The sequence below is a fragment of the Sciurus vulgaris genome (assembly GCF_902686455.1).
Source record: "Sciurus vulgaris genome assembly, chromosome: 6".
Lineage (NCBI taxonomy): Eukaryota > Metazoa > Chordata > Mammalia > Rodentia > Sciuridae > Sciurus > Sciurus vulgaris.
In genome coordinates, this window is record NC_136466.1 from 25,461,574 (window position 1) to 25,749,931 (window position 288,358).

The following is a 288,358-nucleotide window of genomic DNA, read 5'->3' on the forward strand; positions in this document are numbered from 1 at the left end:
TGAGGATTACAATTAACATCTTAACTAAAACATGCTGGTTTGGCTGATCTCAACTCAGCCTCGAAGTATGCAGCGACTCTGCTCCTGGGTGGCTGTGCTCCTTCCCTTTTTTCTTGTCATGTTACTGTCACAGGAAGTCCATCCTGCCTACACATGCGTTTTCAGTAACAGGGTCATAATTATTGATTTATGCAGTTTTCTTTCAAAATCAGGAGAAAAAAGAGTCACAAACCAACCCACGGAAGCTCCATTCATACCACCTATGGGCTTGCCTAGGTCATCGGTTACTTTGCCCAGGGCTTTTATTTCTTCACATGGACTTGAGGGCTGGGTTCAGCCTCCAGGAGGCAGGGAGGAGAGGACGAGGCCGGAGAGTGGGGTGTGTTCCTGTCTCCCCTTCCTGTCTGGGCGGCGGCTGCAGTTTTCCACCGACACCAGCAGTTCTGCCGGGAAGCCCCCTCCCCGTCTCGCTCGTCCCGAGGGGCTTCACTAGCCTGGCTCAGTGCCAACCACACTCTTAAACAGGCCCTTCAGCGCGTGGGCTGGCTGAGGCCGAGGTGGCCCGGCAGGCCCGACCCCCCGCCAGTCCAGCTTCTCGGCACATGACCGGGGTGGCTCCTTGCACGACCCTGGCTACGTGCTCTTCCTAACAACCGTTAGATCCGCACCTGTTCCTCCAATGAGACCGCAGGCTGCGGGCAGAGGGCGGGTCTGTCTGGCTCACCGCCTGCAGCCTTGGCATTTCCGGCAGAGCTTCTGGCGTACAGGAGGCCCCGGAGTGCGTAGGTCGCAGTTGCGTCTTATCTATTTCATGGAATTCTCCTGAGAGTCTGGGGACAACAGGTGCAAAGGCTCTACGGGTGGCAGCTCCCCACGTGTCCGCAAGGCTGCCCAGTGAAACTGAGATAGCGCGGGAGCGGGGCTTTGGGTCAGGGGCTTCTCTGGGCTCCTATTTCCTCATCTGAAAAAACAGGACTTAGACAGCGTGTTCTGCGGCTCTGAGGCCCTTCTCCAAGACCCTCTGGTTCCAGGACTCAAACCCCTTAGTGCTGGGCTCCCCTTTTGCCCGGCTCCACAGCGCCCTCTGGTGGGCTCCGGCTGGAGAACCGGGGCAGCTTCTGCCCACCATCACCTGCGCCCGCCACTTCCCGGACTCAACCACAGGACCATTGGTGGGGCAGACGTATCATCCAAAACCTTGTCGCTTTTCTGTGAGCTGAGGCCTCAATGGGGATGGATGTATAAAAGATCTCGCTGCGGTGTCTGTAGAGCTGGGTGGGCCAATGCTCTTCCTGTCAAATGGTTTAGACAATCTAACAGCCAACAGCACAGAAATGTTTTGTTAAACAAGTACTTATGATTGGTGAGTAGGCATCAGAAATGAGTTTAGCTTACGCCTATTGTCACTACCCTCCAGAACTACTCCACTCCTGGGTGTGGTCCTAAGACCCTTGTGGGCTCTCAGGCCAACTGTTTGACCTCTACTCTAGTATAGATAGGAACTCCTTCCTACCTCAGGACTTTTGCACTAGCTATTCACTCTGCTGGAACTCCCTCCCCCCAGTTCCTCTTCATTCACATCGCCTCAACTTCTGGCTCTCACTTAGAGGCATGCCCTGACCATTCTAGCTAATGTTACCCCCCAACCCCAGTCTCAGATATTGTTTTATATCCTTCAGAGTCCTATTTGCATCTGCAACAGTCTTTGTTGCTTTAGGTCTGTCTTCCCCTCTAGAATGATGGCTGGTGGACTTTGTTCAGCACCCAGCAGGGTGCCTGGGTACTGAATAGGTGTTCATAGTGATGTGTACATAGTGATCAAATGGAGACCTGCACACGACAAGGAACATGCCAGAGACCACTTTAGAGAAAGTCGGGAGGTTTACTCAACAACAGTCACAGTCACGGTTGTACACGGTGAGCCTCGTTTTCACAGAGGCTCACTTTTCCAGGCAGGAGGGGAGAGGTGGGAGTCTTGAGCTTTCTCTATGGAATCCCTGTCTGAATTTCCAAACATCCCTTGCCTGCGACCCCCTGGGGATTCTGGTCTTCAGGCCAGTCAGTCACAGAGCAGGAGTCTGACCCTGTTGGCTGGCACAGCCGCATCAAAGCCATTGGGAGCAGATGTGCAGAGGACTTTGTCACTAGGTATGGGGGTCCCACTGCCCCCCAGAGGCACTCAGGATCAAGTCTGAACTAAAACACGACTTGGACTTCTCACAAAGAGCATCGTTGAAAGCAATGACGAATTCCAGAACAGCACTGCACTCCTTGCCCCTCTTCTTTCAAGTCTTCAGAAAATATTAGAAATGCAAGGCCTCCTCGGAGTTACGATCACCCAGCCTGTGAGGCTGCGCGATCTGTGAAGCAAGGGATCCCGATTTCCCAGCTCCCCCGTAAAGGGCTCTGCTGTTCTTTTGAGACTGCAGAGACTAGAAAAGTGGAGATTCACAGAAGGAAATATGGAGCCATCTTCAAGGACATCACCTGTGTCTTAGGTTGAAAAAAATTCGGCACATAGGGGAGCTTTGGAAAGGGGATGCCGTGTGGGCTCTGGAAAGCCACATGCTGCGTCTTCCACGAAACTGCTCTTTCTCTCCCAGCCGGCCCTCGGGCCACACCTGCCCATCAATCTCGTCTGTGGAGGTACCCCTCTGCCTCCCGGCTGCCTTCCAAAGGGAAGAGTCAACAGTTTCTGAACTGTTTTCAAGTTGGAAGCTCCAATTGGAGGCACAAGCTGGAATGGCTTTCACACATGTGCTGCAAATTTAGCCACCTTCGAAGACCTTGAACTTGATTACCAGCAAAGATGCTCTCTGCATTCCAAAATGTTTCTGGAGCCCCCTTTGGAAAGCTGCAGGGGGGTCTGCACGGTCACTGTACTTTCTAGCCACACCCTGTTTTGTGGTCTCATCCTCCAAATAGACGCGTTAGAGGAGAGGGCCCACACCTCCTGTGCACCTTAACCCTGAGGGACAGGTGGAGCAGTCTGCTTGGGGGTTGGGGTGGGGCCACAGGCAAGGCCCCAGACAAGGGCCCAAAGAGGCACATCAAGGCCTCCTCTCAGGGGCTGCCAAGGCCCTTCAAGGCCACAGGCTAAGCAAGTGGCTGCACAGCCCGTGAATTTGCAGTGTTCCTGCAATGACGGAACAACTCTGGCCTCTGCCCTCGGGGGCCTCTGGGTCTCAGGTGTCAGGCCCAATGTCTCCTGCTTGAAATCAGACATCAGGAAGCACACTCATCCCACGGGGACTGCACACGCCATCAGAAATGTTCCCCTCCCCCACCCCGCCCCTTTACATGTGTCTAGCAAGGCACTAGGAAATGGTTCAAGTTTAGGGATTTGCTGTACATTTGCATTTTTTCTTTTTAAAAGGCACAGTTTTTACTTTAATGATGCTGCACTGCTCTTCCCCGCCTCAGCTCCCCAAAGGCGCCACGCTCCTGCCATCCTCAGTTGAGATTCCAGAGGCAGCCTCCTCTTTCGACTCCTTTCTAGAGAGGGCCACTTGTAAAGATATAGCACTCATCTGCAAAAGGACATGAGGGGTCAGCAAGCAAGCTCTGCCGGCACAGGCACCGCGGTGGAGGCGGTCCTTTGCCAGCGACAGGCTCGATCTGGGTCGGGTGGTTGGGAGTGTTTCCCTTTCTCCCCCTGATAACTGATGGCTTGAGATCGGCCGGCATCTCAAAGGCAGATCCGTGGCTGTGTTCCCAGATTTCTGTCAGTTCCTTAACTGGTAAAGGACACATTCGAGTGACCCAACTCTCACTGGAATACTGATTTCAAGTATTTCCTGGGCTAGCTGGTGGAAGCCATAGGTTGTGGAATGTGATTTTCGTTTCTCAATCAGTGGGTGGCAGGTTGGTTACAGAAATGCCTCCTCTTAGTTTGGGAACCTCTGAGAATCTGACATGTAATTGAACAAAGCAAAAGGTAAACGTAAAGTGCTGGCAGGGAGCTGGGTGACTATCTGGTTGTGGGACCTCAGGTCCTTTTCCCCACTGCTTGGAGGCTCTGTGGTGATGGTGGTGCGAGGTTCTGGGCTTCTGGTCTGGCTGAGCACTGGTTGCACCAGAGCCTCTGGTGATAGACACAGGTCCCCAGCCTGTCTCCCCAGGACCTCCAACCTTGGATTCCACAGACAGCCGCAGGCTGGGGCCGCCTTGACTGTGTCACACCCACCTGCTGCTTTAATCAAAGCATTCTAGAAACCACACTGGAGGCTAGACTTCCAGAATCCTATGGATCACTCTCGTTTGGACGAATCAGAGTTCTTTAGAAACTCGAGTTCTATGAGAACCAGAACCACAAGGAGGTCAGAGGTGTCCTGCCCACAGTTGGTCCTGGAAGCACCCAGCTTCTGGGCAGTGAGCACCTTGAGCACCCGCTCCTCTCTCGAGGCAGGGACTTGCCCGGGAGAGAAAGGGAATTGGAAGCGTGGATGCGGAAATTCAGCATCTCCAGTTTGGAGATCTCCTCAGCTTTTTCCACGGGCCCGAGGCCGTCTGAACCACCCTCAGAGCTGGTTGCTGGGCTGTCCTTGTTCCTGGAGAGCACTGAAATGGACATTTCAAATACCCAGAGAGCCAGAGGGAGACAGCTCTATGTTCATGGCTGCAACGGAAGGTCTGGGGTCCCTTTTCTGACCCCATGACTGCCAGCTGGTCAGCGTTCAGTATCGAACCCTCTGAGGGTCACAGGTGTGGCCTGTGAATCGCCCGGGATCTGGAGAGAACAGAAGCTGGGCGGCACTGGCAGTCACCCTCCCACAAGGGCAGAAACCCAAAGGCCCCTCGAGGGGGACTGCTCTCCCTCCCGCTGCAGGTGGGCTGACCAGTCCTAGAAGCTGCCCGCACCAGGCAGACGTTGCCTCTTTCTAGCGCTGTCGCGTTCGGGCGGGACCCTGTGGGCTGGGCGCCCTGCGGGACTCGTTTCCGGGTAGCTTAGGGCTGCCTGGGGTTCTCCCACAATGCTCCAGCAGCACCGCAGGGATTGAAGTGGGCCCTGCCCTGTTGTGGGCCCTTCTGTGGCGTCTGCGCAACGCCGCACCCCCACGCCTCGGGGCTGAAGGACCAGGCAGACTCTTTGCTCCAGCTTCAAGAGCACTCTGGCCCTGACCCACCTGGCCAGCACCTTGCACACCATGGTGCCCACAGAAGCCCGGCCTCCTCAGGGGAGGGGCCCGCACCCACCACAGGGGACCTCCTGGGCCTGCCAATGGGACGCGAGGGCTCAGTTTCTGTTGAATTTTTCCAAGACTGTTGAGTTGGTGTGTTCAAACAGCCACTGCTGGGTGAGAGAGGAGGGGTTGCAGGTGTTCATGAAGATTCTGTGGTCACTTTCACTGCAGTCCATGCAGCTGCCGCTGACGGGGTGGTACAGGGTCTTGTCCTGCAAAACAGGGGGGGTCTCAGCCAGGGAGCACTGGGGACACCAACGAACAGCAGTGGTGATAACGTTATAAGTAGGGGAGGAAGTGCCTGGTAGCTGCTCCCAGACCCCTCGGTATCCCTGGGGCACACAGCCAGACGCGGCCCAGTGCCCCTGGCAGCTCGTGTCTGTCCCTGGACCCGGGCAGAAGGGATGCGTGCCACTTCTAGGCCTGGGTCCTCCACACTGCGGGCCTCCAGTCAGGTCTCGCTGGCCCTCATGGTAAGGTTTTGCTTTCTTTTTAAATGGACACAGTTACCAACAATTAAGATTTGGAGCTTTCACATGAAAGTCTGGTTTTCTGACTTCTCTTGAGTGGCTGGTTAGGTTTGTGGCACAGGTGAGCGCGGGGTTGGGCTGCTGGGGGAAGCTGTGAGGCACTACACTGCTTTAAAAAAGTTCATCTGGCAGGTTGCCCGTGCCCTCCCTCCACCCCCCCAGGTCTTCCCCTTCCACCATCGCCCCCGTTCCCTCCTGGCCCCACGGCGCATCCTGTCTTACCTGGCGGTATTTCCACAGCTGGTTGCCCTTCATGCTGTGGCAGTCATAGAGGGTGACTGGGCTGGTGTGGGAGACGGCGTCAAAGCAGAACTTCTTGGTGTGCTGAGGGTCTCCAGGCCGGATGTCCTCTCTCCAGGTGAAGGTGAACACCTGTGCACACAGGGACGTCACCATAGGGACAGCAGAGCCTGAGAATTTTCTTTTTTCTTCACATTTTCTTTTTTTTTTTTAATTTGGGGAAAAAAAATTGAAACACATAGGCCAAAAAAGAGCCCACTGAAATTAGCTCCTGTTCTAATTAGCCAGCTTCAGCAGCTACCAACTCAGCCAATCTTGCTACACTCTACCCGCGTCGCTCCTTCTACCCACGCTATTGTGTGGCAAATCTCAGCTAGCATGTCCTGCCAGGTATAAATAGCTCAGCAAGCGCCATCATAACACTTGAAAGTGACCACAGAGTCCTCGAGGTCATCCAGCCCCCAGAGTTCAAGTGTTCTTGGACTGTCTTGTCCATTTCTCCTCACAGGCTGTTTGAATCATGACCCAAACTGGGTTCACATATTGCATTTATTTGATGAGCTTCACCCCTGCACCCCACCTCCGCAGCTTTATTGAAGAATAATTGGCATACAGTAAACTGCACTCATTTAAAGTGTCATGTGATATGGTTTGACATGTTTATACCTGAAAGCATCATCATGATCAAGGTAATGAACAGATACATCACCCCCAAAGTGTCCTCATGCTCCTTGGCAATCTCTCCCTCCTGTCCCTGCCTCCAATGTCCTGAGGCAACCACTGATTTGCTTTCTCTTTTTAGAGCTTCTTTCACAATTTCTAAAATTTCTCAGAAAAGGAATCACACAGTATGCATTCTCTTTTGTTTGATTTCTTTCTCTCAGCAGAATTTCATTGAGATGCACCCAGGTTGCAATAGCATCTGTCAGTAGCTCATTCCTTGTTTTGCTGAGTGGATTTCACTGCATGGGACTTCATTTACTGGTTGTTGGACATCTGAATTGTTTCTAGTGTTTGGCTACCACAAAGAAATCTGTGATGAACATTTGCATATAAGTCTTTGTAGGGAAGTGTTTCCTTTTCTCTCGGATAAATACCTAGAAGTAGAATGTCTGGCTCATATCATGGATCGATGTCTAATTCTCCAAGAAACTGCCAAACTGTTTTACATTTACATCCCCACCAGCAGGGTACAGTTCCAGTCCCTCCGCCTCCTTGCTAACCTTGGGTATGGTCAGTCTTTATACCAGGTGTGCAGTGATGTCCCACTGTAGCTGTAATTTCCCATTTCTCTAATGATTAATGGAGTTAAGAATTTTTAATATGCTTATTTGCCATACCTTCTTTGGTAACATGTCTGTACAAATCTTTTGGCCTTAAATTTTTCCCATTATTGTTATTGAGTTCTGAGAGTTTTTATATATTCTAAATACAAATCCTTTACTAGATATATGCCTTACAAACATTTTCTTCCAGTCTGTGATTTGCCTTTTTATTCTCTTAACAGTTTTTTTTTTTAAAAAACAGACATTTTCATTTTGAAGAAATCCCAGCCTTTTTTTCTTTTCTTTTGGTATTGCATTGTTGGTATTGTTTGTAAGAAATCATTGCTTAACTCAAGGTTATAAAGTCCTTTGTCTATGTTTTATTTTAAAAGTTTTTCAATTTTAGATTCTATGTTTAGGCCTCTGAGTCATTTTGAGTTAATTTTGATATATGGTCTGAGACATAATGATTTTTTGCATGGATATTCAATTGCTCCAGCATCATTTGTTGGAAAGACTTTCTCCACTGAACTGCCTTTATACCTGTGTCTAGAGCCAGCAGTCCTTGTATGTGTAAGTCTATTCTGAACTTCGTTCTCTTCCACTGATCTTTCTTTAGGCCAGGGTCATACTGTCTTGATGACTTCCATTTTATAGTATTATCTTGAAATCAGGAAGTGTTAGTTCCTCAACCTTGAATTTCCTTTTGAAAGTTGTTTTGGCTATTTGAGGTTCTTCCTGTGCATTTCCACTTGAATTTTAGAATAAGTTTTTCAAATTTCTACCAAAAAAGCCTTCTAGAATGTTAGAATTGTGTTGGAACTTTTTCCCTATGTTTCCCAGGCTGGTTTTGAAGAGCGGGTTCAAATGATCCTCTTGCCTTAGCCTCCCAAGTAACTGAGACTACAGGTGTGTACCACTACGCCTGGCTTCTGTTAAATTTACATATTGGTTTGGAAAGATCTGATTTTGATCCTGTCTTCCTATGAATATGGTATATATCTTCATTTATTTAGAGTTTCCTTACTTTCTATCAATAATGGTTTATAGTTTTCAGTGTATAGGACTTTCTCATCTTTTGTTATATCTAAGTATTTAATTTTTTCTGTTATAGTAAATGCCTTTTTAAAATGTTAATTTGATTCTTCATTATTAGTACATAAGATGATTGATTTTTGTATCTTGCAATTTTGTTAAAACTGTGTTATTAGTTGTTGTAGCTCCTTTGTAGATTCAAAAGCATTTTCTACACAGATGCACATACAGTCTACAAATACAGTTTTCCTTCTTCCTGTCCTGTCTGGATGACTTTAGGCCTCATGCTGGCCACAGATTTTTCAAAGGTTCCCTTTGTTAAAGTGAGGAAATTCCCTTCTACTCCAGGTATGCCAGCAATAGTTGGATTTTGTCAAATGCTTCTTCTAAACATATTGAAGTGGTTTTCTTGTTTTTCTTTTTCAGTTTGTTAATGTGGTAGATCACAGCAATTAATTTTTTTAGTTGTAAATGGACACAAGACCTTTATTTTATTTATTTTTATGTGGTGCTGAACTCAGTGCCTCATATGTGCAAGGCAAGCACTCTATCACTGAGCCACAACCCTGGTCCACAGCAATTAATTTTGTAAGTCTAAATCAACTATGTATTCCTGGAACAAATTATACTTAGGTACTTAAATACTGTTGAATAGAGTTCTCTAAAATTTTGTTTAGAATTGTTACACCTATGTTCATGAAATATGGGTTTGGGGTTGGTCTAACAACAGCTTAGTCTGGATTTGGTATTAAGGTAATGCTGGTCTTACAAAATGAGTTGGTAAGTATTCCTTCCTTTCCTGGAGTTTTTGTAGAATCGGTAAAATTCTCTTCGTTCCATGTTTGGTAGAGCTGAAGAGTGAGTCTCTCCGGGCCTGGATTTCTCTCAGAAGTTCTCTCCCAGTCCAGTTCCGACATTCTGTTTTGTGAGTTCTAGTGGCCTCTCTCCTACATGCTCAGCTCTGTCCCCTCAAGGCAGGGAGTCACCTGGCTCTTCTTGGGTTCTGTCTCCGAGGCGTGGTTCAGAAATCCCTCTAGGAAGGCAGGTGGGCTGTTCTAGGGCTCCATGTGTTGACCTCTCTTGTATCAGTCATTATCTTTTACTGGTTATTGTCTACCCTCTTATTATGGTTTGGATGTGAGGGGTCCCCCAAAACTCACATGGGAGACAATGCAAGAAGGTTCAGAGGAGAAATGATTGGGTTGTGAGAGTCTGAACCCAATCAGTGAATTAATCCCCTGATGGGGATTAACTGAGTGGTAACTGAAGTGACAGGGTGTGGCTTTGGGTATATATTTGTATCTGGCGAATGGAGTCTCTCTCTGCTTTCTGGTCACCATGTGACCTGCTTCCCTTCGCTACTCTCTCACCATGATGATCAGCCTCACCTCAAGCCCCAAGAAATGAAGCTGGCCTCCTATGGACTAAGACCTCTGAAGTCACGAGCCCTCAAATCTTCCTCCTCTACGATTTTTCTGGTCGAATCTTTTTGTCACAGCAGTGAAATAGCTCACTAAAATACCTCTTAAAAACTGCCTCCTAATATTCATTTCCTAGCCTCTTCCAGGGCAGGAGCTGTCTTCCTGTTTCACCTCTCTGTTTAGGGAGGCTGAGGGCCAGGAGGCATGGATCCCAATGGGGCTGCCATATTCCCTCATTGGAAGGCGAAGGCTGGCACAGCCACACCCTCAGGCACCCTGTGGTTGCTTGTGAGTCCTCAGACACTGGCCTGGATTCTGCCACACATGGAGGCTTTTCTGAAGCTGAGATTCCTGGGCTCTTTTTAACCAGGTTTCATGCTCCCCTTGGTCTCTTTCGGAGTCCTAAGGTGGGGTGGATAAGTCACATAACAACACTGGAGAAATCTGAAGAATTTGTCACAGAAGGCCACTACCTACTAAGGACGATGAAGAAAGGATGAATTTCAGATATGAATTTCAGAGGGACAGGCAGATAGCACCAGCCTGTGTGTCGTGCCATCTGAGCGGTCACTGTGGTTTGGGGGGGATCCCCTGGAATTAACCTGTTAGAGACTTAATCCCCAAAGTTGTACGTTAATGATATTTAAAGGTGAGGCTTTTGTGAGGTAATTAGATGAAGGTATGAGGGTTTGGGACCTCCAAGATGGCATTAGTCACTTTAAAAGAGGAGAAAATGAAAACCATCTTAGCAAACACGCTCCGTGTCCCTATCTGATGCCCTCTTCCATGTCATGACGCAGGACGAGGCCCACCAGGAGCCAAGCAGATGGTGGCACTATGCTCTTGGACTTCCAGCACCATGAGCGACACAAACTGCTCTTCTTTATGAATTACCCGGTCTGTGGTGCGCAACTACAGTGACAGAAAACGGACCGAGGCGGAGGTGTTGTTGCCTGCTCTCGGTGCCTCCGTAACCTGCTCCTTCTGGGTCCTGCTGATGCAGAGGACCCACGTGACTAGGCTTATACCACTGCGAGCTTCCAAAATGCCAAAAATGTGCACGGGGACATTCAAGCTGTATCCTCAGACCAAGGATCAGTGGTGCTGGGTAGCTTAAGGGAAGACGAGACGGCAGAGAACGAGATGCAGTTTCCTGAGAGTGAACGCCCTTCCCACAGGCTGAGTTAGTCTCCTGTAACATCCTGGGGATGATCCCTCAGACAAAGAGCCCTCTCCCACTAACCGCCCTGTCCTTAGGTGAGGTGACCAGAGCCCCAGGTCCCACCCATGAGAGGACACCCTTACCTGCCCATCGCAGCACTCAGGAACTAGGGCGGAGAGCCCCAGGGATTCGCCAGAACTCTCGGAAGGGGCATGCCTGTCCACTGGGGGGCTGCTGGTGGTCACATCTGCCACCACACAGGAAGAGCCAGGTTGAGAAGGAAGCCCAGAGAGGCAAGAAGATTCCGAGGGACCCAGACAACTTCATCAACATTTCTTGGTGACTTGAGTCAATAACTCCCTCTTTTAGTTGAAGGCCATTTGGGCTGGGTGTCTGTCATTCATAACCAACAGTCCAGATGGATGGTCTTGCTACAGTGTACACGATCACCCTATCCGAGACGCTGAGGAAACTCTTACAGCTCGTCCCCGGGGCTGGCATCTGTCACTCATCACTGGCCCGCAGCCCCTCCCTCCTGGCCCTGAACACGCGAGCACTTGTGCAGCAGATGATGCAGGGACCCCCTGGCCAGCCCCCAGGAAGTGGCCCTTACCTGCATGTTGTTCCAGGCGGCCTCCCCGCGGCCCCAGACGCAGCTCTCCAGCCTCAGCGGGGACCCCAGCGTGCCATGCTTGGTGTCTGCACACAGCCCCGTGCCCACGTTGCGAATCTGAGAGGGAAAGGGAAGGAGTGGGCCAGTGAGGAGCCTCAACGTACCTCTGAGTGGTCCTAACGAGGCTCGCCCTGGGCTGCTGGCAGGGCCTAGCTGCTCAGTGAGGGGTGCTTATCTGCAGAGGAAGCCCCTCGTGCTGCTGAGCTTCGAGCCTGCAGTCAGCCAGGGAGTGGGGCCTGCAGGCAGGGAGCTGCCAGGACTCCCGCCCAGGAATTGAATTTTACCCCATTCCAGGTGACCCAGGTAGAGGTAGTCCAGGACCGTACCTCAGAAACCTCTAGAACAGGACACAGAATCTTTGTCACAGGTCTTGAATTCTCTGCCTTTTAGGGCAGGTGAATAGCAAGAGGTGACAGAGTCCACTCAAGCTCCCATCCAAAGAACAACAGTGGTCTGTCTCCCTTAGCCATCAAGACAGGTGGGCTGGGCTGGCCGCTGAAGTGCTCGGACGCTCACTCGCTATAGGCAGGCGGCATGTGCGGGTGCTCTCACGTCACACAGCTCCCACCTCACGGCTGTCACTCCTGGGTGTCACAGGGTGGGTAGGTGCGGCAGCTACGAAAGCACCCCGCCTGGACTTTCTTTTGCGGGGGCCTAGCAGCCCCAGTCCTGTGTTCTGGGCCCAGCGCTGTGTCTTCCCATGGGCTGCTCCCAGCCCGGGGATGAGCGAGGCAGGGAGGCTATGGCAGGTCCATTCCTGGGAGGTGCTGGACTCCTCTGGAGGTGATTTGGCTCAAGGAGTCCATATTAATCTGGCTGAAACTTCATCAGCCATATTGTGACCTAGGACACTTCTTCCCAAACCCTCCTTCCTTCCTTCTCCCCTTTACAGAGGCCAGACCAGATGGCCATGGCTGCTGGCTGCCCCAGTCCCCCTCGTTCTTCCTCTCGGTGTTTCACCAATGCGTCTCTTGCACATCTAATCCCACATGGCATCCGCTTCTTGGAGGATTTGAACTAACGCAGGAGAAAAAGGCAGTAGCTTGGTAAAGAACCACAGAGCTCAGAGGGAAGTCGATGTGGTGCCTCTTTGAGAGAACTGGTGGTGGTGTTGGGTGGGGCTCGCCGGGGGGCTTATCGGCCAGGGTCTCTCTAGTTTGCTGTGTGCCTCTGAGCAAGTCCTTTCTGGTGCTTCTGCCAGCCCAGCGTCAGCTCTCCTTCCTCTGGTAACAACTCTGCTTTGCCCCTCACCTGCAGCCAGCTGGCATACTGTCCTCCCCTTTCCTACCCTTGCTTTCCCCTTGCCTGATGGCCACAGCAATTGGTGCAGGATCCAAGGATGAGACTTGAGGCCTGCATCCTTGCTGGCTTGATTGGGAAAGGGGCATACATTTTCTTTTGGGATGGCCGAGCGAGGGGTGTGTCAGCCTGAAGCTTCTGAAGTCACCCTGCCTCCTTCAGCAAAGAGGTCCACATAAAAGGAAAGCGGGTTAAGCAGCAGAAAAAAAGACTGACATCACTGGAGACCCTGGGTCCAGGTCACCTGATGCCACAGTTACATCAGGCTTCCATGACTCAACACATCTCCCCTTTTTACTTAAGCTGGCCTCCCAAAGAGACCTAACTCTCGTGCTCTCCCCTCTCCCAAGCCCCAATATGTCCATCTGTCAATGAGTAGGTGCTCCTGGCGGGGAAGCCAGGACGGATGGTGGTGGTGGCGTGCTGGTCCACCTGGTGTGACTGGCCTGTGTCCTCCAGCAGAGGTCTAACAGCTGCTACATGTGCAGCAGCACAGTTCCACGCGCAGGGGCCTGTGCTGGGCTCACAGCTCTGCTGTGGCTGTTTCAGCTCTTAAGCATTTTGTGTTTGACTTTGTTGTGTAAACAGAGATCCAGGGACGACGCAGCATGAACACAAGCTGAGGGCACACGCTGTGCCAGTGCTCGCCGCTCCTCGCTGCCCTGTTTGCTTACAGCATCCCCCAAGCCCATAAGCTTTAATCTGCGGTGGACCAGACACTCGGCAGAGCCCGGCAAGAGTTGGTACCAGACAAGTGAGTCCTGTCTGACTAAGCGGAGGTGCCGGCGGTCCAAGTTTCCCCTCAGATGGGGTCTTGCTGCCATGCACCGAGGAATCAGCACTCTCAGCCATGAAAGGACGATGGCGTCCGTCCTGCCCTTTCCTGCGTGGCTCCACTCCCCTGTGCTGGCCGATCACTTCCAGGCTCATGAGTAGCTGCGGGCAGTGCTGGAAGAGCACGGTTTCCCCAGGGTGAGGTTTGTGCAGTGAAGCCACTCTTCTGCTAGGAAAGAACTTGGAGATGGAACACAGGTCTTGTCACTGCACGCATTCTGAATACGAGCTGTGCGCTTTTCATCTGCATTTAAAATGGCACTGTGGCCGGGGAGCATGTGCAAGGCTCCGGGTTTTAGCCCCAACACTGAAAAATACCACCCCCCAAAACCACGAAAAATGAAAACAAACTAGAAACAAAAACGCCAAAGACATCACCACCACCATCATCGCTAACAAAAAATTGGCACTGCATAATATAAAGATGCAAGGTGAAATTTATGCTAATAAAGTTTTTTTGGGGGTGGGGGGAATTGAACCCAGGGGCGCTTAAGCACTGAGCCACATCCCCAGCCTTTTTTTTTTTTTTTAAATTTCGAGGCAGGATCGCTGAGTTGCTCAGGGCCTCACTCAATTGTTGAGGCTGGCCTTGAACTCAAGATCCTCCTGCTTCAGACTTACAGGGTCGCTGGGAGTCGCTGTGCGCCACCACACTAGCCTAATTAAAGTTTAATTTTCCTATACTGAGAACATGATATAGTAAAACAAAACAAAACACAAAAGCAACAATAACAACAACAAAAAACAACCAGCAAAACTAAAGAGGTAACAGGAAAGGAGGAAAGAGATTTATATTCCTACTTTTCCCAGGACGGCAAGCCCTGTGCTGTGTGTGACCAGGGGCTGGGCTTTTGCAAACTGTGTAGCCAGCCACGCCCTCCCCACTCACCTCCCCCCAGGCTGCAGCAGGGGGCTCCACGGGCGGGTAGAATTTGGGCAGGTCCCAGGCGATCTTGGTCATAAACCACTTGAAGCTCTTGCAGTTAAGGGAGCTGCGCAGCTTCTTCTGGGCTGCTACGTCCCCAGCGGAGAGGTGGCGGTACTCCGGCCGGCGCTGGTAAATGTACTCGGCATACTCATCCATCCACACTTCGGCCACGCGCTTAAGGTTCTGCGGGCAGAGGCAGGTGGAAGCGTCAGGCTCACTGCAGAGCCCAGGCCAGGGGTTGGGGTGCAAAGGGTCCTGGCGGGTCGAGATCCACCGTTCTTATTTACATACTTCAAAGATCGTAGTTCCACCATGTTTTCAGATTTTCTATACAGTCAGGGCCACACTGACAGTTGGGTCAATGATGGACCACATACATGAAGGTGTTCCCATAAGGCCATATTGCCTGGTGACGGTGGAGCATCTCAGTTGGTAAGTACACTCTATAATGTTCTACAAGGATGAAAGCCTATTGGTGCCTTTCTCAGAATATATCTGTCAAGACATGTCACTGTATTTCTAATTATTATTTATGCACATTTTAAGGACTTTACAGTTGGATAATAAACTGCCATTGTTTTGCCTGCCCATCTTCCATTCCCTCTCATTCCAGTGATAACTCACCAACTTTCCTTTGGGAAGCTTCCCCTGCCTCACTGCCAATTCATGGGGGTGGCAGAAACGCCCATCTCCCAGTCTGGCTAAAGTGCCTAATGCATGCAGGGATTGGTCAAAAATGAGCATGTGACCGGAGCCAAGCCAATCAGATCCAACAGGCATTAACCTTGGAATTCTTGCAGGAATTATTGGGAAGAATTGTTCTGTTTCTGTTTGGATTGTTGGGTAAGACCCCCTGGGTAAGATGCCAGCCATGTAGTAACCACAAGCTTATCCAAGGAGGAAGTCAACTTGGAACGGGGCAGAGTGGTTCTTCTCGTAGCATTAATACTTCTTGCTGCATGGATTCAGTCACACCTGAAGCCAGTACTACCTGAGAACCTTCCAATTCCATGAGCCATTACATCTGCCCCCCTCTTCTTTTTTGGAACTAGGGATTAAACTCAGGGGCACTCTACCATTGAGCTACACCCCCAGCCCTTTTTAATTTTTATTTTGAGACAGGGTCTTGCTAAGTTGCTGAGGCTGACCTTTAACTGATCCTCCTGCCTCAGCCTCTCATGTCGCTGGGATTGCACCTCTGTACCCAGCCATCAAATTCCCTTTCTGCTGAAGTAAATAGGAGTTAGGTTTTTGTCATCTTAGCTAGAAAAGTCCTGATCAAGTTACATGGTGAAAATAAATTATAACTTACAACTGAAAGGTATAATCCCATCAGCTGCTAGAATTTCTAATAATCCTTTGAGGTTTGAAGGTTGCATCTATGCTTATAATAAAGCACAAGGATAACGTACCCCCCCCCCCCCCCCCCACACACACACAACCCCAGACTTGGAGATAGAGGGGGAAGGAATGCTTGTGTGAAGTTGTGATGAGAATTCTTTATTCCAGTTGCTGTGCAGAGGCCCTTCAGTGAGAATTGACAGCAGACACTTTGAGGTTTGGGGAAATTCCCTACCCTAGGACATTGTCCTCTAGTCCTCTGGAGTTGCCAGGACTGGTGTTCCCACCTTTCCCCCAAGATACACGCAGAGCAGGCTTTATCTCTCTTATAAGGTTTTTTCCTTTGAAGGGTAAAGCATGAGTTAGCACTTTACTTTTAATAGCTGTTCCAGTTATTCACAACTAAGTTCACACCTACGTGTGAAGGACTACTCTCTAGGAACAGAAGGGAAGGCAGGGTGGGCAACATGTTCAAATGCTTTCCATAAAGAACCTGAGAGTCCATATTTTAGGCTTTGCAGACCAGATGGTCTCAACTCTGATGCAGCTATAAAGCTACCAGAGGTGCTGTCAATGACTGGGTCTGGCTGTGTTCCAATAAAACTTTAAGGACAGTTACATTTGATTTTCATGTGTCTCAAAGTATTCTTTTGATTTTTTTTCTCCCCAACTATGTAAAAACATTCTTAGCTGTGAGCCATACAGAAACAGTTCGCCGACTCCCGAGTCAGGGGGAGGCCGCCAGCACGAGGGAGGCCATACACGCAGACCGAGTCACCAGCTTCCCAATTTTGCTGGCTCCAGTTTGGGATCAGGAAACCACTGCATTTCCTTGCAGTCACCTAGGTCTTCCTGGGTTGAAGTGTTTTGGAAAACAGCTCAGGTGTAGGGTTTCCCCGCCAGGCCCCTGCACGGCAAAGGCTATGTTTAATTAAAAAGCCAGATCATGAAACCCTGACAGAGCCTGAACACCTCAACATTCTGAAACACAGATTTCATCTCCCAAGTCCTTGGCTACTGTCTATTTAAATTAGAAATGCGCTATTGTACTTTTAAGACGTGGCTTAATCAGCCGTTTCTCCCAGATCTGGAATTTTCGTACAACTCAGGAATTGTACTAGACCAAAGGAAAGGACTTCACATGAATTTTTCTTGCGTTTCCTTTGGAGTCACATAAAGGACTGTAGGTCGTCATGGGGTCTGTATACCTCAAAACCCCGCCCCCCCCCTTCTTAGTCCTGAGTCCCTTCTTTATCCCAACTGCACTCTTTGTGCTTGGAGCGCAGAGACCTGCCTGGCCCTTGCAATCAGTTTCTATTTTTGTTGCACCAAATTTGAGAGGGTTTCTGTTGGGGCCTTCCCTAGGATGCCATCCCAGTCAAGAAGGAGTTTAGCAAGCTTACTAAAGGAAGAAAGACCGGCTGCTCCGTCTAGAGGCTGGCAAGCTGCCAACTGCTCAGTCTTCCTAACCTGCTGCTACCTCGTTGCTGTCTGACCTTCGGGGGCCAGCGAGACAGGTCTGCTTCCTTTTGGCTTGCTTAGACGCTATCAAAATGATGTTTTAGTGCTCCCCAAGGCTTAGAACTTGGTTGTTGAAAAGCTCAATAAACATTTGATAATATCTGCAACTAAAGGGGGGCAGTGAGGCACTGTAATAAAGGGCTGTGCTTGACTCAGGCATCTGTGTGGTCCTGCAAACTTACACAGAGCCAGACCCACAGGTTGCAGAATGAATGTGGGAGGAGCTTAGGAGAAGGCCTGGGGCATCACCCAGATTGTTTAAAGTCAAACTTGGGATATTGATTCAGTACAGGTAGCTAAAGAAGCTGAAATTCCTAAACTCAGAATTCAGATAAGACTGAAATACAGCTCCAGTCTTAATTGTGAACATTGATGCAGATGCTAATGTCGACACCAACAATAGCAGTCACTATTTCAGGAACCAGGCACCTGTCAGACTTAAACAGGTTTGCACTGAGCAGGAGCTCAAGTTAATGTCTCCATGTTTCCCTTTTCTCATCCCTAAAGTGGAGATTAAAAATGGAGAATGGAGGTTTGGAAGATGCTTTGCAAGACGCCTGGTTTGAAGGAAGTTTCTTTTTTTATTGTTAATAAAAGAAAGTTACTGCAGTTAGCTACTACACATTGCATTCATTTGTGATTCAATGAGGAGGAGGCTGTGGTATCTTTCTCAGGGGGCCTTTTAAATGACAGTTCTGGATAGGAAAAGGATGCTTTGGGATTGGTCCTCTCAGGGGTTAGCGTCCCCATGCTCCTTATAGTTGGAAGAGAGGCAGTATTGGGCTCACCGAAGTTGGTATGCAGTTGGCATCCTTAGGGAAGGCCAATGGTGTTTCAGAAGATGCAATTTTTGCCTCGCAGGGCTGAATTTATAACCCAAGCCCCGTCGCACGGGATGGGGCTGTGCAAAGCGCTAAAGGCCCGGGAGGCTGTGGTTAGAAACTTCTACCACTAGAGGGCACTGCCGGCTCTCCTTTCCCTCCACGCCGGCCACAAAGCAGCCCGGCAGTCCAGAGCTCAGCTCCCACCCACTGAGGGAGTCTGGCGTCCTTTTTGAGCCTCTGTTCTCGTTATAAGTTACTGGACAACGAGTCTGGGTGAAGAGGGACGGGGAGTTTGCAATCTTGCCGGAAGGAGGCGGCGTTGGGGAAGTCAGACAGGCTCACACGGGTCTCATTTGGGCTCCACGGAGGCTTGCCCCCAAACCTCCCGCGGTTCTTTGCATCGGGGATCCTCCCTCCTCTTCGTTTCTCTTCTGTGGTCACCTTGATTTGTTTTTTCCCAAGACATTTAATACTGCTCCTCCCCTCTCCCCCGAGTCTGGCTAGCATTTCCATTTGTAGCCAGTGGCCAATTTAATTCAAGGCAGGATTGATATAGACCATTTTAGGGCAGTGAAATAGCTTGTCACCTAGTTCTTGGCAATGGAACTGGGAAAAGGGTGGGAAGAAGAGAAGATATCTGTTAACCCCTCCTTCACAACGGGACCTTTTAAACACCGTCTCTGGTTTTCCAAACCACTGCACACCAACTGTATTAGTACTTATCTATCATGTTTCTTTAAATCACCTGTGATCTAACTTCACACTTACATTCATTTTAGTCCTAATATCTGTGAAGTTACCAGTTTGCTACAGTAATACGCATTCATTTTTAATCCACTTCAACTTAAACACATGAAAATAAAAATGTTCCTGTGCCTACCACCTCAGATAATTTCATGTGTCACACTTTGAGACACTGTATCATCATCTCCTTACTTTTCCGAGCAAGGCTAAAAGTTGAAAGGAATTAGCTCTCTTTCAACAAAGAGAGAAACAGGTTCAGAGGAGTTAAGCAATCCTCCCGAGGTCACACAGCCTTTAAGTGGGTATGCAGGGATTTAAGTAAGTTCTTTTAAATTGGGTTCTGCCTGGAGAAGGGGGCACATCCTCACTCCTAGTGCTCACTCAGCCTGGGGCCCTAAGGTGCCTCAGTGCTGTGGGTCAACTTCAACCAACCCCTGCACCCCCCACCCCAAGGAAAGCCACCACCTTACCCGGGCCAGGCTGACTCCAGCAGGGACCTTGTAGGGTACATACTTCCTATAGATATGGCCCACCCTGGAGCAGGGGATGTCCTCCATGCGGCCCCCACACATCCACACCTGCAGGGTGAGAAGGGAGAAAAACGATCATGCTTCTGCCTCCAGTTCACTGTCCCCTCAAAGGCCAGCACGCTCCAGTGTGTTCAGACAGCCTCAGCCGGACGGTCTGCCGAAGCCCCGTCACACAAGCAGCGAGGTGGGCAAACACAGACAAAGCAGCAGCAGTAGAGAGAGCTGACGGCTCAGGCACTATGCTGAGGGACATTACAGATGCGGAAACTGCCGCCAGAGTTGCTGAGAGCTGTCGAGGTCATGGAGTCAGGAAGTGGTGGAGCCGGAATTTCAAACCCAGTTTTAACCAACTCCAGGTCTGAGTCTTAAACACTATGGATGCTTGAGTACTGTGTTGAGAATTCTGAAGAGGCAGCGGGGGCCCAAGCGTGGGCAAGGCCACAGCGATGGCCCAGTGAGGTCTGTCACAAGTAGGAGAGGGGACAAGGTGGCACATAGGTTCTGTGCATCTACTGACTGTAGATCCTGGAAGTTTCCTCAAGATCTTTAAGCGTCCTGCTGGGTCCCCATGGGCATTCCGCCAGCCTCCTTGCCCCAGCTCCTCTGCACTCTGGCTCACTAAGCCATCAGGGGCTGATGCTTCTCTTCCTGTCCCCCTTCCAGGGAGGAATGTCTGGCATCCCAAGAGCTCCTGAGTTTGACTGCATGCTGACCTGACAGCAGCATGGGAATCCATGACAGTTACGCACAGTTAGTACTGACTCATACCACGGAGGGGACCCAGCCTAAATGGACCCTCCCAGGCGGCCTCGGTTCAGATCCTGACCATTTACCAGCTTTATGACTCCGATCAAGGTAGTGCTCTGTGACTCTCGCATGCTCGACTAAGAATTAGGGAGTATCTGCTGCATGTCACATACTGTGCTGGGGACACACAGCAGTGAATTAGCCAAGGACCCTGCTCTCACCGGAAGGGGAGTGTGGTGACCAGCCTCTAAGGTGGCCTGGAATGGTCCTCACCTCCTAGCACTTGTGCCTCGGGGTGGGGGGGATGCCTCCCCAAAGCGTCACACGAGGACTGACCATTGTAACCAGTGGGATGTGACAGAGGTGACGGTCGTAAAGATGCTGTGGCTTCTGCCTCTTTCTGTAATCACTTGCTTTGGGGAGCAGCTGACAAGCAGTGCTAAGGTGGGACTGGGGTGCAGCTCAGTGGTGTGGGGGCGGGGGAAACAGTGCTCTGGAGAGGTCCATGTGGGGACAGCTGTCTGTCTGACGCCCAAGTGCCAGTCACGCCAGTGTGCCATCTTAGAAGTGGATGTTCTAGTCCTAGTGAAGCCTGCAGGTGGCGGTGGCCCTGGCTTATTTCCTGATCACAGCCTCATGATAGACCCAGGCCAGAACTATCAAACATGGCCAGTCCCCAGCCCCAGACCAAGAGCACCTGGGAGACAGCAACTGTCGGTTGTGTTAAGATGCATGTCTGGGGCTCATCTTCTGTGGCGGCAGCAGGAGCCAATATGGGGACAGTTTCCAACGACAATGTGCATTACTGGATGGGCAGCAGGGCGGTGACTGGAGTGGAGAAGGCAATGCGGGGCACAGGCCCGCAGCAGGGAAGGCCTAGGCAGGCTCTGGCGACAGCCCAGATTGGAGGCCATCATGGCTTTGGAGGAGGGGAGGCGTGGCCATGGTGAGACCCTGCTGGATCTGGGACATTTTTATTCATTTCATTCCATTTTCTCTCATTTGTGGAGTGACGGGTAGAACTGGAGACATCGGTAACCCCAATTCTGTGCAAAAGAGCCCTTTTTCTAGCCTGAACTGCTCGCGGGATGCTGGGGGCTGGGCCTCCGTCCCGAGGAATCTGGGACTCTAGCGGGACCGCTCAGCCGCCTCACATCTAAGGGTACTCCCCGCTCCCTCCTGTGGTCTCCAGCCTCGGCTCCCCAAGAGGGATCTGCACGGGGCACCAATTAGGAGAAGTGCCACCGGGAGGAGCACAAGTACATTCAGATCTGGGGAGAAAAGAATGGAGCAAGTCAATAGAACAGAACGGAGGTCTCAAGATAATGGGCTCCTGACGGTGGATTAATGTCAAGGCCAAGCCAAGAAGTTGATTTTCAAAGCGGGAGATATTGATCAGGTGCCAGCACCCCATAACGATGACTCTTCCCTTATACAGAGCTTGATGTGGACCTGTCCCTTTGTCTGGTGGATATGGCCCAGGCCGCTGGGGCTGCCTTCTACCTCTTGGTGGTCGAGGGCTGAGCAGGAGAGGGACTCGATTTCTGACTGTCTCCTGGGCAGCTGAGCGGGCTGGCGTCCAGCTTCCTCGGCTCCATGTTAAACTTGCATTAGCTAACGGGGCTGCGTCTCCCGCTCTGCCTGGCAGGGAACCTTCTTTTTTACAGACAGATGATCCATTTCTAAAGCCTCTTTGCTGTGACCTCTGGTTCCTTTGGCCCTGACCATGCTGGCCCCCAGCCTGGAGGCTCCTGAGGAACCAGGGTGATCTCGATCTGCCTGGAGGTTCGAGGCACCCGAATGTTCTCAGGCTCCCCGGATGCGTGTAGCTCAGGGTCGTCCTGGCTTCCGGTGCTGGGTTGGTGCCATGTTCCCTTGCCCGGGACACGATGCCCTGGGGCAGACTCAACGTAAACTCCCTCCAGAGACACAGAAAGTTGTTTAGCAAAAGCTGCTGCCAAACTCCCAGTCCTTTGTGGGGACTCCAGTGCCGGCCACCCAGAGTGCCTCGCACACAGACGTCAACACGGTGGCGCTTGCTGTCCCTGCAGCCCTTCACCTCTCTCATTCCACCATCTCTTGCCTGCCACACTCCTCCCTCCAACAGCCCAGCTCGTGCCACAGGCTCCTCCCTCTGCCCCACGCCTGACCACCTCCGCTGGGCCCCACAGTGCTGGGCGGCCCTGTCCTTCAGGGCCACACACAGCGCTTGCAGTTTGCCTCTGTTGTCTTTGTCAGGGGTGCGATCTCAATGAGCCACATGGTTAGCCCTCAGGTCGGACCTCCCTGCTGTTGGCACTCGGTGTTTTGCCTATCCTGCACACCTTCTCTGTTCTGGGGACTGTCCCTCTGCAGCACTTGGCCTGGTGGCCTCTGAAGCTGGTGTAAGGCAGGGTGAGACAGCAGGGTTCTTTTTTTTTTTTTGCGGGGGGTGGTGCTGGGGATGGAACCCAGGGCTGTTTAACCACTGAGCCACATCCCCAGCCCCATTTTTATTTTCTTTTGAGACAGGGTCTTGCTAAGTTGCCGAAGGCCTCTAAGTTGATGAGGCTGGCCTCAAACTTGCCTTAGCCTCCCAAGTGGCTGGGATCACAGGCGTGTGTCACTACGCCTGGCTGTGATAGAGGATTTTGATGGTTGCTGATGGGTTGAGGGTGCCATGTATTTTTCTCTGGGATGGAGTGACAAAGGGGACCCTGTGCTGTAGCTGCCAGTGGCCACCTCTGCCCCCACACAGTGAAGGAGGACCTGCCTGTGACCTAGCCAGCACAGAGGGAGGGTGGAGAGGGAGACAGACCCCCAGTGGAGACCTGGGTCTAGTCATGATGAAGACAGTCAGTCCCCAGCCTTCTTCCTGGCTACTATCGGTTAAGATGGCTTTCTGTGGCTTTTAGTGTAAGAGTCCTTACTGGCCTCTCTGCGCCCCCAGCCTCAGCTCAGTGTGGGCAGGGGTCGCACCTGCATCTTTGCCTTCAGACCCCCAGAGCTAGCACAGTGCTCTGTCCGTAACAGGCACCTATGCTGTCCCTGCAGAGTTCACAAAGGAGCAAGCGAGTGAGACTGATGCCAGTCTCGAGGACAGGGAGCTGACCAGAGAGAGGGTTTCATCATGAATGCTCTTATATCCAGGGGAAACGCCCTGTGGCTTTTAATCTTGGCAAGAGTGTGAGTCCTGGGTCTGGGCGGGAGCTGCTATCTTGGGTACAAGGTCCCAATTCCGTCCTTCTCAGGCTGGATCCTGACTGAGTTTTGTCTTGTGTGAAGTGGGACAGACACAGGAGGCCAGACATGGAGGCCAGACACAGGAGGACAGACATGGTCACCTCTCGGCCCCCTCTCTCTTGTGACAATCAACTCTCAACTCTGACACTGGAGAGGTAGGGCCCCGAGACTGGCTGGGGAGGGGACCTCTCTTTCCAGGGTTATGAAAGACAGGCAGAGTGGTGGAGCTGGCAGCTGGTCACAGGTCCCAGCCTTGCAGATCTGCTCAGGGCCTAGGTCACTCTCGCAATCCTTAGGCCCCTCCCTTCCTTCATGGCTGAGGTGATGGCCATTTGAGACCTGGACAACCAAGGTGTGGATGCAATGAGTGCACGCTGCAGCCTTACCCGTGTCAGGTCCCAACGCCACCACGCCATCCATGGGACCTTGTGTAAGTGGCTCAGCCTGGGGGCCTCACTCTCCCCACGTGGGCACGGACAGTCATCTCCAAGGCTGCGGGGACAGCCGGACAACTGCACAAAGCTCTGAGCTTGAAGCCCGGCCCCAGCGATCCCGATGGACAGGAGTCATTTCTACTCGCAGCAGGAGGGGAAATACACCACCTTGAACTCACAGTGTTGCCCTTCTGCCGACACCATTGTGTTGTCTATCCCGTGGTCTAGTTTCCCAGCTGACTTGGTGGCCAAATCTGGAACTAACAGGGACTGATGGGGCCAGGTGGGTGAGGCAAAGCCACTGGGTGCCATCTTGGGGTCTGGCCATCCAAGGCATTGTTCTTTCACCCACTGGCAGGAGGTCAGCTGGTGGCAGAGACAAGGGAGCTATAGGCGGGTTGCAGTCAGGTCACACCTGGCCCAGGACCCATCATGTTTGAGATGGGACAAACACAGGCACCGAGGTGACATTTTTGCAGTCCTTCTCCTTGAGGTACGTTTTGTCTGGTGCCAGCCAGCTCCTCCCCTCCTGGCCCCACCCCCAGGGGATTCCAAGCATGGCCTGCCAGCTCTTTCCGGCTGCCCTTTTCCTCCCCTGAGGAGGAGTCGTCTTCTCACGGAAGCACAATGCCACTAGACAAGTACAAATCTAATTGTAAAAGCTGCTCCCCATTCATTTCCATTGCTGCTTTGATTTATTTTATTAGCAAACTTCTTTTGTGTGATGACAGGCTTCATTGCCATGTCTATAAAAGACAATTACTCGCTCTTATCTCCCAAACGGAGGAGGAAAGAGGCGAGCGGTGATGTGCATCAGGAGATCACGAAGGGGCCTGAGCGAGTGCGAGGGGCCATCCCACCGGGAAGGCGGCAAGCAGGGGCTGGGTGAACCTGTCGGGAAATGGCTGCCTGGACGCTGGCCAGGAATGGCACAGCCCCACTGGCTCACGACAGGGAGAAGACCGGCAGCCAGCCGGTCTGTAGCAGTTGGCATCGTAGCTGAGGACCCCCGTGGTGTTCAAACCCTCATCAGTTGTACTTGGAGAAAATAATATGATAGTAATTGTCTCCAATTATTCGGCATTAGCTGTGTGCTTTGGAGGCACCTAGGGTGGTGGTCATGAGCTCAGCTCTGGAGTTGCCAGTACTGAGGTCTAATTCGATCCAAGCTCCTAAGCAAATTTCATATGGGTGGAAGCCTCAGTGTCCTCATCTGTAAAATGGGAAAAACAACCACGCCTCCTACCTCCTAAGGTGGTGGTGGGGCTGAATCGAGGCCCTGGGGAAGTGCAGAGGACACTGTGAGCTCTCCGCATGGGTCACCTGGACACACGGCAGCTGGTGTGGGCACTGCATGCACCCCACCCAATTCCCCAAAAAAGAAACTCAGAGTATTTAGAATGTAATCGTTTTGAACAAGAAGATCTTATTTCCAAGAAGTCTCGCTGGCATGAAATGACCTCAGCCATGCTAGTTTTTGATGTTTATAATGGTTACTAGATACTGTTAGGAATAAAAAAGAGTAGAAAAGTACAATTTTATTTTAGTCTTAAAACCAATTTTAATTAACATCTAAATTATATATTATTTTTATGCAATATGGTTTCCAGATGTAAATTCAGCTATAAATTAGTAATTAAATATTTGACTATTTTGCTGGACACTGTGACATATGCCTGTAATCCCAGTAACTTGGGAGTGGAGGCAGGAGGATTGCAAGTTCAAGGTCAGCCTAACAGTCTCAAAATGTAAAATAAAAAGGGCCAGGGAGGTAGCTCAGTGGTAAAGGGCCCTTGGGTTCAGTTCCCAGTAATGAAAAACAATGGACTATTTTAACATTTTCCCTGCTTATAGTTAACCAGTCTCAACAAAGAGGGTGTTTGCCTTATATTAGGCTGGCTCCTATTTGGAAATGTGGCATCTTACAGCGGCCCAGCAAGAAGGCACCATCACGCCCTTTCACACGGAGTAAAATAAGGCCCACTAAAATCAAGTGTCTGCCCCAGGCTTCCTCAGCTCAGAACAGGAGAGTCCAGAATGAAACCTGGGCGGGTTTCCCAAAACCAGGCAGATCTGAGGTCTCCAGTGAGCCTGTGCGCTCCCCATTTAATGTTCCTCGGGCGGGTCCTAACCCATCCTGGTCTTCCTCAAAGGCCTCTAGGGCTCTTGTGTTGCCTGCAGAACACAGCAATCACCCTTGGCTTGCAAACAAGGGCCTCTTTCCCAGTTCCTGTCACCTCCTATCCTCACTGCACCCGGCACCACGTGAGGATGAGAAACAGCTGCCGACGCTCAGTTCTCTGACTTGGGTGCACGTGTGCTTTTCTTCCCATCAGTGTCGTGGCCCAGTGCAAACGTCAATGAACTCATTCATCCAGGCACACACGACCCTGGTCATTAATCAGCTTGCTTTAAAACTCCATTGGAAGAAATGGAACAGAAATCAGCTGCCAAGGGTGGACCCAATGATACAGAACCTTGAAAGCTGGAAGAAGGTGCTGGAACCTGTTGGCCAACCTACCAAACAACCTGCCCATTTCCACTGTCATTGCACACCCAAGCCTATGCATCTTCTCTGTACCAGGCCCCACCTATTCTTTACAGTGTGGGGGAGCATCAGAAGAACCCAGAGGGCTTGTAAAACACAGATGGCCGGGCAGCCTGGGTACAGCGTCGTCATTTCTACCAATGCTACAAGTTCAGTTCTCAGGTGCTGCTAACACTGCTTGTCCAGGAACCATACTTGAGCATAACTGTGCACTGTAATAGTGAGTCTCCCTCAGGTGAATGTATCTGACAGCTCACATGATACCTCCTAACTGTCCTGTGAACTTGGGATATTAGTGTCCCTTTGTAGATGAGGACACAAAGCTCAGGCAAAGGTCTCACTGAGAGTCTGTTCCAGAGCTGGGCTGGGAGCCAAGGCCTCCACCTCTGTCTGGCCAGACTCAAAGTTCTTTCCACTCCTGTCTTCCTGCGACCACAGAGTGATTACAAAAACCGCAACAATGACAGCTACCATTCATTGATGGTTTGTTTTGTTCCAGGCTCTGAGCTAAACTCACAGTATACTTTTGACTAATATGCTCATGCTCAGTCCTTACTATGAAGTAAGGACTATTCAATCCCCATTTTACAGATGAATTAAGTCATTTTCTCAAGCTACTGGTTACTCATGCCTTCACTAGAACCCAGGCCCACAGACTTAGTCCCCTGCTGTCCTGCCTCTTTACCTAATGTGAGGGTTAGGATCTACAGCTACCATTGATCACATGCTTCCTCTTTGTCCAGCTCCAGGCCACATAAATGTATTATTTAGTTCTTGAAACACTCTTTGAAGAAACTATTATTACCATTTTTAGCACTGAAGAGCCACAACACGAAGAGCTTAGTGTGTGGTTAGGAAGTTCTGTACTGAAGATGATCCTTGGGCCTTTGAGCTGTTTCCCTGGAGGCACAGGGGAGAGCCACACTCCACAGATGGACACTCATGGAATTTCAAAAAAGGCTGGCCGGGAGTCAGGAGCAGAGTGCCACATATCCCTGTTCCCAGCAGACAGCTCCCTGGGATGAAAAGGTGCACTCAACAGAGCATGTTTCCAGCATACTCAGACACCCCAGGAAGCAAGCAGGGGGCGCCAGGTTCCTGGCAGTGACGCTGCAGCTGGCTGGAGAAGCAGACCCCTGGAAGAGGCTGGCGTCAAGGACATGGAAATGCACTGCCACACAGGTGCTAAGAGGGTGGCCAGATCGCCCCTCCTACCAGGGCTGCCTTTGGAAATCATTTCCTCCTCCTGTGCAGCAACTTAAGGGCTCCTCAGAGCTGGTCCTGACCTTACAGCCCTGCCTGACAGTGGCCTCTCGAGACTGGACACACCTTTTCTCTGTTTCTCCCACCAGGTGGAAGGAGATGTGCCCAGACACCTGGAATTTAGCCCTGGCACTGCCACCTTCTGGCTGGGAGACCCTGGCCCAGTCACCTAACCAGTCTGAGCATCAGGTCGCAGTATCACCCTTGAGCAGCTTCTGGGGTGTGTGCTGCCTCTCTATTTCACTTGATTCTCTTGAAACACTAGGGTTCTTGCAGCTGCCCCCACCCCTGTACTGGAAATTGAACCCAGGGGCTCTCTGCTACTGAACTACTTCCTCTGTCCTTTTTATTTTTTATTTTGAGACAGGGTCTTGCTAAATTGCCCAGGTTGGCCTCCAACTTAAGATCCTTCTGCCTCAGCCTCTCCAGTTGCTGGGGTTATAGGCGTACACCTGTAAACCTCACAGCTAATGCTGTTGAGCTTTATGGGAGAAAAGTCTGAGACCTTTTTAGTGATTATTTTGACTTTGAATCTGCTGGAGGTGGTCTAGGACTGGGCTACCTTTTTGGTGATTGTATCAGTGTCAAACCAAGCAGACCCCACTTACTCCAAGGCTTCGGCCTCTGTAGTTTTCCCTCTAGAACAAGCTTCAGGGACCTTCCTGACTTCTGTCCCTCCCCCCTTGAACACTCAGGTGGTTTTCCATCACTCTCACCCACCCCTGCTCCATGACAGGAAGATGGAGACAGTGGGGTGCCCACTTTCCAAGGACAGTGGGGTGCCCGTCCCCTATAGCAGACCTTGCAGCCCACGCTTAGTGGGCCTGGCCTTCCCTGGGAGTCTTCTCTGCCATGCCCTGTCGGTGGCCTGACCTCTGGGGACTCTCATCCCTGAGCTTGCAAATGGCCCAAACCATGCAGTGGAATGTATGTGAGGAGGGGTGGCCAGGAGCCAGACATTTTCCTTTGTGGTTATGAAACTTCCTGCCTTTTTTCCTGATCATGGAAGTGATAAACAGTGATCATGAACATGTGCCGTGTTTCAGAAGCACATCAGGCGGACAGGCACAGCTGTTCTCTGCAGCCCTCTTACCCCTGATGGTCACTAGGGACAAGAAGCCTGAAAGCACGTGGGTCCTTTTGGAAGTGATCTCACCTAGGTCTCAGTTTGCGCACCTATAAAGTGGGGAGGGTGGAGAGCGGAAGTGCTGCCTCAGGAGGAAGAAGGACGCAGTAACGTGGGGCGGCGGGTAACAGGGAGGAGAGGGAGAGCTTGGGGTCGGGTGAAAACAGAACTCCGAGCCGTGCTGGGGCGTGCAGACGCAGGGCCAGCGTTGGCATGGTCCCTAAGGGCACGTGGGAGGCTCTCAGGGCTGACGTTCTGTTTCTTTCATTTTTAAATTTGTTCTTTCTAGAGATACGTGGCAGGGTCTATTTTGACATATTATACATACACAGAATAAATATAACTTGCTCCAATTAGGATCCCATTCTTGTGGTTGTATGAGACGTGGAGTTACATTGGTGTGTATTCATGTATAAGGAGGGAAGATACATCCAATTCATTCTCCAGGCTTTTCTATTCCCATCCCCCCCCCTTCCCTTCATTCCCCTTTGTCTAGTCCAATGAACTTCTAATCTTCCCCTTCCTTGTGGTGGGTTAGCATCAGCATACTACAGTGACGCAGCCACTTCAATGTTTATAGCAGCTCAATTCCCAAAAGCTAAACCATGGAAACAACAGATGAATGGATAAAGAAGCTATGGTATATACACACAACAGAATATTACTCAGCCATAAAGAAGGATGAAATTTTGGCATTTGCTGGTAAATGGATGGAACTGGAGACTATCATGCTAAGTGAAATAAGCCAATTCCCAAACATCAAAGGTTGAATGTTCTCTCTGATGTTCTATTTCTTGATCTGAGGACTGGTCGTGTGGATGTATTCATTTTAAAAATTAATGGACTGTATACTTGATATTTTGAGCAACTTTCTACATGTATATTGTGCTTCAGTAAAATTTTACATACACACACAAAAAAATGGTACAGGTCTAGGCACAGGTCCCCACACATTACTGAGGGTAAGTGCTCAAGAAACATTGGTTGGTCTAAGGATATTCTAAGGTTTTCCTTTGCATTTGTCAAATGGCTAAAAACAGCCATTTGACAAATTATCTATTTATTTTTGCAGAACGGGGGATCAAACTCAGGCCCGTGGTGCTACACGCCCAGACCTTTGTCATGAATCATATTGTGTGTGTGCGTATGTATGCATATACACACACACTAGTTTTCAGTCATCTTTTTAAAACTTAATTTTGGAGGCATCTAACTTCTTTTATGTAATATTCCATTCTTTATATGTGCTCTAACATATTTATCCATGAAGGAAATGTAAACACATTTTTAGCGATGATTTTAATTTGGTATATGCTAGAGGTCTTTTTTTGATCTCACCCAATTGTAAGTAATATTTCAGCAAAGAGCTCCTACCTAGTTCTTTGCTTACCTATGTGTTGTCTTTCTTGGAATTTCTGGGCATGAAATTTTAGGTCGAAGGATGTGCTTACTCTGAAACGTAATGGATTTTGCCAAAATGTAATGGATTTCACTACTCACAGAAGATACAACCATTTACATTGCCCCAAGACACACATTTTTCTTAGTCTAGTTAGGTGCTATGGCTCTGCTTGGATTCTTTCTCCTGTGTCTCGTAGTTGAATACATTCTAGTCCTGGCCTCCTGGGGCACAAGGTGCAAGCCCCTTTCTGCTCATCTCGTCTCTGCCCTCTCTAACTCAGACCACCCCTGGACCTGTGAAAGCCACAGGGCTTTCCCCAGAGCATCCTACTCTACCCTGGCTCATGGGGGAGGAAGGACCCCATCAGGATGTGAGGGCCAGGAAGGTGGAGTGATTGGCCGGGGCTCTCCAGATGGGTGGAGAAGAGAGACAAGAGGCCAGGGCCCTGTCTTCCTGCTGAACGCCTTGCCCACAAGGCAGCATCACCCAAGATGGTACCATATGTACTGGGGGGGGCGCAGTGCAAGGTTTATCAGTTGGAAGTGATGTCACAGACAGTCATGGAGTCCTCCACTCTGATGGCTTGTTTTAGGATTTTTTGACTTTACAATATGCAAAAGTGAGAAAACTTCAGGGGAAGCCTTACTTTGAATTTTGATTTTTTTTCTCAGTCTAGCGACGTATGCTAGGCTCTTCTCTCACGGGGCAGGACAGAGGCAGGGAACTGCCGCTCCCACATAGCCACATGGTCACTAGGGAAAGGACCTCCAGTGTGCTGTGCTGCTCAGCTGGGGTGGTTGGTAGGTTAGTGGTTTTAAATGTATTTCTGCGTTTTATTTTTGGTTTATAATGGCTTTATCAGGATGAAGCCCCACTGTAAGCCAGGGAGCATCTGTATTTAAAACAGCTTCATGAGTCAGAGACTGGGGTGTAGAGGTGGAGGAGAACACCCCTGCCTCCAGGGAGCCCAGAGTCCAGCAGGGAGAGCAAGATCTTGAGGTCGGTAAAAACGGGGTATCCTGAGCCAGGCTGGGTGCATGCAGATGGGAGGACCGACTTTGGGATGGTCCCTAAGCTGCAAGGAAACCACTCATATGAGCTGCGACTAAGGTAAGGTGCCTTAGGAAGAGGGAACGGTGGAGGACAGTCCTGTGAGGTGGACATCTGTGGCTTGCCCCTTCTGGGCATGGCACCTGGGCTTTCCACCCAGGGAGGCCAGGCTACCGAGTTCCATATTCATCCAACCACTAGGACTGGGAAGAGTCTAACTTCTAACTCTGAGTGGGGGAACTCTGACCGTGTGACCTCACCTTTGGGAAACCAAAGCTCTGCTGGGTCAGAGATGGAGGGGGACGGAAAGAGAAAGAGCCACCGGCTCTTCTAGAAATCCCAGAACCTTTGGGACATATTTTCTGGAGTTTTCCCATCAGGATAAACAGGTTGGTCTAGAATCAGAGCCAAAGTATTAATCTATGAGTCCCGATGACAAATATTGATTTACCTTAATTTCTGGAAATACGCTTGTGTCTTTTAGGCCAGTCTCTTTACTCTTTCACCAGGAAGAGGAGCTGAATGGAGATTAATTGGAGGGAGTTTGGCCCTTGGTAGATGCCTGGCTCTGGCTGAAAATGAAGTTGGTTTCAGCAGCGGGGAGCTGCTGCAGATGGCTGGGCTCTCCGGCTCCCTCTGCCTCGGCAGGCCTCCGCAGGGCCGGGACACAATGCACTGGCACATGCGGTGTTCTCAGAGCCAGGAGAGACAGAGCCAAGGGAGAAGAGTCCCTTCCAGACCTCGGAGCCTCTCATTTCCCCTCGAGAGTGACAGACATAATTGGATCAAATGGGAATGCGAGCCAGCCTTCTTCCTTCTCCTGGACCAGAGACTTCCAATATGGCTTCATTACCAAGCCTTTGTAAATAAACCATGTGGGGAAAAATGCCATTTGTTCTGCCATGATTGCCTGATGAGCAACATTAGATGGGTCTTTGAAACACACAGAATGAAAGCGTTTGGGGTTTAGACATTCCTTTGTGCACACCTTTCTCTTTTTGCTTTTCTCCATAGCCCTCTATAGTTTGTGAAAGTGGGTTTTCTAAACCAAAGAGCTAGATGGGAGCTGGGAGCTGGGAGCCGGTTCTGGCCAGTGGCACAACTGCTTTGAGTATTTAATCACCAAGTACTTATTAAGTGCTTTTCCACGCCAGGCAATCCTTCAGGGATACAGCTGGGAGTGAAACACAAGCTGACCTACCCTACTGCAGTTCAATCCTGATAAGAACTTACGACTCAAATGTGCCCATTTCTGGGTACTAACATAGATCAATATTTAATCAATGGATCAATATTTAATAGACAATTTGGGCAACTGTGCAGTTCAAACTATTTTGGGTATAATTTCACTGTATCTGGTTTTGTTACTTCTGACGTGTCATTTTCTTTTTTTCTTTTTTTTTTGATGATTGAACCCAGGGATGCTTTGCCACTGAACTACATCCCCAGCCTTTTTTATTTTTTATTCTGAGACAGGGTCTTGCTAAGTTGCTTAGAGCCTTACTAAATTGCTGAGGCTGGGCTGTGATTCTCCTGCCTCAGCCTCCTGAGCCACCATGCCCAGAGGAATGTGACATTTGGAAAGTTAGATTGCATGGGTCAGGGATATTAAATAAATGACCTTTGTGCCAACCTCACCAAACCCACACCTGTGGCCCTGGATCCAGCCTCAGAATACATATCAATGTTCAATGCAGCAGCCCTACAAATGCTCCAGAGTTGGCTAGGAGACAAAAGTTATCTGGTATTTCTGACTTAGGTTGTTACTAATTCAATTCGCTAAGAGAATGCAGAATATCCAAGCAAATAGGAATAATCCCAAGAAGAGAAACAACTGAGAAGAAAGGGCAAGCAATAGCAGCCACTTTCTTAGGCTCCTTTCCCTCTCAGTGGCTTTCCTTTGATGTTTCCACAAACACAGCTGGTTAGAGCTTTGGATCAGGCAGGCCTAGGTTCAGGCCCAGTTTAGCTACTTCTGACTGTGTGGTCTGAACCCTCCACATCCCCCTGTGAAGTAGGTGCAATTCAGGCTGTCGTGAGGATGAAATGGGCCAGGATGTGCAAAGGGCCTGCACAGTGTCCTGTCAGGTGGAAACTCGGCTGTCACACACCACAGTGGATGCACATTGCTTATGGCTGGCATCTGACTGGTTGGTGCTTGTGCCATCAGAGCTGTTAAATGTGTTGGATGTCACACCTGGATATTAGCATTTGTTTTATTTCGGGGGGTGCTGCTATCCTCAAGGGAGACAGCTTCAGAACTCTGGAGGTTAAAGCAGACACAGACTGCCTTTCAAACCAGGATAACATTTCAGCCGCATTCTAGGTCACTGTCTTCCTGCTGATAAAGGAGGATTGCAAGTTCAAAGTCAGCCTCAGTAATTTAGCAAGACTCTAAGCAACTTAGTGAGATCCTGTCTCAAAATAAAAAACAAAAAGGGCTGGGATGTGGCTCAGTGGTGAAGTGTCCCTGGGATTAATCTCCTGTGCAAAAATAATTATGTTCCCCAGTTCTGACTGGCTCAACCAGCATCACAGGTAACACTACATTATAGGTTGATAATGATAATAACCTTTAGGATATTTATCAAGAGCACCCAACAAACATCATCTAACTTAATCCTCTCAACAACCCATGAGACTTAAAGCATCACTACACTCATTTTATGGAACCAGAAACTGAGGCCCAGTGAGGTGGATTCCTCCTGCAGGATCACACAGCTGGTAGGAAGTGGCAGGGCTAGGGTCTGACCTTGGCCATCTGCTGCTGGCCCTTTGCCCAACTCTTGGGGAGGGGGCATCAGGGTTGTGTGTTCACAGGTGTCAGCTCAGTAATGTCGCTGGCCATCCTTGTGGGCTGGGGATCTGCCTTACTCAGGTTCTGAACATGCTGGAAGATGGTGGACCACAAGGGCACAGGGCAAGCTAACCTTCCTCTCACAGGGCTTAGCCTTCTTCACCTGATAATGCAAAGGAACCCCAAAATAAAGAGGAGAATGTGCACTCACATTTGAGTAGTTAACTAGATACTAGTTAACTAGAAACTCCTTTACTACCATTGTCAAAAGTTTCTATAGCCCACGGGCTGATTAAACAGGTTATAGTAAATATTCGCTGCACCCTTAACAATGTCTACCAGTTATTAATCACTGGCCACGCTCCCGTGTTGTAGGCTAAGCACTGTCTAGACATTTGCTCATTTGATCTTCGCAGTAGCTCTGTGAGATAGGTAGTGTCACTATTCCTTTACTTCAGATGAGGAAAGAAGGCTTGAAGTCAGACAGTTACCTAGTGTTGGAATGGGGATTTGAACTCAGGTCTTTCTGAGTCCTCAATTGGAGCTTTTATCCTCTGGCCTCTATGTCAAACTCTTGCAGTAACAGATACAAAAGAGAGAGAGGGGTGACCTAGTGGCTATCTTTGAACCTGTGAGGCCACACACTCACTCTCAGAGCAGAGCAGAGCAGAGCAGTCCTCTATGGCCTATGCATCTTGTGGCCTTCCTTCCCCACTGTGGGCTGCTGGACATGCCATCTTGGCTGGAAGGGAGACTCATCTTACTCCAGCACGTTTTTGCAGTGCTAGGGATTGAACCCAGGGCCTTGTGCTCACAAGGCAAGCACTCTACCAACTGAGCTATATCCCCAGCCCTTATTCCAGCATCTTAAGAAGAGATGTAAGGCAAATGCCAGCAAGACCAGCCTTTGGCCTTAGGGTGCCCCCACAGCAATCCCACCCTTGTCCCACACATGCAGACACTGAGTGGCCCACTGAGGAGCAAAGGGACTACAGAACCCTGCGACCCCCGAGTCTTCCCAGGCTCAGACTCCAGGCAGGCAGCCTGCCAGGCCCAGGACCAAGGAGTGGTGGCACCGGGAAGCGGCTTGTGAGCGCCGGCTCACCTTGAAGGAGATCTCATACTGCTCTCCTCCCCAGATCTCCAAGCCGGGGTCGTACCCGCCCAGCTCCCAGAACCACTTGCGGTCCACGGCAAACAGCCCACCGGCCATCACGGGAGACCTGTCAAAGGAAGAGAACGTGGCGTGAGGATGCATATGTCCTGGCCGCTCCCCAGGGATGGTGTTCTGGGCTGCTCCTGGGACACAGCTGCGTCCACCTGCGGCTTCAAGGTCCTTTGGGGGAAGGGCACCAGGCTTTCCTATTTCTTGGCCCTTCGTAAATGCTGCATTTTAACCAAGTAGATCCAAAGTTCCCTCACACAATTAACACCTGAGAATGCCTGTGGAATGAAATCACAGTAGTACTTTCCCACGGCCTCGCAGCTGCTTGATAGATATAAATATCAAATCTCTCTATGTATCCAGTCCTCCCCCGAGTTAAATGGTCTGAATCAGGTGTCTCCAAGCCTGTCTGTGCTGCGACTCTCCTAGAGGATGAAAAAGTATAGAGCTTGCTGGGCCCTCGCCAGGCCTTCTGAAACCACCCTGGGGCTGGCACCTAGGCACCTGCTTCTCTGATGGCTCGTGTTCAGCTAGCCTGGCACAGACACTGGTGGTGCGTATGGAAGCCAAGGTCTCTGTTCTTTCAGTTAAACCAGGAGGCAAGATGAGCTCCATCCTTTTGATCCCCCACTGGTTTATCTGCTGGTCCTGGAGGGGTACAGAGGTAAATCACTTAAGGGGAAGCCAGTGCATGGGGCAGCCACCTCAGGACCCAAAGATCCAGAACACAGGTGGAGTGGAGTAAGGGCCTCTGGGAGGAGCAGACCAGAGCACCACAGGAACATGAGGGGAGTGTTCTGCTTCCCTCCTACTTCTGGGGCTGAGCAGGGCAGGGGGAGGACAAAGATGGGCACTCAGAGGAGATGGCCTTTGAGTGAGTCTGGATAAGGGAGAAAAGGCAAGGGAAGACATTGAGGATGAAGAAATGACATCAGCAGGGCACAGAGGTGACAAATTGAGGGGCACCCAGGGGAACAGGGAGTCAGCCTGCACCATGCTCTGCTGCTGGCCAGCACCCCCCAGTGGTCCTCACACAGGGCCAGCACCTGGTAGGAGCAGTGTTTGCTGTGTGACCATCTATTGGAGGGTGGCTGTGTCCCTGTCTGGTTCCACTGGAAGACTCTAGACCTTCATACCAGAACATTTCGGCAGCAGCCCCCACTCGCCTGCCTGGCTGCGGGAAAGGTCAGCTGGTGGGCAGTGGGCCTTACTTAACCCTCCTGGGGCAATCCTCCCGCAGCAGGTGGGCCTTTCCAGCACAGGAGGGGCCTCCTTTAAATGGGATGCCCTTGACTGCTTACTGAGGGCTCGCATACGCCAGGTGCTCTGGCTACTTACTAATAAAACAAATCCACTCCTCACGAGGCAGGCCTCCTTACGGTCACCTGCATTCTGCATGCGCGGAACTGGAGCAGAAAGGCGACTGCTCCTAGGTGGTGCTGCTGGGATCCGACCCTCTTATCACCCCAGTCCACACCCTTCACCACCATGATATGCGGCCTCCAGTCAGGGAGAACCTTGGAGAAACAGGTGGTAGCGAAAAGGAAAGGGGACCAGGATTGTTTAACCCTCCCTCCAATTCTGCTGTCCTTAACCTGCTGTGTCCCTGAGGTCAAAGGTCTAACATTAAACCTGTTGCTGCCCAGGTCAGCAGCCACTGGCCGCAGGTGACTGAGCACTTGGAATGTGGTCTGAATTGAGATGTGCTGTGAGTGTAAGTCACCCATGGAATTTCCAGGTATGGAGACAAGATACAGAACTTGTCAGTCATTTTAGCATGACTTGCAGGTTAAAATAATACTTCAAATATACTGGTTTAAATAAACTATATTTCTCAAATTTATTTTGCTTTTTTTTTTTTTTTTTTTTTTCATTTTCGTGGTGCTGGGGATGGAACCAGGGTTTCTCACATGCCCTTTTCTTTATCTTTGTTTTGTCTTAAATGTGGCTACTAGGAAATTTAAAATGATATATGTATATTGGACAGAGCGATGGAACCTCTTGCAGTCTGATCCCCTCCCCACACCATGGAGGGACAGCCCACTTCCTGTCTCACACTGCGAGTACATTTCTAAAAGTATCCAGTGCGGCAGGAACAGAAGGTGTCCTTTGTGTCCATTCCCCTGTCTTCTGAAGGCTGTGGGGTTTTGGGTTGCTTGGCTGGAGAGTAAACGTACAGCCTGGACAGGCAGAGACTGTTTCTGACTTTGGGCTTCACAGGAAATCAGACCCAAGACTGCGCTTGGAAACCAGCCTGGACTGGAGCTAGTGACAGAGGCCAAGGCAGTGTGCGGAAGGAAGGAGATTAGCCTCAAGGCATTTTGGATGCTCCAGGCTTTGCCTCGGGAGGGAAGCTTTTCCTCCTGGCCTGCTCCATTTCCTGCCTGTTCAGCAATAATAATAACAACAATTCTGAGTGTCTAGCGCTTGCCACTCACTTTACTGGCATTATCTCCAGCTCCCACAAAGCTCTGCTACTAGCCTCCTCCTCAGATGGAGAAATTTGAAATTCAGGAATGCTACATAGCTGCCCACAGGCATGCGGCTAGTAGGTGGATGAGCTGTGATTCAAATTGGGGTCTGCCAGGAAGCCCGAGTCTTTCACCAGTTATGCCGCCGCCGTGCCTGTGGACCTTCCACTTGCTGGCACCATGGGGAGGTATGCAGATGACCAGATTCCTCTCGGGACTGCGCTCTGGGGTTCCGTCCAAGTGCAGTTCAGAAGAAGGCTCCTGAGCAAACCCACGGACACGAAGGATGGAGAGCCCTCAGAGAGCATCTGGGCCAGTGGCTCTCTAACCTGCCACATCAGTGACTCAGGAGCTTTAACAAACAGTGATGCCTGTACCCCACTCCAGAATGAGGGCGGCCTGGGCATTTTAACAAGTTCCCTAGGTGATGCCAACATGCAGCCAGGGTTGAGAGGCACTGCTCCAATGTCCAGAGGAGGAGACTGAGGCCCTAGAGGACATTAGTCAGGCCCTGTTGCTTGCCAGCTGCATGATGTGAACTCATGGTAGCAGGGATGAGGGGCCTATCAGTCTGTTTAGGACAAAGTTTCCTATAATAATAATAATGGGGGCTCTTACTACCTTTGGTTATCCTGAACATTCCATTTTCTGGGACTGCCCATTCGGACCTCAGCCTCTGATACTATGTCAACTTGGGCAAATCTCATTTCCCCTCTGAATCACAGGGTCTCAGTGGTCAAATGGGGACAATGCTACCTCTACCAAGGATGCTATTATAAGGACTGTTCACAATAATGTCAGTTGGAATTGCTTTGCCACCTCAGGCCAAATGTTAGTTACTTCTGCTGTTGGTCTCATTCCCTAGGAACGCAGGTCAACCGAGGATTGACTCGGAGTGCGTGGAGGCTGGCGCTGACTGCATGATGCCTCTTGGCTAAACCACATCTCTGGCTAGGAAGGAGCTAATGGCGGCGAGCATGTTTAAGGTGAAGGAGGTCAGACCCACTGAGGAAGCACATGGAATCAGCTCCTGGTTCGTGGTGCTCCATCACCTGGCACCTGCCATTTCCACAAAGAAGCCTGCTGTTCTGACCTCTGAGCCTTTGCTGGGGCTCCCATCAGGAACTCTGGAATGCACTGTGCCTGTGAAGATGGCCGAGCCACCAACAACCCCCTTTCTCAGATGGGGAGAGCAAGGCAGAGAAACTGGGGTCCGAATGTGGCAAGGCAGGTGTGCCCCTGGGCATGCCTGGGCAGACGTAACCTTCTGTGGAAAAAGAGACTGTAGATGTGACTCAGGTTAAGGGTCCTGAGATGGGAGAGGATCCTGGTGGGCCCCATGCAATCACCTGGGATCAGGGTCATCACAAGGGCATATCAAGGGTAGGAGGAGAGTCAGGGTCAGAGAAGGAGACGAGAGGATGAAGGAGCGGGTGAAGACAGGGAGCATGAAGGAGGGGGAGAAGACAGGGAGGATGAAGGAGGGGTGAAGACAGGGAGGATGAAGGAGGGGGAGAAGACAGGGAGGATGAAGGAGGGGGTGAAGACAGGGAGGATGAAGGAGGGGGTGAAGACAGGGAGGATGAAGGAGGGGGAGAAGACAGGGAGGATGAAGGAGGGGTGAAGACAGGGAGGATGAAGGAGGGGGAGAAGACAGGGAGGATGAAGGAGGGGGAGAAGACAGGGAGGATGAAGGAGGGGTGAAGACAGGGAGGATGAAGGAGGGGAGGAGACAGGGAGGATGAAGGAGGGGTGAAGACAGGGAGGATGAAGGAGGGGAGGAGACAGGGAGGATGAAGGAGGGGGAGAAGACAGGGAGGGTGAAGGAGGGGGAGAAAACAGGGAGGATGAAGGAGGGGAGAAGACAGGGAGGAAGAAGGAGGGGTGAAGACAGGGAGGATGAAGGAGGGGGAGGAGACAGGGAGGATGAAGGAGGGGCGGCAGGGAGGGAAACAGATGTGAAGATGCTGTGCTTCTGGCTCTGAGGACAGGGAGGGCGTGATCCAAGGACTGTGTGCAGCCTCTGAGGCTGGGAAGGCAGGGAAATGACCCTCCCCCAGAGCCTCTGGAAGGATCACAGCCCTGCTGAAACCCGGATTCGGCCCAGGGAGATTTCTGACCACCAGAACTTCAATTGTCGGTTTAGCCACTAGGTTTGCAGTGATGTATCACAGTGACTCAGGAAAGTAATACGGTAAGGGAGGCTGGCCCCTGGCTTCATGCCCAAAGATCTTCCCTAAACCTTTGGCAGGTCAGCCAGGGGAGCTTGACGCAGCTGCAAAGACGGCCAACCTCCTGCTGAAGAGCTGGGGTGCCAGGGAGGAGCGGCTCAGTTCTCACCCATGTGCGCCCCAGGCCAGCTCCCTCTCCTGGGCCTCGGGCCCTCATCTGGCGGGGTGGAGCTCCTCATCCAAGGCTCCCTCCAGCTCCCACACTCCAGGCTGCTGAGTCCAGTCCACACCCCGAACCCCTGGTGGGACAGGCTGCTACTGCCCTGACATTTCCAAGGGGGTCTAACAGAAAACTGGCTCCAGGGGCCCACAGACCGGCACTTGCTCTAGCCTCTGCCACTTAATGGCTGTGGGATCTGAGCAAGTTACTTAGACCATGGTGCCCCTGTTTGGAAACTAAGGATACAAATGTTTACCACCTGTGAATGCAGGGGTTACGTGGGGTCAGGGAGCACCCTGCTCAGCACTCTGCCTGGCACCCGGGGACGATGACGATGATGATGACAGCTGGGAACAGGCCTGAGAAGGAGAGAGCGTGAGCGACTCTACGCACCCCTGCTGGCAGCCCTGGCAAAGTCCACAGAGGCGGCCAAGGTGGAGGTGACCAGCTTGGTAGTCCTGAGCTGGGCTCTGTGACATGCTGGGAGTGGGGGATCCTTCTGGTTGGGATGTCTGACACTTGGTAGCTCCTGGGAGGGTGGTGAGCCTGAGCGGTGTGTGTGTTGAGAAGCAGCCTTGGGGTCAACCACTGGGATAAGCACGGGTCAATCGTACTTACTCAAATGGGTCACTGGGGTCAGGCTTCTGCAGTTCTGGAGGGATAGGGATCCGCTTGTAGTACATCTCCCAGTCAAAGGCACCCCGCATGGCATCCCCTGCCTGCGTCTCGTATCGAAAGTCATCGTGGTCGATCACATCGATCATTGGGCACACGATGGTCTTGCGGTTTCGAGCGATGCGGTCTGAAAAAGTCAAGAGACGCCCGTTAGTTGAGGCAGGAGCGAAGTGCCTTTCCTACTCTGCTGCTTAGTCTCCGGTTTTACACGTTCCCGGGTGATGTCTCTGACCGTTTGAGTTTGAGAACACAGAGAGGAAGGGACAGCGTGGGCTTTCGGCAAGAGGGACCACGAATCTCCTTTCGGACTTGCCACCCACAACAGGGTCACCAATGGCATCTCCAAGGCCCAACGTTCTCCTCTATGGACTGGGGAAGAGGCTCTGCTGCTGTGGAAAGAGACTGACTTCCTTCTGGGAGGACCCCTGTTCTGGACGGCCAGGCTCCCATTCTAAGTCTGCTCTCACCTCGTGGCCCAAAGCAGCCAGGCTTGGCCTGCGCCTCGTGGCAGACCATCTGCCCCTGACAGTGCACTGGTGCTCCTGGCTGCAGTCGGCAGCAAATGGCCCTCCTCAAGCCAGCTCAGCTCAGGCAGAACTACGGAAGTGTGAAGGACAGTCCCTGCAAGTCATGGCGCCCCCAAGGCATGCTACATTTAGACCATTTAAGTTTGCAAACGAGGGCCTTGACCCAGGTAGCTTTATGGTCCCTTTCAAGCCTGGAAGAAACTGATTCTCTCTGAGTTATTCTCCGCCTAACCTACCATCAGAGTTCCGGCTTTGACTTCTCTGCCCTTCACCGTTCCTCCTGCCAGACAGACCTGACGAGCCAAGGGGTGTCAGTCAACTGTCAGGGATGATCTGCCAGGAGGGCCAAGTGGGCTTTGGGCCACAAGTCAAATTCAAGACTTGCACTGTGGAGCGCTGCGGGGCCAGAGCAGGCCGACAGCAGCCAGGGCCCACGTTTCATCAAGCTACTGTACATTTTTCTCCCAGGAGAGGAAAGCAGCATTTTTGTCTTTTTCAAAACTGAAGACACAATCAATTCATAGGTGAAGCATGAAATCAATTGTGTGTGTGCCTGTGTGTGTGTGTGTTTATAATGAACAGAAATGAATACTGATTATTGGACTGCATTCCAGGTGCTAAGGAATGCCGTGATAGATGGAATTATTTCAGGAAATATGCTGGGCTCAGTAGCACGTGCCTGTAAACTCAGCAACTCAGGAGGCTCAGGCAGGAGGGTACAAGTTTAAGTCAGCCTCCGCAATTTAGCAAGACCCTAGGCAACTTAGCAAGACCCTGTCTCAAAATAAAAGATAAAAAGGGCTGGGGATGTGGCTCAGTGGTTAAGCATCCCTAGGTTCAATCCCCAGTATAAAAAAAAATTCAGGAAATGTGTTTCAGCTCTACTGTGTGACCCTGTGCAATTTTGTATTGGACTGAGATGTCCAATGTGTTTCTAACTGTGACACATGGTTATAAAAATGTTTGAGGGCTGGGGTTGTGGCTGTGTGGTAGAGCACTTGCCTCACATGTGTAAGGCATTGGGTTCAGTTCTCAGCACTGCATTAAATAAATGAATAAAATAAAGGTCCATCAACAACTAAAAATAATATTTAAAAAAAAAGTTTGAGAAATACTGTTTTTGGCAGCTGTACCTCCAAGGATGGAGGGCCAGATATACCCAGGGTATGTTTAAAAAAGTCCCCATGCCTACCTGCATCCCATTTAGAATTTGGGGTTGGCTTGGCTCTGCTCTCTGGAGATTTTCTCTCCCTCCCTGTCTCTTGTGGTTAGTGCCGGGGAACCAAACCCAGAGTGTTAGACATGCTAGGCAAGCACTCTACACTGAGCCGCAGCCTCAGGCCCCTCCCTGAGGATTTTTAATCCTCAAAAAACTTTTTAATCCTTAAAAAACTGATCCAGGGAAAAATCTAGAGAAGGGCCTCCTTTCTTAATTACTCATGGCCATTCAGGATATTTTGTGTCCAAGGGGAGTTGGGGTTGAGGACACAGCACCCCACTGGCTGCTGACTGACTGTGGGTGGCATCAAGCCAAGGACCTCAGAAGGTCACATTCTGTGCATTATGCTCACCTGCCAAGGGAATGACCAGGTTTAAATCCTGCTTTGTACACAGCATCCATTCATGTTTAAAGCACTAGAAAAACTACGTATAGGGACTGGGGATGTAGCTCAGTTGGTAGAGCGCTTGCCTCACAAGCACAAGGCCCTGGGTTCAATCCCCAGCACCACACACACACACACACACCCCTCAAAACCAAAACAAAAACTAGATATAGAAGGAACATACCTAAACATTGTAAAAACTACCTCATGCACATATACTATTACCTCATGTACACATGTGACTGCATGACCAATGAGATCCTACAATATGTACAATCAGAAAAATGAGAGATTATACTCCATTTGTATATGATGTATCAAAAGGTATAAATGTATTTTTCTGTCATGTACAACTAAATAGAACAATTTCAAAAATCAAAAAACTATTATGGCAAATCCAAGGCTAACATCATTCTAAATGGAGAAATATTGAAAGCATTCCCTCTAAAAACAGAAACAAGACAGGGATGCCCACTTTCACCACTTCTATTCAACACAGTCCTTGAAACCCTAGCCAGAGCAATTAGGCAAAAGAAAGAAATTACAGGGATACAAATAGGAAAAGAAGAACTCTGTTTGCCAAGATCCTATATTTAGAAGACCCAAAAATCTCCACCAGAAAACTTCTAAAACTTATAAATAAATTCAGCAAAGTAGCAGTATACAAATTTAACACCCAGAAATCAACTGCATTTCTATATTCAATGACAAATCAGCTGAAAGAGAAATTAGGAAAACCATCCCATTCAAAAATAGCCTAAAAAAATACTCAGGAATCAATCTAACAAAAGAGATAAAGGACCTCTACAATGAAAACTACAGAATACTAAAGAAAGAACAGAGGGGGTCCTTAGAAGATGGAAAGGCCTCCCATGTTCTTGGATAGGCAGAATTAATATTGTCAAAATGGCCATCCTACCAAAAAATACTATATAGATTCAATGCAATTTCCACCAAAATTTCAATGTCATTCTTAATAGAAATAGAAAAAGCAGTCATGAAATTTATCTTGAAAAATAAGAGACCCAGAATAGCCAAAGCAATCCTTAGTGAGAAAAGTGAAGCAGGAGGCATCATAATACCTGACCTTAAATTATACTACAGAGCAACAGTAACAAAAACAGCATGGTATTGAAACCAGAACAGTCAAGAAGACCAATGGAACAGAATAGAAGACAGAGAGACAAACCCACAAAAATACAGCTACCATACTTGGTAAAGGTGACGAAAACATACATTGGAGAAAAAGCCTCTTTAACACATGGTGCTGGGAAAACTGGAAATCCATATGTAGTAGAATGAAATTTAACCCCTGTCTCTCACCCTGCACAAAACTCAACTCAAAGTGGACCAAAGACCTAGAAATTAGACCAGAAACACTGCACCCACTTGAAGAAAATATAGGTCCAACACTAACATATCGGCTCAGGAACTGAATTCCTTAACAAGACTTCTAAAGCACAAGAAGTAAAATCAGTAATCAATAAATGGGATGACATCAGACTAAAAAGCTTCTTCACAGCAAAGGAAACAATCAAGAACATGAAGAGAGAGCCCACAGAATGGGAGAAAATCTTTGTCATCTGTACCTCAGATACAGCATTAATTTCCAGGATAGGTAAAGAACTCAAAAAACTTAGTATAAAGAAATAAATAATGAAATCACTAGATGAACAACAACAACAACAAAAAACTGAACAAACACTTCTCAGAAGAAGAAATACAAAGTCAACAAATGTATTAAAAATTTGTTCAACATCTCTAGCAATTAGAGAAATGCAAATTAAAACTACACTGAGATTTCATCTCGCTCTAGTCAGAATGGTGATGGTCAAGAATACAAGTAACAATAAATGCTGGTGAGGATGTGGGGAAAAAGGTACATTCATTCATACATTGTTGGGGACTGCAAATTGTTACAACCACATTGGAAAGCAGTATGGAGATTCCTCAGAAAACTAGGAATGGAATCACTATTTGACCCAACTACCCCACTCCTCAGTTTGTTTATTTATTTCCACTCCTTGGTTTATATCCAAAAGATTTAAAATCAGCATACTATAGGGATGCAGCCACATCAATGTTTAAAGAAGCTCAATACACAAGAGCTAACCTATGGATCCAACCGAGATGCCCTTCAGCAGATGAATGGATAAACTATGGTACACACAATGGAATATTACTCAGTCATAAAGAAGAATGACTTTATGACATTTGTAGGTAAATGGATGGACCCAGAAGTCTCTGGGTTATGCTAAGTGAAATAAGGCAGTCCCCCCAAAACTTAAGGTCAATGTCTTTCCTCACATATGGAAGCTAATGAGTGGGGAGAGGGGAAGAACAGATATTCAGTAGATTAGACAAAGGGGAATGAAGGGAAGGGAGGAGGAATAGGAAAAGGAAAGACAGTGGAATGAATCAGAAATAATTTTCCTGTGTACTTATATGAATACATCATAGTGAATCCCACTACCATATACATCCATAAGAATGGGGTCTTAACTAGAATAAGACATATTCCATGCTTGTACAATTATATCAAAATGAATTCTACTGTTATGTGCAACTAAAAAGATGCAATTAAAAAAACAAATCCTGTTTTGTGCCCATTAGCAGTATTACCTTGGATGAGGATTTTTGATGCATCTGAGCCTCGGTTTCCTTGTCAACAAAATGGAGGAAGATGTCACCTATCTCATGGGGGTCTTTGAGGAGACCGAGCAAACACTGGAGCCAGGATGCTCAGCACAGCCTCCAGCACCATCAGCACTTGGCCGACAGTCTGTGACGGGGTGACCGAGAGATGCCCAGAAGCAGGGGTTGGGAGACTGAGCAGTTCCTTCATTCTCTTTGCCCTTCAATTTCCTCATTTGCAAACAGTGGATAATAATGCCTAGCCTGCCTGCTGTACTCGTGGCAGGCAAGTTTAAATGTGGATGTGGCCTAAAATGCCAAGGGGCCATCAGCGCCATGATGATGATGACAACGATGATGGAGAGAACGGGAAGGGGGAGGAGAGGGTGACCCACAGCGACTTCCCGGAGGGGGTTAACCTTCGGGGCTTGGATGTGTCTAATCTCTCAGGAAGACAGTGAGCCATGCATGCGGTGCTAATGGCTTCACAGACAAAAGCCACGCTGTGCTCTGTCAGCTGCCGGTATTAGAGGGAGAGACTTTAAACCGACACTACCGGTTCACATTTCTATTAGGGAAGAAAAAGAGGGGGGGTGTTCTTGCACGCACGTCTGCAGATTATGAAAATGGCCCTCATACATTTCCATAGAAACAGAGTTAAGGGCTATTTAGACCACAGCTCGGCTTGTGCCCCACCACTCATTGTCTTTATGAGCCACAGAATGACCCTACAAATGGGCTGCTCCTTCAGGACCATCAATTAGGCCGTTTATGGCGAAGCTTTTTACTTTTTCACCCTCGTTCAGTGATGAGAGGCAGATGCGGATGGTCTCCTAGTTTAATTACATAAACAGTTTACTAGAAATCCTGGCTTGTATCTTTTTCCTGACCCCATGGGATTCTGGACCCAGGGTCTCAGAGGCACATCATCTAGCACTGAAGCCCCTGCCGATCTGTGTGAGGGATCAATCTGCTGGATTGTCCTGCTCAATGATGTGGGTCTAGATTTTGCTCCTTGACCCTGAAAGGTGGCATTTGGTAGCCTCAAGCCTGGTCTGGTGCCAGCAGCACAGCGTCACCCAGGAGCCTTAGAAATGCCCTCGTCAGGCCCCACCCTGGACCACCCAGTCAGAACCCCAGGATGGCTCACTGCTGTCTTAAGAGCCCTTCCAGGTGGCTCTGACACTCGCAGTGGTCGCCCTCCGCCTCTGTCGCACTGCCTCTGCACTCTGGGGAGGCCTGGCTGGGCCACTCCTGAGGAGCGCACTTTTTCTCTGGGTTGGTAGCTCCTCCCAGGCTGCTGCAGCCTGGCCCCGGCCCTCACCTGCCTCCCACTCTCCTCCACTACTTCTTCCACGTCCTGCTGTCAGCCCGAGCTCACTGCCTGGTCTCCAGTCGGCGGTGAGGCAGCCAAACCCAGCTCCCAGACCTCAGGTCTCTTCTATGGAGGACAGCTCCTGGCTCACACTGCCCTCTGTCTACAGCCCTATCCTGGCACCTACTAGGAACTCCTAGTAGAGAGAAAATGAACTCAGGAGGCAGGGCAGAACTGTGCAAAAGAACAGCCAGACAGATGGGGACTTGGACACGGTAGCCCACGGCACAGCCAGTCACTCAGTACCTCTGAACTTCAGCCTCCTTACCCTCAAGAAGGGGCTACTCCAGCCTGGCCTGGCTTTGTGAGGATTAGTCGTGCTTCTCACCTGCCTGGCACGGTGAATGGTCACTATTCTAATTTGACATAAAGATGGCTCCTTATAATTTAGGTCTTAACAGGGGATCCCTTGGCTTGCCTTCTAACAAAATTTAAAGTGATGGGAGAGAAGCAGTCATGACACTAGACACTAGACACGCTCCCTCTCCGAGTCTCAGCTCCCCTCTCTGTGAAATGAAGGGAAAGGACTGAATGGCTTTTTAAGGTCCCTTTGAGTTACTTAAGGGCCTGGTGTCTGCTGGGTGTTTTCACATGGACAAGGGGACACTGGCAGTGGACCGGGGCCGGCAGCTCCCTCACTCCAGGCTCCTCCATCCCCCTTACCGAGCAAGGGGGGCAGCCAGTTGACATTGGCTTCACAGTGTGAGTCCAAGAAGGTGATGACGTCCCCAGTTGCCGCCGAGGCCCCCAGCATGCGGGTCCTTATCAGGCCTTCACGTTTCTTGGTTCGGAGAATCCTCACGCTGGGGAAAAGGGCCATGTAGTCCTCCAGTGGCTTCTTCAGGTGCTCTGTGAGGGAGAGGGAGGGCGAGAGGGCTCAGATCATCGGCCTTCTGTGCTCCTCTTACCTGTGTGGCAACGACCCTTACCCCTTTAGACAGAGCTTTCTAGAACACCTCCTCATTGAACCTTTCAGATAGGGCCAAGAAGGGCAGACATCATCACACGCAGACTGCAAATGGGGAAACAGGCTCACAGCGTCTAGTGAGAGCGCCAGACCTGGAACACAGGTCTTCTGTACCAGGGCACAGGCGTCTGTGACTCAAGCCTGGCTGGGACTTCTTCCCTTATTTTCTAATAACAATACTTTTGACTGTTCCTTAGGAAACTGCCCCTCCCTTCTCAAGTTCACCGACTTGGGTGGGGCCGATCCCGCCCCCTAGTTCCCAGGGGGAGGAGCATGTGGCTTGGGCCTGACCAGTCAGGGCATTCCATCCCCTTGGCCACAGTGGTTGGTTCAGGGATGGCCATGTGACCTGAGCTGGTCCAAGTAATGAGTCTCGAGAATGTTTTTCAGAACTATTGAAAAATGACACTGTCTTTTTGCTAGAGTTGCTAAGCCGGTCGGCCATAGTCTCGAGCTGCTGACGTCTTTAGCAAGACGAGGCGATGAGCGGTGTGTGGGGATGATCTGAGTCTAAGGATAGTACGGAAAGAACGCGTGGAGAGATGGAGCTGATGGGGGACAGACCGATGCGAGGTGGGAACACGAGGTTCAGGGAATAATGCTGTAAACTGGGCCCAGCTGTGCTGCCCCATGTGCTTAAAAAGGTTTTAAGAACCCTTTACCTGCAGCCCTGCCTACCTAGCTCTGCAGAATTTGTTCCACTCCTCAGCAAACTCCTGCTAGCTGCAGGAGAAACGGAGGCCCTGAAATGCTGATAAGAACACAAGTTACCCTGAAGCGGGTCGGGTGGGGACTTTTGCAACCTTTACACAGAACAGATCCTGGAACTCAGGGAAATAAGGATAATTCGCCTTAACCATAAAATCTGTAAGAACAGGTTCCAATCAGAACCTGTCAAGCATGGGCCAAAGTGACCCACAGTGGTCGTGGCAGTGGGGATATAAAGTCTGATGTTATCCTGCAGTCAATGAAAAATCAAGAGCTGGATCTGAGTGGGGCTCTCTGGAAACTTCCCTGGGCCCCCCAATAAAACTGGAAAGCAGGAGAGGCACCCTGTCCCTCTCTTCTTTGAGAGGACTGACGCTCTCCCTTGAGAGTGTTCCCTTTTCCACTTTCCTGGCCCTTCTAGTAGATTCATGCCTGTACTCTGAGTGATGTGTCTGAAATATTCTGACTTGATGGCAAGAACTGGGTATTGAAAGGGGTCTTCACGCTCCTCAGTTTCCCAGAAGGTCCCAGTCCTGTAACAGAGACATCATCTTGATGACATTTCCATTCCTCAGATGCCCAGTACCTGAAGCAGACAGACTCCTACTTGTTCTTATTACATATGACAACATTTTCCTTTTTTGCTTATTTTCCTGTGGGTTGGATCTGACCCATATCTGGAGAAGTTGTTTGGAATAAATATCAAAGATAGTCCCTTTATACTTAAAGTCTCAGCCTTAATATTGGTGCCTTGGATTTTAATCAGGGTTAGAACCCTTTATGAAAATTCTAGTATGACCAAAACAAACACACAAACAATCCCAAACCAAAACAACCTCTCTAGCTTACATCATTAGTGGTTTTCCCCCTAGGATCAGGAGAAAGGCCTTGTGCACTCACAATTTTTATTCAACACTATTAGAATTTCTAGCCAGGGCAACTGGTAAAAAAATGAAATAAAGGAAATAAAGATCTGATAGAAAAAGGCAAGAGTGTCTTTAACTGCAGGTAACATCATTACACAGAAAATCCTGTAAATCTGCAAAGAAGCTAGAACAAACAGGTAAACTTTACAGGACTTTAGAATACAGGTCAATATTTCAAACTCAGTTGAACTTCTATATACCAGCAAATAAAGAACAACTGGAAAATGCAATTAAAATGGTAAAACTATCAAATACATTGTAACAAAAGAAGTGCAAAATGGGGTTGGGGATATAGCTGCCTGGTTGAGAGACTGTTTAGCATGGAGGAGGCTCTGGATTTGGTCCCCAGTACCACACACACACACACACACACACACACACACAAACTGCAAAATGCTACTCTAAAAAATAGAACATTGTTGAAAGAAGTTAAACACCAAAATAAATGGAAAGCTATCCCTTGTTCATGGATCAGAAATTGTTAAGAAGGTATATCTCCAGAATGGATAAATAGATTTAATGCTGTTATAATCATGGTCAACTTCTTTACAGAGACTAATAATTAACAAACTGATCCTAAAATTTATGTGGCAATGCAAGGGATTCGGAAGAGCAAAACAGTCAGAAGACTCACATTTCTTGATTTTAAAACATGCTGCAAAACTACAGTAATTAAGACAGCGTGATAATGGCAGGAAGACAATATAAGTCAATAGAACAGAACTGAGAATCCAGAAATACAACCCTCAGATTTAGGATTGACTGATTTTGCTAAACCCATTGAATGGGGGAAAGAAGAGTCTTTTCAACAAATGGTGCTGGTACTACTCGATTTCTACATGCAGAAGAATCAAGTCAGGGGCTGAGGGTGGAGCTCAATGGTGGAGCCTTGCCCAGCATGCACAGGCCCTGGGCTTGATCCCCAGCACTGCAAAGAAAAATACGATAATAATAAAGTTGGATCCCTTCTTTACCTACTATGCAATCAACTCAAAAGAGATAAAAGGCCTATATGTAAGAGTTAAACCCATAAAAGTTTGAGGAAACACAGGGGTAAACCTTCATCACCTTGGACTAGACAACTGTGTCTTAGGACACGAATTGCCTAAGCACAAAAGAAAAAAATAAATTACACACTAAACATTTTTTATGCATCAAAGGACATTATTAAGAAAGTGATGAGAATAAGTGGATGATGATACATAATGGGCGGTGGGAGGGAGGCAAGAATGGAGGAAGGAGGGATGGTATAGAGGAAAAAGAGGGGTGGGGAGGAGGTGGGGGGAGGAAAAATAACAGAATGAGACAAACACCATTACCCTATGTACATGTATGATCACACAAATGGTGCGACTCTACTTTGTGTACAACCAGAGAAACAAGTTGTACCCCATTTGTGTACAATGAATCAAAATAAATGAAAAAAAGAAAGTGATGAGAAACCTACAGAATGGAAGGAAACACATGCAAATCATGTGTCTGATAAAGGATGCACACATGCAGAACACAGAACTGAGATCACTCAGTAATGAAAAGAAACAACCCACTTAAAAAGCCGGCAAAATGCTTTTAGAAAAAAATGTAGTGGTTCTTGAGGATGTTAACAATAGAATTACCATATGATTCCACAACTCCACTTCTAAGTATATACCCCCCAAATTTGAAGGTCGAATTTTGAGTAATCCAAAAATGAAATTACAGAATAGCTGAATGCACAAAGATAGAAAGTAAATTAGTGATTGCCAGGGTCGCGATCAGGGGAAGGAGCAGTGGCTATTAATGGGTTTCCTTTTGGAGTAATATTTTGGAACCAGATAGAGGTGATGGTTGTATAACACTTTGAATATACTAAATGCCATTGAATTGTATCTTTAAGATGACTAATTGTGTGTTATGTGTATTTTACCTCAGTTTAAAAAGTGGGAAAAAGATTGTGTTTTTTTCCAAACACACTGCAAAATGGCCAAGAAGAACATAAAAAGATGCATGACAGCATTAGTTATCAGGGAGATGCAAATTAAAACCACAGTAAATACCACTCCATGCCAGCAAGAGGGCTATAATCACAGTCAGACAATAACAAGTGTTGACAAGGGTGTGAGAAACCAGAGCACTCACACACTGCTGATGGGAATGTGAAATGGTGCAGCCACTCTGGAAAGTAGTCTGGAACTTCCTCAAACAGTTAAACACAGAGTTACCACATGACCAGCAACTCCTCTCTAGGAATAAACCTCAGAGAGATGAACACACATGTGCTCACAAACAAACACTTGCACACCAATGTTTCCAGCAGCAATATTTATAATAGCCTCAAATTAGAAACCACCCAAATGTCTATCAACTGGTGAATAAAGAAAATGTAATAAATGGAATAATAAATGGAATACTATCAGCAATACAAAAAGGAGTGAGCTAATGTAACAATATGGGTGACTCTCAAAAATATTATTCTAGGTTACAGAAGCCAGAGAGATAAGACTAGCTATTGTAAGCCAGGTGTGGTGGTGCATGCCTATAATCCCAGCAACTTGGGAGGCTGAGGCAGGAGGATGGCAAGTTTGAGGCCAACCTCAGAAACTTGGCAAGACTATCTCAGAATTAAAAAGGGCTAGGAATTTAGCTCAGTGGTACAGCAACCCTGGGTTCAATCCCTAGCACCATAAAAAAAGACTTGATGTTATATAATTCAATTTACATGAAATTTCTAGAAAGGCAAAGCTACAGAGACAGATCAGTGGCTACATGGAGCTGGGTTGTGGTTGGGGTCTGACTGCAAACAGGCACTGAGGAACTTTTTGGAGTGACAGAAATATTTAAAAAGTGGATTATAGTGATAATTCCACAACTACATTTATTGAAAAATATACTGAGCTGCAGACCAAAACTAGATGGTTTTTATGATATGTAAATTATATACCTCAATAAGTATAAAGTTCTAAAAAAATTGTATTTCTATATAACAGCAATAACCAAACAGAAAGCTGAATAAAAATAGCATTTATGGTAGCCTCATAGATAGGCCAACCTAAATAAATGGAGGGATGTCATGTTTATAGATTGGAAGACTCCCTATTGTGAAGAGTCAGTTTTTCTTCAAACTAATCTATAGATTCAGTGCAGCCCAAATAAAATCATAGTGACCTTCTGAAATTGATAGAAGTGGGCATGAGGGAGCTCCCTGGGGTGAGTATTGTTCTCTAAGGTTTATCTGGGCACATAAAGGACCTAGAAGAATCAAAATAATCTTGAAAGAGAACAAAGGTTGAGGACCCACCGTAATTTCAAAACAAATTATAACTAAGATAATCAGAATAGTGTGGTAGCTGCTGAGAGTGAACAGAGGTGGACAGAGCAGAGCAGAGGTTGGAAGTGAACCCCCATCTAGTGACAAAGGCATCGAGGTACTTCAATGAGGAAATAAAGAGGTTCCAACAACTTACACCAGAACAACTGGATAAAGGTATGGACAAAAATGAGCCTCGGTTCCTACCTCATAACCATACACAGAAAGTAATTTCAGATGGGCCATAACTGAAGCATAAGAGCTGAGGGCTCCTGAAGAAGGCACAGGAGAATACTTTGGTGAATTTGGGGCAGGAAAAAAATTGATCAACCTAACTTGATTAAAATTCAGAACTTGCTCTCCAAAAACTTGCTCAATACAAGACAACGATAAGGATGTGACAGGGCAGGTCACAGGCTGAGGAATCGTTGTGACACACACAGCTGACAAAAGCCATGTATCCAGTATATATAAAGAATTCCTACAAAGTCAGTAATAAAAAGACAACCAAATTAACAATGGGCAAAACACCTGAAAAGTCATTTCACAAATAAATTGATACACAAATGGCCAATAAGCCTTTTAAAAAGGCATTCAATTCACTTGTCACCAGGGAAATGCAAATTAGCAGCAGGAGACACCACTTAACGCACACTTACTGGAATGGCTCAATTAAAAACAGGAACAGCAGCAGCTGGGGCAGAGGTAGATCCATCAGCAGTCCCGCTCACTGCTGGAGGGTGTAGTGGGCCACCACTGTGGGGAGCTGTTTGAACGCTTCTTACAGAGCTAGATACCCAGCTGTCCTACGTGCACAACCTGCTCTAAGAGAAATAGAGATCTACACCTGCAGAAAGTGAGTAGCTTTATTTGTAATAGCCTCAAACTAGAAATGGCCTGCAAATCCATCAATAGAAGGGACAGTGCATATAGTCACACAATAGCTCACCACTCAATAACACAACACATCGCGGATACATCCAACCACACGTGTGAATTGCAAAGTTATGATGTTGAACCAAGAAGCCAGACTCATACACAAAAGAACTCTGTGTATGACTGCACTTATTTGAAGCTCATTCACAGCCAAACCCATCTATGACGACAGAATTAATTCTTTGCCCTTGGGGCGTGGGGATGGAACAGAAGGAGGCACCAGGGAGCTTACTGGGGTGAACTGTGTTCACTCTTGATTGGGGTGTTGATCTTCCAGGTGTACATTTGTTAAACCTTGTGGAACTTTATTCTCAGGACCTCTGTTTGCAACATTTGCCTCAAAAACCAAAACTAAAACAAACAAACAAACAAACAAACAAAAACAAACAAACAAACAAAAAAACAAGAAATAACTGGTCCAACACATTCTCTCTCAGCTGTGGAAGGTGAGTGCTGTGGAAGTTTTATTGATTAAGAACCAGGATACTGGGCTGGGCGCCCACCTCCAGCGGAGTGAGCCCATCATTTACCTCCTCTGGGTCTCAGAGTTGTCTCTGAGTTGGGGCTTTGGACCAGATGGTTTTGCAGAAGCCCCAGAGGCATGTGACCAGAGCTGCTGGGCTTTCCGCTCTGCCAACCCCTGGGGTGATCACTTCCCCTAAACTGAGCCCCAGATTCTGCTTGGAACTAGGCTCAATCAGGAGTTAGAGCTTGGAAGGGTCCTCTAAATCAGCAGATGTGGCCAAATCACCCCCGGGGGCAGCTCTTCACTCCAACCACCAGGGCACAATTGCAGGCAGGTGTGATTGGCAGACCCAGGGTGGCATCTGGCAGTGTTAGTTCTACTTGGCCCACAGGTGATTCTGATGCACAGCCAGATCTGGAAGCCACATTCAGAAAGTTGAGGCAAAAAGAAGCAAAGGGACCACCACTGGCATGTAGTTAATAGTGAGCTGTATTTCAAGTTAGGGTCTCCTGGTTGGACATTTTCTTTTTCTAGCCCCTTAGAAAAATGAATCATTTTTGCTGGGAAGACACATGATCTGCAAAGAGGCTTCACGTATTTCATCCCCCTTGGCTCATACAACCATGCTCTCTGTATTTGACAGTCTCCCATGGGACGGATGACAAAACTAAGGCTCAGAGAAACCAAGAACCTTGCTCATGGCCACACAGACAGCGAATTGCTGGCTCCTCTATAGAAAATAGATGCTTTCCTCAACCTCTGGCCCTCAAATACTACTGTCATGATTTTTGTCACTTCCTTCTACTTTATTACAATTTTTAGTAGTTTCTTAAAAATCAATTCATTTTTAAAATTAAATTTTGTTAAATTCAATTTATTTTAAAAAGGAAACTTTAAACACTTACCACAAATGAAAAACTGGTATCATTGATAGCCCAGAGCTAATAAATAAAAATCCCCAACAACTAAAAATAAAATAACGGTCTTAGGTTTTTGCCAGATACTCCAGTCTTCCTGATTGTGAGCTCCAGGTCTGCTCAGCCTGTCAAGAAGGAAGATGTGGGAAACCACTGGAGACTCTCCATGTGAGGTGATGAGAAGAAATGAAAGAGAATGGGAAAGAGAACGCTTTCCCATGACCCGGGGGTACTGATCTAAAGTCTCTGGACCACTGGAAATCATCCGGGGTGCCCTGGGAGATGCTGCTCCAGCCACTCTGGTTTGCCCTTCCGGAAACTTGGCATCTTGTGGGGTGGAGTGATTAAAATACGTGCAGAGAAAAGGTTATCTACACACACGCGACCAGAGTGGAGGAGGCCAGGAACACTCCAGCTCTCTCCTTGCTTGCACACGAAGATTAATATGGCTTCCCTCGCCCTCTCCCACTTCTCTTTAGAACAGTGACTTTGTAGAAAGCAGAAATCAATTTGCCCTAATTGAGGGACTAAATCTTCCCCAAAGAGACCTTCTTGGGCAATGAGACAAGTCAGCAAGAGGCATGACCAGGCTCCAGATACGCCGCTGTTCAGGTAGCAACGCTGTCTTTAGAAAAAGAAAAAATCCATAGTCACTGCCGGGGACCACCGCTTCTTTTTGGTTAGGTTCAACTGGTAGGTCATTAAAACGAGAATGAAATGACCTCCTGTACCACACGCTACTCCCCTCAGAAAAGAAATATCACCGTCCAGCTCCGATTATCCAGGGCCCCGCCAGGGCAGAGCCCCAACACTAAATCACCGCCATCGCAGATGGCTGCTGTCATTACACGGCGGCCAATTAGGACCTCTGACAGCTTGTGCTAAAGTTGGAGTGATTACTTAGGGCCATTATCCTCCTCCTGTCCGTATTAGAAGGTGCATTTACACAGAGTCAGGACTGCGGCCTTATTTTCCCACCCAAGAGAAGACTCTTGGGTTGAGGGCATTACATAAGGTCATAGAATCTTAGAGCCAAAAGGGGCTTTAAATGAAGTAGATGATGATCATGATGATGACAATTACAGGGAGCTCCTGCTCACATATGGAGCTTCCCTTCATATCCATTATCTTTGACACTTACAATAACACAAAAGACTGTATTTAATGACCCCATTTACAGAAGAAGATACTGAGGCTCAAAGTGGTGATGTAACCTGTTTAACTCACTGCTTGACTGTAAAGAGCAGGCTCTTCCTACCTGCCTAACCCCATCTCTGCCTCACTTTGGTGGGTCCCTTCATTCTACCCAGAGAGAAGTGGGGAGGTCTAGAGAAGTTAAATGTCTTAGCTAGAATCATAGAGCAAGACTGGGACATGTTAGATCTCCATCCAGTTCGGGGTTCAGGATTTCCCCCAGTTTCATAAACCCTGGGGCAGGTAAGGCGAACTGGCTTCACTGAATGGGAGTGTAACAGACGGCTAAAGTTGTGTTAAGAAAGATTCTGAGGCTCTAGCCTGGCTCCCCATCAAAGTACCAGGACTGAGAAGTCTGCCTGATGTAGCAGGGGGGTGGCTGCCCTAATGCCACCATCCCCGTCCCAGGCGCTGCTCTGATCGCAAAACAATTCAGAAGAGCTTTTGCCTTAATTATCCCTGATTTAGTGAAGAGTCAGGGCCTTCCCCGACAGCGATGGAGCCGATTCTGTAGGTGGTGAGACACCACACGGGCCAGGATTCTCGCGGGTGTGAGATGAGCACTTTAAGAGAGCGCACAGAGGATTCTGCCGCACAGGCGCGGGGTGTCCCCAGCGCCCTCAGCACTAGTTCCCCCATGGCTACCTGTCTGCCTTCCACCTGTCCACACCCGTCCCTCTCCCATGAGGCTCTCTGCGCCACATGACTGCTGCGCTGCGGAGAAGCCCGCTGCTCTGTCGCCCTCGCTCGGGTCCACCCTGAGCGCAGGCTCTCCGAGGGCTCCCGGAATCCAGTGGGAGGGGCGTGGCCAGTGGTGTTGGGGCCACTCACGGCATCCTGGAGGCCACCTCCCTTCCGTTCTCACTCTCCTGCTTTTGCTGTTGCTTCCTGACAGCTCTTCCCAAATGAACTGTCTGCATTCAGATCTTTGTTTTAGGATCTTCTCAAAACCCAAACTCAGGTTCCAAGTAGCAGGTATGACTCGAAAGCTCTCCAGACCCGGGTCTAAGTCTGGGAAGCTCACGGCTGTGACTTCCCTGCGGAAACTCATTCTTTGGTGTCCAGTTTCTGGAAATAATGCCCGATCTTTGTCTATTACGTATCCATACCACTAACCCGGGGACTGTACATCTACTGACTTAATCTCTACTGATTCTCTGTCTTTTCTTCAGTACTCGGGATTGAGCCCAGGGGTGCTCTACCACTGAGGCACACACTCTCAGCCTTTTTGAAATTTTATTTTGAGACAGGGTCTGGCTAAGTTGCCCTGGCTGGCCTGGACTTTGTGATCCTCCAGTCTCCAGAGCAGCAGGGATTACAGGAGAGTGCCACCATATCTGGCTTTACAAATACTCTTAAGAGGCAGGTCACTGACTAGTATCCCCCTTTTACTGATAGGGAAACTGGGGCACAGAGAAGTTAAGTAACTTTCCAAAAGGGCAGATCTTGGATTAAAACTCAGGCAATCTAGCTCCAGAGAGTAGTTTTATTTGCTTTGCTAAACATTGTTTTAAAATTAAGAATCATTTCAAACATACTTGAAAAGTAGAGTAATGAACCCCAGGGGCCTGTCACTTCAGCTTCAGAAATGATCACTGCTGGGTCTAGTTCACCTTTGCCTGTGCCCCTGGAATAGCGCTGAAGCTAATGGAGGCTGTACTTGTAAGAGAAAAGCCAAGGGGGTTTTAAGGCAGAGGGATGTGGCAATGTGAACTGGTTTAGCTCTTGTCCCTCTCTCAATAATCTCACTGCTGGGCACCGAGTATCTTCTCAGGAAATACTCGGTTATTTCACTGGAATCCCCCAAAGCCAACACAAGGAGGATGGGGGCAGGCGCCATCAGTCTGGCATTACTGGAGAGGAAACTGAGGCCCATGGAAGAACGGGTCTCCACCAAGTCAAGAGCAGAGACCTGCACCCGCCCGCCTCCCTGACATGCTGTCCTGAGCTCTCCCTCCCTGGTTTGCTCTCTCTTCTCAGGGGCTCTTAGGACTCGGAGGCTGGGTCAGTGGTTGCAGTCAGAAAAGCTGCTTCGGGCTGCGTTTTGTTCTCTAAAATGATATGCTCAAGTCCTAACTCCCGACACTTGTGGAGGTGACCTCATTTGGAAACAGGGTCTTGGGGATGTCATCTGATTATGACACAGTCATCCTGGATCAGGGAGGGCATGGATCCAATGACTGGGGTACTTCAGTAAGGGAGAAGTTTGGACAGACAGAACATCATGTGACAGTGGAGGCAGACACTGATGTGTCTACAAGTAGCAGGATGCCAAAGTTGCCAGCGACACCAGAGGCTAGGAGCAGACAAGGGAAGAGCCTCCTCTAGAGTTTGCAGAGAACAGAACACTTAGATTTTGGTTTTCTAGGTTCCAGAACAGTGACAGAAGTAACTTCTGCTTCTTTTTTCTTCCCCAGCACTAAGCTTCTTTTTTTAATTTTAGAAGCATGTTTTTGTTTTTAATTGGCACATAGTAATTGTACATATTCATGAGGTACCGTGTGATACTTCAAAACCTGTATACGGTGTGTAATGGTCAGATCAGGGTAACTGGCATATCCATTGCCTCAGACACTGAGCATTTCTTTGGGTCCCTTCTGTCACTTTAAGCCACCCAGCATGTAGCTCTGCGCAGCAGTCCGAGGACTCCAACGTGGTAGAGGCCAGCTTCACACATGGCTTGCAGCAGCGACATGGCGGGATATGATTACAGCTATCTGTTGCCTGGATCCCTGCAGTGTATGGCCCCTCTTCAGTCTAGTCTGCATAACTGCACGCAGCAGTTTGGGTGGTCTCTAAAAAGAGAAGTAAACCGCATCCTATCGCCCTTCCACTCCCCCATTTAAAACCCTCCCGTGGCTTGGAAGGTCCAGTCCTTTCCAGGGATGAAAAGGCTGTGCATAGTCAGTCTCTGCCTCTTCTCTAACTTCATCTTGCTCACTTCCTGCCCCACTGACCCCTTCCCCAACATCTTCTTTCAAAGACCCCATGATGTTGCCTTCAGCCTTAGGGTCTCTGCCTATGCCAGCCCTTCTGCCTGGATTGTCTGAGATCCCAAACCCCTCCACATATTTCCCTGTAGCTCACTTTTGCACATCGTCAGATCTCAGCTCAAACTTCAACTTCTCGAAGAACTTCCTGACCTCCTGGACCAGAGCAAGGGCCCACCTCAGCCCATCACAGAGGCCTGGAACTTGTCCCCCGGGGCATCCAGCTCAGATCTCTAAAACACCTTTGTGCAATTTCTCACTCTGTTTTGGTCACTAAATTCCAATCTCCAGGAGGGCAATTTGTGGTTGCTTGGCTCACCAGGTACCCTCGTGCCTGGACTACCCCAGGGGCTGCTCTGAGTCACTGCTGAGTTCTCCTGCATTGTTGTGTCTGATTTTACACAAACCCCATGGGGAAGCAGGTCTCAGTCCATTACTTTGAGATGAGAGAAGTCAAGCAAGAAGACGTTTCTGTCCCATAGCCAGCAAGCTACCTGCCAAGGGCAGGACTCGAATCCAGTTTGGCTCTTCAGGAATCTTTACTACCCTGGCCATCAATTAATTCTAGGTGCAATATATGAGTTTCAACCTCTGATGCCACTGACTGAGCCTGGCAGAAACACCTGCGAGGAGCCCCGTGTGTCCTGCGCTCTGGCAGGGCAGACCTTAAGAAGATGGAGCAGTTGGCAAGTGTGGAGCAGGTTGCAGCCCAGATAAATCAGCATTGCTCCTGGGCTGGGTCTCTGGCCTCCTGGATGGTGGGTCTAACAATGCAAAGGCTGCTGTGGTGTGCCCGGCCATGCTGGGGCTGACTCCTGGGACCTGGAGGTGTTCTGGGCCTTGTCATGTCTTGGCTCCACTGGATTTTTGGCCATTAAAGTATCTTGCTCATCTGCTTCCTGGGATGGATTTACTCACCTGTAAGTCTTAGACAGTAATTTCTAAGGTGCCAATAATTCCTTTGGAGGAAGGGGAAGGCCCATGGTAATTGAAAGCACCTCCCTTTGTCCTGTTGTGACATCAGGTATTTTCCAGGCAAAGGAAAAATTTTCAAGATGCCATGAAACCTCATTTTCATTACCAATGTCATTGTGGTGATTTTTTTAAGGGCATATGGTGAACCTAGCTCTGTGTCATCCTCTCATTTCATTCCCAGAACTCCAGGAGGTAGGTGCTGATCACACTCTTGTCTTAGAGGGAAACTGAGGCTCAGAAAAGTTCTATGCAAAGCTACATGCAGACAGTTGGGAAGTGACCGGGTGCTTACAAAGCTGGTGTTATTAACCATGCAGTTGCACCCCCTCTATGCCCCTGGTTGCTCCACTCTGCTTGGCAGGGACCAAGTTTCCAGTCCCCAAGTCCCAAGCCTCTGGGTTGACCAGGGTTTTCACTTGCTTGAAAAGCTTACAGACAGGTAAATATAAATAGCAGGAAAATTCAAGAGAGAGGTGGGGAGGGAAAGCTAGATGCATCAGGATGAGTGCTGGCCAGTGAAAGTCTCAGGGATTAATGCCTTGTTTACTGTGTGGACAGGGAAGCAGACTGGCCCTTCAGCAAAGATCCTATTCTTTCTGCAAATCCAAGGAAGAATTTCAGGGAGTGGCAGAGTTGAAGGAAGCCTCAGAGTTCAGCTAGAAGACCTTCTTCGTTCTCCATAGACATGGGTCTGCTCAGAAGATACCTTAAGCATAAGGGACACTTTCGATGTGGCTTTGGAAAACCAGCCCTTTCTTGCTCTGCAAAGGTACTCCTGCTAGGGAGAGTTCAGTTCAGTTTAACAAGGAAGCATCGCCTGAGCTCCTGTGTGTGCCAGGAGCTATGCTGGGCACATTCTTCTCTGCTGATCTAATGTGGAGGTTTCCTAAGCCTCATTCCAGACCAGATGCATCAGTGTTACCTGGGCACTTACTGAAAACGCCAGTTCTTCGGTCTCAGCCTGGACCTTCTGAATCAGATAGGCCCACTGATCTGGATTTTAATGAGCCTGCCAAGTGATGCTCATGCTTGATGAGGTTTGGGAACCATGGATGAAACAATGCAGAAAGTGGGCTGAGAGAAAGAAACGAGGCCAACTTGATCCCATTAGGATCTTGAAATGATTAAAAAGAGAACCCCAAGCTTCCTGCTAGAATAATGGGAAAACTGAAGTTCTTCAAGTCATCCAAGACATTTGCTGCCCTCCCCGACCCCAGTAAACCTGAGAGGGATGGGTGCTGGCTTGGATGCCTCCTGTTATGGTCTGGGTCTGGACTGTCCCCCTGAACCTCATGTACTGAAGGCTTGGTCCCCAGTGCAGTAATGCTCAGAGGTGAGGTTTTTGGGAAGTGACTGGATAATGAGAGCTCCAACCTCACCCATGGATTAATCCATCGATGGATTCATAGCTGAGTGGAGGTGGTGGAAACAGTAGGAGGTGAGACCTAATTGAAGGGAGTGGGTCCTTGCGGGTGTGCCCTTGGGGACTATACTTTGTCCCTGACACCTTTCACACTCCCTCCTGCTTCCCAGCTGCCATGAGGTGAGCAGCTTTGTTCTGCCATGCCCTTCCACCATGATGTACTTCTCATCACAGGCCCAGAAACAATGCAGCCAGCCGACCAAGGACTGAAAACTCTGAAGCTATAAGCCAAAATAAATCTTTCTTCCTTTAAGTTATTTTTTCCAGGTATTTTGTCATAGCAATAAAAAACTATCACACCTGTCATCCTCCTCCTGTCTCCCAACTTGGCCCTCAGAACCAGTGGTCACCACCCGGCCTGGCTTTCCCCTCGCCTCCCTCCTCACGTGCCTTCCCTCACCTCCTCAGAAAGATCTGAGGAGTGACTGCACTCCGGACAGGTTCCCTGCAAGGGTGCTTACGCCCAGCCCTACGAGTCCCCGGGAGCTGGTTTTAGGAGGCTGCCTGGGCAGTCTACAGTTTCTCATTCTACACATCTGGGAAGAGTGACTTTCAAACTTTTTGACTACAACCCATAAGAAGTACATTTTACATTGCGACCTGAAATGCCATTCATACAGATGTACACACACATATATTACTAAAATATAAAAGCCCTGGGATGTGCTTTCTATTCTATCCTCTGCATTCCTTTTCTGTTAACATCTGGGCTTGACGATGCTGTAAACTGCTTTCATGACTTTCCTATAATGAGGAAAACCCTGGCCTAGGGCTCCTGGACCTACAGTGTTAGAAGATGACACCCTTGATCCTGGGATAGGCGATCCTCTGCTGTGGCCCATCCAAGGTGAGTGCTCCTTGGACGACACTCCAGTGCTGCTGCTGCTGCTGCTATTATTATCAAGCTTCTCAGATGCACAGACATGTATGCAGGGTTCAGTTCTATAAACAGGACTGTCACTGCATTGCTGCCTCAGTAGGTCATTATGAGAACTGTTTTCCGTTGATCTGAGACCTCTGGAACACCAACAGGTGGAGAAAGTCATTCCTCCCAGACAGCCAATTTCATTCAGCCAAAGACTCCAGAGAGCATATTTTACTTCTCTCCTATCACCCTAAGAGCTGCCAGGAAAATGTGTTATCAGCTTTTGGCATCTATGGGTCTATTGTCTCAGCTGCTGGAGCACAGAGAGGCCACTGCAGAGCTGAGGGGAAGGGCCTACAGCCTTTGTCAAAGGCCAACATAACCCCAAACTTTGGCTGACCTGCTTTTTAAAAAAATTATTATTTGTTTTCATTAACCTTTTTTTTTTTTGACAGTAATTTTTTTTTAAATATTCTTTTCTGACCCTCTTTTAGATCAGATTTTGAACACTCTCTGACTTGATGCTCCTTTATGTCATAGCTATTTCACATGGTGCCCTTTAATGCCTTAAAACAAAATTCATAAATAATACAACCTGCCTAATACCCTTTTCAAAAAATTCCAAATTCCATATGATGTTCCCACTATGATATGAAGGAAAAAATGGTAAAATAGCAAGTATCTGCTCTGTTGTATTTACATTTTGCAGTGTGTAATGACAACGAGAAGCAGCCAAAGGCTTGTTAATCGGCCCTCCCTGTCCTCGGATGACACATCCTTAGATTCGACCAACAGTGCATCCCAAGTATTTGAAAAAAAAAAAAAAAAAAAAATCACATCTCTACTGAACAGATAACAGACTTTTCTTCTTGTTGTCATTCCCTAAACAATAGAGCATAAGAATTATTTATACAGCATGTACATGGCATTAGGTGTCACTAGTGATCTAGAGGTGATTTAAAGTACATAGGAGGTGTGCGTAGGTTATGTGCAGAAACTAATGGTGGCACAGGAGGGACTTGAGCACCCGCAGACTTGGGATCCACAGGGATCCAGGAACCAGTCCCCTGAGGTTGTAGAGGGATGTCTGAGCTCGGAACTGTCATATTCTGGAACGCGTATTATTTTACCTAAGAGAACAGCCCCAGTGTGCAGCTCAAGAGCCACAAGCAGCACTGCTCTGCAAGATGCATTTAAAAAAATTTAAACAACTTCTGGCAGAATTTCAAGCCAAATAAGTAAAGCGTGCCCTGATATAATGTGTTCCTGGACAAGTCAGGGCGGTGGCAAAGCTGGGAGGGAAAGCAAAGTCGTGGAGACAATTCCCTCCATCTGCATTCACCCCGAAGACAGTCCTGGGCGTGTCTGTAAGCTGTTTTGGGTCACACATGGCAACAGGGGCAGTAGAAGGGGAGAGGTGGTTGGGGAAGTGCTGATGGACACAGTCCAGGAGCAAGACGCATTTTGGAGGGACATCCATGACCAGGAGAGAGGAGTCAGCAAGGCTGGGCTGTGTAAGGGAGGGTGAGAGAAGACCAGCCTGGGGACCTTGGGAGAGCAGCAGTGCCCGTTGGGATTGCAGGGGCCACTACAGGGTCTGTAATGTCATACCCCTCCTTTGCCTCTTCCAGCAGGAGCTCAGTTAAGCCAAAGTGGGCCCTGAGCTGAAACCAGGGACAAGGAGGCAGCCCACTGACTAACAGCTGCTGGGCCCTGGGCACAGACCCCACTCCACACAGTGGCCTTTGCCACTGCCCTACAAAGTTAACCCTACTTGACACTCGTGGAAACAGACTCACAGTGGGTCCCACCCAAGGTCACACAGCTCTTGGCATTGTCTCCCGGGCTCAGGGCCACATCTGCCCCTTTCCACCATCCTACATGCTCAGGGGCCTGCTGGTCCGATGGCTTAAGGTAATATGTTGAGATTTTTTTCCTTTGGCATTTTTCTGGAATTGAATGGTCGGAACAACCACAATCTCTAGACAAACTGTACACCTTCCCCAAACATTTGCTTTGAAACCGCAAGCCCCTCTGTTCTCTGGCATCACATTACAAATTACCCCACTCTTCGCCACACAGGTATCTGGCCTGAACATGCCTTCGGTGATTTTAAGAATGAATTACGCTCCTTCCACAAGCAATCGCATCCACCAGCCAGCTCCCAGAAATAGAAAGCACTTCATCACACAAATTAACTCCTCTTCCCCACTCCGCACACGATGAGTAATCTATTAAAGAAGAGATGCTATTATCTAAACAGGCAGCCTTGTCTGCACTTTTAATTTCAACTAAATGCCTCGGTCCCTTTTCAGCGGGTGGGCAGGGTCATAAATCTGTTTAATAATCAGAACTCGAATAACAACACTTCAGAAAGCACCACTATCGAGTTAATTACAGCCTCCCCTGATTTCTGAAAGCGACTCCCCACCAATCAGCTGCACACGAGAAGAGAAGGCGGGTCCCTCGGACTGGGCCCACCCTGCCTTTTCACTGGTTGGAGCCCTTCCAGGGGAGCAGATTCATGAGCAATTCTAGTTGTGGGCTCTTGGTAGCTGCTCTTAAATTATGTCGGGTTGTCAGGTGTCGGAGAGCAACATGTGTTTCATTTAGGACGCTGGCTTCCGTGCCTATCGTTTAAGGTTATTAAAAAAGGGGGAAAAATTCTCCACTTCAGCAATGGTGTTGGCCTGAGAGTTTCGTATTTGTTAAAGGGCAAAACTGTCCCCTGGGGAAAAGTTTCCTGCTCAGTTCACAAGAAGGAAAGGCTGAACATATGTCAGGGCTTTAATGGCAGGCTTTCCAGTGCCCGTCAACCCTCGCCTTCCAAAAAGCCCCAACCCAGTCCAGCACTGAGAGTCTGGAAACTCTCCATCCAGAGCCGCTTCTGCATTGGTTAGTGTCAGAGCAGGACCTGTGGGATCTCTGGCTGCTTAGAGAAGCTTCCACCCCTGGGATTAATCTGTTGTGCACAGATCTTCTGGCCTGCTCGCCATTCTGACCACATGGTGGCCACAGTACAGACCTGCTGGTGTAACAAGGTGGTACTTCAGGCCTATGAGCAAAGGCCGGAGCTCCCCTTGTTAGATCCACCTCCCACCTCAACCTTATGCCTGATCCACTCCTTGCTGATGCCATTCCATGAGTTTCCTTGTCCCTCTCCTTTACTCTGGCACACCCCGTGGCTCAGAGCATCCTTCTCTGCTTCTCTGTCCCGGGGAGGCCCACGCCCCCCTCCAGGTTCAGCCCACGGTGCTCCTGACGCAGCATCTGCACGATGCTCTCTCCTGGCGACCCTGCTGGGCAGCACCTGCTCCATTCATGACTCTCTCTGCCTCCCGCTGTTCAGGACATGTGTCCACCTGCCTGACACAGGCTTCCAGAGGGCAAGATCCAGCGGATTCACTTCCCTCCCAGCACCTGACACACTGAAGGTGCTAACAGATGTTTGGTGAATGATTCTGACTTGATGTATTTTTCTTGTTACTTGCTGCTTTTATTTATTTTTTAGATGCACATACATGATGAGCTTCCAGAGGACTCACCTGAGGGAAGATGTAAGCCTGTTTGTTTGGAGGCCCTGCAATTCAGATATTCACTTCTGAGTCTCCAAACATAGGAAGTAGCATTGGCAAGCAAGCCCCAGCAGGGTATCCATCAATGTACTGAGCACTCATGAAGCTGCCACTCAAACATCAGTCCCCACTTAACCAAAGGGTACATCACTGTCTATCACATCCAAGTGAGACAGCTATGTTTCACATGTGACTATCAGCAATAGAACACAAGTTGATAATAAGCTACTAATAGGGGGACCAGATAGAAAGGCCATAGGGTGGATCAGGCAGGGTCTAAAGCAGTCACTGACTTTGTTTGTGTGGTTAGATGATGAAGTCCATTTCTTGTGGACAGACATTGGCACAAAATCATATCAGGATGCACCTTGGAGAGTCAGACAGCAAGCCCAGAAAGAAACACAACAGAACAGTTGGTCTCTGTTTTGGGATATAAAATGTTCTAGGTAATTCATCTTTTTCTTTATAAAATGGAAATGTCTTCATTATCGTTTTGTGATTCCAAATGTGATGCATTAAAAAATGTTTTAATCACCATGAGAGAGCATCACGGCTGAGTGACAAACCACACCGGTCCTTCCCACTGGAGATGGCCATGCTGAACAATTTGCTGTATTTCTTGCTCAGTTTCCCAGTGCTTTGGTGTTTATATATCCCTTCTGAAACTTGCTCCCCCCCATTTAACAGTACGTACAGTCATTTTTCTATATTAATACCTGCAAATCTAGCAGGTCCTCTCCCCCGCCCTCGATACTTGGGTTACCCCAAGTGAGGGGAGTGACCTCATTATGACATGGAGATGAAAGTTGGAAGGGGAGGAGCACTTTCACCAAAGCTGGCAACTCGTTGATTAGCAGACTTGACTGGACTCTGTGATTCTTTAACTTACGCCCTGCCCCTGTCACCATGCTGACCACCTCCAGAAGATAGGACCAGAACTAGAAGATAAATCTCATAGAAAGCTACAGTTCAGCTCGATGTAAGAAAAGGACTTTATATAAAATCTGTCTAGAGAAGAAATTGGATTTCTCATGAGACAGTGAGCTGCCCATCACTGGAAGAGGCCAGTCAGAGGTGGGGATTACAGATATCACTGATAAGTGGATGAGGACACATAATGGGGGGAGGGAGGGGTTAGAGTTAGGGTTAGAGTTAGGGTTAGGGAGGGGGCCAAGAATGGAGGAAGGAAGGACTGTATAGAGGGAAAAGAGGGGTGGGAGGGGTGGGGGAAGGGAAAAAAAGTAACAGAATGAATCAAACAACATTACCCTATGTAAATTTATGATTACACAAATGGTACGCCTTTACTCCATGTACAAACAGAGAAACAACATGTATCCCATTTGTTTACAATTAAAAACAAAAAAGAGGTGGGGATTACATGCAAAGCGCAGAAGAGACCCAAGCGTTGGCTAAATGGTTGGACTGTGTGGCCTCAAAGGCTCCCTCCAACACCGGAATTGTGATTCTACAGTCCCAACACGGCATGCCTGTCTGTACAACGAGCTCTAAGAGTGGTAAAAATCCGGCTCGAGCTGTGCTCCTTTAACCCGACAGCTCCTTCTGAGATGCACTTGGTAATTAGTGTAGAGAGAATGTGGTTTTTCTTCCACAAGCTCTAGCCTATTTAATCGAGCCCTATAATTTTCTCTCTACTCTCGCTGTGAGTAACTTTTACTTTTCAATGTTGTATTTGCTTTCTGTGTCAAAGACTAGAAGACACATGGAATTGTGCCCCCAAAGAACCTCCATGATTAACACGGGCTGCGAGCTCTGTGCATTCTGAACTCAGGTCAATGAGACACAGGAGACTTGCAGACCTTTAGCTGCGTGTGAGCTGACTGGTGCTCGTGTGTTCTGAATTGTTCTGTGTTCAAACACACGTGAACACACACACACACACACACACACACACACACGTGCCCCAAAGCTCCCTGTGGCTGGAGTGAGGGTGTTACTTTCCATACCACTGGGGTGCTCTGGAGAATAGAAGGAGCCATCTGCTGCTAGGGCACTGGAAGTTCAACACCAACCAAGGAACACTGGCCCTGGCACGCTATGGCAGGAAGCTCTCAGCCCCGGAGAGGCATGTTGTTCTCATGTAGCAACACAGATGGCGTTTGGTCATGGAAACCATAGACAACCAGCATTGCCCAGAAGCCAGATGGTAAGACCCAGGCACTCCGGCATGTTCTGTGGCTCCTTGGTACCTACTGCATCTGGGTCTGTCACAGGGCCTGTCTGTTACTGGGGGTGACCCCATTCCTGTGGATTGTCATTGCTCCTCTCTGGAGGGGTATTTAAAAAACTATGCAAGTAATATGTGCTTATTTTGGAAATTATTGAGAAAAACCAATGTAAAAATAAATCAAATATCACCAGTTAACCCACTAAGTGGCTTCTTTTATTACTTTCTGGTCTGTTGGGGCTTTAATGACCCTTTCGTAGAAAATCCCCACAGTCCAGAGAGCAGCCTTCCTTGTTCTGTCCCGCACAGTGCAGTGCCAGATCACACCGAGCAAAGCCTACAGTGCTTGTCAGTCCACGCTGATCAATGAAGATGACCACTACCAGGCCCCAGGTCAATTGAGAAAGACATTTCTGCTTCAGGAACAGCATGAAGAACAGACACACACAGAGTGCATTCTCTACTAGACACAGTGCTAAGCTTCCTTCAAGTATTATCTAATGTCCACAATGTCCCTACAAGGTGGGACTGCCATCCCCATTTTGAAGATGGGAAAACTGAGGCTTGGGGAGTTGAAGGATCTTAAACACTGCCAGTAAGAGGCAGAGAGCAATGGCAGCTCTGCAGAGGTCTTCTGAGCAGTCGAAATGGAATTCAGCAGGGCCGGCAATCTAGGCAGAAAGAACCACCCCTTCAGAGGCGCAGCATCCTGAAGCGTCCGGGTACGCAGGGAATCAGAGTCCAATGCCACTTCACTTGTGATAAATCGTGGTAAGGAACAATAAAGAATTTATAATTTCTTTCCATTGAAAGGATTCTCTTCTTGAGTATGTGCGAGTATTAAATAAAGGATTTCCTAGGAATCAAAAATTCAGCTTTGGAAGGATTAGGACACCAATGCCCCCAGGGGAGGATGAACATGTTAAATCTCTAAAAACTTGCAGGAGATAAATTAATGGATCAACCACCTTCTTTTCACCAAGATGGTATTTTTTAATAGATGAGAAATACATGCACGTATTCACCTTATAAAAAGTAAATATAAGTTTATAAGTAAAACAATACAAACACGAGAGGGTAAAATTTCTTTTGGTCTTGACCCTGGTTCACTCCCCCGTCTCATGGGTAACTGCCGTTAGCATTGGTGCCATTCCTGTGTTTATATGCACATGGATGCACAATCATACACACCTTGAAAACACTGAGTATTGTGCTGTGTGCAGAGTGAACCCATCCCAAGCTGCGGGGCAACTTGTGTTTTTCCTTTATGACACACTTAGAGCTCTGCTTGTGTCACTCAGATCCAGCACACGGTCTTGAACAGCCGTATCATATTTCATGTTAATGTCATCATTTATTCCCCGTCCCCTGCTGATGTCTATTTAGGTCCTTTCTGACTTGGTACCATTAATAAGCAGCACTACAGTGAGCGCCCTTGGGTGTACTCATGGTATACAAAGTGTTTCTCCAGGCTAGAAACCCGGAAGTGGAATTCTTAGATTATAGGATATCACATTAAAAATTTTTTTTGATATTTCCAAGTTTCCCTTTAAAGTGGCTTTCCCAAGTTTCAGTCCCAAAAACAGCTCCTGTTGAGAAGCTGAGCATCTTGGGAAGGAAGGTGGTGTGAAATGAGGAGAGAGAGTACATTTCATGGGACATGTTCAATGTAAGATTTGGAAAGTAATGATTTTGCATAATATAAACTAGATGAAGTGGCACAGGCCTGATGTGATACACAAAGAGACGGCCCCTCTCAAGGAGGGGGCCATGTCCTGCATCCCCCCCCAATAATGTCAGGTGGAGGGTGGGGAAAGGATAGGCCTTCACTATATATTTTTTTAAAGTGAAGTAAGTATTTAAAGAAAGAAGAGTAAGAAGCAGAGCCCTGTGAGGTTTGGGTGAGGCCACTGATCCAGAAGGTGGCCTGCAGGCAGAACTCTCTCCTCTCTGGGCCTCTGAGGCCACCTGTATTTCTGGAGGTACGTCTGGTCACCATCAAAGCCATGGAGCTGGGCATGAAGGCGGGACTGCTCCACCGGCCTCATAAACCTCTTCCTGGATCCAAAGCTCCTGCCCAGCTGGTCTGAATGAAGAGGGAGGCCCAGGGTTTTAGGGGTGAGAAGTGAATCCAGGGGTCAAAGCAGCCTCTGTGGACAGAGGTGGTTAGGAAGGTGCGCTTTCCACAGCGTTAATGGAACAGGAAGGAGGAGACGACCATTCAGACGAGGGCCCTGCTCTGCTCCGAAGTGTGCACCAATTAAGATGATTACTGGTTTCCTTACAACACAAATACTAATGGCCTGTCACACTCGGGCATATTTTTCTTGGTAACCTTCAACTCTGAATGATTAATAAGGCTCTTGAGGCATGGCTCACACCAACAGGCAGAAGGCAGGAATAAACCAACACAAACTCTCCCGTACACACGTGCAACAAGGCAGAGGTCTGTGAAAACAACTTCTGAAGGGCGGTGACAGCTAGGGAGAGGCTGGCTGCACTTGGTGGGCCAATGTCCTGAGAATGCCCGAGGAATCGGGACAAGGCCAGCTGGTCCCCCCAAATCACTTTCCCTCTCTGGACCCCAGTGTCCTGTCTGTAAAACGGGGAGAGTAATTCCATACCTGTGTGCCAGGAGATGTTTGTACAGGAGGGTGCTTAAAGGAGCAGCAACTGGGAAGGTCGTCATTGTCAGCATAGTGACAACGAAATGGGAAACAGCAAGAGTAGGAGCTTGGCATGGCGGTTGAGAGCAGGCCTCCAAAATCAGGCAGACTTTGGTGGGATGGTTACCTTTTCTGCAGACCAGCTCTGCTGAGTTACTTAGATCTCTCTAAGCCTCAGTTTCCTCACCTGGAAAGAGGGCATAATAATGAGAACACCATGTCTTAAGGTGTGAGGATGAAATAAGATGATGTATGCAAAGTGCTCAGCAGGCTTAGTGACAGAGAAGGACAGAGGATTAATTCTCATTAGCGATAGTGTTTTTATTTCTATTATTGTTACTTTAAATCAGGAAGAATGGTATCAGCCTTGGATTCCCCATGGAGACCCTATCTCCCCAAGTGACATTTACTAGGCCCCTCCCGCTATGCCAAAGGCTGCAAATCCCATCTCTTCCATGTACTCAATGTCAGACACCCCTCCCCTCATGTCCCACATTTGATTCCCTCTCAGGGTTCCATGAGTGTCATTTAGGGAGAAAAAGGCAAAGACTGTTTTCCATTTGACCTTTTCAGAAACGTGAACCGCTAAGCAGAGGTACCGACACCTCGCGGATGCGTTTTGTTTAATAGTCAGTAATTAATGAGGATGTGGTCAGAGAGGCGCCACCCGAGGGCTCTGGTTTTCCGTACTCATGTCAAGGGCTGCACAAACAGGGTCTCCAAGGCTTCTCTCCCAGCCCAGCATCTTTCTAAGTCTTCCCACCAAGCATGGCGGGTCTCATGTTAAGTCAAATCCTCTCCTCCACTTGCAGGGGAAACAGTCCCTAGGTGAAGCTTTAAAAGGCACAGTTTGGAGGGCCAGCAGTCCTGACGGCTGGCTGCCAGTCCCTATGCTCCCTGGCAGTGTGGGGAGGTGTGGTAATGGGCCAGAGCGGGAAGCCAAGACCCCACAGGGCTCAGGCTGGGAGTGCAGGCCCAGAGAAAGGACAACAGGAGAACAGGAGAACCAGGAGCTCCCAGGCTTCTAGACACTGGCCATTCAATCAGAACTTAAAAAATCATTCCGAAGGTCAAATAAGGAGGTCTGTGGGCTGTATCCAGCACCTCGGAAGCAACACAAACACTTCAAAGTTTATGACCAAGAGCAAAGGAGGAGTAATTCACCAGAGTTCTCTAAGACGAATGGCATTTAATGGATGGAAAAAAAGAAGACAGTAAAAAGCCCCTGTAATCCCACTACCAGACCACTATTAGCATCATGATTCACATAGCTTCCGAACATTAATATATATTTATACACACAAACATATGCATATAAATTATGTATATGCCATGGGCGTTCCATGTGTTTACTGTATTTATAGGAATGAACTCAGATGTAAATGCCAGCTTGTGGCCTTCCTTTCCTGACCTCCCCTATACTGCAGTCATCTCTGCACACTGTCCTGTTTAGGCAGCTCTTACACCAAACCCTCCTCCCTGTCAAAATGTGCCCATTTGGCAAACACAGGGCTGAGCCATGTTTGCCCGGTTCAAGTGATAAACTATCTCCTTTAAAAGAAAAAGTCACTGTGGCTACTCCCATAAACATACCCAGGGATTTACCTGAGAAATACTAACCCAGGCATTGGCATAGAAATCGAGGTTTCTATTTTTTTAATTATGAATTTTCACTGCAAAGAGAAGTTTTATGTTGGTAAAATAATTTAAAAGACTAGACATCAAAGTGAAAAGATAATATGTCAAATCCCTGTCTGCCTCCTTGACCCAGAGCCTCAGCCCCTTCCTCTCTGCAGGCCCTGGGGGGACCTCAGAAGCCCCAAAAGGCTCTGGTTTGTGCCCTGTGCACCCTCAGGCCTGGAAGATCACCCAGCTTCTCCTAGATCTCCTTATTTCACCTTCGGGGAGAAACCACACTTTATATACGTTCTATGTCAGGTTCTTGGGTAAGAGTTCTTTTGAAAACATTCTCACTATTGAAAAAAGAAAAAAAAAAAAAAAACCCACTGGAAAACACAGACATGGGCCATCCTCCTCCTACCACAGATGACAGACAATGACCCAGAATGGGCAGGGCCTTCTGGATTCCAGGAAGCCTGTGGGAAGGGCCTGGGGACTCAGGCACCCTCCCTCCCTCAGCCCCACACCTCTGATCCCTCCCCCACTTTTCCCCTCCCACCTCCCAGCACTCCCAGGGTCCCTGCCCACTCTGTCTCCCCAAAATTAGCATCAATTTTCAAGAGTTTCCTATGCATTTCGTCTGACATGCAGATGGAAACACAGAAGAAAGGGATGTGAGAGTCTCCAAATTGAGTCCCGACACCAACCTCGAGGTGTCTGCAGCTGGAGAGTCTCCAGCCACCCCACAGACAGGGAGCCACTGCACTCGGCAGGTCCATACGCAGGCTCATCTCTAGCCAGAGGCGGCCTTATGATTCCACTGAAGATGAAATGTATTCACCTCTGGAATCCATTCCCACTCCAAACACCAGGCCAGAGGCTTTCTGGAAATGAAGGCTCCTTGCGTTCTGCAGCCAGATGTCTGGGAGGTGGCCCTGGGCACCGAGTTTGTGACCTGGAAGGGGCAGCACTGGCCTTGGAGGTGGGGATGGTCCTTGATGTGGACCTGGCTTCAAACTTGCCATGTGACCTGAAGCCACTCACTTGTCTTTTCTGGGCCTCGATTTCCTTACATCTGAGCTGTGGCTCCTGCCACGCCGAAGCCCTCACCAGACTGTAGTGAGAGTAAGATAAGGGGTGGTGCCTGGCCTTGGTCTGATGTGTTGTGTCACTCACCCTAGGCATTCTGCTGACCTCATCTGCAAAATAGGGGCAGACCACCTAATTAAAGCTGGGAGAGGCAATGAGGATATGGGAAAAAAGTTAGCTGGACTGGGGACGCAGCTCAATGGTACAGCCTGTGCCTAGTGTGTGTGAGGCCCCGGGTTCTGCTGCCAGCACCACAACAAAACAAAACAAAACAAAACAAAACAAAACAAAACAAAACAAAACAAAACAAGAAAACAAGTCAGGATACCCAAAACTCATTTCTTTCTTTGACATATGATAGCATTTGCTGCCTCAAAGGCATCATGTTTTGGCAAGTGCTCACACGGCCAGCAGGCTTTTAAGGCACGCCTTCTCCCACTGTGCCTGGCCCCTTGCCCTTGAACTGCTCACTCTCCAGCTGGAGAGGCAGGTGCCAGGCCCAGGACAGTAAGGTCCAAATGGTGAGGGCTTGAGCTGGGAGTCTCAGCCTTCAAGCTTCAGGACCTCCAGGGAACAGAGCAGAACAGAGGTTCATGGACGTGGATTTGAACTGATTAGCACACGTGGCTGGGCATGTACCTGCAGTGACAGGATCTCACAGACACACCCGGGGTGATTCACAACTGGGCAGGGGGTCTAGTAGCTGTAATGCCATCACTTTTTCTCTCACCCTGGAAGGCACAGGGGTACAGCCAATGTGAGTGTCATTACCATAAAGATACAGTAGACACAAAGCCTGTGTGCCTTCTCTCATGTCCTCAACTGTCCCCTCTCCCCAACTGCTGCCTCCCACCAATAGGCATACTACCAACATCCATCCCGCGGGGACATACAGAAACATCACACTTTACCATCAGGTATGGGACATACCTGTCAAGTTAGTTTGAATTCTGACCAGTGGGAAACAGGAGAAGAGAGAGACCAGTTGAAAAATGCTCTCTCCTCTCTCTTGTCTCTGGGTTACTCCAAGATGCTGCTCCTTCTGGTGACCCACTGTGGGAGAAGGCCCTTGGTTGACCGAGTGCATGTGCTGAGTGCGGCAGTTCACGCTCACCCCTGCCTCTGGCTGCCAGTTGCTAAGTCTCTTGGCAGTGGTTGCACAGCCTTCAATTCCCTCTCGGATCCCAGCCCTTCTGGTTGGGGCTCATGTCTGTGGGTTCATCAAGGTATCCCTATGATCTTACTCAAAGCCTGGTGTGCAGCTGGGGCTCAGCAGAGATTTCTGGAAGCCGGGGAAAGCACAGACAGCCTTGCTCAGTGATCCACCCCTACACCCAATGTGTGGAAGAGATGCGGCTCCCTCCTTCCCCAGGGAGGCAGGGATTCCCTGTGTCGGTTCCCTGTGGGAAGCGGGGATACTGAGGATTGACAGAGCTCTCTCTGCGACTCGTTCCCTGTGAGAACTGGGGGCAGGCCGGTCAGTGATTAGACTGAGTCTGTCGGGACACCAGGTGAAGGCTTTCTGGGGCGGTGGTGTCCCTGCAGTCTATTTTTACAATTGCCACTTTACTCTCTCCACCATCACCCCCACACAAACTAAAAAACTAAAATGCCTTGGCCTTCACTGCCCCTGGAGATGGAAGTCATAACTAACATTAAAAAAGAAAAAAAAAAAAAAAAAAAAAGAAAGAAAGAAACAAACAAACACAAATTCTTGGCCACAGCCAAAGTTCTCAATAAAGAATGCATTTGGAAGAATTTCTGCAGAGCAGGAATCCAACCCCACAGCCCTCAGTCCTGCCTCAAGCTGCAGACCTTCCCTGGGGAGGGGCGGGGATAGAGAGCAGGGGACCAAGTGAGCTGTTAGGACTCTAGATCCAAGAGGCACCTGCAAATGACACAGAGCTCGAGATAAGGACATTCCAACTCCAGTCAAGGGGCGTCCCTGCTACAGCTACAGCTAATGGGAGAATGAAGGGCAACCAAAGGTTTCTTTTTTTTTTTTTTTTTTAATATTTTTTAGATGTTGAGAGACCTTTATATTATTCACTTATTTATCTGTGATGCTGAGGATGGAACCCAGTGCTTCACGCACGCTAGGCAAGTGCTCTACCACTGAGCCACAACCCAGCCCCACAGTGAATAAAATTTCCTAAGCGCCCATGTCAAAGTGCTCCTGAGCTCAGCAGGGCTCACCTTTCTTAATGTGGCCAATGTCCAGTTTGCACACCAACGCGATGTGCCACTCAATGCAGGCTTTGCCTAGTTAACACCAGCGTTCAGAAGGCTGTGCAGCACTGCATGCCACCAAGCAGGTGTCTGTGTGAACAAGCACGCCACTGGCATGACTGAAAAAAGGCACGTGATAGTTAACGGACCAAGGCCAGCTCCTTTCTGCTTCCTGATGGAAGGCAAGGCCTTGGGGAAAGTGGTGAGATGTAAGGGTACAGTGGTGGGAACCTGTGGCCTGCCTGTCCCACTTAGGAGCTGTGTGGTCCTAGGCGCATCACTTAACCTCTCCCTCTCGCAGAAGCAGGGTTTTCTTGGCACACCTCTGGTTGTTGCGATTGGTTTTTGCTATTATAAACAACACCACAGTGAACATCCACGTACATATATCTGCTTGCTTATTTTTGATTATTTCCTTAGAAATATTTCTAAGATGGAATTGCTAGATGAAAGAATGAGTGCATGTTTAAGGAGTTTTGATAGGGACTGCCAAACTGGCCTGTTGATCTATACTCCCACCAGCAGGTGGTTGCAGTGGACCTTGGAGTGAGGGACTGTGGACCCAGCCTCCTGCACCTGGGTCCAGACACCCAAGAACAGGGCAGGTCCTGACATCTGCACCTACCCCGGGTCCTCCCACTCTGAGTGAACTAACGTTAACAGCTGCGTCACGGGCTCGCTCTCTAGAGTAGTGCTGTCTAATAAAATTTTCTGTTATGCTCCATATCTGTGTTGTCCCAGTTACATACGGCTACTGAGCTCATGAAATACGGTTTGTATGACTAACAAACTAAACTTTTATTGAAGTTCAGTTAATTTAAATGTGAATAGGCATATATGGCTAGTGACTAGTATATCGTACAGCACAAATCTAGGCATTTAGGAGGGCCTGTGGCTTATGCTTCCTCTGTAATTGATAACCATGGTGGCCAGAGATCTTGCATTATATGTGTCAGTTCTGATTTCAAATATTCTGTTCCCACTGGCCCATAAATGTTGACACGTTAGAATTTCTTAAGTGTCTAGAAAGTCTGATATTACAACTCACAGGCGAAATTTCCTGCTTGGAATCCTTTGTCAGATTATGTGTCCCTTTAAGGACAAGGGAAGGATCTCCCAGCCAGGCAGAGAGGACAGAGGCACAGCTTTCCACTAGGACTACAGATGAACCTTCCTGCCTCTGAGCTTCTGCTCCTGTGCTCCTTCAGCCTAGGGAACCTCCTTCACTAGGCAAGGACACCTCCCCTTGGAAGCCCTCCCTGATTATTCCCATTTAGCATCAAAGGCATCCCCCTCTAAACACAGGTGTGTGCTTTGACACACCCTGAGGCCCTAATCCCCTATTTCAGGTAAAATCCCAAAACTTTAACAACTGGATTTATCATTCCAAAGCTTACTTGGAATATCAAATTAGAAAAGAAGGTTCATGTAGGGACATGTATAGAGAAGGTGACAAGAAATAAACATCATCTGAGTCAATGTTAGACAAAAAACACAAATTCCTGTCTTGGGCTTCCAAAAACAGAGCCATTGGTCACTCTATACAAGAGTGAATCCTTCCCAAACTCAGGAGTTCCTAAGGGTGGTGTGTCTTTAAAAATTAAGACAATTAAAGACATCAAATTACAACTCTCAGCTCTGGGGAAAGAATCGAGGAAGGTCATCCCAGAGTTGTAGGATTTAAAGCCTGGTGGGATCTTAGAAGTCATCTAGACAGACTATGGACACAGACACCAAAGCACAGAGAGGGGACGTCATTTACTTAGGGTCACGAAGCCACGACTGGCAGGACTGGAACCAAAGATGGTCAATTCATTTTCACCAATACCTGGAAAAGTCACTGGATGAACTTTGTACTCCACAATGCCACTGAACTGATGAGGCACTTATGGAGGAAAAAAAAAAAATGTATCTTCCCCACCCCACTACACAAAGGTATTTTCTCTCATCACCGATGATAGACAGTGGGAAAGGATATTTCTTCATAGAGAAACAGATGTCAAAAGCAAGAAAGAAACCAGAGTTGGCATTTGTATCTTTATGACTACCATGACTTGGAGGTGATAGAATATCGGAAAGGTCAAATTGGGGCAATTAATATACAAACTGGTATTACAAATGGGCAATGTGACCCAAGGCTGAAATAACAGTGAAATCCTCTAAACATACAGCTGTCCATCAAGATGTAAATGACAGGAGAGGAACAAGCAACTGATGATACACATATGATTTCAATTCCCTGTGCATCACCAGCCATTTATTTTGGGGCTTGGGCCGTGGAGGAAGAATAATAGGATTGATCTAAGGCAGTTATAAAGCACCACTGATAAATAAATATATATCTTCCTGTTCTATGCAGGAGCAGGTACTCAGAACAAGGTGGCTCATACAGACAGCTTTTTAAATGATCCCTTGCAATTCCATTACAGCCTTCCAGCAGATAATAAACCTTCATTGTCTTGAATAATTTAAGATTTTCCAGTGTCATGAAGGTTGAATGGAAAGAAAATCACACTCTGCTTTAGAGGGGAAAAAAAACCTCAGCAAATCAGCAGTGAGAATTCTGGCAGAAAAACGTCCGGGTTTTCATTCTTTTTCCTAGTAGGTGGATAGGTGGTCTGGCTTAACCTGGCCCCTGATTTTCAAGGTCAAAGTGCCAAGAATGAATGGATCTATGATAATAAACAAGGAGAATATAAGGCAGTGTATCCTTTGAGATTATTTCTACCAACTACATTCAAGTACGTTACTCTGGACTACAAAAAACTTGAGTTTAGACCCTATGCCACCCTATCTCTCGCTATCTCTCTGGTTGGGACCTTCCTAAACCTTAGTTACATCATTTCTAATGTCAGGCGACAATGCCGATCTCACAGGATTCAGTGAGGTTGTGAGTGAGCAGTTCTTAGCACATCTTAATAATTGATGGCATTTCTTCTTTTTGTTTCACGGATTATTATTAATAGTGGTAACTTAAGTTTGAGTCTTCAAGGCGTACCTAGAAAGGGTAGATGAAGGAAAAAGAAGGGACAAGTGACCATGAGAATTCCTGCTGTGGAATGCTGTGGCACCAAGGTTGGGATTACTGTGTTGGGTGCTGTTCTGAGTGCTCCAAGGGCAGTGTCTCAGTTACCTCGCACGGCTCTTTGCAGGCCAGCCCAGCTTTGTTCACGGAGGTTCAGAGAGGTTTAGCACCAGCTCCAGGTCATGTTGCCATCTGATTAGAGTTTGGGTTCTTAGAACCCAAGGATCCCAAGCAACTTCAGGTTTAAGTCTTGCATTTAGTTTATTTTTAAAATTTGCATGAGTGTGATTTCACACCATTATCAAAGCAGCAGTATCTATAGAGGAATTGGTAGTTATAAAATTTGGTTCCTGGTACTGCCAAGGTGGGCTCTTGACATTAAGCTGGTATAGACACAGCACACTGGAAAGCTGTCATGACACAGAATGCCTTTGTCACGTGACTCGCAGTGCTGTTCAACACTGCTCAGCCTGTACTGCGTGGGCCGCGTTTGCAATTGGCTGGGACGTTCAAAGGGGGCAGATATTCGACCACACTAATGAAGAAATGTATTCAAGGATGATCTTTGGCTTATGATTCCCATACAGTCATTTTGGAAAGCAGTACGGAGTTTCCTCAAAAAATTAAAAGCAGAACTACCCAACAATCTAGCAATCTCATTTCTGGGTACATACCCAAAAGAATAAAATCCCTACCCCAAAGAGATGTCTGCCCTTCCATGTCCATTGCAGAATAAATCAAAATAGCCAAGTTATGGAAATCTAGATGTCTATTGATGGATGAATGGATAAAACATTTTCTTTATATATATATATGTATATATATATAAAGAATATATATATAAATATAAAGAATATATATATATATATATAAATGTGCGTGCACGCACACAGAAGAATATTATTCAGCCTTAAATATGAAGGAAGTCTTGCCATCTGCAAGAACACAGATGAACCCAGAAGACCTAATGCTAATTAAAATGATTCAGATGCAGAAAGACAAATACTTTATGACCTCATATCTGTGTGTGTAATCTGAAAAAGCTGAGTTCAGTAATAGAGAGCAGAGTGGGGAATCTGAGAGGCCAGAGGGTGGGGATGTTTGTCAAAGGGGACAACATTTCTGTTATAAGCTGAGTAAGTTCTGGAGACCAAATGTACAGCATAGTGACCACCATTAATAACCCTGGATTACACACCTGAAATTTTCTAAAAGAAAATTATGTATTTCATCACACAGATAAAGGTAACGATGTGAGGTGGTAGACATGTTAGTGAACCTGATTGTGGCACTATATTCACAGTGTGTACTGAATCACTGTGCTGTACAACTTTAATACAGTTTTTATTTGTCATCTATTTCCATGAACTAGGGTTGGAGAAGGATGAACTTTGGCTCATATTTGATACATATATTCAGTGAAAGAACAGAGAAGGACATGCCTGGAGTGTCACATCTGCTGCTGGTGGCTTTGCCCTTGAGCACAGTGGAGGACCTCACAGCAGCAGCAGAGTCCTGGGACAGCCTGGACTTTGGGGATCTGCGTATTGACTTCTGGAGGGGACTGGCAGCTTTGGGAGCTGTGGCGGGCGCAACAGGTGCCCCCCGAGTGAGGAGGACACTTATCACTAGCCACCATATGACTTCAGGCAAATTCCTAACTGCACATTCTCTTCTCTAAAATGTATAGATTGGGAGCTGGCTCCTGAAAGCCGTGCAGAAATTCCCTGGATTTCGGTCATGCTGCCTGGGGACACTTAAGCCTTCTATCAACATGGAAAGCCTTGATTTCTTCCAGATTTAGAAATAAACTTTGCATGTGGGTAACTTGCAAAGCTTGAACTTGAAGTTTCCACGTGTAGAGCACGTCAAGAGAGAGAATCCTTAGGAGTGTGGAAGAAATATTTTAAAATAAAGGTTGAAATGTGAATAGAGCCGAGTGGCTCTTCTTGAATTGGTTCTCCCACCACATTTTTTTAGAAATTTATTTTCCAATGGAAGGAATTTGGGGGTGAGGATACAAATGGGGTCTTCCAAAATCTAAGGGAGTCATGGAAAGATTAGGGTGGAAGTGGACCGCGGATGGAACATGAGAAAAAGGTGATTTAGTTCAATGAGGAAAAGCTCTCCTGAGGGCTGTCCTGTTAATCATGACACAGCAGGGTAAACAGCACAGGTGCACAGAGCCGGCCATCAGTGTAAGTGATACCGGTAGCATTGCCACACCAGCAGCACACCCAAGCAGGTGAGTGCACGGAGCTCAAAGAACCAAGACCTGGGGTGCTTTGATTTGAGTTGTTCTGTTCCTGAGGCATGACGGAGGTTAGGGGTGGGCTCAGATGGAGGACATTTGGGGGCAAAAATGTTCACGGGAGAGGTTCATTTGTCTCAAGAAAGGCTGGAAATCCGTGTGCCAGAAAGCAGGGCTTTTAAGCCAGGTGCCCTGAGTTTGGAGGAGATGCGATCTACCCCAGAACAGACGGGATCAGATAACAGAAAATGCAGGAAGCTTCCAGCTGAGGATCAGGATGAGCCCCAAGCACATATTCCCATCAAAAAACAAAATTTATTAGACATTTCAGGAGGAATTTATTTCATGCCTGGTGAATTTAGAATCATGGGCTTTGTTGGGGCCTCAAACAGGTGATTATGATAATTTAGAGAGAAAGTACCAAGCCATTTCTGTCACAAGGCCATTCCAGCTTGAAAATAATAGTGCCTCCTTGTATTTATAGAGTGTTGAATACTTTCCAGAGTGCTTTCCCATCTATTATCTCATTTGATCCTTACAAATGAGGTCAGAGATAGTGGTGGTGTCTCTGCTGTGAGGTTCTCAAATAGAGCTGCCCCCTCTTTGGGCTTTATATTCTCTATTGAAAAAGGAAGGGACTATTCTCATCACTCAATATATATATATATATTCTTTTGTTTTTTTCATCAAATGCTGTTCTGGCTCCTTCCAGTGCTAATATCTAAGACAGAATTTCTCATCTCTAGGTTCCAGGATCACTTGCATTAGCACCCAGACTGCTGGTTATGAAGCTGAGGTCTGGGAATCCAGACCGAGGACCTAGATTGAGGACCTGGGAATCTGCATGTTACACATTTCCTGGGTGATTCGTAAGCACATCAGTTTTAGAACTCCTGCTCTAGTATTTTTCATAACTTAGTTCTGAGATATTGTCATATGAAACACACACAGTCTGCAACTCTGAAAAAATATAAAATTCTGCCGAGTGGGAAGAAAACAGTCTAGTGTTGGCTGAGTGTATCTGATCATCCAGATAATAACAGCTCTCAAGGATATAATTAGTGCCCTCAAAATTGGAATATGACTGTTTAATAATTTAAGTGAGATCATCAGGATTAATGAATAGTGGTTGAAATTAAATGTGGGACATAAATCTACATGGGCCTGTTGTAGTGGAGCAATGACTTATGACAGGGCATCCTGGAAACCAGGGGTCTGGCTGAGGCTGAAGGCACCTTACCTCCTCCCACAAGGGCCATGTGATTTTTGCACAAATGATGATGCAGGGTACAGGATCCCAGGGCATCACCATCCAGCGGCCTGCCATGCCCGTAACCTGGTGTTTTCTTTCTTTTTGTTTTTGCGATGCTGGGATCCAGCCCAGGCCTTGCACATGCTCAGTAAGTACTCTGCCACTCAACTACGTCCCCAGCCCTAAATCTCAGCATCTTTTCAACTTTACAGAATAATCTGGAACATCTGTTAGAAATGCAGATTGCTGGAGCCCACGCCTGGACAGCGAGTCAGAATCCCTGTGGGTGGGTCCTGGGAACCTGCATTTGGACAAGCTCCTCAGTCCATGCTGATATGCGGAAGAGTCACTACTTGAATTCACTTTGAGGTGGAGACTGATGGTGACACACCCCAGATTAGGACCTCTGAAGTCACTTGTTTTACAGCCACCAGATTGAGCATTCTCAGGTTTTTTTCCTGTGGAAAACTGCAGCCTCTTCTATGTCCTTATTGCACTTTTTAGCTCATTAAAGCAATTTCACTTTGTAGTTTCATCTAATCCCTGTAATGAGACTTTGAGGTAGATGGGGTAGCTCCACATTCCAGTTAGTTAGTAACAAAAACAAGCACCATTATGAACAGTAGCATCATTAACCACTCACTGAAAGCTGACCTGTTGCTGGGCCTTGTCATAATACATAATCTCACTTAATCCTTGCCTAGCACATGAAAGGGGAGACAGCAGTGATGGATTTTGGGTTGGCAGGGACAGTAAAGCAACTCTGACTAGTTTACACCTGAAGAGAAGACCTAGCTTTTGGGATGGGCGGATGTAGGCTGGCCTGAAGCACATCTGGATTCAGGATAGACCCAGCTAGCCCGATGAAGAGCGGAAGTATTTAAGGAGCGATTCAGCACCTTACTGTGCTCCTCACCTTGCCCCCGCCTCAGTGGGAGCAGACTTGTTTTGTGTCCACTATAAAGAAAATGTACCTGGAGTCACCTCTGCTCAGGAAGAAGAGCTGTTTACAGGTCTGAGTTAGCACTGTCTCACAGCAGTAGGAACGTCTTGACTAGGAGAGGCCAGGGCTGGGTCCTCTGTCTGGTTAGAACAGATCTGCTGGCTATTGTGGAGGCTGCAGGAAGCAGCTGTTAGCCTGAGTTCTCCATGACCAGAGGCTGGAGTGCAGATACTCCTGAGAACATTCTAGAATGCATTCTGACAACATCTAGGGGGAAAAATCTGCTCCAGAAGACTGGGAAGAAAGCAGAGTTTTCTAATTCCACCTGTTTTCACCCTGACTTCAGATTATTAGCAATGACCCATAAATCCCATTCATTAGTGGGCCTACGAGTGGAGAACGGGAAGTTATTAGTTATCTAGAAGTTTGTGGTTGTTTGCAAATAATGTGGGCATCTCAGGAGGTCTGCATTTAAATAAAATTTTGTTTGCAAAGAGTTAAGTTAAAAAATTATTCAAAGAGGAATGAATAGGTTGGACTTTAGAAGGAACTTAGTGTATGTAAGGATCCCCAAAGGTTAGAAAAAGCAGTGCACATCTGTTAAAACTTTATGAGAACCAATGTCACTAAATTGTACAAGAGGGAGGAATATTACTGTGGTTTTGACACATGCCTATATTTCTGTTCTATGTAATGCTGCAAAAATTACACTTTCATAAGATTTGTCAATTTGAGGTAGTAAAACACGAGAAAAATACAGAAAAGAGAAATGAAACTTTCAACACCCATGAACGCTAATTGATTTACAGTGCTACAATTTTCTTCTTTAAAAAAACTTTTGGAACAAGCAATGTGTAAACATGTGGATTTGGCCTTCCTGATCTTCGGAGCTCTCAAGCATGGCTTATTTTTGGCTATGAACACTGGTAACATTTTAAGCCTCCAGTGTTAACAGCTCCAAAGTTGCCCCTGGATTCAAGTCAAACAAAAATTGGCCATGGAGGCAGGTTTTTGGAGTCTGTGAAGGTGTGTTTGAACGTTTCAGGGGCTGGAAGTTCTGTAAGGCAAGAGGGGCGGATCCCTGAAGTCCCTCTGTTGGCAGTGGGTTCACCTGGAACCTCCTTTGGGTTTGATGTTGGGCTGCAGGTTGGAGCTCATGCCTAGTTTTAGGCCAATGTACTTCAATAATCTGTTAGAACAGATGCTATTTAGAGGATTCGGCTAATATTGATAATAAATGAGAACAGGAAAACACCTATTAGCTATATGGACATGGGTCAAATATCATGCTTATTTAGTTCATATCTTTACCTAAGAGTTTTTGCTGTTGTTGTTTTATTTAGGAGAGGGGAGGGATTTTCTTATACTTTGGCTTAAACACTCTTAAATATGAATTTTTCCCTTTAGGCAAGTATAAGCTGTTTAGAGTCTTCCTGTAAATTTAGAGATAATGTGTTGAAGTCGCTTACAACAGTATGTGGCATGCGGCAAGTGTCACACAGGTGCTGGGCAGCATTATTATTGCTATTATTGCTTATTTCCCTCTGTCACGTTGACAAAATCAGAACTTCCAGCTCCCCACTTACTGAGCTAAACGTGATTGACAATGAATGGCGCTTTGCAGGTTTGTGCTGGACCAAGTTAGATATTAAGGAACCTTTTACTTTTATTTCAGTCTTAAATCTCATCTTCTTTTAGACACTGAGTAAATAACAATGCACGTCAGACCTCGGCTGGCAGAAAGGCCCAGGAGCTTTCTGAAGGCAGACTGGATGGAAGGGGGCAGGTCCACTGCCCTCTCCCTGGGGACCTTATTCTGAGGACCTCCAATGCTATGCTACGTTGGGTTTTGCTTCTCCTCATCACGCTTTGAAGGAGACACTGAAACAGTGGGAAAGGTTAGACTTTAATCCTCAGAAGGAAATCAGGAGAATCTCTGCGATTTAGTGGTTTTCCTGTGCCAAGTTTTTAAAATGTAGCCAGTTCAGCTGCTGCATTAGGAGTGTCACCTTTCTGAAAATATATAACACAGCTATTTCCCACTACACAAACGATTCTTTCCCAAACATCACAGCTTCTGATGCTTCAGATGCAATCCGAGCTACTTATTTGATTTTTTTGCTCTCACAGTAAATCATTTATACAGTGCTTGATTCACAAAATCCTAGTTTTTTAAAAGATGCACAAAATGTCCCATAAATTTATCGACTCCTGCATCCTGTGTTCCTGCCAGCTATCCACCAAAAGGTTTATAGATTTCCTTCATTACAAACTAATTGATATTCTGTAAGAGCTTTAATCTTCTTAGCAGTTCTCTCCTTTGGAGTTGAAGGGAGAAGTGTTTCAGATGTCAAAATATTAAAGGAGAAGAGACTTGAGAAAGCCTGTGGATGTTCTTAATGGTGACTCCCTAGAGATTGATACTTAGGATCAGGATTCTCAAGATTATAGAACTAAGAGTGGGGAAGATCAATCCCTCCGGCCAAATGTGGTTATCATCTAGGAGGAGACTATTCTCAGGGCAGGGGAGCAGTTTTGACACCTACCAACAATCTCTCTGAGCCTCAGTTTTACCATCCGTAAGGTGGAACTGCTTCCCCTGCCTTCACATGTGTGAACAGGGAACGCTGTTTCATGTTGAGGTGGCCTGGTGGGTGAAGCTGGGCAGGCTGAAGCACGAGGGTCCCTGTGGTGAGCATGTTGGCAGGGGGCTCCCCTGTCTGGGCCTGGGTTCCTGGGGCTAGTCCTGGGCCTGGGTCAGTCAGTTCAGGAGGAAGTGCTAGAAAAGAGACCCGTGCTGGGTTCTCTGTACTGCCCTCGGCCACAACACTGCTGATATTCTGGCCTCCTTTGTCTCCTGTCTCCATTTTTACCCTTGACTTGGAGAAGATGAGGTGTGGTAGTCATTTTACAATGAAAAGGGAAATGGCTGCGTGAAGTTAAGTAAAAGAAACCGGATACAAAATCATGTCTGGTTGTGTGTCCACCACATAAGGAAGCCATGAAAAGGGGCCGAATTCAGATTCACTCAGTGGTTAGAACCAAATGAGTTAGCTCTGTTGTCTCTTATTGACTAAAGAATATCTGTGACACATGCACATGGGAGAAACAGGAGTCATAGAGTAGTTCGACCCTATTAAAAAAGTGAAAGAAAAAAAAGTGAAGATCAGGAAAGAATGTTCTGGAATAAAAATTCATGATTTTAAATCAAAGCTCTGCCTCTCTGAGCCAAGTACCCATCAGCAACTCAACCTCTCTGTGTCTCAGTTTCATCATCAGTAAAAATTTTAAATTTGAAAGGAAGTCTGAGATCACTGGGACCAGTGGTTTCCACCCTGGCCATGACAGAACCTGCCATGAACTGAGATGATGAATGAGTGGGTACTCTAAGCACATAATAGAAGCTCAACAAATATGAGCTCCTGTTATTACAGGCCATTACAGGTTAGCAATTGTGAAGGATGGTCTGGAAGGCACAGACTGCCATCATTAGTTACCTCAGTTGGGATGAGACTAGGTGGAACTAGGAGGGTATGAAGGGGAAAACAGAAGTGAAAAAACAAAAACAACAGGAAACAAACTGCAAGTTACAGAAAAGCTTAAGAAAAGATGTCCCATATTATATGTCATTAGGAAATTCAAATTAAAATAATGATATACTACTACCTGTCTATTAGAACAGCAATTACCCCAGACACTGACACCACCAAATGCTGGATGAGGACATGGAGCAACTGGAACTCTCGTTCATTGCTGGTGAGGATGCAAAATGGTACAGGCACTTTGGAAGACAGTTTGGTGGCTTCTTATAAAACTAAACATACTCTTATCATTGATCTGCAGTGGCACCCTGGGGCATTTACCTAAGGAAACTCGAAACTTATGTTTACCCAAAGACCTGTACACAAATGTTTATCATAGCTTTATTAATAATTGCCCAAACTTGGGAGAAACCAAGATGTCCTTCACTAGGCAAAAGGATAAACTGTGAGCATCTGGACCATAGGATGTTAGTGCTACAACAAAGTGAGCTTTCAAGCCAGGCAAGACACAGAGGAAACTTAAGTGTATATTACCATTGAAAGAAGTCAATCTGAAAAGCAGGACTCCTATTGCAATCTGGCAAAACAGTAAAACTACAGAGAGGGTAAAAAATTTGGGAATTAGGGGAGGGAAGGCTGAATAGGTGGATCACATAAAGGATATTTAGGGGAGGGTAACTGTTTTGTACATTATCATGGTGAATACATGCCATTATACATTTATCTACACCCATAGAATGTACACCACCAAGAGCGAACCCTAATAAAACTATGAATTTTAGGAGTCAATGATATCTTGATGTAGGTTCATCAATTGTAACATATGTACCACTCTGGTATAGGGTTTTTGATAGGGGGGGCTATATGTGTTTTTTGGGGGGAGGATGAGGGGTATATGGTAGCTTTTTGTACTTTCAGCTCAGCTTTGCTATAAACCTAAACTGCTTTAAAAATACACTCCTTTAAAAAAAATGGGGTGGGGGGGTCTATTTAAATATTCATAGTAACAGCTCCAGGTGAGGAGGTCATGGACGGCTCTGTCTGTACTTCCTCCCAGTGTGCAGGTGTGCTTGGAATATGCTCCCCTCCCCTGTTCCGAGGAGTAGTAGCTATGTCTCCCTTCAGACTGAGCTTAGCTACATCTTCTCTGGGAATCTCCCCCATCTCCTCTGCTCCACAGTACCCGAAACCCACCAGGTAGCATGCATTCCATGGTCTTAAAATTTCCCTTTACTTTGTCTCTGTCCCCTACTGGAGGTGAGCCTTCAAGGGAAGATGATGATGCTGATGATCATATTATTATTATTATATTTTGTACCAGGGATTGAATCCAGGGGTGCTTAACCATTGAGCCATATCCCCAGCCTTTTTAAAATTTTTTATTTAGAGACAGGGTTTCCCTAAGTTGCTTAGGGCCTTGCTAATTGCTAAGGCTGCCTTTGAACTCACCATCCTCTTGCCTCAGCCTCCCGAGCTGCTGGGATCACAGGCGTGTGCCATTGTACCTGGCTGGGAAGCGGCTCTTTTATTCCCTTGGATCCCTAGGACCTAGGACAGCATCTGGCACAGAGTTACTTCATGAAGATCGTTGAACATATGAATATGAATTTCTTTGATAAATCAACACAAATGTAGAGAAAAACAAACTAAGCAGTACAAAACTTGAAAAAGATGAAAGATCCCAACTAATAAAACGGAAGTGGGGAACGGCACTCCAGCAGCTGTGCTGGTAAGGCCGCGGCACAGGTGGGAGACGTGAGGCATGGTGCTTGCTGGGCACTGTCAGGAGCGGGGCTGTGAAATGCAAAGCAGGACAGGATGAAATGGGCTTCCGTAGCGTGCTCCCGTGACTGGTGTGGTGTGAGTGCTGTCATGGCAGAGAGCCCATCAGGGGAAGGGGACCCTGGCCCCTGGCTCCTCAGTGAGGGTCCCTACCGTGAGTGATGCTGGGCCACAATGCTCGTACTCATCTCAGCACCAATCCATCCTCTGACCTCTCAGGAGCCCCCCCAACACTCCCTTGAGAACTTCCTGTGGGGAACCTTCCTGTGTACCTTTCTGATCATGTCTGTGTGTGGATGGAGGCAGAGCTGTAGAAAGTGTTGTCAAGGAGATTGTAACACAGCCCCCCGCCTCTGAACCTCATAGACCCAGACAGTCCACGCTGACCAGAGACAACCCTTTCCATGACTACATATCCCACTTTCTGGAAAAACAATCCTGTTCAAAAGTGGGGAGGGAAGAGGAAGAAGAACAGAAGGAACAAAGAAAGAAAGACCTCTCTTGCTTCTCCTGATAGAACTCTGCCATCCTGCACAGGTCTGCGGCCAGTGCAAAATCACCTCCAAGTCCTCCTAACCCTTGAGCAAAGCTCATACATTTGCTGAGCTTTTGGAGACCCCTGGAAAACTCTGGAGTATGCTATTTGCGAGGCTGGCTGGGATTATCCTGGTTCCAGTGCTTGCCTCCACTCTGGTCTCTGACGCTGCCTGTGCAAAGCTCCGGAGCTTATTTAAAAAATTCATCTGTTCCAATTTTGTCTTCTGCCTAGGTCTCGACCCTCGGCTGGATTATAATTAGTTGCCCTGGGGACGTGGGGGGAGACTCATTTAGGAGGAAAATGCCTTCCGCTGGGCAGCACCAATCTAGCCTGTAGTTAGCATCTGTGAATTTCAACTTGCAACTGCCTTTGCCAACGGGGCCCAGAGAAATCTGTCTTTCATGATGGCCCATATTTGCTGTACTTTAGACAGGCCTCTCCATAATTCTGAAATCGCTTCTCCCAAATCTCATTTTTAAAACAATCACTGCTGAGTAAGTTTTCTTCCAGAGCCGCCTTGAGAATTCCATCTTGGAACAAGAATAATGATTACTTTTCTGAAAAATGCAGGTCACAACATCTGAGCACTGATGCGTAGGACCAAGGGGTGCGAGGAAGAGAGTTCTCTGCTGAATCCAGGCCTGATGTGTTGAGAAGAGGGCACTGGTCAGGGGCCTCGGTTATCTTCTCATCTGTGAAATGGGACCACGCTTGTTTTTCTCTGTTTATTGGGATGTGTGAATGGCACCACAATGATTTCATATTTTTGTGCTCTGGAGAAACAGGCATGGGGAGAATGTCATATTTAGGACATGAAGTTTTTTCTCTGGCAAGTTTGATACACTCTTTTTTGGGGACAGCTGTGTTGTTATCTTTATAACCAAGCAGGCTATTAAGGAACTGGTATGTTAGAGGTGCAAACCATTAGAGTCCTAGACTGACTGTTACTGATAATAAGTTCTTTTTAGCAAGAAGTCAGCTCTTCAATCCTATGGGAAAGTAATTTATTGAGAAGTGTCCTTGGGAACAGTTAGGAGCAATGCCCTTCTACGGATGGGTCACCTAACCTCTGAGGCAAGGAGGGCCAGGGCTGCACTGGGAGCCCAGGGACAGGGTTCTTGCCTTCCTCTGTGGTCAGTCAGCTGTGTGCTCTTAGTTCTGTCTGCCCACTGCTCCGGGCCTCGGGTTTCCCATCTGTAAAATGGGCAGGTTGAGTTCCATATGTGCCTTTTATACATATTTAAGCAGTAGGAGCTCCTCCTAGGGAACACTGCTTCCAAACAGCAAATAAGACCAGTCCAGGAGAGGCACTGGAAACACCCGTGCCTGTGAGGTTCTGCACCCCACCACAGTGCTCCTGCAGACACCGGGTACCAGCTGCTCTGATGAACAGTCAAAGCCACCAGTCTAGACGATCTTGAAATTTTTTTAACTGAGCAAGGAGAATGGCTTGTTTCGAATCTGGCTGATGCTTGGTTTCTTCTGACATGATGCCCTATGGTGCTCATAAAGGGGTGCTGCTCAGTGCTGGGGTCCATCAGTGGAGATGATGCTTCAGAAAAACAGGTAACAAGAAGCTGAGGGCCTGAAGCTGCAGATGCCCTGTCACTGGTGCCGGTTTCCAGAGTTGGACGCAGCTGCCACCTTCCCTTTCTTCCTCCTCATTCACTCCCTCATTCACACATACTTGCTAGTCACCAACTTGGAGACCACCAACGGTCCGGAGGGAAGGAGGGAAGGCTGACAGTACGAGGTCCACGAGGAGCTGCGCCATCGTTCAGGAGAACCGCGTCAGGGGATGGGCGGGGCCTAACCCAGGACCCTCCAAGGAGCCATGGGAGCAGGAGCAGAGGTGCCCAGGCAGAGGTGCAGGCACGCAGATCCCAGGGCGGGAAGGAGCTCGGTCTGCTCTGGGAGGAGGCAGCATCCCCAGGGGAGGCTCAGTAGGGCCCCAGAGGGAGGGTGCTGTTCACACTGTAGGCAATCAATGAATCACTTGAGCCATGATCCCCTGTGTTTTCTCCTGTCCCCTGCCCGGCTCTGGGTGCGTGGCCTGTGGGTGGGGGTCCAAACTGGGAGAAGGAAGAGGGGGGAAAGGAGACTGGAGAAAGGAAAGCAGGAGAAGGGGAGCGCCGGGCGCAACAGCATGGGCCCTGGGTTCCGGGTCCACGGCCCAGGCGTCACTCAGCGTGGGTGAGTCTAGCCACATGGAAAAACCCCAGGCTTCTCGCCTGACACTGGGGTTCTAAGGACTCCCCAGGGTGGTTGTCAGGAACAAGTCAGATAAGGTATAGGCCTGGCACATCAAAATAGTTTCCTAAATGATGGCCACTATTATTAGAAGGAAGGGACGGGGCATAATTTAGGTGGAAGGTGGCAGGTGAGCGACAGCTCATTCATTTAGTGCTTCAAATTGGCAAAACACTTTCACCCCCAGGAAGGTGAGACTGTGCCTGTATCTCCATGTCTGTGCACTCGTCTCTGGCTCTCTTGCAAACTAGCCATAACTCATCCCAGCAATAGTAATAGCAGCAGGCTTAATGTTTATTTATAATGTCTACTCTGTGCCAGGCACTTTACATCTCTTAACTCACAGAGCAGTCACAGTCTCTAAGAGTAGTCAACACTAGTGAGATCCTCGTCTATAAGACAAGGAAACTGAGGCACAGAGAGGTTAGGTGCCTGGGTTAAGGTCACAGAGCTAGTGGGTGGGAGGAGCAGGATCTGAGACATAACTATTGCCAGGCCCTCTGCTAAAGACTGCGGGCCGAGGAAGGCACACCCTCCCATCCAGGGGCTCGCAGACTGCACTAGGTGACACAGTGGATGATCTAGTTGGGGAGACACATGACAAACCAATGGTCTACACAAGTAAGTATTTTAATTCCACTTGTGATGGAATTTAAAATTAAAGGGTGCCGTGAGAAAGAGTGTGTGTCAACAGCTAGGGCAGGCTTCCCAGGCTGGTAAGCATGGGGTTGTGTGTGTGTGTGTGCATCACATACACAGAGACGCTGGGCCAAGGATGTAATTAAGAGTCATATTGAAAGGGGCGCAGGCAGGTGAGGGCCCCTGAAGCTTCAGCGCTAATCCTGTTCGTGTGCACTCCCGCCCCTCCCCGTGTAGCTTATTAGTGCCTCTGTGAGACTTGAACAGAGGAAGGGGAGTCTCCAGCCTGCAATTGGCAAAGGCTTTGGTGCAAAGACTAAGCTGGAGCTTGCCAGCTGGAGGAATCTCATCTTTGGTCCCAAGTGGGTCCCTCACATCCCAAACCGAGAGATAGTTCACAGATCGTGTGCTTGGGGCCAGACGGACATGGCTCATTCTCCAAGTTACCTTCTAAGAGCTATGCGATCACAAGGGTAAGTCACTCATCCTCGCTGGGGCTCAGTCTTCTCTTCTGTAAAGTGGTATGGCAGGGCTACAGGGGACTTGACTCAACATCTCTGTCCCACTTCTCCCTCCCCTACCTCTACTGCAGAGACCAAAAAACACTCATTATCAGCCACCCATGCAGACAGAGGCGACCAGATATCAGGGTTCTGGCCAAAAGTCTCTGGGAGACTTTCCTGAATAAGAAGACAACACTTGAGTCCTTTGCCCTTCCTTCGTCTCCTGCCTGAAAGGCAGACCTTTTGGAGGTTCGGCAGCCCTTCTGTAACCATGAGAATGAGAAAGCAAGAAGAGAGAAAAAGCCTGGTTCTTTCAAAACAGGCTCAAACAGCCAGTTGAAGGGCTCTGAATCTCTTAGTATGAGAGAGATTAGATAGCTAGATAGCTAGATAGATAGGAAAGTAAACAAATCCTTCACTTGTTTGAGCTATTGTTTATCAAACTTTCTGTTCTCTGCAGTTTAATGCATTTCTAAATTGATATATAGGGGATAAAATAGGATTCATTTGATAGGTTATTATGAGGACTAAAGGAGATAATTTGTGTATGGTGCAAAGTCCATGGCATGACATGTAGTAAGTATTCAGAAACAGTGGCCCATACGCTGGAGAAGGGACACTGTGCCAGTCCCTATTTTTTTTTTTTTTTGTACCAGGGATAACTCAGGAGTGCCTGACCACTGAGCCACATCCCCAGCTCTATTTTGTATTTTATTTAGAGGCAGGGTCTCACTGAGTTGCTTAGCGCCTCACTTTTTTGCTGAGGCTGGCTTTGAACTCTCGATCCTCCTGCCTCAACCTCCAGAGCCACTGGGATTACAGGCATGTGCCCACCATGCCAGGCCTATGACAGGCCTTTTGTGATTGCTGGGTGGAGTGTGGGAGGTGCAGGCTGCGGGAGGCAGGTCCTACCTCGGTCACTGAAGTCATCGACCAGCACGATCTCTGCCACCAGCTCTGGAGGCGAGCGGTTCAACACGCTGTGGACGGTGCGGAGGAGGGAGGACCAGCCCTCATTGTGGAAGGGGATGATGATGCTGGTGTTGGGAAGCCTCTCCAGGTAGCGTTTGCTGTTGCAGCTGGAAGGAGACACAAGGAGGGGGGAGGACTGTGTCAGCTCTCGTCTTGCCAAGAGAACTCAGGCCTGGGCTTCGGCTTCTGCAAACCCTGCTGCCTCTCCAGCTGTCAGGGAACCAGTTGGGAAGAGTGCGGTCACTGTGGAACCCTCTTTAGCTTAGATCCCAAAGTCTTGCCACCAGTCCCTTCACACACGGCACAGACCCCCTAGCCTTGTGTGAGTCTTGATTCCCTGTGGAGGCGAGCCCTCAGTAACACCCTGGTCCCTCTCCCCACCTCTGATGTTGTGATTTATAGTAACAAACACGTATGTTTTGGTCTATGTTCCTAGTTGCTGGCACAGAGCTTCTAAAACCCTTGCAATGTCCTGAGCAATAGAGGTGGATTGGAGCAATCCTCCAATGTATAGTTTTTGACCCTGATTCCTGATGCAGCGCTCCTAACTCCCTTGGAATTTCCTGGGTCATGGGGGCACCTTTTGATTTAATGAGGCAACTCTTAAAGGGCTCCAGTAGGGGGACAGAATCTAGAAAGGTCACACCATTGTCCAGAGCAGTGACTAAATTATGGTTCATGAGCCGTCCTGCGACAGAGACCATGCCTCTTCTAGGAACTCTCAGCGCGAAGGTGCTGATTAAAGATTTCTCAGTTGCTATGGTGATGCCCTGTTCAATAGGTGGTTTTGAGCCAGCCACAGAGCTATCAGTTCCTGACCTTGAGGTTCAGATGTGAGCTGCCTAGAGGTAGAAAGTTATGGGTGCAAGCTGATTATCATAACTGGGCTGCTCATACCTATGACCTCGGTTCTGCTTTTGAAGGAACTGTCTCACAATAATCTTTTAATGATAGGGCCTATATAATAAATGTGCTAAGCTTGTTCTGGGTCACTATCTCCTACCAGGGTTTAGTGGTTCATTGGGCCCCAGCCTTTTCTCTTTGTGTGTCTGTTTGTCTTCTTTGATCCCCCATTGCCCCTCATCCAGTTTCCTGATAAACACCATGTGGGTTATGGCACATCATGATTGGAAGCTTAGAACTTTGGGCCCCACCTCCCATTCTCCATGAAGGGGAGAGGAATAGACGACTGAGTTAATCATCTGTTAAACCTGGTGATGAAGCCTGCATACAATCCTGAACCAAGGGATTTGAAGGGCTTCTGGGTTGGTGAACACATGGAGGTAATGGGCAGGGGGTGTGCCCAGAGAGGGTATGGAAGTTCCATGCCCCACCACATAGAACTTGCCTGGGCAGCTCTTTACCTGGCTGTTGGTCTGTACTCTTTGTAATATCCTTTATAATAAGCTAGAAAAAGCATTTCCCTGACTATTTCTAACAAATAATTAACCCCAAGGAGAGGATCATGGGAACCTATAATGTAGAACTGGTTGAGGCCTGGATTTGCAGCTGACATGTGAAGTGGGCCAGTCTCAGACTAAGCCCTTGCCTGTGGGATCTGACTAACTCAAGATAGTCAGTGTCAGAACTGATTTGAATTATGGGACACTCGACTGGTGTCAGAGAATTGCTTGTTGCTGAAAAAAAAAAAGTAGACTACATATTTGGTCACAGAAGTATTCTGTATTGAGTCTGTAAGTAGTAGAGGAAGAACAACCTGTTTTATCCCATCTTACATACGCCAACCTTTGCACGTTCCTCCCCACTGGAGGAGAAATGATTCACCCGTGCACTTGGAAGAATAAACTAGGCTGCACTGGCTTAGCCATCCTGGTCTCTGCTTTCCACTGGCCACATGGAAAGCTTGGAGGTGGAAGGCTTGCCCACTGTGGGCATTCAAATCACTAAAACACCCAAAGGAATTAACATCTTTCCTTAATAACATCAAATATCTAGCTAGTGTTCAAATTTCCTTGGTCTTATGTCTTTTTTTAATTTTTTTATTTTTTAAGCAACCGGTTTGTTCAAATTGAACTAAAACAAAGTCAAATATTGCATTTAGCTGATGTGTCTGCTAACTCTCTTTTATATATAAGTTGCCTCCTTTCCCCTTAAAAGTTGTTAAAAAAAACCTACAGTATCTCCTGCAGTCTGCATTTTGCTGCTTATATCTCTGTAGTATTTAAAAATATGTCCTTCTGTCTTCCTTCTGTAAACTGAGAGATATAGAGGCTTGAGATAATTTGATAAGATAGTCTGGCAACTTCTTCATAGCAAGTGGTGTATGCATTCCTTAGGAGAAACCTAGTGTCCATTATCAATTCTTAGGGTGTTCAATGTACATATATAGACATATACATACACACAATTACATATCTATTAATATATGTAACATATTAATATAATGTCATCTACAAAGAGAGAGTGTTTCACTTCTTCTTTCCCAGTTTAGATGCCTTTTATTTCTTTTTCTTGGCTAATTGTCTTGGTTAGAGACTCTAGTACAATGTTACTAGAAATGGCAAGAGAAGATATCTTCTTCTGATCTTATGGGGAAAATCTTTCAGTCTTCAACTATTAAGTATAATGTTTGTGTGGGCTTTTCATAGATGCCCTTCATCAGGTTGAGGAAGTGCCCTTATACTCCTAGCTTTTTGATATTTTTAATCTGAAAAAGCATTGCATTTTGTCAAATGCTTTTTTTTTTTTTTTTGCATCTACAGAGATGATCATGTGGATTTTGTCCTTTTTAATATGGTTTATTACATTGATTGAGTTCCACCATTGGACCAACCTTGCATTCCTGGGACACTGTACTTGGCCATGGCATATAATCCTTGCTGAATTTGGTTTTCTAGTAATTTTTTGAGGATTGCACCTATATTTATTAGGGATATTTCCTGTGTTATCTTTGTCTGGTTTTATACAATACATAATAATTTCAGGAAAACAATATTAATATTATTACAGATTTTTTTGTCTATAAGGTATATTTCACTAGGGATATTCAAATTTCGTGGTTTTTTTTTTTTTTTTTTTTTTTTTTTTTTTTTTGGTACTGGGGATTGAATTCAGGACTTTGCAAATGCTAGGCAAGCACACTACCACTGAGTTATATCCCCATCCCCAAATTTCATGCTTTGAAGCTACTTGAATAATTCCTTTCTCCATGGTTCTTTCTCAATACACAGTTGAGTTCATTTATTTCATTTAGTTTTTTGTTTTTAGAGCTTGCTTTTTATTTTTAATTTTGGCCTAATCTTGTTTTTATAATTATGTAAAGTATTTACATGGTTTCAAAGTCATACATAAAAGATGATAATAGAAGTTTCAGGCTTTATCCCAGTCTCCTCTACCTTGTTTGGTGCCTCCTTCCCCGGATCCCATTTTACCCTGTACTTATAAGCAGCTACATGTGTGAGCTGTTATTCCCTTGATCTTCTCTTGAGTACCTGGTCACATGCTATAATAGTTTTCCTTGTCATTTTCACTTAGCAAAATACCCTGGAAATCACACCTTAAGAGCTGTAGGGTTTTGTTTGTTTTTTGTTTTCTTTTGTTTTTCAAAGAAGTGGGTAAGTTAAATTCAGAGAACAATAAGCAAGTTCATTTGGTCATACCAAGACCATTTTATAGAGAGAAAGCTTAATTATTTACTTCATAATAAATTTTATGATTTAATAGCTTTAGGAGAGAAGAGGGATGAAAGAAAGCAAGCTACTGAGCAGTGGTTCTTAGGTTCCACTTGGACCAGTAGCCTCCGTGTCACCTGAGAGCTTGTGAGCACCATTGGCCCATCCCAGACCACTTGAATGTGTGGGGTCCAGCAACCTGCATTTTAACAAGCCCTCCAAGCCATTTCAATTCACTGTCCTAAAATATTCACATTTAGGACTGGTGGAATGGGTTCCCTGTAAATAAATTCCGAGGGGAAGAATTGCGTGTAGAAGGTTGCTTGGGGAGATAGCTCTGTAAGGAAGCCGGAGAGGCAGGGTGAGGCAGGATGAAGGAAGAAGGTCAACTGTGAGGCTCCAGTACACTTCACCAGGAGCTCTGGAGCTCTGCAACCTTTCTAAGTTGTCTAGATTGAGACAAGGGCCTGGCCTTTCTCTCCAAGCATCAACTAGGCATCAAGAGGGAGTGAAATCTTGAGCCAGGTAGCTTCCTATGGTCAGGGGCAATGCCCAGTGGGAAGTGGGACCCTGAGTTGCTCCCTGCCCCCACTGCTGACAGCCTGGGGATGGGTGCATCAGGTGAAGAGGGAATCTAGGGAGAACAATGCCTGTTCACTGTAACGATGACAGAACCACCCTCCCAGGAAGGTACTTCACCCTCCCCACTTCAACAAACCTGCAGCACATGCCTATAATCCCAGCAGCTCAGGAGGCTGAGGCAGGAGGATCTCGAGTTCAAAGCCAGTCTCAGCAACTTAGCAAGGCTCTAAGCAACTCAGTGAGACCCTATCTCAAAATAAAGGATAAAAAGGGCTGGGGATGTGGCTCAGTGGTTGAGGGCCCCTGGGTTCAATCCTCAGTGCCAAAACCAAAAACCAACCAAACAAACAAAAAAAATGAAACCTGCAGTACAGAGAGGTCACAGACACTTGCCTAAGGTCACACAAACAGAAACAGGTAGGATCTGATGTTGGGTGCCCACCCCAGAGCCTGCATTCCCAGCCATTGTGTGACCACAAGAGCCCCGAGAGCAGCAAGATGGGCTCACTATTTCGTTTGGTAGAAGGCAGAGACCCGAGGCAGGGGTGCAGCCCGTGCAGGGTCAAGGAGTTCCCGCTGGTGTGGCACTCCACAGTGTGACATGGACAGGAGCATTGTCCTTCCTGCCATGCCTGGTCTCTGGTTGGCAGAATCTCAAGTAATGCTCAAGACAGCCCTGTGTGGAAGAAGGGAATCTAGGGAAAACTCAGAGGGTGAAGGAACCCACCTAGGAATGAGAGCAAGAAGCACGGAGCTTTCCCCTGGTCCTTGGGTGCAAACTGGGGTTGCCAAGCTTTCCCTCTCTGACTTGTGCCCACTCCCGTATCCCACGTCTGTCACCTGATTGCTTGGCTGGTTTCTTCTCAAACCTCCACATCCTAGCTTAAATGTCACCTCTTCAGAGAGCAGCCTTCCCTGACCCCTGCTTCCCTTCCTGAGACTCCATTGAGGGTTCAGTCCAGACAGAAGCTGAGGGACAAATCTGACAGATGGTTTGTGTCAACCCTCAAGCTAAAATAATATGACACTTTTAAAGAGTTGTAAAAAACAAAACACAAACAAAAGATGAGCAACCAAGATGGAGAGAGGGTTGGGAATGGCAGAGGGAGTTCACTGTGGAATCTAGATGGTGGGAACATGGGGGTTCACTGGACAATTCTTTCAACTTTTCTGCATATCTGATAATTTTCAGAAAGAAATGTTGAAGGGGAAAACTGGTCAGGGGCCCTGGTCCTTAGTTTTAAACTCTCCCTCTGCTAGAGGCACCAAGGAAGCAGACCCCCACCCCAGTTCTGGCAGGAAGGAGCCCTGGAGTCTGGCACTGAGCTCATTTCCACCTGTGTGAACTGACCCCTGAACACCAACAGCCCAGTACCGATGGGCGAGCAGTCACTGTCCCTTGCCTTTGGGGACTTCCCGACTTCTTTCATGTCCTTCTTGCTCTCCCATCTTGCTGGATGGTTTTTATCCAGTCCCCAAGAAGCCCTAGCTGGTTCCTTTTCCACCTCTCCAATCCCTTTGATCATTTCAACTAGACTTCTCTGGGAACCTTCTGCTTCATTATGCTGGCTTTCACACATAAATGAAAGTACCTCTTCTTAAAAGTCGCTTTCCCTTAACTTGGCTGAGTCCTCTGTGGCTAAGAAAGACAGGCACTATCTAGCTTTCTACAAAAGTTCCTGCCTTCCATCCAATTTCACAGGAGGTCTGCTCGACTGAAGCAGGTTTGGGGTTGGGCAGCTGTACTCAGTGGCCTGGAGTGCACGGGTGAGGTCCAGTAGTGTAGCTATTGCCCAGCAGAGAGCCCTGGCTCTCCCCAACCCGAGCTGGGCCTCACCAACTGCCAAGAGACACACGAACACTAGCCCACATTACGGGAGGTAGATAAAGCCACAATAGGCTAAATTCACTTCTAATTTAATTCAATCATGGAAATAAAGATTACTCAGATCTTGAATAAAAGGCTCAGCTCGGATCACAGCCTTGAACATGTTCCTTTCTCTCTCTCTCTCTCTCTCTTTCTTTATAACCTACTGTTTCTCTCCTTCTCCTCTCCATCCAGTCATTCATTTACTAAATAAACACAAAATGCAACTCGGCTTTTGCCATGAGCACAACTCATTAGTTTGTAGAAGCCCTTTGCTTAAATAAAAATTTGCAGCATATTCTCAAATTATTCTCTCCGGAATTCAGCAGAGAGCCTGGTTCTGCATACCTGCCCACAGGCCACCTTCCAGGTGAGAGTCCAGGCAAAGCCTGGTTTCCCCTTCTCTCACTAGGTCTCAGAGGGCAGCAGATAGCGGGGCCCCAGGGATGGTATGGGGGAAGTCAGAGGCCCACTCCATTTTGCTAGCCCCATGGGAGACCTGTCTCACCTGTGAATCAAGGTCCTAACACTGGGGCAGCATGCCCAGGGCTTTTGTGTATGATAAAGAAGAATCTCTTTGTCCAGATGAATTTGGGAAGTAGCCACAGTGCATGTGGTCTCCAGGCGGGGGACTGAGGCATTGCTCCTGTTGCAGAGGGGCTGGGGTGGTTACCACAGTGACCAGGCAAGGACCGCCCTTGCTCCACGTGCTGATGGTTTACGTAGTATGCTTCTCTCTCCTCCAGTCCATGCCACACCCTGGGAGAGAGGCACACTAGGCAGGACACACCCATTTTCCAGATGAAGAAAATGGAGCCCACAGGGGCAAGTGGATTCAATCCAGGTCTCAAATTCCAATTGTGTTTATTAAAAATAATATTTGTGTTTTTCATGATTTCTAGGTGACAACTGCTCACCATAAAATCTGGAAGACCCAGAAAGGCTCAAAGGAAAAAGGATAACGGCAGCAAATACACGTTTCCCGACTTCTGATGGTTCCGCTTAACAATTTTTCAACTTTATGATGGTGTGAAAGTGATGCCCATCCATGGAATCTTTCCTTCCCATTTTGAATTTGGATCCTTTCCTGGGTGAGTGACACGTTCTGTGCCCTCCTGTGATGCTGGGCAGCGGTGGTGATCCCCAGCTCCCAGTTGGCTACATGATCTCAAGGGCGAAACGCCAACGCTGCACGGTGTACTGTGTGGCTAAGCTATGACTTCATAGGGAAGGTGTATCACATCCATTTTTGACCCACTATATTTTCCATTTATGCTGGATTTATGGGGCAGTTGGGCATGAAGCAATGTCTGTGCTCTGGGGCCGACTTCTGCCAAACTCTCAGGGTTTGTGTCTTTCTGTTTTCTTCTCTGCACACACATCTTCATTTCTGCACGTGGACTCTCCTGTGCTTCTTCTGCTCTGCCTATATGGAAGTCTTGGTGGGCTTCTGGATGCAGCATGGCCTCCTGGGAAGCTTGGAAAGGCTGCAGTGGGGGCAGGATCGGGCATAGCAATGCCACTGAGGTCCCCACAGAGGGTGGAAGTAGTGACCCTGTGAAACTCCCAGCACATGCCCAACATCCATCTGGAGCACCCCTCAACCCAGGCTCAGTGTTTCCAACCCTAAGTGGCATTATAAAAGAAGAGCTCAGACTCTAACAACTATGATTTGCATGAAAAACATTTGACCCTTGCAGGAGCCCGTCCACTGGCCTTTGTTTCAGTCTGACCAGGTCTCAACACTGACTGGGTTAAGTTTGGTCAGGGGCGCATGGCATGGGAACGGGAGGCACAGTGGGGATGCTTGCTGAGTTACTGTTTGCAACAGTGAGAAGAAACAAGGTGAATGTCTATCAGCAGGGGAAATTATAAAAAGGATGAACAATTTATTAAATACTAATACGCAGTTAAAAAAAATAAGGTAGATGATAATGACGACAGTAACATGGGTAGAGGATTTCTAATAAGCCAGGCAGTGTTGTAGGCACTTAATATGCACTAAATCATTTTGTGGTCACAATTATCTTATGAGGGATGGACCATTATTATCTCACTCAATAAGGAAGAAACAAGGCACACAGAAATCATGAGACTTGCCTATGGTCAAACAGCTGGTAAGGAATGGAGTCCAGATTTAAGTCCATCTGTCTGTAATACACACTAATATTTTCATAGGAACAATTTGTCAGTGTTGTTAATTGTATAAGCAAACACAGGAGTGAATGGGCAAAACCCCAAATCCGAGGAAACTGAGTAGGAGTCTGAAACCCCAGCTTCTAGCTTTTGCTCTGCAGTTATCACAAGTTACGTTCTTGCTGGGTCAGTTTCCTCTTATGTCAGTAAGGAGCTAGACTGATGTGTGGGCCACGCTTCGTGCCTGCTCCACATTCCTTCTCTTTCTTTTGGTAATAGCATCCTGATTTTCCTTGGGGAATCTCCTGCCCCTCCATGGACAGGGGTTTGGGGGGAGCTGACACCTCTCTTGCCTCAGGCCTGGGCAAGGGAGCCTGGCTCAGTCAAGCACAGCAACACTCCCCTCCAGCCACAGTGATGTTTCAGGGCTGGGCACTTGTAAATCAGAGGAAAACTTTGCTGAGAGGACTGGGAGAGAAGTAAGCTCTTTTCTGTGAAACCGAACCTGGAAGGACATAAATCTGGTCTGCCTGCAGCTATGATTGTTCTCTGCCTCTGAATGAAGTTAACAGACTACAAAACCAGAGCCAAGAGTTGGAGAGATTCCTGATGGCATCCATGGGAACCTGGATCCAGCTGTGCCTGAAGCCAAGGTCTGCCCCTGGCTTTTTCACTATGTGAACTAATGCGTTTTCTTTCCTTAGATCAGTTTGATTTAGATTTCTGTCACTTGTAGCTATAAGAATCCTTATTGATATAACTAGATAATCCCCAAACCCTGTCAGTTGAATCAATTTTTTTTGGACCCAGTGATGGCTTCTGAAGGACAAGGAGACAAAAATCTGGCCCGAGAAGCCATCTCTGATCTGAGGGGTGGCCTCTCTCTCCTGTCGCAGGAGAACTTTGCTGACTCACTGAAGAGGACAGCAACCTGACAGAGAGAGGGTCCTGGCGGGGGCAGGAGGCAGCAGGAAGGACGGGGAGACAACTGAGCTCCACTCTGAGTACCCCAAATTTAATATTCGCTAAAGGATTCTGAGCTCTTGGGGCATAAAGATTGATCTGATATACTAGCTCTGAACATACACCTCAGGGCTTAATACTGGCTATAAAAGAAGTCAAAATATAAAGGAAGCATTTCAACAATAATCTCTCTGAGTCAACTCTGAGGCAGGATAATCAATCATCTTAAAAGGACCCATAACACACATTCAGTTCCCCAGTATGCAGCAGCATCCACACACGGAACCGAAAAGCAAGCCGGCTGAACAACCCTGACACCCACGTGCCTAAGGGAGCAAGATATGAGGACGGTGACACCTGGGAATGTCACAAGCACCAGGTGAGTCAGACCATTTAAACCACCATGTGAAAAGAGAAGTGTCTGGCTCCATCCCTGGAGAGGGCAAGCGCAGTGAGAACTCAGCAGAGGATGATTCCCTCTGAGCCAGGGCTGGGCACCCCAAGAAGGGCCCAGGGCTTCAGAAAGGCTTAAACCAGAGCTCTGCTCTTCTGGACATGAATCCCGGTCTCAGCGCCGTGGGCCTGAGCCCAGGCCGGCTCAAAACATCCCGTTCCTCACTCTCTCAGTCCTGTACACATTCAAGAAATGCACAGCAAGCACCTCCCATGGGAGGCCCTGTGTTGAGCCCTGGGATTAAAATGTGAGACCATGTTGCTGTCCCTGTCCCTCAGGATAAGAGTCCAGTGGGGGAGGGGAGGAGGCAGACAAATAATATCAACACTAATGAATTATTAGTGTTCTCCTGCCTCACGGCACATAGCTGTGACCTGAGAACAGGATGAAGACAGCCAAGAAGGAATAAGTGACGCGCTGCGGGTGGGGCAGCCCTCACGCCCAGCCCTGCCAACATCGAGCAGGCCACTGGTGGCTGCTGGGTTGAACTGGAGTGGAAGGGGCCTGTGCAATGATCTTGCTTTCCAAGTAAGGAGGTGGGCGCTCATCTCAGAACATGCGGCCGGCTGGTGTCGGCTGGGGGTGTGGGCCTGGCTCCTTTAGTCACGATACAAAGGGAAAGCCCTCTGGAGACCCTGGAGGTAAACAACAAATCTAAGTCAGACACAGTCTCAAGGAACTGGCATTTGTCGCCATGTTCCGGGTGCCGCCTGTCTTCTAGGTCTATGGGGGCTAAACCAAACAGCCTAGAACAGGGGGATCTGCAGGGGGTGTTGATGAATTCAGCAACTGAAAACCCCCAGGAGAAATGTGGGGCCCCAGTACACCCGCTGATGTCCATTCAACGCGCATTCTCATCTGTTCATTCGCGTTTGTTCCCATTTATCGGAAGTAGTTTGGTATGGATAGTGCCAAAGAGGTCACTTATTAACCACATAACCTTGGGCAGATTACTGACCTCTGCAAGCCTCAGTGTCCTCCTTTATAAAGCAAACTTGCAGGTTTGAGCTGAGAAGTGATTGGGAAAGGAACATGCTGGTATACACAATGCCACCTTGATCCAAAAAGGAAACTCTGGGCCAGTCAGGTCAGACTTGGGTCCTGCCTTACTGTGCCTTTCCTCCCAACAGGAATGGCCTTGCTGAGGAAGGGCTGTGAGTGGACCTTAGGACTGCCCCATCCTTGGCTACAGCTACTGGGCAGAGCGGATTCCTGACCCAAGGGCACTGTCTTGCCAGGTGTCAGTGGCCTTGAAAGAAGGCAGTGCCCAGATGGCATGTACCAGGCCAATTTAATTCTTTCTTGAGGGTATGACCTTGACGTTTGGGAAAAGAGTCATAAAGTTAATGAGGGAAGCAGAGACAGAGTTACACAGAGAGGTAACTGTGGCCTCTTAACAGTGGAATCCAGAAATTCCTGGTGTTCTGGAGTCAAAATCTGAAGGCCAGACTTGAAAGGATATGACCCCACCTCTTGCTCCTCCTGAGAGCTTGGCTGTCAGACTTTTTGCAATTCCAACTAAGCAATGCCTTTGGCTCTTACGTGGGAAGCCCCATTACATGAGGTAACATGGAAGCCCAGGAAGTCTATCCTAAGGCTAAATCCATTCCCTGAATGAAAAACCAAAAGCAAGCAACTAAGGTTGCACTAAAGTTCATCAATTATCTTCATTTTTTCTTTTTCATTTTGAAAATAATTGAATTCTTTTAGAATTATGAGTTCTAAACTATAAAATATCAATAAAATGGAAATCTGGGCTTCCAGGTCATGGATGCTGAGACTGCTGGACACACTGTTAATCTAGATGATGTGTCCTATCAATACTGCATCAACTGGATCACCAGGACATCAAGAATGAACACCTGAAGAACCCAGCACTCCGCCACCTCTGTCTTCTGCACATTATTACAAATTGTCCTTTAATGGTTACAAAAGTGACTTCTTTCTTTTTCAAAGGGATGATCACTTTAAAAATTCTTATGGAGACTGGGCTCTTTGAAAGCTTCCAATGCTTGGTCTCCTAGATAAACAATCTTCTGGAAATGGGTGCCATTTTAGCACCTTGTCATGGGAACCAAATCTGACATACCCTCCTTTGTAGTAGAGAAAGACTTTAGATTTTCCACCGACCACATGGGGCCTGTGGTGAACTGCCCTTGTGTCTTGGGGGTGGCAGAAGACAGGAACTCTTTGGGTTGATAAATAAGGCAGATAGCCGGCAGGTTTGGTCCCAGGCTGTGTGCAAGGCGCAACCTGGGAAGTCAAGGAGAGCCACTGTGCCCTAAGGCTGGAAGGCCAACTCTCTTCTTGTCTGTGCCCCTGGGTTTACAGATGAGAGGACTGAGGTGCAGGAGGGAGAGGGATCTTCCGAAGGTCACAGTGAGACAGCACATGCACATCTCAGATGGTGGCCCTCCATTCAGGGTGAAAAGAAAGGTTATTTCCTGAGGATACAAATACAGGTGTGGTGAGGGTGGGACGTGGGACGAAGACACCTTTGGATCCAGGTTCAAAGCCCACTCTGTCACGGAGCAGCCAGCTTGGAAAAGTGTATCTTAGTTTCCACTAGGGTAAAATGGGGATATAGGTCCCCTTCCTATTGAGGCTGTCACAAAGAATGAAAGAAGTGCTGTGTATGAATGTCCCTGGTACGCCATCTGGAATGATTTCAGGTTCCACTCTGCAGAGGCCACAGTGTAGATCATTTTCCAGCAAATGGTTCAAGTTCAAAATTCTGAGATTCTCCCTTCTCTGTTTTGCAGAAAGGACAGTCCCTTATAATAACGACTTTTTCAGAAAGACTATGTCCCATGGACGCTGGAACCACCAGGAAGTTGACTAAAGAGAAGTTATAAACACCTCCAGGCTGATGGTACACACCTGTAATCCCAGCAACTCGGGAGGCTGAGGGGCAGGAGGATCACAGATTTGAGGACAGCCTCAGCAACTTAGCAAGGGCCTAAACAACTTAGCACGACCCTGTCTCAAAAATATAAGATTAAAAGGGCTGTGGATGAAGCTCCCTGGGTTCAATACCCAGTGCCATAGAATAAATAAATAATTAGCTGCCAGCTCCAGGCTCAAGTGGTGAAAAGCCTTCCTGCCCCCCCCCCCCCCCCCCCCCCAATGCACATGGAAAGCCCTTTCCTGACGCACATCAACATGCGGTCCCTTTTTCTTCAGTGGGCACTGTCTTCTTGACTCTTCTCTGCCCTCCCCTGGGTTCTAGGAGGCACTGGCTTTCTCTTGAACACAGTCAGTTGGAATCAGAGGAATCAGAAAATGACCCTGTGTCATGGTTTGGACGTGTGCTGTCCCCCAAAAGCTCACGTGTGAGATAGTGCAAGGTTCAGAGGAGAAATGATTAGGTTGTAAGAGTCTGAACCCAATCAGTGACTTAACCCCCTGAGTTTATCCACTCAGGGATAAACTGAGTGGTAACTGAAGTGGTAGGGTGTGGCTGGAGGAGGGGGGAACTGGGGCATGGCTTTGGGTATATATTTGTATCTGGTGAGGGGACTCTGCTTCCTGATCCTGTGTGACTGCTTCCCTCTGCCACGCTCCTGCCCCCCCATAATGTTCTGCCTTACCCCAAGCCCCAAGGAATGGAGCCGGCCTTCTAGGGACTAAGACCTCTAAAACCATGAACCCTCAAATAAACTTTTCCTCCCTTAAAATTGTTCTGGTCAGATCCTTTAGTCACAGCAGTGAAAAAGCTGACTTCAACACTGTGACAACACGGGCCAAGACAGACATCTCTGTGAAGACCCTTTTCCACTCGAGGAAGCTTTGCTGAGAGCTGGCTGGACCCACCTGCTGTTCTCTCCTCTTCTCAAATGACAGCTAGAGAAAACCAGGAGTCACCACTACTACTGTGACTATGAACCTCAGTGCTACCAGGTCACCACCGATTCTGCACCAGTCGGCCTGTACCAGAGATGACAGAGTCAAGCAGTATTTGAAGGCTCTTGGACTGTGCTGTCTTTTCCTACCTCTGTGATCCTAAGTTTATTCAGCTTGTATCTAATTTTAGGATAGTGATTAAAAATAACACATTGAAAAAATTCCAATCAAGTTTCTTCTCATTTCCGTCCCACATGATAAAATGTGAGTTCTTCCTAAGGATGTACAATGTACTCTGCCTACTCAATCTTTAAACAAAGGCTGGAGTGAAGGAGTTCTGGTGAATGAATATAGTATATAAGTGGGAATTAACCACCGTAAGGACCACACCTCAGATTCCAGGTGGGTGCCAGCTGCCAGGCAAAGTTTTAGGAGAAATGAACTTGAATACCAAGACACCCGATGATTCATGAACGAGGAGAAAAGATGAAATAAATCGTAAAGTGTTCCAGGAGGTTTCACCACACTGTTTCTGGAGGCAAAGAGCTGGAAACAACCTGTATGCCTGTCTATCAAGGAGCAGCAGAATGATCACACAGTTATCAGAAATGTCTTACAAAGGTGACCCAAATACGCTAAGTGAAAGAAGCTACTTGTGGACTGAAATGCTAAAATACAATCACATTTTTATAAAATAAAACAATACACTACACCACATTTATATGTCTATACATACTGCATAAGCAAAGGAGAAAATGGTGGGCAGTTACACACTAAATTGTTGCCATCTGCTACGTGGAAGATTAAGGCTGTGAGCGTATAGGCAGCGAGGACGGAAAGGACTCTGAATGTCCTCCCCAGGAAAGGTATGGAGAAGGAGATGCAAAATCAGAAGTGCCTCGTGTTCTGCTCCAGGTAACAGTGCTCCTGAACTGAGGGTCTCTGCTTGTCTTATCACCAGGCTGCCCCCGAGACCATCTTAATGAAGGGAGAGAACTGATAATCGCCCTTATCTTTGAGTCGTTATTTCCTCTTTCCCTAAGCCTGTTCAAGGCTGACATCAGGTACGGTGTGGCTGGAGGAAGTGGGAATTGGGGTATATATTTGTATCTGGCAAGGAGACTCTGCTTCCAAATCTTGGGTGAGATGCTTAACCAACTTTACCAAATGCTATCTATCTGCTCCTGGACAAGCACGTTACCTTCAGCACAGACAGCAAAATGCAATGGAGGAGTCTGCCTGTCATGTTTATTAGATTATCGAGCAAATCCTCCTCACAATGGCTGTCCAATAAGCTTCATGCACAAAGCACAGAATTTAAAAATGTCTCCCTCCTTCTCTGTAAAACCTGGGTCTCAGTTTGTCTGTACACCTTGCAGTAGAAGGAACCACATGCTTGGATTCAGGATTGAATATTCATCTTCTACTAGCAGTTCAAACTGGAGCCAAGAGCTGAGCTTCTCGAAGGCTCAGTCTGTGCATCTGTAAAATGGAGCTAGTGATCATCATTGGATACAATCCATTTTGGAGGAGACAGAACCACAAAACAGTCAGGGGCAATGTTGAGCATAAAGGAAATAAAATCATCATCACACAAAAATGCAGAGTGAAAACGAGTAAGGTAAATCTGGTAAAGTGCCCAGCACAAGGCCTGGCACAGGGATAAGTAAAAACACTGAATAACCGGGAGATGTTATGAACGGGGAACACAGTATCCATTTCTAGTAGATGTGGAAAATGCGGAAATGAAACAAAGTAAAAATCACCAACTACACATCAGTCTGTGTCTCTGTCAAGCGGGTTTTACCTTGCATAAATTATAGGGGTAGGAATGTGTGCATATTGTGATTTTCAGCTGATAGCATTTTTGCTTATAAGCAATTAATCTCCCCAATTGCAACTCAAGGGTTGAATTGACTTAAGTCTGTTTAAAAAAATCAAAGAAGTCAATTTGAAAAATTTTATTGACTGCCATTTTATTTTAAGGCTCATGAGCATCTTTAAATCCCAATATTGGGTCCAATGGGTCAATAATGGTTCCCTTGAAAGACACACCATTGTTCAGAAGGGAGTCATTTAATTTCAGAGAAGGAGAACTGATTTCAGTCTCCTGAAAAATTGGTGCTACTCCCAAGAAACCTGGACTCTTTCCTTCCTGGCTCACAGCTGCCTGGCTAACAACCTGCCATACGGGAAGTCCACCCTGCACCATATCCTGGGTACCCTGGCACTAATCTTGCCCTGAAGTACTCCATTATAAAAGTGTCAGGTAGGCTTACTCAACCACATGAATCATGATAAAAAGGACAAAAACTGCTAATAAGTACTACATATGTCTTCCAAGCCTGTCCCTGCTCGGTGGAGGGTCCGACAACAGGCTCTGCCCCGTGGGGGATCAGGGTGGGCACAGACTCCAGTCATTCCTCCTCACTGGAAAGGGCAGGAGGTGGTGGGCACTGCTCCTGCTGAGTCCTGAGCACGGAACATAGTGCCATCAGTCCCCACACCACAGATGACAGCTGGGGTTCTTTTTAGACTTCCTCTCTGTTTTGCCTTAGGCACTGCTTGCTACTCAAGGGAGATAAGTTACTTAAAACCACGACACAAACACGGTGACAGAAAAGAATCCTGTCACCATTTCCATTTTTCACAACTCAAATGGCGTCATGTCTTCAACTGCCTCCTGACACTGGCATTTGGGTAATAATAATGTCTCAAACTTGTCTGGAATAGAAACAAACTATCACCCCCAAAACCCCTTGATGTCCCCTCGAAATCTGCTCTTCCCAAAGTCATCTCCATTTCTGTAAGTGGCAACTCTATCCCCTGTTGCTCTGGCCAAGAATGCTGGTGTCATCTCCGGCTACCCACTTTTCTGAGTGAATCCTGCCATCTCCACCTTCAAAGCATACCTGGAGTTCAGCCACGGATGACGCCGCCACTCACACTGTGGTCTGAGTCACTCTCTCCCTTACTTTGTGGTAATAGACTCTGAGTTTCCACCTGTGGCCACCTACAGTTTATTCTTAAAATAGCAATGAAAGTGATCCTTTCAAAATGAAAATCAGATCATGTCACTCTCTGCTCAAGAACCCTCCAGTGACTTCCTAACTCATGCACTGCAGCAAAAGCAGCAGTTCACCATGACGTCTGGCCCTCCTAGACATCTCTCCAGCCCTGCTTCTTGTCAACATGGTGCCAGTCACATGAACCAAGAAGGATGGCCTCAGGGCCTTTGCATTTGCTGTTTCCTCTATCTGCAGGTCTCTTCCACCAGCTAGCTGCCCAGCTTGGACCCTTGCTTCTTCATATCTCTCCTTATACGTTACCAGAGAGGGCTTCTCTGAGCCCTGAAATATAGCACCCCCAACCCCATCACTTTGACTACCTTTTACCCTGCTTCTACCTCTCTTTTTCCTACATCACTTACCATCATTTTGAAAACTAATAAACCTGTTTGCTTGTTTACAGTATGAGTGCCCCTTCTCTAGTGGGGTGTAAGCTCCAGGAGGCGAAGACATCTTGCCTACTTGTTCACCGTTTCCCCAGGGCCCAGACCACAGGGGAAGCACACATCACAGCACTCAATAAACATTTGCTTCCTGAGGAATGAACACGTGACTTGCAGAGACAGTGGCAAGTGAACAGCAGGCCTGCAGTCTCTTCAAGGCAGGGACCATCTCTGGGTCACTTTACTATAATAAGCCTGAGCAGGGCTGGCTGCACATCAGAGGTGGAAGGGTGGGAAAGGAGTCCCTAAAAAATACACAGTTACCTTAGGTTTCTGATTTTGTTAACTCTAGGTCTATCAGTGAGGTGGCCATGCAGGGCAGGAGCCCAAGAGCACAATAGCAGCTTTGTCAACAGCGTCCACTGGTCCCCTGACCCCATGCAGGGACGCACAGCTGAGATGCCTGCTGGGTCAGGGAGGCTAGTCCCTGCTACATCCCTGCCCTTCTTGATAGGGCTTACATCACCCATCAGGAAGACTGCCCTTCTGCTAGTGGGGCTATTTACAAACACAAGGCATCCCTGGTTCCCACACCAGCCCAGCATCACCGAGGCCACGCTATCTTGCGGGGAAGGTGGTGGTCCCTGAATCGGACCTCAGTTACCAGGTCTCCTGGGTCCAGAAAGCTCTTTCCTTACTGCGCACTCATCCTGAGTCCGCACACTTTTATTAGGGTGCTTTGGAATGCCGTAATGGGTGGCAAACCACGATGACAGATCCGTTTCCGACTGGACTCTGGATAGACTCTGCTCAGGGGCACCACCCATTGGATCTTGGCACGCCTCCCCACCCCTCTGATTCTTCTGTTTGCTGAGTGGAAAAAACTGAACAACGATGCTGTCCAGTGGCACGCAGGGCATTGGTGGCGATTCTCTTTCCTCAGAATATCTTGGTCTGCTCTCTGTCTTGGGACAATGCTGGCTTCACAATGAATCAGAAAGTACCCCATCCTCTTATTTATTTATTTATTTATTTTGAATAGTTTCATAAATTGTTGGTAGAATTCACCAGTGAACCCATCTGTACCCCAAATTTCTGTAATGGGAAGGTTTTTAGCCACAGTGTCAACAGGCAAAAAGCTGTTCATAAAATTACATCATTAATATTCTCTATAGAATCTCAGCTGGGCACAGTGGCACATGCCTGTAATCCTAAAGACTTGGTAAGTTGAGGCAGGAGGATGGTAAGTTCAAAGCCAACCTCAGCAATCTCAGCCCTAAGCAACTTAGAAAGCCCTGTCTCAAAATAAAAAATGAAAAGGGCTGGGGATGTGGCTTGGTAGTTAAATGTCCCTGGGTTCAATCCCTGGTACCAAAAAGGGAAAAAAAAAAAAAAAAGATAAAAAAAAAGTTATAGAATCTGCAATTTCAACACCAACTTGAGACCATTCTTCTTTGTAATACATGGATTTAATGCCACAGATTCCCCTAAGTACTGCTTTAGTGACACCCACAAGTTCTAATACATTGTTTTTTTTTCAGTATCACTCAGTTCAAAATACTTTCTTGTTTTTCTGTTGATTTCTTCTTTGACACATTTGTTATTCATAAGTGACTTACACAGTTTCTAAAAGTTTGGAAAATTTTAAGAGATTGTTCTGTTACTGATTTCTAAATTTAGTATCATAGTGGTCACAGAATACACTGTATATCACTTGACTCCTTTTAATGTATGAAGTCTTGTTTTCCAGCACAGAATTTGGTCCATGTTGGTCAATATTCCATATTCACTTAAAACTGTATATCCTACTGTTATTGGAGGAGTATTTCATAAATGTCAATTAGGTCAGGTTGGTTGACAGTGCCATTCAAGTCTACTATATCCTCTATGATTTTTGCTGTATTTGTCCTACTGATTATTAAGAAAGGGGTGTTAAGTTCTCATATAACTGGACATGTATGTTTCTCCTTGTAGTTCTATGTTTTTGCATCATGTATTTTGAAGCTCTCCTACTAGGTATATAAATGTTTAAAATTACTGTGTCCTTTTTTATTTTTGATTAGTGCATGACAGATTTACATTATAGAGGGGTTTGTTTTGATAAACTCATAAATGTATATAACAGTTTGCTTCATTTCAAGTCCAGTATTTCCTCTTTCCCTCCTCTTCCCCCCCCGCCCCCATCTTCTCCCTCTACTTTACTGGTATTTCTTCTATTTATTTTTAATTGGTATATTGGAGTTGTATATAAAATTAGAATGCACTGTGATATATTCATATGTGCATACAGCATAATTTGGTCAACTTCATTCCATAGTTCTTCCCTTTTTGCTGTGTCCTCTTGATGAATGGCCTTTTCATTATGAAATGACTTTCTTTACTTCTGGTACTACTTCTTTGTTCTGAAATCTACTTTAACTGATATATATATATATATATATATATATATATATATTTTTTTTTTTTTTTTTTTTTTTTTTTTACCTTTTACCTTCAACTTAATGGTTTCTTTATATTTAAAATGTTACTTGCTGGCAGCACATGGTTGGACCTTGCTTTCTTATTCAATCTGACAATCCTTGCAAATTAACTGAAATCATTAGAGCATTTACATTTCATGTGATTTTTGATATGGTTAAGTTAAAAGTCCATAATCTTTGTGTATTTGCTTTCTATTTTCCTTTCTGATCTTTGTTTCTCTTTTTCTGCCTTCTTTTGGATTAACTGAGTATTTTTCATGATTCCATTTTATCTCCTTTGTTATCTTATTAGCTGTAATCTTCATTTTGTTATTTTAGCACTTGCTTTAGGGTTTTTAGTATACATTTTAAACTTAACAAACTCCATCCTTGAATGAGAGTATAGCGCTTCACATGTAGTATGAGATCATATAGTATATTACTATTTCTTCCCTCCAACATTTATATTGGTATATATTTTACTGTGACATGTTTTCAATCCAATAATATGTTGTTATTATTTTTGGCTATAGGGTCAAATAGCTTTTAAAAGACTTAAAGAATAAGAAAAAATATATAGTTACTAGTCCTAGTGATCTTCATTTTTTGTGAATAAAAACTCCCATTTCCATCTTTTTAAAAAGATATTTTCATTGAGTCAGAATTATAGGTTGACAGGTTTTTTGTTTGCTGTACTTTAAAAGATGGTGCTATATAACATTCTTGCTCGTACTATTTCCAACAAGAATTCTATTATCTTTGTTCCTCTGTATATAATATGTTATATTTTACTGACTGCTTTAAAACTTTTTCTTTTCATTGGTTTGCAGCAATTTAATTATTATGTGCCTTGATGTAATTTTCTTTCTTTCTTTTGCTATTACTTATTTATTTACTTATTTACTTATTGTACCAGGGATTGAACCAAGTGTTATACTCTGAGCTCAAGTGCTATACTTGAGACCTTTTCAAATTTTATTTTGAGACAGGGTCACCCTTAAGTTGCCCAGGCTGGCCTTGAAGTTTTGATCCTCCTGCCTAAGTCTCCCAAGTAGCTAGGATTATAGGCATGTGCCACCATGCCTGGCCTTTTGTTTCTTTTCGTGAGCTCAAGTTTCATTGAGCTTCTTGGACATGGTTTTATAATTTTCATCCAATTTGGAGAGGTTTGGGTCATTATTTCCCTCCGAATCTTCAGAAAGTTGGCCCACAGTTCACTGATATTCCTTTCATTTTTAAAAATTCTTTTTCTTTCTGTTTAATTTTGGTATTTTGCTTTGCTATGTCTTCAAGCTCACTATTTTTACCCCCTTGTAAATCTAATCTTCCATTATCCCATCCAATGCATTTCTCATTTCAGGCACTGTCAGTTTCATTTCCTGAAGTTCACTTTGGGTCTTTCAATATTTTCTATCTCTCTACTTAACTTTTCACACATATAAATTATAGTTATAATAACATTTTTACTGTCCTCTGCTAATTCTAGTATCTGTGTCTAATAGCTGGACTGGTTTTGATTCAGTGACTATCCTCAACATTTTGTGTCATGTTTCCCTGCTTCTTTGCACACTTAGTAATATTTGAATGGATTTCACATTGTTCAGTGATGAACACTTTTGTTTTTCCATAAATATCCTCAAACTTTGCTCTGGAATACATTAAATTCTTTGGAAAGAGTTTGGCCTTTTGGGGTCATAATTTGTGATTTTTTTTTTAGGCTTGTCCAGGTTAATGTTCAATCTAGGGCTAATTAGTCCCCTTTAAGGCAAACCTTTTCTAAAAACTCTACCCAACTGCCCATGGGATATGAATTATGAAATTTTCCATACTGAGTGGTGAAGAAAGGCACCATCCTCAGCTCTGAGTGAATGCTAGGCACTGTTTCCTCTGGCACTTTTGGTTGATCTGCTACTGCTGCCTGCCCCCAACCCCTAGCCTCAGGCAGCTTCCTCAGAGGCTTAAGCTGATCAGAACCTCTGCTGAAGAGTCAAGAGGATGTCCTAGACCTCCGTGGATCTTTCCTCTTTAGTACCAGTCCTGTAAACTCCAGTTTCTTTGTCTCCTTGGACACTCAGCTCCATCGCCCTGACTGGACAAGTCCTCCAGGCTCCACACAGGGTCTCTATCCTTGTACCATGACCTGGGGCAGTAAGCTGTGGCAACTGTAAGGCTCACCTCATTTGATTCCCATCTCCTGGGATTAATGCATTTCACTGCCTGATGTCCAAGTATCTTAGAAAGCATTGCCTCACATATTCTATCTGTTTTGCTTTTGGTTGTTTCAGGCAAGAGTATAAATCTGGTCCCTATTACTCCATGTTGACCCCTAAATAGCAATTTTATATCTATGTGTACATTCCTATTGGGGAGCTATTATTATTATAACAACAAATGTGGTTGACTTAAAATTCTTATGCTGGCAAGTTTTTTTTTTTCCAGAATATGTAGTTAATATATGTTTGTCAAAGGTAATAGGCTCTGACTTCTTTGTTGTGTTTTGTAACCTGTTAGGATTATAAAGTTGCTCAATAGAATCCTGGTCTAGTATAATATAAGTTCTTCTGAAGAAATTCACCACATACCATAAATTAACCAAGTTAATTTAACAAAAAGGGGGGAAAATGCAAAAAGGAGCACAGAAGGAATCAGGAATCTGGTAGACAAAGATTCCATTCAGGTTCCTTCACTACTGAAGCTAACCCCACAGCATGAAGAAAGCAGATGAGGACTGCCGACTGCTTTCATTCCCACTGTGGATAATCTGTGCAGGGAAGAAGCTGACCACCCAGCAGCAGGACCTGCACAAGAATGAAGACACCAGCTACTTCTGCAGTTGCAGCTCCCCTGTGCCTCCAGTTGGGAGCCATGGAGGAGCCTCTGTGCTGGGTTGCCAAGCAGCCCAGCAGGGCTCCCCAGGGAGTAGGAAAGTGGGCCAGCCCACCAGCCAGCCTCCGTTCACACTCACTTGGCAGGAGGCACAGAGGGCAGGCCTGCTCTGAGCCAGCTGGCCTCCTCCCACATGCAAGCCCAGCAAGTCAGTGCCCAACTGCCTAGCTGCTGTTCTCTGTGGCTGTGCACTCCCCAGAGCAGCTTCTGGTGCAAGCAAAGGCAGCTGGCACAAACAAACAGCCCCTCCATCCTGTTCTTGACATGCTGTTGCCAAAATTCAGTTTGAAGGAATAAAAGGCAAATGTAAACCTCAGCTCCTGCTGGAGAAGTTGTTTAAGCTAAAAGAAACTGAGGGGAGTGAGTAGCTCTAATTTACTCCTGCATTCCTGCTGTCAAACTGTGGGGAAGTATCCCCCTGGAAAGCAGAAGAGCTCTTCAAGACATCTGTCAACTCATTTCTGAAAAGTCGGCTTCCATACTTGGCAATTCTAAAAAAGGGGGGTTGCCAGGAGCGCTGGATTTGGTGACATCTTTCAGTTAGTAACTTGGATGCTGACTGGGTGGGCGGATGAGCTGGTAACAGAGATGCCTCCCACCTCCTAGCTCAATTTCCACCACCTGCAACAGGTGCTCTGCAGCTTACCAATGCTGAGGGCCCTCTGCTAAGCTGGTGAAGCCTCCAGACGTGTCTCCAAATAATGTTCACAGCCAGAAAATAAAATACATGAAATTATGGAGGAAACTAATGAGACTGAAATACAGATGGTTCCCGACATGCAATGATTCAACTTAATGATTTTTTGACTTCACAGTGATGCAAAAGCATACCCACATAGCCATTCTGTTTCCCTTTCCTACTGTATTCATTCCATAAATGACATGAGACATTCAACAGTATGTTATAAAATTAGATGATTTTTCCCAACTGGGCCTGAGATGTGGCCTTGGGGATCACATCATCCCTGGGTCCTTGTGCTCTCTGTTTTCGCCTGCTGTGACCTCATCTCAGGCTAATGTAAGTTTTCTCAGGCATGGAAGGTAGGCTGGGCTTAGCTATGAGGTTCAGTAGCTATGAGGTTAACTGCATTTTTTACTGACGATACTTTCAACCTATGATGACTTTATGGTGATATAACACTATCATAAATTGTGAAGCCACTGTGTAGATCACAGAACAAAAGTTTGAAATTCAGTAGTAAATATGCTCCTTTATTAACACACTCACAGTAAAATCTAGATATAAAATCTAAAACTACCTTCATTTCAAAGTAATGCCAAGCGCATATGCCATTTTAAGAGGCCTATAAAGTGATGTAGAATGGTTTCTTTGGGTGACAGTGTCATGGGGGCTTTAATGCCTACGTTAATAACTAGAGGGAACATCGTATTTCAGCTAGAGGTTGATGGAAAAAAATGCAATATTTTTCTCATCCAAGTTTACTGATGACCTGAACTGTCCACAGACTCATCTGTGGATTCCAGGCAGGACTCCTCGATAAGAAGACCTTCTTTTTCTGGGCTGTTGGGAAAGAACTGGGCTTTGCCCTCATCCTGGCTCTACCTTCAGCCAGTGGAAGGGTCATCTTAAGCCCTAAGCCAGAGGATGTGTGCTCTCTTTCTCGAAGGCTTCTTGCCAGGCTTTTCTCCTACCTGCAATGTCCTTTCTGCTCTCTAGCTGGTCTTTTAGGGTGTGACAGATGGCACTCCTTCAGGAAGGCCTTTTGAACTCATAAAAGGCTGGTACAGAACCCAGAATTCTCTGCTGTCCCAAAGCATCCTGTGACCGCCCTGTTATGGTTTAGATATAAGGTATCCCCTGAAAAGCTCTTGTGTTAAGACAATGCACGAATGTTCAGAGGTGAAATGATTCGATTACGAGAGCTGTAACCTCATCAGTGAATTAATCCATTTGATGAAATAATAATTTGAATGGACAACTGGATGGTAACAGTGGGCAGGTGGGATGTGGCTGAAGGAAGGAGGTCACTGAAGGTATGGCCTTGGGGATCATATTATCCCTGGCTTCTTGTGCTTTTTCTCTGCTTTTGGGTGCCATGACCTCAGTTGCTTTCCTTTGCCATATTCTTCTGCCACGATGTTTTGCCTCACCTCAGGCCCAGAAAAATGGAGTCGCCAACCAGGAACTAAATCTCTGAAACCATAAGCCCAAAATAAAATTTTCCTTCCTTAAGTTATTCTTGTTGGGTATTTTGGTCCCAGTGATACAAAGCTAACTAACACACACCCGTATTATTGATCTTTTAAACTGTGGTATAAAGCCCTGCTTATGTCATCTGTCACCACACCTTGCACAATACACCAAGTAATGATAGTTCATTTACCTCTGTGTTCCTGGTGTTGAGCACAGGGATTTGCTCATAGAACATTTCTATGTCATTACTGAATGACTAGATGAAAGGGTAGATAAAAGCTGTGACCACACCCAGCCTTTCTTTTTCTCTCATTGCAAAATATTCCTTCTTTTATATCAGTGATTCCTGGCCATACAAGAGCATTACTTTTGGAGATTTCAGAACATACTGAGACCCAGGCTGCATCCTCAGAGAGTTAAGAGTCCAGCAATTGGAGGTGGGACTCCAGCCCTTTGTATTTTTTCAAAAACCATGCAGATATAGCCAGGGTTGAGAACCTACAGTACCACAGAACAGCAGCTGAGGTCAGAGAACCAGGTTCCCAAGTGAACTTCTTCCCTAGACCCAGGAAGATGAAATTACTGCAGAATTTTGAACCTGCAAGGGGCTAAACACAAAAATTGAGTTTCTGACCCTCAGAGTTAGGTCACAGTTCCGAATCCAGCTGAACTACATGCTCAGGCTTAGATGGAAAAATCAGGGGCTTGGCAGTGAAGATCATGAAACAAATTTCAAGCCCTACAGGCAAGCACACTGGGGTCCCTGCTCATCCCCACTTGGCAAGGCACAGGGCCTCATTCTGGGTGGCAGCCCATCTTTTAGGTGAAAGTTCTCCACTGTGGCATTTCCTCATCTACAAGGGGGAGATAACAATGCCCACCTAAAAGTATGGTTGCAGGAAACAAAAGAGGTAAGGAGATGAAAGCATTTGTAAATCACCGAACACGCTCCCAGGATTCAGTCTTGACTCTCACATTTTGTGACCGAGTTTCAATAGGTGGAAAGACCTTCATGGACCAGAGATTAAACATGGATTCTGAAGCCAGACTCTCTGGGTTCAAATTCTGTCTCCACCTCTAACCAGCTGTGTATCTTATGCACACATTATTTAACACTATTTAACCCTTTGTGCCTCAATTCTTTTTTTTTTTTTTTTTGGTATTAGGGATAGAACCCAGAGGTTCTTAACCACTGGGCCACATCCCCGGCCCTTTCTATTTTTTATTTTGCTCAAGGCCTCACTAAGTTTCTGAGGCTGGATTTGAACTTGTGATCCTCCTGCCTCAGGCTCCAGAGCCGCAGGGATTACAGGTGTGCGCCACTGCACCTGGGTCCTTAATTTACTCTGTAAAACGGTGAGTAATAACAGTGCCTAGGGGTTCTGGAAGTTTTGGCTGAGTTAATGAACTTCAAGTGCCTAGGACAGTGGGTCTCAAACCTGGGCTTGCATCAGAATCAATGGGAGTGCTTATTAAAACACTGATTTGTGGGCCCCTCCCTAGAATCTTTGATCCAGAAAATCTGAGCTGAAGTCCAAGAACTTACATGTCTAACAAATTTCCAGATGAAGCTGATGTTGCTGTTCTGGAAAACTACACCTTGAGAGTCACTGGCTTAGAACAATGCCTGGTATAAGTAAGCATCTAATAAAGGCTGGCTGTTTTCTTTCCCTGGGCTTTATTGTCTTAGGTCCTGAGCAGACACTTTATGCTCCAGGGCTCCTCAGTACTGCCTCATTTAGAAGCAGTTTTGATACCTTCTCCTTGCAGTGCTTCTCAAAGTGTGGTTCCCAAATAAGCAGCACCCAGTGTCACCAGGGAGGTTGCTTGAAATACCGGTTCTTGGATCCCAATCCAGACCTACTGAATTAGGGACTTTGGGGATGAGGCTTGGTATCCTGTATTCTAGCAGTTCTCCAGGTAGTTCTAATGTGCATCAAATTTGAGATATGCTCTCCTTGAAAGTCACCATCACCATGGGAGCAAACCTTACTGAAAACATAGGAGGGCTGAAGGTCCAGAGCACAGTTCTTATTGAACTAAGATCTGGCTCACTTCTCAGTCATCTTGGGGCCTTAATTGAGCCATGCTACTTCTTTAAGCCTCAGTTTCTTCATCTGTAAAATGGGCAGTATTCCAGAACTTACCTCACAGGAACCTGAGATGATACAAATGAAGTGCTTGGCACATGCTGCCTATTCAATGAATGTCAGCTGCCATTATCATCTTTATACTTGGTGAGATGTGTCCTCTCTCAATATGATTTGGGACAGTTAATAAACAAGACAATACTAAAAAATAATACATATTTACCAAAAAAATAAATAAAAACATCACTCACAGAAAGTGGAGAGAATAAGGGCTGAAAAGTCACTGCTATGATCCTCTAAATTGAGGTCCAAATATCCCTGGGGACCAGAGCAAGGGACAAAAGGCAGGGGTTAAGTGGTTCCAGCTCCCCTGCAAAAGAGGGAGACTGATTCTTCTGGAGAGCTGGCACATTCCTTGCCTCATCAGCTCTACATTCCAGGAGAACCGGATCACGTGAACCTCTGCCAAAGGCCCTCTGTGCACCAGGAGGGAATCTCCGTCAGCAGTGCTTCCTGTACCTGTTTCTTTGATTAGTTCTCACACAAGCGCCACAGGTGAAATCCTTAGATCCCAGAAGATGAGAGATGTTACACTCACTTTGGGTGCCGGATATCAGGGAGAGAGCGATTCAGGGAGATTTTATCACTGACGTAGATGTTAAATCCATTTTCTCGGTATGCCTGGTCCACTCTCTCAGCATCCGTCATGGGGTAAGGTCTCCCTTGTTCTCCATTTCCTAGAGGTAAAGAGCAAATTTGGTGTTGCTAATTACCTAGCATCTATGGGGGTTCTATGAATGGAAAGGGGAAAGAAGGATGGAAAATGTATCTAAATCACAAAGATAAAGCTTTATACTTGGATACTGGGCATGCTTCCAGATTTTGCAGGGGGAAGTGGAAAGAGGGGGAGGGGAACTATCATCTATTCAGTCATGGCCCTATGATGTACCTTAAGGATATTGTTCTCATGTAATCTCCATAGCAACACTGTACAGTAGACATGAAAGCTCTCAATCTACAGAGGAATATACTGACACTCAGAAAAGCTATAAAACCAAGTGTGTCGGTGCCCACGTTCCCCTGGACCCCCAAATACCCTTAACCTTGGAGTCCAACCACCTGGATGTGCAGCCAGGTCCCCCACTGATGAGCGGATCAACCTGGAGCAAGCCACACTAGCTCTGAGCTGCAGTTTCCTCGGCTGATACCCACAGTATTTGGGGGAGAATCAAGAGAGCTGCACACGTGAGCATTTTTTGTAAACTATAAAATGCTATATAAATTTGAGGAAATATGATTACTCTCTAAGGGAAGCAAACTTTATATTTAAATCAAAATTACCATAAATGATGATGCTTTCATTTTTTTCTTTTGAGAGCAAATAAATTAAGAGCTACCTACCCTAAGCTAGGATTGCCTGAAAGTGTTGCTTTCAGTCACAGATTTGGGTGGATGAGTGCTAGCTTTCTTTTCTCTGTGCAATCCATCTGGGGAGTCCCTGATGCTTCAGGAAAGTCTCTGGGTTCCCAAGAGACTTGGTGTGTGGGAATTGTATCACAACCACTGCAATAGTAGCCCAAGAATCTGCATAGATGAGTTTCAAAGAAATGGTAATAAGATAAGCAACTAAAAATCACTTCAACTTCTGGAATTGGTGGCCTTGTTTACTTTGCAAAGTAAATGCTGGCAACATCAGCTTGCCAAGAAGGTGCAGCAGAGTAGAGGAGTCCAAGGCTCCTCCAGTTCATCCGGATGAGGGGAAGGATACTGCCCTTTGCCACCTGTACTGCTCCACCATAAGACACTGTTGACCACACCCAGGATAGAACCCTCGAAGGGTACAAATGCATGAAGCAGAAAGACTAGACCAGAATGTTGGCTCTGAGGGATGCTTTAGCAGGGCCATCCACAGGCTGACTCAGAGCTCAGGCCCTGGAGTTGGGCAGCGTGAAGTTGGAAGGCCAGCCCTGCTAGATCCAAGCTGTCACCTGGACACGCTTTGGCCTTCCTAAGCTTTCGCTCTTGTACCACCTGGAAAATGAAGGTTCACTGATGACTCAGGAGGCCACTCAGGGCAAAATGCCTGCATACAGCTAGCACTCAACCCCTGCTGGTTCTTCTTGCTGTCTCCACCGCTCTTTCCTTGATGGCCAGCCCCACACTCTCATCAATCTGGCACAACTGTCTGGCAAATAGGCTCTTTGCAAATGGCCCCTTTCCAATTTAAGCATCGGCCCCCTCCATTGTAAACCACTGGCACACAGGGTGGTGCATGTTATGGTCTCCTGACCATTGGCTCGGTTACTGTATCAGCTCTCTTCAGAGCCTTGGGGGAGGCCGGTTTTGTCATGACATCATTTAAAAAAACCAATAGTGGGGTCTGCCTTTGAGATAAAAATGAAGGACATGCCGATCTTTTATATTTCTGTGGTGCTTTCCAGCACAGTGAAGCTACTTCACACCCATCACTTCTGTGTCACCCTCGCTACACCCTGAGGTGGTCCAGGCAGGGGGGCAGGAGCCCCAGTGACGGCAGAGACACTGAGGCCCCGCGAGTACGGACTGTATCTGACAGGCCCGTGCCTGGTAAGTGGCATCCGTGCTGCTCTCCTGATCCATGCCCGGGCTCTCTAGTGCTGACTCTACAAATGGTTTCTGTGGCACCCTATCCCAGCCCTTCCACACTCTCCAATAGGAACTGCTCCAAAGACCAATTAGTCAAAGAAAACTTGAGCTAATTAAACTTCATGGCTGTGGTGCTGGGTGGGATCAACCCGCCTTCCAGACCTGGATTCCCATCCCAAGTTGGCCTTGCTCTCACTGTGTGCCTACAGGCAGGTTACTGCACCTCTCTGAGATAGAGGCCCCCTCTAATTAAATGGGCCATAAAGGTTAATTCAGCGTTGTACAGAAAAAATGCACAAAACACAGAGCATGGACCTTGCTCCCCACAGGTGTTCAATGCGTCTGGCTCTTGTTACTACGCTCTTTGAGTGGCAAAGTATCCTATACGGTGGAGACATTTTCAATCACCCAACAAAGGGGGCAGGACAAATGCTTACAGGCAAGGGATCTGGTGATGTGAGTGGAAAAGAGGAAAGAACAGATGGAGTGGGGGCAGAAATCAGGGGAAGGAATGATTGCAGATCGAGGAAGTCAACAGGAGGTCCGGACACACATGCTAACACCACCTCCCACACACGCCCTCCGGGGAACCCGCCGGTGCACCATCTTGCCCTCCGTACCTATGCGCTGAGCGTCCCTCCTGATGGCCTCTTTGTCATGCCAGTCCTTCAGCTTCTGCCCATCTCCCAAGAAAAATGTCTTCTTTGGCCGATTGTGTGAGCCCTTAAAAAAAAAAAAGGACAAAAACTGTAAAAAAGAAGAAAAGTGGAAATAAGGTCCGTAGCCTTGCTGCACTTCCAGAGGGAGCCTCTGGGGATTAACGGGCGTCTGTCACTGTCGGTTCTTCCCTTGGTCTACCCAGGGGAGGGCCTCCCCTGTCCTGGCAAGCTATGCAGAGGCCAGAGAGATGACACAGCTCACTGTCCACCCTGTGGGACCTCCTAAGCCAGGAGGGGAGAGAAAAGATGGGCACGTTCTTCTCACCCAAGGGAGGAAGTGCTGGGTGCAGAGTTGCCTGAAAGAAATACTATGTGAGCAAGATACATAATTTGAAAATTTCTACTTTTTACATTAAAAAAAAAAAGAAAAACAGGTGAGTTAGTTTCAGTCATATTTTTATTTAATCCAATACAGTCTATTTAGAGTGGTATCATTTCAATATGCAATCAAGGTAAAAATTAAAATATTTTACATTCTTTTCTGTTCTTTGGGCACTAAGTCCTCAAAATTCAGCATGTCCTTCACACTTGCATCTGGCTCAGTCCGGACTGTTTCCAGGGCTCTACAGCCACATGTGGCTAGTGGCTGCATGTTGGACAGGGCAGGGACAGGGAGCCTTAGGTGAGTGACTGGGAGAAGGCACAGCCAGAATTCACATCCCCCGGGGAGAAATGGAGACTGCTTCATGGACATGAGGCATCCCTTGGGCTTCAATAAGGAGAAAAGGAAGGCCTACAGGGTGAACAGACTGCGAGACCCAGGTGGGGATGGCAGAGCTGGCATGGCCTGAGGGGAAGGGCCCCGGGAGCAGAAGTGGTTCTTGGTCATCTCTATAGTCCCGAGGGCTCAGGGGCAAAAAGGGTGAATTTTGGCAAATGTGTGCAAACTGTACGAACAATTGAGAAGCTGAAAGAAAAAATATGTACAGCAGCCCCAAGAGAGCAGCCCCAAGAGCTGGGCTGTGGCAGCTTTTCATCAGGTCCAGGGAAGTAAGACCACCCTGATGGCCCCATTAGGCAATGGCTTCCCAAATTAAAGGAGGCTGTGCTCTTGGGTCCCAGTGTCCCCATGCCAGCCATCAAGCCTACAGGTGTGGCCCAGGCTCAGGCCTTCCCATGTACCCTGTGTGTGGCCATTTGCAAACCTTCTGTGTGTACACAAATGACAGCGGCTCTGCAGATCACCCTGCCCATTAAATCCCTGCGGGCTTCTTTTGCCACGGTGGGCAGAATCCTATAGGCCTATTTCCTATATAATTGACTAGGAGGGCCTGAATGTGAGGTGGTCTGAAACAGTAGTGGTAACAAGAGGCCCCACGCCTGTTTATTTAGTCTCTGGCTCACCCTCAGGTTAGCAGATTTTCCACAAGCCCAGCCTTCCTCATGACAGGTCTGGGGATGACTAGGATCCTTCATATTCTCTCCTGGAGACCTCTCTGAATTGCAAGAAGATAATTCTGACAGTTGGAATACTAGCTGTCTTGGTCAGAGTGAGAAGGAAAACTATAAAAACAAAGGCCACATGCCTGCAAGCAGGCCTAAGGGCTCTTAGAAATCACAGACGCTGAGCTGGAAGGTCCTTAAGGGACCCTCTAATCAGCTGAGTGGGTTTCCACCAAGTTGAGCTACAGTTCTGCAGGAGGTGCCTTGGGTGCTGAGATGGGAAGGGGAGGATGAGCGTCCATGTGCTTTGTTCCAGTGGGATTTCTCCTCTACTAAAAACCAAAGGATGGTCAGCAAACAAGCAAACGAATACATTTGGAAACTGAGCCAACCCTACTTCCCTGTGCTACAGATGGAGAAATCTGTTTTGGTTTGGTTTTTTACATTGGAGCTTGAAAAACAGGAAGATTTCATATTGCTTTGTCACGATGTTTGGATTCTTTTGAAAACCCACGATGATGTCGATGCCTGGGCTGAGTTTCCTACACCCCACAGAAGGGCTATGTGAGGCCTAACCTGTTTGAGTGGGGTTTATCTGCCCAGTTTGCCACAGTCCCCATCGTTCCTCATTGAATTTCTCTCATTTGTGTTCCCTGCAGGGCCCCAGATAGTCTGCAACATGCTGGGATGTGCAGTGACGTATCCTACATGGGGAAGATTAGAAATTGCACTGAGGATGAGATTAGATGTTCTGGGGAACATGGGAGGAGTTGTCCTGTGCTGTGAAGTCCTGAGGCTGAAGTGAGTACCCATGGTAGAAGCTACTGAATGATAGAGAAGAAATTCTAAAAGCTGGATTGGTGCTGGAATCAAACAGGACCACTTGGAAGAAGATGTTAGAGGAGTACAGGGATAGGAAGCTTGACGGTTCACCAGGCTGCAGAGGACAAGAGTCAAGTGCTGGGTTAGGGCTAGTACTTCTCAAATCTTAATGTGCAGTGGGTAGCCTGAGATTCTGCATTTCTTTTCTTTCTTTATTTTCCTTGTTTTTTTTTTTTTTTTTTTTTTGTTGTTGTTGTTGTTCGGGGATTGAACCCAGGGTGCTTTACCACTGAGCTGCATTCCAAGTCCTTTTTCTTTTTATTTTGAGATAGGGTTTCACTAAGTTGCTTAGGACCTCGGTAAGTTGCCAAGGCTGGCTTTGAATGCGCAATCTTCCTGTCTCAGCCTCCTGAACTTGCTGGGATTACAGTCATGTGCCACCACACGGAGATGATGCATTTCTAATAAGCTCCCAAGTGATGAGGCTCACAAATGACACTTTGAGCAGCAAGGGTTTGGCAACCTTTAAAGGACGTCTCAAGTGTCTAAGATTCTGTGAAGGACGGTTTTCTCCACCTGTGTGTGAATGTTCTGATGCTACCAGGATTAGAATACAGGGATGTCTCTTGACCACACAGATTCAATCTTTGAAACTTGTCCCTTAAATAAAACAGTGGACTTTGAACTGACAGTGCTGATTTCAGGATCCAAATTCATGGGAGTTTCCCACCACTGCTTTTGCCTTAAGGATATGCATCTACCTTCAAACCTTAATAAAAATTATGGTCAATCTCTGTGGTTTAGGAGTTCCTGAGGTCCACCCATGGAATTCCTAGAGAGAGAAGGCAGTTTGAAACACCCCAGATCATTCAAGTTATCACCAGATGTTTATTGACACCCACGCTGTGCAAGGCTCTGGGTATGTAGGTCCTAAAGGCGCTGTAGCCAGACCAGCCTCTGGCACAAGGTGGCTGGGGGGACCTGGGCCTTTATTACAGATGCTAATTCCTGGACACCACCCTGGACCTAAGTCCAAGTACTTGTGAACAGGAGCCTAGAAAAATAAGGATTTTGTTTTGTTTTTGTTTATTTAAACACATGGTATTGTGATTCACAGTAAAGTTGGAAAAACGCTAAACCCAGCTGCCTCACTCTACATATATGAAATCTGAGGTTAACCAAGTAGAATAGGTTTGCCCTAAATCTGATAGTTTATCAGCCCCAAAGGCCAAACAGAATCTGGCTGTTCTCTTCCTGGGATAGGCTGGGAACTTCCTGAAGGTAGGGCATATTTATTTGGGCTAATCAGTACACATTCCTAGGCCAATACCTGGCTCTGGAGAAATGCCAGCTGAGGACAGATGGCTGGATGGATAGATGACTGAGGCAGGAGGTCTAGTTTAATGGCACACAGCATTCTTATTCTAGAATCTAAGTTTTGCTTCGTGGGCAGCTGGACCCCAGTTTCCCGATAAATAGTGAAAACTAATTAACAGTATCTACTCTGGGGATGTTGGGGATTAACTGAACTAATCTATCCAAAGTATTTAGCTTAGTGTCTGGGACAAAGTTAGGACCTCTCAGAAAGAAGAGCTATTATTCACACATTGATTTTAGAGAAAGTTTATAAAAACAAAGTATGTTCTGGTGTTTGCGACAGCTAAGTTTGGGGGAACGGAGAGGGAATGGGAATCTAATAATAACACCGTGGGTCCTGCAGAGGCAACCTATTTAACACCTGATCCGATTCAACTGGCTCCTGCTGATAACAGGATTTAGTGAGTTTCCTCATTAACAGGATGTCATAAGCCCATGTGGAGACTTAGTGTTCTTTAAGAAAATAAAAAAGTTCTTAGTTATAGTGGCATTCCACAATAGAAACAAACGCCACCGACCTTTAACAATAGGAAAGGAGTGAACAATGCTTCTTGAAAGACGGCAATTCTTAAGCAACAGCAAGAGCACCCTTACGTAAGAGAGCGTGTCTGGATTTTCAGTCCAGAGGTAATTTCAAGTTTCCTTAGTCCTGTACACTCAAAGATTTGTCTCTGAAAGCTGTGATTACTTGCCTTCCTTGCAACCTTCTTTTGTGGGTTTTCTTCTCCCTTGGTTTCCAGAATGTCCTTTGGCTATTGCAGGCAAAGGGGAGGGCAAGCAGCATGGCAAGAGAAGTAAGTTTGTGGAGGAGGCTGGCAGAATTAATGTGGAAATCACATTAAACAATAAATTGGAAATGGATTCTGACTGGCTGCTCTGTATAACTGCTCACCTATCTGTGTGCTGTTGACTTCACATTCCACTAAAAGAATCAATTAGTGTTCAAACAGCCACACCCGCACACACAAATGGAATTTTAATCTTTGTTTAATCACTACTTAGTGTGCCTGGCACCCTTCGGAGGAAGGGAAGAATGGTGGTGGAATAGGCCAGCTGTGTTCTGCTCAAGAAGAAAGATCCGTTGAAGTGTGTATTCTGGTCCCAAGACTGCAGACGTGGCAAAGCTCACTCTGCAAGGACACCTGGCCCTCTGGACAAGCTGGCCTGAGTCCCCAAAACAGCCAAGGGCTGGAAAGAAAATCAGGCAGGTCCTGTGCTTCTGCAGGGTCCCAGGCTGCACTATAGACCAGATTTGCTGCAGATTCTAGGATGGCTTGGCCCGCCCCTTCCCCTCAACTAACCCTACGAAGGCGCTGAAATGATTTTGCTTTGAGCTTTCAGTGACTCTATATAATTCCAAACATTTGTTTATCTACTAAGTAGACTATTCTAATAACCCCTGTCTCTCTCTGTCACACCAACAGTCACAGACACACCCTGTACATGTCCAGCTACAGAGCAAGTCACCCTCTTCAAAGTGACCTCATAGGTTACACCTCAGAGAGGACCCCATAGAGCTTAATTTAGCCCAAAGTACAAAGATACTTTAAGCCAAGGAGTATGCACACTTGGATAATCGCACTTTCTTCATAGGTTTTGAGGACATAAGCTGAATTGTTTTCATTTATTCATCTAACAAATGATTATTGAGGGTCTGCCATGTCCACAGAACAAGGGAAGAAATAAAGATAAGTAAGATAGTGCATGGTCTCACCAAATCATATGGACACAGTACATAAGAAAGGAAACACACACACACACACACACACACACACACACACACACAAAACACTATAACACAGTGCCTTGAAACGTGTATATAGAAAAATTCTATAGGTATTTATAAGATCCCCAAATTAAATTCCACCTGGGAGGAGCAAGGAAGAATTCCTGCTCTTTGAAAGGAGCCTGAATGGATGGCGATGGTCCTGAATTGTTGCAAGGGGCATAGAATCCAGGCAGGGAAAGCTGGGGGAAGAATGGAGGCTAGAAAGTAAGGGACATGTTCCCTTAATGGCAAGGAGCCTGCCTGGCTGGAGTGAGCTGTGTGCAAAACAGAGTCATGAGCCACGAGAGCAGGAAGGAAGACTGGACTAGAACTGAAGGCCTGGCATCTGAGCTGCCTGGCAGGTGGGTGCAGAGGGTCTCTGAGCAAGGAATCGGCTAGAGTAGAGCTCCAAGAATAAAATAAGTTACCACCCATTCACTTTCAGTTGATCTCAGAATCTGCTTCCTGAGGGAGACGCAGGGAGAAAGACAATTTTGTTTCATTAGGGGAAAATGTTCCCTCTTCTAAGGCTGAAGACTGCTCTTATTCCAGGTCCTGAGAATCAGACTCACAGGACACTGACCTACCCTCAGCTCTACTCAGCTGGCGGATGCTTTGAGAAGGTTTTCCTTTCACTTCAACCAGAACCATGTCGCAAGAGAAAATCATCAAATCTGAAGGGTACCGTGTGAACGCAAGGAGACACTACAACACGGCAATCGTGAGACAAAGTCTGCTGGGCCGTGTCAGGCAAGTCCTGTTGTTCCAATCGGCAGTAGGGCCAATAACTCTGTTGTCTCAACACCTGGGACTTGAGATTCCAAACCTGGATGGGGCCTCATTCCTTAAGAGGGGAAGGTCACTCACAAATAGAAGCCATTGAATAGAAAGACTGATTTCATGCTACCAAGGGCAAAACCATACCACCCATCCATTTCACCTCCTGTTTTATACAGATGACTCTAGAAAAAGTCATTTGCTACTTAAAGTGTGAAAGCCTATTAAAAGACTGTTTAAACAGTAGGAAGAAAAAAAAAAAAAAAGCCAAGATCCTTGGGAATGTCTACTACCTACAGAGTAAAAGAAACCTTCAGTAGCTTTTTCTTTCCAATTTACAGGAGAGGTGGCTATAATTTTTTCAAAGGACCCAAACGTTTTATCATGAGGGGGAACAAACCCTTCCTGACTGATAATTTGATAACGTCCCTTTGTGTCTCTCATTCATCCATGTACCTGTCCACCTACCCACTTAAATATGGAGTGAGGAAAGCACTGGCCAGCCTCTGTGCGAGGTGCTAAGGCTACACTGGTGAGCAAGACAGACAGGGCCAGACTCTCAGAGCTTATAGAAGTGTGTGGCAGAAGGGAAGCATTGACTTTATCTAGAGCTAAAAATAAATTAGAATAGTCACAGCATCAGGTGCATAAAAGAGAAATATGTGGCATAAAGTCCCTCTATGTCTGATCAAACGAGCAACAATTTGTTCCAGTCAGCAAGGCTTTCCTGAGGAAACTGGATAAGGAGTTAATCCAATAGAGAAAAAAAAACCCAGCATTCCAGACAAAGGGAAAAGCAAGGACATGCAAAGGCCCTGTGGCTGAGTAAACATGAAACACGGGAGCCAGAGAGAGTAGCCTGTGTGGTACACAGAGGAGGAAGGGAAGGAAGCCTGGAGCAGATGAGAGGTAGGCAGGGCTAAAGATTTTGTCCTTCCCTATTTGGAAATGCTGGTGTTTTCTATAAGGAGGTGGCAAGATCTGGTTGTACTAGAAACCTCTGTCAGTAGAGTAGAGAAGGAATTAGGAGGCCAGGAGGAAAAGTGGAGGCCAGGAAGGAGGCCACAATAGCAGCACAGGCAGAGATGGTTCTAGTTTGGGCTAGGAAGGTCGAAGTGCAAATGAGTGCACAGAGACATTTGTTTTTAATAGTGTCACAGGGCCCTGTGGGGCTGAATCAAAAAAAGGCAGCCTGAGAACGTGGACACGGGGTGAGAAGTCACCTGCAAGGTCCAACGCCCACGGTCACCCAGGTGTGGCTGGGCCTCCCTGGGACCTGAGCCCGGCTCCTAGATTGGCGTCTGTTTCAACACATGTTTTGTTTAAGTCTCAACATTATTGAGAGAAAGCAGGGCAGGAAATCTGACCCTCAGATCGTGTCCATTCACCTTCAGGTTCAGTGGCATGTGTCCTAAGGAGAGAGAGAAGCGACCTTGAGGAGGCAGGTGACCCTCATGACATCCCTGGAGGCCCCAGCTCCCTCTGGCCCCCTGCAGTGTGGGCACGCTGGGGCTGGGTGGGCCTGCTCTTGGGAGATAAGCATTCCGTTACCTCAGAAGCACTGTGATTACCCCAACCAAACTAACAATGATTGGTTTTCATGCTGGAGGAAAAATGGCCTGAACTGGGCTTTTGAGAGGTGGTTTGACTTCACAGTTCACGGGCAGTTGTCTGGGGCGATTCTGATTTCATCCTCTTTCACCTTGAGTGGTAAGTTTACCGCAGCCTAAGGCATGAGATGAGACTTGACTACATTATTATTGTCATTACATCCACTTTGTAGATGACAAAACTGAGGCAGGGAGAAAAAAATCAACAGGAAAGTGCTTTGCAAACTGCCTGCCACCCCAGGAGTGTGATCATCACGGCTGATAGTGGAGGCCACACGTGGCCGCCCGCCCCTTCCCATCTCAGTGTGGGAGGGCTCTGGGAGCACAGCTCAAGAAAGGCCCGTTCACACGGAGTGCAGAGAACGTGGGTCTAGTTGGTCACAGGAAGCCCTGCAGAGTGCTCTTCTTGGAGCCTGATGAGTAGAGCGCTGTGGATGGGCAAAGAGAAAGCAGGCAAAACTGGTGAGCTTGATAAAAGTCCCAGCCTCTCAGGGGCTGAAAGTGACTGTAAACACATCCTATTAGTCTCCTAGCTCAGGACTTAGGGCTGGGCCACCAAGTAATAGTCATTGCCCTATTAATAATAATAATTAATTATAATCCCTGGTGTGAGTCAGCTTTCCATCACTATGACAGAATACCTGAGATAATATACTTGCAAAGAAAAAAGATTTACTTTGGCTCTGGGTTTTGGAATTTCCTATTGAGGGTCACCAGACCCTGTTGCTTTAGGCCTTAAGTGGCATAGTGCATCATGAAGAGAATACTTGGCAGATGAAGCCTATTCACCTTATGGTGACCAGGAAGCAGAGAGAGGGAGGAGCGGCCAGAATCTCAATATCCCCTTCAAGGGCACGCCCCCAATGACCTGACTTCCTCCCACCAGGCTCCACCTCCTAAAGATTACATCGCCTCCTGAAAGTGACACAGGCTGATGACAAGTCCTTGAACATTTAGGCCCTGGGGTATACTTAAGATCCAAACCATAGCACCCCTACATCCTGAAGACAGCACAACAAATCCTATAAGAGAACTCGCTTTGGAGCCTGGAAGACTAGACTCATGTCACAGTCACAGGTCACGAGCTTTGCGAACTTGGGCAAGTCATCCTATTTTCCCAAGTCTTGGTTCCCCAACTGTGAAGTAGAAGAAATTAATAAAATTTAACGCAAAGGTTATTAGGTTATTGTGAGGATTAAATAAGATACAGAAAGCACAGCTCTTAGCAGTGTTAGGCATCTAAGAAGCACTAAAATCTGTAGCTTCCATTATTTGATATTAGTTGGATGGCATCTTACATTTTCCCCATTCCCTGTTTCTTCATCAGTCACACTGGGGCAAAGGCAGATATTACTGACTTACTGTAATAACCCTCCCTGCGGATCCCAGACTCTGAGGATCTCAACACCACGTTCCACGTGGCCCTCAGCACTCGGCTAGCACTGGCCAGGGAATAGGACCTATCTTCCACACTCGCCATAAGCTGGAAGAGTGAATTCTCAAGGATCCCTGGTCAATAGTGATCCGTTGCTTAAATTCTACAATCTTAGATATTTAGGCCACTGTCCACTTAATGCTCATGAAGGCATCTCAGGAGAGTGGGAGGGTAACGAGGTGGAGAAGGGAATGTAACCTGTGGTGGCCCCTCCTCTGGTGCTGTCCCCCTCTTGCCCATGAACACGGGGGTCTCCCCTTGTTCCATGCCTCAGAGGGTCTCACAATCTAGCTAAGCAGTGGGAACTGAGAAGCCCCCTCCATGGATGGTCCACTCAGACCAAAAAGTACTAGCTCATTAAGTTCCTTCCTGGCTCATGAGGAAAAATCTCTGCTTGGACGAATCTTGGTCCCTTCCATCTGCCATGCTGGAATTCTGAACTCATCTCTGTTTCTTTGGGGTGGAGGCCACAGAGGGCTCTGAACGCCCATGGCAGCACTCACTCCTCACCTCCTCCACCTCACCTTGCCCTGGCATCCTTGCTCTTTCACAATGATCTCTGAGACACGGGGTGCCCCAGGCAGGATACATGAGATATACCATAGCACAGCACGTGGGACGGTGCTCCAGAACACACCATGCTGCTGTGAATGCAGGCAACCCTGAAGGAATGCATCCGACCCCCGGGGAGCTTCCCTGGCCCCCTGACTAGACCACGGTCCTTATGGGTGCCCTTATAGCAGCCTTTTTCCCTTATGTGGTTTCACATTCATTTGGGTGATCATCTGATTATTGTTTGTCTCTCCCAAATTGTGAGTCCCACGAAGGTAAGAAAGGTCAATTTTTGCTGGATGAATGAATGGGTGGAAACACCTTTTGTTTTATCTTTTCTAGATGAAAGGAAGGTCACCCAGGGATTAGACATGCCTCATATAGTCACAAGGATTTAATACCACAGAGGGGTTCTGAGGATTAACTTTATCCTATGATTAAATGGCTTCAGGTCAATTTAATGGGCTGCAAAGATCTAAAGAGAGATGCTCACCTGATCCTAAAATGATTTCTAAAAGATGCAACAGACTCTGAACTCTTGCACCTTCTTCCTTCTTTATTTTCAAATTGTTTCCTGTCTAGAGTCCTAACCTGAAGGCTTGTGGCAGAAATTGTTGTAAGTCCCTTAGGAGCTGCTCTCTTTCCTTTCACGGTAATAGAATTTTAGTTGGGAATATGACTACACAGTAATGATGCTCTTTCCCTGACATCCCTGCAGATTGATGTGGTCTGGAGGCTCCGTCTGGTGAGATGTGAGTGCAGGTGTTGTGTGGAAGCTTCAGGAACCTTCCTGGAGAAGCGACTATGGTGTACCTTGGCCCCTTGTTTTCGTTCCTCCTTCCAGTTTGCTGCCTAGAATGCAAATGCCACCATAATGGAGGTAGGAGCCCATGCCTTAGGGACGGTGACACCATTTGCAGGAAGGGGTGTAGGTTCTTGAGAACTTGGTGGAACAGAACTGTCCTACCAGGCATGGGCTGCAAACCTGCCAACTTTAAGTGAAAGAAAAATAAGCTTTTATCTTGTTGATCCATTCCCATATAACCTTAACTGTAAAACAAGAGCTGCTTCTCTTGAAGCCTGAAAGACCAAAAAGCAACTTGGTGGGGTGGAGAGGACTCTGATGAAGGACCCAGAAAACTCAGGTTTCTGATTCCTGCTCTCCATTTATTAACAGTAAGACCTTAGGCAGATCCCCTTGTCTTTTCAGGTCTCCCTCCATTCTTTAACTGTAGAACGGAGATCAAAATAATATCTAACCACAACATGACTGTCAACGGAGGGGAAGGGGTGTGGGGGAAGGATTGCTAGTACAGTGAGGCAGACATTAGTGTACCTCATGTACATGTGTGACTGCATGACCGATGCGACCCTGCAATATGCATAATCAGAAAAACGAGAGATTACACTCTATTTATGTATAATCTATCAAAATGTATAAATGCATTCTAGTGTCATGTACAACTAATTAGAACAAATAAAATAAAATAGAATTTTAAAAGATTCTAAGGGATATACAAAAAAAAGCTACTAGAACTAGTGAGGTTAGTAACACCACGGGATACAAAGTTGATAAACAAAAACCAATTTGATTTCAAAATACTAGTAATGAAACTAGCTGGGTGCAATGATTCTTACCTGTAATCTCAGCGGCTCAGGTGGCTGAGGCAGGAGGATTGAGAGTTCATAGCCAGCCTCAGCAAAATTGAGGTGCTAAGCAACTCAGTGAGTCCCTGTCTCTAAATAAAATATAAAACAGGGCTGGGCATGTGTCTCAGGGGTCGAGTGTCCCTGAGTTCAGTCTCCAGCAGCTGGCCCCCCAGAAAATTGGAAACTGAAATAAAGAATACCCTTTACAATGGTTTCAAAATACTCAACACTTAAGGTAAATACATACACACACACATATATATATATAAAATCCTTTACATTGCAAATCACAAAATACTGCCAAAGAAATTAGAGTGCTAAATCACTGGGGAGATATATCATGTTAATGAGTCTGAAGAGTTGATATTGTTAAGATGTCAGTCCTTCAAAATTGATCAATAGACTTAATGCTCTCTTTGTGGATACCGACATGAGACCTAGAAGAATAACCAAAACCACCATACACAAAAGCAAAAGAGGAACCAAACTGGAGAACATACACGTACTAACTTCAGGGCTTGCTCTAAGGCTACAGTGACCAAGGGAGTGTGGTAATTGAGCTAGGACAGACAAGCAATCAATGGAGCAGAGTGGAGATGAGTCCATCAGTGTTGTACAAAGGTGCAAAGGAAATTTAATGGGTAAAGGATAATCTTTTCAACAAATGATGCTGGAATAATCAGGTATCTATATGCTAGAAAGTAAACCTTAATCCTTACCTCCCACCATACACAAAAATCAACTTGAAATGGATCACAGACCTAAATGCAATAGTCCAGACTATAAAATTCATTGAGTGACAAAATCTTAGTGGCTTTGGTTTAGGCAAAATTTCTTAAATAAGATACAAACAGCATAAACTAGAAGTTGGAATTCATCACAATTAATTAATTGTTCTTCAAGGGACAGCCTGGCCTGGGAGGATATATCTGCAAAGCATGCATTTGATGAAAGACTTATGTTCAGAATGCAAAAGGAACTCTGCAACTCAACATTATTAGTTGTTAGGAAAATGCAAATCAAAACTACCAAGAAATATCATTTTATACTTGCCAGCATAGCTATAATTTGAAAAATGGGAAATAACATGTATTGGTAAGGATGTAGGTAGAGAAATTGGGAACTTTATATATCGTTGATGAGAATGCAAAATGGTACATCTGCTGTGAAAAAGTTTAGGGGTTCTCTAAGGAAACACAGAATTATCATGTGACAGCAATCTACTCCTAAATATGTAAAAGAGTTGAAAGCAGGGACTCAGACATGTTAGACCAATGTTCATAGCAGCATTATTCACGATGACCAAAAGGTGGAAAGAACTCAAGTGTCATCAACAGAGGGAAATGTAAACAAGATGTGGCACATACATCTAATGGAATATTATTCAGCCACACATGGAATGGAATTTTGATATATGCTACCACATGGTTGGACCTTGAAAACATTATGATTAGTGAAATAAGCCAGATGCAGCAGGTCACCTATTAAAAATGAATCCACTTATATGAAGTACCTGGAATAAGCAAATTCAGAGACAGAAAGTACAACAGAGGTTACTGTAGATAAGGGGAGGAAAGAAGGGGGAATTCTTGTTTGAAGGAACTTAGTACCGTTGGGAATGAAATAAAAACAAAATGAACGGTATAATCAGTGGTAATGGCTACATAGCACTGGGAATGTAATTAATGCCAGGAACTGTACAGTTATAAATGGTTAAAATAAGGATGATATATTTTGTATTGTATTACACACACACAAACACACACACATACACACACATACCAGAATAAAAAAAGTTATACCTCCCTCCTTTCCCCAATAAAAAAGCTAATTCTTCCAGTTTTCAACCCTTATATATTCTAATGGCCTAGAGAGTCACAATGTATATTAGCACATTAATGGCTCTTTGAAGTCCCACAATAAAGAAATATGTCCAATTTTGTTTAATCCAACATTTCACAGATTTATTTGGCTAGAAGCATCCTGTTATGGTTTAGATATGAGGTGTCTCCCAAAAGTTTTGTGACAGACAAAGCAAGAGAGATGAAATGTCTAGATTATGAGAGTTGAAATGCAATCAGTGGATTAGTTCACTGAGATGGATTAACTGCGTGGTAGCAGTAGGGGGTGGCTGCAGCAGGAAGGTCACTGGGGGTGTGCCTTTGTTCCTGGTGAGCAGAGTTTTTGTTGCTTCCTGGTTTCCATGTCCTGAGCTGCTTTCCTCTACCACACCCTTCTGCCATGGTGTTCTGATTCACCTTGGGCCCTGAGCTATGGAATTGGCCAACCATGGACAGAACCTCTGAAAATATGAGTCAAAATAAACATTTCCTTGTCAGGTCATTCGGTCCCAGCAACACAAAGCTGACAAACAACTCCCCACCCACTAAGGAATGACCAATGTCCTAGGGAACTCATGGGTCTTATTTTGTTGCTAAGAATTTATGGGGTTTATGAGAAGGAACGCAACCCAGTTCTTCCCTCGGCAGTGTGAAATCAAATTTGTTTGTTTGAAGCAGGTAGACATGAAACAACTACATGAACATTCACTAACTTGGAAGGAGGGAAATAGTTTATGATCATACAACATCTTCTAGAAGAAGCTTCAATCAACTTCTGAAATCTCTGTCATCCATCAGTCTGCTGTCCTATCCATTCACCACCTAGACGTTTAGCAAATATGTGTTTAATTTGCAATACTATTTGTGGCCCTTAGAGTAGGTGCTTTAGGGAATATGGTAAACAATGGTTTTTGTCTAGAAAACAGGCCAGATTTGAAATTATTTCATTCAAAAAATTGCTACTGTGACCCAACAAAAGAACAATGAATTATTCTACTCCTGTAAGAATGCTCTGGGAACAGTTTACAGAGGGGCATGGGGCCTAGGTGTTGAAATATGAGTATTACATGGGTGGTGGAGGTACCACATGAACAAAGGTAATGAGGTGTTCCTGAAATATTCCTTTATTGTCTTTGACTCACAAAGAAGACAGCAGACCATTACATAAGACCTGTGTCTTATAACCCTGGCTAATAGATCACTCTACATTTTCCAAACAGTATCTCATAGATCAATTTCTCCAAAACCTTTTGTTTAGCTTTAGATATAATGCAGTTGAAGTTTTTATTCTAGAGAATAGGAAATTTTCTCAGCATAACTGTGGTAGATTGGTTGGAAGTGACCCCAACTTTCCACTCCTCCCATATCGGAGCCCTTTGCAATGGGATCCTGAAGTTCCTCCCATCAAGAGTTCATGATTTGCTTTGGTCAAGAGAATCACCAAATGTCACCCGAAGTGACAGGGTGCCAGTGTTGAGCCTAAGCCTTAGAGACTTGTGTTCTTTTACACCACTGTTGGTTCCTCTGCTTCCTGTGAGATCAAGCCCAGTCTAGGCTAGAAAGATGTGAGTGGCCCATGGAAGATCAGATGTACAGAAGAACAGAGGCCACCCTTGACCATTGCACAGACAGCCAACCCCCAAAGATCTGAGAGTGCCCAGGTGAGAGCAGCGGAGGCCCCGAGGTGCAGGAGACAGCACAGCTGAGTCAAGAGAACCCACCCAGTTGGCCTGCACACTTGGGAGTGGGAATACACAATAGTTGTTTGAAGTCACAGAACTTTGGGGTAGTTTATCACACAGCATGGTTTTGGGTTAAAAAAAATAGCCATAAAATGATCTTAGAGAGAATTTTTCAATTCTGTGTTGGCAACCAAAGTGCCAAAACAGACAGAATTCCTTGAATCCCCTTTTCCCTCCTCATTTTTTAAACATCCAAATCATTCCTGTCTTCCAAATCCTGGTTCAAATGCCACATCCTTAATGAACATCAATTCTGTGCCCCTCCACTTAAGAAACCACCTTCCCTCCTACTGACTGCTCACTGCACTCTTTCTTCTCTTTCTTAAGTTATGGCTGGATTCCTATTAGACTCTAAACCAGTTTTTAAACTGTGATGAAGAATCACTGTGTTTTAGTTTCCGATTCACTGAGAATCCAACCATCTATGGTAGGCAAAGTTCTAAGAATGACTTCCAGTGACCTTCATCCTTTGATGATCCCCTCCCCTGCGAGTGTGAAGGGAACTTGTGTGATGGATATAACATACTGCGTGATACAGTATGTTATATGCAAAGGGAGGTCATCCATACCAACTTAACCTAATCACACACAAAACAGTCAAGAGCTTTCTCCACCTGGCAGGAGAAGAAGAAGGCAAAGTGATTCAAAGAGTAGAGAATTCCATGTGGTACTGCTGGCTTTGCAGATAGAGGAAGCCATATGTGGGTGGGCCTGAGGAGCAGAGACCAGTGCTGGCTGACAGCCAGTAGGAACACAGAGACTTTGATCCTACAACCCCAAGGATTGAATTCTGCCAACAACCAGAAAGAGTCTGGAAGTAGATTCTTCCCCAGAGTCTTCAGATAAAATCCCAGCTTGGCTAACACCTTGATTTTGACCTCATGAGACCTTAAGTAGAAATGTCAGTCAAGTCCCCTTAGACTCATGATGAACACAGTTCTGAGCTAATAAATATGTATTGTTTTAAGCCACAAAATTTGTCTTAATTAGTTATACAGCCATGGAAACAAAAACACCTCTCAGTGGTATGGTAGATTACATTTTCCAAAGCTGGGTGAAACAAAATCTGTCCTATGTGCTCTTCTAGAACCTTTCCATCAGCAGGTGAAATATTTGGCCCTTCTTTTAAACTTGGGTAGACCTTTGTGAATGCTTTAATCAATGGAGTTGGGCAGGAGAGATGCAATGTGATTTTTGAGATTAGATTATAAAAACGCCAAGCACTTCTTCCTAGTCTCTTGGGACATTCATTTTTGGAACCCAGACACTATGCTATGCAGACACTGCCCTGTGGAGGCCAATATTGAAAGGAATTGACAGTCAACACCAACTTACCAGTCACATGAATGACCCATCCTGAAAGTGAACCATCTGGTCCTTGCTGACCCACCCGGCAGGCTCCCCTGGGCAGAGAGGAATGGTCTCAGAGCTGAGCTCAAATCATACATACATTCTTTTTTTTTTTGACAGAGGTGGGGATGTGGGTGGGGATACCAGGGATTGAACTTGGAGGCACTCGACCACTGAGCCACATCCCCAGCCCTGTTTTGTATTTTTATTCAGAGACAGGGTCTCACTGAATTGCTTAGCACTTGACTATTGTTGAGGCTGGCTTTGAACTCACGATCCTTCTGCCTTAGCCTCCTGAGCTGCTGGGATTACACGCGGGCACCACCACACCTGGCTCAAACCATACATTCTTGAGCAAATAAATGACTACTGTTTGAAGCCACTAAGTCTTAGGGCACATCTGTTAAGCACCCATAGTAATGGCAGCAACGGTGTACCTGTGCCACCACAATTCACCACGTAAGCTTGACAGCCTGTGAACCGATCTATATTCAATGGGAGGAGTCACTGGGCATGCACTTGGCTGTTAAGGCAATGTCAAATTGTCACAGAAGTTCCTGAATGCTTTTCCTCAATTTCCGTATTTATCTCAGTGAACTGGGGCCAGCTTGCAGACTACACTTTGAGAGGCATTGTTGCAAAAACCTGTCTGGGCTTGGAATTTCTGGAAATAGGAGGGACTTGGTAAATATTTGTGGAATGAATGGAAGACACAAAGAAAGCTGAGGCTGGAAGTTCAACTTAGTCCTTTTAAAGATGGTGGACTGGTAGTCCAGTGGGGTTTTTGTGAAGGGACACATTTAGGGTCACCCAACGAGCTAGTGATAGGGACAGGATTAAGGCCCTGCAACCTTCAATCCAAATCCAGGCTTTGCAAACCCAGCTGCCTATGTGTGAAGCAGGTATGGGACAATACACAGAGAAGGCAAGTGCACACGTGCCAATGTCAGGGGGCAGCTGCCACCCCAGCTCCAGTCAAGTGTCACCAGGGCCAGTAGAACTGGATTTTTTTTTTTTTTTTTAAGAGAAGCTGCAAATTTCCAGGGACTATTTCTTGGTCCTTAACATGTTACACTGGATAAACAAACAGGCCTGCAGGCCACATTTTTGTCCAGCAGGTCACCAATTTGCAATTCCTGAGCTAGGTGAACATCACTACCTTATAGGTAAGGAAAATGAGGTCCTGAGAAGTTACACATTTCATCAAGAAAGTGCAAGAAGAGGGAGCAAGGCCACTGGCTGACTTGTCCAGAAATCTGATAATGAAAGGAGGAGGAAGAGGTAGAAGAGGAGGAGAAAAGGAGTATTTCCCAGGTTTATTCTGTTTTGTTTCTTTGTCTGAGCTACATCCCCAACCCCCACATTTATTGAGGTCCTGCTTTGGGTAAGGCCCTATGCCAAGCACGCAGCCTTATGATCTCATTAAAGCTTTTCAGTGGTTTTAGAGTAGGCACATGTCTTTCCCCCTTTTTATACTCTTAGAAGGGAAGTTAAATAACTGGCCAAAATCATTATAAGTGGGCAGCAGGTCTGTGTTCCTGAGCACATTTTTTTTTCAAGGCAAATGGGTCTTCTGCCACCTCACACCATTTCATTGTCTTTTTAGCATCCTGCTTATCAAAGCCCCAGAGGTTCTGTTTTGTTTTTCTTGTTTTAACCTAGAAGAGTTATAAATTCTACCATTTACTCTACCATTTCTCTATCATTTGAACCCAGGAGAAGCAACCCAAGGGTGACATGTATCCTTCCTCCTAGAGTCTGAGACACTACCCAAGGGCCAGGGGTGGGTCTGTGGCAGCTATAGTATAAACAGCAGCCAGAGCCACAGGGCCACAATACCATACCTTCCTTTGCTAAGTAGAAAGGAGGCAGAACTGAAGAGGTAAAAGGGGCCCCGAAAGAAATCCTTTAAGTCTGTTATTTTCAAACTATGTTCAATGGATCCCTTGGAGATGTCACCACTGGGAGTTGGAGAGAGGGCCCCAGCAAGAGGGGCTCTGATTTCGTTTTTGTTATGCGTTAATTAGGCTTTCAAGTAAGATCGTGTGTGAAGTGTTCCATTGCTTTAAAAAAAAAAAAAAAGCTTAAAAACCAATGATCTAATCCAACCCTTCATTGAATTTTTTGAAAGCCAAACCATGTAATTTGATTTGCAATTATAAAAATAATAAAGGCAAATGGTGAAAGATTCAAATAGTCAAAAGGGTATACAGTGAAAATAAAAATCTCTCTCCACTCCCAAGCTCTAGTCTCATGCTCTAGAGATAAATATTATTAATAATTTCTTATGTATTCCTTCTAGAACTTTTAAAAAGGAAATTGAGGCCCAGTGCTCAGCTTGTCTGAGCTATTCAGCCACGTCCGGCACTTTTTACTAGACTTTATGGTCCCAGGATCTGCTGGCCTCATTCATGGAACAGGAAGATTCCATGTCTTTTCTGTGATATCCTGTCTTCCTATGGCCTCTGCCAGAATCAGGTTCTTGGCACTGGCTGGCGTTCAATCCAGGAGCATCAAGCTGTGAACTGGCATGCTCAGAGTGGTCTGAGCCACCCACGGGAACTCAGGCTTGGACCAGTGTCCTGCAGGGGGCAACACCTCCATATCCCTGACCTCAGAAGGCCCACCTCCCACAGCTGCCTCCCTCTCCCGGCCCATGCCTCTCTCACCGTCCTGCCTGCAGGCCGTGCCCAGGTGTTTCAGTGGCATTTCCCATCTGCAGCCCCGCTTCTCACTGCTAGAACCTCCAGGTTCATCACCAGGGTCACTTTCTCCCCTGGAGGGCTAACATTTGTTGGGCTCCTGGTGTGCCAGGCCCTGAGCAAGGCTATTTTCACTCCTTGGCCTCACCACGGGACTAGGAGGTGGGACAATCATTATCATCCTGATTTTACTGATGAGGAAACCAAACTGGAAGTGGTAACTGGGACAGGGACATGGAGTTGGCTAACCTGAGGCTTTGGCATCATATCTACCTCTTAGGCCACCCATTTCATGTTTCAGAAGGGGACAAAGCATGTACTAGCAACCCCAGCAGATTCCTACAAACTTCCCCCTCGGATAGCCAATAGCCCAGATCCTTCTTCAGGCTCTTGAAGTGGACTTGGAGCCCCAAAGAAGGCTGTAGATCTGAGGAGAGATTAGTCCCACATTACTTGTCAGCCGTGGTGCAGACTCCCTGTTGTTGCCATGGTTACCTGCCTGGAGTCTAAGCCAGAACCGAACACTCCCTATTTACCTTAATTAATCAGACTGATGTGGTTGGGGGCAGGGTGGGAAGCCCAGCCCTCCTTGCACCCCTGGACTAAGAGGAAGTTGGGGAGCATTTCTTGGTGGCCGACTGACGTGCTGCAGGGAGGCACCCCTTGAGGCTAGAGCGGGGAGGATGACCACCACTGAGGGTCACCTGGCACCTGGGGAAGGAGTGGCTCACTCATCCTCAATGGCTTTCACTTGCTGAGAAATTTCAACTCTCACTCAGAAGGCAAAAGTACACCACCAGGAACGCATAATTATATGTTGTATCACTGGGACTATTCAAAAGGGAGGCTTGAGACTCGAGAAAATAGCTGTCTCCTATGTGAAGGACCCCATTTCATTTGCACACTTGGAAGCTGCACAGGAAGGAGGAAGAGGAGGGCCACACCTCTCTTTCCTAAGAAGTGCACCTGAACCTGAGCCTGCGCTCCACCTGCAGCTCTGGCTGCCGAGGCTCCCCTCTGCTTAGTGTGTCTTTTCTTCCTTGAAGGAGTCACAGATGACTGAACATGTGGCACTCATTGGATCATTGTCTAAAATACGCCAGGGCTGGAGGGACACAATGATAGATGCATTGACCTCAGCCTCGTAACCAGATTCAAGTGGACATAGGACGTGAGAGAGAGACACACAGGCCTTCACACCCACTTGAACTTGGAAAGCTGGACTGCAGCAGATATGTCTAAAGAGGGGCTGCGACTCTGTCCTCAGTCCCTTACTCCCCTGTCTGCTCTCCATTTGGCCCCACCCTCATTTGTAAGACTTCAGTATTTGTCCAGGCTGTTGTTTCTTTCATCATGTTGTGTGATCGTGTTATTTATTTATTTATTATTTGCCACAGAATGAGCCACACAAGCTATTCCCAGAGGGTTAATCCCAACTGGCCATTTGGTGTTCCACGGACTATGAGTTCACAAGTTCTACACATTAATGACCAGGTCTCAATGTCCTCATGTGATGAAGCGGGAAGATAACAGTGCCCCAGGCTACCTCTGCCAGCTGGGGGGATGATCAAAGAGAACGCGTATATGAAAGCATTTTAAGACAGTAAAGGGCCACACACTGACGTGGTCATTATCACTATCCTCTGAACTAGGTCACCTCTGAAGCCAGAGGTCTCATGTTGTTCAGCTGGGGAGGTGGAACTCACTCGATCTGCTTCTTGTTCTGTGGAGGGCAGGCTGAGCCTGCAGGTCCAGGCTTTGCCTGCATCTTAGGAAGAACAATGCAAAGTTTTCTTAATTCTACCCTTGGCTCTGCAGCCACACTAAAGACTAAAGAGAGCTGGGCAAATAACAGAACCAGAGCAAGTATGTCTGAAGAATACAGACTATGCTGTTGCAACTTCAGGATTCACCACAAGAAACAGACAGCCGTGTGGGCAAATGCTGAAAGATGGGAAATGGAAGCTTTTGGCAAGCAGCTAGCTGAGTTTCTAGGAGTTGCAGCTGTTAGCTAGAGAGCTGACATAGATATATTAAAAGTGCCACACAGAGATGAACTAAATGCATCCTAAAAGTTGGGACCACTGATCCCTACCAGGAGCCTCAGTCAAGCTACCTGACTTTGGGGTTGTCTGACCTTTGCCAAGATCCCAAGTTGTGGGGTTCATTTGGGTCAGACTACCTGGACTTCCTGTACTAGCTTCAGGGCGGCTCAGACACTTATTCCTTCAACAAGGGCCTACCTCTCACCTGGGTGGCACTATGGGCTCCCCTTAGTCTTCTGACTCTCCTGTCCTCTGCCTGGATCTCACTGTCCAGGGAACTCAGACTATCTCATGCTGATGTCCTGTCTGCTACACCCATGCCAGGCTCCCTCTGAGGAGCCACCAGTCTGCATCTGCTTGCTCTCAGAGGCCTGGCATCTGCTTCACTATTGAAGCTGATCAGGGTCACCTGTCCTGCCAAATCCGCTGGTCCCAGCCATGTCCAGCTGGGCCCTGCTGGGGATTGGATAGTCTGTTTTCTGTCACAGATCTGGGCTCCTCTGAGTGCCCTTCTGATAATAGGGAGGAGGAAGCACATGACAAGAAGTCCCATGGTTCTGGTGTTTGACAGATCTGCTTTCACAACACGAAGTGGATCAACACAACTGTGAATTTGCTTGTGTGTGTATTTTTTGTTCGTTTGGTACCGGAAATTGAACCAGGGGCACTTAATCACTGAGCCACATCCCCAGCCCTTTTTTAATATTTTATTTCTAGACAGGGTCTTGCTGAGTTGCTAAGTGCCTCGCTGAGTTGCTTAGGGCCTTGCTAAGTTGCTGAGGCTGGCTTTGAACTCGCAATCCTCCTGCTTCAGCCTCCCCAGCTACTGGGATTACAGGCGTGCACCACTGCGCCAAGCTGCTTGAATGTGTTTTAAAATTACGTATTCATAATATCCAATAAGAGAACCAATAATGTTGGGATGGTAGTATAAAAGTTCTCAGAAACAATAATGGAAAACATCTCGAATTCACTAACTTTTAGCCCCCTTAAAATCCTTCAGTAGCTTCCCATCGCTCTTAAGCTGAAACCAAACTCCTTGACAGGTTTAGAAGGCTCTGTGTGGCCAGGCCTCTGCCTACCCTCCAGCCCATTCCATGCCATGCTCCCCTTGGTCTCCGGTAACTCTGCTAGTCCCTCACATGTGAAGGATATGGAAAGTAACAACTCCCAGGGACAAAAGAAGAACACGGGGCCCCAGAGAACTTCCCTTATCTACAACTGTTCCCCTACCCACCTTCCTGCTCTGCCCCAAATGAGCCCACCACCTGGTCCTGCTAGGCCCTACAAAACTCAGATCCATGTTGTAGCCTGTGGCCATTTTCCCCTTGAAAATGTGCCCCTCTGTTGCTTAACTAAGCATCGCCGATCCATTCAGGTCTGTCTCCATTTCTTTTTCTTCTTGTATTCCCTTTCACTTGCTTTCATTTGGTGCCGAAACAGGGATGGAGTTTGGGGCGCTTTACCCCTCCCCCATCCTAATGCACCTCTACCACTTTTTCATATTTCCCTCCCATTTCTCTCTCTCTCTTTTCACCTTATATTCAAAGGTTAGTTACAGTCCTGTTAAATGGCCGATGAGATCTGGACAGTGAGCATTGATTGATTGGCACTTCTGTGGCTCTCTGAAGTCCAGGAAGCCCCCAGCCACTATAGGTTAGTGGCAGCTGCTATGAGACCTGAAACTGATTCCAGTCTTGGGCTAGATTTTTGCTGCCTTTCTGCCACGTGAATGGTGCAAGGATCTGCATCAGGTCCTTCACTGGTGTTGGAGGCATCATCCTCCTAACCTATCCTCTTCAATTCCTTCTTTCTCTTATGTATTCAGACCTCTGGATCAGAGGCCTCGTTCTGCCATTTTGTTCCCACATGCAACACCAGCCTTCTCATTCTTTGGAGAGGTAAGATCCCTTTCAGTATCTTGCAGAGATGTCCTGCCAAAAGGCGAGGGGGTCCTCCACCAATGGGATTGCAGGAGGGGACACTCTCTCATTCTCCAGTGGAACTCTGTCTGGTGATGGGAGACATTAAAGAGATGCTTTGATCTTGACAGCCACCCCAGTCAAACCTCTCCAACATGAGTCTAATCAGTTATCCCATGGGGCTCCCTCTTAGGTTGTTTCATTAAAAATTTTGAAATCCTCCACTTCCAATCTGACCTCAAAAGTAAACACCTCTTTAGGCTGAGTACATAGATCTGGCTGCAATCTCAATTAGACTATCTAGTCAATGGTCTGAATTTGGAATTTGGGACCTTTGACCCTCAAATCCTCCAAGACTTAGACAATTTCCTCCAATGAAATGACAAATGGCCTGAGGAGCCTTACTTCCAAGTTTTCTTTTAACTTTACTTGAGGCCCTCATATGCCAACTCTGCTCTGCAATTAATTATTGCTGACTCCCTGCTCCATAAACACCCTAGATCTGGTCCTGACCCCCGTCCCTCTTCTTCACTTACTGCCCTTGAAATAGCAGATGAACCCCTACCAAAAGTAAGTAAAGCTAGAAAGTTTCATGGACAGGAATGCCTGATAACTATCAAAAGAGTGTCAGAGTCACAAGCTTTTTTCCGAGTCAACATGAGACCTACAAAACTTCCTAACATCCTACATAGGCAAGCTTGATCTTTGTTTCTTTGTCTGCTAGTATGATTATCTAGCCCCAATATTTATCTCTCATATTAGTTTAAAAGATGTAATGTGGCACTTAAAAGTTCTAACTAATTTGACTAAGAAAGCCCTAACTGACACAGAAAAAGGGATATCTACTAAATACAGAGGTAATGCCAAAAGAAGTTTTTGCACAAATCAAATGGCATCTCTAAACTATAGTTTATGAGGACACCTGTGACATTATAAAAGCTAACTCTTGTGTATAAAAATTCTATCGAATGGACCCACTGTGCTGACCCCCACATGATTTCTTTTCCAAGAAGCAATTTACCTGCAGCCCTGCCTGGCCTCTGTGGACAGGATGTGTTACATTCCTTAGCAAAGTAACTGTTCACTGTAGGAGAAATGCAGGCCCAAAATAATGTTGATAAGAGGAACCTAAGCTTCCCTGAAGAAGGAGACGTTTGTGACCAGATATTAAAACTCTGGGAGATAAGGATAGTTTCTCCTCCCCATAAAACCTGTTAGAATATATGGTTAGGAATCCAATGAGAACCAGATAGCATGGGCCAGCGTGACATGGAGTTGCCATGACAGTGGGGACTTGAGAGTCTGATGTCACCCTGCTGTCAAAAGTCAAGAGTTAGGTTGGACTCACTTTCACCTAGGGGTTGGGAATGTCTGTCCTGATTTGCTTTAGTTTCTTTACTGTGGGAGAAATTTGGTGTGTGGGACAGAGGAAGGCTTAAGGCAGGTGGCTGGAGCTACCCCCTGATGCTGCATGAAGGTCTCATGTCCCGAGTCTGACACCAACAGCCCTCAGGGGTACCAAATATCAACCACTATCTGCCTCTCTGTTTCTGATTGACTCAGTCCAATGGTGGAGGACACCCTCACCCAATGAATCTTAGAAACTGAGATAAAATCTTGGTCTGATCTGAGGTCTTTGGGAAGGAGGTGACCCATTAATCCCTAGAGTATGAGCCTAGCAATTTCTCCCTCTTCAGAAATACTTCTACCATAATTCTGTCCATTCTGTCTGCTTTTTAAACAGGGACCCATTATGAGAGATTCTCAAGATAGAGCTTCCCTAGCTTTAAAATTAGACTACCTTCTCTAGAACCTCACAAGACACACTTTCTTCTGTACTCCCCTCATCTAGCAAGAAAAAGACCAGAAAATCTGTCTCAGTTAATTAGAGTAAAACTATCCCTCATCTGTCCTAGTTCAGGAATCCAAACTATTTATTTTCTCTAGTGGAGATATCCCCGGAGCACTAACAGGCTTATCTCCCACTTCAAATTTAGGAATATATATGAAATCATGGTCCTGAGTGCATGAGGACCCAAAAGGACAGAGGGAACATATAAGAAATTTTAAGGGCACAACTAGCTGGCAAATGTTCTCCCTTAAATTAAAATAGTTATCAAAAAGTTAGTTAGTATCCTCTATTCTGAGTGAGGCCTCAGCCAGAGGTCATGGAAGGAAAGGCAGAAACAGCTAATTTTCTGCATCCAACCTGGCCTGATTAACAACTGGGGAAATGACAAAGAGGGGAAATGTAAATTACAGGACCACACCTTAAGAGACCGATTTTACAAAAGAAAAAATGGTTACAATCTTGAAGACCTAGCAAAAGCAGTTATAACCAAAGTACAGCCATACCTGATCATTTAAAAGAAAAGACAATAGTTCTTTTAATAGAACTTAATATGTACACCTGTGTGAGCCCCACAGCCCTGGTACTCCCCAAATTCTGAGGCATTTTTTCCCTTGCAAGGCTCATATTTACCCCTGGCTACCAAAAATTGGACTGGTCTGTGTACCTTGATCTTTCTTACTCCTCAAATTGATGTTTTACCTAACAACCAAAGTTTGCCTATCCCGATAAAGGCGCACACCAGGCACAAGAGAGCCCTTCAGTTTATTCCCTTACTCAAATGGCTAGAGATATCCACTGGGATTGGCACAGGAGCAGCAGGATTAGGAACTTCTATTCACCCCTATAAAAAATTGTCAGTACAGGTTATTGAAGATACCCAACAGGTCACCAATTCAGTACTGACTTTACAAATCAATTGAATTACATGGCACTGCTGACCTGCAGAATCATCGGGGCCTAGATTTCCTTACTGCTGAACCAGGTGGCCTCTGCCTCTTCCTCAGGGAAGAATGTTGCTTCTATGTGAATCAATCAGGATGGCACAGGATAAGGTTAAACGACTACAGGACTGATTGGAACTGCGGAGATGAGAACTGGCCGATTCTTGGTGGGCCTCACTGGGACACCTAAAGCGGTGGGCCTCCCGGCTTCTCCCTCTTCAAACCCCTCTAAACTCACTTTTCTTATAATAATCTTTTCCCTTGCTTTGTTAACTTTACACAGAAGCAACTTCTGTGACCCGTCTAGCCCAGACCACCACCCAAGAACATGCAAAGCCATCTTCCTCCTTCACTCACATGACTCTCCTGAGCCCCATAAGTAAGGAGTCACCCACAGCAATGTCAAAGTTCCCTCCCTCTACACCCGCCTCAGGCCACAACTGCCAGGACTGTATAGGAGCCTAAAATACCCTCTACCTCCTTACCCTCTTCCAGATCTCTGACAGGGGATCCCCTACTTCACCCCTATTCAGCAGGTAGTAGCCAGACTTTGCCCCAACTCATTATACCCCTTCCAGAGTCTGGAATGAAGGATATGGAAAATCACAATCCCCAGGGAGAAAAGAAGAACAATGGGCTCCAGGGAACTTCCTTATCTACAATGGTTCCCCTACCTGCCCTCCTGCCCCACCCTAAATGGGCCCACCACCTGGCCCTGCTAGACCCTATAAAACTCAGACCCTTGTTGTAGCCTGTCACCATTTTGCCCTTGAAAATGTGCCCCTCTGTTGCTTAACAAAGCATCACTGATCTGTTACAGTCTGTCGTCATTTCTTTTTCTTTTTTTGGGTGCATACTATATGTTGGTCTCTGGAATTCCTCCTCAAAGCATTGTCTCATTTGACCCTTAAAACAACCCCATGAGGTGGGTGCAATTATTATTCCCAACATTACCAGTAGTAGCTAAGGTTTTTACCATGGTGAATGATTTCCCCATGGCCACAGATGTAGCAAGTAGTAAAGGATTTGAACCCAGATCTGTCTGATTCTAATGCCTGGAACTCTGCAAAATTTGATCCCCAGCCAGGCAGTAGAGGACATTGCAAATGTTTACCTGTTCCCTTTGTTTTAGAGTATATACTCTTTCAGAGGGGAGAGTATAGAGATAGTAGAATTTTCTTCTTTTCCATACACCTGGGTTTGACCTACAGAGAGGAGGGCATCTCAGATTCTTTATAGTATTTTCCAAAGCAAATTTTAATAAAGTTCCCTGGGAACTGCTTGAGAATTCCACCTCCTCTTCCTCATCCCTCTTCCTTCTGGGGTATCTTGAGACCTAGGCTAGAGTACAGTTTGAATTGAGTGGTCACTGCTCTGATACCAGGGTTGATCTGTTATCCCACTTACCACTATCAATAAAAATGCAGGCCTGTAACTGCTCACCTCTGTGCATCCTAGAATGGTCTTTGCTCGGCAGAACTTAATATTCCCTCGTCAGCTTGATGAACCTAAGGATATCCTAAGCTACTGCTGAAATGTGTACCTGTTTGGTCAAACTCATCTTCACTGATGTCCTAGATGTTGTCATCGGGTGCTCCTCGATGCTAATGTGATGTTTAGTCTGGGGAGAGTCTGAAGGTGGAGCCACCTCTCTTGTGAGGAGTCAAATTGCCCAGACATTATTTGGTGAATCTCTTTGCCAACCTCATGGGAGTCTGAAGCTCCATGAACAGGGTGATCCTGAGACACCATGGTGTTCAGTGGGCTGCAGTGTCAGTGGACTGTGCTACTCTCAACATTTGGACTGATATCATGGGTGACCTCGGGGGAAGGAATCTGTTCCCTCATGAGGAGCTTGGCTAACTGCTTTTTCAATGGCGTCTGCTAATTGCATTACTGCATGTAACATTTGACCTTGCTAATAACTGCTCAAGCTGCAAACCTGCTACTAAAGTCACCATGTTATCAGCAATTATTTGACTCTGTGCAAAAATGTTAATTTCATGCTTTGTAAACACATCTCTTGTAAAAGACCAACCTGCCTACAAAAATTGCTTTTGACGTTCCCAAGATAATCTTTCGGGGTGGGGGCAGTATTTTGTTCATCAGTTTCTGTAACCTTCTTTCTTGAGGGTTTTTACTCCCAAATAACAAAAGAGGTATAACATCCGGGTTTACCAAGGAGGCAAAGAAACACCCAAACAAATGAAGACTGACTTCTAAGGATGTTAAGTTGCTTGCCAGCTTACTGTGCACTTTCAAATAGGTACTAGGAATTTGGGAAACCTGGGAACATCAAATGCTTTTGGCTGATTGAACCTCAGCATCTTAAGAGTTCTAACTGGTTGAACATCTCATTCTGCTGTCAAGGAAAAGGCAACTAGAGGCAAGACTCATACAGAGGTCAATGTTGAGGTCAAGAATTGAACACATGTGGAAGGCTTTCCTGTAAGCCATGAGCCCTAAGACAGAGAGAGAAAATCTGAACAATTTTTTTTTTTTTTTTTAAGTGAAAGAGAGGGTCTCTAGTGATGATTCTCCTCTAGTGACCCTACAGTGCTGTATGTTCTGACTTCCACCTTCTACCCAGATGGATGGGGACAAGAAAGCTGAAGTATCATACTATCTATTTCAGTTGCAGAAACATTGTTTGGACATCAACCAGCACTGCTTCTCAAACTTGCTGCCACCCTTCACACTGGCCACCTGGAGGACGTAACCTGCTCAGAGCAGGAGCACTTGGTGAGGCTTTGGACCCACGGCGGCCACTGCTCATTTGCTTTGCCATAAATATCCCTCTCATATCTCCAATCTTACTTTCTATTCCAGAATTTGGGTGTTTTAATCTTATAAAAAGCATGTCTCTTTCTTTTTTCCTCCTTATAATTTGAGTAGACCCAATCCTTTGTAAGATATGCCTTGTTTATCTAATATGCACCCAATGTGCAAAATCACCCACCTTGAAGGCATGAATCCAGGGAACTCTAATATCAGCAGATGGTGCTAAGATCTACAGTGGACCAAGGTTGAGCAATAGGCTGTTCATGTTTAGGGAAAGGAGCAAGAAATTACAAGTTGGAGCCAGGTTTTCAAAAGGATAGAAAGGTACATTTTTTAAAAAAATGATAGTCCTTTTAGTTCTTAATTTTATTTTTCTTGACTGTAGATTATTTGGAAAAGAGATAAACAAAGGAAAAAATTAAAATTCACTATAGGAAACTGGGTAAGGGTTACACAGAATCTCTCTGTAATTCTTCTTACAAGTAACTCAAAATAAAAAAATTGAATTACAGAATGCTCCATAATTCCACCATGCAATAATCACCACTACTAATAATTTCATGGTTACCCTTTTTATTTTGTTTCAGCTCATGTATCTGCAATCTGAAGACTAATTGGAGGTCCAGAACCAGCTTTCCTCACGTATTATATGTCAAGAGAGATTTCCTGTTATTGAAAGTCTTTGAAAGTATTTTCAGAGTACATTACATTCTAATAATGGTGTATCATTTCTCCTAGTGTTGGACAAATAACTGCTTCCAGCTTTCCACTATTAAATTTTTTTTCATGTTACATACATTTTACTGTGATAAAAATTTTAATTTTCAACAAACATCCTATACATCCTGCCTTTCTGATGATCTCCTCAGGCTAGATGCTCAGAAAGAAAATTTCTAAATTCTTTTTTTTTAAGTTCCCATTGTATGTTAACAAATTTCTTTATTGGTGGGAGTGGAGGGAGGTGAGCAACATTTTTTAAAGAATAAGATTGAAAAATGACTGGAGAAAAACTCCAGGTGACTGTGAAATGCCTAATTGGTGATTTTCAAAGGCAAGGTTATGTGGGGGCTGGGAAAGAGGGTCCAGAAACAAGAAAACCCACCTGCCTGCTTCATCCAGCTGTCATGCATCCCTGACATCTCCATGCAAAATGATCTTTAAGGAGAGAGGCAGTAAACCAGACATATGGACTGTCTTTTCCAAAAGGAGGCTGTTCACTCTTCTCCTAGGAGGGTAATAACTTGGGAGATATGCATAAACCATTGCTGCTAGGTTATAAACAGCATGAAATTATCCAAACTTGGAGCCATTAAAGATGCACATTGTGAATTTAGAATCAAAACACTCTATAAATTCATAGCAAATCTGCACATTGAAAAATCAGCCCGCACACTGTAAAAGCAGTTGTTGGTTTAAAGGCTTTTGCAAATGCTCCTGGCTGTATTTCCTGGGTGGGTGCGAGGTGTGAAAAGAGTAGATTTCTCTTGTAGCGGGCCTCCTCACCATCTGAAAATGAGAAGCTCTGAGGTCCCTTCCAGGTCTGACATTTCGATTATTAGTTTTACCATTTGTTCTGGAAGAGATCTGGCCAAATTCTCCTTCATGAGTCTGAAAGCTGCTTGGTACCTTGCTGATTTTCTTCATATTTAGGGTGTGAGGACAGGAAATCAGAGATTTGAAAAGTTACCACAAGGTTCCATACATATCTTCCCAAAACATAAATATTGTAACATGGGGGAAAAATGTAAGAACTAGAAAAATCATTGAGAAGTCTGTCGTCCTCTCTGGAAATCATGCTTACTGGCTATTTCAGTGTTTCCCACAGAACAAGAAAGGAAGTCTGTCTGTCACTGTTCCTGGAACGATCCTGGAATGAGGTCAGGAAGGGAGCTGTGGTGTTGGCCCCATCTGTCATCACTGTGGGGACACCAGAGGTCAGAAGAAAGCTCGCTTTTCAACAGTGGGCATGAAGGGCCCGAGGTATGGGGCCGTGGGCTTCAGGCTTTCCCTATGAACAGCTGGGCTGGGGTCTGTACTGCTCAGCCATGGAATTCATTTTATGGGAGGATGGCCGAAACAAGTGTTCATTTATCCTTGACTTGGACAGAGACGAAAGGGTTGAGCAGACAGCCAAAAGTCCTTTGACTTTCCTCTGTCCCTTGGTATTCTAAAAATTCTACTTTATTCCCCTGTAAAAATATAATGTGGCAGCCTACTATTTTGGACAATTACAACAGAAAGCTTGTGAGAATAGTGAACAGGGCACATATACTCTTTGCCTAGATTTACTGATTGTTAATTTTTTGCTACATTTGCTCTTTATTTATACATCTTTATCTGAGTCACATGAAAGTACACTGCAGATGTGATGCTTAGCCACTACCTTGTTAGCATGCACCTCTCAAACGAAAGAATGCTCTCATACAAAAGCCACTCTTATTACACTGATGTAAATTATCTGATACACATTCCATATTCAAATTTCCCCATTACTCCCCAAATGTACTTCATATTTGTTAATAGACATATAATCTACATAACACAAAATGTACCCTTCTAAAGAGTATATTACACAAATGATATGAATCTACATCATGTATAACCATAGAAACAAAACGATGTACCCCATTTGTGTACAATGAGCCAAAATGCAGTCTGTAAAAAATAAAAAAAATAATTTAAAAAAATTTATGGTTTCCAACAAAAAAGAGTATAATTCAGTGTTTTTAAAACTGTTCTCACAAAGTCGTGCAAGCATCACCCCTATCTAATTCAAGATTATTTTTATCATCCCCAAAAAGGAACTCTGCCCGTTGCCAGTGCTATGATCTGTCTTGTCTCCACGGAGTTTTTCTATTGAAATCCTTATCCCAAGGTAATAGTATAGGAGAAGGGGCCTTCGAGTGGTGACTTAAGTCATGGGGACCTGGATGAGTGTCCTATAAAAGAGACCTCAAAATCCCTCCCCATTCCCACCGTGTGAGGATGCCAGAAGGCAGCTCCGATGAAGCAGGAAGCAGCCCTTGTCAGACGTGCAGTCTGCTGCTGCCTCATCATGGACTTTCCAGTCGCCAGGACCCTGCGAAACATGTTTCTGCAGCTTATAAGCTATCCAGTTTAAGGCACCTTGCTAGAGCCTTCCAAGTGTTCAAGACCATCAGTTACTCCCCACTTCTCCCTTTCCCCATCCCTTAGAAGCCACTAGAGTCTTTTCTGTGTCCATGGATTTGCCTGTTCAGGGCACCTTGTATAAACGGAATCATGCTACATGTGACCTTCTGTGCCTGGCTTCTGTCATTTAGCATAACATTTTCAAGGTTCATCCATACTACGGCATGTTCCAGTACTCCATTCCTTCTTACCGGTGAATGACATCCCATAGTATGGACCACAGCACTTGTTGTACATCCATTGATAAGATGATAGACATTTGAGTTTCTTCCACCTTTATCTACTGTGAATAATGCTGCCATGATCACCCATTTCAAGTTTTCCTGTGTCCATATGTTTCCATTTCTCCTGGATATGCACCCAAGAGGCGGATTGCTAGTTACATTGTAACTCTATGCTCAACCTTTTGAAGAACTGCCAGACTATCTTCCAGAGTGGTTGTACCACTTCTCAGACCTGCCACCAATGCCTGAGAGCTCCACTTCTCTGCATCCTCAGAGGTGGTAACACTTGTTACCACCTGTTCCCAGATTGTTTTGATAGCTATTCTTTCCTCAAACCAAGGACCAGTCTAGGATCCTACCTAGTTATGGCTCCTTTGCTTTCTTTACTCAGGACCAGTTCACCAGTTGCCTTCTGCCTCTCCTTAGGTTTACACTTGAAGAGTAAAATAGGTCCTAGTCCAGAGGAGGCTTTAGTTTTGATTCTGGGGAGACCCGTAAGCACCTTTCTCATGCCCTCTGCACTGACACTTGGGAGCTCTAGGGGTGCAGCCTCCAAGATAAGCTAGAGCTCAGCTTAGTCCCGAGCAAAAGGATCCCGTGGCTCTTGACTGGGGGATGCTCCTCAATACCCTAAGCCATCTGTGTGACGTAACAGGGGGCACAGGGGAAGGACAGCAGGTCAGACTGTGGCGCAGAAGAGGGAAGCTGAAGGGCACTGGGGAATGTGGGTGCCAGCCTCACAGTGGCTGGGCTGTCTTCCATGTGGGAGTTAATTGGGGTTGCTGAACTACAGCAGGGTGCAGTGCTGGAGAATGACACCCACCAGCCCCACCACAGTAATGAGCTCTGACACATCTCACATCTCACACTGCAGCTAATTAAATACTCCACAACCTCTCCAACAGGAACGGAGGAAGCACTGAGCTGCAGAAGACAGAAGCAGGGAACCTGGGACCTAGTCCTGGCTTGGCCAGATTCCCTGTGTGACACCAGGAAAGTCAACCAAACTCTCTGGGCCCCTGCCTACTCTAGCATGTGCAGGGAGAGGATCACATGTGGGGTTTCTTTAAGTTTCCGGAGTCTCACATTCTAGGCAGGACACTGTCAGTTAATGTCACTGACAGTAACTCAGGTGTATTTCTTGTCAACGGGAGACTGTGGCAAGGACTAAATGCAATACTGCTAAACCTCATGACACTACCAATAACCTACAGGAACTGCTGTTTCACATTTATGGAGTACCTCCTGGCTCCTGTGCATACGTCACCTTGCTTGTCCCCACATAGCAGAGAATGGGGTTATCATTCCCATTGTATAGGTGAAGGCTCACAGATCTGAGGCTGATTCATTCTTCCTTGGACAGTACTGAGGACTGTGCTAGACACTCTGTTGGACTCTGGGCATGGCATGGAGTTTGAGAGGTAGGGGTTTCCTCTGCGAGTCTTAAATGGACAGGGAAGACAACTAATAAGTGACAGCAACAGAATGTAACTAGGGAACTAGCAGGAGTTCATGGAGGGACCCTCATGGGGCTGGTCATTTGCCTCAGGTATGGCTCTCACAGGTGTGCCGCTGAGACCTGACTCTACTCCACCAAGGCAGTGGGAGGCAGGAGCCTCAGGTGCAGAGTGGCACTCCCCTGGGCAGGGCCTCAGGTGGCAGGAATTATACTGCCCTGGGGCGTGGGAAGCCTCAGGTGGTAGGAATAACACTCCGCTGGGACTTCCTTGGCAGTGGAAGAAGGTGGTGACGTGGTTCCTTTGTTTGGGGCTGAATCAGAGCAGCGGGATACCTGCGAGCCAGTGGCCAAGGGCATCTCCCAAACACAGGTCAAGTCTGAGCAAGACTCTTAGGGCTTTAGGCTTTGAATAAACTCCCTGAGGCCCTGGACCCCACCAGCAGCAGGTGGGGCTGCTGGCCAGGGCCAAGAGAACAGTCCCTCCCTCTGGGCCTCCGTTTCTCTGCCTGTAAGGGGAATAGGTTGAGCTAATTCTTGTTCCTAAGTCCAAACCTACTTATGAGCCTTCAAAACTTTCTCTCTTCCTTTCTCTGCCAAAAGCCAAAGACATGGCATGAGTTGATGAGTTTCAATGATGTCTCATAAAATTAAATTAACAGCGTCAGGAACCTTTACTGACCTCTGAAGTCGAATTCTTCAAGGCTGATTGGTTGGACACAGCTGTTTAATAATGGGTCCCCCCGCCCCTACCCAACCTCACACTCCTTTGTAGTTAATAGGGCCATCCCATAACTCATCCCATGAGAGAAAAGAGAAAGGAGGCCAGTGTCTGTGCTTTCTGCAGAGGCTGGTTCATAAAGTAATATTTATACATTCCCTTTAACCTGACATTGCATAAGATCTATTATCAGTTAATTAAATTGTAACAGTTTTATACATTGACTTCTGGTTGTGATCAGCATCTAAATTTACAGATCCACGAGGCTGCATTGACTCGCGTGATGAAACTAAATAATATTCACTTAAAAGAGCATTAAACTGTGCAGAACCATCATGAGCAGTCAATAAAGGCTTCATGTTAAACAGAATTTAGAGGGATGGTATTCGCTACTTTATTCCCTGGAGTAACACATACTTTTAAAAGTTATTTCCTCCCCTTGAATTCCCTGTGACTGGGATGGTTTTGACAATTTTCTGATTTGTTTAAAATGAACGATTATAAACCTTCGTTGAGGCATTTGCATTCATTTAAAAGGGGGTGCATCCTGGGTCCTGCCACTGTCATAAAGGAAAAAGAGACAGGAGACTAATTAAGTAACAAAGGCTCAGCCAGCAGCCTCGTTTCCAGAGGCATAATCTCCTGTGCCAGGCGCAGGGCAGATGACTGGCTCCAGGCTCGCCCCAGCCTCCTTGGCCTAATCCTCCCTCCTCAGCAAGCAGCATTCCGGCAGTGCCTGGAATAATAATGTAATTACAGACAGCTCAAACACCTGATCCATGAAGGGCGAGAATTGGGGTCCTTTCAAATACGGGAAGGAGAATCAAAGCCACCAAAGGGTGGCTCTTTTGTGGGGGGGAGGTCATCAGAATTGTATCTCTTTCTTCTTTTTTCCTTACTAATGTATACAGGAGTCCCTCATCATCCTCGGGGGGGGGAGGGTACGATGGGAGACCCCAGTGGATGCTTAAAATGGCAGATAGCATTTAATCCTTAATGAACTGTTTTCTCCGATACGTATACATCTATGGTGAAGTTTAATTTAGAAATTGGGCACAGTAAGAGGTTAACAACAATAACGAAAGATAAAATCAAAATTATAACAATATACTATAATAAAAGTTATTTAAAACTCGTGAACTGTTTATTTCTGGAATTTTTCATTTCCTATTTTTGAACTGCAGTTGACTGAGTAACTGAAACTGCAGAAAGTGCAACCTCAGCTAAATGGGGACAACTATGTACACTTCTCAGAGGGGAAGTGATGGCCAGTCAGGCCAAAGTGACCCCTGTACTCAATGGAAGTCCAAACAAAAGGTCCTAAAGTATATTCCCCACCCAAAAAGTCAGTTTTGTTGGTTTTCCCCCTCATGCTTCCTTTTTGGGCCTAAGTTATAAAGTCCTCTCTGTTCTGAAAGGAAAGATGCAGGATTAATGCACAGAGATTGTGTTGTAGGGATTTCAAATTCCCTAGACTTAGCACAGTGACTGGTACACAGAAGGTGCTAAATAAATGCATGCTGACTGGTATCAGTTATACTTCATGTTGTTTAAGTTACACCTAACTTTACTAAGTTGAGTTTAGGAGGGAAAAAACATCTTGCAGCACATTTCGAGGATGGCATACTTAGGAATCATAACAAGCAAATGCCAAAACCAGAATCTAGAGCCACAGTTTTCAAGCAGCATCCCAGAGGCTTCGGGGTTCTACACAGGTGACCCAGGTGACTTAAGGGCAGAGTTGGAAAACCCTGCTGGGCTGTTGCCCAAGCCAATGTCCATGTCAATCAACGAGATTCATCTAGCCGGTTTCTTTTTTTCCATATTTTTAATTGGTGCATTATAGTTATATGTAATGGTGGTATTTGTTAAATATGCATCCATGCACACAATATAGGAATATCATTTGGCTGATATTATTCCCATTATTTGCTCTTCCCTCCCCTCCTCCCTCCCCCTGGTCACTTTCCTCTACTCTCCTGTCTTCCTTCAATTTCATTAGACACCCCTCAGTACTGACCTTTCTTTTCCTCAAGCTTCTACATATGAGAGAAACTATGACCCTTGACTCTCTGAGTTTGGCTTTTTTGTTCTCAAATTCCATCCATTTTCCTGCAAATAACATAATTTCATTCTGCTTTATGACTGAATAAAACTCTATTGTGTATATATACCACAGTGTCTTTATCCAATTATCCACCAACAGACACCTAGGCTGGTTCCATCTACCTATTTTCCAAGCTAGAACCTCACATAAAATATTCTTTGGAAGAAAAATGGCCTGCACCTGGATATTCATATAGCTTCACAGATCTCCCAACAAGATACTTATTAATTGCAAGGAGGAAAAAGCAGGTTTATACTAAGAAACCTGGCAGACAGCACCTTAAGCAGGTGATCAAAGCAATGTGACGATAATAAGATGTTGGTACTGCACCTCACACTCAATGAGAAGGGCACAGTGGCATTCCCACAGAATCTGTCAAACTAATCATGAAAAAACATCAGACAAAGCCAAATTGGGGGCTGTTCTACAAAGTAATTGGCTATTCTTTCTGAAGGCTTCAAGGTTATGGAGAAGAAAAGACTGAGGAAATGTCACAGATTGGAGGAGACTAAGGAGAGATGACAACTAAAGGTAACGCAGAATCCTGGATTGGATATTAGAACAAGAAAAGGACATCGGTAGGTAAAACTGCTGATATTCAAATAAGGGCTGTACATGAGTTAATAACGCTGTTTCCACATTAATTACATGGCTAGAGAAGTAAACTGATTGTGTCTGACGTTAACAATAAGTGAAGCTGCCTGACAGGTAAAACTGAAGTCACTGCAAAATAAAAAAAGTTAACCAAGTTTAAGAAATCACTCTTCATGAGAAATACAATTGTACTTTTGCTTGGGATGACCTTCCAATAAGACAGAGGCAGGCCTCGCTGGGGGCCAACAGCAATTCAAACTCAGGTTCAAGGCCGTGAGTTTTGAATGATCATGAATAGCCAGGAGGTGAGGCACCCCACCAGCTTGGAGGAAAAGTCAAAAGAGCAGAAGTAGGCATCCTCACAGTGAGAGGCAGGCTGACGCTTGGTGCCCTTGTCAAGAAAGCACAGAAAACCCACATCCTTATAAGTGACAAGGGTCACAAGCAGAATGGAAGTCCAGGCTGACTGATGTTCCTTTTATCTGGGGGTCAGAGTCCTAACGACCACCAATCTCTTCCAAGTGTGAGTCTCCGCTGAACAAGTCACACAGCCTTGAAGCTATTTTATAGAGAAAGAATAGAACCCCTGTCCTGTCAAGGCTGCTGTTTCATGTGTGAGGATCTTGATGTCTTTCATCTAAAATCCTCGACTGTGTTTCTCCGCCAATGCCCTGCTCTTCCCTGGCAAGATGGAAGACTGCGCAGCGATGGAAGACTGTGACGACGGTAGACAAGGAAGAGGGGGAGGCTCTGTGGTTTGAAGACAGTGGTGAAGGGGCAAAGGACCTCAGCAGGCTGGGAGTGCCTCCTGGAAGCTGCTCTTCTGATGGCACATGGGTATGAACAGGAGAACAGGACCAGGAGAGGAGGGACTCCAGGCAGGTAAACCATATCAGGTTTGACCAAAAGGTCCCCAAGGCTTTATGTTTTACTTCATAACGTTCCTGGGTTTACTTTCACCTAAAAATCATGGTCCCTCCCAACTCAGGTCTTGAAAAGAAGGGGTGTATTTATTCTGCAGATTCTCATACCTCCTGGCATGTACCCTAACTTCTAGAAGCAGAATGCAAATGGCTCAACAATCATTCATTTATATTTATTGTATCAGGATATTGTGAGTGCAAAGGAATGTTTTAGGAAAAATTTTTAAAAATAGATTTAAATCTTAAAAGCATGGATGTATCTGCAAAATCCATTCATCCAGTAAAACTCACTCCCTAATGATGTCAGATAAATGAAGCATGCTCCACTAGGAAGCTGTGTTAAGACCCCAGGAAATCTGTATTATACATATATTAGTCATGCATGGGAAAATGGAACTTGCCCTTTCTTTTCCTATTATGAAAAGTGTGGGTTTGGTAGCTATCCCAAGGGTCCTTTTCTTTCCTAAAGAGAATATACGAACTGCTGATAACACATTACTTGTTTCTTAAAGTGTATAATCGTTCCTTATTGGTCCCTTTTATTTTACTATGAAAGCCACTCCTTATGGTGTTGTTGGTCCTGGGATACTAAATGAACACCCAAGTCTCTGTTATTTTAAATATAAAATCAGGCAACTGTGTGCCCAGCTTTAGCCCCACCCCCTTTTCTAGAACCTACCTCCTGCCCTTGGGGAACGAGGCTTGAAGGAGGGCCTCTCCCACAGTGTTGTGAGAGGAGATGCAGAACATGGTCCACAGTGAAGCTTTAGAGTTAAGTGCTTGACCCAAAGAAGCCAGAGGAGGCACAGAGGGCTGGCCCAGTGACTCTGACCACAAGCCTCAGGCAAGAGCTGCTGGGGCAGCCACTCTGAAGAAAGTGGCCTGGAACTGCTGGAAGGTGCTTGCTGTCACAGCAGGAGGACAGCAAACATCACCAGCACTGAAGGAATCAAAGCCTTTGGATCCATCCTTGCCTGAAGGCAGTACATATCCAGTAACAAAAATTCTTGTTTTGGTTTAAACTACTTAGAGATGACATCTTTAAAAAAATTAAAAAAAAAAAAAAAACATTAAGAAGGGAGAGATGAAATGGATTTAAATTTTTTAAGCTATAGATGGACAAAATACCTTTATTTTATTCATTTATTTTTATATAGTGCTGAGGATTGAACCCAGTGCCTCACAAGTGCAAGGCAAGTGCTCTACACTGGGCTACAACCCCAGCCTGATGAAGTGGATTTGTAAGGGTCCTACACAGTTTTGTTTGTTTGTTTGTTTGTTTGTTTAAAGCATAAACAGCCAATATTTAAAAATCCAGAAAGTTCTCTTAAAGATTCAAATGTTCAGCCCCCCTTGAATAGACTGGCAAGCCTACTGCTGTGTTCCTGCAGGGCAGCAGTGGGCAGGAGCCACGGTGCCAGAGGATGCCTCTGGGTGGGAAGGCATGTTCTCATCGGCACTCTGCCAACTGTCCCCAACCTCTCACAGAGGCAGGCACCTCTCACTGAGGAGTCCTGCCTGAACCCCCCTAGGGACCTGCACTGGCTATCTTGGAGAAGGGACCATGAGCAGGCTCCTCTGTCAACCTCCCTACTCCAGAAGCCAAGCCACTGGTTGCCGAGAAAGGACAGCGTCACTGTTGGTGGCATGCGGAACCCTGTGGATATATTAAAATCTGCTGAAATGCACACTGCAAATGTGACCTTTATGGATTATATTTAAATAAAGTAGGGAGAGAAAGAAGGGCTTCCTATAGGACAAGGTTGGGACCAGACCGTGACACAAGTTGGTTAACTTCCCAGCTCCCCTTTAACATCCTTTTCCTACTCCCGGGGAAAGAGACTTGGCTTTCAGTCAGCCACCAGGTGGAAAGTAGAAGCCATGCTAGAGCTGGAAACCCTGATTTGTCATTTCCTGGCTGTGTGACCTTATACAAATCAGCTGGACTCTCTGGTCCCACTGTCCCTACTATAAAATCAGGCAACCCTGAGCTACTCAGGAAGAAAACTGTTTTGACCAACATTAGAGATGACATATGTGAAAACATCTTTTTAAACTGTGAAGAGTCGCATCAGGTATGATAAATTCATGACCCATGTCATATGTCTCTGTCCTATGCCCGTGGCAGAGGAGAGCCCGTAGATCACAACACTCCTCCCAGTCGCAAACACTGTCAGTCCAAGAGTCGCCCCTACCCTGCCATGCTGGCAGAGCCCTGACTCTGACACAGGAACCAGACTTCAACACATGATCGAGGTTATACCTCTAGGTGAGTCAGTGCCTGTCTTGGGTGGGCCTGGCATCCTTGCTAGGGATCGGTTCAAGGATAGATGGAATTGAGGGATTTTATGAAGTTAGAGACAAGTCTTGGGGAAAGGATTTCCTCACTGACTTAAAAAGTGACCAAGGAAAAATACCCCACATTCTCTGCTCTGCAGGAAACTCATATCTCTGAAGGTAAAAAGAATATTGAAGATGATAGAAATGAAAGATGGAAGGGGCCGGTACCTGATGGCATTACTGAGCTGCAAAATTAACCAGCTGGGAAGGTGTCCCGCCCTGAACTTCTTGTTATTTGCTGCCAGTACTCTGGTCATTTTGAATTGGGTTTTCTGTTACTTGCAGCCCAAAGTATGCTACTTTATAAACTAAGTGAGGTGGGACATGGCCTTAGACTCTCTGTTTTATTGTTTTGTTTTGTTTTGATTTTGGTAGTGGGGATTTAGTCCAGGGGTGCTTATACTGAGCTACATTCCCAGCTCTTTTCATTTTTATTTTGAGACAGGGCTTCACTAAGTTGCTGAGGGTCTGGTTAAGTTGTTGAGGCTGGCTTTGAACTTGTGATCCTCCTACCTCAGCCCCCCAAATTGCTGGGATGACAAGTGTGGGCCACCATGCCCAGCTTAGGTTCTTCCTTAACATAATGCTTCAGAAAGGTATTATCAATTGATCAGAAATTCCATTTGACATAAAAATATATGTGCCTTCTTGGGGCAATATAATTTTTTCAAAGAGGTCTTGATGGCAGTAAAACATTCCTGATTTTCTGTCGCCCTTCCAGGAACATTAATAAAATGCCCCTGAAGATAGGCGAAAACCTACAGGAATTTTGGGACTGAAAGGACTTCATAAAGCAGAATAGCTCTGGGTAAATGTTTCTCTGCCATCAGGAACACTTTCCTAGTGTGAGCTCTGTATTTATGAGCACCTGATATGTGTGTAAGAGTGCTGGAGGAGTGGAGTGATGAGGAAGGACGGCCACAGCTCTGATGCCCCACAGAGAGACACACCAAGCCACCCGACAGCAGAAGCACTGGACGCACACGTATGCACCAACTAGCTCACGGGCGTCCTGGGGCCCTGAAGTGCAAGCCGGCGGAGCAAACCAGCATTAGGCACGAGGCCTGCGTGCCATTGGGGCCTCTGTGGGAGCAAGGGCTGCCAGTCCTGAGAGCAGAACTCCATCCAGCACAGCCTGCGGGAGCCCAACGGGAAGGCACAGCAGCCCAGAGCCAACCCCAGGAGGTTCTGCCCAGTCCAACACCAAGGGGCCCGGGGTCTGCAGACAGCCAGGGAGAACGGGGTAGTCCAGCCCCGTGAACTCTTAGGGCTGATCTTCCAGGGAAGATGGAGCCCTGCTCTGAGGAGAAGCTGCAGAGAGCAGGATGGGAGCAATGGCCACAGAGAATGAGCAGCTGCTGACAAAAGTGGAGAGAGAAACAGCCAGGAAATATAAGGCAACAGGCTGCCTTTTTTTTTTTTTTTTTTTAATTTTTTACCAGGACATAAAAAAATGAAGAGGAGGCTCATGAAATTAGAAGAGTCTTCCTGAAAACTAACTTTACAAAAAAATGGACAACAGAAAAATACTGATGCTAAATCCTTTAGGAGGAGGGAGGAAGCAGAATAGCATCTCAGAATGAAAGCAGGCTTGAGGAGATCCCCTCAGAACAGAAGGGAAAGAATCATCTTGTAAATGAAGACTAAGACCAAACTAGAAGAAAAAAATAGCTTAAAGATACCAACAGTAATGCCCTAAAAGGTGAAAACAGAAAGATGATTAAATCAAGACATGGGGGGTGGGGGGTGGTAAAGACTCAAGAGAAACTGATAGTGACAATAAATATCTAATATGCAGACAGGAAGAGACCCTGCAGAAGAAGAAAAGCAAAACAACATAATACAAAAAGAAAGAAAAAAAAAAAAAAGCCTAAAAATTTTAATTCAAAAAAGAAATGTAAGAGGGGCTGGGACATGGCTCAGTGGCAAAGCAATTGCCCAGAATGTGTGAAGCCCTGGGTTCAATCCCACTTCTGGGGAAGGAAGTGTGAAAAAGGAAATGTAAGAAAAAGAGATTTGAAAGCACAAATTGAACAAGCACACTGTATAAATAAGAATATCAACTCAAATCAACACTACAGAAAGATCCAGTACATTTACTAGACAAAGTGGAAGGAAGGTAGAAAGGAAGAGGGGTAGAGAGTATCTTTTTTTTTTTTTAAAAAAGGACTTAGAAAAGAAAATGAGATTATCACCAAATGTTTTAACAATACTTTATGTCAGAAGAAAATGGACCAACACCTATGAGACACTCAAGGAAAGAAAATGTGAGCCCCAAATTTTATACTCAGCAAAACTGAGTTTCAAGTGCAGGGGGCAAAAGGGCTATCAACACTCAGGGACTCATGAAGTTCTGTTTCCATGAGCCCTTCCTAAGGAATCTACCAGGGAATGAGCTTCAGACAACTGAACCGACTAGAGAGAGGTCAGCCTAAGGACTGAGGGCAAACATTAAATAGTCACTGTAGAACCCAGAATAAGCGAGAGCTGGGAGGGAGGAGTGTGGCACAAAGCAGATGCCAAACGACCATGAAAACAACGCAGGCAAGTAGAGAGAGCACATGCAAAAGAGGGGTCCCAGTGTTTCCATAACGTAGTGGCCGAAGTCCTGGTTTTGCTATTCTGACACTGCTGCCTCCATAAAGCAGGCTGCAAGAATGAAAGTGTATCATCTCCTGTGTCCTCGAAAACCTGGGATCTAGATGTGAAGATGGGGCATACAGAACTGGAAGAGAGGGAGGGAAAACGGACTCTAGTCAAGAAACTCTCGCATTCAAATTAAACACAAATTTATGCACTCATGGTATTTTATCTTTAAATGTAAATAAGATACAAATAGAAACATATTTATAATTTTCTCCCCTGTTCAGTGAAAAGGCCAGGAGCACACGCAGCAGCAAAGAGCATCCCTATCACCCATTTTGTGGTCTTAACATACTCTTTTTCCAAGGCAGAGAAACGACTGACTGCAGGTTTGGGGCAGGAGAGGTGCCCACGAACCTGGGAATCTTCACATGCCAGCGACCAGGGAAGCTGTCAGAGAACACTGGGGTGCTAGCGCCAGGACTCAGTGTCCACCTGAGAAACGCCCCCAGATAAAAGACACCATAGAACTGGGTGACCATAGGGCGTGGTATGCTTCCTGATGAAGAAGCACAGCATCACTGTGTTCTTGCCAGAGGGATGAACAACCATCTGATCAACTCTCTGGATCCAGCACTGAGCCACATGTTAACCTGAACCGCGAGCGTGCCATCAGCAAATCCAGCTGTGGGAGGCTCGCCAGGCCGGGGCGCCTCAGTAGATAAATTATAAGAGGAAAGAGGAGGGGGAACCTGCAGATTCAGAGAGACTTGGAAAACACCACACTTAAAAGGGGGTACTTCTTAACTACTGAGATGCTCAGGCAGGTGGTAAATCTGTCTTTATAGTGAAAGAAGGCAATGGCCATAAAAGTGAGTTTACCACTGAGGGGAGAGAGGAGACATGATTGGGTAGAGCACAGGGGCTTCTGCAGAGATGGGGATGTTCTATTTCTTGGCTAGTGGTGGCTGCCAAGGGGGTTCACCTTGTAATAATTAAAGAAATTTATAGTTTCTTTATGGCTTATATGGTTTTCCATGTCTTGTATTTTATTTTGCAACCACAGGTTTTAAAAGAAACAGGGATGGAAAGAAGAGAAAGGCTCTGTTCCTATCCCATCCCTTCATGTGCTTTGTGCTGAAACCAGGGGATCATGGACTTCGTGTATTCCAGATAGAAGGCACAGCCTCAGCAGAAACAAGGAGTGGCAAATGCTGGCGATAGCCAGTGGTCCCATTTGGCTGCCCAAGGGCTACATGTAAAAACAGAGGGAAGGGAAAGTAGGCAGTATCAGTTAAAGTGCTGTGCAAATCTCATGCGGCCAGTAGGAGATATTTTTCCTTAATGTTGTAGGCAAGATAATGAATAAGGATTGACACCTGGATTGAGCCACCCCAGTGATCATTTCTCTCTCCATCCCCTTTCTCTTCCCTAATGGAACTCTGACTTTGTCCAGTTATCCATCCTGCAGGTTTCTGTATCTACATGTGCTATCTGGAGCGGCAGCAGCTATATCGGGACAATGAGGAGCTCTATCCCAGGGAGAACATGCTGAATATGGTGGAGCCAAAAGACAGCAGGAATATGAATATCAGATGATGTTGTTAAGCCACTAAACTAATTAATTCACAGTCATTCTTCTGCCAGGGTTCTTGTTACATGAGATAATACATTTCCATTACCATTAATGAGTTGGGTCTTCCATCAATTACCGATGAAAGCAGTCAAAATTATGCATAGTTTCAGGGAAAATAATTTAAAAGACATCTAAAGTCTTAGAGCTGAGACCATAAGAAACTAAGACTAAAATGCATTTAAATGGTCCCCTGCCCTCAGCAGTCCCAAGGACTCATGACACACTAGTTATCTTAAGTAATCTCCCAGTTTTGCAGAAACACAAGTGTTCCAGCAGCCAGCTCGAGTTTACCGCTTAATCACACAAGTCTAGCTGGTGTCAGACTCTTAGAGGAGCTGATCCCAGGGAATGGAGAGAAAAATGAAAAGGAAATAAGATTGAACAGTTGCCTGCAGAGTACACCAGCTGCGTGTGATTGATTTCCACGTAATCTCCATTTGTCTCCTGGAATTTCCTCATCAGATCTCTGGCACAGGGTCACAGGGAGGTGCGGCACGGCTCACACCTGGAGTGCAGTCAGAAACATCGAGGACCAAGGGGACCGCAGTGGGTGATCTCCAAGGAAGCAAGAGAGAGACGTTTTTCCTCTCCCTGCCCAGGGGCAGTGCTTGGGCCACTGGCCTCTGCAGCAGGGAGGGAGAGTGGCCCTACGGGCTGTTCTACTGGGAGCTTTCTCTCAAGCTGGTGGGCTCCTGGGATCTGGGGAGTGTGTGCCTGCTTGGGTGTCTGTCATCCACCAACTGTTCAGGCCGGGTGTCTTGGCCCTGACGACAGCTGGAATGCTGGGCTCTTTCACTGGCCTATCCATTCTGAAAGCCACACAGGAAAGAAGCTATTAGGGAGTCTGGACTTGGGGTCTCTGGTGGTAGGGATAAGGATTAAAAAAAAAAAAAAAAAAAAGGAAGAGTAGGAAAGAAGGGCAGGGCAGAGCCCACCCTCCTGTCCTTCCAAGGTGCCCCTCCACCTGTCTATTTAATGCCCCTTCCCTTGGGCTGGACATCCTCTGGTATTAACACTGGGGTATGGGCTTGCCTGATGCTTCCTGCCCACTGGGAAGCACCCATGTGCTCCAAGGAACAAAGAGGACGTGCAAGACAGAGGCTCCCAAAGCACATCCCCCAGGCCAGCACCACCAGGAGCCCCAGAAATCTGGGAGTGCAAACCCTCAGGCTACCTCAGGGCTGCTGAATCACAACCCTGGGGCGGTGAGCAGACATCTGTGCTTCAGCAAGGCCGCCTGAAGGCCAGACCAACAGCCTCATTGCGTAGGGAGGACGAGGGCTATGTAAGGACCTGGAGTGTACGCTTCCAGGATCAAATAGCTGGAAAGGGCAGAGACTAAGACAGGAGCTGAGTCTGCCTCCCAGCCTGGTACCCTTCCTGTTGAATCAGAAAAGGAAGCAAAGTGACCGGGAGCTATTTCAAAACCCACTGTAGCCATGTCTGTATACATCTCAGCAACCCATCTGCAGCCTGGAGCTAAAACACAGCCATTCCTAACACAGGACTAAGACCCCCACTGCCTCTCCCTTCAGGTCCATCCATATGGCCAGCCTTAGAGAAAAGTGTCTGTATTCACCCAGGGGCCCCGAGGCAGAAGCCCAAGGAAAGGGGGACAGAGAAGTCCAAAGCAGGAGCGCAGGGAGCAGGTGGTCTGTTTAGATCCCAGCTACAGGGCGGGGCTGTGGCACAGTGGACCAGCCTGCCAGCTGTAGTGTGGCGCACACACAGCAGGTTTACAGGGAGAGCGCTGTAGTGAGAGGCTCAAGCGAGGTCAGCACATCGGTGCTGGGCACATGGTTACATGCTCCTGCTCCCTGACACCACCTTCCACCCCTCCCCACGCCCACCTGCTGATCCGGGCCTGCCGACTCCAGCTCGGACCGTCCTGTCCTGCATCTGTCTGCGCATCTTGGTGTGTGCGTGCCGTGGCTCCAGTCCCCAATCATCCCCTGGGCCTCCACACAAGTGCCCCGGCAGGCCGGGCCCCCAGCCCCCTGCAGCGTGCGGTCAGCCGCGGTGGGCGAGCTTTCCGAGGGCAAAGCCGGCAGCTCCATCTCCGGGCGCCTTCAGGGAGGCACTCCTGCCCAGGAGCGCGGCAGCCCCACCTTCTCTCACACCTGGGTTCTCCCCTCCCTGTGCTCTGTATCCGTCACTTCTAAGGCCACACGACAGCTCTGCCCTCTGCCAGGAATGCGGGGACCCTGACACACAGCCCTGAAGACTCGGTGGTGCCGGCGCCTCCCTGGCCGCTACTGCCTGCTGTTTCCTGCCCTCTCGGCTGTGCGCTGCCCACCGGGGGTGGCTGTGCTGGGCATCCGCCGCCCTCGCCATCCCCAGAACGATGGCTGTCTCCCTGGCACATGGAGTGTCTAACCCTGCTCATCTGTGGGGAACGTGGAACTCCCCCAGGTGACCCCCGCTGTCCTCTGGGCTCTCGGAACAGACCTGCTCTGGCGTTCCCCTTGCAAGCCTTCCAGGTGCTGGAATCTCCTCTCACTTGCGAGGCAGCCTGAAAGGAGTCTCATACAAATGTGGCTATGGTCTCACAAGGGATAAAGCACGGGCCACGTGACTGATGGCGATCGGGCGCCCGTCACCCGGCGGTCATTCTGTTCCCAGCAGGCACAAAGCTCCTGTCTGGGAAGAAAGGCGCCTTTTCATCCCTTAGGCTGTGGGACGTGATAGAATCAAAGAGCTTGCTCCGGCCAGAGATGCAGGCTGGAGACGCCACTTCCGGTTCCAGTGCTGTCCCTCCTGACAGGGCAAGCCCCCACCTACTTGGCCTACTTGGCCTCAGACCTCACCTGGGACACAAGGGTCGGCCCTCGCTAAGCCCCTTCAGAGCGCCAACACCTCAGGAATGCAAATGCTGGCCAGGCCCTGGTGGGGAAGAGAGGAAACCAACTGAGAGGAGTCCAGCCAGGGCGAGGAAGAACCCGAGCTGCAGCCCAGCTCCTCCTGCGACTTCCTGAAATGGCCTGAGTGCTCCTCTCCCCAAAGATCCTAGAACACAATAATAGCTTGACAACTTCTATCAAGCGCTGACTCTGAGCAGGCACCATTTGAAGAATTAACTGTATTGAGTCAGCTTGAGGATTAAAATAGTTAATGCAGCCAGTTCCAAGCTGTAAGAGACCACAGGTGAAGACAACAGAGTGGACAGGCTTGCAGCACGTTTAAGAGACAGTAGCCACTCTGCTCCAAGGAGGTGATAAAGAACAGGAAGGACTTTTTTGTTTCTGGCTTTTTTGGTACTGGGGATTGAACTCAGGGGCACTCGGCCACTACGCCACATCCCCAGCCCTATTTTGTATTTTATTTAGAGACAGGGTCTCACTGAGTTGCTTAGAGCCTCGCTTTTGCTGAGGCTGGCTTTGAACTCTTGATCCTTCTGCCTCAGCCTCCCTGAGTGGCTAGGCTTACAGGCGTGCCACAGTGCCTGGCAGGAAGGACTTTTTGATGCATGGGATACTTTTTGATGTTGGAGTCTGGATGGGGGCAGAAGCCGAAAGGAGTTTTGGAAACTGACAAGGCTAAGCCAGGATCTGATCATCACGTAGGACGTGGGTGTACTCCCACCAGTGAGGAGAGTCACGGGCTTACAGGAGAGGGACAGGAAGAGAGCAGGAACTGAGGAGCAGCGTCTGGGCAGAGACTTCCTGCAGGCTCAACCCCACAGAATCACCATGAAAGTCACCTGGGCAGATACGCCAATGAATACACACCACAAGAGAAGCACAAGTGACCAGGAGAGCAAGCACAACCCCTGCCAGCAGGGCGAAGGGCCAGTGATTCCCAAGGCACTATGGTCACCCTAGAAAAGCTGTTGAAACCCAGCTCCCTGGGCAGTCCCAGAGAAGTGCCACCCTCCCAAGTTCTCAGGTGGGCAGGGCTGCATGTGGGACATCATCTTCCAGCAGGTGGCTGTCCTGCAGGGTCCTTCATCCAGCATTGAAAACTGAATGATTTGCCGTCAAAAGGCTCATTCTGAAGTAGAATCAAGACTCTAGCAATTATCATTTGTTAATGGCGGGACTCTGAGCAAGTAATTTAAAAAGTTCCTTGGGCTTCAACTTTCTAATCTGCAAAAGGAGGACCGACCGCCAACACTGCCCACTTCACGGAGCTGGCCAACTGAGATAACGATGGAAAATCCTTTGTGGCTCTCAAGGGCTGAGCATTGTGAGTTACCATGGTGATGATGGTGAGGAGGAGCGGGAAGTGTGTCCCTGAGCTCCAGCATCCTTCTCTTAGTGCCACTTCCAAGTCCAGAAGTGGCAAAGAGGAAAAAATGAGCTATTCAAAAAGCCTCATGCCAGCTCCAACTCTAAGGTCGTACACTGAGGAGGCAACTGGAAAAATAGCTAATGTGTGTGGAGGAGGATGCTCACCATGTGTGGCTCATGATAATGAAAAGCTGGAAATATTCTCAATGCCCCAAAACACAGGAATGGCTAAAGGAATGAGGGTCCAGTTCCCAGATGGGGAGAGTATCCAGTGTTTTTAAATGGTGTGCAACTCCATTTCTTAGCATAAAATAATTCCCTTTCACAATCTATTAAGTGGAAAAAGTTCACTCAACAAACCTCCCGATAATCCCCTTAACACAGAAACAGCATACCAAAAATTTCCAGCAGACAGACCCAATGCAACTGTGGTCACCTCCGGAAGGTCATGATCACTGGGGATTTTCTGTTGGCTTATCTGCATTTTGTAAACTTTCTACAGTGAGATCATATTATGGCTTTGGGGGGGAAAGGAAGCTCTTGTGTTCTGCCTCCAACATCCCTCTCCTTTGGCCAGACCTCTGCACATTCCAGGGACTAGGCTGCCTAATCCTGTAGCTCTGCCCCCAGCTGGGGCCCAGCGCTCCCAGGAATTGCCAAACCCAGCACTGTAAGGAGAGGGGCCTCATCCAACTGGCAAGAAGACATTTCCAGTAAGAATCTCAAGTCTGAAGTCGAGCATCCATCAACCAGAGCCCTGGGGCTCAGAGTCTTGGCAAGGGGCGCCCTTGAAGCAGCACCTCCAGCTGCCTGCACGGCGGGTCCTGGCCGGAGCCGGGCCCTGTGCACTCAGCACGTCCTGATCTGGCGGCCAGAACCCTGCAGCAGACAGCACACTTGGGGCTCTGCGCTCCCTCACCCCGGCTGCATACCCAGAAAGTGCCCCAGAGGGCCTGGACCTCAGGTCCCTCTGTGGAGCAACACAGCACGGGAACCTTCCCTGTAGCCCCCCGCACCTCAGTGCACCCAGCCCTGGGCTTTCTTCCTCATCCAAGGAACCCAACCCTTGTGGACACTCAGAATCCTGAGAAAAGTACATATGGCCACCCCGGTGACCTTCCCCTGCTCCCAGGCTCCGTTCCCCAACCACACAATAGAATCGCTGTTTTCAGCCACTGGGGGGAACTTGCAGTGGAGCACACATCTTTGTGCTAGGGAGGCTCATGCCTTTAACCCGGGACACAGAGACTGTCAGAAAGGACTGCGTCCTCAAGCATCTAAACATCTCTTTGGAGTTCTGAGACCAACAGACCAGGCTGGCCCCTCACTGGCGCTCTCAGCTGTGACTGGAATGTCATTAACTTAAGAGGCAAATGCTCCCATTTCCTGGACCCACCACAGATCAAGTGCGTTGTGAACTTCCTGTCTTCTAACCCTCATCATAATCCTGGAAGGTATGTCTGATGGCTCCACCTTATATGTGAGGAGCCTGCGGCTAAGAGAGGTTCAGAGACTTGCCCAAGGTCATCCAGAACCAGGAATTGTTCTTTGGCATCTGTGATAGTCACATGGGAGAGTTATTTTGGGGTCTATCAGATTCATGCTCATTAAAGCTAGGGATGTGTCCCTCACTGACTTAGTCCTGTCCATTTTGTGTGGCAAGTATATACAGCCTACACACACACGCGCGCACACACACACACACACACACACACACACACACACGGAAGCAATCTTGGCAGCTCAAAAGGAAGTCTCTGAATTCACACAGATCTGGCTTTGAATAGTAGCTCTGCCATGTCCTGAGTGTCTCTTCTTAAGCAATTTGGTCTTCTATAAGCTTCAGTTTCCTCGGTTATTATCTGAGGAAAACCAACAGCTTCACTGACGAGGACAGGTGTGAGGAACAAAAGTGTCACAGATGTTGACTTCTGAGCACAAAGCCTGGCATGTAGTAAGTGCTTGTTAAAACAGACAGCTATCCTGCAAGGCCAGAAACAGAAGAGCCCAATTAAGGGACACCTGGAACTCAGGTGTTCCCTTCCGCTAACAGAATAGGAGCTCACTGAGGGCAGGGTGGGTGCTCACACCTGTAAACCCAGCACTCGCCAACAGTGCTCAATGAGTTGGACTGATGGCAGAAAACTTATTGCCCAGGGTAGTGACTTGGGACCCAGTACAGAAGGACTGGCAGAGGGCAGAGAGGAGAGAGAACCTTGTGGCTGCACTGAAATATCCTCAGAAAGCCTTCTTCCCACCTGGGATCAGCGGAAGAGGAGGGTAGATGTGCTGGTCCAGGGGAAAACAGGCAGTGAGGCTTGAGTGGTAGGTAAAGAGAGGCCTGGAGAGGGCTGTGCAGTCCAGAGTTCAAACCCCAGCCCTGATATTCACCAGCCTTGAGAGTTCCCCTTGGGGAGCAAACAATAAGAAGCCAAGGAGGAATTCGACTTAGTGCAACTAAAATAAAAATAGGAGAGAGGAAACCATTTCTTAGGATGACTATTTATGAGGCCAATTTCAGTTTCCGAGTGCTAATGAATCCCCCCGGCAGCCTCTGTGCAGCTCCGGGTCCAGAGAGGGGGATGGCCCTCCCTGGAGTCGGGCAAAGCACCGGAAGCCCCCCAGACACCTGTGGGGCTCAATCAGCGTTGATCATCTCTCCAACAATCCTAATAACGATGGGATAAAGAACAGGGAAGGGAGAGGAGATGCAGGTGGGCACCGAGAACACTTCGGCTGTTTTGTTTCCTCAAGACAAACTTCTGCCTGAAATAGATTAATTCAATCTGCATATTAATGTGGATTACTAATTAATGACTGAAAACTGCTTTCAACATGAAAAGTACTATGCAAATGCTCAAAAAATAATAATATCCAGGAGTCTCAGGGAAGGAAATATGCCAATCTTTTTTTTTTTTTTTTTTTTTTTTGCCTCTAACATTTAACACTTTATGGCTGAAGGAAATGGAAGGCATTAGGGAGGTTGACTTCAAGCAGAGACAGAAAACATGGAAGCCTGCTGTGGGGTGACTTCCTTTGCCTGCTGTGGCCACTTCTCACTGTTTTCTCTCCAGGTGGCTGTAACCGCTGGCAAGCATAGCTGTGTAGCCTTCCAGACCCCACGTGCCTAGAGGGCACAGGTCATGGCCTGCGAATCCCACAGCTCTGGCACCCAGCACTGTGCTAGGCAGGCAGGGAGCAGCCAATGCTGTTTAGTGAAACCAACTCTTGCCAGAACCGGAGGCCAAGGGCAGCCGTCCTGAGACCCTTCCAAAGACTACAATATGAAGTGTGGCACCTCCACTTCCACAGTGGAGAAATGTGAAGGCCAGTGATCAAGGTCAAATCTATATCGAAAAGGCTCATTAATAGTAAGGGCATGTATCCGATGTTGCATGCTAATCAGGTCCTTTACTTCTGGGGTCTTCCTCCCCAAAACCCTTAATTCCCATTTAAGCATCAGGAAAACATCAGATAAAAAAAAAGATTCTGAAACATGCCTGACCAGGGCTCCTCAGAACCGTCAAGATCATGCAAAACAAGGAAAGTCTGAGAAACTGTCTCAGCCAAGAACAGCCCAAGGAGATTCAGTGGCAACGCGATGAGACATCCGGAGGGATGTTAGAGGGAGAAATCGTCTCACGGGGGCAGAGCTCCACCCAAGTCTCACAGAGACGGCAGGGTCAGGCCTCCAATCCGACCCCAGACTCCCCAGTGGACAGATAATCACCAGCAGGCTGATGCATTACAGAATGGTGGATACTGAGACTATCTTGAGTTTTTTAAAAAATAGTAACTTTAAAAGGAAGCTCCTTACCTCTCTGAAACCAAAATTCCCATATGATTTGGCCCCACGCACCTCACGGGAACTGAAAGATTTGGTGGGTGGAAGAATGGTCCTCGGATCTTACCAAGACCAAATCCTCCCCTTTAGCAGAGGAAAAACTGAAGACCAAAGCAGGGGGCAGTGTCTCGCCCAGTGCCAGTTTAGGAAGTTGGTGCCACACTTAACTCATACTTCCAAAACTCTCTCTGCTACCCGGGACACAAAGAACCAGGTTAGGACCACAGAGACGCTGCTGCCAAAGCCCAGGTCTGTCTTCACCAACCTTGAGGCTGTCAAGGGCCTCTGTGTGACAATGGTTTGGGATTTAGCCATGCATCTTTTTGCCCACTACACCATCACCAAGCAGAAAGCCCAGGCCCAGCAGGATGTGGCCCCACACAAAGCTTACAACCCGGGTGTGCGGAAAGGGCACAGCTCGGCCTGGCAGGCAGGCTGGCCACGCTTCCCCTGCGTGGCCCCATCCATCAGCCTCCCCGGGGGATCTCATTTTCCAGCTCTGCGTAGGGTACATTTTCTAAATGTGACCCTGTTTCTGTTATGAGTATCAAAGTGCTCCAACCGCAAGATCATAAATACTCAAAAGTGACTGCTAATGGCAGTGGCAGTTTGCAAAATGCCAAATGGCAGCGAGAAGTGGGCCTCATAAATTACATCCCGACTCCTCCATTCTCACCGAGGTGTTTTGTGGGTTTTTAGTGATGAGATCTGCTTTCAAGGGGATTTACAGGGGCTCCCTGTGAATCCGGGCAGGGCTTTTAAAAAATACTTCTAACTGATGCTAAGAAGAAAACCAGAGGAGCCTACATTTTACTAAAAATTTGTTTAATATGTAATGGCAAAAAAAAAAAAAAAAAAAAAATAGAAAGTGGCCCAATTGGAGGTGAATACATTTAGTGTGGAAGTGCTAATAATTATAAGAACAGTAACAATGACAGCTAAGATTACAGAATCAGGCACTGGGCTAAGCATTGTATGTGAATCATCTCTGAATTCTTACAATAGTTCTGGGCAGTAGGTGCCATGATTATTATTTTGGACATGAAAAAATTCAGATTCCGAGAGTCAAGTCATCTGTCCAGAGGACACACAGCGGCGAGTGACAGACTGGAGGTGTGAGCACCAGGCAAGTTAGGAGCTCGGATTTGCCTCCCCAGGCTGGGGACTGTGTCGATGAGAAAGTGTGGGCCCCTGTCATCAGCACGATGAATAGAAGGACTGATTTTCAGGAAACACAAGGATCCCTATGATGACATTGTGAACCTCTTCCTGGCGTGGCTGCCTCCCAAGTCTTCTCGGCCTCAGCTCCTTTACCAGTAAAATGAGGGCAGTACCCTCTCTGACCGTCAGGCCAAGTAGGTGAGATGGAGCACCTGAAGCCTCTTTTTGAAAACCCCAGTGCGCTGTACAAATTGTGTTATTAGTGAGAATACCTAGATGAAAAAACCTCAAGTCAATGCTGACATTCATTCTCTCATGTCTCCTTCACAGAGGCAGAAATTGAGGTGTAGAGAGAGTAAATGGCTTGCTCAGGGTCACAACATCGAGAGTCAACGGCTCAGCCGGGTAGAAGGGCTGGAGAATTATTTGTTCTTTCTGAGCTCAATTCCATCCCTAGTCCCCCGACATACACACACTCTCCTCTCTCCTGGGGTGATCAACCCCTAGTCCTTTCCTACAACTGAAGCTGCCAGTGCTAGAGAATGGGCCCATCTGTGCTGCCCACGCAGTGTTCACGGCCACTGCTGTGCTGGCGACCCCTGGGCTGAAGGGCAGCTCACTGAGAACGGGAGCTGCCCCACCCACCATGGGTTTCATTGACCCTCTGCAGGTCAGACACACTTCTGATGTGGTGGGGAGAGAAGGAGGTCTCTGCTCAACTACTCAGGGACTGCAGCCCAGCAGGTGAAGGAAGAAATCTCCAAGTTCCTTGTCCTTCCACAAATTTCCTTCCTTTGGGAACTGTCCCACTTTTCCCACAAAATTCACACACTACACCATTTCCCTTAGGCCCTGCTTCCTCTATTTTCCTGATTTTCAGTGAAACTGTGGAAGGGAAAGTTGCAGAGTCCTAGAATCTCAGAGCTCAGAGGCTTTAGATGCTAAAGGCTGTCTAACCCAACACCCTCCCACTTAGACCTTGGACCTCCTCTAAAAGAGTTTCTGAGACCTCTGGCTCCTGCCCCCACTCTGCCAGCTTCACCTTGAACTCCTCCACAGGGGCACTCACTACTTCCTGAGGCAGCTTGTACCATTTTCTGCCTATTGTTAGAATAATCTACCGAAAGATTAAGGGTGTGGATCCTGATTGGAACTGACTACAAGTTTTGCAAAGGCAGGGTTCCTTATTTAAAGATTATTAATTTCCAGGTGGCAAAAGGAGTGTGTTATAGCGTGTTGAAATGCAAGGCCCTTCCAAGTGCACTGGTCCTGTGTCCATGCAGCCTGACTCTGACACTGGATGCAGTGGATTTGAATCCTACTTATTCATCAATACTAGAAGCTTCCTTGACCTCACTGTACCTTCCTTCCTGCATGTGTAAAATGGAGGCACTGCTTGTTCATAAGCTTGTTTCTAAGGGTTAGAGGAGCTAACTATGTAACATACTTAGAAGATCTGGGGCACAGGATGAACACTACCATTTTTGTACCCAAGTTGCATATGAGGGACAGAGAAAAGTAACTTGGAAACAGCCCTTGCGATATATGCAGATAACTCATACAGCCTGCTGGGCCTTTTCTTTTCCTGTAGCAAAACTGCTGGCCCCTGCCACCACTGCCAGTTACTCAGGCCCCAGGAAGGAAAACTCAGATCACCACCATGCTTGGAGCCAGTCTCGTGGGACCCGCTGTTTATGCACTGGGGTCGGGTGGGAGACGCTCCTTATGAAGAATATGGAATTAAGGCAGCACATGATACATTTTCTAAATGCTGACAGATGTACTTCCAATCCAACTTTCCCACCACAGGATCTTAAAAATGTCTGTGGCCACTTCTCCACCAAAGAGGAGGGTAAGTTGGAGCAGAGAGAGACGGAGGTCAGACTGTGGTTACATGATCTCCTCTGTACATGTTAAGATAACAGATGACTATGGAAAGTTCTGCTAGGGCCCCTCCCAGGGCCTTGGCAGAGAGGGACTCTCTTGCTTCATGGTAAACCTGGCTCTGGTCATCATTCTAGCTCATGATATCTGACCAGATAAGAATAGTCAGGGTCGAAAGTCCTGTTGAGTGTCACCCATGAGCATCTCCTGCGTGTGTTGCTGCTTTCCATCATTTCCTGCCTGGCTTCATGGACTCACAGATGGCACCCTGCTGGCATCCTGCCCCTCTAGGCCCACCTCCATAAGCAACAGCAACCCCTACAGAGTACACACCTGGCCACATCCTCTTCTGCTTAAATCCCTCCATTGACTTCCCCTGGATGTTAGGGTAAAATTCAAACTCCCTATCACCGACCATGATTTCCTTCCAAGGGCCTACACCCTCCCTGGTGACAGTTCTCACTGCTCAGCTTCTCAAGTCACACCTCTGCAGGATGCTGTCTGTCTGGAACCCTCTCTTCATCCCATGCTCCAGCCTGGCTAATGTATTCTTTGGATATTTGCTTAAACAGCTCTTCTCCCAAGAAATTTTCCCCAGGCCCCCTTTTCCAACAAAATAAAGCTCTGGGTTTGGTGCAGCTACGTGCTTGCATTTCATCCTCTACTTGTCCCATCAACATGCTTATGTCACCTTCTTGGTCCTGCAGTCCTTGTTAACAGCCTGTCTTCCAGCTAGCTGGACATGCCACGAGGGAGGGCCCTGCCTACCCTGTATCCTCAGAACCCAGCACAGTATCCAGCACACGATAAGCGCTCACCAGGAAGGCGTTGCTGAATGACTGTTTCACAAGGTCCCAAAGCAGAGGGCAGGGGAATAAAGACCACTGGGGTGGCACCCTGAAGAACCAGTCTCATGCCAGAGTAACTGCTGACCCGATGGGCTCCCAGGACAAGGCAGTGGCCTCACGCACTCTTCCAGGAACAGAGCCTTTGCACCGCGCCGTAGCACATGCCTTCTTCCCCTCGAGGAGTCAGAACAACGAGACGAGCTTGTTTTGCCGCCTTTCTTGTACACAGACATCTTGCAGGGGAAGCCTGACTTCACGTCTTTCATTTATTATTCATTTATTTCCTTGTAATATCATTTCTGCTGCACTTGAAGGACAAGCCCTAGCACAGGCTGCCCACCTGCAGGTAACGCTGATCCAGCCCCGCCACGGCACAGCTTGGGTGAGAGCAGCCAGACAAGCCACGAGGCACGGAACCGACTGAGCCAGGATCTTCTCTTTCTCACTAGCGACACCCCTGAAACACTCCAAGCATTTTCATATCCATCACTTCCTTTAAACATTTTTTCTTTGGGGCTGAGGAGATAGCTTAGTGGTAGAGCAATGCCTAGTATGCGTAGGGTGCTGGGTTCAATCCCCAATATCCCACCACCACCATTTACTTTCATAACAATTCTCTGAAAGAGAAAGCTCAGGGTTGCCATCCCATTTTACAGTCAAGGATACAGAGGCTCAGGAAGGCCGAGTAATTTCTCCAAGGCTGGAGGCTCATAGGTGGCACAGCGTTGCGGGCCCAGGGAGACTGAGTCCACAGTCTGTGCTCTGGAACTCCAGTCTTCTCCCTCTGCATTCTGAAGAACAGATCTGTATGTTATCTTTGTTCCCCAAGATAAATGAGCTACAAAAAATCAGGAAGAAGTGCAGGGAAAGAAGTTGAAGCTACTCATTTCCTCGTAAAAGCCACCACACTCTGTCACACGCTGCTGGGCTCCACCGTACCACGCCCCTTCCTGGTCTCAAGCCAGCACTGTGCAGCCTCAGGGCCTCTGCACCTGATGATCCTTCTGCCTGGATGCACTTCTCTTGGCTTCTTCCCAGGCTTTAGGTCACAACCTGACCTTCATGACACTGGGGCTCAGGGAACGATACTCCCAAAGTACCGCACTTGGACCAGCAGAGCACTTGAGGGACAGGAAGCTGGAGAGCCTCAGAAGCCACCTGAGAATCAAGGTCTCTCTAACCTTCCCTCGTTGCACTCCCACCTCAACACAAGAAGGGGCTCGCTCTGAAGTTCCCTCATCTGATGAAGAAAATGCTTCCAAAAGCAATCCAATCGACTTGGACTCCCTCCCCCAAATCTCATTAGCCAGGTAAAATTAACCGCCGGGGAAGAGACTGGAGTTGTTACATGCACAGACGTCTATTCTTCTGAGGGCAGCTCCGGGGATTACCTGGGAGATGTCATCTGTGAACAAGACAACCTTTGTTCCTAAAGCAGTTCCTTCCGCCCCTCACCTTCCTGTAACTCATCACCACCTCCCTCCCCCAGATGAGCCTTGTCCCACGCTACTGTCAGCTCTTTGGCCCGTTGATTTCCTCCAAGGATCACGTGCCATCCCTCAGGGTTGCCCACACTCTCCTTCCCTCTCCTCGTGCAGAGAAGTATGTAGCTTTCTGACTTTGCTGGGTTTTGGGTGTTCCTTCCTGTGACTCTCCATGCAGAAACGTGGTGTGTCTACCTTTCCTCCTGTTAAGCCGTTTCCAGTTTATATCAGCGGACTAGACCCTTCAGAAGGGGAGAGAGAATGCCCTTCGCCCTACACTCTCTGCAGAGAGGCCTGACCCTGTGTCCCTGCCCGTCCCTTCACAGTGCCACGAACCGCTGACATACATGTTTGTTTGCTTGTCTACTGTCTGTTTCTTCTATCAGAATGAAAGTTTCCTGAAGTGAGTTTTTCTTACCACTGCGCAGAACCCTGCCTGGCACACAGTGGGTATAAGGAGTAAATGTTCTGAATAGGCAAATAACTTATTTGCATTTGGCCCCTGTCCTAGTCCACAGTATCTCATTTATAATGACTGAATCATGTACAACAGCCAAATAAACTTCCAATAACTAAATAAAAGTAGGCCAGCTAGTAGCTTTCTATTTTTAATTAAGGTACAAATAAGAGACCCAGAGAGGTTAAGTGGCTTGCCTGAAGTTACACAGCACTGAGAGACAAAGGTAGGCCTTGAACTCACCCATATGTTGGCTTTCTAACTCACTTTCTATTAAAAAAAAAAAAAAAGCCTTCTTCAAACAGTTGTTCCTTTGTTTCTTCCCACTGCCTCCGAGATTCTCATAAGTCACTGTGTTGTCTACTGAGCCCCTGACTCATTCTCCCGAGGGCAGAGAGCCACCCATGCCCACAGCATTTCTTTGAAATGACAAACAGAAGTGAAATATCGGGGTCTCTGGGGTGTTGCTGACCCCCAGCCAATACGTACCCAGGATTCTGTGCAGAAAAGCCGATGGGTACAAAGACCTGGGTTTCTAGCATTCTCAGCAAAGGCAGGTACACATGAAAGCATCAAGGGACTTACTTTTCTGTACCCGGAGCCAGGAAGGTGTATGGAGGCAGAGACACGCCAGCAATGACGCTCCTGCAAAGCCCCTGCCCGAGAACATGGGCACCACCTTGAAACAATGGACCAGGATGCTGCCTACAGTGACCTCACTCCCCCGAGGGAGTGGGGTTCACTTTCATTCTGATATAACCAAAATAAAAAATAAAATAAAAATTAATCAAAACCCAAATTGTATAGCAAAGCAGAAAGGGCAAGAGTCTCCTGCTTTCTCCATAATCCACACATCAGAAGAGCTGAGACTGCTCAAAGTCATCTAACCAGGCGGTTCTGACTTCTAAATCCAACGGACTTGAAAAGATATTCCTCCAAAAAAAGGGTTGGATTTTAGAGTCACCAGCTCTAAAATCCATTCAGTAAGTCCATTCAAACCAGAAAGAAGATGGACAACCTACCATTGGATTTTACCACCATTCCAGAGGATAAAGCATGGTGCACCCACGGAGACATGCCACTCAGGATCAGTACTACACTGAGCTTTTTGAAAATTCCTGACTTTCTCCTCATTTTCTCTTTCATTTTACCCTGGCCTGGTGAAAATTTTAACAGGAACCAGTCTGTGGGCCAGTGACATGTGACTGGGAACCCCAGCTACAGCCTATGCCCTCCTGCACATTTAAGGATAAGGAGGCCTAGGGAGGCCAGGCAGCTGATTGGAGTTGGTCTCTGAGACTCTGCAGAGGCCCGCGGTATCTGGTGTATGCCTTGCCATTTCTGTGAAGAGATGTCAGAAGAGCTTGACCTTTTATTTATCAAATGCTGCATCTCCAACTCTTGGGTTAGGCCAGATCACAGGACTGGTCTGGTTTCCACTTTTCAGAAAGGGAAAAATGGACTTGGGTCAGGTTCAGTCACTTAACTTTGGTTGACCCCAGGAGATAGTAGTGAGCTATGTAGAGGAAATGCCTTGGAGGCCAGGATGCAGAGGGATGCAGAGCTGCCCACTGAGGCACCTCTAGGGCCCCAGGACTTAGGCAGCCCATGCAAAAGACATCCACAGGCCTGAGAAGCAGACAATTGTGAGTTTGTGACTTTTTACCAACTCTAGCCTCATCACAACTAGAAAACAACTTCTAAGACCATAAACATGCACTCAGCAAGCCACATGCAGAAGTCTAAGGTGCAAATTTGGGACCTTGAAATTTTGGCTATACACCAACATCGCTGTTCCTTCAGGATACAGGGCCTAGGAATTTTCTTTCTGTGTCCACTTAGAGCTTTTATGGGAAGGTCCAATAGTTTCTCTCCATGATCTCCACAGTCCCTAATTAATAAACTTCTTGGGGACAGGACAGTTTAATTTTAAACTTAACATTTCCCAAACAACCTGATGCACTCCTGAGCATAGAGAAGCACATGATAATTAACTGAACTAAAGTGAGAGCTGAGATAGGGATTTGGGTATTGCAGCCCAATGAGCCCATGTGGGGCTATTTCTGGGACATTAAAGCTTTGTTTATAGAGGAGTACAGTATTGGATAATTACATCCCAAGACGAGATAAGGAATTTACTCATAAAATGATAAGTTCATCATTCAAGTTCCGAAATTCCAAAAGTGGAAACATTGCCTTTTCTCTACTGGACTGAGAGTTCCTTGAGGGTGAGATATGAATTTTGCTCATTTTTACATCTTCCAAATATGCTTGGCATGAAGACTGACACACAGTAGGTCTCCAAGAAGGGCTGATGAAATAAAGTGAGTTATCACAAATTCCTACTCCCTCAAAGTATTCTGACAGATCCTGTCATTCATTCTTCATCCATCCATCCATCCATCCATCCTGTTCATCCATCCATCAATCCTGTTCATCCAATGCTCTTTACAAACCATGCAATATGTCAGAAAATAGAGATGCTATGGGGAGAGAGCAAGACTGTTCTGGTGTCTGATGACATGGAACTTATATCCTTAGCAGGAGAGAGAGATTTTAAATCCAACAGTCACACAAATAATCACATTGTTTTAACTGCAGTAAATAATCTAAAGGAGAGGTAGAGAACAGGAGAGTTTATAACAGAGGACTAACTCTAGACGTGGTACAATGCAGGAATTTTAATCACAGTCCAATTTAAAAAAAAAAAAAAAAATAGCTCCACTGTTGGCGTAGGTGATTTAGGAGAAGGGGAAGAAGCAAAGCCCAGGGGCTCATTCACTGCTCCTACAAGCAGTCTGTACCATGGTGCACAGATCATTAATTCGGGAAAACTAAGCACCTTTCTCCCAGTTCTCAACTGCTCACCAAAAGAAATGAAAACAAAACAAACAAAAACACAATTAATCCCAGGTTGCCGAGAAGAAACAACTTCTAACCACAAGAACACAAAAAGACTGAGACCCAACTTACATGCCCCTGGTAGACTGAATACCCTGATCAAACCACTAGCTGGAAAAAACTGAAAAGCAGACTGATGGGCAATAGCAAAAGCAAAATCACATATTTTTAAATGTATGGGCAAAGATGCAAGGAAGTAATAAATAATTAAAATCGAAACCCAAGTGAAAATAGAAACCTACAGATAAATGGAGAAGAACAGGAACTGTTTTTTGTTTTGTTTTGTTTTGTACCAGGACCCAGGGGGCGCTTACCCACTGGATGTAGGGGTACCCACATCCCCAGCTCTTTTTTTTTTTTTTAGTGACGGGGTCTCACTGAGTTGCTTAGGGCCTCACTAAGTTGCTGAGGCTGACTTTGAACTTCTGATCCTCCTGCCTCAACCTCCCAAGTTGCTGGGATTACAGGTGTGTGCCACATTACCCGGCAGGAATTGGTTTTTGATTTGAGAGCATTTATTAAACCAGGTCAACACAGGCATTGATTTGCACATCCTCTTAGGACCCAAGACACAGAGGACAAAGCCCAGAGTCCATGGAGGAGTGTGACAGGTCCCTGTATACCACCATCCAGATGCCTGGGAACCCTTACCCCTTTGATACCAGTCAGAAACAAGCCCATCCCACCAGAGAACTGGCTCAAATTTTCGTAAGGAGTAAAAGGGTGACAGGGATTCCCCTTTTTTTATTGGTTCTTTTTAGTTATACATGACAGTGGAATCCATTTTGATAAAATTACGCATGCACAGAATATATCTTATTCTAATTAGGGCCACAGTCTTGTAGATGTATATGATGGTAGGTTTCACTGTGGTATATTCATGTGTACATAGGAAAGTTATACCCAATTCCTGCTACTTTCTTTCCTATTCCCATCCTCCTTCCCTTCCCTGTGTTCCCCTTTGTCTATCTTCTGAATTTCTATCCCCACCCCCTTATTGTGGGTTATCTTCCACATATCAGAGAAAATATTTGCTCTTTGGTTTTTTGGGATTGGCTTATTTCACTTAGCATGATAGTCTCCAGATCCATCCATTTACCAGCGAATGTCATAAAGAATGCCATTCTTCTTTATGGCTGAGTAATATTCCATTGTGTGTATATACCATAATTTCTTTATTCATTTATCTGTTGATGGACATCTAGGTTGGCCCCATAGCTTAGCTATTGTGAATTGTGTTGCTATAAACTCTGACGTGGCTATATCACTATAGTATGCTGATTTTAAATCCTTTTGATGTATACCCATGGGGTGGGATAGTTGGGTAAAATGGTGGTTCCATTTCTGGCTTTTTGAGGAATCTCCATATGCTTTCCAGAGTGGTTGCACTAATTTGCAGACCCACCAGCAATGTATGAGAGTACCTTTTCCCTGACATCCTCGCCAACACTGTTACTTGTATTCTTGATAACTGCCATTCTGGTTGGAGTGAGATGACATCTCAGTGTAGTTTTAATTTGTATTTCTCTAATTGCTAGAGATGTTGAATGTTTTTTCATGTATTTGTTGACCAATCATATTTCTTCTGTGAAGTGCCTGTTCAGTTCCTTTGCCCATTTATTGATTGGGTTATTTGGGTTTCTTTTCTTTTCTTTTCTTTTTTTTATTGTAAACAAATGGGATACATGTTGTTTTTCTGTTTGTACATGGCGTAAAGGCATACCATTTGTGTAATCATAAATTTACATAGAGTAATGTTGTTTGATTCATTCTGTTATTTTTTCCCTTCCCCCCACCCCTCCCACCCCTCTTTACCCTCTATACAGTACTTCCTTCCTCCATACTTGCCTCCCTCCCTAACCCTAACTCTAACCCTAACACTAACCCTTCCCTCCCCCCCATTATGTGTCATCCTCCACTTATTAGCGATATCATTTGTCCTTTGGCTTTTTGAGATTGGCTTATCTCACTTAGCATGATATTCTCCAATTTCATCCATTTGCCTGCAAATGCCAAAATTTTATCATTCTTTATGGCTGAGTAATATTCCATTGTATATATATACCACAGTTTCTTTATCCACTCATCAATTGAAGGGCATCTAGGTTGGTTCCACAGTCTGGCTATTGTGAATTGAGCAGCTATGAACATTGATGTGGCTGTATCTCTGTAGTATGCTGATTTTAAGTCCTTTGGGTATAGGCCAAGGAGTGGGATAGCTGGGTCAAATGGAGGGTCCATTCCAAGTTTTCTAAGGAATCTCCACACTGCTTTCCAGAGTGGCTGCACTAATTTGCACTAATTTGCAGCCACACCAGCAATGTATGAGTGTACCTTTCTCCCCACATCCTCGCCAACACCTGTTGCTTGTATTTTTGATAATCGCCATTCTAACTGGGGTGAGATGGAATCTTAGGGTGGTTTTGATGTGCATTTCTCTTATTACTAGAGATGTTGAACATTTTTTCATATGTTTGTTGATTGCTTGTACATCTTCTTCTGTGAAGTGTCTGTTCATTTCCTTAGCCCATTTGTCGATTGGATTATTTGTATTCTTGGTGTAGAGTTTTTTGAGTTCTTTATAGATTCTGGAGATTAGTGCTCTATCTGAAGTATGATTGGCAAAGATATTCTCCCACTCTGTAGGCTCTTTCTTCGCATTGCTGATAGTTTCCTTTGCTGAGAGAAAGCTTTTTAGTTTGAATCTATCCCAGTGGTTGATTCTAGCTTTTATTTCTTGTGCTATGGGAGTCCTGTTAAGGAAGTCTGATCCTAGACCAACAAGGTGAAGATTTGGACCTACTTTTTCTTCTATAATCTGCAGGGTCTCTGGTCTGATTCCGAGGTCCTTAATCCATTTTGAATTTAGTTTCGTGCATGGTGAGAGATATGGGTTTAGTTTCATTCTGTTGCATATGAATTTCCAATTCTCCCAGCACCATTTGTTGAAGAGGCTATCTTTTCTCCATTGCATATTTTTGGCCCCTTTGTCTAGTATGAGAAAATTGTATTTATTTGGATTTGTGTACGTGTCCTCTATTCTGTACCACTGATCTACCTTTCTATTTTGATACCAATACCATGCCGTTTTTGTTACTATTGCTTTGTAGTAGAGTCGAAGATCTGGTATTGCAATACCCCCTGTTTCACTCTTCCTGCTAAGGATTGCTTTAGCTATTCTGGGTTTCTTATTCTTCCAGATGAATTTCATAATTGCTTGCTCTATTTCTGTAAGGTACGTCATTGGGATTTTAATTGGAATTGCATTGAATTTGTATAGCACTTTAGGTAGTATGGCCATTTTGACAATATTAATTCTTCCTATCCAAGAACATGGAAGATCTTTCCATCTTCTAAGGTGTTCTTTAATTTCTTTCTTTAGTGTTGTATAGTTCTCATTGTAGAGGTCTTTCACCTCTTTTGTGAGATTGATTCCCAAGTATTTTATTTTTTTCGAGGCTATTGTGAATGGGGTAGTTTTCCTAATTTCTCTTTCTGAAGATTCATCACTTATGTATAAAAATGCGTTGGATTTATGGGCATTGATCTTGTAACCTGCTACTTTACTGAATTCACTTATGAGTTCTAAGAGTTTTCTGGTGGAATTTCCAGGTTCCTCTAAATATATAATCATGTCATCAGCGAACAGGGACATCAACAGGTTTCTAGAGACATATGAATTGCCTAAACTGAACGAGGAGGACATAAACAATTTAAATAGACCAATTTCAAGTACTGAAATAGAAGAAGTCATCAAAAACCTACCAACAAAGAAAAGTCCGGGACCAGATGGGTTCTCAGCCGAGTTCTACAAAACCTTTAAAGAAGAGCTCATTCCAATACTTCTCAAAGTATTCCATAAAATAGAAGAGGAGGGAACCCTCCCAAACTCATTCTATGAAGCCAATATCACACTGATACCTAAACCAGACAGAGACTCATCAAGGAAAGAAAATTTCAGACCAATATCCTTAATGAACATCGACGCAAAAATTCTCAACAAAATTTTAGCAAATCGCATACAAAAACATATTAAAAAGATAGTGCACCATGATCAAGTGGGTTTCATCCCAGGGATGCAAGGTTGGTTCAACATCAGGAAATCAATAAACATAATTCACCATATTAATAGACTTACAGTCAAGAATCACATGATTATTTCAATAGATGCAGAAAAAGCATTTGATAAAATACAGCACCCCTTCATGCTCAAAACACTAGAAAAAATAGGGATAGTGGGAACATTCGTTAACATTGTAAAGGCCATCTATGCTAAGCCCATGGCTAATATCATTCTAAATGGTGAAAAACTGAAAGCATTCCCCCTAAAAAATGGAACAAGACAGGGATGCCCTCTTTCACCACTCCTATTCAACATCGTTCTTGAGACTCTGGCCAGAGCAATTAGACAAACCAAAGAAATTAAAGGGATACGAATTGGAAAAGAAGAACTCTTTTCTTTTTTTTTGATGTTACGTTTTCTGAGTTCTTTGTATATCCTGGAAATTAACACCCTATCTGAGGTGGGGGTTGAAAAGATTTTCTCCCATTATGTCGGCTCCCTCTTCATGCTCTTGATTATTTCCTTTGCTGTGAAGAAGCTTTTTAGCTTGATGCCATCCCATTTATTGATTTTTGATTTTACTTCCTGCACTGAGTTGATATGTTGGGAGTATTGGGCCTACATTTTCATCTAGTAGGTGCAGTTTCTGGTCTAATATCACTTTGAGTTGAGTTTTCTGCAGGGTGAAAGATAGGGGTTAAACTTCATTCTGCTACACATTGATTATGTTTTCTCAGCATAATTTGTTGATGAGGCTATCTTTTCTCCAATGTACGTTTTTGATGCCTTTGTCTAGTATGCATTTAAAAAAATTGTTTTTAGTTGTAGATGGACACAATATCTTTATTTTATTTATTCATTTTTATGTGGTGCTGAGGATCAAACCCAGTGCCTCGTAAGTGCTAGGCAAGTGCTCTACCACTGAGTCACAAGCCCAGCCCAAGGTAACTGCATTTATGTGAGTTTGTCTCTGCATCTTCTATTCTATTCCATTGGTCTTCGTACCTGTTGTGATGCTTCTTGAGAATGTTTTACCATAAGCCAGTTCTCCTACTGGTTTTTGGTCCATAATCAGAGTACCTGGGAGGTCTGAAAATCTTCAGGCTGAAAACGTAAAGAGATTCTACTAAGTAGTGGCAGCAGCACATGCCAATCATTTTTGGAGGAACCCTCTTTCATCCAGTCCTCAAACAACTCTGACAGAAAAGGGTCCAAGAAATACATAGTAGACAGCAAAAGAATGAAAGGAAGAAAGGGAGGAAGGGAGGGAGGAAGAAGGGAAAGAGGGAGAGAGAAAGGAAGGTAGGCAAACATACCCATACATAAAATATATAAAGAAATAGGGTACTAGAAAAGTAGTGAGGAAAAAACCCAGCAAAATTAGACCCATGAAAAAATTTTTAAGAATTTAAATTACCATACATAGAATGTATTTAATATTTTATAAGAATTAAGAGGAATTGAAAATATGAAAACAAGAGACCATGAGAAAGACCAAGCAGATTTTTTAAAAGATCCATACACAACTTTTATAACTCTAATAACAAAAAATTCAATAGAAGATTAAATATAGATTAAAAAATGCAATATAGCTGTAAAATTCCAAATAAAACTTTAGCAATGACATCTAACGATATATAAAAAGGTTAACAAATAAGATTGGTAGAGTTTATCCTAGGAATGCAAGGTTGGTTTAGCATTCCAAATCAAATTATCCATTGTAGTTACAAATTCAGAAAGAAATTATCAATGCCAAAAAAGCATTTACTTGACTTTTGTTACATAGTGTTGGATTTTTCCAACATATATTCCTGATTAAACATGACATCAAACTAAAACTACTAGGTATTTCCTCAATCTGATAAAGAACATTTATGAAAATCCTATAGTTAATATTATACTTAATGTCATAATTTAAGACCGAATATTTTCCCAAGATACGAAAAAAGACAAGGATATCCAGTCCCATCACTTCCATTCAACATTGTACTGGAGGTTTCTAAGTAGTGAAATGAGGCATGATAAAGAAATGAAAAGCATCCAGGTTGGAAAGAAATAAGTAAAACTCTCTGTAGATGACATGATAGTCTACATACAAAATCTGACAGAATCCACACAAAAATCACTAGAACTGAAGAGTGAGCTCAGCAAGATCATAGTAGTCAAACAATACACAAAACACTTATGTGTAGTTCAATATCTTAGCAATGAACAACTTAAAAATACCATTTACAAAAGCATAAATGTTATCGAATTCTATGAATAGAGTTGAAAAATATGTAAAGACCTAAAACTATAAAAGATCAGCAAAATAAATGAACACAAAATTGAATTGATGAAGATTTAAAACATAATATGGGTCAAAAGACTAAAATGTTGACTTGCAGATTGAATGGAATCCCAATAAAAATCTTTTTAAATCCCAGAAAGCTCTTTTCAAAAAATTGACACACTGATTCTAAAGGTCATAGGAAATGCCAAGGGTCTAGAAGAGCCTAAACAACTTCAGAAAAGAGCCAACAGGATAACTGACACCTGATTCCAAGTCATACTATAAAGTAGTTGTCATCAAGGTAACATGGAATTGGTTCAAAGAAAAACAAATAGATCACTGAAACAGAATAGAGGGTACAGATAAAGGAACAACTAATTTCTGATAAAAGTGTGGAGAAATGACTGTCTACTCAACTGGTAGAATAATTAGATATGAAAATGGGAAAAAGGACCTTATAGTACATACAAAAATTAACTCAAAATGGATCATAAATCTAAATGTAATATCTAAAATTTTAAAGCTAGCTAGGATGAAACATAATCTTAAAAATTTTGTGACTCTGGGTTAGGGAAAGATTCTTTAGATATAAAACTAAAAGCATGATCCACATAAGAATAAATTGATAACTAAAAACTGCAACAAAATTTCAAAAGACAGTGTTAAGAGAATAAAATGACAAGCCATGGGCTAGGAAAAAATACTGCAAAGTACATATTTAATAAGGGACTTGTACATAGAACAGAAAGAACTCTTAAAGTTCAATAATGAGAAACTTAACAGTCCAATTTTTTAAATGGGCAAATGATGTGAATAGATACATCATAGAGGAAATAAACAGAAGGAAATAAGCTCATGAATAGATGTCATTAGTCATCAGAGAAATACAAATTAAAGCCATAATGAAATACACACCTTTTGGGATGGCTGAAGTTAAAAAGATCATACCAAGTACTGACGAGGATACGAAGAAACTGAAATACACTGCTGCTGAGAACAGAAAATGGTACCACCACAGTCAAAGACACACCTAACACAACCAGTCACTCCACTGCCAGATGTTTACCCAAGAAAAAGAAAAGCATATGTCGGGGCAAAGTTTGTACGCAAATGTTCCCAGCAACTCTGTGACAGTCCCAAGCTCAAACCAACCCAGATGTCCATAACCAGTAAAGGGATAAGCAGACCGACCTGTCCATACAAAGGAATGCAGGAAGCTATGGGTGATTGGTATGAGAACTGGGAGAAGTTCAGGCCATTAACCAGGAATGCCTGGCCTCAAGAACACAGTCGATATCCACTGTTCAAGAACGCCTGAGTCATGTGGTATCCTGCATTAGCTCACCGCTCAGGTTCTAGTATATGCACTGGAAATGGGAGTGACTCACTAGAACCAAATGGCCTGCTTACCCCCACCCCTATCTCGCTTTTCTCAAAGACGCTACTACCAGTCCCACAAGCGTGGGCTCCTTTCTTTGTTAGAGCCAGACGCTTCTAGACGCTCAACCAGTCATGCCCCTGCTCTTAAGATATTCTTGCCTTTTGTCTTTATTTCTGATATTTCAATTTCATAGCTTTTATTTTGAAGCCATCCCATCCCTCCAACAGAACCCTTTCCCTCCCTTAGCTGGACATGAGCGAGAAAGGAATATAATTTACAATAAAAAGGAACAACACTTTTGATGCATGCTACATGGATGAATCTCAAAACAATCATGCTCACTGAAAGAAGGCAGATTTTCAAAAAAGCGTATACTGTATGATTCCGTTTATAGAAAATACACACTAATCTCTGGATCAGTGGTTGCCTGAGGTTATAAATACAAAGGGACCCAAGGAACCTCTGGGGGTGATGGATAGGTTCATTATCTTGAGGTGGTGATGTTTTCATGGGTACATATATATGTCAAAACTTATCGAACTGTACACTTCATATCTGTACAATTCACTGTATATTACTTCTATACCAGTAAGAGCTGCTTTGAAAAATCCATGTCAGAGTGAAACACTAAAAATAGAGACATCATCTTAAGAATAGGCAGATAAAAAACAGATTTCATTAAAGCAGTAATCACTAAGTGACCCCTGACCTCTCAACAGCTGTAATGGAATCCGGGAGGCAGTGGGGAAATCCACCCAATGTACCAAGAATAAACCCTGTGAATTAGAATTGTATGCCCAGCAAGAGCAGGAGCAAAAAAAGATATTCTCAAGCAAAAACTGAGTTTGCTATCATGAGGCCCTCACAAAAAGAAATTTAAAAGGACACACTTCAGGCAGGACAGTGACTCCACTCAGAAAGCCTGTATGAAGCTACAGCAGCACAGTCTTAGGGACTCAAAAAGAAACAACAAAAACATGTGACAGCACGCACAGAAGTCAGACAAGGTGAGGGATCAAAGCTAGCTCTCACTCAATTCCTCATATTGGCACAGTAGGGTAAAAATATTGATTAACTGTAGACTCGAGAATGCATACTAACATTTCCTGGTTACGTATTCAAAGCAGAGAAAGAGAATTCTGACCTTACTTACTAGAAGAAAGGGAAAAAAAAAATAAATAAAACGAGGGAAAAAAAAATCCCAAAGGCAAGAAAGGAGAAGAAAAGAAATACAAAAAGGTGAAATAGAAAGAAATCTCTAGCAGGGCATGGTGGGGCATGCCTGTGATTCCAGTGACTCGGGAGGCTGAGGCAGGAGGGTGGCAAGTTCAGGGCCAGCCTGGGCAACTTAGCAAGGCCCTTGCCTAGCATGCACAATGCCAACTGTGGACAGAGGGAAGGAGGGAAGGGGCAGGTAGGAGGGAGGAAGGAATTCCTGAAGCAGATGGCAGAGCCAGTCCTCCACTAGACCTGGAACTTCTTATAGGCAGAGACTGTGTTCTCTAAACACTGGCTCTTCGGTGCCTACCCCAGGGTCTGGCACATGTGAGATAATACCACTGAGCCAGTGTTTATTGAAAAAATTTTTTTTTAATTTTGAACAATGGATGGTAAATAAATGAATTTGATTACTTGAATGAATAAAATGAATGCATGAATAACATTAAACTTCATTTTGGTCCAAAATTTCCCCTTTCGCCAGGTACCACCTCATTAATCAGAATTAGTCAACAAATTACAGGCTGGACAAATTGAATTTCTCTCCACCCTGGCTACTGTCTGGAAGCAATGAGGTATGCAAAATACAGATGGACAAGGAAGGAGGAGGCTGCAAGGGACAGGTCAGGTTAGTTTCAGATTATAGAGAAGTTGATAGAATGAAAAGAAGGCATGGGAGGTGGTTTCTACTTGTGAACTGGGTATTTATCCCTTCTCCATTTGTGCATCTAATGCTCTAGCTGGGGCCCTTAGACCTAGGTAAGGGCCACAAGGTCCCCAGCTGCTCCCTGCCCATCTCAGCCCCATGTCCCTCTAGGACACATCACTACCTTTGCTCCTAGACGTTGATGGATCACCACGGCCTTCTGAAATCAAATTCAGATTTCTTAGTCCAACTTTCAAGGCCCTTTAGAGTAGGGCCCTTCTTCTCACTGTGGACCCTCAGGGATAATAGGCTTCTGTTGATGCCATGACTGTTCCCACCTCTGCCCCTTTTCTTTCTTCGGATGGAGATGGAGATGATACCTTTATTTCTTTATATTTATGTGGTGCTGAGGATCGAACCCAGTGCCTCACATGTGCTAGGCGAGCATTCTACCACTAAGCTACACAGCCCTGCACCTTTTCCTATACTGTCCCCTTCAGCTGCCATTCCCCTTCTGCCACCTCTGTCACTGAGGTCACATATGTCCTTCAAGGATCAGCTCAAATGCTAACTCTGTCATGGTGCTCTATGGCACAAAGCTAAAATGTAAATTTCCACTTCGTATTCCACAACATTGTTTAAGACTCTTACGGTTTCTTAACACATTCTCTTAGGCACTACTTAGGAGACAATTTAAATCGAAGACTAAACGAGGGCTCTGAAGACTTGGGATTGAATTTGGGTCCCCCCATCCCAGCTGTATGAATTAGGGAGATTACTCAACTTCACTTAGCCTCAGTTTCTGCATCTGCCAAATGGAAAGATCTCCCTCTAGGATTGTTTGGGGGGTGAAACAGCAGCATGCCAATAGTGCACACAGCGCACGCCCTAATAGCAATGATGAGAAGGCAGGCTTCACAGCTCCTCCTCCCAGAAGGGTGCCCCAGGCAGAGGACCCATGTCCGACTATGCTTGTACCTTTCCTTCCCTCTCTTCTAGCACCTAGTGGGGTGCTCCACACAGTGTTTTCCTCAAACTATGCAAAACAATTCCCAAATCCAGAGTTAAAATGATGATAAATACACTCTTACTCATGTTGGCACCACAGTCAGGTCCTACAGGATTCTTAAGGTTGACTACATTGGTTAAATATTCAGCGTCTTTCTTATCCCCAGAAACCCCGTATGCTCCATATTTTACCAGATGACACGAACATCTTCTTAAGAAAACACAAAGGCAAGCCAAGGAATGGGGGAATATATTTGTAAAACACAGATCAGATGAAAGATCTGTATGCCGAATACACAAAAGGCTCTTAAAACTCAACAATAAGGCAAAAAGAGAAAATTAAATACAAGCAAAAGATTTTAACAGACTCTTCACAAAAGATAAAACGTGGTCAAGAAACACATGAAGAGGTGACGATCATGAGAGCATGTAAATCTTATATAAGAAAAGCAAATTTCAATTCTTCTTGCCATTCCCCTCCAGAGTATTTACTCAAGAAAACCAAACACACATGTCCACACACAGACTCGTACACAAATGTTCATGGCAGCTCTACTTCTGATAAGCAAAACCTAGAAACAATTCAGATGGCCATCGGCAGGTGAATGGATAAGCAAATTACAGTATGCTCTTGCAGTATGCTACTCAGCAGTAAAAAAGAATCAACTATTGGTACACACAAGGGTGTGGATGAATCTCAAAGATCCTCATGCCAGGCTGGGACATAGCTCAGTTGCAGAGTGCTTGCCCAGCATGTGCAAGGCCCTGGGATCGATCCCCAGCACCACAACAACAAAAAACACAAAACAACCACAACAAAAATCATCACACTGAATTTTTAAAAAGCCAGGCAGAAGGGAACACACACACTGTGTGATGATGCCTTCTGCATAAATTTCTAGAAAATTCATCTAAAGAAAAAGAAAGCAGGTGAGTGTTTATGCGGGGATGGAGGGAAGGAAGGAGGGAGAGTTGAAAAGGGGGGCACGAAGAACCTACGGGTGCTAGAAATGTCCAATACCTGACGGTGACGACGGCATCACAGGGCTACACGTGTGTTAAAGCTGATCAAGTCACACACTCAAAATGTTTATTATACTTCAACTTTATATCAAGAAAGCTGTGTGGAGGAAAAAAAAGTACTGAGAGCATACAAAATAAAAACTTTAATTAAAAATCAAAGGGGAAGTTCATTGCTGCAAGCTGCTTTTGGAGCTAAGGAGAGGCAGGAAGGCTGAGATGCAGGAAGCTGGGCAGACAGGCCTCAGCTGCATCAGGAGCCCCATAAATGTGGTTTGGACATGACTGGCTTTTTGAGGTTGCCTTTGTGGCAGAGCTGATTTATTCATGCCCAAGTCCCTGGCAGTCCAATACCTAGAGCCTGAGACAGACGTCGGGTTGCATTCCTGTGGCTTTTCTTCTTTTCCTGTGTGCATTCTGAAAGAGACTGCCGGGTCCTGGGAAGCCTTCAGCCAAAGCAGGGTTATGGTTGGAGGCCTAAGACGCAGATCCCTGAGGAGGAGGAGAGGCCAAGCTCTGGAACACGCCAGGCCTCTGCGTGCAGATATGCAGACCACACGGAAACTGCAGGGGCACCCCAGCCCCAGGGCAGTGCAGGGAGAAAAAGGAAAGCACCTTCTCACCCAGCACTCCTTCATCAAGCATAATTGTATAAGAAGAGCTTAAAAATGCAATGGTAATGAAACAGGCAAGGGAAGTAGCTGAGCATTCCTCCTCCTCCTCAACCCTGATCCCATCATCTGTTATTATCTGGCAGTGGGTCTTTCTGGAAGCTTCTTGGCTCCAGATGTCCTGGATCCCCCCTCTGTTGGAGAGAGAATCCCTACCTTACACACTTCGCTCCCCTCACCTCTGAAGGACTGCACAGAACCTAGAGAGCCCTGGAAGTGGGGGGAAGAGGTCAAACTGGAAGGTCTTGGCTGACACCTGGCAGACAGATGGCTCTATTTGACCTGCATGGTATTTAAAACCCAGTAGAGTCCATATTACAAAACCCACAAGTCCATCTTTTCTTGATGAAAATTCTATCCTCAATGGACCCACATTCCCATGCCAACCACTGGAGCTGAGTACCAGAGGGCTCCCCACCAGAGAGCCCCTCACGCGTTTAGGCATTGGCTATGCCCTCGGGGCCTTGGGTTAGCCCTGGGGACAGTCAGAGGGTATGTGGGCCTCATCTGGTCCCATGTGCCCTTCACCCAGGACTCTGAGAGGCCCATAACACTGCCCAGCCCCTAAACATGTGTCTTGCTGTGGGAACTCTTATCTTTAACATTGCTCACTGGGCTGGGTGTAGTGGTGCACGCCTGTAAGCCCAGCAACCCAGACGGCTGAGGCAGGAGGATCCCAAGTTCAAAGCCAGGTTCAGCAACTTAGTGAGGCCCTAAGCAACTTAGCAAGATCCTGTCTCAAAATTAAAAATTAAAAAAAGGACTGGGGATGTTGCTCAGTGGTTGAGCACCCCTGGATTTAAACCCTGGTACCAAAACCCAAACAAAAAAAGAATGCTCACTGGCAAGATTCCATTTGCTGCAAAGTTCTTCCTTACATTCAGGTGGAAGATCTTTCCCAGGCCTACTTTTCCTTAATGCTCTCCTGCAACCCCCAGGACTCAAGCATTTATAAGCCACTGAGTTCTATGAAAGCGAAAATACCCGGTTTCTTCAGCCCTTCTCTTTAACACAGTTTCTTGATCCCATAGTGTTCCAGAGCCTTCCTCCAAACACGCTCTACTTAATCTGTGTCAAATGTGGGCTCTTCCCTCCCATTTTGTCCTGGTGAGCAGGTCGAATGAATTCCTGACACATGTTCCTGCACAGCGCTCTCCTCTGGCAGGCTTTGCCTACACTCAGGCCGTGTCGCTGAGCGCTACAAGCAACATTAAACGTGTCCCGTCAGTTTTAGCCTCAGCATCCCAGATGATAAAAATAGATTTCATGGCATCAGGCAGGATAATTCATCCTCTCTACAAATCAGTTGTGAGGCAGAAAAATGAAACATCAGGGATTTTCCATGTTTAAAAACATGACGTAAGTTCCATAGTGAAAGTAATTATTTAGAATTTAAAAAATAAGTAGCTCATATTCTGAGGCTGAGTACTTTTTATGGAAAGGAAAAATAAACTATATGCCAGGATTCTCCAGTTGAGACCTAAGGTTAAAACAAAAACACAGATTCTCTGTCCTGTGCTTCTGTGGTCTTCTCAAGACCAACACTGTAGGAATGTAAAAAGCATCAGGCCCTCATGTCATCTCACAGGCAAAATCTGTGTGTGTGTGTGTGTGTGTGTGTGTGTGTGTGTGTGTGTGTGTGTGTGCGTGCGCGCAATTGAAAGAGAAAGAGAGAAGGGTTGGGTTGGGATCTCACAGAAGTCAACTCTGTCTCTGGATCAGTTCCCTCTTGCAAAATGCTAGCGTTAGGGCAAACCACTGAGAGGTCCTCAGATGATTCTTGGCTCACCCACAAAATTCTGAATCTGGAGGGCCGAGAGCTGGGCTGGGGCTACCAAGTAATCAGTTTGGCAAGTGCCTAGTGATTCTCATTCCTAGTCAGAGAGTAACAATCTATGTCCTTCCTCTGCGCCATGATTTGGCTTGCGTTCTGTGGCAGAAGTGCCAGAGGCTGCAGGCTCTAACAGTGAGCAAGCTGCACGGTCCTGCCCACGAGGAGCACATGCACCCACAGGGTAGGTGAGGAGAGTCTGCCAAGAAAATGATGACGGCCCTGGGGTGCGGGCGGGGCCTTGACACCTGGGGCATCACAGAACACTTCCAGACTGAAGGGTGGTCAGGGAAGGCTCGCAGGGAGGGCAGTGTCTCAGCAGAGACCTACAACATGGGGAGGAACTGGCCAGTGGAATCCCAAACTGGTATCCTGCCAAGGACTGGGGTCAGATGAGCACGTCCAGGCTACAGCTGGAACTGAGGGTGACCTGTTGTATTAGTCAGCTTTTCATCACTGTGACTAAAACACTTGAGAAGAACAACTTTTGGCTCACAGTTCCAGAGGTTTAGTCCATGCTTGGCCATATCTGCTGCTCTGGGCCCGAGGTGAGGCAGGGCACTGCAGTGGAAGGACGTGCTGGAGGAGGGCTGCTCTGCAGTGAGGAAGCAAAGGGAGAGGGACAGGGAGGCTACAGGAAGGACACACCCTTACACGGCATGCCCCCAGCGACACCTTCTCCAGTCATGCCCACATGCCCACAGTTACCACCCAGTCAGGGGTGGACCCAAACCAGGACTGATTAGGTATGGCTCTCACAATCCAGTAACTCTGAATATTCCTGCGTGATCACAGGAGCTTTGGGGGGGACTCCTCATACCCACCACACCTGGGGAGAGCAGGATGCACGGCTGGAGAAGCTGGCAGGGGCCAGATCATGCAGGGCCAGGGCAGCCACTGCAAGAACTCTGGATTCTGTCCTAATGGGCATGGGGAACCAGGAAAGGGCTCTGCGCAGGGTAGAGACATGACCAGACTTGTGCTTTAGAAAGATCACTCTGGCTGCCGTGTGCAGAATACAATGTGGGGAAAAGAAAGGAGGCAGGAAGAAGGAAGAAGAGACTGGCATAAACAGGGAATCCATTGTTCACCACAAAGAACCAGTGCTGGTGGTGGTCAGAACGGTGAATGGTGCCGACTGTCGGGAAATCCCAGACTTCTAGCTTCTCATCCCGGGTCACACAAGGAAGGTTACCTTTTCCTGGAGGAACCGAGGTCTGAGAACAGAAATGTAGTGCCCTCTGCCCACCTCACTTATCCCCCTAATGCTAAAGGGGCTACTTGCTTCTCTCAGGCTCAGGAAGGAAAGTGGAACCTGCCACTTAGCTTTAAGATAACAAGTAGCAAAGCAAGAAGGTTCTAGATATGGCAGAGAAAAACTTCATGCTCACACTTGGAGAACTTACTGAGGACCATCACTCCACAGTTGACCGTATTTTAACTGCCATGCCTTTTGGAAGCCTCCAGACACTCCTGGGAAGTAGGCATTCCTACTCTAGAGAGGAGGAAACTGAGGCCCAGAGACGTAGCAACTGGTGCCAAGGTCACAGAGCTGGAAGCAGGGCGGAGGCTGAGGATTCATTCCACAGCTCTTTACTGCTATTGATCTCCGGACGCACTGGGACTGTGATTAATTAAAATGTCTCTCCTCCGCTCTGGAGACAGCAAGCTGGAGAATCCACAGCAGTGATTTGCCCATTGTGAGAGTGTCTTGTCGTGAAGTCCTGGGAGGGCTCCTGAAATGAGAGGGGACCCCTGAGGCGGGAGGGCAGCGAGGCGGCGGCCTATGAGGAATGCCACCCCTGGCTGCCCACACTTGCTACAGAAGGCTCAGGCCGCACATCTGCGCCATCTCTGCTCTGGGAGGCGGGAATACGCCTGGTTCCAGGAGGGTCCAGGCTCGGGTGGGGACGTGGCGTGCAGGAGGAGCAGAGGGGACAAATGACCAGGAATGCCCCCTTCCTCTGCCCTCGCCCCCTGTTTTTATCCAGGTCAAATCAAGTAAGTTAAACTGTACAGTTTAAAGATGGGAAAACAGTCTCGGAATGTCACAGTCCCCCCAACATTAAGAACTATTTTTGAACTCTTACAACGTGCCAGATACATTCCTACACACACTATCCAATTAATCATTAGCATGCCTGTGAAGTTGGTGGCTATTATTTCCATTTTATGGCTAAAACGGAGGCTCAAAACTCGTTAGGCATCTTCCTTAAGGTCTCCCTACAGAGCCAAGATTCGAATCCAGGCCTTCCTGACTGCTGAGCTGTGACACAGGGAGGCCAGGGCCCACTCCCCATGTTGGTCTCAGTGACAAACACAGCCCTCGAGGCATGTTGTGAACTTCCACGGACTTATTTCACCTGGAAGGCAAGCTGAACTCTCTTCATCTTTTTCTCCAGCTGCTTTCCTGGACTGAGAGAGTAGTTTGTCAATGTACTAACAGACGGACGGGGGTGCTGAGGGTGAAGGGGCTCAGATGACAACTCTGCAGGGAAACCGCTGCAAAGCTTCCCATTCTCACAGGGCTCAAGTACCCCTCTCCTTCACTTCCCTCTCCCCGCCCCCCACCCCCACCCCACCGCCTCTCTTGCCCCTCACAACAAACCCTGTGAGGCAGGAAGGGTGATATGACAATCCCTTCCCATGGGGAGCCTGCCAGAGGTCACAGAACACACACATCGTGGGCTCCATCAGCACCTTGCAGATGGAGAACAAGGCTCGAGGCTGATGTCACTGCAGCTCCCAAAGGCTGGGAAAGACGAGAGTAGAACCAATGATGTTCAGACAGACAGACAGACAGACAGGGTGGAAGAGGAAGCCAGCAAGGCAGGAAGTGGGGTTGCTTGGCTTCCAAGAGGCTGAGGACTAACCCATTTATCATCCTAGGTGTTCAATAGCTGCTGGAGTGATTTTTATGGGCAAATTGCCCAACAAGCCTCTAAGAACATGGGAAACGACTCCATCAGAAGGCAAAAGGTAATGGTTTTATAATTAAATCATGACCACCTGGGGTTGGGCAGTGGCAAAGATTTCTCTTAGGAGGACAGCAGAAAATGTTTTCTTTTATGGGTTGAGACTATCCAAAAGGGGAAAATCTGCCAGGGTCCGCTCACAAATAAAAAGCAATTGCTGGGATGTGAACATGAAAATATAAATGTACTTGCCAGTAGATAGACCTTCTTGTGCAAATATCAGGTTGCTACATTAATGAGCTGGGACATAATTTAATGAGCAAGAAATGATGGACTAGCAGGGCATCCCAGCTCAGTGTTCTCCAAAACACTGACGGGTTTTCAGAGAGTCAGCCTTTCATTTAATAAGACAAAAAAGTTGCATCTTATTATTATGAATTTTTAATTTTCAAATTAATGATGTTTATTTACTATAAAGTTAACTGATGAGATTGTTTTGATCAGCATGAATAACTGGAACTCAGAAGTTGGAGACAACAGGTTGAAGCTTACGTCTGCTTCTGTTTTGCTTCAGCTAACCAATGCCGAGAAAATCTGATTTAATGGATGTAGATGTATCTGATGAGTAGGCAGATGCATTTAAAAAAGTCCATACAGCCTGCCCTACCTGCACTCCTAGGATTATCTTCAATTAAACAGATGCCATGAGAATAAGCTGGTGATTTTCACCATATAAAAATGTGGAACACAACCTAGAAGGTTTTTTTTTAAATTATTCTTATTACAACTTTGGAAAGACTTAAGAGAGCCACGCACAGCAACTTGGGAGGCTGAGGCAGGAGGACTGCAAGTTCAAAGTCAGCCTCAGCAACTTAAGAGAAACCTGTCTCAAAATTAAAAAAAGAGACTGAGAATGGAGCGCAGAGCTCAGAGGTAAAGTATCCCTGAGTTTACCCCCCAGTATAAAAAAAAAATTAAGAGAAGTAGAAACAATGTTTATAGGACATTCCCAATACTGACATAACCATTTGGACTTCCAGAGTTTGTAGCGCTGGCTGGGATGGCCTCCCAGGTCTCTGCTCTGACCCCTCCTTCACTGTGACATTTCTGAAAGGAAAGCAGTGAAAATCCCAGCAGCAGAAGCAGGTCTGAAGCGAACAGGTTTTCTCCCCCATTTCAGAGGGGGAACGGAGGAGGGAAGAAAGAGGCAACAATTACTGTCACGACTGTACCTTCACAGATAAATCCTCATACACCTCGAGCTAGGAAAAACCACCTGCAGTAAAAGAGAAAGGTGATCGGATGTACAGAGCTTAGAGTGTCCTGCTGAGTCCTCCTCCTGCCCCAGGGCAGAAGCCTAATAACTCAGCAGCTCTGGAACAGAAAATACCAGATGCCCTGGACAAGCACTTCAGACCCCCCGGAGGCTGGCGGGCACACCTGCAGCAGCCCTGGGCGACGGCGGATCTGCAGAATGCATGCCGGGGCACGCTTATTCATTTTTAACCACGACAGCATTCTTTTGTTGTCTTTCTTAGAGAAAAGGGGAAGAACTGCCTCATCCTGTATCAAGAAACACTAAGAGGCTGGGAAGACGAAGGGAGGAAAGGAAGGGGAGAGGCGGTGCCCGCCACATCCTGGAGTTATTGGAGCTGCATCCACCTCTGCGGGCAACTGCACGCAGGTTCCTCCCCAGACTGGGATGTCATGCTGAATGGCTCCAAGGCTCCTCTGCAACTCAAACTCTGTTTCTAAAAGGAAAAGCCTTTTAAAAATGAATTTTTAAAAATCACACGAGTTCTACATTTATGCAATTGTATCTCAGTCTGCACAAGAGTACCTGGGATTTATGTGTTTTCTCAGGTCACTGTGACCACAGCCCTACAACACGGCTAGTCCTGTTACTACCCCCGGTGAGAGGTGGGACTGGGGCTGTAAGTTTAACCACTCCGAGGTCAGACTGCTAGAAAGCGGAAATCACTGACAGCCCCAGGTTTCCCTCTGACATTTCTCCTCCCCTTTCTATTACCTCTTTCCTTTTTGTCTTCAGGGAAATATAGTTTAACAAAGAGAAAATGGAGGAGAGAAACTGAGCCTCCTGCACAGGGAGCTGGTGGCATCTCCTCCCGTCACTATGCACCATGATCCAAAGCAGATACACTCATAACCCCAACGTGTAATGAGTACAATGAGATGCGCGGTGATTTAAGAAAAAGTGGTTCATGCCTATCTAAACCAATTTTAAAAGTAAAAAAATTAGTCACTTTGTTTTAAGCTTAAATAAGGAAGTGTTTTAGTCTAAAGTGAGGAAATAAAAGGGAGGAGGTTTGGGATTTTTTTTTTTTTTTTGTCTCAAAGTAGGCTCTGTTGTTCCCACGGGGTGAGGGATGCCGCCTCTGTGATCCCAGTCAATGAGACAATGAGACTTTCGGTTGAATTCCACAGTGAACCAGCACAGACCGCAAATGCCAATTCATTAAAGAAGAAAAAGGGTCACTTCTAGAAGACAAGTCCCCAGGTTGGTTCATGGATTTACATTTTCAAAAGGAGAACCACCTGCTTCTTGCTTTGGTTTGGAGGGCTGTTTTCATCCTCAGAATTCAGATCAAAACCGTTTTTTCTCAACGATGCTTTAGCAAAGAGGGTGTGGGGGGCAGGGGTAGGCAGGAGGACGCCCATCAGACAACCTTTGTGTTTTCCACTTGTTTGAAGAAGCCATATTTCTCAAACGGCGGGAAAGGAATGAAGAGTCCTGAGATCTCGCACTGCACTTGCATGCTTTCAAAAACACTCCCTCCTCTTTTTTCTAGTGGAGAACTCAAAGGGAGGGATTGCCAAGACTGTTTTATAAAGGAGGTTCTCAGGGTCCAGAAAGACTTAGTAACTGACTCAAGGACACACAGCACAGACTTGTATCCTAACTTGCTTACACTGCTTGCTAAACTGACTTATCCAAGTCAGGTTCCTTGCTCCTCCACAGGGACAGCACTTCAGAGAAAGTTGACAACTCATGTTTAGCTTCCTAGAACCCAGGTCAGCCACTATCTGGGCCTGCACAAAGGACAGAACTGGCAGGCATCCCTGGAAGCAGTCACATCCTCATGGGAATAAAACAGAAACAGGGAAGAGCAGACTCTGACAGCACATTGCTGGAATGTTCATCCTGGACATGTTGTCTCTCCCTTCCAGTTCTTAATCCGCACACGAGAGCAGGTTGCTGTAGTTACCGCTTGCTTCTCTCATCTCAACCCTATATAACAAACCCTATATAACAACCCTATATGCAAAGAACTTGAGCAGAGCAGAGCAGTGTGTGCCCCTCTGAGCTGACTACAGCAACAGCAACCAATGCTTGTCACAAACCAGGCACGGTGCTGAACGAGGTGCACATTACAGATGAAGAAGCCAAGGACAGAGAAGTCTAAGTTGCTTGCACAAGGACCTGAAGCAGAGAAGCTGGAAGTTAAACCTACAGGTCTGTCTCAGGGGCCTGTGGTCTAATAGCTCTGCCACTTACTAGCCGTGTCATCTGTGTAAGTTACTTAATTTCCTAAGGCTTCACTTTGTTATCTGTGTAATGGCACTGACCCTATAAGGCATCTCAAAGACTTAAATAATTGTGCAGCTGGATGGTCCACTGTATAATTCCAAGGGATGTTATTCACAAATAGAGATGTGCTACAAGGCAGGCAGCCCTGCCTGGCATGGGGCCTCCTGCAGTGAAAATGTCCAAGTTCCACCATGGTTATTCATTATCATTGTACGACGATGTCAATAATCAGGGTCAAGAACCAAGGGGAAAGCTGCTCATCTGTGAAGGCAGGTATCAGCTCCTCCCGAGAGCTTCCCTGTGAACCATTCATTCTGAATTCTTTCCCAGACCTCTCTCAAGTAGTCTACCATGGACTATGTTGGCTCCTATGGTCAATTTCAAGACATTTCTTACTTTCCTACCAGATGTAAGTTTCCGGAGGCAGATGTCGGTCTGAACCTTGGATCCCTTCCATGTATCATTTAATGTCAAGCACACAATAGGCTCTTAGCAACTGTGGTGGTTTTAAAATGTCTTCAAATTCTCTTACACTCCTCACTTCAAGAGGTGGAGTCTAATTCTCTCCTTGCACATGGGCTGAACTTCATGTCTCACTTCTAACTAATAGAGTAAAGCATCAAGGATGACATACAAGTTCAGAATCTAGATTAGGTCATGGAAGGAACGGTGGCTTCCGCTTGTGCCCACCTGCTCTTTTTTGTGAGCTCGTGCTCTCTCTCTTCCCCTTTGTTTCATAGATCACTTGCTCTGGGAAAGCAAGTTGTCATGCTGTAGGGGCATTCAAGCTTTCTTGTGGAGAAGTCCACGTGTTGACTAACTGAGTCCTCCTGCTGAGTCCTCAGATTGCTGGGCCCCAGCTGGGACTCTAGATGCCAGTGGAGTTGGCCAACATCTTGACTGCAACCTCATGAAGGCCGTTGAGCCAGAACTTCCAAGCAAAGCCCAAATTCCTGACCCAGAGAAACTGCAATAATAAATGCTTGTTGTGCTAATTCTCCACATTTTGAGATAATCTGTTATGCAACAACATATAACTAAAACAGGAAACACATGGTGCACTTAAGAGTAAACCTCTACAACAGGAAAGCTATAATTTTAGGACAGAAAGAGCAATCTGCATTCTTGGATGCCAGCTCCCTATTATTAAATGAAAAAAGAAATCAAATGGAAGAACTGGAGATGGTCTGGGTTCATGTGATCAAACATTACAAGGAACAGAGACCCTCAAGCTAAGCTAAGCAGCACAGCACCCCAATCCCTCAAGAGTCACCCCCAGGAGGGTTCCAGCTTCATCCCTTGCTCTTCCTTCCCCAGCTCGGGGCCAAGCACCAAGCACACAGCCCTCCTGGCAGTCCCCTTTTCTACCCTCCTGCTTTTGCTCTTTGGGGGAGGTCTCCTCCCATGAAGTCTTCCTTTCCCCTTTTGTTTATTCGTTTCTAGTCACTGAATTTTAAAATACTTAAAAAAAAAAACATTTTTTTATTGTATTTGTTCTAATTAGTTGTACATGACAGTAGAATGCATTTATACATTTTGATAGATCATACATAGAGTGTAATGTCCATTTATGATTGTACATATTGCAAGATCACATCAGTCATGCAATCTCAAACTTACAGAAAAGATGCAAGAAGTACAAAGATTTCCTGTATAGCTTTCATATATGTTCATATTTTTCATTCTCTCTTCTTCTCCCCTATTTATGTCTAATTTTTCATTTGAGGGAAAGTTGAAGATATGGTAAAACTTTACTCCTAAATTCCTCAGTGCTTATTTCCTAAGAATAATGACATCAAAATCAGGAGATTTAACACTGATACAACACTGCTATCAAATCTAAAGTCCAAAGTTTGCCAGTTGTTCCAGGAATTTCTGTTATGCCTAAATTTTTTCTTTCCTGGTTCAAGATCCAAGATGGCAATTCCTTTTTTCATTCATAAAATATGTCATATGCCATTGTGTAGAATACCAGGGCTAAAGTAGTGGGGGAAGGAAGAGACACAGTCACAGTCCTCAGAGCACTTATAGTTTAACAGGAGGACAAATCAGTCAAATAATCGTACTAACTATAAGTTTGCATAATCACAAACTAAGACGTGTGCTTTAAAGAACAAAGCCCCAAATGGGGTGAGGGCTAGGAAAGGGGGCTCAGAAAGCTCCCCTCAGGCAAGGACACCTGTACTGAGGTCTAAAGGATGAGGCTGTGTTAGCCCAGCACATTGTGTGTGTGTGTGTGTGTGTGTGTGTGTGTGTGTGTGAACTGAAAGAGCATCACATGCAGTAAGAGGGAAGTGTCCAAAGGCCCTGTTGCAGGACAAGTCGTTGAGTTGGGGTCAGTGGGGCTGGAGGGCAGACCTGGGGTGGGGAAGACAGTGTGTGGTCCTGGAGTGTAGTCCTCATCCTAGGGCAGGAAGCCACTGATGGGTTCCCAGGAGAGCCAGTGGCATAATTTACATTTCCAAAAGATCTGACTGCTGTGTGGAGAAAGGTAATGAGGTCAACCATCCCTCAGCCTCAATTCCAAAATCCAAAAAGCTTTTTTTAATAACTCTTTTTTAATAACTCATTTAGTGACAAAGCCTGACCTGAATAGATATGAGGCTATTAATAGTCTTTATTTAGCTACTTAGTGTGAATACATTTTTGCCACAGGGAGAAAAAAATGTGTTTGACTACTGCCGTTTACCCCACCAGGCTGCTACACAACAGGGTACACCCATGGGACAAACGTCCCCAAGTCAGAGGGACCCTGCGCCAGGGTGAGAGACCGAATGGTACCCCCCCACCAATGCCTCACCAAATTCATGCGTTGAAATCCTACCCATCAGCATGACGGGGTTTGGAAGGGGCTTTGAGAAGTACTTAGGTCACCAGAGTGGAGCCCTCATGAGTGGGATTAGCGCCCTCAGAAGTTTCTTGTGTGTGCACGTGAGGACACAGCAGGAAAGCAACCAGCTGTCAACCGGGAAGAGGGAGGCCCTCACCGAGAACCTGAGCACCTGATCTCAGGCTTCGTAACCGTGAGAAATAACGTCTGTTGTTTAATCCACCCGGTCTCTGTGGTATCATCCTATCAGCCCAAACTGACTACGACGGGCAGTTAACAATTTATTACCTCTCAGCCACAAAGCCACCTTCATTACCTGCCACACAAAAATGGTTCTGGGCCCTTAAACCTGTTTTTCTTACCAGCTAATCTGGTGTTCATGTGGTCGGGGGAAGATGTGGACAGACATGCAGGAGGAAGGGATTTCCATCCTGGTTCTGGGGTTTGCAGTGAGGTGGCTTCACTGCGCTAGGCTCCTGCAGGGAGCAGCTTCTCTGTGCCCAGCCCCCCAGTCCCTCCTCCCACAGCAGCCAACAGCTCCCAGGCCAGCAGCTCCTCACAGTGCCCACTTTTTGGATGGTTTTGTAGCAAACGCCTTCCATGAGACACCTTGCCATGAACTTTCACTGGTGGGCACTGCAGCAGCTGTTCTGCCGGTCAGTAAGCACAGCTGTGCGCTCTCAAAGGTCAGGGTCTCAGCCCGAGGGCCTCTTCCTTGGACACTCTATCTCAGCTCTGGAAGGGACTTCACTGGGACTTGACCTCAACACCGGGCGGCTGGTGCTCCTTAGGCACTAACTTCAGCCCCACATGGCTGCTCCTGTCTCTGACATTCCTATGTTCTTTACAGCTCCTTCTACTTCTAATTAGCCCATTTTTATTACTGTAATCTCCTGTTATAGTTAATAATTCCTTAAACTTCTGTATTCAAAGTTCTGTGTGCTTTCTCTCCTGATTGAACCCTTACTAACATAATCCTGAATCCTAAATTGTGCCTAACACAGAGAGATTAGCCTAAGACATCCCAGACCTGTAACATTAATGGCATCTACATAGCACTTACAAGTGCTAGACACTAGTCTAGGTGCTTTGCATGTGCACTCACATGATCGTAGTAAATAGCCTCTGAAATAGGGGTCATTATCATGCCCCTCCTTAAGTGGAGGAAATGAACAAACAAAGAGATTAAGGAACGTTCCAAAAGTCACAGCTAGTAAAGGGCCAAACTGAGATTCAAACCCAGGCAAACCTGTGGCCTCAAAAGCCCAGGGGTTAAGGCAGGGAGGGGCAAGGAGAGAGGTGGCAGGAAGGAAGCCAGTTTGAAGGCTACCCTGTGTCCTTTACTGCGCCCTCAGGCCACATTCACTCCTTCAACTGCACACACCCTGCCTTGGAACTGTGTGCCTAGTGGTCCAGCTGGTCCTCATATCTTTTCCTCTGAGAAAGTCAAGTGCTTAGCAGAGAGCCAGTGTGGGGCACTTTCAGTATTTTGTCAAATACTGATGGATAAGCGACATGCTGGGTGAAGAAAAATTACAGGCCCAAAGGCCAGCAACTCAGCAGGCTGAGCCTTCCAGATCAGGTCCCAGGATTGGAATGCGGGACTCTGGGGGCCTGTCCCAGGAGTTTCTCTGCCTCACCTGGCCTGGATGCAAACACCTGACTGTGGCTGACAAAATGGCCTCCCTCTTTCAACTACTGTACCTCAGGACCCTTGAGAAAGCAAATCTGATCACATGGCTTCACCATCAGACACCCTCATGGTCCCAAGTACAGGACGGTGGGTGGAGTCCAAATCATGGGCCTGGTCCCACCTGCATTCCAGATCCTTCCAGTCTATTCCGGCTGTACTTTTTGGGACCAGCAACACCAAAATTGGAGGCCCTTGCAAATTTCCCATTCTGGATTTTTTTCTTTTTCTTTTCTTTTTTTTCCTTTGGTACGGGGGATTGAACTCAGGGGCACTCAACTGCTGAGCCACATTCCCCAGCCCTATTTTGTATTTTACTTAGAGACAGGGTCTCACTGAGTTGCTTAGTGCCTCACTTTTGCTGGGGCCAGCTTTGAACTTGCAATCCTCATGTTTCCACCTCCAAACTGCTGGGATTACAGGCATGCACCACTGTGTCCGGGGCCCCCCTCTGAATTTTTGACACTTCTGTCCCCTCTGTCTGAAATCCCCTTGCTCCCCACCCCACCCCCAGTATTCAATGTCCGGCTACAACATCCCACTCCCCTTGAAAGACTGGGCCAGGATCGCCCTTTAGGAAAGCCCTCCCTGCCGAGGTGCCCAGGTTCCCTGGCTCTCTACAGGCTCACATCAGCCCATACAGCCTGGTACCTACAGCTGCCAGAGCAACCTGAGTATTCTGGCTTGACCTGTTTGGTCTGTGGAGCCAAAAGTGAGGCTCAGGGCGCTGCAGGCCAGTCAGAGCTCCTTCAGGGACCAGTTGTGAAACAGGGTGAAACATTTCATCTCCCCAGTGCTTAGCACCTCATCTATACAATGGGTATAATTATGGCATCTATGTTATTGGGTTGCTGTGGGGCCTGAGAATGATAATGTACGCAAAGGGCTTAACACTGCCTGGCAAGAACAGCCAGCAACAGTTGTCACTATTATGAACACCTTGAGTTCAGAGGCAGCAGATTACACATCTTGGTGGCCTCACTACCTACCCTGGTAGCAGGATAGCACAGGGCACAGTGGATGACTGAATGGATTTATACTCCTTCCACCTCAGTAGCCTCCAAACTGGTCCCCCTGCCTCCAGTGCCTCCTGCATTGCCAGGGTTCCCCTTCCAAGGCATACCTCTTACCAAGCCATCCTCTGCTCAAAACCCTTCCTCCCTTCCCTCCCTCCCAAAATTCAGCCTCCCCAGCCCAGCAATCAACCCTCACCCACCTCTCCAGCTCCTCTCTGGCAGACATCTGAGTTCAGTGGCTCTGACTAACCCACTATCATGGGAATAAGTTCCCCCACCTGCTGCCACCTTAGAGGCCCACATCCTACTGTGTTCACAGTGCTGAAGTCCTAACTGTCCTCAGGATCACCTTAAAAGTCACCACTTTGCAGAGGTTCTTTCTGACCTCAACTGTGCGCACGATCTGTGACCTCTTTTGGTGCCCCACACACTTGTTGGTCCCTCCTGCACTGCTGACCACTCTGTGCTCAGCCTGTGTGCTACACCACTGTGAATCTGCCTGTGGCCCCTTTAAAAATCAGAGTTCCAAGGGCACTGGCTGTTTTTTGTACCTACCACACAGCAGTCCCCCAAATCAATTTAACTGGGACCCAGAACAAAAATAATTTGTTGAAATGAGTGTAGCTGGAACTCAGAACAAAATGAGAGACCATGCGGTAAAGTAAAAGGCAGTGTGTTTATTCCACCCGCATTCAAGGCTAATGAAGGAGTTTAAATAAAGAAAAGCAGAAGTTGATCTGTTAATCAGGAGCGTGGCTTTGAAGAATACCTATGCGCAGTGTGATATGCTGATCCTCCATAGGAAGAAAGGATGGTTCCCATGAGTTAAAAAGGAAGTAGCCAGAAGAGACTAAGACAATTACCTCTGCCTCTGGCCGCCCCCAGCGTTCCGAGGCTTACATTAGCACGCCTCCAATCTCCACCTCTGTCTGACAGGGTCACTATCCCTCTTGGTGCCTCTTCTCTTCTTATAAGGACCCCAATCAATCATACAGGATTAAGGGCACAATCACTCCAGCGTGACTTCATCTAAACTAGTTACAATTATAACCACCCTATTTCCAAATAAGGCCACATTCTGAAGGACCCAGGCTTAGGACTTTAACACATCTTCTTTGGGGACATGATTCAACCCATAAAAACCCATGTATCCACCTGATGGGAGCTTGGTGCTGGGGACGACTGGCGCCCTGGCCAGCAGTCTTCTCCCTAGGCCACCTCTCCTGGGCGGGAACCGGCTCAGGGGTAGAGCGCTTGCCTAGCACGTGTGAGGCTGGGTTTAAGACCTCTCCTGACTGACGGGCCATTTTGCTTCGCCTCCAGCAAGCACCTCCCCAAAAAGAAGCAAGTAGGGGCCTACATTCCCAAGAACCAAGGGAAAAATCCCAGCAAAGTTATCTGCTTCATATGCTAAAGACTGTCTGAAAGGAGAGAACTCAATGGCTCCTCCTTCAGAGATACCACCAATGGATCCCTGTGGGCTGAGGACAGGGGCTGAAGCTCTGGCCTGTCCTTTGGCCAGAGGCCCTCTGATCTCAACAGGGGAGAATCTTCTCCCCATGCTATGAGAACAGGGCCCCCTGAGAGTGAGAGGGTGCAACTTATTCCAGCACCAAGAAGAGAACACAGGACAGCAAGAAGTCCTGCCCGGGTGGGTCCTCAGGCACACAGGCATTGGTTCATCCGTTCATTCAACATACACTGACACCTACTGTGTGCCAGCACTGTGGATATCATAGTAAGAAGACAGATGAAGTCCCCCTGAGCCTTTAGTATCTATTGAAGCAGAGAAATAAACAAGTAAGTAAATATGCAGTGTAATTCCAGACCCTGCCAAGTTGCTGCATGTACAATTCACAGTTGGTCGTGTTGCAGGGTGATTGGAGAAGATGTATTCAGCATACGGGTTCAAGGAAAGCCTCCCTGAGACGGTGAGACTGGAGCTGAGGCCTCAAAGTGTGGGGAACCAGTCATGTAACAACCTTCAGGGAGAACACTCCAGGGAGGACCAAGGGAAGAACACACGTGATGTGTAAGAAGGCCAACATGGCTGGAGTGTGAAGAAGGAGCGGGAGAAGGGAGCAGAATGAGTCGAGAGGAAGTGGGCGCCAGACACGGCAGGAGTTTGAACGGTAGGTACTGTAATCACAGCAGTGGCCAGCCACTGGAGAGCTTCCGAGAAGGGACAGGAACCTCTGATTGACACTTGTAAATGCACTCTCTGGCTGTGCATGAAGAATGGACTGTGATTTCATGGAGGAAGTGGGGAGAAGAGCCCTGAGGCTGGGGAGGGAATCCAGGTGAGATACCACAGGCCAGAGGGACCACGGAGTCAGATACGCCAGACCCAGACTCAGTAGTTCACCGAGTGTCAAGAACTGGCAGGACCACTGGAACTCATCTCCCAACCAACACAAGTTGCACATGAGAAAACGGAGGCACTGTGGGTAAGGGCACTGCCCAAGGTCACGCAAGAACCTCAGGCAGCTCCCATCTAAGGTTCAGGCTCTTCCATTAGGAAGAGACCAGAGCAGGCATTGACAAGCAACCAGTCTGCCCAATCCAGCCTGCTGCGTGTTTTTGCAAATAAAGTTTTACTGGAACATAGTACCTTCATCTACCTGTTTATGGCCACATTACTCCACAATAGCAGAGTTGGGTTTCTGCAGTAGAGACCATATTGTCCACAGAGCCTAGATTATTCTCTGGATGAAAAGAGCACATAAAACACACTAGCCATGTTTAAGAATGGAAGTTTTTAGAGCTGGGGGAAGCCTAAGCTCACATGGTAGCTCCCTAGGTCCCCTGCTTCCACTGGAGCCTCACCCACAGGGCTGTCCTGCTGAGAGGGCTCCTTCAAGTACTTGCCTCTGCCTGGGGAGAGGGCAAAGCACAGTACCACAGCACCCGTGCCATTATAGTGGTACAAGTTAAGTTCTATAAACAATTCCAAGAGACAGAGATTAATCCTGACTGGAAAGATCAGGGAGGGCTTTCTGGGAAAGGAAAGATTGGAGAAGAGAGAGAAAAGCTGAGTAGAGGGTACTTAAGTCACCCTGAGACATGGTAGATTACCTAGGACCTAGGTGAGTTAAAGGGAGTGAGTTCCCCATCACTGTGGGTGTTCGAGTCAAAGATGACTGCCCATTTGGCAGGATCAGATTAAGAGAGACAGGACAAGATGAAAGGTATAATCCCTTGAAACCGTGGGGTGGTTAGGCCTATGGCTTCTGCGGTCACATCTTTCATTTTATTTGCTGAGACAGACACACACAGCACAGAAACAAGTGGGGTGGGGGGAGGTGAAGGAGAGGCAGAGAAGCACACAGGGAGAGGAGAGGGCCCAGAACAGGAGAGGTGTAGAGGCAAACTCACACCCAAAAGGCAAAGAGAAGCCACACGAGGGAGGAAATCCACACCAGAGCTTTTGTGCCCTTTAACCACTGTAGAGAAAAAAAGAGCAGAGCCTGACAATTAGGGTGAAAACCAATCAAATGCCCCTTTAACATCTCTGATTTGGCACCTGGCAGCCTTCTTAATGCGCCCCGTTGTTCCCTGGCAGGACTTTGGCAGAGGGAGCCCTCAGCTGCCTCTTCTGCTGCCAGGCAGAGTGGAGAGCAGCAGGATCCAGGCTGGGGAAGGAGGGAGCAGGGAAGCACCCCAAACCCACGGGGTGACTCTACTGGGGCACTCTGTCCTACAAGCAGAAGGGCCCACCCAGTGGGAAGACTACTCACCTCATGCCATAGGGTCTGGCAACTGCTTCATATGGGACGGCAGAAGAGTTATGAGTCAGAAAAGTGCTCACAGGCCAGGAAGGTATAATCCCACCTTGGAGGCCAGGAAACAGAGGCCAAGAGAGGTTAAACGACTTGGCCACAGGAGTCAACCAAACATGGTAGCTAACAGCGCATGTCTGAGAGTCAGAAATCTGAGTGGGAGTTCCAATACTTGTTTCTTGCACAGGCCTGGGAAGTTACTTGAGTTTCCTGAGCCTTAGCTTTCCACTGAAAAATGACAATAGTCAGAGCACTCATCTCCTGGGGTCACCGGATGAAATGAGAGGGCACAGTACATGGCATGTAGTAAGAGCTCAATAAATAAGTGATCTCTGCAGTTGCTGCTCTGGAGCCAACCCAAAGCCCAGGACTGGCTGCCATACACAGCTGTGCCTCATACCCCATGCCCACTGCAGGGCAAAGACCCCCCAAGACCTCTCAGTAAAGGTTCCTGGATATTGGCTAGAGCTGCAGCTATCACGCCCTGGCTAAAGGTCCTATACCCAGAGACATGAATAACCGCATTCACCTGAACTGCCTCACATGGGAGCTCTTTTCCAGAAATGTCCTGGATGCCTGAGGTTTGCTCAGACGAAGGAACATAGCATGAGCGATTTCTGCTGGGAAAGCTGTCTTTACCCTTACTTTGCAGGATCCTAACATTCTTCCAATTACTGGCATGCACAAGGAAGAAAACAAAGTAGCATCTGTATCCAATCATTCCCCATAAATCTACAGCAGCCCCAGGCACAACTGGGACAAGCTTTATTACCTAGGGTGGACCTTAAATTCAAATGCCTAAGGAAGGCACCATGGTACACACCTATGATTCCAGAAACCAGGGAGGCTGACACAGGAGGATCACAAGTTTGATGCCAACCTCAGCAATTTAGTGAGACCCTGCCTCAAAATTAAAAGAAAAAAAAAAAAAAATGCTGGGGATGCAGTTTAGTGGTAGAGCACCTCTGCATTCAATCCCCAATACCATACCAAAAAAAAAAAAAAAAAAATCAGAAGCCTAGAGACAGAAGCAAATAAATGGTTTCTTGGACCACAATAGAGCAGGAACCATCTGATTATAAACTTGAGTGAAGGAGTTCAAGAGCCCAAAGATAATATATTTTATATTTCCAAGCGATCTTTACTTTCTTTCTGAAAAGTCCATTAGTCTTAGAGAGAGAAAGCTTAATCTCAACATACTGGTTCTGTGACTAGTTGTGTCACTTCAAACTTCGGTCTCTAAATCTATAGAGTGGAGACCACAGGCCCTGCCTCACCTCCACTAGGAGACAAGGAGAACTAACAAGGAGCTCGCAGACTGTGAAGCAGGGCTCCACACTCAAGTCTCCCGAGGCCAGCCTGGTTATGCGAAATGGGGGGAACATCCAGGTTTGAGACCACAGGGTAGCAGGGGTTCTGGTCAACTGGAGAGCTGGGCCAGTCTAGAGCAGGCAGCGGCTTCCCAGATCCAGCAAATTTTTTATGATAGTGGAACCTAGGTCCAGCTGTCGGACTTTTTTATTTTGGCTCCCCCAACCCCAAATTAGAATTTCGTTTCCTAAAAATATGAAATATTCTAATGTTTGGGTACTGGCAAAAATAAAGACATCCAATCATCTATGGGCCAACACTGGGTGAACAACCCAAGAAGTATCTCTGGGACACATCTGAAGTGTGCAACCTCTGTTAAAATATCCACATAAGGTTTCTTTTTTTTCTTTTTAATGTAAAGGCCAAATAAACAAAAGAAGCTCTTCAAACAAAACAAAAACTAAGCAATAAAACAACCATAAGGCTTATTCCCAATAAAATAACCGGGAATCCAAACCACAGACCCTGGTGCTCTAAGAACAGAATCATTAACTTTTTGCTAAAGTTGGGTGCCAAATTTAGAAACCAGTTATTTCACAAATAGACACAGACACACATACACATTTTAACTGTCAGCAGCTGACTCTGATCAATACTCAGGAGGAAACATGCAAAAAACAACAGTTTTCAGTTGAGAACATACAATGTGCTTCAGCAGCAGGAAGCCATTTTCACACATACCCTGCCAGCTTTCGAACCTGTTCCCTTTAATACCCCTTCCTCCAGAAGTCCTGCAGTTCCCAGTGCTCAGCAGCTGACTCTCAGAAGAGGCTGACATTTGTGACTCACAGGGGAGACCCACACACACAACCCTGCTGAACTGGGCTCTTGGGAGACTGCCCGCATGTGGCTCGCAGGCGGCACATGGTACCAGCTGTACGCCCTGCCTTGGCACTGCTGCCCAGGCATTCAACTGAAGCAGAGCTTTCCAGAGCCAACAACAGAGCTGAGACACAGGCTCACCAGGTCCTTAGCGATGACCTCGTCCCAGGGAAGGGGGCTGACTCGAGGCCTCATGAGATCGAATGATCTGGGGATCTCATCTTGAGATGGGACAGTGGGCAGCTGCTGGGAGCGGCAGAGGGAAACATCTCGGCCAGGCTGGAGTTGTTCCCATCACTTCCTAGCTGTGTGGCTCTGGATGTACCACTTCATCTCTTCACACTCTTTCATCTCACCTTTATGTTAATTTAATCACCAAGACACTAGGAAGTAGTGAAAACAGTGCTCATTTTAGCAGAAGGAACCTGAAGCCTCAGAGTCCTGGCACAGAGCTAGCAACTGGCAGAGCTGGGCCTGGGTCCCAATTCCATGCTCTCCCCTCTGCTCTCGCCTGCTCTGGGGAGAGGTTCACAGCGTCTCTATAATGCTACCCCTTCCCAGGAGGCTCTTACCCAGCCCCTCACATGCTAACAGGTGCCTCATGCTTGCCCCCTTGGCAGGAAAGCAGATCCCCCACACCACCAACCCTGCGAGCCACTGCCCCAGAAGGGCATCAGAAGAATGCCTGACTGAGCTCTTGAGTCCCAGCCAGTTCATACAGCCCACAGCAGAGGGATTCCAAAGAGCACCACCCAGATTGGATGGCAGACTCCGAGTCTGATCTGCTGGCATCTAATATGTGCCACTACTAATAGGCACCACTGAGCTCCCCAGCAGGTGCTGACTGGCAACAAAGGAAGCTGCAGATAAAGGTACTCCCCAACAATGGAGGCTCAGAGGCAGCACTCCCACAGCCTCCTGGGGAGAATGGAGTGAGCCCCTGGGGAACAAGAGGTCTGTGTCCTGGGGTGTTGGGGGAAAGAAGAGCATTCTCTGTTGGATCCTCAACAGAATTTGTTAAGTATGTGATCCAGGCCAGCCCAATCATGCTTCTTGGATGTGGGCTCTGGATTCTCCATCCTTAACAGGCTCCCTGGGGATTCTGAAGTACCCCGAAGCTCAAGAAGAACCAGTCCTCAAGGGGAAGCTTCTTGCCCTCTGCCAGCAGTTATTCAGTACAAGCCATATCACACACTTCCTCCCTCTCTCAGACCTTCAACAAATAAGCTGGGCAAACAAGAGTGACCAAGGCAGAGGTTAGTTCCTGTCTCCAGGAAGCAAAGGTTGAAAATAATTAGTATGCTGCATGCAGATTTGTATGAAGGGCTTTGGGCCACCAAGACAGCAGTTACCCAGGCTGGCCTTCAGGGATGCAGTAGGGCTAGGGGAAGGCAGCAGGGAGGAAGGGCATTAGGGTCTTCCTGGAAGGGTCTCTGATCTACGTAGGCAAATGAGAAAACCGAGGCTCGGAAGAACTAAGACCACCAAGTGACTCCTGGAGGTACAGTGAGGGACTTCCTGAAGACAACAGGTTATGAGCTGAATCTAGAGGGACGCTGAGGTTCAGGGTCCTCTCCCAGGGCAGGAAGTGGAAGGTGCCCCTAACAGCTGCTTCAGGTACCAAAGAATCAGGGAGCAGGGTAGAAAAAGAAGCCTCCGCATGCATGGTCTTCTCCCTATCTGTGAGGCACCCGCCCCGCTCTCTCTGCTTCTGAACCCCAAGCCTGGCCAAGCGCTTAACCTCAGAGAGCTCGCCTTCCAAACACTGTATGCAGCCCTCTCTGTCCCAGCCCCAGGGAAGTCGAGTCCTCCCTGTAAGCCAGAGGCAGCAGCACTGCAGTCACTTGCAGAGTCCTTGTTCTGTACCCAGTGTTACACTCTGGGTTTCACCCACAGTGACTTGTTTACCCTCAAAAGAAACCCCCAAAGAGTTAAGATCGGTCCCATTTTACAGAGAACTTCAGACACAGAGGTCACGTGACATGCCCAGTAATCAGGCAGTATAGCTCCAAAGCTAAGCCCTATGCACTCAAACGAGCAGGGAGGGTGAGTCACTTTGCCAGTGGGACCCCAGGAGGCGTGGAGCAAAGTGACTTACGCCACTGAAGAGGGTCAGTTTAGGGCAACAGCCTCTGTCCTCTGCTCAGACATCCGAGCTACCGTAGCCATCTTGAGGAATGGGTGGAGGGGAAGGTGTGAAGGACAGGTCCCTTGTCCTACTGAGATATGGAGGAACAGAGTGATTAAGGACTTGTGCTGAGTCTGAGGCCCACGGGTGCAAAGCCAGCCCCACACCACAGGCTGAGTATCAACCACCTACATCTCTGTGAGTGTCGCTCCCTCATTTTTTCCTACCTGTTTCAACTACGGGTTTTCAACTAGCTGGGAGAGTCACAGGCTTCATAGCGTAAGTGCTGAATAAATAGGAATCGCTATTACTACTACTGACATCCTCCCCTCCCCACCAGCCACAGCCACATCATTCTGTGTATTCACATCATTTTATGCTGGGGCTTCCCTCACCAGGAAGGCTGAAGGAAAGTCAGCCCTGGGGGCTCAGAATTCTCTCAGAACCTAAAGGAAGAAAAGGTGGGTCTGCTTTTTCCCCTTCCCTCTCCTATCTGCACTCAGCAGAGGGCAGCAAACAGGAACCATGGAAAGATAAGAGAGAGGAGAGAGACACATGGAGAGAAGGCGACACAGGCGTAAACACACACCCACCCACCGCAGCCAGCGGGATTGTTTAGCTTCCTCTGGCTTTCACAGCATGAACACTCCACCTCCTCCAGTTAAGAGGGCCAAGCAGAAAAAAGTCAAAGCTGAAGAGACAGAAGTTCTTTTTTTAGCTTGAGAGAAATTTTCAATGAATTGTCTTTTCGTGTGTATGGGGAAGGCAGTTCTTGGGACACCGGCGTGGGGAAAGGCAGGCAGCAGCAGAACCACTAAGATCACCTGCCGCCCTCCACGGTGTGTTGGCAAGCTCCAGCACATGGGCCCAGATAGCAGGCATCTCAGCCCAAGGGTGGCGGAGCAGGTTCAGGGATCAACAATGAGGCCAGAGTGGTTTTCTGTTACCAAGTCTGATCTCTAGGGAGTGACCACTGCCTAGGATGCCGTGTCTGCAGGACTCCAGAGTGGACATCCATTGCCTCTTCTGGAGACATCTTCCTCCTCCTCCCCACAGAGCTCCCAAGTCTCCTCTAGGGAGCTGCTCTCTCTACAATCTGGGTGGCCACCTCAAGGAGAACAACTTGGCTCTTCCTCCGGACAGGTGGATGGGAGTGGTTCTAAGCACACTAGATCCAAACTGGCCTTGCTGGAGTTTACAGGAAAGACATTTTTTCTCTCTCTCTCTTCTGTAGAAGCAACCAGAGGAGACAGACTCTGTCCTCTAGGATCTAAGTATGGAATTGAGGTTGGAATCACATTTTGCTACCATGGGGGCTCAGACAAAGCTGACACACAGAGAAAGTCAGAATCAAGGGACATGAGAGGAAAAGAGCTGAGTCCTAATAATACCACAAGATCGCACTGTACCTAAACTCCACGGCAGTCCCAGGAACCCATCTATTCCCAAACTCACTTCAGTCAGCCTGCTTAATTCATTCTTACTTGCAACTGATACAGAATCTGAGCTGGCTCTTAGGCTCAGTTAGCTCTGTCTGCCATCAATAGCAGAAAGAGCACCACATGCCACGCACACTTTTAATTCCTCTACTCCCCTGCTGGATCCCTGCACCACCTTAAAGTTTAAGCCATTTTACTTACTTTAAAGTATAAAACATTGGGAAGAAACTTTACAAAAGTGGATCTGCAAAAAAGCCAGGTAAGTTCCAGCAGATAATTGGTCTCATTAAGTACTGGCCTTCAAAACTTGGCATGATCATCTTGGCTCATGAGGGAAATAAGGATAGAAAAGGATCAAACATTAGTATGGGGAGGGAAAAAAATCTTCATGGGGAGCTCCGGCAAGAACTTGGAGCACTGTGTCCTAGGGGGCATCCTCCCTGTGGGAACTTGTTTACATGATTCCCCTTCTTCTGGCCTTAGTTTTCATACATACAAAATGTACTAATGACCTCTGAAGCTCTGTGCCTGCTGTAACATGTTTCAATTGTCCAGCAAACACATCCTGACTGTCCTCCAAGGGCAAGACCTCATGCTATGTGCCAGAAGAGTTCACTTCCAGGGGACAAGGCCAAGCCAGGATGCGCCTCTGGCCCACAGGAGCTCAGACATGTGGGCTACCTCCTTTCCCCACTCCATGGGCTCAGGAGAAGCAAGACTCTTACGCAAGTCCTTCCTTTACTTGCTCTGACACATTCATGGGCTGCAGAGGGTCAGATACACGCAAAATACAGAAACTACTGCACACACCATCAGGAGCATTTAGCTGCCATGGGAAATGCTTCGAACTGCCAAGTGTGCCTGGAGGTGTTTTACACTGAGATGAGACCCTGACGCCATTTGGTAAAGAGCTGACTACAGACAAGGTACAATTAGCAGGCTAGATGGTTATCTTTTAAATGGGCCTTTGCTTTTTCTGTCTTGATTCCCTTATCTGTTATCATGTCACTGGAGCCAACAGATTAAAGGCTGAATATCTTTGGATGACAACCTGAGAGAAGGCATCAGAATGTGAACAAACCCTTAAGTTGAGGCCTCATCACTTCCCAACTCACAGAACCCCAGGTTGTTAAAATTAGAAAAATCTTAACAAACTATTTGTTCCTTACAGCACAAATAATTTCAATGTCATTAACTCCACTTAAGTGACAATGTTAAGAAACAGTCTGAGGCCAAGTCTGGGTTTCCTGGGAAGAAAGACTGATTGGTAACATCTGCCCTGGTCATGGAAGGAGAATCACCCTTATACATACACATTTGCCTTTCCCCGTTCAGAGTGTAAACTCACTTCACAAATAAGGAATCCAAGGCCCAGAGAGATTAAACCACTTTCCAGAGGTCACACAGTGAGTTCAGGGCAGGAGAGGGGACTAGAAACCAGGCCTCTCTTCCCAGGTCTTCCTCAGCAGACTCCTTGGGAGGCAGCAAGCCCAGGAGGAGAAGAATGCAGGGAGATTTGCTCTGGTAAATCAACAGACCTTCCCTAGTGGCATCAGATTTCACCTGGGCAAGCAGACAGAGAAGTGATTAGCAACCTAGAGGACACCGGCCCCTCTGTGGAAAATTAAAGAAATCATTCCAGGTTACATTTCCATGGTACTTAACTTTCTGATGGGCACGGTTCTGCTACCAGAAAGACTGGGGGGGGGGGGGGGGGGGGAACGGGGAGAAAGTAGTGATTTCTGGATGTTCTAAGAATAAAGTTCAGCTCTGACACAGTGAGAAAAACTCTTGATACTTGAAAATTAAAGTTATTGGTATTCCATTATCCCACCAATCTCTATTCTGCAGACGCTGTTACCCAATGAAGTCATTTCTCACCAGGGATTAAGGCTCAAAAGAGGGGAGGGACTGCATCAAATTTCCTAACACGGGTTTTTAATAATCAGTTTCCCAGCCTGGAATATGAAACAGACTCTAGAATTAAACCAAGATGTCAGACAGAATAGGGCCAGGAAGGAGAAGGACCCCCAAATTAAAAGAAAGATGGTTTCAAGATTGGCTTTTCTTGCTTGGCTTTGTAGCTTTCCAAGAAACCAACTGTTTGACCAGAGGAGTGCTGAAATCCTAGATGCACTATGTGTCCCTATATATCAGATGCCCTACCCACCTCCAGAGGGACACCCAGGATGAGCTAGTGTGACAATTACGTAGACTTACATTCTAGTAGATGACAAATGCTCTTAATTTGAAACAATTCTTCAAGTCAGTGAAGTTGGAGGACTGCTCAAACAGTGGATATGTTACCCTCAAAGAAACTTCCCTCAAACCCACAAGGAACCGATTTTTCATTTGGGGAAAATCCTGTCAAGACTTCTCTCTAGACTCTCTGCAGCTGTTTGGATCAGAAAGATCAACGAGGTGCTCTGGAATGGTTCTCGACAATCAAAGGGTGACAGCCTGATATCAGAACGGGTCAACCCTGTCGAAAAAGCTCTGTGCTCAAGATGCCAGATTTCCCAGCAGCAGCCTAATGTGTTACGTGCATGTTCCAGGACACTGGGATGAGGGCAGGAACAGCACCGCTGGGAGAAGTCAGCTTCTTCCCTCAAGGCCAGCTGACATTCAAACAAGGGCCTGGGGGCCCAGCACAGAGCTCTGCATCTTCGGGAGAATGAAACAAAAGGGCTGTGTGGGAACTTGGCAGGGTGTTCCTGGAAGGCAGCAGATGAATGCAGAGTCCTGTAGCACCTAGAGAACTTAGGATTGGGCAAACAGCTCCCTGCTGCTGCTTGCTGGAAGCAAAGAAATGGTCTTTAAAGCAAGGACAATTGGTTGGCAAGCCCCACCCACACCTAACAAACCCCTTCACCACTTCTTCCTCCCCCTCTTCATGCTAGGCCAGGGAAAAAGAAGTGCACAAGTCCTGGATCTGCCCAGATGAGCCTGCTGTTTTCAGTTAGGGGCTCCGGCAGCACCCAGCTGTGGCTCCCCTCTGCCTCTGCCCAAAAGGTTGCCTTACTCCATCAATAGCCTCTTGCACAAGTGAGTAATTTACTTTGAAAGCTCAGGCCAAACTGGCAGTTAACCTTGACCTTCTCTCTACACATCTGGGTGTGTAGAAAATGAAAATCGGGACAACTCTGGCATCTACAGCAAATGAAATACAAGGGCTTTCTCCAGGCAGTAACAGAATGTCGAGACCTATTTTAGAAGTGGCTACAGCCCATTCCAAAGGAGAGTTTGCACTCTCCCAGGACACGCCCCCTTGGCCTAGCCCTTCATCCAGTATGGAGCCTCCAGAAGTGAGGAATGCTACAAGGGGCTCCTATCTGAGGAAAAGAAAAAGTTACCCACTGTGCGCTTCACTGATTCACTGACAGTATCACAGAAGGCTGGTACTGGCCCAACCATCACATTTTACAGTTGGAGAAGGTAAGGCTCAGAGAGGGAGACTGGAGGTGACCTAGGACACGCACAACAAGTTAATGGTAGAGCTGAGGCTAGAACCTTGGTCTCCTGACCTTGATGCTGGTACAGGTAGGGACAGAGGAAAGAGATTTCATGAAAGAAAAACTCATACAGACATAGAATTCAAGGGAGTGTCAGACAGGGCTTGAATCAGGTTCTAGGAAAAGAATTGGGTCCTTAGACTCTAAATAGTAATATCTACCAGAAAAATTAAGCGGACCCTCTGGGATGGTTTGCAACAATCACCAGAGTGACAGGCTGAGCTTAAGTTGATCAGCCCTGCAGCAAAGAACCCTCTGTGCTCAAGATGCCAGAATGCCCAGAAAGCAGCCTGATACTGGGAAGAGAAAGGAAAACCATCAACCTCAAAAAGTCATCCTCTTCCCTGGAGGGCAGCCAACAATCAGTCAAGACTGACCCTGATGCACAGCTTACCACTTCCCGTGGGATCAGAGAAATCCCATAAGAAAATGTGAAAAGTCCCACTGTATGAAATAGTTCAAGCATGAATATGCTTGCCAGGAGCTGGTTGGTTTGGAGTGATGTGACAGAGCTTCTCTATCAGGAAGCTGCTAGTCCAAATGTATGTACTCATGCACACAGCACACAGACACACACACATGCACACACACATGCACACACACAAACACAGGAATGTTCATGGGTGAGTTCAAAAGAAGCAGAAATTAAGATCCCTGTTTTGACTGCAACTAACACCACATCTAATCAGTTCAGAAGAGACATGGACAGCATCTGGAGATCTAATCTCAGGGCACTGGGCATCAATAGTCCCTACCTCACAGCATTCACCTTCTGGACTCCCGGAGGGTCAAAGTTGGCAAGTTCCTTAAAGACCAGGAACTTACCCCCACCTCCAGGGAGCATGATTTTTGCATCCCCAAGAAATGTGCAGGACCTGAGAAATTAATAGGCTGAGAGGGGGACAAACAAATGAGGACAGTCAGGAGGCCCAGGTGTCCCTGTGCAGATGGCACAACAGGAAGGGATGGATCTGAGTAGAAACACCAGGATCAGCAGGTGGCGGTGGGGGTGGGGGGGAGTGAGAATAGATTTGGACATCTTATAGAAGGACCAGCATTTCATTCTCATCTGCCGAAGAAATCAATGCCATAAAACAGGGATGCTGGTAGGATCTTCCAAGACAGAGAATGCTGGAAGAGGTCAAGGAATAGCAACAGCGACAGAAAAGAGAGGAAAATGTAACAAACTGAGCCCGGATTAAGTACCAAGGGTCTTGGGTTCTAGTTCTGACTCTGGCTCTGAGTGTAGTGAGACCTTGGGCAAGTCTCTGTCCCCGGAGCCTCAAATTTCCCAGTCCGAGAAATGGGAAGAGTAGAGTCTTGGAGGAGACAGGCAGGGGAAGGTGGAGGAAGGAACCGCAGGCTAGAAGTGAATTCGGGGGAAGGTGTTCCCAATCCCATGGCCACCGTGGCACTCACCTGTCCTGCCGCCGGGGCCACCGCTGCCCCAGAACCCCCGGGGGTGCCGTCGGGCTGCCGTTCGCGGTACAGAGCCCAGAGCCCCACGTTGGGCAGGAGGACCAGGGCCGCCAGCACCAGCGCCACCGCCTGCAGGAGCCGCTTCTCCTTCCGCCTCATCGGGGCCGGTCAGCCCCGCCGCGACCCGCCGGCCCGCCGCGCCGCCCCCAGCTCCGCGCGTCCGCCCGTCCGCCCGGCGGCGGCAGCAGCTCGGCGAGCAGACGCGGTCGCGGCGCCGGCCCCGCTCCAACTCCGCGGCACTTCCGCCGCTCGCCGGCCGGGGAGCCGGCCGCCGCCACCGTGCCGCCGCCGCGGGGGGATCGTCACTGCCGCCGCCGCCCTCGCGCCCCGCCGAGCCCCGCGCCGCGCGCCGCCCTGTCCCCGATCCGCTGCCGGGAGCCGCGCGCCGCGGACCTCGGCCTTCTCGCCTGCGGTCCAGTCCGCCCCGGCTCGGTGGGGGCCGGCGCCGCACCGCTTCCCCCTCTCGGGCCGCGATGGTGCGTCCCGCTCCTCGGCGCTCCCCCGCCCGCGGGAGCTTTGCGAAAGTCCCGGAGTTGGGGAGTTGGGCGCTAAGTGGTGCCCGCTGGGCGCTGGTGGGCAGGATGCGTGTCCCCCGGCTGGGGGGCGCCCGGGACCCCAGTGCCCGCCTTGACAACCGCTGTGGCGGATTGCAGCCGAGAGTTTGGGGATGGACGTGCAAATTGTGCTGGAGCCCCGGAGGCTCAGCATCTGCAGTCTTCGGGGCTGTGCCTTCCCACTCGCCCGGGCTCAGTCCCGAGAACAAGCAGACCTACTTCGATCCGGCAGACTCAGTGCTTTCGGTGGTGAAATGGGGCCATAGCTATGCATGAGCATCCTTCCACGGGTGGGCCCTGACGTTAAGTGTAAACGCCCTCTGTAAACTGTGGAATGATATGTCCGCCCACCACCTGTCTGTTGTCGCTGAAAACCGGCGGGGAGGTGACCGGAGAGACTCTGCAGGACCTTTTCTCAAGCAAGTTCAGCCCCCGTGGAGTTGGAATGGCTTCCAGTCCCACGTGTGCTTCTGGACGCTCGGCGCACGGAGCCCTTTCCTAAAACCTCTTGTGGGTTTCTGATTCCATTCAGCCACTCAGCGAGCCATCAGCGAGAGCCACCTGTGTTGCAGACACTGTGTCAAGCTCTGGGAAGAAATGAAAGCAGTTCCCTGACGACTGGGCGCTGAAACATTACACACGTAATCGCACTGGACAGGTAATGTGTGTATAACTGGTGAGGGCTCTGAAGAGGTCGGGCTGCCTGGGCGCTGGCTCAGCCCCGGAGCCTGAGACAGACAGCACTCTAACTCTGACCACGAAGCCTGTGGCTCCTCCCTGGGGCGCTCGGTGCTTGTCACTTAATAGCTTCCTCCCTGATGCGGAGGAATGAAGAACTCTCTTGGCTTCATTCCTGTGTGCCACCCCCACGTGCGCCCTCTTGATTCTCTGCTTCTCCTGCCCAACCCCTCCAAACCGGTGGCTAGTCCCCCGAGCCTTGTTGCTCCCAGCCCTGGACCAGCCTGGTGAGGAGTCTTGCCTCCCAGTTTTTCCAAAGCCAGACTGAGCAATGAGGGTGCCCTTTTCTGATATTATAGCTCTGGCCTTGACATCTGTCACAAAATCTTCAAGACTTGGGTCACCTTGGCTCTGGAGTCCACACTGCCCTGGTGACCCACTACGGCAGATTAAACTGCTCCCCCTCTCTTCCAGGTTGCTGGCTTTGTTTCTCTTTATGTGCTGTTGATCAGTCAGATCTTTCCACCCAGAAAACCTCTCCTCTCCTGTCAGTGGAAATCTTGTTCATCCTCCACATCTAGTTGAAGTGCCACAAAATTCTCTAAAACTCCTCCTCAGGGGCTATGGATTTCTATCAAAGTAATGGTTATCCTAATTGAATTCCTAGCACCAGGCAAGGTATTAAATGCTTGACATGCACTTCCTCTTTTAATGCTCATGGTTACCCTTTGTGATAGATGCTTTTCTTACACCTATATGCAAATGAGGCCAGAATGATCCTGTTTGAACAAAGATTAGATTTAATCACCCCTCTGTTCAAATTCTTCCAGTGACTTCCAACCTGTCTCTGGTTTCCCTACAAGGAACTACAAGATCTGACAAGCTGACGTATGAGTAACCCTTACCCCTTACTCTCTGCATTGTGCTTCCACCATCTGATCTCTTTGCTGTTCCTCAGAGCTCTGCAGATGTATTCCTGCCTCAGGACCTTTGCACTTATTACCTCTGCCTAGAATGCCCACTCTGCTGTTTTCTAAATTCAAACCCTGTGTCCTTTTAAAAAAATGTTTTTATTGTGCTAAAATACGTCAGTGGAAATTTTATCATTTGAACCATTTTAAGTATACAGTTCTGCGGCATTAAGTGCATTCAGGTTGTTGCACAACCATTGACATTGTCCACCTCCACCACTTTTTCCTCATTCCAAACTCAAATTCTGTGCCCATTAAACACTTAAATCCTCATTTCCCACCCCCCAAGCCTCCAGCAACCACCATTATTCTTTGCTCTATGAATTTGACTATTCTAGATATTTTCCATAAGTGAAATCATAAAATATTTGTTGTTGTGTGTCTGACTTATTTCATTTATATTTTCAAGCTTCCTTTATGTTGTAGCATGTATGAGAATGTCATTCTTTTTTTATATTGAATAATATTTTATTGTATGTGTATACCACATTTTGTTTAGCCAATCATCCATTGATAGACATTTGGGTTATTTCTGCTTTTTGGCTATTATGAATAATGTTGCTATGAATAGGCTTATATCTTTTATACTTCAGTAGATACACAGTATCTACTATCTATTTTAGATACACAGTATCTATTTTACAGTATTTATAAAATCAGATAATGTTCAAAATTCTTTCATGTGCACAGAGCACAATGCTGGTAAATGGCACCTCTGGAATGGTTTTTTGGTGTGGGGAGTACTGGGGATTGAACTCAGGGGCACTCAACCACTGAGCCACATCCCGAACCCTATTTTGTATTTTATTTTAAAGACGGTTTCACTGAGTTGCTTAGTACCTTGCTTTTGCTTAGGCTGGCTTTGAACTTGCAATCCTCCTGCTTCAGTCTCTGGGGATTACAGGCTTGCGCCACGGTGCTGGTATGGAGTGATCATTCATAAGCACAAACTCCCTCCACTGCTGGAACTCACCTATGGCTTCCCTTCACATTAGACTTGACTATGAGAATCCTTACTCCAGCCTGCAAGGCCTAAATGATCTGACCCGACTTCAAGCTTTTGCCTTTTCTCTTTTCCTTCTAGTTACACTGATCTTGCCATATTCCTCAAACACACCGAGCTGTGATCTCCTTCAGGCCTTTGCAAATTTGCTGTGTTCTTCTCTGGAAACATCTCCCTTCAAACCTTTGCATGGTTCTCTCTATTCTCTCAGGAACCCAAACAAAAGTTCTTCCTGACCATCTGATCTAAAATATCATCCCAGTCGTCTCCATTCGCTTAATTTTTCTTCAAAGCACATCTCATTTTGGGTCTCCCACTCTACAATGTGAGCATCAATAAAGCTGGAACTTGGTGCTTTTTTTTGTCTGCTTCTGGTACCTCCTGCCTCTGTCAGGACATACTTCTCTTTATTGTGAGTCCAAAAACCAGAATTTGGACAGAGGAATTTGCAGAAAGGCTCCCCCTCTTTCTGAGCCAAAGTAGCCAAGGTACAAAGATTTCGGCTCGTGCCCTTGTTGTCTGTATAATGCTGAACTGTGGACCCTCCCAGGTACAGCACATAGTAGGTGCTCAATAATTACCAGTCGAGTGAAATATAGCAATTAAGATCGTGACAGGAGAGAAAATATTCAGTGTGGCTGTCCTTCTCGCCTTGTCTTGTGGCTCCATAGAGGATTCTGCAGGAAATTGGATTTGAGTTTTTTCTCATGTCTTATAGAGTCACTTGTGGATCAAAGCTGCACACCAGCCCAGTCTGCCCCCAATGGGGACTCAAGCTTGAGAACCCGGCTTTAATCCTAGGACTCTTTGATCACTTTCTACAATGTGGGATGCACCAGGCAGGGATAGGGCTCCTGGGGCTTTATCCTACTCACAGAGACAATACCATTTCCTGGGGAAACTGATCTGCACTGACTGAAATTACACAAGAAATGTTACTTTCAGACTGAGCCCTCCTACTAGGCCTGTTGTGGCATTAAATGATATAATGTGCATAAAAGGCTTATGGTAGATGCTGGTCAAATGTAAGCATGATTAGCTATGGGTGCAATAAAAGCTCAACACCAACAGAAGCTCTGAAAAGGGATAGACAGGATTTCAGCTGCAGGACAAAACCCTCTGCTGTGGCCTGCATTTCTCTGATCTCATCTTCTATCCTTTCTTTCTCACTCACTCCAAACCAGCCACAAACACCTTCCTGGCCCTTGAACGCACTGTGCTCATTCCAGTCTGAAACCTTTACATTGGCTATTGTGCCTGCCAGCTTTTTCCCAGATCCCTCCCCACCCCAACCCCCCAACCAAATGCTGGCAGTCTCTCATCCTTCAGGTCCCAGTTAAATGGCACCTCTTTACAGAGACCTTTTTAAAACACTCTCTTCCATACTTTATATCTTGCTCTATTTTCGTCATAGCGCATCTCCCTCTTTGCCACAGTCTCATTTATTTGCTTATTCACTTGCTTATTATTGAGCATTTCCAAATGGAATATGAGCCACACATGGCAATTTCCTTGTATCCTGTCATATCCCTGCATCATGGAATATTAGTGCCTGAAACATGGGAAGAGATTGAAATATTTTTGATAAATGAGGAATCTCTCCTTTCTGTCCCCATCTTCCCATCTTTACTTCCTTTTTAAAGTAATAAACCATATATTCTCTGACTCACTCTTCAGTTTTCTATCTTGTCATCAGTAACAGGAAGGTTCAGTCAGAGGAAAGGTAACAGATGCAGGCCTTCAACCTTCCTATGAGGACATAAGAACTTTTCCTACTGAGTATCTTCACCTTGACTCTCTTAGGGTTCTGTGTTGGCAGACCCCATTTGTCAAGAACTGTACCCTCAGGCTGGACTGGCCACACTCTGAGCTGAGAGGGTGTAGACTGGATCAGAAAGTCAGGCGGGTTGGTCTTTGTGATAGTCTGCTTCTAATACCCTTTAATCTTGGCCAAATCCTTTAGCTGCTCTCAGCTGCGAAATGAGACTGCCTCTAATGAATGATTTCCAGGCTGGTGAGAAAGACCAAAAGCAAAACTCAAAAAACCATAGATGCTGGCTTCTGTATTTCCTGCAAACCCAAAGCCTTCCTGCTCCTCCTGTCTTTGGTGATCACTAAGCTCAACTGACATGTTCTCAGAGAAGCCTGATCTCCCCAAACAGACTCCATCCTTCAGTTGTCTGACCTCTCAGCACTGCCTTTCCTTTGGTCACACTGTTTATGATTGTGGGGGAATTATTTGATATTAGTCTCTGCCACTGGGATGTAAGCCCCATGAGGACAGAGACCACATTAGCTTTTGACATTTTTGTTTGTTTGTTTGTAATAGACTTTGCTTTTTAGAGTAATTTTAGGTTCACAGCCAAATTGAGCAGAAGGTACTGAGATTTCCCATATACTCCTGCCACCACACTTTTATACGTTATCAACCACCCTCAGCAGAGTAGCCCTTTTGTTAAAATTGATTTTAATATCTACATTGATACATCATCATCATCCAGAGTCTGTAGTCTACATTAGAATTCACTTTTGGGTTTGGACATTCTATGGACTTGGACCCAGGTATCCACCATTGCAGAATTAGATGGAGTGGTTTCCCAACCCCCAAATCCTCTGCTACACCTTCTCTCCCTGCCCCCAAACCCCTGGAAACCATTGATCTTTTACTGTCTCCAGAGTTTTGCCTTTTACCAAAAAGTGTGTACCTTTGCAGACCAGCTTCTTTCATTTAGCAATATGCATTTAAGGTTCTTCGATATCTTTTTGAGGCTGGGTAGCTCATTTCTTTTCACCAATGAATAACATTCTGTTATTTAGCTCTCCCACAGCTTATCCATTCGCCCATTGGAGGCCATCCTGATTGCTTCCAAGTTTTGGCAATTATGAATAAAGCTGCTATGAACATCCACATGCAAGTCTGTGTGTGGACATAAGTTTTTGCCTCCTTTGGATAAATACCAAAGAGCTCAATTATGGAATCACATATTAAGAGCGTGTTTAGTTTTTTTGAGAAAAAACCAAACTGTCTTCCAGAGTGGAAAATACAAAGTGCCATTTTGCATTTCTATCAGCAAAGAATGAGAGTTCCTATTGCCCCACATCCTTGCTGGCACTTGGTGTCTGGGTTCTAAATTTTGACCATTCTAGCAAGTGCAGAGAGACATCTCATTGTTTTGATTTGCGATATCCTGATGACATATGGTATGGAACACCTTTTCAGATGTTTATTTCCCTGGTTTTTTTTTCTCCCCAATAAATTTCCCTGGTTTTTTTTCTCCCCAATATCCCCTCAATGCCTAGCACAGTACCTAGACACAAGGAAATGCTCAACAAACATTTGGAAAATGAATGAATCAATTAATCAATCGAGCACCCAAGCATCCACCTCTCTAAAACCTATATTGAGGAAATTCACTAATGCTAGTATCAACAATCCAAATTACTGCCTCTACTAACTTAGTCATTTAACAATGTTCAAACTTCTCATATAGAGAAAGAGAAGTATTCTGGATCTGAAATTTCCCTACCTGTGTCTGGTCACCCTAAATCAGTCTAGACTTTGCCCCAATGATGACTACTACTACCTACTACTACTACTACTACTACTACTACTATTACTAGTACTTATTATTATTATTATTATTATTACCAGGGATTAAACCCAAGGGTGCTTGCTTAACCACTTAACCATATCCCAAATGCTTTTATTTACTTATTTTTTAATTAGAGACAGGGTCTTGCTAAGTTGCTAAGGCTGGCCTCAAATTTGGGATCCTACTACCTTAGCCTTCTGAGTTGCTGGGATTGCAGGCATGCACCATCACACCTAGTGACCCTAGCTTCTTGTGTAAACTCAGAGGCTACCCAAATTCTCTGAGCATCAGGTTTTTCTTGTATGGGTCCACAAATGTATATGCGTAGTGTCAGGAATTAGAGATGTCTAGCTAGAATATGATTGTATTAAGTAAAGCAGTTGGACCAGATGCTCTCTGAGGTCTTCTTTAAAACTCTGGGACTTGGTCTTGCACCAAAGGGTGGAGGAAGGGGGACCAGATATGGAGCACCATTCGATGTTCTCCAGTGTCTACATTTAGTGGCACTTAGCTCCCAGTTTGAGTAAGAATAAAGGATTTGCAGGACATCCATTTGAAGTGACCTCTAGACAGACCATTGCCTCTCTTATTCTCTTAGAATCTACTTTGTCATTTCCACCATGAGATGGCAACAAAACCAACCAATCCTGCCAACATAAAGGAATGTTGTAGAATCAAGACAGTGAATGTGGGAGATGCCTCAAGCAGGAGAAGTTTTGAAAGAGCAAACAGAAGGCTACAAATCTCAAACAGTAAATATACTAAGTCACTGGATACATCTCAAACAGAGCATCAATCACTAGGGTCGGATGCAAATATTAAGTGTACAGGGAGCCATCCTCCTGACACTACCATGGAAATATCAGGGCTTGGGAAATGCAAGTGCTTCCTGTTTAATTACTTCTATTTTTGTACAAAGGAAAAAAATCAGTACAAAACATACATAGATAGATAGATAGATGGATAGATAGATAGATAGATAGATAGATAGATAGATAGAAAGATAGATAGATAGATACACAGACAGTAGGATTCAGAGCAAAGGGTACTTCCTAGAAGACTGAGGCCCTTAGAAGAGTGACTCTCTTCTGTGAGCACCTCTGTAAATAAGAGGTTTGGGTACTCTATAACCCAGGGGTCTCAATCTTGGTTGCATATTAGAATCACCTGGGGGACATTTTAAGACTCTGGACGCTCACCCCACATCCAAACCTATTAGCCAGACTGGAAGTCGGACTCAGTCGTGGCAAATGGTTCTTAACAGTAGCCAAGTTTAGAAGCATCACTGCTCAGTGGCTTTATGGGCCTAAGTTGTAGGTCATCTGATGTTCCACTAGGTGGCACCTTCCAGCAGATTCAAAGAATGAATTCATAAAGCAGGGCTTGGTGGTCTTGGCTGGGGTCTGTAATCCTGATGAGAAGAACTTATTGGTTAATAATTCCTACTAAGTGCTGGAGCTACCGAATGGTAAGATTCGTCCCTGTTGGGAAACAGGCGGGGAAAGAGGGCGACTCCATTCCTTACTATTGGGCTTACCCATTCATGGATGCATTCTGGTCTTTCCTTCCCAGTCCATCCGGCAGTAACAGCAAGCTCCAGTTCAAAAGGCCTCCAGGATCCCCATGACTGGAGTAGTGACATTTTGTTGTTGTTGTTGTTGTCTTATCTGTTTAATGAAAAATATCCTGATTTTCCTTGAGAATTTATACTCCTTGGCAGCTGGGAAGTTGACTCCACCCTAAGCTGCTGGCTTAGCCAACCAGAGCATTCTATCCCCTTCAGCTTTGGCGATTAGTCCAGGGGTGAGCACCTGATCTCCAGAAAGGAAGACTGAACCAATGGGGTTCAGTTTGGAGGTTTTTATTACGGGAACATTGACCTGCTCTAGGTCAGCTTTGTAAGACTGTGAAGAGTGGCCATTGCTCTCCCGAAGCTTCTCCTCCTTGCTCCAGGGAAGCTATATAGAATACCTTCATGGGCTTCTCTACACTCCTTTTTTTCCTGAGGGGTTTAGCTCTTGGCAAGACCTCAGGGCGGGGAGAAGACCCAGGTCAAGTTTTCTCGCCCAGTGTCTTTATTGGGAGTATTCCACAGGCTACTGGGTGTCTGCCACTAATAAGGGCCACAGCTCCTGTTACAGTCTCCTTGACACAGTCCTCCCTCTCTGGATCCTGGAAACTGGCCCTCCCCTTACCCTGCAGTCCTAGGGCTGGACTGCACATGCTTTTCCCAGCGGCAGGACACTGCACGTCCTAGGTGGTCGCCCTTCCCCTCCCCTCCCCCAGTGTTCTATTAAGTTCTTCTCAAATGTTCTGGCATGAAAGCACCATTCATTTCCAGACAGACACTAACTCAGTCAAGGCGAAGCTTCCAGAGAACAGCCCAACGCAGGAAAGGGGAGCTGAGAGATCACCAGGTCTCCTGAGCTAACCCCTGATGTCATCCAGGCCTCTATTCCAACTCACCTCCCACATTCAAACAATTACCTAATAATGCTGATTATATTGCCTAATAAATTTTAAATGTATCCCTTCCCCTCTAGGCCTGCTCTGTAGGACATATATCAGACACCTGTAAGACTCCCTGACCAGAACACTACATCAAATGCTGAACTCCCTACCTGGCCGAGCACCCATCCCCATCTACCGGACGGCCCTTGACCATGACTTGTCTGAATTGGCTGAAAAGGATGAATTAGATTACTCCAACTTTTTCAAAAATTGGAAACAAGTAACAGAGGGAAGAAGATAGCACTTCAATCTTTCCCCAAAACCTATGAGGTAAGTTCTATTATTATTTCCATTTTCCAGAAGAGGAAACTGACCCATTCCCAGACCCTGCGCTAAGTTCTTTATGTACATCACCTCTCTGACGCATGCAGCCTTTCATTCCACTGGTATTTATTAAGAACCAATCACACATCAGACTCTATAGGAGATGCTAGGCATTCAGTGATAGGGAAACAGACGATAACAGTCTTAGGGCTTACCCTGTAGTAGTGGAAAAGACATTGTACACATGAATACAGGAATAGCGATTTCTTAGGTAGGAGGAAGGAGAAAGGGCCTCGTGGCTGTTAGACTGAGGTCTACAGTTAGAACCCAATGCTGTTGGAATCCAAGTTCAACATTCAGCCAAGTTCCACAGTCGTGACTCCACTAGGTTGTTCTCCCAGGGGGACGTCGGGATTGCCAGTGACCCTCTGTTTGTCCCTGAAGCAGGGCCCTGCCACTTACTGATGTCCACACAAGTACACACATGCATACAGAGTGGGAACTCTGCTGTCACATCCCCTCAGCTGCAGGGCTCCCCCAGGAGAGAGCCAACAAATGCAGTGGGCTGTGCAGATGCCCCCCGTCCTCAACTGGGGGATTCGTATTTGAAGAGCATTCTTCGACACCCTGGGCTGCCCCTTGCTTTTGCTTGGTAAACAGATCACTTTGTATCAACACAGAGAGATTGCCCCATTCTTTTTTCCAGAGATGAAGATTTTTTTTTTTTTTGCAAGATCTGGGCAATGCTGGACCTATTTTCCTGTGTGGCCATTGAAGTTGTCCATCCAAGTTGGGGCCAAGTGGTGGCCCTAGGCCTGTGGAGTTTAGAAGTATCTACAGATTTGGTCCATTCTCTCATTATAAGAATAAGAGGCACCCTAAGTTCAGAGAGGAAGCTGAATGGAAACTAAAACCCAGATCTCCCGACTCCCAGTCCATGGTACCATGCCACCTCTAGAGTAGCACAAAAGGGACAAGTAGGAAGAGAGTTCAGCATCAAAAGTGGAAGTGTTTTCAGCATTGACCCAGCTCTATGCCCGTATCACACCACCCCGGAGTTGGCTGAGCTGTGGCTAATCCACAGAGAGCAGACTGACAAATGGGTTCCTATTTCTTTGGAGTAACAACAACAACAACAACAACAACAACAACAACAACAACAAGTGGGGTAATGCCACAGCCGAAGGATTCAGGTTATTACTCTTTCATTCCCTCGTTCATCAAGCAGAAACTGTGCCCGCCCCTGATCTAGGCACCTGGGATTCCAGCATAAGCAAGCACTTAAACAGAGGGATCAGAACAGACAAAACCTGACACAGTGCACTGTTTTATTGGAGTGTTTTACGAGTGTTTTACAAGGGACCATGAGAGCCCAGAGGAAGAAACTTCTGATTCTGCTAAAAGTCACATGGAAGAGGTCACAGGAAGGTGACATTTGGGGGCATCCTGGAGGATGTATAGGAGTTTGCTAAGCCAAAGAAGATTATGGGAAAGAATTTCTTAAAAATAAATGATATTCCATGACAAATTCTTCCTCAGAAACTGACAGATAACCAGCTCAAAAGAGATTTGGGTAATAAAAAAAATTTTTAAATGAAAGTAATTTGCTGCCTTAGTTAATTGAAAATTCTAGGGTAGGATGCCTTCAGAGATATCGAGCTCCAGGTGTTCAAAGGGTGCCATCAAGCCACAGAAACTCTCAGTTCTGCTTCTTCTTTATGTTCTTACCCTCAGGCAGGCTACTCCCTCCTGATGACTGGGTCGCTCCAGATTTAAATTATTCTTAAGGCGAGCAATGCCGGGGAAAACTGATTTCCCTTTCCCAGCAATCTCACTAAAAATGCCACACCAAGTCTCATTCAATAGGCCTGGGTCACTTGCTTGCCTCTCAGCTCCATCTGCATTCTTAAGACCTGAGAGTGAGGAAGAGTGAGCCCTAAAGGAAAACTGGAGTCCTGTGTCCAGAGGAAGAATGGATAGACACTGGGTAGTCAAGACCATCAAATGCCAAAGTTTCGGTGGATTAAGAGTACGTCTGTGCCTCAGGGGTATGAGTGACCGGGGGAGGTATCTCTATATAGCAGAGTTGCATGTGCCTTGTTATTTCTGAGCCCAGAGGCAGGAGCTCAATTTTCCTAGAGTGGCAAAGATTGAGGAGGAAGCAGCAGGAACTGTAATAGTTTGGATGTGAGATGTCCCCCCAAAAGCTCACATGTGAGACGATGTAAGAAGGTTCAGGAGAAATGATTGGATTGTGAGAGTCTTAACCCAATCAATGAAATAATCCCCTGAAGGAATTAACTGAGTGGTAACTGAAATGGTAGGGTGTGGCTGGAGGAGGTGGGAATTGGGGTGTGGCTTTGGGGTACATATTTGTATCTGGCAGGCAGAGTCTGTCTCTCTGCTTTCTGATCCTCATGTGAGCTGATTCCCTCTGCCACGCTCTTCCACCACGATGTCCTGCCTCACTTCAAGTTCCAAGAAATGGAGCCTGCTGTCTATGGACTGAGACCTCTGAAGCCACGAGCCCCTAAATAAACTTTTCCTCCCCTAAAATTGTTCTGGTCTTTCAGTCGCAGCAGCAAAAAAGCTGAATGAAACAGGAACTTTTAGAACCAACAACTTATTTTATTGAAGAAGAAATTAAGGTTCATAAAAGGAAAGTGATGTGTCAGAGGCATATAACCTGGTAGCAACAGAGACCAGGAGGCGCCCGGTGCCTTGAACCCTGGGACTCCTGTGCAGTGAGCAGCCATTCATCTGAGGAACAAGGAGCCCCTGAGGAGGAATGCGGGCATTTCCCGGAACCCCTGGGATCGCTGGGGTGGCAGATGCCACTCCCCCAGGCTCCAATGCCATACTGTCTACCCCAGACACGTGCCTGGCATTTGGCCTAGGTGTCATGCAGCATCACATCAGGCCCCAGGGCCCTAGGAGCTGAATGACTCATGGATGCCAAGCTCTACTGAGAGCAGAGCAAGGGAGCAGAGTGGAGGTGGGAAACCCAAGATGGAGATGGGGCAGAGAAGAGGGCGGAGCTCTGGATGGAGCCGGAGGGAGAAGCTCAGCCAGAGAGCTCATTCAGCGTCTAGTTTTCCAATCACTCAATTTGTATGTATATTTAGAATTTTTCATTTTTAGTAATGTGATATATATGCATATGGTTATGAAATTAAATAATTCAGTTTATAATAAAAAGTAACTCTCTTTCCCCATTTCCTGGTCCTCAGAGACGATTGCATTTTTTGGAGGGGTACTGGGGATTGAACTCAGGGACACTTGACCACTGAGCCACATCCCCAGCCCTATTTTGTATTTTATTTAGAGACAGGGTCTCACTGAGTTGCTTAGCACCTAGCTGTTGCTGAGGCTGGCTTTGAACTCATGATCTTCCTGCCTCAGTCTCCCGAGCCACTGCCCACTGCACCCAGCTGAGACCATTGATTTTTAACTGTTTTGTTTTAACCTCAGCGAATGTTTATTAAGTGGATGCGTTATGTGCCAAGGCCTGTGCTAAACCCCTTATGTGCTCTGCTTCCTTGAGGATCCCATGAGCTTGCTACCGTTGCCACATTCAGCTGGGCAAACTTCAGTGATCCGTCCAAGGTCACGCTGCTGGCGAGTAACAGAAATGAGATTTCAGCTCAGGGAGGTCTGATTCCAGATCCTCGAGTGCTCTTAATCATTACACTCTGGTGGTTTCTGTCAAAGATTTATTACTTCTGCACCTTGATTTATCAACTCTCGACATTATCTATTGACTTCTTAGTATGACTGATGAGGATTTATCTCACTTATTCCCACTGCTTTCTGCCCACCAATTTTAGATAGATACATGGCAACGTAGCCTTCTCTTGTGGGTATCTTTGGGACTTTAAATAATTCATTCAAACCTCAATTCCTTGTTTCTACTCTATAAACACTTATTGATTGGTTATGTGGGGTCACCCATGAGTCGGATGGTGGAAAAGACATTCCAAATTTCCTGGTTATCCTTCCCCATCCACCATAGCAGCCAGCTCCATGCCAGGCACACAGCAGGTACTTGATAAATATCTGTTTGATAAAGCAAACACAGAGCAACTTGGCACCCAAGGGAAGAGTTGACCAGAAGTCTCAGGCAGGCCGAAGGCATGGCAATTGCAGTCTGCAATGTCAGCCTGACTTCTTCAGAGACACAGCCTCCCGCTGAGGAGGGAACAAGATGCAATAAAATGGAAATTGAAGGAGAATCGCTCCAGAGCAGCTGTCAGGAAGCAGTTCCCCCAGTGGAGAGAGCGGATGTGCAGAACGACCTCGAGGCAAGGTTGTCTCTGCTCACACACCTGGGCCTGTCCCCCCAGCTTTCCGGGAGGCCACCAGGGAGCTCACACCATGCAGATCTCTAGCCATCTCCCCCTTTGTGGGACTCTTGGGTTTCCAAAGTGCTTTGAAAGGGGTCCACCTGGAGAGGCTTCTCCCCTGGGCTGAAGTATCTGGGCCCATGTAACTGTGAGAGGCCCAACATTCCAGATACAGGCCACCTACTGGAGGGTCCCCGTGCATGCTGTCCTGCTGCCTGTGCCACCCTTCACCATTTTTGCTCCTGCTCTTCTAGGTAATTCATACTCATCCTTTGCACCTCAGGTCAGGTGACACTCTCTCAAGGAAGACTTTCAGAACCCCCCCGCCCCCCCCCACCAAGGTGAGTCATATACCTTATTAAATGCTAAGTATTTACCCTTTGCACTTAGCACAGTCGTAGTTTTACACTTATGAGAGTCATTATTTGCATAAAGCCAACCTCACCCATTAGACTGTAATCCCCAGGAGGACAGGGACCATCTCTGATTTTGATCACCACTGTATTCCCAGCACCTAGCACATGGTAAACATCTGGAACGAAGGAAGGAGTGAGTGAGTGGGTCTTGGTGAAACTCTTTAATCAAATGATTCATATATGCAAGGTTTAGTCTCTTCGAATCCCAGAATCTCCTTTGCACCTAGGGAAAAAATATGGGTGAAGCTTTCCATCCCTGACCTCCCCATTCCAGTCTTGTGAGTCACCTGAAAATGCAGTGGTGGGATTCCTGATGACTCGCATGGACTCTAGGGGACACTCCCTGCCCCCAACACACACTCTTCTTCCTCTCCCCTGGTCTTGCCCTCCTCTGTCAATATCACCAAGTCCTGCCTCTTCATCTTCTACCTGGGTGATTATCAGCCCTGTCTGCAGCTCACTGACCAGGGAAGCTGTTTAGACACACAGATGCGTGAGTTCCTGATTCAGGGATTCTAATAGGGCCCTGGGCAAGAGCGTGTTTAAAAAGATCCCCAGGTGACCCTGATGTGTGGTCACTCTTGGATGGATCTCAAAGATGCCTACTTACCTCCAGCCCCCTTCCCTCTCCAGTTCATCCTCCTCCTCTTCCTGTGGGGTGAACCATCTCCCTTCAACCCACTTGTCCCAAGGCAGCCTGCCAGAAAGACCTTTCTAGAATAAAAACTAATTGTCATTCTTCCACTTGAAACTTCCCACCACACCCCACTGCCTTCAGAAGAAACCAGACTCTCAGGCCCACAAAGCCCCTGTTGGCTTCTTCAGGCCCATCCCTCCAGTTGTTTTCTAGTCACCTCACTAAAACCTCTGAGACACTCAGTCTAAATGGGCCTGGCCACGTTTTTTTCTTCCTCTGGGTCTCTGCACATCTTCTCCCCCGGCCAGTGTTAAAGAAAAAAAAAAATTATTCTGACACTCGTTAAAACAGTAAAAAAAGACTCTTCTCAGAGTTGTTGCCACAGGGCTGTGGTAATAGGGAAGAAAGATCAGACTCAACTCCCAGTACAACAAAGACAGCTGGGGATTTATAGCCAAGGAGCAGAGCCAGAGGTGAATGGATGGAAAATTACTAAGAGAAGACATCAGGGTAGGGAAACTCTTGCTAAGGGCAGATCAAGGTCTTGAACATCAGATAAGGGATGAGGGATTTGATCAGATAACAAAGGTGATCAGATCTCAAGGGTTAGGGTGACTTGGCTGGAGCCTTGGCTAAGACTGGCCTGGGCAGACCAAAGACGAGATGAGGGCCAAGGTGGAGGACTAGTGGAGTTGAGGCTCAGAGGAGCATGACGAAGAAAGTTGGGTCAAGGACAGAATCTTCTAACCAGGAGCTCTTTCCAGAGCAGCCTCAGTGGTTCACGGGACACTACTCCACCTGGGGCGCTCCACCTGTGGGTGTTAGTGTTTGTCACATCTTGTTGCTGTGATCCGTTTACTGGCCTGCAACTCTGCTGGGCAGTGCACAACTTGAGGGCAGAAGGTGTATTTTGAAACCCCGGTGCCTAAAGCAGCATCGGGCCCTCAGCTGATTTGTGACCAATGAACACATATTGATGAACATGCCTCTCCTGGAATTGCTACTCTATTCTGAAGCAATCAATGATGGCCTCCATCAGTGGTTCTCAGAATTTACTGTGATCAGAATCACCAGGAGGGCCTGTTAAACACAGATGGCTGGACCCTGCCTCAGGTTTCTGATTCAGGAGGGTGGACTGGGACCCAAGAATTTGCCTAACAACAGGTGATACTTTTGCTGTGGTCTCGGATTGCACAGTATAATCACCGCCCTGAAGGATTACATCTGATATCATCTCCAAGTGATATGCATCTTAATATTTCTCAAATCCAAAGATAATGAGATTTAACAGGCAACTTTCAGGTGAGATAGTGAAGCAGATATGATCTCATGTTGTAGGTGACCTCCTTCCTCCTAATATGCTCCATTCTGCCTCTCTCTCATTTGTGACAACAGCTCAAGACTTCTTTCCTTTCTCTGCTCCATTTGCTGTGGGAGGGGCTGCCTTCCAACCCCCTCTGCCAGGCCTGTTGCCAAACTGAGAGCAAGGACTGTGGGCCCCCAGGCAGCTGAGTGGCATACTAATGCAGGTGACCTGAGGACCTGCAGCATCCTGAGCCCTCACCCATCTCAGACCTCATGATTAGCTGCTGGTGCAAATGGATTTCAGGGCAGAGACACCCAGACAGGAGTCAGGGCTGGAGCAGGCAGGGCAAGACAGAGCTCCCCAAAATGAACCAGCCTGGAGAAAGCCAAGGTTCAGCCATCTGCAGGGCATGTGGACAGAGCTGGGATATGCAGGCTGTGGTGTCCACACACAAACACCTGAGATCTTCAGGATTTGGGGGCAGAGTTGAGGATGGGAAGAAAACAGAGAGGTATACGTGGAGCCAGGGCAGGGGCCAGCTCTCCCTGAACCACCATAATCCAGGGAGGAGCTCCTTCAAATTCTAAATTTAAACTTGACCCTCCTAGGCCATGAAAAAAGAATATTTGTTGAGATAGGAAGATAGAACATGTGTTATTTACAATGTGTTAATTTATAACTTCTGACTATGGAGACAGGTGATACGCAGGTCTCGATTTATACTCTTGCTCAGATCCTGTGAATATTTGGGGTGGACCTGATTGCTGGAGTGATCAGGGAGGTGAGCAGTAGTGTAGGGAAGCAAGACTGGTCTGGGAGGGTCTTTGCTTCTCCCCAGGGTGAGGATCATCATCTGGAAAGTGCCAGGTAGCCCTGCCTTCCTAGGGACATGGTATACCCTTTGGGACCACTCTTCTGGGAGTAGAGTGAAAACTGGTTCCAGTTAAGCGACGACAACTTTGTACCTGCCTATTTGGCATGAAGGACAAGGCCTGAACCTTGGGAGGTTTAAACCTGAGGTTCCCAGCTAGTTGTCAGACAGTGGTGGTGGCTGTGGGCAGGGAGCCGGGTGGGGCGAGAGACAGATAAACCTCGGGGCTGCTACTTCCCGGATGTATGTCTTTGGGACATTCACATGAGCTCTCCAAACCTCAGTTTCCTTGTTTGTTAGATGGAGGTGAATGTAGTACCTACACGAAGAGGGTTATGCCAAAGCCTCTGTACTATGACTGCCCGGGTGGTTGTTTACCAAGTGCCATTATTTGTGATTTCCTGTTTAGTTTGTTTCTATCTGACAGGGCTTTCTCCTCAATCAACCCCTCCCCTGGCAAGGCTAAACAAGTTGGAGAAGTTGTTCCCCTGAGTCCCTGGTCTTCTCTTTGGCCACTCCTGCCCTGCTGTGGCATCTCATCTTATAGATCAGGTAGCCTGCATTGAAAGGCAGAGTCCTGGGTTCCTGGCTCAGAGGTTCTGATTCACTGGGTTGGTGCTGAGCCCATAAATCTGCATTTTAATGATCTCACCAGACAATTTTCATGTAAGAGACAACTCTCGGAGAAATCCCCTGGCTGAGGAAGCAGCTTGGCTGGCAGAATTAAGAGCAGTTGCTGAGAGGTAGATTCCTGTTCAATCTAAAGCATTTTCCTAAGAATCACAGCTGCCCAAGAATGTAATAGCTTCCCTGGGAAGTAGTGACTTCCTGCTCAAGGAGGTAGTTATGCAAATGTTAGGTCAACACCTGGCAGAGGTAAGAGAGGGCTCAAACCTGAGCTAGGAGGGACTTCATGACTGAAGATGGCTGGGATCCCATCTTCCTTTTCCTTGACCTTTCACCTCTCAGGAAATACTGTGCCTTCCCCAGGGAGATTCTTGATTCGAGTCTCATGTGTGACAATGGAATGAATGCTTTTGTGTGCTAGAGCCTGGTGATGAAGAAGGGCATTTCAGGCCATGTCACTCAATTGTATCAACAGACGGGACCCCCTTGACTGTTTGGGAAGAGAAGTCTTGTCTCTAGCCCTCTGTGAGCCCCTCTCTCCTGTACCTAATTGATAGAAGAACTTGGAAGTCAATGCGGTTGTAGGATGGTTTCAGACTGTGCTCAGGAGAGGACTTGGGGCTGCCACATCCTACAGTAACTGTGCCTAACGCCGCGTGTAATCACCGCCATGTGTCTGTGTCAAGAACGGAGTACGCTTCAGTGAAGTCCCTGGAAACTCCCCTGTCAGGACCCTCTGGGCTGGAGACAAATGGACAAGTTAGCCCAGTGATAAATCCTGCTGCCCTTCTGTTGTCAGATGCCCCATGCAGCCAACCAGCTCTGCAGGGGCCCAGACTCGAGGGTGCACTCAGGGGCGGAGTTCTTCAGGACTGGGGCGTGTGGTTGCTTCCCAAGCATATCTCTCAAGGAGTGGGGGCCTCACCAGTAATTTGTTTTGAGTAAATGAGCTGATGTGTCAGTTATTAAGGATCTGAGAAAGTCGTTCGCGGGAGAAAGGAGGGTTTTGTGTTTTAACTTGCTTGTTTTTCCACCAATCAACAAACAGGGTCCCAGAGCCCAGCCTTCTCTGGCCCTAGGGTTGCTCCGCTAGGTTGCTGAACCTTCCCATGTGTCTTCTCACGTGTGTTCCAATAGCAGGTAGAAAGCATCCCATCCCACCTCAGCCCACAGCTGTCCTTGAGACCCAACTTCTCTGAGCCAAAAGTGAACATTTCCTCTTTGGACCAACCCCTACCTCCATGCAAGGGCAATGGGTCTGTCTCCTCAGGCACCTGTCATCTTTGCACCTCAAATAATTTCTAAGATTGGTGCCCACCTTTTGAGTTACCTACCACATGGCAGAGAGTGCTAAGAGTTCCACGTGTCTAATCTCAAATGTTCATAAACATAAAATTATTAATTGCACCAGGCAGGTTACAAAAGTGAGGCAGAGAGTGATTAGGTCACTTTCCCAGGTCTGTGTGACCTAACATCCATAGTGGTTTGGGCTGGAGAGTGAATAACCCAATGGGTGTAGACTCTGGCTCAGAGCCCGGGGGATGAATCAAGACTCTGACTCTTATTAGTGATGGGGAGGGTTACTTTTCTAAGTCTTAGTTTCCCCTCTCTTTAAAATAGAATAATGCTACCTAAGTCTATGTATTTATAAGTAATAGTCCCACAAATATGTCCACATCCTAATCTCTAGAACCTGTGAACATGTTACCTTATATGGCAAAAGGGATTCTGAAGACATGCTTAGGTTAAGGATCTCCACTAGGGAGATGATCCTACATCATCTGGGTGGACTCAACATAACCACAAGAGTTCCTCTAGAGGGAGGCAGGCGTGCCAGAGAAAGAGCTGAAGACACTAAGCCACTGGCCTTGAAGCAGGGCAAGGGACCATAGAGACAAAGAAAAGAGCCATCTCCAGAAGCTGGAAGATGCAAGGACACACTTTCCTCTGGAGTCTCCAGAAGGCAGGCAGCCCTGCTGCCACCTTAATCTTAGCCCAGTAGGACTTATTTTGGACGTCTGACATCTAGAGTTATAAACTAATAAATGTGTGATGGTTAATCCACTAAGTTTGTGATAGTCTACTTCAGCAGCAATAGGAAACTAATAAAGTATTATTGTGAGGGTTTTTTTCCCCCTCTTAAAAACCAGTAAAATGCCAAGCACGTTGGGTTGCTTGTATAAAAGTTCACTATAAACATCGGTTCCTGGTTTTACTGGGAGCTTCTTAATATCTATCTTTGTATTCTTTGTATTCCGAACATAATGTGTTCTAATACTTGGCCCAGAGCCGATGCTGTCATTATTTGATGGGAAAATGATGGTTTCATTCATGGCAAGAAGAGGGGATGCTCCCCAGAAATGGTGGGGAGAACTAGAATCAAAGCAAATGGAATGAAAGAAAAAACCATGACATTAATTGAGGTGGCCCCACATTTCACTCTTGTTAAGTCGTTGATGGCTCTGGTTAAGACCTTAATGGTTCTCTGCATGGAGTGACACGTTAAATAATGAGTAGTCTTTACCCGGTATTTGGCACAGAGAAGAGAGCAGCTCAAGACTTACTTTCTCTAGGAAATCTTTCCTTCTCCCTCTGGTGCACTGCACTATGGGTTCATTGGAACTCTTGGTTGCAGATTATCAACTCAGATGCATTTGAGCCAAAAAGAAGAAAGAGAAGGAAGGACTAATGAAATAAATGCAAGCACTAACCGAAAATTTAAAAACCAAACACAACTATACTTTATTGACAAGTGTAACTAAGATAAAAATGTAGCTGTTCAAGTTATCTTCAGGGCCTGTGGGGATTCAGGTGTTTGACTGAAGTCATCAGGATCACTTGTCACCTCTCTGCTTTGCTTTTCCTTCGCTGTTGGTCTCACTTTCAGGCAGGCTCAGGCAAGGGGTGGAACTTGAATGCGACCAGCTTAACCACCCAAAGGGAAAGAGCATCTCTTTCTCAACAGTTTTACCAAAAGTCCCGATGGCTTCTGATTGGTCTAACTTGAATTACACACCTGCTTCTGATTCAGTCCTATAGCCAGGGAGCTGAAACACAGCTGGGGTAAGGATCTGAGAAAGTTGTTGGCGGGAGAAAGGAGGGTTTTGTTTTTTAATTGTTTAACTTGCTTGGGTGGACTCAGCTCATGATGAGATAGTCACAATAGAGGCAGCCACATGGACTCTGTAGGAAAGCGGCAGTCCCCAAAGGGACATGGAGAAGCTGTTACCAGAGGATGGGAGGAAAGGCTGGGCAGGCACAAACTACAGAATTTCCTTTCCCAAGACTACTTAGAGAAGAGGTGGCAGAAACACACTTAGAAACCAGCCTCCTGAATCCCAAAGAAATCTGATCATTCACACAGGCTGGAGGGTAAGAGCTGTATCTGCCCCCAAAGCTGCTCCCATGGGATTTCCTGAGAAAATGAGGAGTGTGGGTGGAAGTCTGGCAGAAGAGACAATTCCTACTAACACGAAAAATCCAGACTCTCGGAGCTGGAAGGCTCCCAAGTCTGACTTCTCCCTTCCCTTCGCAGCATCTTTTCCGGGTGGTTGGCCAGCCTCGTGTGGGCCTCTAGAGACAGGAAACACACTCCTTTTTTGAGGCATTCATTTTAAAAATACCTTTGACTATTAAAAACAAAATATTTCTATTTTAATCAAAATCTGTCTTTCTGTAGCTTCTCCACACTTGTCCTTAGTGTCCCAGAAGACTAGTCCCAGAGGACTAGTCAAACTCCTTTGAAATAGCCCAGAATAGAAGAGCGTAGAAACTGGGAGTCAGAACCTGGGTCCAATGTAGGACTTCTAGAAGAGCAGGGAGTGTATGTCTGCGTGTGGAAGTGCTCTGTGTGTCACAGGTAGCACTGGGGATAATTGTAATTGTATGCCAAACAGTGTTCTAAAGCATTGTCTCATTTTATCCTCACAATGAATACTTGAGATAACTATTATCATTCATGTTATACAGAAGAGAAAATTGATGCCAGGAGACTTGAAGTCACCCATCCCAGGTCACCCAGCTAATTTAGATGATTCCCAGGTGTGTGTCCTTATCTAATACATCACCGGCAAAAAAAAAAAAAAAAATAGGCAGGTGGAACTGAATGTACCAGAAGCAGCCAAGAACTATTCCCCTAGGCTAAGGCCCCCTTCTAACCAAATTTCCTGTGGAAAGTGTTCTCGCACTCCCAAACCTTTCTTCCTTCTTCTCTGGTCCTGAGATGAAATAACCCACAGGCAGCTCTCTATGCAGAGAAGAAAATGATACAGAGGACAGTCCATGTTGCTTACAAGAACACAGAAAGATCAGGCTTTGTTGACTCAGATAGGGAAACAGAATCCAGGAACACTGTGTCTGCTCTAGGGTAATTATCCTGAAACTGGTTGGCATTTTACTCAGCTCCAAAACTCATAAAGAGGCTTCAAAGAGATGGCGCCTCTGGGGACTGTTTTATCAAAAGGAACTTTAGAAGAGGTAAAGTTTCTAGATCAAACTCAACTCTTAATTGAATCAGCAAAAACTGAACCTGTCTTAAAAGAGAGTTTTGTGAAACAGCAGGAAAACATTTTCAATATGTAGATTGGGGAAGGAAAAAAAAAAAAAAAAAACAGGAGAGAAAGGAACCCAGATACCTGGCAGAATGTCTGCGCTGTTGGCTGGGGGTAGAAAGAAGGGAAGTTATTGGAATTATAAACCCTTAGCTTGAAGAAAAAAAAAAAAAAAAAAGCACAGAGTTTCCATCTGTTCCATCTTTTTCATTTAATTCACTTAGATTTAATTCAACTTATCCATTCATTCATTTTCCAGTAAATAACCACGGAGGGCCTGCTGTGCATCAGGACTGTGTGACCGAACTGGTGTGCAGAGGGAGTACAGCACTGCCCTGCCTCCCAGGAGCTCAAGCTGCCCACGCCCCCAGTGCCCATCTTAGCCCCAAGTGCCTCTTCCCCCGTCTCCCCGCCTCCACCCTCCTCTTCAGGGTTCCATGAAATCCCACCGGGCTTGGTAGTTTGAGGAGCAGAGCCAACCATTAGACTCTAGCCTATTTCCCTTTAGAACTGGATTCATGAGGCTAGATTCCAGTCCTTTTTTCTGCCTCTGATTCTCTATGGGAACCTGGAAAAGAAGATTTTACTCATTTATGGGAGGAAACTGAGCTCAAGGAAGCTTGCTTTCTCTTGCTTCCCCAGCCTCAAGGTTAGGTTCAAATCTTGACTTCTCTGCATTCACAAGCTGTGTGCCTGTGAGCAAAGTGTTTACCCTCTCTGTTCCTCAGTTTCATCGTATAGAAAATAGATCATGGAAGTTTTTATTTTAAAAAAAGTATGTGAAATGCTTAGAATAGTAACTGATATATAATAGTTGCACTATTATTAGAGTACCATGAGCCAGGTTTTCATAGTACTGATCACCATTTGTTACTATCTATTTTGAGTGGTTCCTCGATTTATGTATCCCTCTCTCCCCACACTAGATTATAAATTCTTTAAGGGCTGTTTACCTATTGTTATCTCCCCAACAGCCCCCTCAGTGACTGGCACATAATAGGGGCTCAATCAATGTTTGTTTAATGAGCTAATGAATGGATGGATTTCTCCCCCAACCCATCTCAACTGCAGAGGAAAGAAGAATCCGAAGGGATGCCAGAGCATCTGCTCCCGGAGATTTTTTTCAAACAAGCTCCAACAGCTGTTTGTGCTAGAAGCCACCATAAAAAGCATTCTTAAAAGCAAGAGGGACAGAACAGCAGTAATGGAGAGATCTATGGCTCAGCTGGGATCCTGAACGTATGACTTCAGCAAGACTCTGGGGAGCAAATGGGGAGAGAGGGGCAGGTAGAAGCAGGAGCCGAGGAAAGGGAGGCAGAGGCGGAGTCGAGAGAGATACTCAGTGAGAAAGACACTCAGAGAGGCAGAGACAGACAGCCAGGGCCGCCCTGTGGTTGACAGAGACAAAGATGGAGTGAGGGAAGGAAAGCAAGGGAGACAAGTGTTTGAACTGGCAGCTAATTTCCCAAATCCTTGAGGGGTTTTGAGAGATAGAGAGTAATGCAGGCTTCAGCCTTGGCTGGTTGATTTATGACCGGTGAGAGTTTAGCCACAGTTGAGCTAAGCGCATTAGGCAGCTGTGTGGCCTGGAACTTCTCGCAGCCAGGCCTGGGGCTCCCTGGGGGCGGATCACCGCTGCAGAGACAGGTATGGTCCTCAGAGTCGGGGACACAGCGGTGGGGAGGACTTGCACCTTTGTCATTACTGGCCTTCCTTCGCCCCATTTAATTGGCAGCCACACAAGGAGTTTTGACGCAAGGCGGGCCCTGTGGACTGGTCTTCTTCCTTCCTCTCTCCCTCCCTCCATCCCAATCTTCTTCCCTTCCAGATTTATTAAGCATGCACAGTGTACAAGACAACCAGGGATGCAGAGATGAGATAAGACACGATTCTTAACTTTAAAAGAACTCTCTGCGGCGTAGCAAAAGAAGAGAAAAGCAGGCAGCAGAGTAACAGGTACAGTATGACACCATTTATTTCAACTAAATTTTATTTGTATTTTCTTGTGATACACGCACTTAATAGGTACTGATAAGGGTAAAGTGATTTGGGCAAAAAATAATCTAAATTTGTAACTGAGGTTGCTGAGAAAGGAGGTGGGAAGGAAATGAGACCCGGAAGAGGAACCAAGAGGATTTCATCTTTATATAAGCAGTATGTTGCTTATTTTGTTTAAAAAGTAAAAGAAATCTGATCTTTTTATTTTCTTTTATTTTTTTTGAATGGTCATTTTTTTAGATGGTGGATACTGTCCTTTTAAGGTTTCTCAGAATTTAAAAAAAGACTTGAGAAATTGATTGGGATGCAGGGAGACAAGTCACTTTTGCTCTTTTCTTCCACGTTAGTTCCAGAAGACAGGAGCCGCAGGAAGGGTCAGAGGGCTCCACTCATTCATTCTCTCCCTCGGACCCCGACCGCCTCCCTGCCAGCTCCTATTCCCAGTCAACAGTTCTCCAGGATTGCCTCAAATAAGCTATGAGATGCTAAGTAAGACAAAAGAGGACTCTTTCCAGGAAATATTTTCACCTTTCAGAGGCTTCCAGGAGTCAGGAACCTGGGTAGTTCAGGCAGGAATTGAGGATTGGGAGCTAAGGTGACCAGGCTTCTCTGGCATCTGTGGAAAGGAGGCCCTGGCCTGAGCTTACGGTCACACCTAAGACACCTGAATTTGTAGGCAGCTCATATAATGATATGTGGCATAATATGTAATTGTATAATGCCTGGCTCCAAAGACCCAGATAGATCAGGGATAGGGCTTCTTTGGTGACCTTGGACAAATTGTTGTCTCTTGGGCTGTAGTTCCCTCCTCATCTGTAACATGGGGACAATAATACTTCCCAAGGTGGTTGTGAGGTGTAAAGGAGCCAACAGGTCCCATGACCAAAAAGAGCAGCTCAATGCCCAGCAAACAAATGCATTTGCAGAACTGTTCAAACCCTTCTTCCTGGGAATTAGGAATTCCTTAATGTGACAGCAAGAATGGTCAAACGAGTTGCCAGGCCTTCCGAGGTCCTAACGTTCTTCTCCTGTGGAGAAAATAGCACTTTAGGTGGCAAACGCGGCATGAACAAGGCCTGGTCCCAGGAGGAAACGTGAGTTCCAGGGGCACAGGGCAGAGCTGGCAGGGACATCACCAGTTCTCCAAGCCTTACTCACATCTCCGGGGGAAATCCTGCCCATTCTTGGATCTAAGATCAGAATGCCTGAGACTGGGGCTCAGGAACCTCTTCTGAGGAAGTCCTCCCCCGAATGCAAATTAAAATAATGACACAGCATTTTTCACCCATCAGCTGGCAAAGAGACCTTTCATAATGTCAGATGTCGAGGAGGGTGTGGGAATACGTGTGCTCTCAGCCACTGCTGGTGGGTGCAGCCACTTTGGAGGGCGCGGAGGTTTGCACGAGCCTTACTGCTCTACGATCTATGCTGTGCTGAGGCCTGAGGTTGCTTGTTGCAAGTCTGTGCGAAATAGTGAAAAGCTGGGAGCAAATCATGACATGCCAGGATCCTGCAATACCACGCGGTGCATAAGAATAAGGAGCTCCAAGAATTATTCCAAAATCAACAAAATCAAGCTGCAACATAATACAAACGATGTGACTTTTATATAACAACAAACCAGTAACAATACTCTCTCTCTATATATATGTATTCATTCATTCTATGGGTACAATGATGTCTGTAAATGTTCAGGAAAAGACAGATACATGTGAATCTGAAAACTGGAAAGACTGAGGGATAGTGGGAAATAATATTTTAACTATTTTTACATTTTAAAATTTGTTCTAATTAGTTATACATGACAGTAGAATGCATTTTGACACATCAAACATAAATGGAGTATAACTTCTCATTCTTCTGGTTGTACATGATGTAGAATTCCCTGGTTGTGAAATCGTATATGTACACAGGGTGATAAAGTCCAATTCATTCTACTATAATTCCTACCCCCATCCCCACTCCCCTCCGTTCACTGCCCTCTGTCTAATCCAAAGTATTTCTATTCTTCCCTAGCCCCTCCCCCTTATTGTGAATTAGCATCCACATATCAGAGGAAATATTCAGCCTTTGATTTTTTTGGGATTGGCTTATTTTGCTTGGCATGATATTCTCCAACTCCATTCATTTACCTGCAGTGCCATAATTTCATTCTTCTTTAAGACTGAGTAATATTCCATTGTGTATATATACCACATTTTCTTTATCCATTCATCTGTTGAAGGGCACCTAGGTTGGTTCCATAGTTTAGCTGTTTTGAATTGAGCTGCTATAAACACTGATGTGGCTGTGTCACTGTAGTATGCTGATTTTAAGTCCTTTGGATATATACCAAGGAGTAGGATAGCTGGGTCAAATGGTGGTTCCATCCCAAGTTTTCTGAGGAATCTCCATACTGCTTTTCATAACAGTGGCACCAATTTGCAGCTCTACCAGCAATGTATAAGTGTACCTTTTCCCCCACATCCTCGCCAACATTTACTGTTGCTTGTATTCTTGATGATTGCCATTCTGATTGGAGTAGTTTTGATTTGCATTTCTCTAATTGCTAGAGATGTTGAACATTTTTTCATATATTTGCTAATTGATACTTTAACTTTATGTACAGCTTTATTGAGGCATAATTGACATACAATATATTGCACATATTTAAAATATACAATATATTGCAGATTCACATCTGTGAAGTCATCACTACAATAAAAATAAGGAACATATCAGTAGCACCCAAAGTTTCCTCGTGTGACTACAATCTGTACAGTGAGATGTAGGGGACTTCTCGAAAGGGTTTCCTTGCTGTTACATAGAGAAGCACAAGAAGAAAAGACCTCTTCTTTTTGCTGGGTGTTGTTTCTTGGAGTGGTGTCTAGAATAGTGTCAAGCATCTTATGACCTGGAGGAAACAGTTAGCTTTGGAACAAAACCAATGCCCTTGAGGGTGGCGGAGGGAGAAAGCAGGCGCACCTGTGTAATGTTTGCTGAGCCACTGAATTAGCTCACCTGCAGGTACCCTACTCTGGGACTTCTGGTTATAAAGTAGAATGCAACGTCCATCTTTTTGATGCTTATTTGAAATAGGTGTTCTCTGATCTGTAACCTGAAAATCTAAAGAGATGTGCTTTGTCCTTTAAGGGAGGGCTGGTATCTTTTCTCAGAAGGACAAATGCCAGAAATTTGGACCAGAGGTTACGAGGAAGTAGAGATAATCAGCAGAGGCAAGATACTGCTAGAGGTGGGATGTGACATGGGGCAGCCAGGAAGGACTGATGGACATTTACATCCTCCTTTCAGGTTCTCATAAAGTCACTTGGGAGAGGGTAGTGGGCTTTCTGAAGTCAAGGTAGAAGGAGCTTGTTCTTTGGCTCTTTTGGCAGTGAAAGGAAGTAAAGGCCTTGATAAGATGAGATGTCTGAATACGCTGGTGTCCAGTTTCCCCACCTGTAAAATGGGGACGATAGTTCCTTCCAAGTCTACTCACACGGTATTGTGAGGAGGGCCCATGACCTGAGATGAGGTGAAAAGACCTGCGAAAACCAGACACACAGCAGAAATGCTCACGTCTACCATTTGTCTTCTACCTGTCAGGCAGATCTATTGAACCAAGTCCTCTGGGCGTTTGTGAGGAACTAGGATGTGCAATTTACAAGCCTTAGCTACAGGAAAGCCAAAGAATGACCAGAAAGACAGATCTCTCCTTAGACCCACTGGCTGCATGTCAATGAACTTCCATGTTTGGGTATGTGTATAAGTACCCACGTGGGTAGAAATGAAGGTGGGGAATGTAGCTCAGTGATGGAGGGCTTGCCTTTTTGTTTTCTAAACAATTTCATTTGATGAACAGAGGTTCTAAATTTCAGTGCATATGTAATCAAATTTCTGCTTTTTTCTTTTTATGATTAGTGTTCTATTTTTTTTTTTAATTCTTTCTCTTATAGGAAATTCTTCTATTTTTCTTTTCCAGTACTGGGAGTGGAACCCAGGGTCTCATAGAGGCTGAGCAGTGATCTACCGTTGAGTTATATCCCGGTCCTTTTTGTTTCTTTTTTTGAGACAGAATCTCACTAAGATGCCCAGTCTGGCCTTGAACTTGTGATCCTACTGCCTCAGCCTTCCAAGTTGCTGAGGCCTGGGCCACCACATCTGGCCTCATGGTATCCTTTTTTACAGCTCTGTTGTTTTACCTTTCAGCTTTGGATCTGTGATGCACCTGATAATCAGATTTATTTTGTTTTTGTTTTGGCATGGGTGATTGATCAACAGATTCTTAGGAACTCTTTCTATATACAGAATAGTTATATCAAATGCAAGTAATGATAATTGTATTTTGTACTTCTCAGTCCTTCTGTTAACTTTTTCTTGTATTACTATATTTGCTAAGATTTTCAGTGTACTGTTGACTAGAAATGGGAATAGCAGCCATCTTTCCTGTATTGCACATCTCAAAGAAAACTGTATCCTACCAGTAAGTGAGATGTTTGTTCCAAGATATTTTTCTAGACACTTTCTATACAAGTGAGGAAATCTCTTTATTTCTGATTTTCTAAGAGTTTTATATAATGACTAATGCAGTTTATCATATGCATTTTCTGTACCCGTTATGATTCTCAGTTGACTTTTATCCTTTATTCAGTTAATATACTGAACTCTTCTGATTTTTAAGTGCTATACTAACCTGGCATCCAGGATAAACTCAAAGTATCCTTGTATCCTTTTTTTTTTTTTTTTTTGACTGCTTGAGCTTATAGAACAGCTCATTTAATGGGAGCAGAGGCTAAAAGTCCTTCCATTTTCTTTCTTTTGCTCTTCTCCTACATTATTTTTTAAAATTTATTTTTATTGTAAACAAATGGGATACATGTTTCTGTTTGTACATGGAGTAACAGCATACCATTTGCATAATCATACATTTACATAGGGTAATGATGTTTGATTCATTCTGTTATTTTTTTCCTTCCCCCCTACCCCTTCCACCCCTCTTTTCCCTCTATACAGTCCCTCCTTCCTCCATTCTTGCCTTCCTCCCACCTCCCATTATGTGTCATCATCCGCTTATCAGTGAGATCATTTGTCCTTTGGTTTTTTGAGATTGGCTTATCTCACTTAGCATGATATTCTCCAATTTCATCCATTTGCCTGCAAATGCCATAATTTTATTATTCTTTATAGCTGAGTAATATTCCATTGTATATATATACCACAGTTCCTTTATCCATTCATCAATTGAAGGACATCTAGATTGGTTCCATAGTCTGGCTATTGTGAATTGAGCAGCTATGAACATTGATGTGGCTGTATCTCTGTAGCATACTGATTTTAAGTCCTTTGGGTATAGGCCAAGGAGTGGGATAGCTGGGTCAAATGAGGGGTCCATTCCAAGTTTTCTAAGGAATCTCCACACTGCTTTCCAGAGTGTCTGCACTAATTTGCAGCCCCACCAGCAATGTATGAGTGTACCTTTTCCCCCACATCCTCTCCAACACCTATTGTTGCTTCTATTCTTGATAATCGCCATTCTAATTGAGGTGACATGGAATCTTAGTGTAGTTTTGATTTGCATTTCTCTTATTACTAAAGACGGTGAACATTTTTTCATGTTTGTTGATTGCTTGTAGATCTTCTTCTGTGAAGTGTCTGTTCATATTCTTAGCCCATTTGTTGATTGGGTTATTTGTATTCTTGGTGTAGAGTTTTTTGAGTTCTTTATATATTCTGGAAATTAGTGCTCTATCTGAAGTATGAGAGGCAAAGATATTCTCCCACTCTGTAGGCTCTCTCTTCGCATTACTGATAGTTTCCTTTGCTAAGAGAAAGCTATGTAGTTTGAATCTATCCCAGTTATTGATTCTTGCTTTTATTTCTTGTGCTATGGGAGTCCTGTTAAGGAAGTCTGATCCTAAGCCAACAAGGTGAAGATTTGGACCTACTTTTTCTTCTATAAGATGCAGGGTCTCTGGTCTGATTTCAAGGTCCTTGATCATTGTGAGTTGAGTTTTGTGCCGGGTGAGAGATAGTAGTTTAGTTTCATTCTGTTGCATATGGATTTCCAGTTTTCCCAGCACCATTTGTTGAAGAGGCTATCTTTTCTTCATTGCATATTTTTAGTACCTTTGTCTACTATTAGAAAATTGTATTTATTTGGGTTTGTGTCATGTCCTCTATTCTGTACCATTGATCTACCTGTCTATTTTGGTGCCAATACCATGCCGTTTTTGTTACTATTGCTTTGTAGTATAGTCAAAGTTCTGGTATGGCAATACCCCCTGTTTCATTCTTCCTGCTAAGGATTGCTTTAGCTATTCTGGGTTTCTTATTTTTCCAGACGAATTTCATGATTGCTTGCTCTATTTCTGTAAGATACATCATTGGGATTTTAATTGGAATTGCATTGAATCTGTATAGCACTTTTGGTAGTATGGCCATTTTGACAATATTAATTCTGCCTATCCAAGAACATGGGAGATCTTTCCATCTTCTAAGGTCTTCCTTAATTTCTTTCTTCAATGTTTTGTAGTTTTCATTGTAGAGATCTTTTACCTCTTTGGTTAGATTGATTCCCAAGTATTTTATTTTATTTTTTTTTGAGGCTATTGCAAATGGAGTTGTTTTCCTCATTTTCCTTTCAGATGTTTCGTCGCTTGCGTATAAAAATGCTTTAGATTTATGCGTGTTGATTTTATAGCCTGCTATTTTCCTGAATTCATTGATGAGGTCTAGAAGTTTTCTGGAGGAGGTATTTGGATCCTCTAAATATAGAATCATGTCATCAGCAAATAGTTACAGCTTAAGTTCCTCTTTTCCTATTCATATCCCTTTAATTTCTTTAGTCTGCTTAATTGCTCTGGCTAGAGTTTCAAGGACAATGTTGAATAGAAGTGGTGAAAGAGGACATCCCTGTCTTGTTCCCGTTTTTAAAGGGAATGGTTTCAGTTTTCCTCCATTATGAATGATGCTGGCCATGGGTTTAGCATAAATAGCCTTTACAATGTTCAGGTATGTTCCTACTATGCTTATTTTTTCTAGTGTTTCGAGCATGAAGGGGTATTGTATTTTGTCAAACACTTATTCTGCATCAATTGAAATAACCATATGATTCTTATCCTTAAGTCTATTGACATGATGGATTATGGTTATTGATTTACAGATGTTAAACCATCCTTGCATTCCAGGGATGAACCCCACTTGATAGTGGTGCACGATTTTCTTAATATGTTTTTGGATACGGTTTGCCATTATTTTGTTAAGGATCTTTGCATCTATATTCGTAAAGGATATTGGTCTAAAATTTTCTTTCCTTGATGTGTCTTTGCCTGGTTTGGGTATAAGGGTGATATTAACTTCATAGAATGAGTTTGGTAGGGTACCCTCCTTTTCTATTTCCTGGAATACTTTGAGAAGTATTAGAATGAGTTCTTCTTTGAAGGTCTTGTAGAACTTGGCTGAGAATCCTTCTGGTCCTGGGCTTTTCTTGGATGGTAGGTTTTTAATGGCTTCTTCTATTTCATTGCTTGATATTGATCTGTTTAAATTGTGTATGTCCTCCTGGTTCAGTTTGGGAGGAGCATATTTCTCTAGAAATTTGTCCATGTCTTCGGTAGTTTCTATTTTGTTGGAATACAGATTTTCAAAGTAGCTTCTTATTATGTATCTCAGTGGTGTCTGTCGTGATATTTCCTTTTTCATCACGAATTTTAGTAACTTGAGTTTTCTCTCTCCTTCTCTTTGTTAGTGTGGCTAAGGGTTTGTCTATTTTGTTTACTTTCTCAAAGAACCAACTTTTTGTTTTGTCAATTTTTTGAATTGTTTCTTTTGTTTCAATTTCATTGATTTCAGCTCTGATTTTAATTATTTCCTGTCTTCTACTACTTTTGCTGTTATTCTGTTCTTCTTTTTCTAGGGCTTTGAGCTGTAATGTTAGGTCATTTAGTTGACTTTTCATTCTTTACTGGAATGTGCTCCATGCAATGAATTTTCCTTAGTACTGTTTTCATAGTGTCCTGGAGATTTTGATATGTTGTATCGTCATTCTCATTGACCTCTAAGAATTTTTTAATCTTCTCCCTGATGTTTTCTGTTATCCATGTTTCATTCAATAGCATATTATTTAGTCTCCAGGTGTTGGAGTAATTTCTGTTTTTTATTTTGTCATTGATTTCTACTCTCAGTCCATTATGATCTGATAGAACACAAGGCAGTATCTCTATTTTTTTGCATTTCCTAAGGGCTGCTTTGTGGCATAACGTATGGTTTATTTTCGAGAAGGTTCCATGTGCTGCTGAGAAGAAAGTGAATCCGCTCGTTGATGGATGGAATATTCTATATATGTCTATTAAGTCTAGGTTATTGATTGTGTTATTGAGTTCTATGTTTTCTTTGGTTGGTTTTTGTTTGGAAGATCTATCTAGTGGTAACAGCAGTGCATTAAAGTCACCCAGAATTATTGTGGTCTATGTTCAGGTCAATTCCTGAAATTGAGAAGGATTTGTTTGATGTACAGGGATGCACCATTGTTTGGGGCATAAATATTTACTATCATTATGTCTTCCTGATTTATGGTTCCCTTAAGCAGTATGAAATGTCCTCCTTTATCCCTTCTGACTAACTTTGGCTTGAAGTCCACTTTCTCTGATATAAGGATGGAAACCCCCGCTATTTTACTGGGTCCATGTGCGTGGTAGGTTTTTTTCCCATCCTTTCACCTTCAGTCTGTGGATGTCTTTTTCTATGAGATGAGTCTCTTGCAGACAGCATATTGTTGGCTCTTTCTTTTTAATCCATTCTGCCAGTCTATGTCTTTTGATTGATGAGTTTAGGCCATTAACGTTCAGGGTTATTATTGAGATCTGATTCGTATTCCCAGTCATTTGGGCTTATTTTTGGCTTTTAAGTTGGCTTGGTTTCTCCTTTGAGTGGTTTTTCTCTAAGGCAGTTCCTCCCTTTGCTGACCTCCATTGTTGTTTTTCATTTCCTCCTCATGGAATATTTTGTTGAGAACATTCTGTAGCACAGGCTTTCTATTTGTAAATTCTTCTAACTTTTGTTTATCATGCAAGGATTTTATTTCATCTTCAAATCTGAAGGTTAGTTTTGCTGGGTATAGGATTCTTGGTTGGCAACCATGTTCTTTCAGAGCTTGAAATACGTTGTTCCAGGCCCTTCTAGCTTTTAGAGTCTGGGTTGAGAAGTCTGCTGCTATCCGTATTGGTCTCCCCCTGTATGTAATCTGATGCTTTTCTCTCACGGCCTTCAAAATCCTATCTTTATTTTGAATGTTAGGCATTTTCATTATAATGTGCCTTGGTGTGGACCTGTTGTGATTTTGTGCATTTGGTGTCTGTAAGCCTCTTGTATTTGATTTTCCATTTCATTCTTTAGGTTTGGGAAATTTTCTGATATTATTTCATTGAATAGGTTGTTCATTCCTTTGGTTTGTATCTCTGTGCCTTCCTCAATCCCAATAATTCTTAAATTTGGTCTTTTCATGATGTCTCATAGTTCTTGGAGATTCTGTTCATGATTTCTTACCATCTTCTCTGTTTGGGCAACTTTATTTTCAAGATGAAATATTTTGTCTTCATTTTCTGAGGTTCTGTCTTCCAAGTGGTCTAGTCTGTTGGTGATGCTTTCCATTGAGTTTTTTATTTGGTTTATTGTTTCCTTCATTTCAAGGATTTGTTTTTTTTTTTTTTTTTGCACTTGCTCTTTCAGCTTATTGCTTCCTGTACTTGCTCTTTCAGCTTATTGGTATTATCATTCATTGCCTTCATTTGCTCTCTTATCTCATCCTTTGCTTCACGAATCATCTTAATCATGTATAATCTGAAGTCCTTTTCTGACATTTCTTCTAACATACTGTCATTGGATTCTATTACTATAGAATCTAGATTTGTTTGGATCATTTTCTTCCCTTGTTTTTTCATGTTGTTCATGTATCTTCCCCTGTAGCCCTGCAGATCTGGGGTATTGCAGATTTCCCCCATAGGCTTATAGTGGCCCTGTAGGTTTCCAAAACCCTTTCTTTAAGGGGAGATCAATATTAGCAGTGCCCAAATCAGACACTATGCAATCCTAGACCAAATAGCCCCTATGAGGACAATAAAAAAATTGTCATAATAAACAGAATGAGTTCAAATATTATCTTCAGTAAAACAAACAGATTTGCAATAAGGTCTGCAGTTTCAAATGGAGGACAAAGGGATGCAGAGGGATGTAGAATGTGGCTCTTACTGGGATAAGAAAAGAATATACAGAAGTTCTAGATAATAGAAAGGGTGAGAGTGTAATCAAAAGAAATTGGATGTTAGCATGCAAAAAAGGGAGAAAGAGATTCTGAGGGAACAGGTAAACAAAAGGAAAAGAGAGCAAGAAAAGTAAAGAAACAAAAACTTAAATTTTTAAAAAGGAGAAAAAAGAAAATCTACAGTATAACAGTCATATAGTAATGAAACCTTCCAGAGTTCAGTAGCCTGATGTATGAGAGGTACCTGACAATGAGCTTCAAGCCTCCAGCAGGCGTCTCAGGATGGGATTTGCCCCACCTAAAGATCGGAGCTACAGCTTCCAGGATTATCCAGGATGGCCGCTCTGGCTTCCAAATGTGTTGGCAAATGGGAAGCTGCAGCTCAGGGTGTGGCCGTGGTCAGCAGGAGGTCCTGGAGGCGGGATGCGGTTGGTCAGGCAGGGGTCCTGGAGGTCGGGTGTGTTTGGTGTGGTTGTGGAATCCTGGAGGCTGGGTGCAATCAGTTGGTCTGGGGTCCTGGTGATAGGGTGCAGTCAGTTGGTCTGGGGGTCCTGGCGGCAGGGAGCAGTCAGTTGATGTGAGGGCCCCAGAGGCAGGGAGAGATCGTTTGGGCTGAGGGATCCTGGAGATGGGGCTCAGTCAGTCTGGCCAGGGGTCCTAAGGGGCCTGGCTGTTGTCTCAAAATGGCGGCAGCCACATGTAATCAAACCTGCAGGTACTGTAACAGTGAACTTCCAGGCAAGAGCAGGCAGCTGGTGCTCCACTGGCGGTTGGCGATCAGTTGCTGACTGTTGTCGGATGATTGGGAAGTGAACCTCGTGTGTTGGGTGATGGATAGGTGTAAGGCAGGCGATGGACAGGCGAGAGGCAGGCAAATGGCGGATGATAGGTGCCTGACAGTGAGCAATCTGCTCTCAAAAAAGGTGTCGATATGCTGGCAGATTGCAGGTGATCACAGCAGACAAATGGGGTAAACAGCAGGGAATCAATAAGCAGCAAAAACTGCCTCACCAAGAAACAGATATCCTCTGCTTCCCTCGTATCCTTATATATACCCCTGTATATATTGGGGTATATATCCTAATTTCTTGGCTTATTGGTTCTTCTCCCAGGTGCTGGGGTTTTCGAACCCAGGTCCATGCACATGCTGGACGAGCTCTCTACATGATGAGCTGTCGGTCACTTATATCCTAATTCTCTATTGCTGGAATAATTTTGTTACTATTTCAATTAGGGTTTTGCATTTATATTCACTAGTGAGATTGGTTGTAATTTTCCTTTCTTGTATTATCCTTGTCAAGGTTTTTTTTTAATTAAAATATTTTTATTTTTACAGTCTTCATTTTGATTCATTGTACACAAATGGGGTACCACTTTTCATTTCTGTGGTTGTACATTGTAGACTCACACCATTCAAGTAATCATACATATACTTAGGGTAATACTGTCTGTCTCATTCTAATATCTTTCTGTCCTCCATCCCCTCCCACCCCATTTTCCTCTACACCATCCAAAGTTTCTTCATTCTTCTCTTCCCTCTGCCACCCGTCCTCGTTATATATTGACATGTACTTATCAGAGTTGGTTTTTTGGGCTTGGCCTATTTCACTTAGCATGATATTTTCCAACTTCATCCATTTACCAGCAATGCCATGATTTTATTTTTCTTTATGACTGAGTAATATTCCATTGTGTCAAGGTTTAGTATCAAGATTATAACTTGTCTCACAAAATTAATTGAGAAATAGTTCCTTTTTTAATATTCTCTGAAAGGGTTTATATAATACACTTGGTAAAGTTTGCCTGGGTATTTAAACCTGGAATTTTCTTTAAAAAAGTGTTTCAATTATGAATTATGAATAGTCTATTCAGACATAGTATTTCCTTTTGTGTCTGTTTTGCTAAATTATGTTTTACTAGGAATGTTTTCATTTTGCTTCACTTATTTCAGATTCATTGGTGTAAGTTAATACACGTTTTCATTTTATTATCTTTTAATTCTCTATAATACGCATTCCCCATTTTTTAATTATTCGTTTCTACTCTGTTTTTCTTGCATTTCTTTTCATTGCTTCTAACTTCTCTTACCTTCTATCTGGGATATTTTTCTTCTGCCTGGGAAAACACCCTGCTCTTTTCTTTTTTCTTTTTATCTTTTTTTGGTGCTGGGGATTGAACCCAGGGCCTTGTGCATGCGAGGCAAGCACTCTACCAATTGAGCTAGATCCCCAACCCTACTCTTTTTTTTTTTTTGGTGTAGATCTTCTGGTAATTATTTCAGACAAAATTGAGTGCATATGAAATGTCTTTATATTCAGTTTTGAAGGATTTTTTTGGGGGGGTTGGGTGATATTGTAACTTTGGCAGGTACTTTCTTTCGTCATTTGAAAACATTATTCCATGATTTTCTGTCTTCCCTGGTTTTTCTGAGAAGTGAGTTTCTGGTCTAATTTTTGCTCCTTTGAAAGTGACGTGTCATTTTTCACAGGCTGCTTTTAAGACAAACACTCTCTCATTCAGGCTGCACTGAGAGCAGGGCTGGCTTGCTCTGGCTTCTATTTTGTCTCAGTAGCTCTTTCGAGTTTTCACTCAGCAGCAACGGGTCCTGGACGTCGACTTGGGTCTTCGCATCCTGGAGAAACTCCAAGGACAGCGTCTCAGCCTCCTGGCTGCATTGGGTCCGCAAAGTCCTCGGACACACCATTCTGAACTCACCTCCCTCAAGGACCCCACTCCTGGCTCTTGTTCCAGTGGGTCCTCTCTACCCTTCTGAGCCCTGTCACATTCTGAAGCAGATTCAAAACAAAAACAAGTCCAGCTTCTCTTCCTGTTTTCAGTTGGAGGGTTGGTCTGAATTCCTTAGCCCGGCACTGCCGACTCTGTCAGACCACCTCATTTTACTTTCTTTGTCACTTTTATTGATAGTTGAAAAATTCTTGTTGATTCATTTGTTTGTTTATTTTATGTTTTGAATTGTCCTAGGAGGTCACAAACCTTGCAAGATTAGAGGACTTGTCTTGCTCATAGTTGGTAGGCCAGGCCAGCCCTGACAGGCACACAATGGGTCTCTTGCCTGAATGTCTTTTCATACCACATTCTTCTTGCCTTCTCTGCTCCTTGCCCTCACTGCTCTTCTAGTTGTTTTACTTTCCCCGTACTCACCACAGGGCCTTTGCACATGCTGTTTCCTTTACCTGGAAAGTTTTTCCTTTCCTACTTCACATAGTTAACTCCTCAGTTCAGGCTTAACTTCTCTATTCCTAATAACCTTTTCTTGGTCAATTTCCACATATATTGTTCTCTTGTACTATATCCATATCATTCATTGTATTTACAGTTTACCTATTACACATACTTACATAATTTCATTGTAAACTCCACAAGGGAAGTAATTTGTCCCTTTTCCTCATACAGGTCTTCAGCACTTGAAACATTACCTCATTCTCAATAAACACTTCCTGCATGAATGAATGAATGAATGTGCCAATCCTCATTCCCTGCCTGATTCTTATTTTACAGGTGAGAACAAAGGAAGATTGGGGGAGTTTTAAATTAGGCATCAGCCACAGATAACTGGATAGATAGACATAGAAGTGTTCTGAGTGACATGAAGCAAATGCTGAGACTTTTTCAGGCCTCATTTTCCTCAATCATAAAACAGGAATGAGTCCTCTCTCCTTGGATGGTTGTGAATATCGAGTTCATGTTCATAAGGACCAAGCACATTACGTGTGGAATGTGGTCACAAAATGGTAACTTCTGTTATTATTGTCATTGTTGTGAGTACTTCCTGTCCCTGTTGAGGGATTCTAGCAGGTCCAGCTGTTGAGAGGAAGGAGCAAAAGTCACTTGGATCCAGAACCTTTAGCAGCGAGCTTTGGGTAGGTGAGGGAAATGGCCAGCCTGTGATGTAGTGAGCAGATAAGGAAACTGAGGAGCCAGGAGAGACCATGGTGCAGGTGAGGGTGAGGTGAGAGAAGGGCCCAGGCAGCTTTCTCTGCCCCTGGGGCTCAGCCTGCACACTTCCCAGGATCAGCTGCAGATATTCTCTAAGAAAGCCCCTCTGCTCTTTCCTAGGGATTTCCTCGCAGGACTTCAGCTAATTCTCAAGACCCATTCAATTTACTTGAATTTTATCAGAGGGCCAGTCAGCAGAGTTCTAGATGAGCTGGCCTGAAGCCACGCAGAGGGCAGGGAGGTGCTGCCTCGAGCTCCTGTCTCGCTCTCTATCAGTGGCTCCCCAAGTGACCTTGGAAAGTCTGATAGTCTCAGACAGCAGTTCCTGAATCTGCAGAGTCCTGGCCCTGTCAAGGCGTGGTGGACGCTGGCCACAGCCTCAGCAGGAAGAGTGGACGCGTGCTCTGCCTTTTACTCTCAGAAATCGCCCTTGCTGTTCAGACCACAAAAGGCAGCAGCAAACGCCCCAGGCAGAGCTGCGCCTCACTATCATCGGCTTTGAGTGACTGACCTCAGCAGCCTAACAGCCGGACGGAGCAGGGCCAACCCACAGTGGTCAGCGGCACCTTCTGCATCTCTGAATGATTGCAGATCCGTGAGGCTAGGATGGCTCCCTTTGCCTGGAGCGCGCCCTGCGTTCTTCGGGTAAAGCAAGGGCCGGTCGATAACAGTGACGATGGACCCCGCGGACCGTTATTGAGCCACACGTTGACTTCGTGAAGGCTGGGTCCCGCCATCCTCACGACAGCAGGTGCGCTTCCCTCTTCTCGCCCTTCCCACAGGGAAAGCTTTCCAGGGCAGCTATCGCCTGATGGGCTGACACTGAATTTGGAGCTGTCAGCTTCTGATGAGGAGGGAGAAGGAAAGACGGATTCCAAAGACTTAATGCCATGGCCCTGATGATTTAACAAATTCATTTATTTGCCCATTATCTTTGAGCACCTACTATGTGCTGTGTGCCATTCTAGATGCCGGGAACAGAGTAGGTGTAAGAGGTAGGGTCAGCGTGTTTAGCTTTCATCTATTGTCACCCGACAGAATGACCATGAATCGAGCAGCTTAAGATGGCACGTGTGAGCGGGGGTTTCCGTGGACCTGGACTCTGAGCGGGGTCAGCAGGGTCCTCTCCAAGGCTGCCGTGGAGGTGTCAGCGGGGCGGGGTTCTCACTGGAAGGTTTGCGGAAGGATCTGCGGCCACGCGTCACTTAGGGTCAGTGTGTTCTGAGAAATGCTTCAGTAGGTGAGTCCTCGTCGTGAGAAGGGAATGGCGTGCGCTTAGCCAGCCTCATGCTGCGGCCTAACGCACGCCTGAGCCCGAGGGCGCACACACAGGGTGCAGCTTAGGGTCATGTTGAACAAAACAACGTGAGGAGAAGTCAAGCCCCAGTGAAAACGATGCACTTGAGAGGCCCGGTGAGCAGGAGCTGCACAGGGCTGCGGGGGTGGAATAAGGCCTGTTTTACAGGAAACTTCTATTTTTTTTTTTTTTTTTTTAGGTAAGTAGAAAGTGTACATTCTAAATAACAAAAAATAACCAGGTGTGGTGGCTCATGCCTGTCATTCCAGCAACTCAGGGGGCTGAGGTAGGAGGATCACAAGTTCAAGGTCAGCTTTAGCAACTTAGCAAGACCCTCGGCAACTTAGAACCTCTCAAAATACAAAATATGAAAATAAAAAGTCCTGGGGATGTAACTCAGTGGTAAAGCTTCTGTGGGTTCAATCCCCAGTACCAAAATAATAACAACAATAAAATAAAATAACAAAAAGTATAGTACGGTAAATAAATAAACCAGTAACATAGTAGTGTGTTAACTTTTAATTCATTTTATGTTGCTATAATAAAATGACTGAGGCTGGGTAACTTATAAACTAAAGAGGTTTATTTGACTCATAATTCTGGTGGCCAGAGGGTTCAAATAGTTCACCTTGGCATCCTGACGAAGGTTCCCTGGCAGCATTACAACATGGCAAAGAAATAGAAAGGGAAATAGCCAAGTGTAGAAGGGACCCAGGACATGGGTTGAACTCACTTTGTAAACAAATTGGTCTCTCAAGAACTGAGTCACTCTTGTGAGACCCAGCTTACTCAGTGCGACCATCATTGATTCCTCCTGAGTGCGGAGTCCCTGTGCCTATTTACCTTGCACTAGTCCTCACCTATTATACTTCCCACTTATTATACTTCCAGCCATGAAACTTTGGGGCACACGCTCAAACCATAGCATTATTTTCATTAAGTGCAATGCGGTGTACATACCTGTATATGGTATGCTTTACCTGACCAGTGGTGCAGTGGGTTTGTTTGTACCAGCATCTCCATAAACACATGAATAATGAATTTTGCTATGGCATTACAGTGGCTATGACATCACTCAGCCATAGGACCAGTCAGTCTGGATTTGACAAAATGTCATTATGCAATACCTGACTTTACTTCCAAATTAATGTAGTGTTCAGGCCCTTGCAGGTTAGAAGTCAAAGAGCCTTAGTTCTTAGGCAGCTGTCGGGTGGAGGTCACCCTTAGTTCCTTATCATGTGACCCTCCCCAACATGACCACTTGCTTCCTCAAAGACAGCAAGGGAGGGAACCTAGCGAGACAGCATCGCCAACTTATCAGATAAAATCATAGCGCCAACACCCCATCCCTTGGCAAAATGTGTACAGTAGGAGTGAGTCACAGTTCCTGGCCACAGTGAAGAAGGCAAGGACTACACATGGGTGTGGGTGGCAGCAGGCGGGATGATTGGTGTCCACTTTGGAGTCCGTCCACTACACGCAGGCTGTGCTGTCACTCTGTTTACAGGGAAGACAGCTGTAAAATAGAAATACCGTGAAGTGCGGCCCAGGCCACAGGGAATGCCTCCTCACTTCCCTGAACAAGTATTTAAGCTGGGACAGTGGAATTACCTGCAGGGCTTTATAAAACATTCATGTGAGGGTCCCCTCAGAGGCTCTGAGGAATGGGTCTCAGGTGGGCCCAGGCGCCGGGGTTTTTAAAAGCTCCCCAAGTGAGTTCGACGTGGGGGTCAAAGTTGAGAACTCCTGTTCTATTCCATCTCCTTCAATTTTATAGATAAGGACTTTGGAGCTCAGAAAGGAAACGTGTGTCCACCGATACTCAGCGACTTCAAGGCAAAACCAGAGCCCAAATGGGGAGAGAGAGTGGGGAGGTGTAGGAGATCTGGGTTCTTTTGAACAGTTCTCTGTCCCTTTTTCTCTCTCGGACTCGACATCCCCACCTATAAAATGACATAGACTGGATGATTTCAGAGTCCCTTCCTCTGCCGACAATTCTCCAGCCCTCTTTGGTCAAGTTCCCAGCTCCATCCTGGCAGGCGAACTGAGACTGGCATCCTGCCGCGTCCACTGGGGGCCGTGTCTTTGGAAACCTGGAGTCAGGCCCTCTCTGGCTGAGGCTGCCTGGTGGGCCGGTGTTCCCGCGCAGACCCTTTAACGGGAGACATTTGTCTACTGAAGCATGTGAGAAGTTCACCCAGCAGGAATCTGCTCTGGCTGACTTTAATCTGTGGTGTGCTTATTAGAATTAGGGTTTTAATTAAAATTGACATTTCAAAGACTACCTTCACGGGAGCCCTGCCTTAATGAAAAGCACAACATGGTGGCATTGGTAACCCTCCCATGTGGCAGGCTGGCAGCTGTGGAATTAATGTGGGAGCACCCAGTTGGATCCTCCTGACTCCATTCACCTGGCAGCTGCTGGTGACAGTGGACCTGTCGGGGGACCAGGACTCCCCTCTCGCTCTGCACACGTGTGTTAAGCCCTCTGGGACTCAGTTATCTCACGTGTAAAAGAGGCAGCTATCTACTTTTTAAGAAAATGCTTGCCAAGCACTTTGAATTACAACACCCAGTAGTGTTCCTCAAGGAATTACAATTGGTAGCAGGAAGCCAGGGTGGAGCTCAGGGAAGGACATCCATCCGTGATGAGGCAGTCAGCTCGGGGACTCACTCCTGTGCGAATTGTTGTGTCGGGTGTCGTGGGAGCCCAGAGGAGGTGCCCGAGGTCATATGTGGGGGAGAAGAAGCCAGGCTTCCCAGATCACTAATTGGTTCTCCAAATATTTATTGAAGAAAACAAAGCAAATATTTATTGATTAGTGATGATGTGCCAGGCACTGTCCCAGGTGGTGGGGACAGAGTGGTGAAGAAGGTACTGACAGTGGCTTCGTCTTTACAGAGCTTACCTTCTCATCAAATGATGATAAAGATCACAGCAGCGGTAGTGTGACGTGCTGCCTTACTGTCTGTCTAGGAGGGCGGTTGCCCTCTAGAGAGCACTTTGCTCTGCTCTCTTCCTGATGTACCTATCTTGTTTCATTTAGTCCTCACCCAGGACCTTATGGTGTGGATACTATTACTTTTCCCTTTCACAAACGAGGAGCCAGAAGCTCATAGAGGGGACTTTGCTCAAGGTCACCCAGGTAGAACAGGCAGAGCTGAGATTCCCGCTGGGAGCTGGGTGGCTTGGAGCCTGGACCCTCAATCATTATATTATCTGGCTTAGGCTTGAGGTCATGCACAACTAGGGAGATGTGACCCATTGTAAGAATGAGTGTGTGTGTGTGTGTGTGTGTGTGTGTGTGTGTGTGTGTGTGTGTGTGAGAGAGAGAGAGAGAGAGAGAGAGAGAGAGTACTGACTGCTGGTGGGACTGTTGCTGTCCAAGTCCTTCTCCTTAAAGTCTTCTCCTTGATGTCCTCTTCTCCCCTCATGCTGCCCTTGATGATGTGACCGATTTCTAAGATGGCTGAAGGGAAAGCTGCTGCCATTTATTTGAGGAACCACAAAAATTAGTGGTAGCTTATTAAGGTGAAACCTGAAGATGGACAGGGATTCAGAGATTCCCTTCAACATCCTTTTTTTCAAAATATTTATCCCTGTGGGTCCAGTGGTCTCTTATGTGAGGAAACCATGTGCCATTCACCCAATGGACTGGTGAAGAGCCTGAGAGCAGCCCCATCCTCTGAGGTCACACACCCTGTTATGGTTTAGATGTGGTGTCCCCCAAAAGCTCATGTGTAAGACAATACAAGGTTCAGAGGAGAAATGATTGAGTTGTGAGAGTCTCAACCCAATCAGTGAATTAATCCCCTGATGGGATTAACTGAGTGGCAGCTGAAGTGGCAGGGTGTGGCTGGAGGAGGTGGGAATTGGGGCGTGGCTTTGTATCTGGCAAGTGGAGTCTCACTCTCTGCTTCTTTTTCTTTTTTTTGGTGGGACTGGGGATCGAACTCAGGGCCTTGTGCTTTTGAGGCAAGCACCCTACCAGCTGAGCTATCTCCCCAGCCCTTCACTTGCTGCTTCTTGATCACTATGTGAGCTGCTTCCTTCTGCCACACACTCTGCCATGATGTTCAGCTTCACCTTGAGCCCCAGGGAATGGAGCCCACTGTCTGTGGATAGAGACTTCTGAAACCGTGAGCCCTTAAATAAACTTTTCCTCCTCTACAGTTGTTCCGGTCAAGTCCTTTTAGTCTTAGTGGCAAAAAAGTTGACTAAAACACAGCTGAAGAGCTTTGGGCCCTGGATTTAAATCCAGGTAAAGAAATGGAGTTCAGAGAGGCTAAGGGTGTTTCGGGCCATATAGCTCCAGAGACCATGCTCTGTCCAAGGTAGAGGCCACGTGGAAAATTCTGGAGGTTCTGTGGAGTTGCTGACCAGGAAGGAAGGGAAAGAGCCTGGAGCTGATCAAGAGGCCCAATGTCCTGGTGTCTTTCCTCAGACCCCAGTGACCTTCCTGGGGATGCAGCAGAGCTGGGCTGGGCGTAGCCAGGAGCAGGATGTGGGCGTCCCCAGAACCACAAAGTCAGGACTGGAGCTGAAGCCTCCCCACCCCCAACTCCAGACTCAGAGCTCTTTCCTGTGACACCAGGGTGGCCCAGACCCAGAGGAAGGGACGACCATCAGAAATGTTGGCGGACACCAAGCCTAACACGGGCTGAGTCAGGTGATCGTGGAACTTCTTTCCTGAAAATTAATTCATCAAACATTTATTATTTGTCAGATACCCTGCCAGGCATTTTTCAGACATTATTCATTCTGTTTACAAACGTGTGCCAGATGCTGAGCATGCAGCAGAAAACGAGATGGACGAGGCCCTCGCTTCAAAACGATCCTAACAGGTGATTATTTTCCTTATTATACAGCAGAGGAAAGTGAGACCCAGAGGGTTTGAGGAACTTCCCAGTCCCCAAGCTAGTAGGTGGGAGAGCTGGGGTCTGAGCTCAGGCTTGCCTCTTCCTTCCGGCAGCCGCCTCTCCTGCAGTGTCCTGGTCACGCGGAAAGGGCTTTGGCTTGTCTTTGGGCTCCCAAAAAGCCAGTCTTCCCAAGCGCTTGCCTGTGTTCCCACGTCCCAGCCAAGATAGCCTTCTGACCACCGCTCTGGTCTGAGAGCAAACTTCCCAGACCCTCTTTCCTCCTGCCTGAACCTCTCTCCATTTCACTTAAGCTGCTGTGAAAAGCCCCACTCAGTGGCTACTGCCCCTCAGCACCTGTGGCTTCCGCTGCTGAAATGCCCTTCCCAATCTCAGAACATGCAGAGCATCCTTCAAGACCCAGTTCAGCACCGCTCCCTCTGGGAAGCCACCTCCAGCTCCCTGGGGCAGAGGCTGTCCTCCGTGCTCCCCCAACACCTTTGGAGTCTTTTTCATGAGCGTTTTGTTAGATTCCTGAACGGGCCTCTCTCATTTCCCTTTGAGTTCTGCGCGGGTGAGGACTGCCCCGTGGCCCTATCGCTGCTGTATCTGTAGTTTCTGGAACACACACTGTGCATTCAGTAAATGTTTATGAAACGAGTGTGTGAGGACTGCGTGGCCTCTCTCTCCTCTAGTTTATATCCTGGCTACCGGCCTCCCTGTGGTCCAGCTCCATCCTCTTTATCCCAGCTGCCGACTGTGGGTTTAGGCCTAGATGCTTCATTAATTAATAATAATGAGTCACTGTACTAGCCTCGGGAGCATTGTAAGTGATACAGTGTCGGGAGAAGGCAACGGGATGTGGAATTTCAATGAGGCTGGAGTGGTTCTTGAGACAGAGGAGATGCCATGTGTCATCTTTCCCTCTGTGCCAGCTCGCACACACCAGCCTCCACGCCACGTGGAGCCGCTTCGTTAGCCATTCCGATTCTAATTCTAGGCTGCTTGGAGGGATGGCGAGTGAGTGCCACATGTCAAGTGAGGTGAGCTGAGTGGCAGTCCCCCAAAGACATCCGGGTCTTAATCCCCGAAGCCTTGAGTGTCCCCTTACAATGCAAGAGGGATTTTGCAGATGTGATCAAGCTCTGATCTTGAGAAGGGGGGATGATCTGAACCATTTGGGTGCACCCCACATGTGAAGCACAAGGGTCCTTATAAGAGAGAGAGAGAGACTGGACTACAGAAGAGGAGAGGATGGGATGATGGATACCCAGATGGACTGATGGACTTTGCAGATGGAAGAAGGGACCACAAGCCCCTAAGAGGCCACCACAAATGACAAAAGACTCTGAGAGTCTCAGTGTCTCAGGAAGAACAGACCCCTGCCAACATCTGGACTTTCGCCCAGTGAAATTGATTCTAGACCTCTGACCTCTAGAACTGTGAAGAGAATAGGTCTGTGTGTTAAACCACAAAGCACATGGTAATTTACTATAGCACCAATAGAAAACGAGTACACGAGGCTGCTACTCCCTCTTCGGGACAGCTTGATAGAAGGTTGTACTCTTTTCTGGATGGAGTCTCAGAATTATTCTTAACAATGCACCTAGCAGGCACTAACAACTGGTCGGAGTTGGAAAAGGATGAGGGAACTTATTTTCCATCTCTGAGCAGGGCCAAATATTTCTTTCAATGGGTAGGGAAAATGGGAGCTCAGAGAGTTGAAAAGACTTCCCCGGGGGACACACATGGTGCATTAATGGCAGGGCTGTGTCCTGCAGGCCAGGCGTCTTTCCTTCATGCCAAACGTAGTAGGCTGAATATGAAGGGCTTTATGTCAGCCCTTCAAGCGTCCAGGTTGGTGGCAGAAACCTCAGTGGTAATACAGTTCTGGTTGGATTGAGCTCCCAGCAGGAATCAGCTCTTTTCCCCCCGAAGCCAGGACTTGTTTAAAGAAATGGCCCTGCTGGGACCTTTCTGCTGTGCAGCACAAACCAGGTGAGATCCCTGGAGCCGCATGACAGGTTTGGCCAAAGACTGGCCTCTCAGGGCAGATTTATTCACCAAAGCTTTTATTTTATGCAGGTTCCAGCCACCCACTAATGACTCGCCCGGGGAGTCTTTCTGCTTTGCTCTAATCTCTCCCTCAGGAAACTGAGCCTGTGAACCGAGAGTCGTTAGGGAAGCTGAGAGTAGAGATGCTGAGGCTGTGGCCTTGCAGTGGGGAAGTGAGGTGATAGCCTCACGCGAATGCCACTTGTGCACCTGGATTAACCAAGGGTGCCCTCAGGCTCAGCCTGTGACTGAGCAGGCCGGCTCCTCCTCAAGACTCGCTCCCTGCTCTTCTTGACTGGGCTGCAGGGTTCCTCTCTAGCCTTATTTTTCTCAATACTAATACTACAGTAAAATTCACTATTGTCTAAGAAAGGGGGAAAACAGCCAGGTTCGGTGGCAGATGCCTGTAACCCCAGCAACCTGAGAATCACCGGCCGGGGGATTACAAGTTCCAGGCTGGCCTTAATATATAATAAAAGAGGCAGGGCGGGTAGCTCAGTGGTGGAGCATTTGCCAGGCATGCACAAGGCCCCGGGCTCAATCTCCAGCACCACAAAAACAAAAAAACAAAAGTGGGGGAGCCGGCTTGCCATTAGTAGGAGGACTAGGGACAGAGTGGGGATGCTTAAGTCCTGCTCGTATTCTTCATCCTGCTCCCCAACATACAACCAGGCAGGAGATATAACACCCATGATATACAAAATTCCGAACTCAAGTTGCGTTCTTGATTTTTCTGACTATAAAATACAGTGGGTAAAGAAAATGTAGTATATTATATATACACACATACACACATTTGAATATTACTCGACCATAAAAAAGAAAGACTTTCTGACTTCTGCCGGTAAATGGTTGGATCTGGAGACTGTCCTGCTAAGTGAAATAAGCCAGTCCCAAAAAACCAAAGGTCGAATGTTCTCTATGATATATGGATGCTAACAGACAAAAAGGAAGGGGAGAGGAGAATAAAAGTTCATTGGATTAGACAAAGGGGAATGAAGGGAAGGGAGAGGGATAGGAACAGGAAAGACAGTGGCTTGAATCGGATATCACTTTCCTACGTCCATGTAACTCCACCTCATGTACAACCACAAGAATGGGATCCTAATTAGAATAAGTTACACTCCATGCATGTATAGTATGTCAAAATACACTCTACTGTCAGGTAAATCTATAAAGAACAAATAAAAAATAAAATAGCATGTCAACAAGCCTCATTGTTTGTTTTCGTGTGCACCACGGGCTGCATGCTGAGATTTCACATGTTGAGTTGGAAGATTTGGGGTTTGTTCCCGTCTTTGCCCTAACAACTCTTTGTGGACTTGAGTTCCCCTCGCCCCACCCCAGGGCACTTTGGTCCTGTACAGTCAGAAGGCTGGACCACAGGATACTTAAGTTCTGTATGGAAGACATTTCCACCTCCCCGCAACAGCCTGGAAAATCTCATGAGTGCTATGAGGAAGAAATCTCCCAGGGAGGGTGGTGGCAGGCTGGGCTGCTGAGGAATGGCCGAATCCATTGGCTCAGCAGGCGACAGGGGTTGTTGGCAGGGTGGCAGGGTTGCAGACAGAAGGACAGAGAAAGCAGAACGGTGCCTGGCAGAGGGTGAAGTCAGCTAATAGAGAGAGCAGGTCATTCATCCACAACATGCTAAGGAGCCCCACTCTGTGCCACTGAGCTAGGTGTGGGATGCACAGCAGTGGCCAGATGGAAGAGGTTCTTGGTCTCAGGAAATCTGACTCCGGTGGGAGAAGGCAGGCTTTCTGTCAGGTCGTAGCAGTACAGGGTGATGGGGGTAGGAAGGGAGGTGTGCAGAGCTACAGGAACCATAAAAGGGCCTCAGTCATGGTGCAGGAGGGACCAGAGAAGGCTACCTGGAGGATGTCATCCTTTACCTGCGATAGATAGACAGACACGAGTGAAGAAGACAGGAAGGATGTTTCAAGCATAGGTTCCATCTAGGTAGGAAATGTCCAGGTATTGAATGTCAGAGACTAGCTAGAAGGATGAGCAGAGGAGATTGAGAGTGAGGGCTGGATTTGGAACATAGGCAGCTGCTTTGTAGCCAGAGGGAGAGGCAAAGGAAGGAAAATAGGCAGCCATTCATTTAGCCACTTTAGGTTTACTTGTCTGCATGTAAGTATAGGTCTGATGCTGCAGCCTGAGAACAGGGCCTGGGTCTGAGGCCTTCAAGGGATAAGATCTGAAGAGCTAAATATTGAATGAAGGGAACAAAGCTGACAACGGAGAAAATAGAGAAGCAATGGGGTATGGGAGGAGGGAAAGGAATAAGCCCTCATTGGAAACTTGCTGTGAAACTTAAGGTTTAGCCTCAGTTTTTCCATATGTAAAGTGGGAATAAATAAAATAAAATGCAGAATATTCAATACTTAGCATGGAGTTTGACACACATTGAGTGATTAATAAATTGTAACCATTATAGTCTGTTTTCTGTTGCTGTAACAATACACCAGAGACTGGATACTTTATAAAGAAAAGAGGTTTGGAGATTGAAAGTCCAAAGATTGGGGTCCTCCATTTATTTGGTCACTTGCTAGGTTCACTTTGATGCATCACAATATGGTAAAGAAGCAGAAAGTTAATTGCTACCCAAAGAATAGGCCAAGAGCATGTTGTGGCCCCAATTTTTAACAACCTACTCTCACTAGAACTGACCAGTGTCCCTTGAGAACTACATTCTCTTCTCAGGGTGATGTCCCCAGTTACCTAATTGCTTGCTCTGGGCACCCACTCCTTAAAGGTTGCACCACCCCTCACCATTGCCATACTGACGACCAAGCTTTCAGCCCATGAGCCCGAGGGGGATATGCTCAGCCATACCCTACCCACAGCCAGCTACCTTTATTACTCTCTCAGGTTCATTCATCCAACAAACATTTATTGGACACCTATTATGTGCCAGGCACTATTTGAGGCTCTGGGATTCATCAGTAAGGAAAACGGACAACATCCTTGTTCCTGCAGAGTTTACTTTTTGGCTCTCACTTCTTGCACACATACACTCCTGGGAGGAGGGTCTTATTGCCCTTATTTTGTAGATGAGGACTGGATACTGAGAAGCAAAGCAACTTGCCAAGATGGCGAAGCCAGTAGGCAGAAGAGGCAGTATTCGCACCCAGTCCATGTGATGGTGTACCCCAGCTCCTTCTGCGACACAGCCTACCTCTTAACGGTAACCCAGAATCAACCATGATGCGTGGTATCAATTACATGTTTTCAACCCAGATTTTTTTTGTGATGGTCCTGATTGTAAGTCCTCCGTCTCGGCATTCCTGGGCTTGGGAAGACGCAGTTGTTTTGCCCACAGAGCCTACCAGATCTGCAGGGAAAGAAGCGACTGTTGGAGCTGGAATAGGAGGGAAGGTGCCTGGAAGAGGCTGAACCTTCCATAACTGGGATGGTAAAGGGCACAGGAAGGTTCAGGAGTGGATTAAACACCGAGGGAATGCGTATGCATAGGCATCTGTATGCATGCAAATGACATACTTGTGTGCATGTTTCGATTGCCTCAGCAAATGTTTGTTGGACACCTAATGTGTCAGGCACTGTGCTAGGCACTGGAGAACTGCAGGCAAGAAGACAGAAGACAGCCTGGGTTCCTGTCCTCATGGAGCTCTTGGTGTGTTGTGGGTGGCCGGCAGTGAGGGAAAGCGAGTTAAAGAAGGGAGCCACGTGCGGGTAAGGGCATTTGCCCCAACAGAGAGCTTTCCCTGCATTCTGCTTCCCAGCTTTGCCTCTCGGTTCTATTCCCCTGACTCATGCTTCTTCCTGCCAACTAGAGGGGAAGGCGCAGAGTCCTCGAAGCTGCCGATGGGCTCAGGAAGTCCCAGACGCCAGAGGGGAAGCTGTGCTGGGAGCGAGGAGTCTTGGCTCATCCTTTCAGGCTGATGCTCCTTTTGGTGTGGGTCTTTTATCTACTAGCTCAGTGCAGACAGTCAATGCTAATCCAATCTTCTGGGACCAAATGAAACAGCCTGCATTTAAAGAGCTGGGGCTTTCTTTTCTGATTACCAAGCGACCTACATAATCACTCTCACCCCAGCCCGCCTGGGAGGGCACTGCCTTCGATAAAACCCAACCGAGCACTCTCCCTGCTGGGAACTGGCTAGGATTTCTTCTGAGCTTGCCAAGCAGAAAGGAGACCGGGGCAGAGCAAGCCTGGCCAAGGATTCCAGAGGCCTGGTTCTTGCTCCAGAGATGCAATTAGCTCCTTATGTGACTCAGGGACTGTCTATTCCCACTGCCACTATCCCTACCTCCAGCCTCAGTTTCTCTGCTTGCAACACGAGTGGGTCAAACCAGACCATCTCAACGGTCCCTCCCTGCCCATGATTCTGGGCCATTCGATGAGGCTAGCCTCATTCAGCTTACCACCCCAGTCGGAAAATGTTTCCAGGAACCACTCTGGGACCCATATGCAGTTATGAAATTTGAGCGTCATGGTTAATAGCACAGGGGTGTACATTGAAGTGTGTGTTTGAACTTACCCAAGACATATAAAATGGAAAATATCTAGTTGTAGATGGTCGCTATAGCAAGATGCCATATATATGTTACGTACATACTTACACATGTATGTGCAAGCTTAGAGTATCCAGGTACCTCTGGAAGATACAAAAGAGTCTTAGAGCCTTGGAGAAAGGGAACTGGGTGACTAGGAAGGAGATTTTTAAATTTCACTGTACCTTTGTGTACTCGTTAATATTCTAACCATATATATTTCCACTTTGAATAGTAATAAGTGATCTTAAAAATAGTGTGTTGACTGCCATCAATTCATTCATTCACTTAACAAATATTTTTGGAGCATCAATTATATAGCAGGCACCAGTAGAGAAAGTGGTAAATAAGATAGTGCTTACCCTTAAGAAGCCTGCATTCTAGAGGATAGCCATCAAATGAATAAATATATCAAGTCAATTCGGGATAAGGGGTATGAAACGCACATAGACTTGAGTACAAAGCCTGGCTTTGCCAGTTGTGAATTGCTTGAATTTATGTAAGTTGCTTTACCTTTTTTGATCTTTGGTCTCCTCAGTTATATACTGGTGTAATTCATAAGGTCTCCTTCATGGGATGATTATAAAAATTAAATGAAGTGGAAAATCAGTACCTGGGACATAGCAGGTGGTTACCAAGTGTTGGTTATTGTGTGGTGAACGTGGCGAGGACAGAGTCTGGAAGAGAGTGGACGTGTCCAGGAACTATGAAAGGAGGATTGGAGGAGTGGGGGATGAGCAGACACCTAGAGCAGGAGGGGTCACTAGGAAGAGGTGAACAAGAAGGGCCGGCTGGGGACAAGTGGTGGCCTATGGAAGGAGGGGTGGGGTGTAAAGGATTCAGCCCAGAAGAGAGAAGTGGGCTTGGGGTCTTAGAGGCAAGGATCCCTATGTGAACCCCCCACCCCACACCAACTGGGAAATGTAGGATACGTGTCAGTGAAATGGGAAGCCCACCTACTCCACTCTCAGTGCGCCAGGACAGTGGCTTGGCAGGTATGGGTCTCTGATTAGAATGGCAATTGGTAAAGAAAAAACAGATTCTGACATTTACTAAAGAAGAAAAAGCATACTTTATTCAAGGGAGGTTACTGTGATAGGGTTTGTAATAAATGAGAGAGCTTAGGCTCAACTCTAAATACAAGGAAAAGAGGGAGTTTATAACCAAGGAGCAGGGTGAGATGTGTGAATGAAAAGTGATTGAGAGGAAACCTCAGGCAGGAGGATCCTAACGGAATCCACCCAGCAGGATTCTGGGTGAAGACTGGCCAGAGTGTTCAGACATCACTAGGCATGGCAGAGGATGAGAAAGCTGATCAGATGTTGAGCACGGAGGATTCTGGTTAAACTGACTTCACAGGATTCTTGCTAAGAATGGACAAAGCAGAGACAAACATGGAATTCCAGAATTGGGCCTCATTGAGAAGTTAGTCCAGGGGTGTTTGAGTAGTTTGGTTAAGAAGGAAATCTGTCACATGTATCACCATGTTTTGCCTGGGCTGCTGGGAGGGTGATTCTAATCTTCTACAGGGAGGGTGACAATGTCTGGGTGACATGTGACATGTGACAAAAGGTCTTTGTCAAGATGCAATCCAGGAATGGGGAGAGAGGATTTTCCTCAGGGGTCCCAAGCCTGGCTGGGTGTTAGAGCTCCTGAGGAGCTAACTACAGTGCAGGCTCCTGAACCACAGTCCTGGGCTGACTGAGGAACACAGGGCGGGGTCTCGTGAATGTCTCCTTGGACTCCACACAGTCAGGCCCAAATAAATGGCCTCAGCTTCTCAGGAAAGCATGGGCTAGGAGTTTTCTCTTCTCACCCCCTCTGAACTTCATCATAGGCCAGAATCCAACTCCAGGATTTATCTATGATGGGAACTACACAGTCACTTATTCAGTGGCACAGCTTGTTGTATGTGTGTGCACAAGTGTTCATGGGTATGCGTATGTGTGTGGGCCTGCACACAGGTGCAGGATGTGGAGGAACACGGGCACAGGAAGGAGCACAGGCCTGGTGAAAGAAGAAAGCCGGAGAAGTGAAATGTTTGCTTCTCAAGGGAAAATGAAATTCAAAGAGAACATCATCGCCTGTAGGGACTCTGTGACTCTCACCTGCTTTCAGTGAATCTCAGTGAATTTTGCTCAGTGATGCTTTTTATGCAAATCCATGCAAACAAATTCTGGGCCTGGCTTGGAGTCCTGAGAGGACCGATTCCATTGCAGGAGCCATAGGGGAGGAGAACCTAGCAGGAGGCCCCTCCTGAACGCTGAAGATAAGAAGCTGGCCAGAGCCCACAGGGTTTATTTGACGGTTCCTGGTGATAGCTTCTTAGTCACAAGAAAATACATATCTATGACTTTTTTGACACAAACCCAAAATGTCAATTTTTTTCTGAATTATTTTAAGCAACAAAATCTTCTTTTGCCCAAAGGAAGCTTTAAATGAAACCCTGACATAGAAAAGAGAAAGAAAAACAAGTTGCTGTGTTCTAAGGATAGAAATAGGGACAGGGGCATCAGGCCCACTTGCTCAGGGGATGCCCATGTGGTAACAAGTCTCAGTTCAGATTAAAGAACTGGAGGTTTTTCACCTTTCCCACTGTGTAGGTGGAGAATTCCCCCAGTCCTCTACCACAGACCCTACTTTTCTTTGTCCTCATCTGGGGCCAGTGGGCAACCACCTGGGGTTCTGGGCTGTTCTACGTTGGAGACCCAACTCTTCCTGGAAAAAGGAAACTTCCAGAGGGCCCAGCAGCCAGGAGATGACATACTAATTACTGGTTCTATGACTTTGATCCATATCAAGGACATAGACTCTAAAGTCAGACGCTGAATCTTTGCTATGCCATTTAAAGCTGTGGGATCTCAGGCAAGTCACCTAACCTTTCTCAGTCTCTGCTATCTCTTTCATAAAATAGTCACAGTTCCCACATCACAGGTTTGTATAAGGAGTAGAGGAGTCGTTAGATGCCAAGGGGAGCAAAGGCATGTGCCTATGTGGCCCAGGAACAAAATCAAGATAACTGGCAGGCTGGGGAGTGCTTTCCTAATGTGGAAGCCATCCCTGAGCCCCAGCTGAGCATTCCTGGTAGGAAGGCAGGCCTAGGGAATGCTGTTTTCCCAATTTTCCTAGAAAAGACTGAAAATCAGACTTTTACATAAAAACTTCCAAGTGTCAAATCTTGGTAACTAATTCACAGTTTTTGAGCACCATGTGGGTCAAACATCTGGAAGGCCTGGGGCTGGTGACCACAGATGCCAAGTGACAATGACAGGTTTAGGAGTTGCTTACTAGGCTCTAGAAACTTCCTCCACCTTCTCTTTTCTTTTTATTTATTTATTTATTTTTTATTGTAAACAAGTGGGATACACGTTTTTTCTGTTTGTACATGGAGTAACAGCATACCATTTGCATATTCATATATTTACAAAGAGTAATGATGTTTGATTCATTCCGTTATTTTTTCCCCTTCCCCCCACCCCTCCCACCTCTCTTTTCCCTCTATACAGTCCCTCCTTCCTCCATTCTTGACCCCCTCCCACCCCCCATTATGTGTCATCATCCGCTTATCAGTGAGATCATTCGTCTTTTGGATTTTTTAGATTGGCTTATCTCACTTAGCATGATATTCTCCAATTTCATCCATTTGCCTGCAAATGCCATAATTTTATTATTCTTTATGGCTGAGTAATATTCCATTGTATATATATACCACAGTTTCTTTATCCATTCATCAATTGAAGGGCATCTAGTTTGGTTCCATAGTCTGGCTATTGTGAATTGAGCAGCTATGAACATTGATGTGGCTGCATCTCTGTAGTATGCAGATTTTAAGTCCTTTGGGTATAGGCCGAGGAGTGGGATAGCTGGGTCAAATGGTGGGTCCATTCCAAGTTTTCTAAGGAATCTCCACACTGCTTTCCAGAGTGGCTGCACTAATTTGCAGCCCCACCAGCAATGTATGAGTGTACCTTTTTCCCCACATCCTCGCCAACACCTATTGTTGCTTGTTGCTTGTATTCTTGATAATCGCCATTCTAATTGGGGTGAGATGGAATCTTAGTGTAGTTTTGATTTGCATTCCTCTTATTACTAAAGATCTGCCTTCTCTTTTCCTTCTGTCTTGTCCATCCCACTGCCTGCTGAGCTCTGTGAGCTTTCCTTGAGAGGATGAAGAGGTCTTTACAAGTGCACTCAGCCGTCTATCATTTCCACAGAAACCTTGCAACTTTTGTTAAAAGAAAAGAATCGGAGGAGGAGGAGAGGGAGGAAGGCAAAAAAGGAAGGAAGGAGAAAGGTAAAAACCAATGGCTGTGTGCGCCAACCCTGCCTCCCAACATCCATGTATACACAAGCACACAAGCATACACACCCACACCAGCATGTGGAATCTAGAAGCCCCTCCCTATGCCCTGGTTTGTTTCCTCCTGGACACTTCCACCTGCCCAGGAATGCCCAGGGCAACTCTCCTCAGGTGGATTAAAGATGGTTCAGCAGCTTTAGAGCATGTGTGTATAGGAGGGGGTGTGCATAGCTTCAAAAGCACTGTCTCTATTTCCTGAGTCTTAAATTCACTCAAAGACTGAAAGATCTCTGTCTGAGCCCTGGTGCGGCAGATTAATCATCCTCTCAACAGGAACGCTCCAGGGCTCCAGCAGTGTCCTTGGAAGATATACATCTGGATCTGGTCCACATGCTGGTGTGGGTGTGTACATGTGTGTGCTTGTGTATATACATGGATGCTGAGAGGTGGGCTGGTCACAAAGTCATTGGATTTTACTTTTTTGCCTTCCTTTATTTCTTCCTTCCTCTCTTCCTCTTCTTTTCTTTCTACAAAAGTTGCTAAGCTTTTCTAGAAATGGTACATACCCATGGGGGGAAAAATAATTCAGGAAAGTTCCAAGAGGAAAGTTCCAATAGGAAAAAGAACAAGACCAAAAACAAATTTGAAAACCCTGCTCCCCAGAAAATCTTGAGAATTCAGTATTTCCCCAGATGTCTTTTATATGTAGATAAATGAATACGGAAATGCATATTTAATTTTACATAGTTGGGCTCATAAGGTATCTGTGCAGTTGTACAATATGCTTTTCTCACTCACGCCACGTGTCCGGGGAGGTCTTTCCCTGAAATGCCTTCAGATCTGCACCAGGGCTGTGGCTGCAGAGTGTTTCCTGGATGTGCCATACATATTTATTGGTCCTCTGTTGTGAAGACACACACAATCCCCATGTCAAGGTCCCAGTGTTTCTTTGGACCCAGAACATATCATCCCCTCTGCAGACGGCCTTCTGACCAGCCATCCTGCTTCCAGGCCTCCCCCAGACAATCCATCCTCTATATGACAGCCAAAGCTGGCTTTTAACCAAGTTCATCAGATGGGGTCTTAAAACTGCTTAAAACCCTTGAATCTCTTCCCATCACAGTGAAGTGCAAACTACTTATCACGGGCTTAATATTTGCATGATCTGGCCCTGCCTGCCTGGCTTCCCCTGACCTATGATTCTGCCGGTCCAACCTCATTCCTTCCTGACTCAGAATATCCGCCCTCATCATTTCCTCTGCCAGCCACTTCCGCCACCTAGATCTTTGCAAGTGGCCTTTGCACCATTCAGTTCTCAACTCTGAGAGTTTTTTCTGCCCCCTACCCCTTTTCCCCTTGTCCGCAAATCCAGGTTGACCCCCATGTCATTGTCCCTTTACTCTGAATTTACACTACCTATTGCTATGTGAAATGATCTTACTGATTTGTTTTCATGTCTACTGTTTGTCTGCCCGTCCCTACATTAACACCTAAGGGCAGGGACCTTGCTCACAGCAAGGATACCCAGAGATAGCCAGCAATTATTTGTTGAATATCTAAGTCAGCCACACTCCACAGTCCCCCCCCCCCCCCCATGCCTCTGCAAAACTCAGCATTCTTAAAATCCCAATCCTCATTTTCCCAGGATCTCTCTGCATCTGTTCCTTCCAATAACTCTGCTTTTCAAAGTCAGCTTAAATGCCTCTTTGCTCCCAAAGAGCCCAATCCAGAACCCAGCTGCGGCCCCTCTCAGTTTTGTCTCCCACCCTACTCCTCTTTGTCTTCTCCATCCCTCCCTCCACCCAGGAGCTCCCTGAGCTTCTGCTCTCTTGCTCTTGGCACCTGGTCCCTGCTCTCCAACTCTTACCCGTCCTCAGACCAGCACATCACCAGTCCCTGGAGCCTGTCCTGACTTTGTCTGTAGGAATGGCGGGTTCTGTCTTCCATACTCACATGGTGCTTTGTCTTTTCCACCCTTGGGACATTAGCATTTGTGCCTTATAATATTGTCATTTGCATCTCCAGTTTAATCTTTCTCATTAGGTTATGAGTTCCTTAATGTCAGACTACGGAGGTTTTTAAAAAAAAACCTTTCTACAACAGCTAGCATGGAGAGAGTGTCTTGCTTACGTTAGCTCTTTTAATCCTCAGTGGGATCATGTGAGTTGGGAACTTGAATTAACCTTATTTTATAGATGAGAGTTTAAGAAACTTGCCAAAGGTTACAAAGTAAGCAAACAGTAGAGCTAGGAGTTGAAGCCACAGCACAAACCCCTGTGGGGCTAAAGCACTACATCTTGGTGCTGGTGGTAAAAACAAATAAACAACAAAACTCCCCTCTTTGTCCAGCCATCTCTCTTTGCATTAACAGCAGGACCTCTGGCTCCTAAACCCCCAGGGCTTTGAAGTGGGGGGCCTGCAGGGATATTGTTAGTGTTAAGGAAACAAACTGAAAGCTCAGCTCCAAATCTGAGTTTCTGCCTGTGGGATCCTGCTTCTTACTCACTGATAACTCAAGAGTCAGGACTGGGAGCCAAGCAGGCAGGGACTGATTCCTACTGTTAGACTAAAGCATTTCTGAAATTGTGCCAAGGTGTCTCTCTTTCCCTCCTTATCTCACTAGGAATATCATAGCCCCATCTTATTCACAATTTCACTTTCTGTGGTTTCTGTTACTATAGTCAACTATGGTCTAAAAATGTTAATGAAAAGTTCCAGAACTAAGAGGTTTATAATTTGAAAATGTGTGCCATTCTGAGTACTATTGATGAAATCTCATGCCTTCATTTCCTGTCCCACCCAGGACATGGATCATCCCTTTGTCCATTGTATCCACATTGTATATACTACCCTCTTGGTAGTCACTTTGCAGCTTTTTCAGTTTTCAGATTGCCTATCATGGTATTTCAGTGCTTGTATTCAAGTAACCCTTGTTTTATTTAACAATTGACCCAAAGTACAAGAGCAGTGATGCTGGCAATTCAGATATGCCAAAGAGAAGTCATAAAGTTCTTCCTTTCACTGAAAAGGTGAAAGTACAATAAGATATCTTGGGAGAGAGACTGTAGTCACATACTTTTTATTACAGCATATTGTTATAATTGTTCTATTTTTTTTAGTTATCATTGTCAACTTCTTATTATGTCTAATTTGTTAATTAAACTATCATAGTTATGTATTTATAAGAAAAACATAATGTATATAGGGTTCTGAACTATTGTTTCAAGCATTCACTGGGTGTGTTGGCCTGTGTTCCCTTAATGATAAGGAAGGAATACTGTACCATTATTTGTTTGTCTGTGTTCTTGATGGACATTTTGGTTGTTTCTCTTTTGGGGTTATAAATAAAGTTGTTAAAACATTCTTTTGCCAAGTCTTTATGAGAATGTTTTCATTTCTCCTATGCAAATATGTAAGAGTAAAATTGCTGGGCCAGTGAAACTTAAGAGAACTTGCCACGTCATTTCCCCCCTGGTTGGTTGACCAATTTTACACTGCTATTTGCAGTTTATGAAAGTTCTAGTAACTCCACATCCTTGCTAACATTTGAAGTTGACAATCTTACATTTTACATATTTGAGCAGTGTGAGTTGTATCTCATTGTGATTTCAGTTTGCATTTCCTTGATGTTAAGCACATTTTCGGTTGTTTATTGGCCATCTGTCAATCTTCCTTTGGAATGTGCCTGTCCAATCCTTTTTGCCTGTTTTTAAAAAGTTGAATTGTCCTTTGATTATTGAGTTATAAGAGTTCTTTTCAGAAGAGGTGGTTATAAGAGTTTTTTATGTATTTCAGATAAAAAGTCTTTTGTCAGACATATGTATTGTGACTATGTTCTCCTAGTTATGGCTTGCCTTTTATTCTTTCAATGTTGTCTTTCGATGGAGCAGAAACTTTTTATTTTGAGGAAGGTAAATTTATCAGTGTTTTGTGACTAATGCTTTCTGTGTCCTGGACAGGACACATACTTGCCTACTCCTGATTTCTTATGCCTACTATTTGCATAGTATATCTTTTTACATTTATTTACTTGGAATCTTATCTATGTTTTTCTATCCAAAGAGCATTTTTTTGATAACAGCATATGGCCTTGCTTTTTTATCCAGTCAAAAAATTTCTGCCTTGGATTTGGGGAGTGTTTAGTCTATTTAAATTTAATGTCAAGTCATGAAATTATTAAAATCCTTAACTCAGTCTACCATCTTGCTATTTGTTTTTTTTTTCTATTTATTTTTTTATTGTAAACAAATGGGATACATGTTGTTTCTCTGTTTGTACATGGCGTAAAGGCATACCATTTGTGTAATCATAAATTTACATAGAGTAATGTTGTTTGATTCATTCTGTTATTTTTTCGCTTCCCCCCACCCCTCCCACCCCTCTTTTCCCTCTATACAGTCCTTCCTTCCTCCATTCTTGCCCCCCTCCCTAACCCTAACTCTAACCCTAACACTAACCCTTCCCTCCCCCCCATTATGTGTCATCCTCCACTTATTAGCGATATCATTCGTCCTTTGGCTTTTTGAGATTGGCTTATCTCACTTAGCATGATATTCTCCAATTTCATCCATTTGCCTGCAAATGCCATGATTTTATCATGCTATTTGTTTTATAATTGTTCACATGTTCTTTGTAGGTCCTTTCTGCCTTCATTCCAGTTATTTTTAATATTCCATTTTAACCGCTCTGTTGGCTTTTTGTTATACTTCCTCCTTTTATATTTAATGGTTGATCTATGGAAACAATATAAATCTTCAATTTCTCACAGTCTACTTAGAGTTAATATGGCAACAACTCATGTAATACAAGAAATTTACATTGTATTTTCATTTATATCCACCCATCTTTTCTTATTGTACATTTTATTTCCACATCTGTTTGAAACTTCATATCATATCATTGCTTTTGCTTTTAACCACCAATTATATTTTTAAAAATTAAGAAACAACAGAGAAAACCTTTTGTATTTACCTACATATTTAATATTTTTAGTTCTCTTCATTTCTTCAGCTAAATCTATCTTTCATCTGAAGAACTTCATTATTTCCTGCCATACAGATTAATTGATGACAAATACTTCCAGCTTTTGTTCTTCTGAAAAAATGTCTTCATTTTGCCTTTATTTTTGAAGGATACTTTCCTAGATATAAAAGTCTAAGTTGACAGATTTTCTTTCCTTTTCTCTGCACTTTCTATACACTGTTTTCTTCTTGCTAACATTGTTCATTGTTACTAATAAAAAGTGAATGGATTTTTTTTTTTTCTTCTGTTTTCTAGTACACAATGCATCTTTTGGGCCTGAGGACTTTTAAGATATTTTTTGCACCTTTGATTTAAGTAAGTTGGCCATGATACGTTTTTATGTTCCTTGTGTTTTCCCTCCTTGGGGTTCACTGAGCTATGCAAATCAGTAGATTGATATTTTCATTCCATTTGGGAAAAAACTGATCATTATATCTTCAAATATTTTTCTTTTCCAATCTCCTCTGCCAAAAATAATTGCATATGTTAGACTATTTGATATGATGTCAACAGACATTAAGACTGTTAATTTTTTAAAGCCTTTTTCCCTCTTTGCTCTTTTCTTTGGACTGATTCTATTGTCATATCTTCATGTCAATTTTTCTCTCAAGTGTACATTTGCTGTTCAATTTATCCAGTGATTTTATTTTTGTAGATGTTATACTTTTCAGTTCTAGAATTTCTATTTTTTTTTTTACTTCTCTGCTGATATTCCTCCATGGGTTCAAACATTACATCCATCTTTTCCTTGAAATCTTTAAAACATATTGATAATGTTTTAACATTTCCTGTTTACTGATCACAAGAACTTTATCATCTCTGGGTCTGTCTCTCTTGATTCTTATTTATTACTTATTTTTCCTGGTTATGTTCTTACCTTGCTTGTGGATCACATGTTGAATAACTCATATGACATATATATGAATATATATGAGTGCTACATTGTTCAGAGTCTGGGACTTAGTCTCTTTTAAATAGATTTGAATTCTTTTTTACCCTGGCAGTCAGTTAATTTACTGGTAGATCAACATCATCCTTTAAAGTCTTATTTTTTAACTTTGTGAGGGGTGTCTAGAATAGTCTTTCCTTGGAGATTCAAAAGTTCTGTACCCTAAGGTATGACTTTTCCAACATCTCAGGTGAATGTGTAGGGTGTTCAGCAGGTCTCTCCACCTTGAATGATCAAGACTCATGTTTCTCCTAGAACCGTAACTTTTGGAATCTGCATTCAGCTTACAGTTCCCTTGTAGCTGTTCTTTGCCAGACTTTGCACAATCTAGTTCTATGCATTTACTCTTTGACTAAAGATTTAAGGAGACCCCTATGCAGATTTCAGAGCTCTTTCCGTGTACAGGTTCCTGCAACTCCAGCCAGTTCAGAACCCTTGAACTCTAAGTTTTGATCTCTCAGTTCAGTAAAACTACTGTGCTCTGCCTGTGTTGTGTGGTCTGGACCAGTATCCCCAAGTAGAGAGCCAGAACAACTGTAAGGGTCACAGACCTCTACTGCCTACGTACAACATTTAAAAACAACTATATATTTTTCCATGGTGGAAAGACTGACCCAGTCCCCGTTATCTTATAACCTGAAGCGTAAGTCATAGCTGTTATCTTCAGGAGTTGCTTTTTATAATTTGTTTTGTTTTGTAATTACATAGAATATTTACATGACTCCAGATCGAATCTACAAAACAAGATGTATTCATAGGAATAGGGAATACAGTAGAATGAATCAGATATAACTTTCCTATGTTCATATATGAATACACCACCAGTGTAACTCCACATCATGTACAACCAAAGAATGGGATCCTAATTTGAGTAAGTTATACTCCATGTATGTATGATATGTCAAAATATATTCTACTGTCATGTGTAACTAAAAAGAACAATTTTTAAAAAAAGATGTATTCATAGAAGTCTACCTGGTATACCTGTATCTTCCACATCATTCCTTTCACCTCCTTAATATGTAGCAATTAACAATAATAGTTATGGTTTGTTTTCCTTTCTTTTGTTAATATAAGCAGGTGTGTATATGTGTGTGTGTGTGTTTGTGTGTGTTGTTGTTTTCACATCTTAGTTAGACAAACTCTACATACTTTCTTCTAGCCCACTTTATACATATATATACATATATATATTATATATATATGTATATATTTGTAGTTGTACATGGACCCAATGCCTTTATTTTATTTGTTTATTTTTATGCAGTGCTAAAGATCAAACTCAGTACCTCACACATGCTAGGCAAGTGCTCTACCACTAAGCTACAGACCCAGCCCCTAGCCCACTTTTTTTTTTCAAGCAACTATTCTGGAGATCAGTCCAAACTAGTATAAAGAGGTGTGGCTCATTCCTTCATTACAATTGCATGGTTCTCAGCTATAAGAGTCACTAACTTGTCCTGGTTTGCCTGTTTCAACATTGAAAGTTCCATGTGTCCTGGGAAAACCAGATAGTTGGTCACCCTGTCATTTTATGAGTGTACCAG

General features: G+C 46.2%; 1 protein-coding gene and 2 long non-coding RNA genes across 6 annotated transcripts; 2 read left to right on the top strand and 1 right to left on the bottom strand.

Moving 5' to 3' along the window:
- Positions 1–3,328: 3,328 nt before the first annotated feature.
- On the bottom strand, positions 3,329–225,512 carry GALNT10 (polypeptide N-acetylgalactosaminyltransferase 10). Of its 3 annotated transcripts, XR_013764815.1 has the most exons (13): positions 225,235–225,512; positions 123,442–123,544; positions 120,795–120,933; positions 93,619–93,785; positions 47,625–47,810; positions 40,765–40,948; positions 35,225–35,342; positions 19,471–19,578; positions 14,532–14,753; positions 11,450–11,566; positions 5,936–6,085; positions 5,127–5,395; positions 3,329–3,530 (listed from the first exon to the last, which is right to left on the bottom strand). XR_013764815.1 is itself a non-coding variant. In XM_079145960.1 (12 exons), the coding sequence occupies exons 1-12, from the start codon at positions 225,391–225,393 to the stop codon at positions 5,237–5,239; spliced, it is 1,812 nt and encodes a 603-aa protein (XP_079002086.1). In that variant the 5' UTR covers positions 225,394–225,512; the 3' UTR covers positions 3,329–5,236. The 3 variants fall into 3 exon arrangements, 2 of the variants coding, with proteins under 2 accessions (XP_079002086.1, XP_079002087.1); XM_079145960.1 differs by having other exon boundaries at positions 3,329–5,395; XM_079145961.1 differs by lacking the exon at positions 47,625–47,810 and having other exon boundaries at positions 3,329–5,395.
- Positions 225,513–225,835: 323 nt separating this feature from the next.
- Positions 225,836–236,001, top strand: LOC306664851. 2 transcript variants are annotated; one of them, XR_013764817.1, is made up of 5 exons: positions 225,836–226,506; positions 232,692–232,845; positions 233,814–233,896; positions 234,637–234,874; positions 235,603–236,001. It is a non-coding gene; the product is annotated as an uncharacterized lncRNA (long non-coding RNA). The 2 variants fall into 2 exon arrangements; XR_013764818.1 differs by lacking the exons at positions 233,814–233,896; positions 235,603–236,001 and having other exon boundaries at positions 234,637–235,592.
- A 12,445-nt stretch (positions 236,002–248,446) lies between these two features.
- Positions 248,447–264,536, top strand: LOC306664850. The gene is made up of 4 exons (XR_013764816.1): positions 248,447–248,857; positions 249,447–251,239; positions 263,268–263,372; positions 263,931–264,536. It is a non-coding gene; the product is annotated as an uncharacterized lncRNA (long non-coding RNA).
- Positions 264,537–288,358: the final 23,822 nt, after the last annotated feature.

What these genes read in the sequence shown, in the direction of transcription:
- GALNT10 (XM_079145960.1), bottom strand. Translation starts at nt 225,393, where the DNA reads ATGAGGCGGAAGGAGAAGCGGCTCCTGCAGGCGGTGGCGCTGGTGCTG. An exon ending in TGGCCCCGGCGGCAGGACAG is followed by an intron (nt 123,545 to 225,234) that starts GTGAGTGCCACG and finishes TTTTTTTTTAAG; the next exon opens with GGCTCACACAATCGGCCAAA. An exon ending in CTGGAGTCAGCCTGGCCCGG is followed by an intron (nt 14,754 to 19,470) that starts GTAAGGTGGTGG and finishes CTCTGCCCGCAG; the next exon opens with AACCTTAAGCGCGTGGCCGA.